This window comes from Hoplias malabaricus, chromosome 5 (assembly GCF_029633855.1).
Source record: "Hoplias malabaricus isolate fHopMal1 chromosome 5, fHopMal1.hap1, whole genome shotgun sequence".
Classification (NCBI taxonomy): Eukaryota; Metazoa; Chordata; class Actinopteri; order Characiformes; family Erythrinidae; genus Hoplias; species Hoplias malabaricus.
Genome location: NC_089804.1, coordinates 46,864,528 through 47,149,467, shown reverse-complemented (window position 1 = coordinate 47,149,467; position 284,940 = coordinate 46,864,528). Strand labels below are relative to the sequence as shown.

At 38.9% G+C, this 284,940-nt stretch overlaps 15 protein-coding genes and 1 long non-coding RNA gene across 32 annotated transcripts; 11 read left to right on the top strand and 5 right to left on the bottom strand.

The window, feature by feature from the left end:
* Positions 1-758: 758 nt before the first annotated feature.
* On the top strand, positions 759-27,191 carry usp19 (ubiquitin specific peptidase 19). Of its 7 annotated transcripts, none has more exons than XM_066670304.1 (26): positions 759-917; positions 2,897-3,225; positions 5,967-6,086; positions 6,277-6,413; positions 6,632-7,141; positions 7,526-7,874; positions 9,099-9,255; positions 10,815-10,886; positions 10,981-11,096; positions 11,689-11,912; positions 13,578-13,770; positions 14,530-14,663; positions 14,776-14,934; positions 15,273-15,383; positions 16,274-16,384; positions 16,493-16,594; positions 16,740-16,880; positions 17,022-17,140; positions 17,493-17,636; positions 18,019-18,362; positions 18,679-18,789; positions 18,881-19,097; positions 20,644-20,796; positions 20,935-21,101; positions 22,032-22,207; positions 23,498-23,958. In XM_066670304.1, the coding sequence occupies exons 2-26, from the start codon at positions 3,060-3,062 to the stop codon at positions 23,777-23,779; spliced, it is 4,515 nt and encodes a 1,504-aa protein (XP_066526401.1). In that variant the 5' UTR covers positions 759-917; positions 2,897-3,059; the 3' UTR covers positions 23,780-23,958. The 7 variants fall into 7 exon arrangements, with proteins under 7 accessions (XP_066526401.1, XP_066526405.1, XP_066526404.1 ...); XM_066670308.1 differs by lacking the exon at positions 23,498-23,958 and adding an exon at positions 25,840-27,191 and having other exon boundaries at positions 861-1,208; positions 11,695-11,912; XM_066670307.1 differs by lacking the exon at positions 23,498-23,958 and adding an exon at positions 25,840-27,191 and having other exon boundaries at positions 861-1,208.
* Positions 27,192-28,132: 941 nt separating this feature from the next.
* si:dkey-32e6.3 (uncharacterized) lies at positions 28,133-35,358 on the top strand. 2 transcript variants are annotated; one of them, XM_066672090.1, is made up of 6 exons: positions 28,133-28,256; positions 28,478-29,035; positions 29,557-29,951; positions 30,315-30,475; positions 31,358-31,490; positions 31,579-35,358. In XM_066672090.1, exons 2-6 carry the CDS (start codon positions 28,786-28,788, stop codon positions 31,753-31,755), a joined length of 1,116 nt encoding a protein of 371 aa, XP_066528187.1. In that variant the 5' UTR covers positions 28,133-28,256; positions 28,478-28,785; the 3' UTR covers positions 31,756-35,358. The 2 variants fall into 2 exon arrangements, with proteins under 2 accessions (XP_066528187.1, XP_066528185.1); XM_066672088.1 differs by having other exon boundaries at positions 28,460-29,035.
* Positions 35,359-35,885: 527 nt separating this feature from the next.
* On the top strand, positions 35,886-38,467 carry lrrc23 (leucine rich repeat containing 23). The gene is made up of 8 exons (XM_066673233.1): positions 35,886-35,911; positions 36,076-36,182; positions 36,394-36,503; positions 36,960-37,222; positions 37,348-37,478; positions 37,554-37,690; positions 37,953-38,157; positions 38,335-38,467. Exons 2-8 carry the CDS (start codon positions 36,087-36,089, stop codon positions 38,368-38,370), a joined length of 978 nt encoding a protein of 325 aa, XP_066529330.1. The 5' UTR covers positions 35,886-35,911; positions 36,076-36,086; the 3' UTR covers positions 38,371-38,467.
* A 1,762-nt stretch (positions 38,468-40,229) lies between these two features.
* tktb (transketolase b) lies at positions 40,230-49,393 on the top strand. Its single transcript, XM_066671873.1, has 14 exons — positions 40,230-40,452; positions 42,810-42,927; positions 43,065-43,178; positions 43,846-43,943; positions 44,049-44,240; positions 44,411-44,538; positions 45,464-45,660; positions 45,941-46,105; positions 46,594-46,750; positions 46,828-46,958; positions 47,309-47,392; positions 47,913-48,009; positions 48,142-48,261; positions 48,658-49,393. The coding sequence occupies exons 1-14, from the start codon at positions 40,346-40,348 to the stop codon at positions 48,828-48,830; spliced, it is 1,881 nt and encodes a 626-aa protein (XP_066527970.1). The 5' UTR covers positions 40,230-40,345; the 3' UTR covers positions 48,831-49,393.
* A 4,201-nt stretch (positions 49,394-53,594) lies between these two features.
* Positions 53,595-55,969, bottom strand: tnnc1b (troponin C type 1b (slow)). Its single transcript, XM_066671443.1, has 6 exons — positions 55,846-55,969; positions 55,242-55,272; positions 54,956-55,102; positions 54,121-54,235; positions 53,861-53,997; positions 53,595-53,739 (listed from the first exon to the last, which is right to left on the bottom strand). Exons 1-6 carry the CDS (start codon positions 55,867-55,869, stop codon positions 53,708-53,710), a joined length of 486 nt encoding a protein of 161 aa, XP_066527540.1. The 5' UTR covers positions 55,870-55,969; the 3' UTR covers positions 53,595-53,707.
* Positions 55,970-62,158: 6,189 nt separating this feature from the next.
* si:dkey-32e6.6 (extracellular matrix protein 2) lies at positions 62,159-78,919 on the top strand. Its single transcript, XM_066673385.1, has 9 exons — positions 62,159-62,345; positions 63,146-63,210; positions 63,589-64,036; positions 64,374-64,489; positions 68,044-68,176; positions 68,477-68,634; positions 68,760-68,899; positions 77,246-77,572; positions 78,466-78,919. The coding sequence occupies exons 1-9, from the start codon at positions 62,159-62,161 to the stop codon at positions 78,641-78,643; spliced, it is 1,752 nt and encodes a 583-aa protein (XP_066529482.1). The 3' UTR covers positions 78,644-78,919.
* A 5,137-nt stretch (positions 78,920-84,056) lies between these two features.
* LOC136697392 (uncharacterized) lies at positions 84,057-95,312 on the bottom strand. Its single transcript, XR_010802696.1, has 3 exons — positions 95,196-95,312; positions 84,543-84,616; positions 84,057-84,164 (listed from the first exon to the last, which is right to left on the bottom strand). It is a non-coding gene; the product is annotated as an uncharacterized lncRNA (long non-coding RNA).
* Positions 89,616-114,601, top strand: bgnb (biglycan b). Of its 2 annotated transcripts, XM_066672449.1 has the most exons (9): positions 89,616-89,829; positions 90,333-90,371; positions 103,050-103,320; positions 109,511-109,623; positions 110,502-110,715; positions 110,852-110,962; positions 112,008-112,101; positions 112,624-112,762; positions 113,205-114,601. In XM_066672449.1, the coding sequence occupies exons 3-9, from the start codon at positions 103,074-103,076 to the stop codon at positions 113,400-113,402; spliced, it is 1,116 nt and encodes a 371-aa protein (XP_066528546.1). In that variant the 5' UTR covers positions 89,616-89,829; positions 90,333-90,371; positions 103,050-103,073; the 3' UTR covers positions 113,403-114,601. The 2 variants fall into 2 exon arrangements, with proteins under 2 accessions (XP_066528546.1, XP_066528545.1); XM_066672448.1 differs by lacking the exon at positions 90,333-90,371.
* A 909-nt stretch (positions 114,602-115,510) lies between these two features.
* Positions 115,511-125,216, top strand: b4galt3 (UDP-Gal:betaGlcNAc beta 1,4- galactosyltransferase, polypeptide 3). 2 transcript variants are annotated; one of them, XM_066672444.1, is made up of 8 exons: positions 115,511-115,850; positions 116,160-116,245; positions 118,283-118,812; positions 119,218-119,453; positions 120,038-120,228; positions 120,327-120,449; positions 121,393-121,497; positions 121,631-125,216. In XM_066672444.1, exons 3-8 carry the CDS (start codon positions 118,449-118,451, stop codon positions 121,953-121,955), a joined length of 1,344 nt encoding a protein of 447 aa, XP_066528541.1. In that variant the 5' UTR covers positions 115,511-115,850; positions 116,160-116,245; positions 118,283-118,448; the 3' UTR covers positions 121,956-125,216. The 2 variants fall into 2 exon arrangements, with proteins under 2 accessions (XP_066528541.1, XP_066528542.1); XM_066672445.1 differs by lacking the exons at positions 115,511-115,850; positions 116,160-116,245 and adding an exon at positions 117,939-118,012.
* Positions 125,134-128,257, bottom strand: cfap126 (cilia and flagella associated protein 126). The gene is made up of 6 exons (XM_066672451.1): positions 128,243-128,257; positions 127,104-127,168; positions 126,831-126,893; positions 126,477-126,548; positions 126,087-126,278; positions 125,134-125,994 (listed from the first exon to the last, which is right to left on the bottom strand). Exons 2-6 carry the CDS (start codon positions 127,128-127,130, stop codon positions 125,701-125,703), a joined length of 648 nt encoding a protein of 215 aa, XP_066528548.1. The 5' UTR covers positions 127,131-127,168; positions 128,243-128,257; the 3' UTR covers positions 125,134-125,700.
* On the top strand, positions 127,593-132,281 carry ccnq (cyclin Q). Its single transcript, XM_066672450.1, has 5 exons — positions 127,593-128,083; positions 128,539-128,722; positions 128,817-128,949; positions 129,350-129,568; positions 130,522-132,281. The coding sequence occupies exons 1-5, from the start codon at positions 127,963-127,965 to the stop codon at positions 130,609-130,611; spliced, it is 747 nt and encodes a 248-aa protein (XP_066528547.1). The 5' UTR covers positions 127,593-127,962; the 3' UTR covers positions 130,612-132,281.
* Positions 132,282-140,972: 8,691 nt separating this feature from the next.
* atp2b3b (ATPase plasma membrane Ca2+ transporting 3b) lies at positions 140,973-207,650 on the top strand. 5 transcript variants are annotated; one of them, XM_066670176.1, is made up of 22 exons: positions 140,973-141,280; positions 158,715-159,384; positions 169,287-169,484; positions 170,563-170,820; positions 173,135-173,260; positions 174,034-174,159; positions 177,703-177,744; positions 178,484-178,648; positions 179,529-179,743; positions 181,563-181,805; positions 182,792-183,033; positions 183,466-183,700; positions 184,278-184,457; positions 185,032-185,119; positions 186,664-186,770; positions 187,410-187,601; positions 188,930-189,143; positions 189,812-190,023; positions 190,575-190,682; positions 192,486-192,668; positions 196,294-196,380; positions 203,514-207,650. In XM_066670176.1, exons 2-22 carry the CDS (start codon positions 159,156-159,158, stop codon positions 203,922-203,924), a joined length of 3,861 nt encoding a protein of 1,286 aa, XP_066526273.1. In that variant the 5' UTR covers positions 140,973-141,280; positions 158,715-159,155; the 3' UTR covers positions 203,925-207,650. The 5 variants fall into 5 exon arrangements, with proteins under 5 accessions (XP_066526273.1, XP_066526270.1, XP_066526268.1 ...); XM_066670173.1 differs by having other exon boundaries at positions 196,294-196,447; positions 203,514-203,680; XM_066670171.1 differs by lacking the exon at positions 196,294-196,380.
* Positions 207,651-209,388: 1,738 nt separating this feature from the next.
* On the top strand, positions 209,389-217,968 carry haus7 (HAUS augmin-like complex, subunit 7). Its single transcript, XM_066671879.1, has 10 exons — positions 209,389-209,539; positions 210,222-210,337; positions 211,309-211,376; positions 211,816-211,877; positions 212,471-212,550; positions 212,696-212,893; positions 213,301-213,400; positions 213,593-213,808; positions 215,130-215,241; positions 216,863-217,968. The coding sequence occupies exons 1-10, from the start codon at positions 209,483-209,485 to the stop codon at positions 216,922-216,924; spliced, it is 1,071 nt and encodes a 356-aa protein (XP_066527976.1). The 5' UTR covers positions 209,389-209,482; the 3' UTR covers positions 216,925-217,968.
* A 1,861-nt stretch (positions 217,969-219,829) lies between these two features.
* On the top strand, positions 219,830-220,987 carry si:dkey-93l1.9 (uncharacterized protein LOC562339 homolog). Its single transcript, XM_066672361.1, is given in 2 exon segments — positions 219,830-220,896; positions 220,899-220,987. Coding segments are annotated over 2 exon segments (432 nt in total). The 5' UTR covers positions 219,830-220,553.
* Positions 220,988-222,862: 1,875 nt separating this feature from the next.
* emd (emerin) lies at positions 222,863-230,890 on the bottom strand. Its single transcript, XM_066673171.1, has 7 exons — positions 230,737-230,890; positions 229,659-229,754; positions 229,393-229,500; positions 229,271-229,305; positions 229,148-229,173; positions 225,984-226,034; positions 222,863-223,611 (listed from the first exon to the last, which is right to left on the bottom strand). Exons 2-7 carry the CDS (start codon positions 229,738-229,740, stop codon positions 223,365-223,367), a joined length of 549 nt encoding a protein of 182 aa, XP_066529268.1. The 5' UTR covers positions 229,741-229,754; positions 230,737-230,890; the 3' UTR covers positions 222,863-223,364.
* Positions 230,891-233,883: 2,993 nt separating this feature from the next.
* On the bottom strand, positions 233,884-269,792 carry flna (filamin A, alpha (actin binding protein 280)). 4 transcript variants are annotated; one of them, XM_066671595.1, is made up of 47 exons: positions 269,617-269,791; positions 264,516-264,969; positions 254,346-254,597; positions 254,123-254,220; positions 253,233-253,380; positions 251,579-251,775; positions 251,295-251,457; positions 250,961-251,161; positions 250,029-250,166; positions 249,815-249,941; positions 249,574-249,710; positions 249,280-249,476; positions 249,082-249,195; positions 248,858-249,001; positions 248,457-248,580; positions 248,200-248,360; positions 247,985-248,075; positions 247,737-247,906; positions 247,427-247,544; positions 247,071-247,333; positions 246,520-246,838; positions 246,255-246,428; positions 245,985-246,147; positions 245,742-245,902; positions 245,476-245,643; positions 245,248-245,371; positions 243,963-244,119; positions 243,642-243,831; positions 243,018-243,041; positions 241,992-242,239; positions 241,296-241,373; positions 240,438-240,537; positions 240,211-240,351; positions 239,358-239,486; positions 239,094-239,267; positions 238,687-238,848; positions 238,291-238,494; positions 238,028-238,180; positions 237,817-237,939; positions 237,464-237,730; positions 237,209-237,346; positions 237,007-237,122; positions 236,168-236,300; positions 235,714-235,890; positions 235,418-235,636; positions 235,078-235,281; positions 233,884-234,946 (listed from the first exon to the last, which is right to left on the bottom strand). In XM_066671595.1, exons 2-47 carry the CDS (start codon positions 264,880-264,882, stop codon positions 234,762-234,764), a joined length of 7,641 nt encoding a protein of 2,546 aa, XP_066527692.1. In that variant the 5' UTR covers positions 264,883-264,969; positions 269,617-269,791; the 3' UTR covers positions 233,884-234,761. The 4 variants fall into 4 exon arrangements, with proteins under 4 accessions (XP_066527692.1, XP_066527695.1, XP_066527693.1 ...); XM_066671598.1 differs by lacking the exon at positions 241,296-241,373 and having other exon boundaries at positions 269,617-269,792; XM_066671596.1 differs by lacking the exon at positions 243,018-243,041.
* Between the last annotated feature and the right edge of the window lie 15,148 nt (positions 269,793-284,940).

The window sequence follows — 284,940 nt, the reverse complement described above, 5'->3', positions numbered from 1 at the left end:
CTCTAGTGCTTCAATTTCCTCAGTCCAAAAACACAGGTTGGTTTGTTGACTGTGTGAAGTTGTCCACATGTGTGTTCTGCCCTGTGATGGACTGACATGCTTTACAATATCTATGCCTGCCTAGACCACTGCAACACTAAACAGGAAAAAATAGAGATGATAAATCATGTTTTTTTTCGTTCATTTGCTTTAAAAACTTAAAACTGTTCAGAACTGTGAGCGGTCTGGTGCCTGCCTGGAATTATTGGTGAAAGGAAGGATCACATGCTGGACAGGGCACCAATTATAGGACGCACCAAACTCCTTAAAGACAGTAACCCAATAATCAAACCCAGGACCCTGAGACCCTAGAGCTGTGGGGAAGTGTATCGCCACGGTGCTGCCAGCCATGCTTTAAGTAAAATATTTCAATCTCCAAGATTTGATGACCTCTGAACATCAAATGATTATTTATGTCTTCAACAACATCCTAAATGTGATCCATGTATATTTACAGAATTTAAATGAACACTGGTGTTTTTACCTTAAAATACCAGCTTTATAATTAGCTTGAGGTAGTGCTGTAAGTGAATTATACTCTGCAACGTTATGGAGAACCCAAGAGCAAAAATACATGTTATATGTATAATATAATAATAAACTATGTTCTAAAACTTTGCACAGACCACATTTTATTGTCTATCGGTGTGTTCCCTTTGGCGGGTGTGTGCTTATATTCGGGGAAGAAAAACATTTCTTTCTATTTAGCAACATGTGCGCCAACATTTTCTAAGAGATCTAGCTGTATGACATTACTGACCCCTGCTGGTTTCAGATTTTCAGCAAAGCGCCTGTAGGCCGGAAGTCATGTCTGTTTGCAGTGAAGCAGGTTCACGGGTGTGATCTCGGATCGGTTTGTTTTCAAGCCTCAACAAAGTGTGAGTGATCAGCCGCAGGAAGACGAGCCCAGCGGCGGGAGGAGGATTGCAACCTCCGCTTTTCTCTTTCCACTCGGCGCTGAGGAGTTTTCTTTACCGAGCAGAATGGGCCCTGGTTAGCCGGAATATTCTGGAAACGAGTGGCAGACCGCTTTCAGTCGGTAGGCACTAAGAGCTAACGTTAATGCGGCCAGCGGCTCCGAGTCTCGGGCTTAAACTCTCATCGAACAGCCGGCTGACCGCCGCCGAACACCGAGGCCAAACCCCGTCCTAACGCCACTCAGAGAAAATGTAAGGGCAACGGCGTTTGCCTTAAACATTTCAGTGATATTCAGCAGTGACACTGTTGTAGCGAAAAAATGTATAATATGCTGCTCCACCCGTCTTTGCGGCAGCTAACCTTAATCCACGCCGAATGGATCCAGTGTTTGAAAGTGTTACGATAATACGTCTTTCATTACCGTCATGACTTTAATCACGGCGTAAACTAAACAATCCTTCGAGAGCGTTGTCAATAAACATACAAGTGGAGTGTAAATGATGATAAACGCTAAATTGAAATTAGCTTCCTTTTCTAATTTTCGGTTCCACCTTAAATAGTGCGGCAGATCTCTATTATATTAGAGTATTTAAGGTGGAACGGAAATTCGCCTGAGAATCTAATTTCAGCCTCGAGAAAAAAGCTGGGTCAAAACAGGCTAACCGGCTAACTTTCAGAGCAGTTGTCGTAAAACAGTTATATACCAAATTTGGCGGCTAACATATAAATAGCCGATATTATATACATGAAAAAGACATTATTCTGTATTTCACAGTTTTCTATTTTGACAATGACCACTGTTAAAATGGAGCCGACGCGGATTAACGTTTGCGGGCTGATGTTATCGGACACCGGCATCGAGGATGTAGAGCCCGTCAGCTAACGACAACAAACCAGTCTCTAACGCGCACAGCGTTTATGTGTATAATAACGTTACATTAAGCGTATGTAAAGTTAATAGGTTGTTAAGGGGTCAGTCTGTGTCTTTGTATAAGGTGATATTATACATTTCCCCCAGTAGATAGGCGTGGGTTTAGCAGTGTAACATTTTGTTGTTAACAAAGCTATCTTAGCTACACCGAGCTTAATCTTCAGCCACTAACACGCTATGCTTATGACCTTTTAAAGGGCCTGTGTCACTAAAAATACATTGCTATTACGTTGCTGGTAAGGGGTTTGAAGTGTAAAATATAAACGCTGGTAATGTTTAAAAACACAATTTTCACCCGTCTTTACAGTCCAGTGTGTGGAGACCCGGTTGTAAAATCAGCAAATTTCGAATTAACAATATTTAACTTGTGGCCTTACATATTTGCATATTGCCACTGTCCAATCAAAAACATGCATCTCCTTTTTTGTCAGTTTTTAATCCACTATATCAGCTTAACACAGTAGCTGCTCCAGGATTACTTGGAATATAATATTTTTACATTTACGTCACCAGGAATTTAAGAAGTTTTTTCTTTCTCCTGTTAAGGTGCTATTTTGAATGGAAATGTTTTTCACTCAACAGCGACAATATACACCTATTCAGACTACAGTGTTTTATCCCTGATTAATATTGTAAGGGCACAGAATAAAATTTTTATTTATTTTTTTTTTTTTAAATATTAAGGAAGGTTTAGAAGTAGGACCAAGGTAAAAATGAAAATGTTTTGTACACACTCTATAAATGAACAGAAGAATGTTTATTTTTTAAAAATCTGTATTTATGTATGATATTACTTAAAATTTTCGTTAACTTCACAGTTGAAGTGCTGATACATTGAAAGTTTAAAAAGACTATAATCTATAGTTTAGAATATAGCTGACATTATTGCTCTCTTGCCTTGTGCTCAGTGATTCCAGGGAGGCTCTGGACACACTGCGACCCTGAACTGGATAAGCGGTTACAGATAATGAATTAATAAAGGATTAATTATTGCTCTCTTCCCATCAGACTCCCCCAATTCTGTTCTGGGAGTGATCTGACTAGAAACGCCGCCAAGATAGCTGGACCAGGCAGGAAACGACACAGCTCAGAACCGGACCCCAGTGAAAGCGGCTGCGCTAGCGGGAGTGAGGTTGGTGACAGCCAACCCGTAAGTGGCAAGTGGCTTAAGATGGCCAGCAGTGGCACTGCATCTAGTGAAGCAGGCCGCAGAAGAGCGCAGCGAGGACCTGATGACTCTACCAACACCAGCAAGAAGAAACAGAAGGATCGAGCCAACCAAGAAAGCCGAGAGGCCAAGCGGGCAGCTGCAGTAGCCAACATAGAGACTAAGAAAGGTGAGCAGGGAGGTCTTGAACTTGCTGGGTTCTTGAACTTTGTATCCTGTTTTATTAATTAATCTTCTGAGGGCCGCCACCTCATTCTGTGACTTCCATCTTCCCAGTCTAGCCTTTTAGTAACTCTAACGGTACATTTAAACAAATGCTCATGTTAATCAAATATGTCAACTAAGTATCACTGTGGGAACAGAGGATCAAAAGTAAAACTGTTGGCTGCAAAGAAAAAACATTTATGTGAAAACCTGCATCATCATACTTGACAGTGTTGGAGCATGATCTCTGTTAAAGTTTGTCGTTCAACACCAATAATTTATCATTGTATTCACTAGCAAATTATTTACAAATTCATACTTAGATTGCTCCAAATGAACAACGTGAGTAGCTACAGTGGAGACAATAGGTAAATATTGTCTCTTAGCTTAAGCATGGAGTAGGTAGTGAATCAATTGCAGTAACATGCCATTTATGTGCACCGCTATATAACCAATACTGTTCTTTCACATTGTCTTTCTATCTGTTGGCAAGTAATCAAAAAATATAGTTTTCCTCATGCCGTATGTGTTGGCCATAAATATTATAATATTTGTTTTCTCCAAGTAGAGACTGCTAACATGACGGTCCACCAACTTCGAATAATATTGAAGTGTGGTATTATTTTCATTAGTGTCCTTTGTCATTAGAGAAGTTGTATTTATATAATGTTTTTGAAAATGTTTTAGTCTGGGCATTTTTGAACACACAAATTCGTCCATTTTCCCCATGCAGCTTAGTTAACACACAAGCTGCATGTTTTCCACCTTATACACTTTCCGGATTAAGAGGCATTGTATGTATGTAGATATACTCTTACGGTACTTTAACATTCTTTTTTGGATCTTACTGAGCCAGAGTTTATAGACCTTTATGCCCTGGTGACTTTGTTGCTCTGAAGCTATGCAGTGTTTGTTTGTTTGTTTGTTTGTTTACTTGTGTGTGTGTGTGTGTGTGTGTGGATCTGTGCTCTCTGGCTACTGAAGTGTTGTAATCCAAGCCTGTAAGAGGCTGGCTCAGTGAAGCAGGGCTTTGTCAAGGTCATGAGAGCGGTTCAGCCCTGTCCCAACTCTTCTCATTCCAGCGCACACAAGCACTTCTTCCTGTGCACTTTTCCCACAGTGTGCTGTAGCTATACAATGATCTAGGATTCCTTTTTTCTTGCAAAAAAAATGTTTACCTCTAGATGGTACTCACTTTATATTGAATGTATTAGTAAACAAACTTGAAATGGCATAAATAACACAACATAAGTAATGTTTTCTTTTACTTTTTTTTCATGTTTTAGGGTTGCAGAAGATTTTCTAGTTGGTGTTTTTACTTTGGCACTATATCTCTAATTTGATTTTTATTTATTTTATCTCAATTCTAACTAAATCTAAAAATACACAGATTGAGAAGACAAATATACTTATAAAAGGGGACTGAAGAAATTGGTATGAAAGACATGCACCTTTTTAAGATCCTTCACTGAGAAAACTCAGAAACTGCTTCTATTCTAAGATAAATTGAGTGACCGGTCCCTAGCATTGACCTCAACTTCAGTAAATTTGTTTGGGACTGCTAGGATTTGGGATTGCAAGCAATATAGGACTCAACTTTGCTGTTGTGGTTTCCAAAGCGCACGGTTCCCATTAGAGCAGCGTTTCTCAAAGTGTGGGGCATGTAGGTATTGCAGGGCGCAAGGAATCTGAAGAATGAAAATGTAGCTTGCCTGGAACCAAAATATGCTTTTATTTGCAAACTTTTATTTTGAAAATGCACCACAGAGATCAACACGATTTGGCAATGAGTCAGACACCATGGGTCTTCTTTCAGCCTTCGTTAAGGTTCCTGTTCAAATATAAAGCTGCTCCAACCATCAGCTTCACTGACGTCTGCTTCACTGTCAGATTCTGGTTTGTTAAGTTAGTTTTTCCCAGCTCTGGGCTTGAGGTCAGTAACGAGCACAACAGATAACACTAACGGCTAATTACAGTTATAAAAGCGGTGTTCAGGTTGTGAGAAAGCACACTGAACATGAAGCAAGTTAACGTTGGTCTCTCTTATCAGTGTTTCTGTAGTGTAGTATGTATAGTTCCACAGTGTGTTGTTTGGGACACAGTCTCACTCTCTAATGTTAATGTTTATCAAATGCGTCTCCACATTGTTATAAATTGAGTATTTTACTGCCTTATCTACATAGGAATCAACTTAAAGCTATCTGATATTTTGGGAATGGGGTGGGCTTTGAGTCAGCAGATGTACCCCCCCCCCAAGCACAGTTTAATTGGTAGGCCAATCTGCTGTATTTTTGAATGTTTGAACATTGATCCTAATGTATCTGGTCTTATAATGTTAAGCTACTGATTTGAAGATAGCAGTTGATGTTCGACTTCAATGAATTAGAAAATTGTAAACTTGCATGTGTTTACCATGTTTTGGGAACATTATGGTACAGATGGGGTACAGAAATTCCCCGTCATCTGAGGTGGGGAATGATAGAAATATTTTGACCACTGCATTAGAGACAGCGTTTTGCAATATCGCTGGCTATATTTCTGAAGGTAGCAGTGCTAAATAAAAAGCTACGAGGGGGCTACGTCCCAAAATGAGAACCCAGCAAGTTCAAGAATGAGATATTTGATTAAATAGCAACCATATAGCATTACAGTAGATTAAAAAATATATATTTTGTCTAATCTTTAATGTTTTGTGTGTTTATGTAGACGTGTTCTTAGATTGGAAGCAGAATGCGAATGAAGTGATTGTCAGGCTGCGATGTGGAGACAGAGCTGAGAATGTGGATTCTGCCTTTTCAGATACAGCCTGCCAGGTCCGCTTTCCAGGTAAACATACTGTGAAACCGCTGTTCATATTTTTTTTTTATTGAGCTCCCTTTTCACCCCACAATTCTTTCCTAGAATTCATTCTATGCTTATCAAGGTTTTATAATCATATTTCTTATTTCCCATTGTCTGTTTTTGTTTTTATGCAAACATATATTTTATTGTGATGGGAATTGTGTTGTGCTCTCAGATGGCCGTGAGTGGAGCTGTCACCTATATGCTGAGATTGAGAGCTCCTGCAGTAAAGTGCAATATAAAGAGAAAGGCAGCATCCTGCAGCTTGTCATGCACAAGAAGATACCCTTAAACACCTGGCCTTCTCTTATGGTAGGAGTGACTACACTGTTCTAAATATGACAAATATGATTAGATTTACCTTAAAGTTCTAGTATTGTTAGCAGTCTTTGACTGGATAGCTACAAATAGAGTGATAGGTATTTGTTTTGTTTTTTTCCCAAAGAAGAAAATTGTTTATTGAATTAATTGGTCTGCAAATTATAAAAAACTATTGCACTTTGAATTTTCTTTCTTGAATTTTCTTAAAGCAGAGTAACAAAGAGAATGAAGTTGTGAACATCTTGAGTGACCATGGCAACACTCATCAATTATCTACAGAGAAATCTAGCCTTACTTCAGAAATACCCAAAACTGCCGCTCAGAAGACATCCTCACCAGTGGACCAGAAACGTGGTAAACCAGAGCGGGGTGTTAAAAGAGGGATCAGGAACAAACAGACAGAGACTTCTGTGAGTGCAGACGTTAAGGTGGTGGAGCCTAAACCAGGTTCTAAAGGGGACCACACCCCTGAGCCAATTGCAAAGCGCACAGTCCGCACTTTAAAAAACACGAAGGAGCCCACCGTAGCATCCGGTCTTGCACAAGATCCCCTGCCCAAACCAGCAGTCAAGAGCAGGCCCATTACACCTGCCAACTGTGGTTCATCCTCTCCATCTTCTGGTACCCAAGAGAACAAGACAGACCCCCAACCTAAAGATCCAAAATGTCAGGAATCACCAAGAGGAAAAGCTGATAAAAAGTCAGAAATACATACACGTGTAAGTTTTAGTCTCTCTCTCTCTCTCTCTCTCTCTCTCGCTCTCGCTCTCGCTCTCGCTCTCTCTCTCTCTCTCTCTCTCTCTTATTTATATATATATATATATAAAACAGAGATGCTTGCATGGCAAGATAAGCTAGTAGTGGGTGGCATTAGCTTGCTCACTCGTAACTGAGATTGCGGCTCGCATCATAAAGCAAAATATCGACAGAGCGATGGCTCGCATCTCAGAAGATTCATAAGTTGATTCACTTGTAAGTCAGGTGTGTGTGCACTTTTATTATATATCTCACACACACTCAACAGGAAGAAAAATGGAATAACTTATAATTTAGATATTGAAATTATACTACTGTGTACTTACAGTATTTGTTTTGATTTGTAGGCCGAAGCTGGTAAAAATAAACAAAGGGTGCCTGATTTGAGAGGAGAGCCGCATGAGGCACCTGCCCTGCAAATACAAACTCCAATTCCATCACACAAACCAGAGGAGAGCTACAGATGTGCAACGGCTCCTGAGGAGAAAGATGTAGAGAAAAGAGTGGAACAGGGGACTGAGGCTGCTGTGCACAGTCAAGGACAAACCGAGGTCCTGCCCCACCATCAGGCATCTGGAGGGCCTGTTTCAGTCACTACTGCAAAGGAGGAGCAGCCTAAACACATTGAGGAGGAGGAAAAGAGGGACAAATCTAAAGAGGAGCCATGTGAAAAGTGTCACAAGGAAGAGGTTGCAGGTCAGTTCACCACCCTCTAAGTCAGAGTGCAATGCCCTGAAGCCAAAATCTTTTCAAGGATCATTAAGTGGGAATAGATCTAGGCAGTTTGGACAAAAATTGTATCATAAAGCTTTCTGTCAGGAGACTGTAAAATTATGTCAGGTTATGTTGTTGTTTTTGTTGTTAGCTCATGTTAATTGACTTGTTATTGATTTGGTTACTCAAACTGAATACGCAGTCACTCCACTGTGCCCATTTTTTTTCATTTACATAAACATTAATTACATTATTTAGCTTGTAGCACTCTGGTGGAATCTATGTAGTATCATTTAATATTTTACTATTTCGTTAATCACTAAATTGACTCATAGGCAAAAGCTCCACACAGATAATTCATTATGGACACAATACTTTATCCATACTTTATTAGATGCAAAACAGTGTGTGGCATTTTATTCATGCCCAGTGGTTGGGACATTGCCAAGACTTTTTATCTATAGCAGTATCTCTGTCTACAATCATTTCTTTCACACTCTGCACTGTACAAGATGGAAGCAGAACTCTACAGGTGATTGGCATTTGGCTTGTCACTCATAGCACAGTCCATTATGAAGGGATCTGATAGAGGGCCAGGTTTAAGGGCCAAGGCAAGAGCATGGATGGCATGTATACATAAAGCCAGACAATGTGCACTTAAGTGCTTTCCTGGTTGGTTTTCATTTAATGCATTCAAGTAAGTACCGATTGCTCTATTGAACATTTTTCATAAAGTAATTGGTGACGTGTCTGTTGTGATATATATAATTTTATTTCCCGCAGTGTCATTTGTTTCTGCTCTACCCTTAACTTGCTCAAATGTTTCATAGCTGTTAGATGTGACAGCTTCTAGTGCTCCAGAGCATCTAGCATGGTAAAATCTGAATTATAACCTCAGAAGAATCCCCTGTGGTTAAAATAATATTTGAGCAATGACATTACCCATGTGCGACTGAGTCTAGGGAGGATTGCAATTGGCCATATTCCCACATTGGGGGAGGGAGAGAACTGGACAGCAAAATTCATGCACACCCTTCCACAGAGTTAGATACCATTTCAGTCAGATGTCAACATGGGCATGTAGCAAGACACTAGTTTTCTATAGCACTGTGCTCTTTGGAGTAACATGTTTAGAGTTTACAGTTGTGAATTGACTGATGTGATAGCAAAATTCTCTAAAAATAAACGACATGATTATGTTTTTAGGTCCAGAGCCAATGGTGAACTTAAAGTTTGTGAAAAATGATTCCTATGAAAAAGGGACGGACCTCATGGTTGTCAATGTCTACTTGAAGGAGATCTGCAGGGAGACTTCTAGGGTGCTCTTCAGGGAACAAGATTTCACCCTTATCTTCCAGACCAGGTGGGTGGAAACTTATGTCCACATGGCTTTACTTAAGTGCACAGGGCTTTATCTTTATCTTTTAATGTAGAATCTGTTCTGAAAAATGTTTTCTGAACTCTTGTTAATGGTTTTACAGGGAAAGTTTTACCTGTAGGAATAACTAAGGAGGAATATTTTTTGGATCATTATGGATGTTTTGCGACTAGAACATGCAAGGTTTTGATCAGTAATGGCAAAAATCATAGTCGTCATTATTTTTTGCGAACATTGATGTCATGATTAACACACTTACTCTTTGACCATGAATTTATTGAACATCTAAAATGCCTTGACTCTTTGAGTTGCTGAAATGTTCAAGAGTGTTTTGTGCTTTTAGGGAAAGACAAAAGGGAAAAAATGCTTTAATTTCAAAGCAATGGACACGTGGCTATTTTGTAATGTCAGAAGGTGTTATGTCATGCCACTGGTTTTGAAAAGAAATGTTAAAAGTGATCCTTACCTCCTTACCTTATCTCAGAGTGTGTGCCCACAGTGCTGTGACATACTCAGTCTTGCACAGACGTTCTCTATCAAAATACTCTCACAACAGTCATGGTTTACAAACTCCTTTACTTGGCACTCACAAGCAACAGAAACAGCTGCCTGGAATTCCTACCAGGAATAAAGAATTGGCCACAATAGTTGATGGAGTCTAGGAAAGTTTTGAGGGCTGTTATCAAAGACTTAAATAAATATTTGATTTTGCAATTGCGATTAACATCATATTTATTACAGTAGTGGTGATAGGTGTGAGGAAAAATGTCAGTACAAACATTGAACTATCCAGCTGTAGCATGCACGGGAAACAGTACACTACTTTCTCTGATTAAACTTGATCTTATGATTTGGATTCGTTATAGCAGTATTAAAAATACTGCCTGACAGACCAGGGTTGAAAAAGGCTTGTCTGTTTAACAGTGGCTGAAGCATATCAGTTAGCAATAACAGACAGCTAACTTTAACCTTTATGTGGATTTGGTGATATATTTCTATGCATATAACAAGGTCTAACCTGAATTTGATGTTCCAAATCTCTAAACGGTAAGAGAATGTAAATTATAGCATCTAATAACCTTTTGCCCATGTCATTACTACACTTGTTCTTGCATGCAGTTATAAACATGACTATTAAAAAAGGGTAATTTAACTGTGTTAACCTTTTTGTCTTTTGCCTGCAAATTGTAAGAATAAAGTAATAATGCTTTTAAGATACTAGGGAGAAAACTAAAATAACATGTTTTCTGACTATCAATAAACACAAGTTAGGAACTCAAATTTCACTGTATTTATTTGTTTGACATTTTCGTATAGCTGGTGCTTAGCCTTTAAAAATACAGGAAAATTACAACTTTTCCCATGATATCTAAATTATTTTTGTTTTTGTATTGGTGTTTTTGTATCAAATAAGCAGGTGGTTTTATTACTGTTTCAGCTGTAATAGGAAATTGAAAATATTGTAATATGTAATAGGAAATTAGAAAATAAGCATGTTTTCAGCTCTTTACAATTTTAATGTAACTTTGTATCCGCATTTGCAGTGATGCCAATTTTTTGCGCCTTCATCCGGATTGTGGACCAAACACTGTCTTCAAGTGGCAAGTCAAACTCAGGCAAGAGCTTCTGGTTGTTGCTTACCTTAAACTTCTGAATCGACTCCTCGGCTATCCTTGTCCATTCTAATTCCCCCTGTTTTAATGGTTACAGGAACCTTATCCAGCCGGAGCAGTCTAGTTACTCTTTCACACCATCCAGGATTGACATCACTCTGAGGAAGAGACACAGCCAGCGATGGGGGGGCCTGGAGGCCCCTGCTTCACAAGGTCTGCTGCCTGGCTTCTACTTCCTATAGCACATTCCCTACAAGCAAATGTACAAACATTTACACAAACAGTATTTGTATTTTGTAAGAAACATGTTTGGCATGAATTATTGGTAATCCCTTTATGACAGTGCTTCAGATCCAAATGAGCCTCTGACAAATCCACCTTTTTTTATTATTATTATTACATACATAAACTAATTAATTCATTAATTCGTTCATTTTTTAAAATGTATTTACAAGAGGGCTGTAAGTCATCTGGATATCCAGATTTAAGGTGAAACAGCATATTAGTAATTTCAGATGGATATGAGTGCACAACTTCATGACAGAATATGATTACAGAATGATTAAATAACTCTGATTCAGGTACAAGCCTGAGCCAGACTCCACCTTGTGAAGTTTGAGTTCTGGTTTGTCCTTGTCCTTCTGCCAATTTCCTGATCCAACCAGCCTATATGAATATAAATTCAGTTTATTTAACATATTGTTTCCAGAGTGAAAAAAAGTCAGTGAACCTTTTCATGTTGTAATTACCTTTTATTTTTGACATTTAATTTTCTAACCACAAGCTCTTTTCTGCTTTGTTTAAGGTGCAGTGGGGGGTGCAAAGGTTGCTGTGCCCTCTGGCCCTTCCGCCCTGGACAAGAATCAGCCAGGGAGTAGCCAACATGCTTTGCCAGCAAAGGAGGAGCCTCGAGTGGGAGAGGAGAAGCCCAAGGCCCCACGGCCTGCAGAGGATGCTGGTTTGGAAGCTGTGGTCCCTCGCTCTGTTTCTGAGCATGTTCCTATTAAACAAGAGTCAGCTGTTGTCACGGTGAGACACATTCTGTGGGAATACTGTGGAGTTTGACATTAAGAGGCCTTATGTCTGTGTTACACCAGTGACATATTCATATTAATATGATAAAGTTATAGGTAATGGGTGTCTGGTGTTAAACTGGTTCAAGGGCACACATGAAATATAGAATCACTTTTTAATGCATTTGCACACTAATTTGCTTACTGAGGTGCTTACCAACCCACAAAGAATGAGAAAAATAGGATAATCCAGTCTGTGTGTTGACAGAAAACATGGGATAAATCAAGCCATTCTGATATTGCTGCCTTTATTAGGAACATTACAATTGTTCAGTCCCCTTATCTGAGTATCTCCAAACAGAGTATCGTTTTTAAGTGAGTTGATGAGCTGTTGTAACATCCTGGGGCACTGTCAGAAAAACTAACCATGTTTGTCTAACAGACTGAGCTTATCAGGTGGGGTCAGAGTGCGTGACCCTTCAAACTGGTCCAAATGTCAGAAGAAATGCCACAATTCAACTAAAGGAAAAAGCAATTGACAACACAGGGGCTGTTTAAACAAAATTAATCTTTAGCATGCATTGTTTTTAAGTTTAGAATAAGGACAGTTTGCTCCTGTACTGTGTACAATACAGCAGATACAACTAAATATCAATCTGACACACTACATTAAATTATATGCATTAAAATATGAAAGTATAATGTTATATATGAGTAGTTTGTATTTCTGTATGGACTTTTACTAAGCTTTGTTATAAATTTAAGAAGCTCAATGTGGAACAATATGTTTGAAGAGTGCTCTCCTGAATTTAGCAAAAATAATTTAATATTACCTGTGGAGCAGGATAGAGCAATATCCTCATCTCTGTTCATGCTTTTTAAGGTTTGGAGGACTATTCTTTGTTTTTCTAAAAGACCTCCAGATGCCTTTTAAGAAAGCCTAGCATACCAGACTAAGACCCTCTTGCCCATTTACAGACACTGGGGCTTCATAAATGCATTAGACGGGTTTAGAGCACGCCAACAGAATAGAGAGCTAACAAATGATGAGGAAACCTCAAATTTTCATAAAGTTTTTTTTTTTTTTTTTTTTTTTTTTTTTTTAATTGAAATCATGAATTTAGCCTTTAGGCATTAATTTCTACCTTGCAAATGCATTTGGTGTTACGTCTATCAAGTGCATTTCTTTCTGTGAAAAAGCATTAGGTTATAAATAAACTTTTTTTTTAGACCTGCTCATCTAGCAAGCAGTTTGTCTGTATTTACTTTTGTTCATTGCCCAGAAATTTTCCGACTGACTTTCTTTAAACTGCAAATCAAAATCAGAATCCTGTGTTTTTAGTGTAATATCTGTACAGCTTTTGCTGTATTTTCAGTACAGTGGATTGATTTAGAGACCTACATTGTGGGTCAAAGTTATTAAATAGTTACATCAATGACACCCCCTGAAACCAATTCTCAATTTTAAGTGAAGAGGCATTATGCAGCCTAAGATTAATTTCCTAAGTTTATTTTTGGAAAAGTTAGCATTTCAGCCTTTGTGGGTTTTTATATATATATATATATTTTTACTTTCTTGTAAGGTGATCATGTATAAACATATAAGACTGCTTCTGGTGAATAAATCAAATGCTGTTGATGATGATCTTTCTTATTCAGTGCTTTTTGTCTTCCCCTGCAGCCAAAGCCAACTTGTATGGTGCAGCCTATGACCCATGCTCTCCCCAAAACCAGTGAACTAACTGAGGGAGAGGAGGAGAAGAAAGTATGTCACCCTGGCTTCACAGGACTAGTCAACCTTGGCAACACCTGTTTTATGAACAGTGTAATACAGTCTCTGTCAAACACACGGGAACTGAGGGACTACTTTCATGGTTAGTGCTATTAGGTGTATGTACGGCCATTGTCTGTAGTACATGCTATCTTTTTAAATAAATTGGCTAGGCATTATAAAAATCATTAAAAGTTAAAATCCTTGAACTGTGCTAATTGTTTTCTTAGTATATCTCCTTCTTAGTAAAACGAGGAGCAGGTATGGTTAGGATTGTGATTCAGTCTCAGTCAGAAGTGGTGATGTCAGTGTATGTTAAGATGGTACGAATGGATCAGACATAGCAGTGCTGCGGGAGTTTTTTACTCCTTAGTGTCACTGCTGGACTGAAAATAGTCCACCTACTAAAAATATCCAGCCCCCAGGGTCCTGTTTCCATTCATGTACTAGAGGACAGCCAACACAAATGAGCTACAGTCTCTGACTCTGTGTCTACAAGGTGGAACAAGGTATGTGTGTCTAACAGAATGAAAATGAGTGGACAAATCTGTTCAGCAGCACAGCCTTGTCTGATCCAGTCATACCAATGCAACACACTAAAACATGACCACATGGTAAAAGTTACAGCAGTGTTGTCATAATTGAAATGCACTTAATTAATATTCAGTTTACTGGAACTGTAATGAAATCACTGTCGAAAATTGTTTTGGTCATTTGAAAAAAATGAATGCATTTTTGAATTCACTGCAAATTATCGTGTTCAGATAATAGTCAACATGTCTATGGCATCTAAAATGCTTACTTTTAATGTGTGCTTAAAATTTGTTGTGTGCGTCCCCCCCCCCCTCCCCTGCCCTTTCAGACCAAGCATTTGAAACTGAGATCAATTGTAATAACCCACTGGGCACAGGTGGAAGGCTGGCCATTGGGTTTGCAGTTCTCCTCCGTGCCTTGTGGAAAGGCACTCATCATGCCTTCCAGCCCTCCAAATTAAAGGTACTAGTCAAAGTTTAAAATAACTACTCAGGTTCTATTCTACCCAATGTCACTGCTTATATTGGCAGCCCTTTTTAGCCAGCTAAATAATTCTTTCTTTCTCTTCTTGCAGGCAATAGTAGCCAGTAAGGCCAGCCAGTTTACAGGTTATGCTCAGCATGACGCCCAAGAATTCATGGCCTTTCTTTTGGATGGGCTGCACGAGGACCTGAATCGCATTCAGAACAAACCTTACACAGAAACTGTGGACTCGGATGGCCGCCAGGATGAGGTGGGCCACAGATTCAGTAACTCTGATGTAACCCTGATCTTGTTTGGTACTCACAAGCGCACAGTTGTCATTGTGGTCCTTCTAGTGTTTTACTCATAAGATTTTTTTACAATTAGAAGTTGTGGGAGAATTGTAATCCAGTGTGGTTTGTTTATGGTATTTGTAATCTTAATTATTGTTTATATTTATGCAAATGTGTACAAAACTCTTGGAATATTCTTATTTGTCATCAGAATAAATATTGAGAACACCAAGCCTATTAATATAGACTTAGTATAAAGCAAAACCTAATGTTAGATGCCAAGAACCAAGTTTTATTTGCGATTATGATCTGACAGGTTGTAGCAGAAGAAGCATGGCAAAGACACAAGATGAGGAATGATTCCTTCATTGTTGATCTGTTCCAAGGCCAATACAAGTCAAAGCTAGTGTGTCCAATGTGCTCTAAGGTAAGCAAAGTAATGGCATTTATTTGCTAAATGCTAATGGTGGCTGTCTGACTTGGACCTAAAAATCAGTGCATACATTTATTTTTCTGTCTTTATACCTCAATATGGAAAAGTTATTGTTTTCTAGAAATGAATGTTTGTAAAGTCAAATCTTTCAATGATGCCAGATTCCTGAGCGTAGGCTAGTGATGCATAAACTAGGTCAGAATGCATTGTATGGGTGATGTCATGGGCTCTGTCCATGTTTTGTTTTAGATTTGATGAGATCATTATGGTTCAATGTTTTTTAGTCACTTAAAAATTACATTAGGAAAGATATTTCAGTATTTCCATATACCATACACAAATATAATGCCCTAATGCAATGGTTCTCAAGCTGTGGCATGCATACCACTAGTGGCATGTGAAGTAGCAAGAGGTGGTACGCCAAATGACCTCGAAAAATGTACTACGTAATTAAGGAATTTATTCATAACTGAAAAATAATGTTTTTATGTGTAAATTACATAATGTTTCACAGTTTTCATAATTATGCCTCAGTTAAATTAATTTGTTTTGTAGTAAAATATAACGTGTTAGACATACACCATGGTTGATCATGGGGGGTGGGCGGCATTCCTCCACTTTTGCCCTAATGTAAAAAATCACACACACAAAAAAATAAATAAATAAAAATGGGTACCCCACCCCACAACCTCCCATGACCACTACCTGTCAAAGGTGTGTGTATAGAATGGATTATATAGCAGTTAACCACAGTCCCCTTGATGAGATCATTATGATAAGGTATTACTAGAGAGTTTTCTGCAGCTTCATTTATATCAATGTGCCAGTCTTCTGAAGATTTTGGTGATAGTCTGTTTATCTGTTTTGCTCTTTTTTTTTTCTAGGTTTCTATTACCTTTGACCCCTTCTTGTACCTGCCTGTGCCCCTACCTCAGAAACAGAAGGTTCTGTCTGTTTTCTACTTCGCTAAGGAACCACACAAGAAACCAATAAAAGTAAAAAATTAGCAAGAATTTTTTTTTCTTCTTTCTCCACTTAAGCATTTTAAATTGTAGCCATTTGTAATTTTGCCTTTTAAAATGGTTTATTATCTATTTTTGAAGTTTTTGGTGAGCGTAAGTAAGGAGAACTCAAGCACAGCAGAAGTGTTGGAGTCAGTGTCTCGGAATGTGAGGGTCAAACCAGAAAACTTGAGGCTGGCTGAGGTATGAGGCTTCTGCCTTGAACACTTCTTATTTTAGTATTTGCTGTTATACTGATCCTATATGCAAAGACTATTGAATGGATCAGTGTTTTTAACTATTAATTAATTAAATTAATTATCACTTTCTATTTGTGTTGCCGCCTCAGGTGGTGAAGAGCCACATTGGACGGATCTTCCTGCCATCTCACTCTCTTGACAGAGTCTCATCCTCTGACATGCTCTTCTGCTTTGAGGTGCTGTCCAAAGAGCTGATTAAGGAAAAAGTGGTGCTACTAAGGGTCCATCAGGTATAACACACTAACACATCAACTGGTTAAATTTTTACAAAGCTATACTTGTTGTAAGATTATTGCTGTACTTTTTTTAATTAACTGAGTTATTACTTAGTGTTATAAATATCTTTACATGTTTTTGACTTTTACCTAAAGAGGCTTCAGGTACCCAGTATCCCGATACCCAAGTGTGCTGCCTGCCAGAGGACTCCTCAGTTAGATGATGAAAAACTGAAACGTTGTACACGGTGCTATCGTGTGGGCTATTGCAACCAGTGAGTTTTTCATGCTTCATTAATGTATTTAGTTGAGCAAATTCAAATGATTTCTTTAGGTTAAAATATTGGAGAAAAACACAATGTTTGCACAGGTCACATTTGGTTTCTGGTATATTTTTCATTGAAAAAGAGTAACTTTGAATCATAATGTGTAGAAGTATGTTTTTGCTAATGTGATGTGCATGTGTTCATATGTTTAATGTTTGAGTTATGCCTGATGTTACCACCAGGTGATGTTGATGACTTTTAATTGTCATGAATTAAATACAGTTGAAATGTTTGATTAAAAGACATGGTGAATGCAAAGTTTTGTTTTTGTTTTTTTTTTTTGTTTTTTTTTTAACTGTAGGGCATGCCAGAAGAATCACTGGCCTAGCCATAAGGGCCTTTGCCGTCCCAACTCTGAGAATGTAGGTCTGCCGTTTTTGGTCAGTGTTCCTGAGTCCAGACTAACCTATTCTCGTCTCACTCAGCTCCTGGAAGGCTACTCCCGGTAAGAGTTAGTGTGTGCTACAAACCTAAAAAGCTCAGTTAGAAATGAGTTTCTGTGGAAATTCAAAGAGTGAATGAAAACTTACAGACAAGTTAATCTTCAGCCATATACAAACAACGTCCCCGTCCCCCCAACATATCGTTCCACCTTAAAAGACATGGAGATTCTGAATGTAAACCAATAAGAGAAAAATATTTCCCCACAATCTAGACATTCCCTTTAAGTAATTAAGTAATGTTTTATTTATGTACTTGCATTTGTTTATATGTTTGTGATATTGGTAGGGCTTTGGTTTTTTCACATTTATATTGAAGTATGAGTTGCACCAACAAACTAAGCATTAATTACTCTTGCATCACTTGCTTTTTAATCTTGTTTTAAGGTACTCTGTCAATGTTTTCCGGCCTCCCTTCCAGTCTGGCCGGACATCTCCAGAAGCCAGTTTGTCCCGTGGTGACCAGTCTCCCTTAACAGGGGCTGTTCCTGTAGGTTCAGGGCCAGAGGAGGAAGTACTTTCAGCTGGCGGAGCAGGAGATCTACAAGAGCAGACCAGCAATGCCTCAGGACATGAAACCGAGCCAGGGAAGGCCCTAGATGACGCAGCTGGCGATTTAGACAAATTGTCTTCACGCACCACAGACTCTGGCTTCTGTGAGCAGGCATCAAGTTCCAAAGATCCTTTCAAAGAAAAGGAAACCTCCTGTGAGAAGGCTGTGAGACCAGAAGGTAACATCCAATTTGGGTATCTAATAAACCAGTGTTTTCTGATCCTGGAGTGCTCTGGCAAAGAAGTGGTGTTTTTTTTTTTTTTTTTCTTTCCCCAAGCTAATATAATCAGCTAATGACCAAAACTGTTATAAGTGGAGAGGTGTGAGATAAAGCAAAGAAAACACTAATATTTACCAGACAAGGTTAATCCAGAAATAGGAACAACCGTATAAACCCTGCTTTTGAATGTAATTTTTTGTGTTAATATTTGTTTCATTTAAAAAAACATAAATTACTGAGATTTGTAACTGAGATTACTTTTTCTGTGGTACAGCTGCTGTCCCTGGATATCAACAGTCATCTGAGTGTAGCTATGGGAGTGCTTCTCAATTTTATATCTCCCTTCTAGACACTAACAGTAAAGAACAAAAACTTGAAGACAGAGGTTAGTCATTTATTTGTTTTTCAGGTTTTATTCTACAGAGGAATTGCTTGTCAACACTGCTTTGTTCATTGGTGAATGTCTCCCCCTGTAGGTGATGCAGTACTGGAGGTCCCTGAAGACTGCACTTTGGAGCTGGTGTGGAAGAATAATGAGCGCCTTAAGGAGTATGTGCTGGTGCGCTCCAAAGAGCTGGAGTTTGATGAAGACCCAGGTTCGGCTAGCGAGACTGCCAGGGCAGGGCACTTTACTTTAGAGCAATGCCTGAATCTTTTCACAAAGCCTGAGGTGCTAGCTCCTGAAGAGGCATGGTAGGACAATAAGTACATAAGCATTTACGCTGACTTTCAAATGTGTGTGAACAGTATGTCTTTGAAATTTTCCCACTTATATTTGTACTGTTTCATGTCAGTTATTAAACATAGAAATACCAATCCACTCTTTTAGTAGATTTTAGTAAAAATGTTTACACATCTACATTCCCCATTTTCAGAATTGATTTCAGAATGTAAGAATCTGATACATTTGTTCTCTTTAACATTTATTTAAGTAACAACAGAACAAAGATTTCCAATGTTTTGACTTATCACTTTGACTGTACTTTGTAAATATGGACACATTTTCAAATTGTTGCCTGTAACACAAAATTAGTTTGAAATTACACCTTTGATAAAAACCTTCTTATTGTGGAATGTTTAGAAAAGGTATAAAATAAACATCCAAAATCGTATCAATGAAAAGTGCATCAGTACACACGGCAAGGGTGACTTTAATATCCATTTCAACATGTTTTTCTGGGAAGTCCAGGGTTATTTTAGCAAGAGAGTTCCACGCCTAATTATCTACTACCACAGTGTGGCTTCTGTGCTTGGCTGGCCTATCTGCACTCCAGATCTGTCCCCTATTTAAAATGTATGATGCATTATGAAGAGAAGTGTCATAGAACATCGATCATGGAGTGTATCAAGCATGAATGAGGAAATACGTTTGCAGAACTTTAACAGTTTGAATCCCTGGTTTCCAAAATAATTTAAACTTTTTATATAATAATTAAAAGCAAAGATGTTGTAACATGGTGGCAAACTTTCTAGTGTCCCAAATTTTTGTGCGTGTTACAGGCATCAAATTGTTTTTACAAAATAGGAAGTGAGCAAGCTGAACCTCTTTTTCACAATTTGTTTTGGATCATTTTATTTCCACACTTCTACAGAGTTCTCTTATTTCTCAACTGTCTTTGTGTCTTATTTAGCATGGCTTTACATTACCTTTACACTCGCACAAAAGCGGATCTTGTGTTATTTAGAATATATGAGACATTTTATTTAGGGTGCAGTACAGTATTGGCACGTATTCTCGTATCAAAATGGGAGCAAAATCAGAACAGTTTGATTTATCCCATGTTTGCTGACAACAAAAAACTTGCTGGAAGGCACACAGGATGCTCAAATTACTGTCCTAATACGTTGCAAATTGAATTCATATGCCGCCTTAATTATTGTCGTACTGTAAGTAGTTAGATATGTTTCTGTTTATAGTGTAATTTAGACATCTTCTCTTAGAATCTTTTGTCTGTTGTTATTTTTTTTCCTCAGAGTGAAAGTGCTTCATACAAGCCTTTCATGGTCCTTTTCCCTGCACATTAATTTAATTTACTACTTCTGTAGCAAGTTCAGTTCTTTCTATTTTTTTTTTCTATAGTGTGCAAACAAATAAAAAAAAAAACCTTTAAATAAATGGATGAATGTGTTTACAAAATCAGTATAGAGTTATTACTATACTGTGAAAACCTAGATCTTGTTTCTATTTATTTATTTAATTTTGGTAATGTGTTCATCGTGTTTCTTTGTCTGGTTTCAGGTATTGTCCAAAATGTCAGCAGCACAGGGAAGCCTCCAAGCAGCTTCTGCTTTGGCGTCTGCCGAATGTGTTAATCATTCAGCTCAAACGTTTCTCCTTCCGCAGTTTCATATGGAGGGACAAGATTAATGACATGGTTGACTTCCCTGTGAGGTATTCAGAAACACACTGTCTAGTTCAGACCCAGTGTTTATTTTAGCTTGTTTCATTTGTACTGTTTGTATATTTTTAAAAAATCACTTCATACATGACAAACTACATTGAATTTGACAATGTTCTCTGTGGATGCAGGAATTTGGACTTGAGTAAGTTCTGTATTGGACAGAAGGAAGATGTCCAGCAGCCCCCCATTTATGACCTCTATGCTGTTATAAACCACTATGGAGGGATGATCGGAGGTCACTACACAGCATATGCTCGTCTACCTAATGACAAAAACAGTCAGCGCAGTGATGTTGGTAGGTGTAAGCTCTTTCTTTTTCCACTTGTGTGTTTTATGCAATACTTGAGATTTAGTATGATTCTGATGGTAAGCCTTCTATCACAACACCTGAAAAACTACAGAGAAGTATAAAACAACAAGTCTGAAGAAACATGTTTTGTATAGGTGAGCAACATGATAGTATTCTATGACATTTTGCTTTCTCAGAATGAAATAGATACTGTCAAATTTAATTGTTTGTTCAGAAAATAATCAGTATATCACTGAAACCTGTTTCCTTGAACATCTTATTATTTGTTTGTATATATACAGTTTAAGAGGCCACACTATCCAAAGTATATTCTGTTGTGTGTGTGTGTGTATGTATATGTGTATATATATATATATATATATTAATTCGTTGATATATTGCCTTTTAACCATTTTTCAGAGTCAAATGGGTCTGCAGCCTAATTGACATTCTTCACTTTGAATGTGCTGCTTATCATTTCAGCACATTACAAATATTACTATCAGGGTGCAGTCTGTTCATTTGTATTCCTTTTTTTGTTTTTGTTTTTTAGACAACTGGCATGTTAGTTCTCCACTCCAACGGAAGTAATAAGAACAGCAAGTTCAATCAGAACTTATTATTATTAAGCAGAGCTCTGCAGTGTTTTTTTTTTGTTTTTTTTTTTTTAAATGTCATGATTTCTTCCAGAACTGTTGCTGAATCAGAGGTATTTCCAAAACCTTGACCCAACAGTTAGTGGTGCTTTGCAGTGTCTTTCTTTTTAATCTGTGTAAGCAAATAAAAATCAGGGGTATAACTTAGTATCTTCCATTAGGGTTTTGTACTGACACTTCTTGCTGACCTGTGCATACATTTTCTTTTGCTGAAACAGCTTTTCTTCGATTTTGAACAAATAAATTGTATTCAATTTCGTTTTTTGCCTGTCCCTTGCAGGCTGGCGTCTGTTTGATGACAGCACTGTGACAACGGTAGAAGAGAGCCAGGTGGTGACACGCTATGCCTATGTACTGTTCTACCGCCGCAGGAACTCTCCTGTGGAGCGGCCACCCCGTCTGCTTGGACCCCTGGGAGCAGAGTCCTCTGTGGCAGCTGGAGCTGCAGCAAGCCAGGTGAGCTCAGCACTTCTCATCTGTCTCTTCTGTCATTTTGGCTTACTCCTAATTGATAATGTTCCGAATGCATTTTGTATGGCATCACATCAATGTCAAAATTAGAGGGTTGGAAAAAAAACACCTGCCCACTTCATAGACTATATACAGCCCACCTACTATGAGAAGCAGAGAAGTTTATACAATCCACTGTTTACAGCAGGTTCAGCTCATAGTATTATGTGATATACATGTGGAACTGATGTTTTCTGCGACTCTGAGGTTTGACACTCTGAAACATTTGCCAAGAGTTGCTTCATAATTCCAGATACTCAAATAATTTATTAATTCTGGAGTCAATTCCACAAACTTGCTTAGTTTACTTTGTATTCCCTGTGCTCTCATTGTACAGAGGTAGTATGTAATTATTTTGGCCATTGTTTCATCTCCTATTTTGCACTTTCCCCATTTTAAAACGAGAGTCAAATGACCATGGTACACCTCCTCCATGTTTGTTTTTCTATAGAAGGCTTCTAGAATGCTGGCCATGTACAGTATATGAGGCGGGCGGTCACAGAAACAGGAGACATCAGCCAATAGCATTGACTGAGAGAAACTGCCCTAACCTGTTTAATTTCCTTGTTCCCAAAAAAAAAAAACAAGTTGGCACAAATAAAAGAATGTAGATTCTCTTTATACATTTTGTTTTAATATTGACAGTGTGGTGAATAGTGCCATGATGACTTAAAAAAAAATACCCTTTATGTGGCTTTGAGTATGGCATCTGGGTTACATAAGCGTTTCCAGAGATACCATTCTGCGGTGAAAATGTTTAAGGTAGTTAAGTGTGAGTTATTTCTCTGACTCTCTAACAAAACCTGAGGCAGACCATGAAAGATTTGTCTCCCAAGGACAGTGGAATAGAGCAAAGTGTCCTGTCTGTAGGTATTACTTTGTAAGATGCTTGCGAATGCATGTTCGTTCCTTTTTATTTATTTATTTATTTATTTTTTAAGTATTGATCAGTATTTTTAAAAATATGTTCTTTAGACACTGCAGTTTGTTTTCTTTCAGCTGTTTTTAAATTAATCCATAGTATGTGAAATGCCAAGAGGTGTTTGTGCATGGTATGATTCAATTATATTTTTTCCTGAATGGACCTCAGAGCAGTTATTTTCTCTCAGGTGTTCAGGTGTTGGTAATGCTTATGACATTCCTTGTGGTAATATGTTGCCCTGCTTTGGCTGTGATTCGGTGCTTTTGAGACCTGGCCCTATCCCAGAACCTGACATAGGTTTCCGCCAATCGCAGGCGTCTCTGATATGGCAGGAACTGGAGGAGGAAGAGGAAGGGCAGCGAGGTGCTCCTTCCCGAAGCCTGTTCCACCCCGGCCTGCGAGGACGAAGGGCCAGGACGAGGGTGGAGGAAGAGGAGGCTGGTCGTGGAAGGCTATCGCAGAGCAGACAAGACCACGTCTCTGGTTATTCTGATGATGACCGTGTCAGATGTTTCATTCTGGTCACTTTGGCAGCTATGTTTGCATTGCTGCTAAACCTCATTTACCCTTTGCTATACAGGTCTCACTGGGCTTAGGCTAAAAGCTGTAACTTTTATTCACACACAATTTAGTAATAAATCTAAAGGTAAAATGAGCTCGCCCATCAAGCCACATGCATAAAGAAAGAATGAAGTTTCTTCTGTTTGCACTTTACAGTAAGAACCTGTGATGAATTTTTTTATTTTTTTTTTGTAGCTGTGGGTGCATCGGTAATGCCTTTAAACTTCCTTCTCAAATCCGGGATAGATATCTAAGATGTTACTGTGTGTTGTATGTATGTAATTATTTATTTACATCTTTTTAAATTATTATTATTATTATTATTATTATTGATTTTAAACACAAGGTACTGTATATTCAACATACTTTGTACAGATTAAGTATGTTTTACTTGTATAGATATTTTTCATATTTGAGTCAGATATAGCTGATTCTGTTTGGTTACTAAATTAATACCTATCCAATGTCTGGAGCAGTAATAATTTATTTCAGTTTGCCCAATATGATGCCTAAATGATACCTGATAATAGTGATTTATATTTTCCATTTATCAAAGCCAAACTGTAGCTAAAAACCAAAACACATGGTCATGTGTCTTCATATAAGCTTAGTATCTGAGGTAAATATAATTCCATACCTTACTTAAAAGGGCTCATATCACAGAAAACAGGATATTCCTTGGAAACTATTTGTATCGGAAACTGAATGAGATAGTTTTATAGTCTGCAGATAGCATAATTTCTAGCTCCCCATGTATGTGATGCCAACATCAACAAATGTATTTATATATATATATATATATATTCAACTTATTGCCCTATTTATGTATGTGGAAATTTTTCTGAGGAGTAAATGGAATTTGAAAAGTAGCTTTGTTTAATTTAAAAAAAATCTATAATTTGTTTTTATTTTATTTAAAACCATCTAAACATCATAAATGGACCTCAGAAAATATATGGGAATGGGTTATTTTAATCCTCTCATACATGTGTAGATCTACTTATTGTGGATGGTCCTTTTCATTGATCAAGTAACTGTGTGATGTAGTATATCCTGGAATTAAAAAAAGATTTTTATCAGTGCATTCAGATTAATCATATCAATAGTTCATGTCATCCCACCGGCATTATCAAGACATCAAGCCCACTTGTTGCCTTTTGTTAAATGGCATGTTGTAGTCTCTGGCCTCTAAGAATGGCCTTTAAAAATACCTCTAGGTGTTCAGTGGGAATATTTTATTTGTTTATGTCCAAATGTAATATGTTTGGCTTGTCTTTGTGTATTTACCAAGTTTGGTTAATATACTTGTACCGTCCAAACCTTTTATTACCAAAGCTTGGGCCCTTATTGTTTTACCTGAAGAATGTATTTTTAAGAACTAAAAATACCTGTGATTTTCTTGGTCACATTTAGTGCTTCCCATCACTGTGCATATTTTCATTAATGGGTTAAAATATTGCAAAATGTATTTGCAGTTTAAGTCCTATACTTGAAATTACACTTGAATAACTGTTTTACAGCTTGTGAAGGGCCTGTAGTATTGACTGGCGTGCTGAAGCCTCAGGGATAATGCAGGTGTTTTATGTAATGGTTTGTGTGTTTCATACATATTTAGTTTCCATGAGTCCTTCAGCAGATTTTAAAACCACTGGAAATCTTGTTCCATTGTTTTGATTTAATTTTACTTATGCACTTTTACACTCAAACTACAGTAAACTGCTGACAGTTGAAAATAAATTAAATGGATGGTGATGCAAATTTTTTTTGTTATTTTTTATGTCTGATCCATTTTTCCCCCATGTATTTCCTTATTTTTATTTATATAATCTGTAATACATTGTAATGATAGCCTGACTTGTATGTAGTGTTTTTGTTTTGTTTTTTTAAACCTGTTTAGAAATATTTTTTTTATATATGTAACAAATGCTTAAAAAGAGATTCTATAATATGCTGCAAATCTGTCACAGCAATAAACTATACAGAATCTGTACTTTTTGTAAAATATAAATAAATTTTCAGACACTTTCAGGTCAGCTGTCATGTGAATAAACAGGACATGTGAAATCTCCGATTATAACCATGGTTTATTTTACAGGCTTCTAGCCAGGCTCTCTTTGCGACTGACCTGGACCCAGAAGGACCCCCTCAGTTGGGTGTGGATGTGACCTCTGACCTATTCGCTGGTTCTGCAGAATGCTCTGGCCCATCCTATACCTGCATGGAGGAGGTGGACTAAAGTGGCCCTAAAGCTGTGGCAGTGAAACAGCGGCACTTGCCTCAGGGAGACGTTTTCCTTCCTCACAAAAGAAACTTCAGTGTGCATCAGCTGTTCAAGCACAGAAAGGGTGCTTATGTTGCACCTGTGCAACACTTAATTCTACATGATTTAAGGAAGAAAAAAAATCCATCCATTTGTAGATCTCCCAACACTAACGCTATGCTAAGCTCCACTGTAAAGAAGCAGGCTGTCTTCAAATAAACATGTGCACAATTCATATAGGTTTATCTCCAGATGTGGAGATGTGCACAGGGATAATCACAAGGACATGGGGTGGGGGCATATGTTTGTTTTCACATCACAGAGAAGGTGCACTACTCAGAGGTGTTCAGTCACCCTGGTTTTTTACAAGGTGTTTAATTGCTTATCACACATCTGCACACCATTTTAAGAAACTGAAAACATTGTAGACAACCTACCAGGTTTGAAATTTGCTGGTTAATGGTTAACACAGTTGACAAACAATGAACGATTCACGCCCATATTGACACACATGATGGACTGTTTGGCATTTTGAGTGTTTTTTTTTTTTTCCCCTTCTTTCTTTCTTTTAGTATTTCTCCAGACTGTAACATGTTCACTTCTAGGATTTGCTAAGCGATGCTTGAAATTGAGTTATGTAAACAATGTTGAATATGGACTTTTTTTTATTATCATTATTAATTAATATCAGAACAGAAGCTTGAATGACAGCTTTTGTCCTGTACTTCGCCCATGTGTGTCATTTTTTTTTTGTTGCTGTTTCCTTTTCTATGTTTTGTGTAAATGTCTATGTCAAGTGTGGAGGCTTGGTTTTACAGAGCGACATGCATGTTGACAAAGTGTAGTGTATTTTGTGTAATGCCCACAAATTTACTTCTTTTTTTTTTTTTTTTTTTTTTTTTGGGAGTGGATTTTTTTTTCCTCCTTTTTTATTAGACTGCATATTATGCAGAGGCTGGGGTTTGATCATAAGAATGCTGCTGTGAATATAGATATAAATGGTTAATATAAATAAATTTTTGAGTTAACTCAGAAGGCTGTTCAGTGGCTGTATGGTTTGTTTGTTAATTTATTAACTCAGAAAAAAGGGTAACATTGTTCACATTTTAAGCCTCACAAGACACTGAAATATTTAAGATTTCTTTTTTACCTCCACAAATGATTGTTCTGCAAATTAATATAATTAGGTATGACACACATCATACTAATTGTTATCCTCAGTTTCCTAACCTTTTTTTTTTCTTTCTTTAAACGTAAAACAAACCAAAAAAACCTACTTTTCTTAACAATGCTCAGTGTATTATTGTCATGATTGGTCTGTTCTTTGTGGTTAGTAGTTTTGGGGGGAGTTGGGGCTGAGCAATCCCTCAGGAAGATTGTAAGCATCCATGAGACAAAAGATTACATTGTAAGATTCAAGCATGCAAATGCAGTTTTAAAAAATCAGATACTTTAGCCTATTTGAATGCCCAGTGACCTTTGGAAATATCACTACGCCATCAGGCAAGGAAAATCTATTGACCAAAAACACCCCTCTAGCTGGGATCTGGAAATATTACAAGGTTTTCACAGGGCTGTTCCAAAGAATTCCATTTAATTTAATGCTTTTATAAAAACAGTGCACAACTGAATGTTTATGTCCACACTGGCTGCATTTTAAAGGAGCCAAATTAATTAATTATAAGAGGTGTCTATAAACATTTAGACATACTGTATAGCAGCTTCAGTGTCATTCCCACAAAAAAGTGAACCTTTAAATTTGTGTCTTACCTGTTCTGGACACAGAGGATTTGGTTTTTTTAAAATCACTAGTAAATAAGGAATCACATGATGATGGTGTCAAAATAAAGTAAAATGTTTTGAGTACCAAAAGCTAAATCCATCCGTACTCAACTTATTTCCATAAACGTAGATCTATGAAAAATCGATTAGTTCCCACCTGTTCTGTCATCTTCCTTAATTTTTTGACTGTTTTTCGAACAAAGTTTAGCCATGGCCTTGGCTGCTTATTTCGACCATTAACAATCTTTCAAGGCATTATAATATATAATATTTTTTTTGAGTTGCAAAAATCTACCTGTAGGGGGCTTCCTCACAGTAAGCGCCACTTTAACACAGCAGTGTGAGGGGAATGGGGAAGCTGTCTCGGCTGAAGCCGGTGTATATACATTTCATTCAGTTTTTTTGAATTATTTACGCCTGATAGGCTCAGTAACTCTAAGGCTTTTTAATACGGTTACAAAGAGAAAGATGTGAGTGTACTCTTATCGTGGTGTGTCATGTTTATATTGGGTTTTGTTTATTGTTTTTCTGCCTTTGCTAGCGACTAGGCTAACTATGCTAGCGGGTTTGACAGCTAGCATTAACTGATTCGCTAAGTACGGTGTAACGTTTGTCCCTTTAATGGATTTCTGTCTGAGATGAACGTGTCATATACTCTTTTGCTTCACAACAGACCTCTCTTCATTTCTAGCTAACTCCTTTGATCTGAAAGTTAGATCTGAAAACCTGCTGACGAGAAAAGTGAATCACGAAAACATAATGAGGCGACAAATCCGGATTAGTTCACTGGTAGAGTTTACTTCAGTCACACCCCTTTATCTGTAACTATACTAATATCAGTTTACTTAAAATGATTTGTTAATAAGGAGATTTTACGTTAATGCGTTTTTTTCCCTGCAGTTCCTTGCATTAAAATGAATGTAAGATTTTTCTCAGCTTTACAAGGATTCATTTTTGTGGCAAAGTCACCGTGAAACCGCATTTTTCTTGCTATTCATCATGTCTGGTTCTGAGGATTCCTGGGTATCACCTGAAAGCAGTAATAACCATTACAAAAGCAATGGTTTGGACGTTGATAAACATTCAGTTTCCTCAATTCCAAAGTTACTGTCGGTGAAGAAGAAAAAGATAGTGCTCCACTTTGATCTCAACAACACCATCCTCGTGTCTGATGCTGTTACAAAGCAAGGGACAGTTGCTGCTCTTGAGTATTTTCTGTCCACTGTGACCTGGGGTCGAATGGGAAAAGGTGAGATTTACGGTCAATTTCCGTGTATTTGCCATAGTGCATAATAGCCAGGGGCCACCATTCATCTATGTTTTGCGGTCGAGTAAAATTAAGGACAAGTAATTTCTAATTATAAGGAAATTGGGATTTAAATATACTGTCCCCTAAATATGATCTTATTTCTAATATTTATTGTGTCCAAACATTGCCTTATTTATAATACATACAATGGTTATAGTTTTGAGGGTCTTCCAAGATTCCAGTTTCAATTTTAAGTTCATGTTTATATGTTATATCTATTCTTCCATTTTTGAATGTCCAGGTTTGGAAACCCCTTATAAACAAGTCTCATCTCTAATCTGATTATCTGACATGTCCTGAACAATGAATAGACCTTTAAAGACTGATGAGAGGACTTGTGCACAAAATATTGGCTACATTTCATAGCTAAAACCTGAATACTGCTTGCCCATGTTTGCACTGAAGTTAAACTTCACTGCTACACTTTCCTACACATCGCAGTCTCACCTTTTTCTTTACAGGAAAATGGGAGTGGATGTGTGAGACTCCTTCTCTCCTTCAGCCCTGTAATGGTGCTGTCACTTACTACTCTCACTTCGGTAGAGTAGTAGGCTTCACAACAGTTGGGCCAGGCAAGCATTTTCATAAAGTCCTCAAGGAGCATCTTGAACTCATGCAGTGGCCTTCGCACCTGCAGCCAGACAAGGAGCTCTCTGTGAGAGGTGAAGATGGTAAGCTCTATCACTGGATTCTTCCCTCCTTCTTCCAGCTCCTGCAGGACCTGACATCAGAAGGATTGGATTTTTCCATCATCTTCCGAACATTTGGCTCTGACTTGCCCCGCCTTCTGACGGTTCTTAAGAGAGTCATTGAACAGGGAACTCATCCACTTTTCCCTGACCTCCCATCTCTGAAGGTAAAGGCTTTCTTTGACATATGATTAATGGAGAGAGTATATTTCATATTTTATCATGTTTTCAACTATATATTATATTTTATTTTGTTCCATCTATCACCTTTAAGATGAGTTGTGTAAGATGAGTGGTGTTCATAATGCAAACTTATCCTATATTTGTACCCAACCGTGTGTGCCAACAAATCCGATGCTTCTTGGGTTCTGGCAAGGCCAAATGTTGGGATATTTATGTGAGAATAAGTATGTAGTATATTTCTAGCAGTTCATATTTCATGTTTTTTGATTGCTGAGAGTAGACACTCAAATAATTAAATGTAATAGCTCAAAGAATTCTGTAATAATAAGTGGATTTTCTTTTTGTAGTTGAGTGTGAATACTACAGCAGGCCGGATCAGGTGCAGCGCCAAAGGTGCAGTCCTGACTCGAGGAGAGGAGCATGTGTCTGCACGACATGGGGAGCGAAACCTATATCAGTACCTAAGTTCTTCTGAGGGGCTTGGAGGCTTTCAGGACCACTTTGATTGGTGAGCATACTCTCACAGGCATTGAGAGCCATCCTTGTGGTGAATCTCATATTGCTGGAGAAATTCTAAGAGTAGGTTGTAGGTTGTACTGCGTGAAGCTTTGTGAGATGCTTCCGTAAGGCTTATGGTTTGCATCATATGCTGTTGCTCAAAATCATTTCAACAGATAAACCACAAGGAGTTTGTTTCAAGTGCTGAAAGCTGTTGGTTTTAATGAGGGAATACATTTCAAGAACTTGACTGAAAAACAGCAGCAGACTGAAGGTAGCTTCCTTTTCAGAAGCTTCTTGTTGGAACTTAGTTGTGTTTCAAACACAATATTCACTTCTCATAATGGCATAAGTAAGCTTTTTATTTGCCAATTTCCGGTTCCACCTTAAATGGTGCAGGAGGTGCCAGCATGTACCTGCCTCACAATTTAGGACGGAAATGGAAAGCTTACTACATTCTGTGGTCCATGAAGGGTGTGTATTGTATTTTGCTCAGTTCTGTGGGTGTCCACTGGTGATGGAATCTAACGTTATGTTAACTACTTTAACGTTGAGACGTGTCGCAGCTCTGAAAGTTTTTGTTTCAGCAGGCTTTCAAATATCGTATAGAAACCTGCACAATACAGGCTCCTCAACTCCATCTCCTCCAAAAAATATTTCATGCAGCCTTCAAACACTCCCTTAAAACAGTTTTCCTAGTCTTGGAATAATCTTTATTTTCAAAACTGTTGTAGTAGTAGTAGTACTAGTAATACTAGTAAGCATGTTAACCACAGTGATAGTTCAGTTTTTCATATTGTGTAGAGTCTAGAATGAAATAAATAACTATGTGCCACTATAAGCCATGCTTACTAGAGAAAAGGTTGTTCTTAATTAGCTTATTTTACAATAGGTGGGCACGAAACACCTACTCCATTTTGGGAGGAAAACCATTCTGGGTTGATCCTTATGACACTTCAGTCCAGCACATCTTTATCGATGACAACATCCGCCAAAATGATGAAGACACTATTGTGCAGCCTAAGGTTTGTGAAAAATATCTCTTTGTACTTCAGTAAGTTATTACTTTGCAAATATCATCACTGTAACTAAGATTGCAATCCCTTTCTGTAGGTATTTTTGGATCCTGAAAGCTCACAAACCCGTACAGCCTCCACTTCAGAACTCTATGATCTGTGTCTCATACAGAACAACCTCCTCAGAGCAATTTCAGACCCCACTTATTTCACCCAGCGCGTCCACATATGCATTGAGAACTACGAGAAGAATCTCCAGCAGGGACTCAACTAGATATCATATGTCTAGCTTTGCTTCTACAGTTTTCCAGGATTGCTTGGATAGAGGTGGAGGAAGGTTAAAAATGTCTTTGTTGTCATGGGACCACAAGCAGAAGCTCATTGTTTTGTGACCACTACTCATATTTTCCATTAACTTGAATATGAGGTCTCTTGCACCATTTACCTTTTTAAGCATACTGCAATATTTAAGCTCTGTAGCACCCTGGATATCCTGAAGAAGTAGGGGCTTTGTTAATACACAGTCCAGGGTATCAGCACCACAGACTCTGACATTAAGGTCAACAGATAAATACAGCATTCACATGGTGTGTATTTAGGATCCTAGCACGTAGTGTGGGGACCCTATAGCGATTGTCGGGTTTTTTCTTATTATTATTATTATTATTATTTTTCTCGGCTAAAACTCATTCTGGAGCAAAGACCGTAAGGCCCAGAGCCACCAAAATTTAAGGCACGGTACAGCTGAGGTGCAAAGAGAGAACTATGGAAAATTATACCTATTGGCCTCAAGGTGGCGCTATAGCAATACCAAACGCGTTTACGTCCATATCTTCTAAACCGTATAACGTAGAACCAAAATTCTTTTTTTCCCTGATTCCTTGGGTCCAGACAAATCAAAAACGGGTTAGTCAAAATTTAGCTCCGCCCTCGACAAATTTGAAATAAAATTGATAATTTGCAAAATGTACTTTTGTGAACTAGTCCCTGGATTTTAGTCCATTTCCCTAGAACTTGGTACCAAAATCTTCACAGGTGTTCGAAGGTCAGGAATTATCCAAAAAAAATTGAAATTTCGATTCAAAATGGCCGCCATATGCAAATGAACCTCTTCGGCTTTTCATATGTGTTGCTTAAAAATTCATAATAATTTCATACTTAACTCAAATGTGTTCAAATTTCATATTACACTTTCAGACATGATTCTGAGGTACCATGTCAAAGGAGAAGCCAATATTCATATAGGGGGCGCTCTAAATGCTACAAATTTATAACTCAACATACGTAAGGCAGATCAGAACCCCCTTTGGCATGCTGCTTCTATCTGCAAGGCTATAAGTGGAAATTTAAGAACAACGCGATTCGGGCAAAATTGTGATCGTCATCGGCCAATTAGATTTCAGCAGCTGTTTGACAACCTTAACAAGGTCCAATCATTATGAGAATTGACTCATATGTCCCTGGTGGCACTTCCTAAGTGCACAAAAATGTACGTAACGATAGCCACTAGGGGGCGCTATATCAAGAAAATTTGATATTTCTCAGCAAAATTTAAGCATATTGACACGCAGTTTTCTTCATTGTATACTCTGCACAGGGCCTAACAACTTTGTAATTGCAAGTGTTGTAAAAAAATGCATCGTCTTTTCTCAATAACCAGTTGTTCAAAATTGAACTTTTTTATACTAGTCCCTGGATTTTCACTCTGTTCCCAAACAATTGACCTTGTTGGAATCTGCAGAGTCTGTTGATCAATAATTATCCAAAAAAGTTCAACATTTAGTCAAACCAGTGCCACAATAAATTAATAAATTGAGCCGTGCTGCGATTTATAAATTATTTCAGCTATAGCTTAAACAAACTAAGCCCAATCAAGACCAAACCTGACATAACTATTTAGAGCCTTACTCTGAAGCATTGTGTATAATATGACTCAAATCTACCAAAAGGTGACGCTACAATTAGAGTTTATTTTGTTATATGCTGTTTCTGTGTTCATGCTGGATTTCTATTATTGGGAGGGGCCTATAAGCCACATGGTGATGAAAGTTTAACATTTTATTGATAACTATTAAAGTTCAGGTCCTTAGGAATCCGCTGATACCACATATGTCCATGTTAGTTACATATTCACAGAGCAGTAGACGATTAAAAAGTGTGTGTGTGCATTTCTAACATGAACTCCTCTGCAGCTCCATGAGTCAAAAGTACACGCTTTCACCAGCAGATGACACTCTAAGACCAAATATTGCTTTGTTCAACTTCATTCATGAAATCCTATTCATCTGCACAAGTGAAAGGTCATAACATATGAACATAAATATTTATCATAATTGAAACCAGCACTCACCGGTCATAACACACACATGTCACATCTCACATGTCTTTTGCTAAACATTACAACGACATCTACAACAATATCTTACACCCAAATTTCCCTTGTTTGGCCAAACAGGCCCATGCTCCCAAAGGCCTCATTGTTGGCTGAGACTGTCAAAGTGCTCTGATGTGGCTTATCCGTGCTAGGACCCGCCATTGCCGCTTGCGGCTATATTTTGAATTTAGGGTTGTAATGCCAAAAATACCCTGATGTTAAACTAATGATTGGCAAAATGTAGGATGAAAGTTTTTTACCATAGAAGAGAACTGTGTAGCAAAAATATTAACATACTTGAATAATTCAGCAGCACATATTATGATGTTTGACATTGTACTCTGTGTCTGATTTAACAATGCCATTATATAAGATAAATGGACTTTTGAATTGATCTGAATAGGAAGTCACAGCTTCTCAATAATAACACAGAACTGTACACAGCAGCATCACTTGGGAACCATATTCGGCTTTAAAAAAAAAAAATGTATAATCTGTTAAGGTCTCACACTGTCATATCGCCCACCACTAATCTGTTATAATTGTGGATAGAAATATTATAAACTGAAGAGACAAATGGTTTGTGCAGATAAGAAAATGTAAGATACTTTCTAAAATTCTAGTGGAGTTTTGCGGCTTGTTTTAACTGTAGAGCTGCCTACGAACTAAAGTTCCCTGACCCTAACAGAACCATTACTTGAGTTATGGACTTTTGTCATTTAACATAATAGGTTCAATACACTATTATTTTACTACTGCCTTACTTCACTTTAGCAAAAAAAAAAAAAAAAAAAAAAAAAAAAAGACTTCTGCATACATCCACTGTAGCTGTAGTTTAGTTTATAAAAGAATTGTTTCTGCAAAATATAATCCTCTTGATGTCAGTATTCTCAGGGTTGTTTATGTTCAACATTGAGTATTAGGAACTTGTAGGATTGTTGAGTTATGTTTGAAGTAGTAAGATCTAGGTAGATTGTCCTACTTGAATCTTCTGGAATATATTACTTTGAATATAAATTTATTTTAAATATTACACTTGCAGAAAATATTTCTTCTTGCCCATAGAAACTCTGCTGTTAAAATGTAGAGGACTGGAAAGGTATGTGGGGAAAATATTTTTCCTCTAACAGTAAGTCCTCATGATTGATTTTTGTAGTAAAAGAGATTGCACACTGATTTGGCAGTTAATATATGTTTGAGCATTAAATATATAAATTTACTGTTTGATTGAGATTTACTAGTTACTCAATGCATGTTACACTGAGTTTATCTCACACATTTTTAGTGTGCAAACATGTAACTTTGGGGAGAGCAAAACTGCTTCATGAGTTAACAGAGTTAACTCTTATAGTACTGACTTTGAACATATATCGACACTGCATATTTATTTTGTGTGTTTGCAAAAGGAGTATATACAATATTTATATATATATTTTTAGAGTGTTTAATGAGTTAATTTGTTGTTTACATTGTTTATGTTAAACGTGAATAAACTTGAATAACAGTTCCAGAGTTGTGTTCTGAACCATGCTTGTGTAGTTACATCAGTTTCTTATAAGGACATTTTTCTAAAAAAAAAAAAAGCAGTTTAGTGAAGACCTAGGCATCTTTATAGAATCCACTTTGGTTATAAAGTAGATTTGAAGTGACAATTTTTCAACAAATTGAATATTTATTTAATTACTCTAAGTCAGAACACATGTACATCAGCATAATATCTGAAATTCACATTACATTACAATATTGTTTTATAATTACATCGTTACTGATTATTCTGTACACAAATGTGTTACAGTCGGCTCGTCTGGCTCCGAAAATGAAACTAAATTCATTATTTGAATGGTGAATGGTCAGTATTTCCCACCCCCACTGTTTATTTGTGGAGTACAGGTTCTGGTGGAGGCTGTAGCCTACGGCGGAGTCTCATTTCACCCTTTAGCCCTACCTCTCCGTTTTGCCCTAGGCATTAGGGAGTAGGGCACAGGCGAGATGACTTTGGAGTGAACCGCTCCGCGAGTTCTTGTTACCGCGGTAACCAATGTAAACATTTTGAATGGTAAGCAATACGATAAGATATTTTGAAGACTATATTGTTAATTTTATATACATTTACCTTAAATTCACATATGCATAAAAACGTAACTCAAAGTTTATTGCTAACAGCCGAAAACCTTTAAACTTTCTGTTTGGCTATTTTTATTTTACTCTGTTTTATCAAAGCCAAGTGAAATATGTCTGATGAGGAGGAAATGTTACGTGGGGATTCGGAAGGAGAAGAAGAGCAGAACGAGGAACATCAAGAGGATGAAACGTCAAAACAGGATAAGGTTAATGTTTAAATAAATTACGTTAAAGAATGATGTTCATAAATCGTTCTTTTTTTTTCTTCAGACAGAGCTTTATAGATAATTATTTCATTTGATCCAACACTCATTAATATATTGAGTTACTGTAGACATTAACATTAACAAATTATTTCTCAGACTGTGAGGGTACCATCTGAAAGCCTTATCACTGATTACAGTGCTCTATTTTCAGATTGAGCCCTGTCCTTTGACTCAGGACATGATTGTTCAAGGCCTGTCTTTACTTTGCCACACTGGGAATGGACTTGCTCATGCATTTGCCAAACTTGACCTAAAGGACAGGTAGTCTCCCTGGTTGAGTAAGCTGCAATAAGTGAAATATATAGGCTATATTATGAATAAACACTATATGTCCAAAAGTATCCAAACATCCCAATGGTGCACTATTGCACCTATTGCTCCCCCAGACATTCTGTTGTACATCTACAGTTTGTATAATTTTGATAGATGAACATTGACCAATGGAAAGGAATGCTTTGGAGCAGCAGCTCAAGACCAAAATCACCATGTCTAATGCTAAGTGTGAACCCCACAGAACACTGTTTTCCAGAGAGAGAAAAACCTACTTCTTCTACCCTCGATTTCAGAAGAAATTTTAAATGAGCAGGTGTCTATAAACATTTGGACATATAGTATATATTGTACATATGCAGAAAAGAGATTTATCATTTCAAAGATATGGTCTGTGTCAGGTTAAATTGTGTTTAGAGATGAACATGCCTTCTTTATCTTAACCAGGTGTCTGACAGATATTGTCTTACTGAGTTCCTTTGTCCATCTACGCTTCCTGGACATCTCCTCAAATTACTTGACAGACCTTTCTCCCCTAGCTGCATTAACCCAGTTGCTTTGGCTAAAGGGCGATAGCAATCAGCTTCAGGGGTTCAGAGGTCAGCCTCTGGGCCAGCTCACCTACCTGCAGTGGCTCAGCCTTGCAGTCAATCGTCTGTGTGATACTGAGGGGCTTGGAGGGCCTGCTCTGGAAAGCCTTAATCTTATCGGTGGGTGCTTTAGATATTTCACAGCTGAAATTTTGTTTTGAGGTTGATTCAGCATTTGTAACACAGCACTGAGATTATAGTGTCTCTGGGCTGTTAACTAATACGCATGACCACTTGGTTTTTAGGTAATGGCATTTTGAGAGTGTCTGGCCTTGAATATCACAGACTGACCAATCTTGTGACTCTGGAGCTGAGAGGAAACTGTTTAGAAACTACAGATGGAATTTACCTCCCCAATTTACGTCATCTTTATCTGGTATGCTGGACATATGCATTAATTTTTAAAAATAATATTTAACATACAATCTAAGATTTCATCCCAAATTTCTAGGCTCAGAATCGTATAAAAAAATTAGAAGGCTTAGAGAAACTGGAGCGCCTGACAACTCTTCATCTCAGAGACAACCAGCTAGAGACACTTGATGGAATTAGTTCTTGTATGAACTCTCTGCAGTACCTTAATATCAGGTATGTGAGAGGTGTAATTCACAACCAGAAAAAGATATGTTTTAACTGTGACAATTGCTTGGACTAGCTGAATAAACTTGGAACAGTTATGTATCTTTGTATGGGAAACAATAAAATAGATATCTGCTTTATTTAAAGGGAATCTTTTAAAGGATTAGATAAAACCAGTATTTTTGTGTACATTCTTTTTACCAGTGGACCTTCTTCCACCCTCCGCCCCCTCTCTTTTTATTATATATATTTTATTTTTTTATTTTTTTAGGGGCAACTTGGTAGTGTCCCAGCAGGCATTGCAAAGCTTGATAGGAGTTGCACCCACACTCCGGGTTCTTGTGATAGCTGAGAACCCTCTGTCAGAGATAGAAGATTATCGTCTCTTTGTGCTTACACATCTCCCACTTCTCGAAAGATTAGACAAGGAAGCTATCTCCTCTGATGAGAGGAATGAGGCTCAGGAAAGAATCAAGGTATAAACCTCTCTACTGCCTTCAGAGATAGTTGCACAGACAAAGATCTACATATGTATAACTGTCTTTAAACACGTTAGGTGCTGTTGATGCTGATGATTAGAATCAGAATGAATCATGAAAAGCAAAGATAGGTTTATGGGAGTTCTCATTTTTACAGTGTGCTATCATTTTCAGGAATTTCAAGACTCTACAGAACAAGAAGACCATTAAAAGTGACCATACTGCATAAAGTCTACAGCCTTATTTCAGAAAGTTCTGGCCACAGAGTACAAGCAAAGTTTGTATGCTTCACATTGATGAATCAGACATTCTTATTATAATATTATAATAAATGAATTCCATTTTAAAATTAAGTAGAGAATTTAATGTTTTTGTATGTGGTGTCTTGTTACAAACATTGTTGGTTTAGCTTTAATATCCATCACTGTGTTAGTGATCTTTCATATTTTAAAACAAATGAAGTTTATCATCTGAAGCTACAGTTTTGTCCATATTTCATGTTATTTGACATGGTTTTAAATTTTAACTGAGGAACTCTATTTAATAATTTAATAATTTTTGAAACATGGCGCATAATTTACTGAAAATTACAATCACAATTTTCATTCATTCATTCATTCATTATCTGTAACCGCTCAACCAGTTCAGGGTCACGGTGGGTCCAGAGCCTACCTGGAATCATTGGGCGCAAGGCGGGAATACACCCTGAAGGGGGCGCCAGTCCTTCACAGGGCAACACATTCACTCACACACTCACATCTACGGATACTTTCGAGTCGCCAATCCACCTACCAACGTGTGTTTTTGGACTGTGGGAGGAAACTGGAGCACCCGGAGGAAACTCACGCGGACAGGGGGAGAACACACCAACTCCTCGCAGTCACTCGGAGCGAGAATCGAACTCACAACCTCCAGGCCCCTGGAGCTGTGTGAATGCGACACTACCTGCTGCCAATCACAATTTTAGTCAGATTAATTGCATAGATATTTTTCTCATCTTTCAGCATTACTGTTATAAATTAACATAGAATTTACTAGTACTTCTTAATTATATAAATAGTTAACGATACCAGAATACCTTTCAATAAATTAATCTGAGGATTAGAATTACTATAGTTTTCCAAGATAACACATCTTATCATCTTAACTAATAATCTGTGAAGAAAAATTCATTATTCTCATTCTACATTTTAATATTATCATTATTATTATTATTGGCACCTTAAATAATTAAAGTGTTATCAGTCATTGAAATCTTATATATTTTGTAATCTAGTTTTTTAAAATATGTAATATGACTGTAAACAGCAAGAAGAAGTTGTAAATTATTATTATTATTATTATTATTATTATTATTATTAATAATATATATATATGAATGCATATAGTCTGGGTGTAGGAATTACACACCCTACTACATTTATTCCTGTGTAAGAATGAGAGGGCAAAATTCAGCACTTCCTTGTTGACTCATGCTGTTTCCTTATTCACTCCCCTTTTAAAGGGACAGGCCAATGTTTAAAATATTCCAAAACCCACGCACCCTTTTTCTGCACTCCATTTTATCATCTCCAGTTACCATATAGGTGTACTTTGCAGTTCTATTCTTACAAAAAATGTCCTTCTGTTACTCTGCATAGTCTCCTGTTGCTGGAGTTGAAATAATCAGTGTAGAAACATGGGGACACATTATTTCGGTATGGGAACGTTTTTTGTTGAAATTATTAAGTTATTTTATTTTTATTTATTTATTTAATTGTGCTTTTAGTGTCTATAATAAAACTTCCTCGTATTGAATACCGGACTATAAAGAAACGGAATTATTTTAATTTAACAGATTAATCTGCTGGAGTCTGACTCCATTCTGGCAACTCCACTGTGCCTGTACAATTTCCTTATAGTGGCGCTGTTCTAGAATCTGTTTCTGTGAGAAAAATCCCCACAAAGTATTCTGATTTCAGAGCAGTCCCCTAATAATTTCTGGAGCCCCATATCGCTCTATGACTGCCTCGTCCAATGAGAATCTCCATGGGCGGAGTAGGTCTCTTTATAAAGAGGCTGCGCCATTACAGTTCGCGCTCCCTCATTCTGTCTTACAGTGGGACGACGATAACAACCCTTAAACTCTCAGTCACCTTTCAGTAACAACTTATTTCAGACTCGTCTTTCACGCACAACCGTAAACATGGAAAACTATCACAAACCCGACGAGAAAACTCTGCAGGGCCTGAAGGACATTGCTAACAAGTTGAGGATTCACTCCATCAATGCAACATGCGCCTCCAATTCTGGGTGAGTTTGTGCAGTGGGTCCAAATAGCTAACTACAATTTTGTTTGCTTAAAGTGATCTTCCACGGCGTACGCACATCGACGTTTATTTGTATAAAAATTCTGCATATGTTTGTTGCTGTAAGATCTGAGCTTGTAATTTTTCAGAGTTATTTCAAGTCGATTCTGTTCTGATTCCAATTGATGGGAGTCGTTTCCTGGAGTCGATTCTACACGCTTAATGGAAGACTGTTTAGCGCGTACAGTGTAATTACTCTTGACAAATTAAATTTGGGTGGGATGTTTTAACCAAATATAACTTGTTAATTTGTAACTAATTATACTCTTAGGGCATTAGCATTTACAGATTATAAAAGTTTACGTTTATGGGTTACTTCCACTTTATTTAAAGCAAATGTCCGCGAGAATGTTAATATTTGCTGTGGACCAAATTTTCAGACATGCATACTCGAATTGTTCTGGGAATCGAGTCCAAGGCTTTGTAGACGACTCTGTCGTTGAAAACCTGGACTAGAAGAATCGAATTGTTTCGGAGTCGACTCCTGTCACTAGCTGTTAGCAATTAGCTCGTACTGTATGCGGCTCGTGTTCACGTTTGGTATTCATTCATTCATTCGTTCATTAATTCACTCATTGGGTCCTTATACAGTCAGTTATTTTATTACGTACACTTAATTCTGACAAACACTTGTTCGTTGTTATAACTCAGTAGGTCTTAGTAGTCAGTCCTAACATAACTTGGCCCTCCATGCGGCGCAGGGAAAATTGGCTTAAGCCGCTAACTCGGCCTGCTGTGCTCTCGTAAGAAACGTAGAAACGCCGGTTTCTCTTTGGGCAAAGTGCACTACTTAAATTCATGAAAATCGCTTGCACACAACAACCTTGTATTCGTGCTTCTCTTGCACTAGCACTCCATCACGCCGTTTTCACTCAATGTTATCACGTGCATGTGGACGTGCTCCGCTTTGCGTTGTGATTAATGGGCTCAACGCACGTGGATCCATCCGTATGTGGTTTATTACGCCCAAGGCGTGTAGACTTTATAGGCTGACTACATGACCAGTTTGTATTGATACCTTCAAGGCATACAGGGGTTAACAATCTATTCCATCTGAGGTACACTATGAACTGCCCTTTCTGTGTAAGATGACCTATATACAAAAGGCTTGGAAATAAGCACAGTAACTGCAGTATATTCTGTAAAGTCTTGTCATTGAGGGCATAGAGGGCCAATATTTTACAATTTGAAACTTGGTTGAGTTTAAACATGGAGAGCCACGTTCATGAGCGAAACCTGAAATAGGTAAATGGCAGCTTATTTTAACTGTCCACTGTCTTATCACTTGAAGATACTTCCGCCTTTGATTTTTTTTTCCGCGTTCTTTTTATTGTTTAACGGCCCACAAACGTTTTGTCTTCTGTAACCTTACTGCTTCCTTATGGTGCCTCAAAAGAATGGCACTTCATTTCTCTTCCTTCAGAAATGTATGCTCATCAGAGGCTTTAGCTCACTTCATTCTCTTCTGCATTTCAGCATAAAGATCTGTCGAATCCTGGATGGTAAATTCATTCATGAAATGCTGTGTATCTAAAACTTGAATGTGATGTGAAATAACACGAAAATGCATGTATTGTTTTGGTATTTGGGCAATAACCTCATCTTTCAGATTTTGTCCTCACTGATAGTTGCATGACAGGTTTCCAAACCTCTCTGCTCTTAAATCTTGTGGCTTCCTTCGGCCTATTTTGCAACCAGTAAACCGACCGTTGTACAAAATCTACATTTTTCTGGGGGTAGATTTTTAAAGGAATGTTTTTGAGAAAGGAAAAAATGCACAAGTTCCATTTTGCTGCTTTCATTTGTAATGTTAAGTTAATGTGAATTTTGTTTATCTAAATTTTAGTTTCATAGTCTTGAATCTCATTTTTAGCTTTTTCTAGTGCAAAACAACTAGATGTTAACTTGTTATTCATCTATCAGTGAATCATACCTTTATGCTCGCTAAATCAACAGTCAGAATTAGTTAGGCCTTCAGGGTTTTTTTTTTTTTCCTTAAATTAAATGATGGCACTCTAGTCTTCAGCTGGTATAAGACTTAATCAGGCAAAGTTGTTTAAATAAACAATTTAGGCCAATAAATAGTCTACTACTGACATTCCACGTATAAAGAAAAACAGCATGGTACAAAGAGAACATTTTAGTGTAATATGATCATACTTAATCAATATATTTTACAAGATGTTGACATTGGATATCAGGATGATAACATGCATGTGTTTGTGTTTAACATGTGGCAATGTTTGAGCTAATAGTTAATGGTTGATTGGCTGGTTGCTGACTGTAGTGTTGAATGTTTAGGCATCCAACCTCGTGTTGCAGCGCTGCTGAGATCATGTCGGTGCTGTTCTTTCACACCATGCGCTACAAAGCTGATGACCCCCGCAATGCCTGCAATGACCGCTTTGTCATGTCGAAGGTAAACATTGTATAATTAATTGGATCACAATTTTATTCAATAATTTAGATGCTTAGATTTCAGTCTTCCAAGAGTTCCTGTAGTTTTGTGCATCTTTTTAAAGTTATGAAATGTAACTTGTCTAACCCCCATTTCAGGGTCATGCTGCTCCCATCCTTTATGCAGCTTGGGTAGAGGCTGGCTATGTGAAAGAGGCTGACTTGCTCAACTTGCGCAAGATTGACTGTGAACTTGAAGGCCACCCTACACCTGTAAGTATTAATATTGCAATATAATTTTGTTTACCTTACAAGCATGATGGATGATAGTGAATAGCAATCAGTATTTAAGGTTGTTTTACAAAGTTACTCTTTACAGTAATAATTACTTTTTCTTATGTAGTGTAAAGCATTACAGGTTACACGTTGCAGTCTGTGCTGTCAAACAATATAATCATATTAACACAAGATTGAATGAAACAACCCACGTCCCCCTCTATTTATGCAAATTTATTTGCGAACTGTGTTGGCATCAGATATCAAACTTGTCATTTATTGGCATTTCCTAGTACTGACTCGTCCCCCCAACCCCACCAGTCCTTCACAGGGTGACACTCACACCTATGGACACTTGAATCACCAATCCACCTACCAACATATGTTTTTGCACTGTGGGTGGAAACCGGAGCACCTGGTGGAAACCTACGCGGACACAGGGAGAACACGCCAAACTCCTCAGTCACCCGAAGGGGGACTCGAACCCAGAACCTCCAGATCCCTGGAGCTGTGACTAAAATGCCATTGGAATAAACTTTAACTACTAGGATTATTACTGCCATGCTTATTTATTTTTATTTTAATTTAACTCACCCAAAAACGTAGTGATCTATTGATGCAAGGACCTGCTCTTTTGTTAACTGATGCTGTTTATTCTTTACAGAAATTGGCTTTTGTGGATGTAGCCACAGGATCTCTGGGTCAGGGTTTGGGCGCTGCATGTGGAATGGCCTACACTGGAAAGCACTTTGACAAATCAAGGTACAATGACTAACCTATATCACATGTTATGATCCAGGTATAAAAGCACTTCAGTGTTTCGGTCAGTATAATGCAATATTTATAACCCAACTCCCACTCCTTTAGCTACCGTGTATTCTGCTTGCTTGGAGATGGTGAGTGCTCTGAGGGGGCTGTGTGGGAGGCCATGGCTTTTGCGTCTTACTATGGCTTGGACAACCTGGTGGCCATCCTGGATGTGAACCGTCTGGGCCAGAGTGAAGCTGCTCCCCTGCAACATAATGTGGCTACATACCAAGAGCGCTGCAAGGCATTTGGGTGAGAAATTTACAGTTTCTTGTAAATATTTGATAGGTCATCTTCACCTTTCAAACACCTTGTATTTTACCACTGGTTAAATGAGAGACTTCCAAAAAATTTGTATTTTGTAGTAATTATGCATTAGGGTTTTTGTTTTTACATGTTGGAATATGTTTATGCCTTTGCAGCTGGAATACCTATGTAGTTGATGGGCATGATGTGGAAGAGCTGTGCAAAGCGCTCTGGCATGCTGAGCACTTTAAAGGGAAGCCCACGGCTATTGTTGCCAAAACCTTTAAAGGCAAAGGTCTTGAAGGTGAGTTGTTTCAAATAGTTCTCAATATTGATATGAAGTAAAACAAATTTATTATATTTTATTTTCCTATGGGGTCACCTTTAAATTGATATACATGTTATATTGTCACGGTTACTTTTCCTCTTTTCAGGAAAATGATTATTGTTTACATCAGAATTGTTCTCCAAGATCTTATTTTGGGAAAGGTTTAAAAATAAATGAATAACAATAAATCACTCATCCTGCTTGTAGGGTGTATTACTAATGTCTTGGAAACAAGTCGGACACAGCGTGATGCTCAATTTTTGTTAACGTTCCCTAAGAGTTTAGTTTTCATAGCAATTGCAACAAAACGTTACCACCTCAGTGTCACTTGCTAGAACCACTAACATTCATTGCAGGATTAGTAGATTATATTTATAGTTTATGAATACCCCTCATAGATCAGAATACACCAATTTAACAAGGTTATTTTAGTCTAAGCTGTAACATCCTATAGGGGGAAAAATGTGGATAAGGACTGGGGTTTTTGAGTTTCCCCTCGAATGAAGAGTACCAAGAATTGCCCCTTTGCAACAGCAAAAACCTCTACTCTTCTGTCAAAGCTTTAGATTTTTTTATAATTTATCTTTAAATAAAAAAAAAAAAATCACTTCATTTGTCTTATTGAATCAAGTGTAGAATACTGCTCACTCTTCAGATAAAGCAATTTTGCTGCTCCACATCTGTGCTCAGTGTGCACAATTCCACTGTAGCTGGCACATGCTATGACTTTTCGAGGGAAAGTACAACTGCTCCAGAATTTCATTCTATTGGTCAATTATTTTTTGTGGCAATTGTATCGGCCGCCTTTGCACGACTGAATTTCTTCGTGCACAAGTAGACAAATTCACAAACATTTGGATATTTTTGTTTGCTAATGGTTTTCATGTGTTTCTGGTTTTAGGAATTGAAGATCAGGATAACTGGCATGGCAAGCCCATTCCTAAGGACCGTGTAGGTGGACTACTTGCTCATCTCAAGAGTCAGATTCAAGCACCAAATAAACCCCTCCATCCTGAGCTGCCAAATGAAGACGCAGCTCCTGTAGACTACAAACCCATCAAGCTTCTCTGTGCTCCAGAATACAAGATTGGGGACAAGGTGATCAAGAAACAGTATTACACTTTGTTTATTCACAACAAGAAAGATCTTATTGTGTCCTGTGCATTTCTCTCAGGCTTATGTTCGTTTTAACCCTTAAACTGAAACTGTATATTGACACTTGATATTAATACATCTCCCTAGAGCTTGCCAGTTTTATAGTAGTTGATGAATACACTAAGTACTAGTACTATCTTATCCTTAGTAAGTAATAAGCCCAGTGTAGCTGAATTGGTGCACTTCCTTGGATGCTGACTAAACACTAGTTTTGTTTTTACAGATTTCTACCAGGAAAGCCTACGGTGTGGCCTTAAGGAAGATGGGTGATGCCAGCCCACGTGTTGTGGCACTGGATGGAGACACCAAAAACTCTACCTTTTCTGATATGTTTAAGAAAGCCCATCCTGATCGTTACATTGAGTGCTTCATTGCTGAACAAAACATGGTGTGTAGTATTAGCTGTATTTAATTTAAAACATACGTTTGGAATATGTTCCAAAATACAGGCAGTACATTGTACAGTACATTGTGCTCATGTTTATACAATACACTTGATTTTGGTTTCATTAGTTCACCAGTGGAAATGGTGCATGAAAGTGTAAACCTCGTTGTGAATGACTGTATGTGACCATATTTACCCCTAGTTACAAGTAGGGGTAAAAGTTCAGTGAAGGTAAGTATGAATGCAGTTTGAGACACTGATGGATGAAGGGTGTGGATGTGTATTAGCCATTGGTTGAGTACTTAGCTTTGTCTTCACACTGAACCATAATCAGTTGCAGCTTAAATCTTTCACTATTCACTCATGTTCTTCCTTGCTATGTATTGCTCAAACAAATCTAATGTCTCCTTTTGCTCACTCACTGTCTCAGAAGAAGACAGAAATACTTCTGAGTAAAAGAGGTAATTATCAATTTTTTTATGTTTATGTAGGTGAGTGTAGCAATTGGTTGTGCTACTCGTGACCGCACAGTCTCGTTTGCCAGCACATTTGCTGCCTTCCTGTCTCGTGCCTATGACCAGATCCGCATGGCAGCCATTTCCCAGTCTAATGTCAACCTTGTAGGCTCCCACTGTGGTGTCTCAATCGGTAAGAATTTTTCATCTGTTGGGTGTGTTCCTTTATAATTTCTTGTTAGGATTTCAACCTTTTTACCTCTTTGTCAGGTGAGGATGGCCCCTCTCAGATGGCTTTGGAGGACATTGCAATGTTTCGTGCTGTTCCAACATGCACAGTGTTCTACCCCAGTGATGGTGTGTCCACTGAGAGGGCTGTGGAATTAGCTGCCAATACAAAGGTGCGAACTACTTTTCTAGTTGAATTACTAGTAGTGTGCAAATGCTTTAGGCAATTGGATGAAATTTTAAAAAGATTTATCTTGTTAATTTGCTCAGCTATTACACACAACGAAATTAGAATGAAAACAAATTTGTTGGTTTCTCATTTCAGATCTTACTGTGGTAGTCAGTATTTGAGGTTATCCAGTACCTAGTTTTGCCTGTTATTGTTAAATCAAGTGTGCTGTTTAACACATCTTTACAATCAAGGAGAATATATGGAAACGTGTGTTCTCTCCCCTTTTCTTGCACTGGCTTAATGCAAAATCCCCTTGTGTACACTAACTAGATGTGATACTTCTCTTTTCAGGGCATCTGTTTCATCAGGACCAGCAGGCCAGACACACAGATCATCTATGAGCCAAAAGAGAAATTTGAAGTTGGCAAGGCCAAGGTAAATGTTCAAACAAGAAGTGCTTGTTGGTGGTGTGTTGTGAACTTGGTGCATGTATACTTTTTAAATATTATATATAATGCATGAGTCAGAATTGGTGTGAAGCATGCGAGCAGGTGGTGATGCATAAAGCCCAACCCCTGGCACTTCTAGATTAACTGTATTGAATGACAGATTTAATCTTTTATCTGTTATGTCTGAGATTCAGTTTTTGTATTTGTTACCAGAAATTAGGACAAGCACAACTACCAAGTGTATGGTTTTTAAAAACTAAGGGTCAACATGATTAAACAGTTTGTTATAATGAGTTGCACATTTTGATCCTTTTGTATGTTCAAATTGTGATTTCTATATGACACTGAAACATGTAAGAGTTGATGTTGATTAATACTAAGCTTTTGTGGTGTGGCCCACCTGACAGTGAACTGAATATAATGTGTCACAACGTAGCAGGCCACAATGACAGCCCTGGTCTAGAGGGATCGTGAATGTTTGGTAGCTCACTGTTTCTGTCCTCTAGGTGGTGCGCCAGTCTGACACTGATCAGGTGACTGTGATTGGTGCTGGAGTTACTCTGCATGAAGCCCTTTCAGCGCATGACCAGCTGGCCAAAGAAGGTTGGCGCCCTCTACTGAAAGTTTTCTTACAACATACAAAAAGCACATGGCTCTATGCACAAGAAGCATTTCCTTATGTTCAATACAGTACAAGGTTTTTATTAAAAATATCCTCTATATTGTGTCCCTCAGGTGTGAACATCCGTGTGATTGATCCATTTACAATTAAACCCCTGGATGCTGAAACCATTGTGGCCAGTGCTCTTAAAACTAGAGGGCATATCATCACAGTGGAGGACCATTACAAAGAGGGTAAACTGATTTCTGGTCTTGCTTAAAGGCATTTTGTCTCTTTCTGAGGCATCTTGTTTAAAAGCAGCAATTTGGATTCTGTGGCAACAGTTTTGGGACTTTAAGGACTTAATCTGAACAGTAGATATTTCAGTACACCAGTATAACTTTAGGGGGAGATGCAATAACTGAACCACAAATGTTACGATAACAGGTGACATGGTGAAATTTAAAAGGGAAATTTAAACTCAGTTCTCCACTTGCCTTAGCAGCTTGTGTGAATTCAGAACTGAACTGGGGTCAGGTGTACTGAAGTGTAAAATTCACATCCTTTTAAGGTCTCAGTTCTGACTCACCACCTAGAAGCAATGTTTAAATAAACCAAATATTAAAAATAAAACTCTCATCCTCATCCAGGTGGTTTGGGAGAAGCTGTGCTGTCAGCTGTGGGGGATGTGCAGAATATTGTGGTTCATCGACTGGCCGTTAGTGGGGTTCCCCGGAGCGGCAAACCTCAGGAGCTGCTGGACATGTTTGGCATTAGTGCCAAGTGTATTGTTGCTGCTGTCAAAGGCACCATGGCCAACTAAAACCCTCTTCTGAAAATCCATCCCTCTGCTTCCTCCCAAGCTAGCACTGACCCATAGAGCTTAACTGCTTCTCTTCTGTTAGAAGTTCTTCTTGCTCCCATTGTAATTAATGAAATCTTATAGATTTATATTCCTGTCCTTGTTCCTTTTTTCTCCTGTAAGACCTGAGATACAGCAGTAGTTGAAAGTGTCTACTGTTATATTTTCAAGCTCATGGTAAATAACATAAGCATTTAATGTGTATCACACTTTTAAGATTGACTGATTATTGAAATGTTTGTTCATTGGCATTCCAGTTTGTGCATTCCTGAGTCTCAACTGTCCAAAAAAAAAAAATGTCCTTTGGTCATGTTTTAGCCATTAAATGTTTGCCACTGATTAAATCATAAGATGGTGCTTAAATGGAGATGAGGCCTGTAGTTATTTTGCTGCCTGTGCCTAAGTTGAGTGACACCAGAGGTGCTGATGGTGACCTGTATCTCTGCATTTCCTGTTACTGAAGTGTTCATTAACTGCTTGTGTGAGCTTGTCTGGATTATACTGTAATAAAACAAAAAACTTCAGACTATTCAGTGTTAGTGCATCAGTTACATTTTCAGTTAGGTCTTTTTAAATCAAGCATTTTGACAGACTATGGGTTTTTGGTTGAAAGGCTGCAGGACGTAGTCCACTTGAATAATTGTGCAGTTTGAAAAATGTACACATTGCAGGGAAATTAATTGGAATCGTGGGCCATTTTGCACTTGGCATTATAAATGCTTTGAAAAGGACTGGTTTAACATGAGACTTAAATGACTCCAGATGAGTACAACCCAAAGAGAAGCTATTTTAGAAGCTGAAAGCATGAGGCACTGTTGGTCTTATGCTAAATGTTTTACATTTACACATAAAGCAATATTAAAAAGGAAAATGTCTACTAATGCATTTGAATTTAAGCAGTATAAATGCATGTGATTGGATATTTAATATCCAAATATATTGACTAAATTATCAACACCAAAGGTGCAGATGGATATATGTTTTTACATTAATGGGGGGAAAAATAAAATGGAAGATGGCCCAGGCATTCCCGGGTCAGCCGCGAGATATAATCCCTCCAGCATGTCCTGGGTCTACCCCTGGGGCTCCTTCCAGTTGGACGTGATTAGTATACCTCCAATGGGTGTTTTCCAGGAGGCATCCTCATCAGATGCCTGAACCCGACCACTGAGAATATGTCCAGCAACCCGTTGGAGAAAGCTCATCCCAGCCGCTTGTATCCGTGATTTCGTTCTTTCGGTCATTACCCAGAGCTCATGGCCATAGATGAGAGTGGGTATGTAGACTGAGCGGTAAATTGAGAACTTTGCTTTATGGCTCAGCTCTCTCTTCACCACGATGGTCCAGTATAGTGACCGCTTTACTACAGACGCTGCACCTAACCTACGGTCAAGCTCACTGTCCCTTTTCCCATCACTCATGAACAAGAACCCGAGAACTCCTTCACTTGGGGTAGGTTCTCACCCCCTACCTGAAAGGAGCATGCCATCTGTTTCCAGGAGATAACCATGGCCTCAGACGTCCTGGAGGTCCTGATCCACATTCTGACTGCTTCACACTCGGCTGCAAACTGCTCAAGTGAACGCTGGAGGCATCCGCACACAGCAGAGATGCCATCTCACGAGCCCCTCAACGGAAGCCTTCCTGTCCCAAGCTACGCCTCACCACCCTGTCCATGAATATCAGGAACAGGAGTAGAGACAAGGCACAGGACTGGTTGAGTCCAATGCCCACATTGAACAAGCTTGACTTACTGCCGAGGATGCGAACACAACTCAATCTCTGAGAGTACAAGGACTGTACGGCTTGCCGGAGCGACCCTGGCACCCCATACTCACAGAGCATCTCCCACAGAATCTCTCAGGGAACAGCAGCAAGTTCCCACACCCCCTCAATCATCTGTGAAAATGTAAAGAGTTGGCCCATAGGTCCACTGCCAGGATGAAATCAGCACTGTTCCTCCAAAATCCTAGGCTCCACTATCGGATGGATTCTCCTATAAAATGACATGTTCCACAATTATTGGCACCCATAACAATTTCTTGAAAATAAATGTATTTGAACCATTTAGGCTATTTCTACTGTAGCGTATGAAGTGGATCAAAGTATCTAGGAACCTTTAATTAGTAATTCATCACGTCCTGTTTCCCTGGGGTATAAATATGGTGTTACACAGAGGCCTATTTCTCGTACACACTCTTAAACATGGGAAATAAAGAACACACTATTCAAGTAAGGCAGATGTGTGTTGACCTTCATAAATCAGGCAATGGCTACAAGACAATAGCCACTCACCTGCAGATGCCCTTATCTACAGTCAGAGAAGTCATCAAAAAGTTCAAAACATCTGGAACTGTGACAAAGCCTGAAAGAGAACGCAAGTGTATCTTGCCACCATGCACAGTGAGAAGGTTGGTAGAGAAGTAAAACGTTCTCCAAAGCTCACTGTAAAAGAATTGAATCAAATGGTAGCATTTTGGGGTTACGAGGTCCCCCATCATCAGGCGCTATCTACATGTCAACAAGCTGTTTGGGAGGCATGCACGGAGAAAGCCTTTTCTGAGTTATACTCATAAGTGTAAATGAGTGGAGTATGCCAAGCGGTACAGGGCTTTTAACTGAGACCATATGCTTTGGTCAAATGTGACCAAGATAGAGCTTTTTGTGGCAACAAAAACTCTGGTGTAACACCAAGGATGGGTATGCAGAGAAACACCTCATGCCCACTGTTAAGTATTTGGAAGGATCTGTGATGGTGTGGGCCTGTTTCTCCTCTAAAGGACCTGGCAACCTTGTAAGGATACATGGGATCATGAACTCTTTGAAATATCAGGACATTTTGAATCAGAATCTGGTGGCCTCTGCCCGAAACGTGAAGATGGGTCATCACTAGGTCTTTCAGCAAGATAATGACCCTAAACATGTGGCCAAATCTACTCAAAAATGGTTCACAAGGCACAAAATCTAAGTCCTCTCATGGCCATCTCAGTCCCTAGACCCAATAGAAAACCTGTGGTGAGAGAGGGAGGAATGGTCGAAGATCCCTCCTTCTGTATTCTCCCATCTTGTGAAGAGTTATAGGAGAAGATTAAGTGCTGTCTTGTTGGCAGAAGGAGGTTGTACAAAGTACTAACCCCAGGTGTGCCAATAATTGTGACACACATGATTTCATTCAAAAGATTTCTTAATGTGTTTTTTTTCCCACCAAATAAAGGCACTTGAATTAAAGCTTAGATTTTCTCTTTCTTTGCATTATTGTCCTATATTATTTAAGGAAAAACTTTTTTTATTAGAAGCCAAAGAACACTTCTTAACCAGGAGTGCCAATAATTATGGAGGGTGCTGTAGGTGGGTGCTGTAGCTCCAGGGACCTGGAGGCTGTGGGTTTGAGTCCTGCTCCGGGTGACCCTCTGTGAGGAGTTGATATGTTCTCCCTGTGTCCACATGAGTTTCCTCCGGGTGCTCTGGTTTCCTCCCTAAGTCCAAAAACTTAGTGGATTGGTGACTCCAAAGTGTCTGTAGGGGTGTGTGTGTTGCCTTGTGAAGGATTGGCGCCCCCTCCAGGGTGTTTTCCTGCCTTGTGCCCAATGATTCCAGGTAGGCTTTGGACCCACCGCAACCCTGAACTGGACGAGCGGTTACAAATAATAAATTAATGAATGATATTATGGTAAATATGATAATAGGCCATTGGTACTGATAAATGGTAAATGAAGGTAAACTCTCAGTTGGCAATGAATACTATTAGATCTCACTACTAACTGGCTAGCCTGCTACACTAGAGATGACTGGAATTATAAAATGTACAGACAACTACTGATGAGAATACATGTAATAGGCAGCTCCCACTGCCCAAATTGTGGTTGCCCTCGCTGACTGGCATCTGTTCTTTATGACTGGCAGCTGCCACTGACTGATTGACGACTGTATTTATCAACTGGCGGCTGCTACTTATGGACTGGCAACTGTATTTATTGACTGGCGGCTGCCACTTAATGACTGGCAGCTGCTGATGACCGGTACATCCTGTTGCCAGCTGCCAGTAAGAAATTAAACCCTTACAGGTTGGTTGGATGTAGTTGGACAGAGCTATTCTCAGTTCAGCGGTTACCTTATATTTCAACACCTAGCTGTTTTATAAATATAATCTGTGAGACAGAGGTGCTGCAGCAATTGTCCCTGCCACAGGATCCCTTGGGTGTCTATGTCATAGGTTTGTTCCTCACCTCGATTCACTGTGAGTTGTGTTCTCACAATGTCTGTGTGGAATTCCTCCAGAGGCTTCAGTTTCATTTTTTGTCTAAAACACATTCTGGAGGTGTGCTGACTCACTGCACAAAGTTGTCCAGAGATGTGAATGTGTGAGTGCCTGTGATGGACAGAACCCTTCTAGAGTGTGTTCCTGCCTTGTGCCCAATAATTAGGTGTAGGCTCCGGACACACTGTCACCCGGATCAGAATGAATCAGTTACAGAATATGAATTAATTAATTAATTTTCTAAAGAACAAAATGGTAGTGTGGAAATTCATTTTAAATTACAAGACATCATACGTTTTGTTTTATTTGTCAAAATATCACTGCCAGATGTTCACATATACAGTTCGAGCATACAGTATTGTTTCAGAACCAATGTATTATAGGCAGTAATGAGTATTATTTACATATTTTCCTAGCATGTTTCTCAACACATTTGTACGTTTGCCATATTTCTGTGTGTTTTCCAAACTGAATTAAGAGCTCTGACTCTGGTATTGTCCCATCTCTGGGACAGGGAATGATGAGGTGGACACATGGAGCCAGAAGAGCTACATTGGAGGTCTTCAGTCAGGCAGGAGTTTTACTCAACACCCTTCATGAAGTCCAAAAACTCTGGAGGTTTCATAAGATAAACAGGAATAGATTAGATTAGCAAGAACATTGTATGAAAATCAATTTAGACATTAACTTAATTACCAAATATGTTTGTGCAGTGACTTGAGTGGAAACATACCATCGTAGTCAATCTTGCCATCATTGTTTTTATCTCCATCCTTCATGAGCTCTTCAATGTCATCCTCCGTAATGGCTTCCCCTGTCGATTCTAGCATGTTTTTTAGCTCATCTAAATCAATATAGCCATCTCCATTTCTGAAAGAGAGAAAGAGAGAAAGAGATTGACATTCAATGGTTTTGCTGAAGTAAGCTGCAGACGACCAATTTGGAATCAGTGAAGGATTAACAGTGGGTGATCAATTTTAATACTCTTCTTACTTATCAAACATGCGAAAGACCTCAGCCAGCTCCTCCTCTGATTTTCCTTTGCTCTCCTCTTTCATGCAGCGCACCATCATCACCAAGAATTCATCAAAATCTACTGTCCCACTGCCTGTGCAAACGCAGACACAGTAAAACATGGAAATGCTTAACAAAACGTTACATTCAGTTTCAAAGTGGAAACCAGTTATAATAAACTGCTCTTAATATGCTGATCATTTTGGAAAACAAACCATGAAATAGAAAATATGTCATACATTTTTCAAAAGATTTACATGTAATCTCCATAGGTGTTAACTTATAAGCTGACAAAACTTATAAACTTATAATGAGGGAACTGATCTACTTTAAGCTGCACTCTGTGGGTACCAACTTTCAACTTTGCACACACAGCTTTTATATTTTTTGCAGAAAATAATATGCTCTTGAGCAGCTGCATGCGAGTGTAAGGTCACCATGGCCAAAGCCAAGTTTAGGCTGGGGTTATAATAGCTCCCTGAAATGAGCTTTGATGGAGTAAAACTGCATTCTCTGACATGATGGAGCTCTATCCAGTGCATGTGGGATGAGTTGGAATGGCCTTCGTGATTCAGAATATATCATCCAACATTAGTACATGACCTCACTAATGTGTATGTGGCTGAATGCCATTACAACTTCACAGGACTGTTCTAACATAAAGAACAGTAAAGAACAAAAAACAAAAAATGAAATGAACGTGAGTGTCTGAAGAAATGTTGGGTGAGCCAGTGTCCACACCCATTTGTTCATATTCTTGCTATATATTACTGTTGGAACACAGGCCCAAATGCATCAGCAATAGCTGATATACCATCCTCGTCTACTTCATCCACCATCTCCTGTAGCTCTTCTTGCGTGGGATTCTGCCCCAGCATTCTCATCACCTTCCCCAGCTCCTTAGTGCTGATGCAGCCATCCTCAGCGTCCTGCACGAAGATGTCAAACGCAGCGCGGAATTCTGCCAAAGACACGTTCACACAACACCAGGCATGACTTGATAGCACTTTAGAGGGTGGTTGTTATAGCAGCAGGTCTAAACAGAGATGGAAGCCTATAACACTTCATCTATAGATAGACACAGAGAACGTAAGCCTTACCATTTTTCTGTTCTTCTGTTAAGTTCTCAACCTGTTACATGGAGGAAAGAGAAACAGCTGAAGGCTTGGGGGCTTTTAAACAGTAATCTGATCTGCCGTGACAAGTTGTCATTCCTTGGATACTGATCGAGCTCTATTCTTCACACTCAGAAGTTACCCGTTTTATTTTTGAAGCCTGCGTTAACACCTAGCCACCAGACACCACATACACTAGCTGTTGTTAATCTCAGTAACTGCTGTCTTCCTGACCCTTCAATCCTTCACTAGCTATTGTATGATATTTTTAGCATCATTATGTACCAATTAGTTTTAAAATTTTAAAGTATATTCAAATTGTTAAATTAGTTGAAGGAAAGATGTCTGTCAAGTTCCAGTAACCCAATGAATTGATTTAACCTTGAGCAATTGCAGTCATGCACTCAGACAACTTTTTGATAATTATGAACAGTCAAAATGACACAGGCCCTTCCTGTAAAATACAAATGAATATATTGTTCACTGATGTTTGATAGTATTAGAAACATTCAACTTCTTAAGTTTCTAATTTTTTTTTTATCTCCTTTCTTTTTCCAGAAATTCTTCAATAAACGTAGTCATCGCTTACCGCTGCTTTATATACATCATCCATGGCTATCTGGAGTTGGGGCTCCTTTCTTCAGACTGTTACTGCAGGTAAATCATACACTGCTCACACCACAGTAGACACAGGACAAAGAGTAGCAGGGCCACCTTCCCCAGCCTTTATGCCTGGAATGGTTGCCTCAGAAAAAGACAAAGCCTGCTGGCACTCCCCTTTCCCATCTGAGAGAGGGAGAGAGAGAGAGACAGAGAGAGAGAGAGAGAGGGGTAGAAAAAGAAAGGGGGCAAGAGAGAATGGGCTAAGAGATGGAATAGGCTATAAATAGGGGAAGAATGTCAGAGACAACAGGCAGGAGGGCATGAGTTATGACAATAAGTCCTTGGCACTGCTCCCTTTGGCGGTCCAGCAGACAGGCCCATATCAAGCTCTAAACTTAACCGCTGGTCACCTGCATTTGCCAATCACTGCTAGAACAGCATCGGGCTTCTGCTGTAGACAAGGCCAATAGATGGGGGCACAAAGGGAAATGGCCATAAACAGCCAGGCCTTTGTCAAACTGCTATGGTGCTGCTATTTTCACACCTGTTGGTAGTCTATTAATTCAGAAATAGAGCAGCTTTGGAGTGTGGGAAAAAGCCTGGTGCTCAGGATAATGAAGAATCTCTTTACTAGATTCATCTTAAAAGCTCATTTGGAGAAGAGACGGGGTAAAGGTTGAATCAAATCCTAAATAAAATAGTTGACCTCATGCAATTTTATTGAGCCATGCCTGATTGAAGAATTTTACTTTAATGTGTAAAACCCCTGCAAAGTCAAATATCAAAAGAGGCTGGAATAAAAGTCCTAGCTGATGTTTGAGTACAGAACAATGTCAAACTTGTATTCATTTTATTAATTTATTAGTTTAATAGTATTACATAGTATTCAGTTGTAATCATCAAAGAGTAATATAGGTGACTGACGATGTCTGCTTAACAAACCAGCTATCATACCTTTGTTTTCATTCATTCATTCATTCATTCATTGTCTGTAACTGCTTATCCAGTTCAGAGACACAGTGGACCGGGATCCTACCCAGATTCACTGAGTGCAAGGCAGGAACACACCCTGCAGGGGAACACACACTCACACTTAGGGAAACTTGAGTTGTCAATCCACCTACCAACGTGTGTTTTTGGCCTGTGGGAGGAAACCGGAGCAGCTGGAGGAAACCCATGTGGACACAGGGAGATCATATGTATATGATAGCAAATTCTGAAGTATTTTGTGTATCCATCCTTTGGCGTTTGATTAAAGCTGCCATATCTCTTTCTTTCTCTCTATTTCTGTCCCTCTCTCTCACTCTTCCTGCCTCCCTCCCACGTTTTTCTCAGTGTCACTCAGTGTCATGCTAGCATTGCAGTGATAGGGCATGGTTCGTTGAAGGCTGCAGAACTGACGTCATAACAGTCAAACACACACACACACAGCTGTTCTAGGTCCCACTGGCCTTAACAAGCAAAGGCCACCTTGTTCTGAGTAAAGCAAGCTCTAGAGTAAAGACAGTTTAAAGTAGGACAGAACAAAAAAGAGTGCTTTTGGCAAATTATTATCTAACAATTCAACACTGTCTCTAGTTTTCAATGTCTTCGCACAGAAAGGTGAGTTGGTGATCTAATATTTATATAATCTGCTGCGGAATTCCGACAGCTTGTGGCTTGTGCACCATGTTTTCCACACCCTGCATTCACCAACCACAGCCACCTTACACTGAGAGCATGTCATGGCTGAGGAGCGTGCTGAGGGAGTGGGAGGCACTGTATAAATGGATAAGTGGAGAACAGTCAAACATCAGGCTGATTTATATTCCCCTACCTAAAAAAGTAAAACAAATTAAGAGATTAAATTTGTTAAGACGTTACTGTAGAACCAAGGGACCACACAATGGCACAGCAGGTAGTGCTCCTGCTACCTAGCTCCAGGGTTCTGGAGAAATGAGTTTGATTCCTGTATGAGGTCACTGCCTGTGAGGAGTGGGTATGTTCTGCTTTTGTCTGCATTGTCTTTTCTGGATGCTCTGTTTTGTTGATAGGTGGATGTGCAAAAACTGTGCTGTTTGAGTGTGTGTGGGCCCTGTGATGGACTGGTACACTGTCCTGAGTGCCTGGTGATTCTGGGTAGGCCTTGGACCTACCACAACTCTAAACAGTAGGCAGCAGTTACAAAACATGAATGAATGTAGAACCTAGCTGTTGCAGAAGCACACTAAGCAGTGTTGGACATCCTAACACTCTTTTATAGCCACCAGCAACCAGTTGTATTGGCCAGCTATAAGTGAAGGTCAGAGTAAAGGCTGCAGCAAAGGAAGAGCAGATCTTGCTATCTTTGGTGCATGCAGACTCCTCATCTGTATGCTGCATATATGAGATGGTCTGAGCTGGATGCACTTACATGTCATAGCTGTGATTGAACATTAATTCATTCATTTTCTGTAACCACTTTTTCCTGTTCAGGTTTGTGCTGGGTCCGGAGCCTACCTGGAATCACTGGGTGCAAGGCAGAAACAAACCCTGGACAGTGCAAAACTCCAGGTAATTGAACATTGAAATCTTAATGTTTAAAGGATTAAATTAACATACAAAAATGTATTCAATTTAAACACCAAATGATACACCAGTTGTCAGAATTTCCTTGGTGTTGAGGCATGTAGTCTATATTTAAGAAACAGCTAAACACTCATAAAAATAATACTAACTGTATTTAAATAAAAAAAAAATACTGATTAGTTTCACTTGAGATACATTTAAGTCACTGTCCTAAGTCACTTGTTCTCTGCAACAATGCTCTTAGCTCAGCAACAAATTGCTCCATGACAACTCACATCATGTGAACATATCAGTAACATAATACCCTGCTCTGTGAGCTGCGCAGGCCTAGTGTTTTCAGACATGCTTTAAATATTCAGCGATGAATCTTTCAGTACGAGTGCCTTTAAGACAAGAAGAACCTGCTCAATGAACAGCAGCCAATTAGAGTGCTCTTGGGTCTTGATAAGGTGTTAAGTCTAAAGTTCAGTTCTCCTGTGTATTTCTATGAAGGTCTAGGATTTGGGGATCGATCTCTTTAGATTTAACATGGTCTACTGCAGTGTGAGTGTTTTTTCTGCAAATGGTTAGTATGATACATCAACAAACCACAGGTCACAAGTGAAAAAAAAAAGTGTAGTGTGACCAGTAAATCCAATCAAAGACTTTGAAAATGTCCACTTGTCATTAGTTGTATGCCTTTGTTCAGTAAGATCAATGAGACTGAACTGATTAAAACCTACAACATAATGATTTCATGTTTTTTGAGAGAACGCTGAGAGGGGTGTGGACAGTCCAGCCCAATGAAACTTCCCAGTGATTCAGGTTGGAGAGGAGTCTTGGTGGTTTGTAACATAGTTAAAATTACCCAGTTTGTTTTGTTCCGGTGGCTCCACCTGTATTTGTTTGCAGTCGCTCAGGGTCAGCCATCCACACTCATGCTTACAGGAACACAAATGCAGCTCTACTCACATGTGGAGGCTTTGTTTACTTAGCCATCCCTCACAGCTAATTTAAGTCAAAGCTGGAAAATAATCTACATAAAACGCGGCCTACCATGTTTGAATGTAGTGTCCTGCTATTGACTTCTATTTGCAAAGGAGCTTAAATTGAACTGCAATTTGAAACATCATTTTCAACAAACCCAAGAGGTGAATTCTGCTGTAGTAAATAATTCATTAATAGTTGAGGATTATTTCTGGCTGTTTGTTAAACTCTACAAATGTTTGAACTCAAGGTGGCTTTTTATACACAGCATCATTTTGTGTATTTATATAACTTTTTTTTTAAACTTGGAATCACTAGCTATAAAATCTTTGGTTGTGTGTAATGCCACAATAAAGGCAATTCGTGATAAATATCAGAAACGATAGGCACTTTTCCACTGCTTTGAACCTACACGACTCTACTCGAGGCTTGGCTCTTTTGCTTTGCCTCTGGTACTTTTTCAGTCCCAGCTCTGGCAGGGCTCCGACCGTGCTGAGAAGGTCAAATACGTGATAGGTACTAAATTGTGATGTGTAAACCCTACAGAGCTCTGATTGGCCAGAGAGGCATGTCAATCACCACGAAATGCAAAGCTCATTCAAATCTAGTACAAGCTGCCGCTTGTAAAATCTTCTAAATTGAAGCAGCTTTCACGTTTATTATTTTTTTTATCAGACTCACAACGGCAGCTTGTAACTTTACCTCGAGGTGTTTTGATTTTCAGGGAAAGCCGAACGTGCAACAAGTAAAACTCATCTGTAAAAGCTGGGGCGCAGAGCCGTGTTCTAAAAAAAACAAAACCCACGTGAATACACGAGTAAACAGTGCCTTAATTTACCACTGTTGTTGTGGTTTCCAAAGCCCGCTGTTAGAGACAGTTTTGCGACGTCACTGACTCCATTTCGCGGGGGAGCTGTGCCAGTGGAAAAACGACATACTTTAAAAGAGTCAAGCCGTTACGAGTCATTAATTTCCTTTTAATTCCAGTTATTATACAGCATCATTCAACATTCTGGACATGTTTAAAAATGTCTTCCTGGTGTGCTATTCCTAATGACATTGCTCAGTTATTAGAAAAATTTCATACCTTTATTTGCAACCAAATAATTTTTAAATTATAAAAAGTATCAGTGCAAACTTTTTAATTGTGGTGTGTAAGTCAGCTAATAGCCATATATTTATCAGCATCAGGGTTCCTAAGCACATTCAGTGCTTTTTAAGCTCAAAATACCCTTTAATTTTAGGGAAAGAAACTTGTAGTGATCACATTGTTAAACTCACATAAGAGATAACATTAGTGACATTAGTATTAATGTCAGTATAGTATTATGAAATAATAGTATTATTTCAGGAGGCCATAGGTTCAGGAATTACAAACTGGGCATGAAAAATTGTGAGAAATATATCGCGGCTATATAAACATGCATAGATGTTACATATGTAGCCAGTGTTTTCTAAGCAAACATTATGGGAGTCACCAGGCTATATCTCACTCTACAGTGATTCGTTGTGGTCAACATAACCTTAGGTGTTAACCTTCAGAGGGTATGTGAATGTGTGTAACCTTGTGTTTCACCTCTCATAAGATTTAAAATTCACATTATGTCTGTCATTTACCACAGCTAATATTAGGCACGTTCATCGGATAAAGTTGGTTTCTCAAACATAGGTTAAACCTATACTTGGATTGAACATAATTATGTTTCAGCCCTAGAAACATATTTAATCTGGAATTAATCTCAATCTTGGATTGTGAAACTAGAAAATATAGTCATAACTCTCTAAAACAGTAAAATATATCTGTCATTTAATTTCCATAGACATACTAATTACATTTAATTATGGAGTATTTTCAGCTGTGGATATGTATAGTAACAGATAATTGGAGGAGGGGAGCCATATGCTTGTGGCTAAGAGAGACATTGCATTTGTGTGTCTGTCCTGCTCTGTTTATCTTCTGAGGTAGACAGCAGTGTCTGTCTCTTTTTTTGGCCAGTGCCTTGCACCTTTTCAGACATATGTGCCAATGGCCTGGTGCCAGGCAGACGCTGGATGAGCCACAATGTCCTCTCCCCTGTTGTAAACTTGTTTTTTTTTCATATCACTCTCCTTTGTCCATCCCAAGTGTTACAAGGTGTGAACACTCTGTCATTCTGGCATGCAGGATGTTACCAACACTCCAACATCACTGTTAGTAGTCTCTCTCTCTCTCTCTCTCTCTCTCTCTCTCTCTCTCTCTCTCTCTCTCTCTCTCTCTCTCTCTCTCTCTCTCTATCTATCTATCTCTCTCTCTCTCTCTCTCTCAATCTCTCTCTCTCAATCTCTCCTATTGTCATTTTCTATTTTTCTACTACCCCTACTGTATGTCTGTTTTTCTAGCCTCTTTCATCTATTCCCTCTCTCATTTTCATTTCCGTTTCCTTCATTTAGCAGACACAATTATCCAGAACATCTTACAGAAGTGCTTGTCTGTTTCTTTTATGCTGCTTCTTCTGACTCTCTCTCTCTCTCTTTCTCTCTCTAAATATATTTCAGCACAGTAAACACAGAATAACCACAGGTTGTGTAAAAGAGGAAAGGAGGGATGATGTTTCTGGAAATGGGCTGAGCACAGGGATGTTCCTTGTCCACGTTTAAACCTTGTCATCTCTCTCTCTCTCTGCACCCCCCCCCCCCCCCCCCCAGACCAAGAGGTTTGAGTCTTTAAGAGGGTGGCCAGAGGTGATAGTGCAGGTAAATGCTGAGAGAGTCTGTGTTCACACACACAACAGAAAAAGATCTGCACCATGCAGTCAGTGTGGGTATTACTTGTCTGTGTAAGTGTTTTTGTAGTAGCTTTGGCTGTGGAAGAGGATCATCCAAACACACAGACAGAGACTAGTGAGAATGGAATGGATTTACAATCACCTGCCAGTGACATTGCCAACACACCTGCAGATGAGAAAATGATGGCAGAGTCAAGTACCATTTCAAGTAAGTTTGCTTTGATTACAAAAGTACTATTTTGAAGGGTAGTGCTGCTAGAGCCTACTCTATAAAAATATAGCAAAGTGTTTCACAGTGACAAATAATGCTTTCTGTACAGTGGCAACACACAGTATATGGTGCTGTATTGTTATAAACTTTGGATATTTTTGTTTACAAATTTTGAACAAATTAATTTGTAAAATTAAACAAAATAAACCCCACAAAACTAGTAACTATGTTTTGATAAACAAGTCAATTATGTAACACAGATTGCTTTTCTCCATTTTGCTATTTATTTTTTGACACTATTTTAATTTGAATCCACCAGCTAGGGTTACTGTGTAAACATTTCATGATTAATAGACCACTGAAATTGTATCTACACATTTTTCCAAAAAAAAAAAAAGGCTACAAATTCTTTTAAGCCATCTCAAAGTAGAAGAAAGGACAAAAAAATTCCATGAAGCAAGATTGGAACTTTTTTCTGCCATCACTTAAGGTTGGAAGCTGTAACAAATGTTTACCTGATGGTGATAGTTTTGGTATGCTGCCTAGGATGCAGCAAAAATAAGAAGTAAAAATGAAATAAATATCCTCTGCAGGATTTCATTCCAACTGCCTGGTTTTACCATGGTGCTTTCTGGTCTGTACATATCTGACAAATCTCTGATTTTCTGATTTCTAGACAAATATATATATGCAGCAATCACTGCCAAGTGCCCACAGCTTGGCTCACATATTATCTATAGCTTTATGTTGAACTGCTGTTAATACCAGTGTGTTAAAACATGTATGTGTTCTTGTAGCGGGGAAGAGTGCAGACGAAAACCTGAGAAAGAGGAGCTCTATAGGGACGGCTGCAGATGCTGAGGTTAGGTGGATCCGCTACAAAAATATTTGCCATAACTTTATTTAGATTTCTGCTACCTATGTTTTTTAAATCTTTGGATCTAGGCTACTGTACAAGTAAAACATTGCAATTGCAACATTGAAACTTGTATATGTTTCCCCTATAAGTCCAAGCCCCTTTTGTGTGGGTTTTGGCTCAGCTCAGTATGATGTTTTAATGAGAGTGCTGGTCATTTTTATTTTAAACTGTAGCTTTTCATTTCACAAATTGCTATGGCTCTTTTTCAGTCCCTGTTATTTGACCACTATATATAGTCTGTTTATATGTCCATGGTAAATCCAGTCATTTCTGTATTTGATGTCTAATGATGGGCTCTGATCTTTCTGGGCTGAACTTCAGACACCTATGGGTCGGACAGAGGCTGTATGGGTGGAGCTAAATTCTGTCTTGGAGAGGAGGGGCGGAGCTTCAGGTATACTAAATGCCATCCTGAAGGAGCTCATGGCGGAAAAGAGACGCCTTCTGGACTTGAGTGATGAGCAAGTAAGTAAGAAGAAGGAAGATGAGGATACGGAAGAAGAGGAAGATGATGATGATGATGAAGAGGAGGAAGAAGAAGAAGAAGAAGAGGAGGAGGAGGAGGAGGAGGAAGGACAAGAGGAAGGACAAGAAGAAGAGGAAAATGAAGAGGAGAATGAAGCAGCCAATAACAGCACCAGAGATGGCTACTCAGACTTGCTACCAGAAGAATGCCAACTAGGGGAAGGTCGCATTTCCTGCAAAGATACTGGCATGTCCCACTTGCCCAATATTACTGACCTGAGCATCACCATACTTCACCTACCTGGTGAGTTTGTAGAAGGGGTGAAAAGTCTTAAATATATGACCATATGATATAATTATATAATACCCCAAAACTACAATGTCATCTGAAAATAACATTTTAATATTCTACATCAATGGAATCATCAGCTATTCTCTAGTGTTAAGATTTTGTAATAGATCATAGAATTGCTCAATAGAATAGGAACAACAGAATTGCTTCCAGATAATAATACAATTTCTTCAACTGCATTAAATCTTAAAATAATATATATATATTTTTGCCTGCTTTTGTAAAGTTACAATTTTAGATATGTTTAAGATAGCAATTATATGATAATAATTCATGGTTTTTATTTAAGGAAACAACCTGACTAAAATATCTCCTTGGGGGCTCTCTGGACTGCCAAATCTGGAAGAAGTTGATTTGAGCAGGAACTTGCTGGATGACTCCTCTATTAGCCGCAACATATTTATGGTACTGTACCTCTCCCCAAATATGGCAATATCTTATCCTTCATACACAGGCAGCAAAACTGTATAGACTCCATTCAAGTGTGGAAAAGGTTTTAAAAACTTGAATAATTCTCCCCTAATCAAATCCTGGTGCAAAGTAATTTTAATAAACATTCCCAATTTCTCCTTCACATCCTTTTGTTGGGAGTTAATCTAATTAATCCTAATCAATGGGCATGGCTCTGGCTTGGACAAAAAACAAGTTGGCTCAAGCTTAAAAAAATGCAGGCTTGATTAAAGCTCTTCTCAAAGCAGTATCAGTTCTGGGATTAAGAGGGAAATATTTTCAGATGCTAACGAAAAGTTAGAACCTAAATGTTAACTGACATTATCAAGCCACAGTGTATTAGTAAAGCCCTACTACAAATGGCCAAGATAATTTAACCTGGGGCGTCAATACATTAGGAGCTGGTGGGGCCAGAGGTCGCTGTGGAGTAGTGAATAAACCTTGCTTTGAGAAGACGGCTCCACGCTCACTCAGTGAATATATGTATAATATAGTTTTCATACCTAACATTGTTGTACATTTGAAATGTGAAATTGCCCCTACTGCCCAACACATTCAAAATATCTTCTTGCATTCTTTGTGTAAAGCCAAGTACAACCCCAATTCCAGTGAAGTTGGGAGGTTGTGTAAAACATAAATAAAAACATATTATCATGATTTGCAAATCCTTTTCCAAGCTATATTCAATTGAATACACTACAAAGACAAGATATTTTATGTTCAAACAGATAAACTTTATTCATTCATTATCTGTAACCGCTTATTGGGTTTATGGTCGCGGTAAGTCCAGAGCCTGCCTGGAATCATTGGGTGCACCCTGGGGGCACCAGTCCTTCACAGGGTAACATGCACACTCACACATTCACTCACCTATAGACATTTTTGAGTTGCCAATCACAAAAAAGTTGTGTTTTTGGACTGTGGGAGGAAGTACACCAACTCCTCACAGATAGTTACCTGGAGCAGGACTCGAACCCACAACCTCCAGGTCTCTGGAGCTACCTGCTGTGCCACCGTGCCACCCCATAAACTTTATTGTTTTTTGCAAATAGTCACTCATTTTGAATTTGAGTCCTACAACACGTTCCAAAAGAGTTGGGACAGGGGCAACAAAAGACTGGGAAAGTTGAGGAATGCTCAAAAAACACCTGTTTGGAACATACCACAGGTGAACAGGTTAATTGGGAACAGGTGAGTGTCATGATTGGGCATAAAGGGAGCATCCCAGAAGGGCTCAGTTATTCACAAGCAAGGATGGGATGAGGTTCACCACTTGCACAACTGCATGAGCAAATCCTCCAAAAGTATAAGAACAACGTTTCTCAAGGAATTTAGAGATTTCATCATCTACAGTCCATAATATCATCAAAAGTTTCAGAGAATCTGGAGAAATGTCTGCAAGTAAGTGGCAAGGCTGAAAACCAATATTGAATGCCCGTGACCTTCGATCCCTCAGGTGGCACTGCATTAATAACCAACATCATTCTGTAACAGATATTACCACATAGGCTCAGGAACACTTTAGTGAACCATTGTCAGTGAACACAGTTCGTTGCTCCATCAACAAGTACAAGTTAAAACTCTACTATTCAAAGCAAAAGCCATTTATCAACAACACCCAGAAATGCAGCCAGAGCTCATCTGAGATGGACTGATGCAAAGTAAAAAAAAAGTGTCCTGTGGTCTGACGAGTCCACATTTCAAATTGTTTTTGGAAATCATGGATGTCGTCTGGTGTGAAGGCACCATTAATGCTGAAAGGTACATGCAGGTTTTGGAGCAACATATGCTGCCATCCAAACAATGTCTTTCTCAGTGACGTCCCTGCTTATTTCAGCAAGACAATGCCAGGCCACATTCTGCACATGTTACAACAGCGTGGCTTCATAGTAAAAGAGTGCAGGTACTAGAATGGCCTGCCTGCAGTCCAGACCTGTCTCCCATTGAAAATGTGTGGCATATTATGAAGCGCAATATACGACAACGGAGACCGCATACTTTTGAGGAACTGAAGTTGTACATCAAGCAAGAATGGGAACAATTCCATCTACAAAGTTTCAACAATTAGTGTTCTCAGTTCCCAAACACTTATTGAGTGTTGTTAAAAGGAAAGGTGATGTACCACAGTGGTAAACATGCCCCTGTCCTAACTCTTTTGGAACATGTTGCAAGCCTCAAATTCAAAATGAGTGAATCATTGCAAAAAAAAACAAAACAAAGTTCATCCGTTTGAACATTAAATATCTTGTCTTTGTAGCGTATTCGATTAAATATAGGTTGAAAAGAATTAGCACATCATGGCATTCTGGTTTTATTTATGTTTTATACAATGTCCCAACTTCATTGGAATTGGGGTTGTAATTCTAGCAGTCTTCATTGAGTGAGCTTGGGGCCAGCCCCTCATTCACCACTTGAGTAAGCAGTTGAAAACACTGTGCATATGTTCAGTGTGCTTTCAGTAACGAGGAAATGTTAAACTACTTTAACAATGTTAAGGTTTTCACTGAGATATATTGTTACTACATAGGCCAATCTTACATTTACTTACATTTATGATTCTTTTTTTTTATCAATCATTGTTTAATGGTTATTATTTAAAACATATCACTGTAGCATGATGTAAGTAATATTTTTTGTAGTTTTATCCAGACTATGCACCACCAGATATTTCATAAAAGAAACATTGAATTTAACACCATCAAAGCATTATACTGACAATAAGAAGTACAATAAAGTTATTTTTGTTATATTTTCACAACCTGTCACTTGTCAGAATAAAGCCTGAGAATAAAGGTGGAATGAGATTATAGATCAGGCATTAATATTATCCAGTGAAGTGTTAAACAAAATAAATAAACAAATTTTGTGGTTTACTTCAAAGTGTTGATGTCAGTTCCACAGGAGTTTCAGACATCAGCCTTCATCAACATGCTGATGTGCCAGCTACATTGCTGTCTCAGCTGACCTCAGATTCTCCCAGAAAAAAAAAACAACATTTTTCTCTCTGAGATCTTGAGAAGTGACCACATAGGCCTTCTAGGGCAGCAGCTGCTTCAAAAATGTGTAACTGCACTCTTATAAGTGAACAATTCTAGAAGACCCAGCATTCCTTGGTGCACTCATTCAGCAGGGTCTGTGTTATGAGTTGAAGAAACAGACGATCTTTAAAGGGAAGGAAATGGGGTCAGGTTTTATAGTGTCCTCTCCTGCCACCAGTGACAAGAGCCAGGAGACTGTCAAACTGACTGGACAGGCATTGCCACTGGGCTGCACTGATGGCAGGGTTTAGAAAGAAGGGCCTTTGTCTCAAAATACTCACAAGCATAAACTTCCTTGGCAAGAAAAGGAGACTACTCATTTGGTGGTTGTCCTGAAAATATGTGCAGATTAAATTGGCCTTACAGTTGATGCTTACAGATGATGTTTAATCACTAAGCCAAGGTTATATTCTGCAGTGATAAAAGTCCTTGGGGAAGAAGGAAAACACACTCTCTTTTTATCTTTAACAGAACCTGACAAAGCTGAAAAGACTGACCCTTGACGGTAATGATCTAGTAACAATCCCACGCCTGCCACCATCTCTGGAGGAACTGAGAATCAATGACAACAAAATAAATCAACTGCTATCCCAAAGCTTCAAAGGTTTGACTCAATATTCATTTTTAAAATGCAGAATAAGCCTCTAGATTTCATTCATGGCATGCATACAGTAGCCAAATACATGGCTACTGTTAACTCTGATGTGTATTCGAACAAGTCCTAAAGATACCTTATATTAATAATGATCCAAATCCCACTTTAAAAATGTAAGCAACAGTGTGGCACTGAAGATGTGTCCTTAAGGTAACACCACAGTGACAGTGTTTATACCTATGAATGTAAAATTAATCCAAGAAACAGCTGTGATTGTTGATACCATAATGTCTTTTTGACTTCCTGTAGGTTTGTCGAACTTGCTTGTCTTAGAGCTGTCAGGAAACATCTTGTATGAGGGCAGTGTAGAGCCCTTGGCCTTCAGACCTCTAAAGGTGCTCAAGCACTTGAGATTAGACAACAACCGATTCAGCTCCATGCCAATTGGACTGCCTCAAACTTTAGAGGTTAGTTCAGTGGTTCTACATGTTTCATTGCATCAGCATCAGTATAAATCACGGTAGCAGTCAGATTGTTTAGTCAAATATTACTTTTTGGTAAAACAAAGACAAACATTGTCTTAAATTTTCAGGAATTGAGGATGCCCCATAATCAGATATTGGAGGTGCAGGAGCATGTACTGAAAAAATCTGTACACCTGAGAGTGCTGGATCTGAGTCATAATCTCCTGAGTGAGAACAGCTTCTACCCTGAGACCTGGATCAAACTGCCGTGAGTCACACTGCCTTATATTTTATTTTTACATCCAGATTTTCACAGCAATGGGTAAAATGCAGACATTGTTGTCTGCATCAGCGCATATGCCCATTAAGTTTAAAATATTATTTATAACTCTGAGGTGTTTAGATATAAGGTCATTCATTTTCTTAAAGGAAGGGAACATCAAAGGGAAAAAAACTGAAATTAACAATTGGATCTCTTTATATACTAAACAATTTAGAATAGTTCTATGGGCTATACAAAACATGTTCATGAAGTTCTTTGCACAAAATCACTCTCACATAAAGAGATCTCACCAGCTCTATTCTATTTCTGGCCTGCCCCACCCATCCTATGTTTATACAGGTGAGGGGTGCTGCCAGGGTGGTTCTATGCAAATTTCCTTATTGTGACATCACAATAAAGTGATTTCTTTTACACTTAGAGTGTTTATAAGATCAGTAGAGTCCCAAGTGGAAATATGAAGCATGTAAACATTTTTGCATAATATGTCCCCTTTAAAAATCAGTTTTGTTCCCTAAATGTACAATACATTCTCTTCTTCAGAAAGAGAGGTGAATATTTGTAAGCTTTCATTAATCAACTGTCACTGGAAGTAAAATTTTCTGGAAGTAAAAATAGAAATTATTTTCTATGACTTTATACAATACAGAGCAAAGACAGGATTTTGTTGCTCATTTGTGGTCATAACTTCAAAAACCAAGAGTAGGCAGGATGTAAAGGAAGCCAAACACAAAAAGTATACTGTCTGAGTAAATATATCAATTAATACGTAACTCTGTAAATTGCAGTTACATTACAGCAACCGACCTTTTAGATGAGAAGTCCAAATTGAAATCCATTGAGTAAGGTGCATTTCCCTTATTTACCACTAGGGGACACACATCAGCCACGCTTCTGCCGGCCGGCAACACACACACACACACACACACTCCACGCATATACGCACACGCTGACCAGGCCATTGCAGTGAGAGTGTGACTCTGAGTTGGCCCTGTGTGTTTGGCCTCTCGAATGGTCAGTAAGTGAGCTGGCCTGTCCTTTGATTGATGGCCTGTGCTTCTCAGCCTCAGACCTAAGGGGCACTCACCTGGAGGCAGATGGGTATCACTCCAGGATCTCCCATCACTCAGTCACTCACTGAAGTCAGTGAAGCGCTACAGTGAGTGCGGAAAGCCGACAAGCAGCACACTCAGCATTGCAGAGCTTCTTTCAACACACACACATACACACAGTGATGGTGATAAGACTGGAACAGCGAGCAAACACTAGTGCCTTATCCCTCCAGCCGCGGGCTTGAGGATGCTTGGCTTGGTGGATGATTAAGACAGCGATGGTGGTGTAGTCACTAGCCCCTGCAGGCCATGTAGCCCCTGGATGTTTCATAATTAAAAATGAGCCATGTCCCCAGAGGCTGCAGAGGGCCACTTGTGCTCAGTCAGCTGTAGCGGGATAGAGGGTGGGTTAGTGGCCAAGCCACTGCAGCTTTTAGCCTGGTTGAGGTCAGATCTGTGGGTTTTCTTGATCTGGACAATGATTCAAAAGTGTAGAATCATTGTTTTCTATACTTGGTCATAACCAGAATTTAGGCACCATGGCCAAATTATTCGTTTCATGATTTTTTAAATTAAACAAATATTAATTGGAGGGCGGGGTTTGCAGGAAAATCATATTTCAGTGGTGGTGATCAAGTTTTAGGAAGGTAAAAAAAACTGTTAATAATAATTACAGTTTAACATCCTTGTGTTTCAAAATAAATATCTTCAATAAATAAAATAAATAATTCATGGATTAATTCATAAAGCATTATTGTTATTGTTGCCTGCCTTGTGCCCAATGATTCAAGGTAGGCTCTGGACCCACAGCAAACCTGAGTAAGATGGAGCAGTTACGTTTTTTAAACAAACGTTAATTAAACGTTTGTTTAATTAATTAATTGATATATTGATGTACGCACGTATGTTATTATTTGGTATAAAATGGCACATATTTCAGTGATAATCCATATTTGATAGCTACTTTTTATGCGGGCTATAAATACAGGAAATCCTGTGGAGACAAATGATGTGTTAGTGAGTGGACAGTTTAAGCGAGAGGTGTGTGAATGGTCTCAAATTTAATTTTAAACTCTAATGTTTCTGATATGGTCAATATTTTCTCCTCTTAACTCTGTCACATAACTTGTGCCACACATCTCACACTAGACAGTGATGTGCATTTCTAGTTATTTTATCTAGCACAGCATAGCAGGAGGCTTAAGCTGTTTATTAACTCACTGACAGTCTTGCCCTCCCAGTCTTTTCCCACTCTCTCACACAATTTCTAGTTAAGCATTTCAGGCCATTTTTCATATACAACATGCTTTCCTAATTTCTCATCTCACTGAATCTTTTCACCACAGTGTCTGCAAAACTTGATTTAGAACGCAGAAAGGGTGGATACTATGTACAGAAAAACAAATCTTAATTGAAATGAGGCAAGTACTGTCTGTCTTTTTTTAATTAGGCTAGGTTTTATTTTTAATGTTGCCTTTATAACACCATGGACAGGACCAGTGTACACTATGGTAAAAATAAGAGGTTTATTCTACTTCCCTGTAGTAACTGTGTCTACTCTTTTGGGAATGCTTTATATTGGATATTTGCTGAGGATTTGTTGGACTGATGTTCATGTGTGCTCTCAGTGTCACCTTGGGTTTCATCTGGGTGGATAGGGCATTCAAAGTGTCACTGTTGGAATGTGTGATGTCCTGTGATGCCCTGGTATCCAATTCATGCATTCCTGCCTTGCAACCACTACTGGGTCTGCACAAACCCACTGCAAACCTCAACTGGATAAGCGTTGACAGACAATGAATAAAAGAAGTACTTCCTGATCCAGAACTCCAACTTTAACCTAAATGTACTAGATGATGCTTGATCACTCCACTGAACAAAGTTCCACTGTTCTACAACCCAACAAACCCCATTCTTTATATCCCTCTGATTCATTCCCGGCACTGGGCCTGATGTTCATGTGAGAGTTCTGTTATATTCATCAACGCGTTTTCAAAGAGATTTCAGCACTTTAAAGTAGTATAATTAGAAGAGTTGTCTACAAACATAAAGTGTATATCTAATAGAATCAGATTCTATGTGTGTCCTTGTCAGGCCTTCTTTGGTCCTCTACCCTTTTTTTTAATTTAAATATATTATTACATCAGATTTCATCACCATAATTTTTGTCATGGTTGTTTCATCCATGGTTGGCAGCAGTGTTTGAATTCTGTGTTTTATCCTATAATCTGTTATAGTCATCTTCAATACTGGACTACTGTCAACTGTACTGTCACACCCTCTCAACAGCTAAATATTCTTTACTAATTTTCAACAATTGTGTGTTTGTGGGTGTGCGGTTTTGTGATTTACCCAAACATTCCATCACCATGCTATTATCTCAATATAAATCTGAGCCTTTCCCTGACTGAGACTTTCACTGTCTGCTTTCATCTTCTTGCTGCCTGTGAGTGCTTGTCAGTCCAAATAAGCTCCTTAAATCTGCTCCCTGAACCCAGTCTAACTACCACCTACATCCCTTTCCTCCTTCCATCCCCAGACATCCATCAGCGTCAGAGCTTCTATAAAGCCATGAGTCTCTACTCGTCTCACAAACATTATGCATTTCACCATTAGGTTTCCACTACACTTTTCTGCTCCTTAATGCATTGAAAATTTCTCTGTATTATCTTGATACTTATTTAAAGCAGTTTTGGTCACAAACCAACTTTTCTGGCTGTTTCCTCTTCCTGGTAATATTAACTCCATAGAATAGGCATAAAATACCACCTTAGCTAATATTCAGATTTTTGTTCATTGGAATATATTAAGATGGAATGATGTATGATTTAGAAAGTGCACTTCTGGTTATGTTTTCTTTCTGGTGAGCAACCAATCAAGACTTAGGAAGGTGTTTTTATTTATGCTTGCATTTCAACACAGCCCCAAAATGTCACATTCAGAAGGCAGCAGTGCTGGTGGAATGACCAAAGAGGTGTGAGGGAGTGAATTTTGCATAAACATTTACGCTTTTTTTGTAGTTGGTTTATAATAGCCTTGCTCACAAGGGCAGTAGTTTTTAAGGCCTTTATATGCAACTTTGTCTTTGAGCTATAGACTGTAAATTCATAACAGGACAAATTATGTATCCTTGCTTTCTGACAAATCCAGTGGTGCACTTAAAAACATCTAGCCACCTCCCTCATTCTGTCCCTCTATAAGACCCTGCCGATGGTCACAAACTCACATTCTGGGTTTGGGTTTTTCTTAACCGCATTCACAACATGTTCCCTTAAAAGTCAATTCACTACTGCACTCAGCATAGTTTGTTTTTTTCATGGTATGCTCTATGTATAAGCATATATAAACCCAGAAAGCTGCTCTGAAGCAGTAATGAGCTTCCTTTGGCAGTGACCCAACGCTGACCACTGACTTCACATTTGTGCTGCTTGATGTAATGTCATGGGAATGAGTTGCACTCTGGGGTGAAATGGCTGTGGGGATCTGCGGGGGGTGATGCCCCACTGTTTATGTATGCGGAATTACAGGCTTGTTTGCGTTTGTTGTGCGAGAAATGACATGAAGGTCCCATGTCAGTGGGAGAACTCCCATTTGTTTCTGTTTAGATGGGAGTCAGGAACAGAGGGTGCAGGTCCTGCTGCGGGCCACAGATGCAGGGTAATGGTTTATGAATAGCTGGGGTTAGAGCGAAAATGTGGTGCACTTAATTTTCTTGATTTAAACGTGGACATAGTTTCCAAATGAATAAAATACATTACCTCAGCATAGTTATTGCCAAAGACAAAAAGCTATGTTTCCCAACCAATGAAATCCAGTGTTTTGAGGCTGTATATAAGGAAAAGTTTGTCTACTGTTGCAACCTTATCCTTGCAGCTCCAGCGATGAACTAAAATGGTATAAAATCTGGACATCAAACATATGTTGGGTATTAGACAACACCCGATATGAGGTAAGTGGGAAAAGTTTGTAAATCTGATCTTTTACTGAGCTATTCTTTGAGAACAGTGGCAGTATTCATGTGGAGATGAAGCCTACACGGAAATTTACATAGCACTTAATCCAAAGCATTTTTCTCAGAAAATGATTCTTCTGCAGCAAGACTGAAGGGGCTCTGCTGTGGGTAGAGAGAAGTAATCGCAGTGGTTGAGGGGAGTGAACTGGAGGACGTTTTAAGGTTCCATTCAAAGTGCTGAAAACACAAGCTAGCATTCTGCATGTTGGGGTATTGCTTCAGAAAAGAGCACACAACAGCGGTTTCGTAATGAGTTACATAAAAGTCTCCCTGCTTGAGGGGATGACTTGGAGCAAACAGCTGGGCAGATATGAAGCAGAATGACCTGAGCCAAAAACATTCACAGATAAAGGACAACATTCACGTTACTTAACCAGAAACAGGTTTTGGTAATTTAGTCACATTTTTTTTGTTTAATTTGAAAGACAATGTCTGTATATTTAATGTACACTTATTGGTGGAAAGACAATTAACGTTTAACCTGTGGTAAATAGTACTTAAATATGAATTTCTCTTGTAAATTAGTTTTGCAAAATACACAAAATATGTGACCAGAGGGGGTTCTGTGTTCTTCTCCTGGCTGTATGGCAGTATCCCTTTTCCCTTATCTGATTCACAAAGCCTGAACTAAAGAGAGTGGACAGGGCCAGGCTCAGGCCTGCACTGCAGCATCTCTGTTGGTGAAATGTGCCTCATCCTGTCAGTGGTTGCCCTGGCGAGTGTGTGTGAGGTTGCATAAGCTCAGTTGTATAACTCTGGCTACGGTGTGTGCCTGAGGATGTGTGGTGGCATCGGCAACATCTCTGCTTCTCATTAAGCCAGTGCTCCCTCAGGACTCCCTCTAGTCTTATTGATTGCTTTTGGCTTTCTGCTGTAGATCCACGAAGGAACAGGGTCTCAGCGCCAAGCAAATCCCATTCAGGCAGCACCAGCCAATAACCCTGAAGATCAAAACCATTTTTACAATCCGTCAGTCTTTGGAGTGCTCTAATTATGCCTCGTCCCTTTTTTACAAGGTTGTCTTAAGTGCTGGTAGAACTTTGAGGTTTTTTCTGTTGCTGGGTGTCCATATTTTTTATTTTGCAACAAGTCTTAACAGCATTTGACAAATCACAAACTTTATCTTAAACTCTTTCTAGATTTGCCAGTAGGGAATAAACTTTTTACCATGACACAACGTAACAATATGAATTTTCCATATTCATTTCTTCTCCACATCCGTACACAGGTGTTCATGTTTATGGCGAGCTGTCATTGTTTAAGAGTCTGTTAGTTACACACATTTAGTAAAAACATTATAGATTTCCTCTTCTCACTCAACAACCCAGGAAGGTCTCCAAGTGTAGAGAAGCATTTACTTATTATCCTCAAATTAAAATAGCACATGATTTAAAATGATTTACAAATTTACGTAGTGCTATACTGGAAAATTAAAACCAAGTACTTTGTCAAAGTTACAGATTCTTTTAGTAAAGAAGTTTTATTATTTAAACTTAAACTTCAAGAAAACACATTAGATAATAGATAATTACCCTAAAACTTGAAAAACTAAATATTATATGAATAATTTCATTACTTTGTGTGTCTACCTTTAGTTTTTAAGTTTAATAACTTTTAACTTTTTAACTTTAGTTTAATGTTAAAAGATGATTGGATTTTCAGATTCTCTTGCTCTTATCCTAGATCTTATACTAGTTGTACATTTAGACTCACCAGTCCATTAAAGTTTACTGTATAGCTCCATGTACAGTATCTATCAATGCATCTACTATATGAATGTCCACTATATTTTAGTGACATCCGTGGCTGTGACCCAACAGCATACAATTGATTTTAACAGGGTAGAATCCATGTTCAGCGTTATGAGAATTGCGACCCTTAACCCTTCCCTTTTTTTTAAAAAACGTTTCTGGTTTGAACTCACTCAAGAGTTCCCAAGTGTTGAAAGTGTCCCAAAGAGCTTTTATCACGTCCTTTGGTCTATTTTTACTGGCCCCAGGACAGTGGAGTCTGGAGCCCTACCCTGTGTGTGTCACTCATTTCAGTCACTGCGCACATCATAATGCACAGATCTGATTGGCTGAGTAGACTCACGTGTGATATGCAGAAACCCATGCGATTAATCTTCGGGTAATTTCCTGGAGAAAAGTCATACTATTTAAAACAAACAAATTTAACAGCTCTTACTAGTTTCAGTTACAGGTCTGGATATGGACCATGGGCCGCCTATTCGTGACCCCTGTCCTAGCCATTTAAGGTTTTTTTTCTGTCATGTATGCAGATCTTGTGGTCAGCACTGCACGCCAAGTGCATCAAGCTGTTCTATGATGCTCTATGGGAAGTGGTTTAAAACACGCAGTGTTTGGCTTCAGGAGGTTGGAACATGCTAGCCCACGCCCTTGGTAGCTGTTTTGGTGATAGGGATGAAACCCATATGGGTGGGATATAGTCATGACTAATACTGAAAGAAAACTGGATGGAGAAAAAGAAATTGTATGATGATGAATGTTCTTCATTCATAGTAGATCATTGTTTTTTAAAATTCATGCTGACAGCAGACGGTACCTCCAGCAGGGCTCTGAGGGAACTAAAGCCAAAGGAAATGTACTTTTCACTCTTTTGAACTTCTGCAATCACACACACACACACACACACACACACTCCTGCTTTCACATCTTCTCGTTGGAGCTTGTGCCTGGCTCTGGAAGCTTAATGCAGGGTCAGTGACCTGCCAAGGGGCCCAGACTGGAGAATAACGTCCGGTCAGTCCAACATCTTCAGTCCTTCAGCAAAACATCAACCACAGCAAATATGATGCAAACTCTCTGTGTGCTGACCATAAACTTTATTTTTACAATGTCTTGCATGAAAACAAGTTTTATTTGCTTATGCTAAACAGGGCAACAGAGTGAATGTTTTCTTAAAGTATTAATCTTTCATGTTTATGTGGGTTTGGTTTTATCTCATATTACAAATTCTTTAGGTTTAGTGGATCAGTTTTTGTCACAGAGCAGTTTTACTCTATCCTCGCTGTATGAAATCCTGTGCTCTAGATGACTTGGTTTAGCAGCTGAAATAAACAAATATTGGAGCAGGGCTCAAACCCACAACCCAAGGACCCTTCAGCTGTGTGACAGTGACACTACATGTTGCGCCACCGTGCCGCCCGTGAAATGTAGACAGAGATGCAGAATAAAACTGTCTCTCTCTCTCTCTCTCTCTCTCTCTCTCTCTCTCTCTCTCTCTCTCTCTCTCTTCCTGCGCTCACAGGAAGTTGGAAGCTCTGGATCTATCTCACAATCAGCTGTCTGTGGTGCCCCCTTACCTACCCAGAGTTTTACAACAACTCTCTCTCCAGCACAATCACATCCAGGCCATTCCTCCGTACACACTGAGCCACCTGCGTCCTGGCCTGCAGTCTCTGCGTCTCTCCCACAACCAGCTGCAGGAGCATGGTCTGCTAGCAAAGGCTTTCCGAGGTGCCTACAAAACACTGGTGGAGCTTCTTCTGGACAACAACTGGCTGGAAAGTGTCCCAGAGAACATCCGTCACTTCAAGAACCTGCAGCAACTGCGGCTCGATCACAACCGCATCACGTGAGTGTGGTAGAGTCTGATGTCTCATTCCATGCAGCCTCTTTTTCATCTCTTCATTAGTGACCCTGTGGAAATTGTTACTCTGTACTTTCTCTGTACTTGGTATCAGCTTGGGCCTATGGCCACATGATAATAGGCTGAATAGGCTCATATTGGTGCATTCAGAAGTTTGTATAGTTATAATAAGTTTGCTGCAATTTTTTTTTCGTTCAAAAAATGAAAAGTGCCAAAACATATAAAAGAGTGTTGTTCTTTCCTCAGATTAAGTCTTCCAACAATTTCTACACTTGCTTCAAAGAGCCATGAGCTGGATATAATTAAAACGGAATTACAATGTTCTTTTGTTATTGTTGGGGATAACCATGACTTCTGTGCTTTAAAACTAAACTTAGTTTGAAACTGAACTCAGTTTGTTTTCATGCCCTGTTCCCATTTGTCTCTCCAGTTACCCTGACTTTACCCTCTGCTCCATCAAAAAATCCACTCAAAATTTTTATTGGTTTGGATTGCAATTCAAAGTCATAAGCTTGTCGCTGCCTTCAGGCCATCCTCTTCAATTATGGCAGGCCCAAACGCGTGCATGCCCTGCTCTTGGGAACCGTGAACTAAATGAACTGAACACTCCAGACTAATTAGAATATTTGTGTTTCCTTTGGCAGCCTGCCAATAATTGTGTATTTAAAAAATACAGTAAATAACTCCTAATCTGTGAGTAATGTTTTCATAGCTCTACGACTTGGAGCCTTACTACACTGTACGTCCCCAGGGTCTAAAGCAGAAAAACATCTTAACCATTATCATAGTTGGATCTCAAATTATTCTTACAGGATGTCATTGATTAAACATTTATGCTGAAGCATTTGATTATAACTAATTTAAATGATGTGTTGCAGCTCTGTTCCAGTGAAGTCAGTGTGTAAAGTTCGAATGACTGAACCCTCCGCTCTGGTGGCCCTTCACCTGGAGAACAACCACATCAATGTGAAACGAATTCCCCGCTCTGCTTTCTCCTGCATTCACAACCGTGACAGGATTGTACTAGAACCCCAAACTAATAATGAAATCCAGTAGAACATTACAAAAGCACATCACTGTGTTCACTGCTAAAGAACCCAGATATCTGAAATATTTATTCAGTATTTCTTAAACAGTGTTGGTTCTTGTTCCAATGTTGTCTTGATTTCTGCCATTTTGTTTATCTTGAGTCAGTCTGCCCATTCTACTTTTCATACCATTTTTGGAAGTGGCTGTCTTGATGCCAAAGCTATTTCTGTATTTGCTGATATTCATGCTGATATTACAGTCTTATGTCAAATGTTTTTAAACCTATAAAGTCATTTTGTATCATCCCCCCACCCACCACCACCAGGTGGCATGTATGATAAAGAAGCTCGTCACCATAAACTACAATTAACTCAGATGTCTCTGATGTGTCATTACTTGCAAGAAGACTGTCAATAAGTGCAGTGCAGAAACCAAGCTGCAGTAATAACATATGTATGTCTGCTACAGTTTATAGCAGATGTTAACAGACGATTGATGTCTAAAGCAAAAATAGTTTGTCATTTAACAGATGGGGTGTAACTGGGAGTCTATCAAACATGATGCATTATAGTGTAAGATCAAATGGGCTTATGATAATCTGAATGGCAAGGCAATGAGATTAAGCTTATGAGCTGTAATATCTTGTCAGTTCAAGTGTAAATAAGTAGTGCATTCATGTCTGAACAGGGACTTTTCATAGAGTTTGTGTGGCTGATGCCAGTGAAGAACATTTTATTTCTGCCATTGCTAAAACAAACTTTTTTCATACCTGGACACCTGAGAAGGATTCAAGCTTGAATATGCAGGAAAGAAATCTCAAATTCTCACATTTGTGTTTTCTTCTTTACAGCCATAGCAGTCTTCAACAGTGCAGTTTTGTATAATTCTTGCATGGGTCTACATGTAAAGTCTGGCATGGCAGGGTTTTCTTCTTTCTAACAAACTGTAACATTACACTCAGAACAGCTTGTTAAAATACTACAGTGCTTCAACAAAGGTATCAGCAAGTATCTAGATTACAATCAAGGCACTCTGGATTTTGTAAAAGAATTAGATTTTTGTCTAAAATATTTATTGCATCATGTAGATCTGACCTGCACAAACAATGAAAAAAAAATCTGCCACTGTACTTAACATAAACTAAAACAGATTTTGACCTTTGAAATATTCTTACTGATCTATAATATGTAAAACAAAATGCAGTGCTACCTTCTTAGTTTATTTGTTTATTTTGCTCTTATGTTGATTTTCAGGCAATTAAATATATGAATAAAAATAACTAAATGTTTTCTTTTGAAGAATATATGTAGATTATAAACCCCCGATACTTGTTCCCTTTCTTTGACAAAGCAAATTTGCACCACTGAAGGGGTTCTCTGTCTAGTTTCCTGTGCATCAGTGATAATGCTATTGAAGTACATGGTGCGCTAAGGGCTGATTATTTGACTTTACCCATGAGGCAACTTTATAACCAAGTGGTTGCTCCGTTTGCAAAATACAATGCCTATGTTATTCCAGTTTTTCTACTCCTCTGAGCAGCAGGGGAGAAGGGGGTAAAAAAATCTGCAGGAAAGAAATTAGGGCCAGGCATGGAGCTAAAAGCTGCAGACTCCTCCAACTTCTTCTATGGCAAACCGGAGCCACAATGGTCCTGAAGCTGAGCCAGCACTGATCACGTTGTGACATCACAGTTCCCCTCTTCTCAGTCCTACCATTAGCCTATTAAACCTTGGAGTGCAAAGTGTTCAAATCGCACTGCAATCATTAGAAACCTTTACTCTGGAGTATCGACCCCGTCCATCTTCTTTCTGAGATAATGTTCCTGTTCTAACACACTTGCCAGTATCCATTTCTGAGCCTTTGGTAATCTTAGCTGTGGTTACATGACTTCACAATGTTTCTCTTGTTTGCTAGTCCCTCTTTCTCCTTCTCCGTCTTCCTCTCTGCAGTCACACAGCAATCGAAGCCAGCAAGATCTCAGTAAGGACTCTGAGATTTGGTTAATCCCCTGTGTCTCCTTCACAGAGAGTATAATTTATCTCAGCTAGACTCTCATTCCTCTGTTCGTACTCCTCCTCCTACATGCTGGATTAATTACCCAGTATCCCTCATCCCTCCTCTACATATTCTGAACTGCTCTGTTCATATAAACAATTTAATAAACCATGCTTTTCTGACAGTAAATATGAGTTTTAATACATCGTAATTTTTGCTGGCGATCCCAAACATTTAGCCTTAGGTTTAATTTATCTTTTTATAGCCAGACAATAGACCACACAATCCAGAATCTGGTTCAAATCATTTGTACAGTCTGTGCCACTGTTGGCAGCATTTTTGTACCATGATTTTTCCCTATATTTCCTCAAACTTACTGTTTTCTATCGTCATTAGTTTCTTTGTAGGTCAGTATGGTGGAACACTGGACACTTCTAGCTTCCAAGAAGCATGGACTCCATTCAGTTGGAAATCAACATGCTGAAGTTGATTGCGTTGCTGTTTTACCTCAGTGATCAACATCAGCGTTCCACACAACAGTGTTGACTTTACATAAATTCTGAGTCAAGCCATGTTCAAGCACATTAAGCCCTGAGGGTTTCTCTCTACCAAATTTCCACTCTCTTATCTATTTTGTCAACACTGTGTAATACAGTAAAGCTGGATTTGATATTACTTGTTTGGATGTAATGTTGGCATTCTCACTGCTGCCTGTGACTGAACATGTTCAGCTCTGTATCTAAGGCTTCCAAGCACCAAAGTCCCAGCCTGCTTTAGGATGATAAACTGTGTAATCAAAGAAACAGCTTCATGATGGAAAACGAAACAAAAAGTTCTTAATCATCACAATATCGGTCTTCACAATGTTGATATAGGGCACGACCATGCAAGACCTGATAAATATGGAAAAGAGATCAAAAGAGGTTTAAAAAATCCTGCTCCACTCATATCAGACCTTATAAAGCAGGGCTGTTTTTCATTCTTTTTTCACGACAAGACAAGTGACGGCCTGAAAGAGTGTTACTAGGAAAGATACTAGGAATTACGGTACATGCACATTTATATATGATTTAATATTGCAATGTTTGTAGGAATTTAGAGAGTGTCTGACCTTAATGAGCACCCAGCCTCTGTTTTAGCTCTGTTACAGGCCACACAGCAGAGCATCTTTCCCTCTCTACTGAACATGTAATCACACACAACCTCTCTCAGCTCCTCAGTGTCCACCCACCTCGCTGGCTGCTGCCTCCACTGCATGTGTGGTGACCTTAATTATACAGTCATTTTAGAGCGTGTGTTACTGTCTAAGAAACCAGTCATCCATTTCTGCAGTCCTTTTGCTCCTCACACTTTCACTGTGTCCTGCAGAAAGCATCTGGCTGTGTTGCATTTTGTGGGAAAAGTCACCTATAATGTCACAGTTCAGCAGCATTTTCTTCCTCTGTGCACTCCCCTTCCTGTTGATGACCACCATCTACAGGACAGCACTTCAGCACGCACAGCTTTTTGAACATCGTTCAAGCGCCAGCTTCATTTTATCCCTGCCAGCTTCCTCTGTTTTGACTGGCCTCAATTCCTTTGATGAAGGGACGTCTGACTGTTAGCTGCTTGGACAAGCCAAGACCTACCTTATCCATCATATCCTCACTGACATAAAATTAAAATCTATTCCATCTTTTCTCCTGCCTTCACTGTCCTGCCTCAGGTTGTTGTTACATGTGGCGCAGGTTTGGAAAGCAAGGAATGGCTTTGACACAAACTCTCAGACATGCAAGGGTTCACTACTTGCTCACAGATGAGTGTGTATCACTCTAAGGCCACTACATTCAGATGAACCAGCCAACTAAAAAGCAAATGGTCAAACATAATTCAGTCCAGTTTTACTAATATAATCCAAGGCCCGTTTTTTATGTGTTGGACTTATTGTTTAGAGCTTGATTCGTGATGACGCCACAGTCAGAGAGAACAAAACTGAACTCCATCTCTGAGTGGGTTGTTTACTCCTTCATCCTTCCCATAATTCAATCTGATAATCCTCTATTTGGTAATACTTTGCTTGGAAAAAATTTTCACTCGACTTTCACATATTATATTATATTTTAGATTATAAATAATTATTCAGTAATCAACATTAGCACCCAACCTCACTAATATTCCTGAGATGGAATGCCATCAAATTTCTGCTGACAGAAAAGTAACATCTAAGCCTTCCTGGAAAAGTAGAACCTGTCTCTGCAGCAAAGGGGAACAAACTCCCTAATAATGCCCTTAAATGCAGAGGAAATGCTGGATGAGCAGGGGTCCACAAACTGTAGCATAACACACCTGTCAAGGCAGTTCAAACCAAAAACAAGCAAAAACCCACTGCGTCCTACCAACATTGAATTAATCTATCAGTAATGGCAAATGGACAACACTCAAGCCAATTTTTACAGTAAAACAACAGCCTAACTCTCTGCTCTAGTCTGTCCTGTGTCGGCTCTTGTCCTGCGACAGCAGTTTCCTGTGTTTGTTATTGGAGGAGGTTAGAAGGGGGCAAAGGCCAATAACCTCATCCCAATGTTCGAAACACACATGTGCCCCATGATACACAAACCCTGACAGGGAATTCCACAGTCACTTAGCACTAGGAGAGAGAATGTGAGAGAGTTCTAGAAAGAGGGAGTAATGAGGACCTGTGTTCATTACAGTTAGTAATACAATTATAGCAATTAATTACAAAGGGATTTTGAGCAACTTTGAACACAAGCAGTCTAAAACGGTAAGAAGAGGGAATCTGATTTAACACATCAATGAAGCCCTTTCCCATGCATTATCACTGATGGACTAAGGAATGTTTTCATTAAAATCCTTATGCCTTGCTACTGCAAATAAAGAGAGCCCAAAAATCAAACAAAAGGCATACTGATTTAGAAAATAAACTTTTATATGTAACATTATATTTCCAAAAAGAAAAATGTATCAATATATATTCACTGTAAAAAAACTCACTGTAAAATAGTGGCAGCAACTTTTTACCATAATATTTTGTGTTAATACTGTATATGAATTTAAGAAAATACTGTAAATTCCAAAAATACAGTAAAATATCGGCAGCAGTGTTTCTAGATGTTAACTGCGATTTTTAGTGCTAAAACTGTATACAAAATACCAGAACCAATAATATTCATATGTATTCAATAATTGTTTCATTAAATTAAATTACAATACAATCACAAGTTAAGTTGCAACAGAGTAAAATGTTGAGGCACCTAAATAAACTTTTTGCTTGACATCTGCCCAATCTCTCAATGTCTTCCAATTTTTTTTTTTTTTTTAATTATTCTTCTGTCATTTCTTTTTAATTCTCTAATGTTATCTAAAGTAAAGATATGGATACTTGGACTGTCCCACTGAAAGTCAATGAGATTCTTCCTTCTGGAGTGTAGAGACCTGATGATTGACTGTCAGATTTCTTGCTGATGATTCTGTCTGTCTTCTTTTAAACCACCTTACCCCTGCAAGTCTTCAAAGCCCTCTCAGGGTTAATCACAATGAAGCTCCTTACAGTTGGCTATGAAATAAGAATAAGCATTAGCCTGCAAACTCAGTCATCTTACACAGTCAGTAGTTATTAGTCTACATTTGTGCGTTTAGTTTCTTTATTTTTTTATATTATTTTTCTTTCTTAATGGTGAGCCACAGCAAAATACATGCAGACAAACACATTCAATAATGCAATTATTAATCATGCATTGTTACCAGTGCTGTAAAATCCTGTTAGCTCATGTTACAAAATGAAGATTAGCATTAACACACCAATGAGTGCTCACATCCAAACTTAGCCTCTAGCATTCAAGATGATCTATCATATGATATCAGTTTTATTAGCTAGACACCTAATCTGTTAACAAATTCTCTACATAGAAAAGCAAAATATTTGCTTGTTTACCTTGTCAGTTGAGGAGATCCTGAAAAGTCTTTCAAAGCAAGATCCTGAAGATTGAGGAGATCCTGAAGAGTCTTCTGCAAAATACTGTTTGTTACTCTAAAATGCTTGGGTGGTTCTATGTTGATAACATCCCTTCTTAAAGCATTATTTTTTTAAACAATATTACCGTATTTACCAATAAACAATGTTTCTCTTGGAATTTGTCTGTATCTTTAATGGGAATTTTTATAGTGTTTGTATTTGTATCATATTTTATAATTTATTGAATTAACTCTGAACAATGTAACTGACATGATATTGTTTTATTTAAAATCCTGGCTTGTAAGTGTTCACTTGGTGAAAATTTACTGGTCCCTAGGTGCAGTGGGTAAGCAGGCCCTGGCAGTGATGTTGTTTAAATGAAAACTGAACTGAATAACAAAGCCCACTGCCAATGTGAAATAAGAAACATGTGTTTAAATGGGTTCACTTGCAACTACTTTATTTTAAATTAATTAAACATATGACTGTAAAGAACTCATATTACAGGTAATTACAATTGTGTAGAGGTATTAACTGCATTTACATGCATTTAATAATCCTATATCTGCAGAAAATTTTTTTCAGTAATCTGATCAATGTGTTTACATACACTTGGGTAATCAGATAATGAGAAAACTCTGGGTTTACATGAGTCAGACAATGACTGATTTCTTCTTTGCAACCAGCCAATAATCTCATAGAAGAAAATGATGTAATTGTCAAACTTCCTGCTGCAACTGTTGGTAAACATGGACACATTTTGATTGCAAAGACAAAGCTTTGTATTTATATGGTTTCTAATAGAAAGATATTCAAATATTTAAAATTGAATTCTGCTAGCCGTTGCTAGGATGGAGATACACTTTGTTCGGCCATGTTTGTGTGCATGTTTTGTGTTATGCTGGAAAACACCAGCTGTTACACCCATTGGGGAACCCTCAGGGAAATATTGGCTTTCTCCAGATTTTGTTATTGATGTCTGTAATTTTTTATAGTTTCATTCAATTTAATATTAATCTTTGTTTTACTTTCATTTTTAAAATATTGCATTAATACCTCAAAAATCGTTAAGTAAAAATGTCTTATCAGGATATTGTTCTCTGTAGCTATCTCTAGCTAGATATAGCCAGTCAAACTGTCACATTGGTTAGGCCTTCAGGAACTGCACAGAAGACCTTAAATGTGGCAAGTGAGATCAGCAAAATATGTTTTGATTTATGTGCGGCTTCCTGCTCTTCTTCCAAAATTTATACCAAACCTTCAATAAACCATCCATGCCATCCTCACCACTCAGGACCAGTCCAGCAGCACTGTGCCTGTATTAACTGCTAGAAGAACAAGAAGAAAATAGGAAATTGATACAGGGCACACAGTAATTGGACTGGAGTTTGGCAGGGATCTCAAAGCACAGAAACTGTGTGTTAAGCAGCTAGGAGGAATCATTCAGCTCATCTTTAAACTTGAGCTGCAGCCAAGAATGAGTTCCTTGTAGGTTGAAAACGTCTTTGGTACTTCCTGTCCTCAAGAAGAAGCCGGCCTGTGGCCCTGATCCTCACCTGATAAAGACACTGGAAAGCTATCAGGATGCCATTTGAGTAGATGATGATGCTGTCTATTTCAGGACAAGGCATAGGCCAACTGGGGCACAGCAGGCAGCCCTATAAGAATAATGTTTTTGCTTTCTGTACTGTAGTACATTCAACATCATACAGCCTGTGTTTCTACCTCACCTATTAGCTCACTTAGCTTTAGGTGATGCAGATGAAGAGATCCATCATTTTTTGGATAACTTGAGTTTTCAACCTAGTTTGTGCAGCTGCAGATCGGTTTCAGACATGGCCTTCATCAGACGACTGTATTAGCAATGCTTCTGTCCAACCTGTACAACTATGTCCAGCATAAATCCCCAGCATACATTATGCCTGTGACTACACTTCTCAGGATTTGCGGGACTATTTTACTTTAGCACAAAATGATGGACCAGTTTCCATGTTGGCTTGCAAAGACTTTTGTTCTATGCTACTTTTATAATTTAACTTAAATATTATATTCTGGTGAAGTCCCTACTTTTTAGAGTGTGTTGCAGGCATCAAATTCACAATTTATATATTTTAAAAAGCTGCTTCATATATGGACAATACCTCACATCCACTGCACGCAGCAACGTCCTAAAGAGTGTCTTATGAGATCTTTGCTTATATATGGCCAAATGTAACTCTAGGCTTAATGCAAGTCTTATATATACCTCCAGTTTGTAGTCATGGCCTGAAAATTGATTTCAGCTTGTTGGACATGCTAGGGCTCTTTATAAGGAAGTCACTGTAAAACTACAAAGTACAAGGTAAAAACATTTACATCTGATACATATGTTTTACTTTGTTTTACAAGCTTCAATTATCCATATCTAATTTACAAAAATGTTTCGAAGCACCACCACCATTATCTCTCTACTAACATTGTATTGGCTATCACACATGGATTCATTCATTCACTCTCTGTAACCACTTAAACCTGTTCAGGGTCGCTCTGAGTCTGGAGCCGACCTCAAATCATAGGCACGAAAGGCATGAACACTCCCTGGTGAGGGCACCAGTGCAGGGTGTCTTTCACACTCACAGTTACTCAAACAATGTTCACATAACAATTCCACCTACCAAAATACACCAATCTCCTCACAAGATAACTCAAGATGAGGCTCGAAACCCCAACTCCAAGGCTCTGGAGCTGTGTGACAGGAACACTACCTGTTGTGCAACCATGCTGCCCAATTTCAAAAGGATGTACAAGACCCAACACTGAAGAGCCTTGTGTGAAAAAAAAACTGTGGCATTCAAGTTGTCAGAGCAGCAGGTGGTACATTTCTTTAGTACAAAACCAATAGTGTCTATACAAGAACCACATTTTCTGAGGCTGAAGCCATACTTATAAGACCACAACTATGAGCCACGCTGCAGTGTGCAACATAGACTCTAAACACATGTTTCACTGTGGTTCCTCCGTGCCAAGCATGCTATATTTTAGCAAACTGCTCACCACACAAGGCACCACTGAGGAAATATGCCACATTTTTCTTTCATCAGTGGCACCCAAGGGAGCTGGATTTGTTCTGACAGCTGTCACTTTTGGGAAACTTGCATGCACTGTGTTGTTACCACAAGAGTAATTAGATTTTGATTAATTTCTTAATAATGTGTATTAATCAAAGGTTTCTCCCACAGTGCAGTTAGAAAGGAACACACCAGGGGGCACAAAGATTTAACGAAAGAGCAGAAAATAACATCAATTAAGGAATCTTTCCAAGGATCTGACATTGGCTATTGTTTGTATATTCTTTTAAAATCTAATGCTTCAATCCAATTCAATAAATATGAATGGGAACTTACAATTGAACAAATTAAACAAAGTCGTTCAGAGTGATCTGATGTGAAATGCTCCCTTCTAGAGAATCTTGTTAAGTCAGAATGGTTTACAGCCAAGGTGATAGGAACCAGATGTCTGGAGATTTTAATGACTCTAAAAGTTACATCACTGGAAGCTACAAGTACACTGTTAAAGCCCAGAAACACTCTTTCACGATAGACTTTTTTTCTTTTTTTTTTTGGTAAACATATGATGGTGAATTTCACACAGGTTGTTCTAAAGAAAACAAATACCATAAGACAATAAATTATCTGGAGACTATTTTACAGAAGGACATCTCAGGAATAGACCTCTGCAGAAAAATCCTCATTAATGTCACCATATATTCACACTAAGTGTACAGAGCATGTTCAGAGACTCTAAAAGCTACAGATCATTTATATGTTTGCAAAGACAAGATTCAAACCTTTCATGTGATTCTTTCCTGCTGTTTTACTACACCACTGACAGCTCATTCTTCAGCTCTATAGTTTACAGGGTATCATCACTGCTGAGCTGGCAGCTCCTCTGTCAAATCCAAATTTAAAAGACTTCTGAAGGCAGTGCTAACTTTGAGGCAAAGAAATTGAAAATAACCAATTACAATAAATAGGTGAAGGTTTTTTTTAGAACCATGCCTCATGCTCAGTGCTTCAGATGCACTGCATGAACAGTAGTTGCCATTTAGTAAATTGTAAATTTATGTAGTGTTTGTTTCCCAGAGGAAACCCACACTGATACAGGAAGAACACACCAAATTCTCACAGAGAGTCACCAGTAGTGGGGCTTAAACCCACAACTTCAGGACCCTGGAGCTATGTGAGAAACACTACCTGCTGTTCTGTAGTGCCACTCAACATCCAGTTTATGGCACACTACTTGAAAATATTAGCCCAATGCCTGATAACCAATCACATTCACCCTGCCTGTTGGGTAGTAACCAATTACATTTGTTGTTATATATAAAATTGCAAGCCCAACACGAAATATTTAATGAAGTTTTATATATATATTAAACGAACCCTGATATCTATCAATGTTCAATCCATATTTATCAGGGTTCATTCTATATATATTAGGGTTCATTCTACATATATTTCAATGTTCATTCCACACACACACACACACTCACTCAAACAGTCATACCTATATATTTTACATTGTGCATGTTTTATATTAAAGAGCTGGATGCAGCAATTATGTAGTGGTGAAGTGATATAAGATCCTGAAGACGCATTACCTTATCAAAGAAATGCCCTGTGGTTATTCATGTTTAAATTATTTATTATACAAGTATTATTTATTTTGTTAAATACTTTTTACACGTTTTTAAAACGGCTTACATTCACCAAAGGTTTGGTTCTTGTCAGCAGTGATGGAAAACAATGTGAATCTCTAAAATGGCGTTGGAACATGAGTCCTTTCTGAATTTCTTTGTTTACTTCTTAACTACTATTTTGCATACATTTGGAACATTTGGAAATTTCCACTTTTGAAACTAAGGAAAGGGTGCAGTTAGCACAAAAATAAAGTTTAAGTTCATGCGAACAGTCTGTGTTGTGGTGCTAGTTCGCTCTCCACGTCGCGTTTTCAGCATCTTCCCTGAGAGGTGGGCTGAAGTTTCGGGGCTGGATCCCCTCCTGCTCCTCCGCCTATATTGAGTGAAGTGAGCAGTCTCTCACTACACACTCTCAAACGCTCTCTTACACTCTTCATGATCTGAAAACAGCCAAGACTCTTTCTCTGATATCTCTTGCCAATAAAAACAAAAACATTAATGGTTATATTTATAGAGATTAGAATTCTGACGAAAGGAAATATTTCTTACACTGAGGCAAGAAACTGGGATATCGCTGTTTAACCTGGGGTAAGTTACATGTTAACGGTTACACCGCACTTAACGGTTTATTTACTGTGTTTTTATTTGGTGGGATGGGGAATGGGGTTGGAGGGGCGGTAATTAATTTCTTATTTTAAACCGTATTTTATAAAGGCAAACCGTTGTTCCAACTAAATAATTATATTTTAAAGTGTCAAAATAAAATGTAATAATAAAAGTCCTGTCCATGATTTCATTCCAGCTGACAGTCAAACCACATGAGTGAGGGCAGTTGAAACAAAAACGTTTTAACATTTTTGGACCTGAATTTTCCCCATTCTGTTTAACTTTTATTTTTGTTAGCTGCTGTGGTGATGCACTGAATGGAAACTTTCAATAAAACGTACACCTTCCAAACTATATATTTGTGTTTAATCTAATGTTATTTTTACATTATCTTTACTTGATGGATTTTCAGTCTCCATGTGAAAGACGCAGATGTATTGAGCAGTAACTGGATATTTTGTGATCATTCCCTTTTGTGCCTGTAGATGTCGCTGCCGAGACCCTGAAACACAGGGGGAACTCAGGTGAGGTTGGCACAGTTTCAAATAGCCACCTTCCCTATGCACTGCATTGCAATAGCGGCTTCTTTCCTCAAATAGTATATGATATGGGTATCTGTAAGCTGTTAAACATTTTTTTCAACTTTGCAAGCTCTGAATGTTTTTTCAATATTTGGGTGATAGCACAGTGGTGCTCCAGGCAATGCTAGGATCTCTGAGACTTGGGTTCAATTCCTGGCCTAAGTCAATGTCTTTGAGCAGTTTGGTGTGTTCTCCCCATGTCTGAATGTGTTTCCTCTGGGTGCTTTTGCAATGTGTGTATTGTTGTGGTTAGCTGCCATTGAGATGTTGAGATAGAAAAATGAGTAGATAAAGAATAAACTTGATGTTATTATCTAAATTAAGCATTTTTGGGAAAGAAATCAAACTGCAGTCTACAATCTAATAATGACTGAATGTAAAAATTATCATTAAATAAATCTCAAGGCCTTCTTTCTCAAGAGGTTTAGCATACTCTGGTTTCAAACTTGAGATTTTAATAGTGAATTTAGCACTAAAGTTTGAAATATTGTGATCTGAAATTCACAATTCTAATATTCTTCATGAACATGCAGTCCAAAATTCATGCAAGCTGTGATACATAAGCATTTATAAACTAAACAAACCTGTATTCATTAATATATAACATTTACTTCTAGGGTAAGGAAGTAAATTGTCTGAAATACAGAATTTTTACTGTAGTAGTCCAGAGTATAATATCTGCTGATACCACTCTTACTGTGCATTCCTAAATGTTACGTGACTTACAGAAGTGCAGTGTAGTAATATTACAATATTTGTAAAAAAAAACTTAGGTTCATATAATTCATCACAATAAAAAGTAATAACATTTCCCAAATGTATGCAAATAATGTAGTGTGAAGTATTAGAGGGCTGTAGCTGAAAGATATACACTTGGTTTTAAGATGAAGTACAGAAAAGCGTACAGAATGTGTGCAGTTGCTTTAACAAACTCATGCAATTAAGAAGAATCTGAACAAAACATTGTTTTTCAAACTCACTCACACCTACTACTTGATAGGAAAAAAAATGATATTTCTTATTTGTTTTATATTATTATTATTATTATTATTATTATTATTATTATTATTATTATTATTATTTGTATTTACTGTGATTATATATAACTTTATACAAGCACCATGCTTACTGAGAAGACATTAGTTTAAATATATATAATTATCTTAGGTGCCTAAGACTTCTGCACAGTACTGTATGTGTAAAGCTATTTCTTTCCTCAGGTGAATCACTTCCTGTATTTAAGGAAGAATCAACTGAACCTGTGTTTGAGGTTATTATGGAGCTCTAAAAACAGGAAATAATTAGAGAGTGGTTGTTTGTATTTTTATCTTACCCATATCCACTCAATATCCTTCCCTCTTTCCCATGTCTATGACTCAATCCAAAATGACTCATTTGTACAAGAAATGATTTCATGACCCAGGCCAGGACTTGTAGGGCTGGATTCCTGCACAGTTCATTGATTTAGCAGCTCAAAGTTGATTCCACTGAAATCAGTTGCTTCTCAGGTATGACTGGTTTATTAGAGCAGGGACATCAGCAAACTGCAGAACCCTAGCCCTCAGGTTACCATAATTAAACAGGGATTAGGGAGCCATTGAAAACTAAGCCACTTATTATTATTATTATTATTATTATTATTATTATTATTATTATTAATAATAATAATAATAATAATAATAATGATGATGATGTGGCACAAATGGGTCAAATTAAATTAACTAATTTATCAACATCAAATTAAAAAACTATACTGGATTGCACACATTATAACATAAAATCCCAACAACACCCAGTTGACCAAGACGCTAAATAGTTACAATGATTTGAACTAGTAGACCTTTGTTTTCCAGGCCTGGATATGGTTCGGTGCTCATTTGATAAGTCCTGCCTCTGCTGAGTTTAATGCCAGTCACCACCAGAGAGGTTGGTCACCACATCCAAGCAGAGAGCGGTAGCAGACAGTTTGCCAGACAGGGTCTTTTTTAGGGACACAAGTCACCAAATTACAGTCATGACGACAGTTCATTCCAGCTGGGTCCTGGAGCCACCCATTATTTAGTCAGGGAGAGGTGGGACCGACTACTGAAATAAATAGAACATTGCTTAGATAAATTATTCCCATAAATAATAACAAAGGGGCTGATTAACATAATACAGAACATATAAGGGAATAAATAAACAATATTTTTGTACCAATAATATTAGCTGGGAGAGACTCTAGGGGCTGTCTACGTCTGTGGAGAAATCCTAATAGTTTCTGGGAACTAAGAATAAACATGTCTACTTTTTTCATATTTGTTAAGTAGAGTCATTCTTGTATTTAAATACCAGTCAGGAATTTATTGGCTGTGAATAAGAGCTAGCCCAAACAAATGTTTTATTTTTTTCAGATACTCAAAACAGAGAAATAGTAGGAGCTAGTCTGTACTAGTTTTGTTTGCTGAAAGGCGCACTATAAAATTGATACATACAAGGTAAAATGTTACATATGTCAGTTTTTAGGAGCCACTACAAATTTGACTTAATGTGAGTTACTGAGTATGGTGTTAGTCTAAATATTCAGAGGAATTTATCCTATTGTATATCAGCACTCACAGGAGTCAAGCCCACTGGAAGAGCCACAGCCTGAGAAAATCTTATAGTCAAATGCTCTTTTGGTGCAGTATAACTACAAAAAGTCATCTTAGTTCATTGCCTTTCACAACTGAAATCCTAGAACTCAACCTTCCTCCTCCTAACACTATTATGTCAGTGGCCAAACTTGTGCCATTATCTTAATTAAATGATACTACTTTTTTCATGACCTCAAGACACTTAATTTTCTTCCTATACTGGGCTGTACCTAACACTTTCACATTCTTTCAGTTCACTGACAAAATATTTATTAATGATTGATACCAAAAGTGGGACAATGGGGGCATTTTTGAGTTTTTTTCATTTATTTATTTATTTTGGTTTAATATCAAGTGCTGGAAGGCTATCACGATGAAAATGAAAGCCCCAACTCTCTTTGGGATTTCCAGGGAAATTCAAACATCCATTGGTGAAGTGAGAATCATAGCTGAATATTTTCTCTGTTTCTCCTGACAAATGAGTGCAACATCTGTGGTAACATTCTATTGCTTTTTCCCAAGTTTAAAAATAAATATTTCATACAGACACAGACATAAACATATACATAATATGGGAAATTTCCCTCTCGCTCTGTTTTTAGTTCATAGTACATTCACTGACTATTCTATGCCAAATTTAAATGTTTTGAAAATATGATTCATATTTGAAGACCTGAGTATGATTTATTTAAAGATATAAATAAATATAAAAATATTTAGCATTAGGTGTAGACAGAATGATTCATGATTTTACCCATTTCAGAATCTCAGACAGGCCTGAAGTTCTCAGAACCTCCTTCCATCAAGTAAAAAATCTTAAACTTCTGTCTTTTGAATGCACCATGTAACTGCCTCATAAATTGTAAGTTGTAATCTGTAATTACTATTATTTACTGACAGTTGCTAGTTTTAGGTTACTTAATAATCACCAAATAATGGTCAACACAATTTTATTTTTACAGGTAATGTTAGTGTGACCAGACGTCCTCTTTTTTTGGACGTGCGTCCAAATAGAAATAGCAAAATAGATTTTGCTGTCTGCAGGCTTTCCTCCATGCCAATCCTTGACATAAGCCCAAAACCTTCCATGAAGTATGCAAATGTTAGAACAAGTTGTTTCATAATGTTGCTGTAAGTAAGCAAAATGGGTCAGAGAGGTCAAGTGTTCAAGGGGTCAGCGAGTTGAAAGCAGAATTGGGACATACTTCGCTTCGCTCATGTTTGTAAAACGCTACGGGTTAAACCCATTCAATAATTTCAGCCGAGCTCCGCTCAATATTACAGTGTTTCACTAGAATACCCCGTCCCTATAACGATACAAATACACAAACACATCTGACCGTTACAGACATCCTGACGAGTAAGTTACATTTGTGCAGCTTTTGTGTAACATTAACTTTGCAGGAGAACGGGTGAAATCCAAAACATCATAGAGCGAGAAACAAGGCATCATTTTATCAGCCAGATTTTTATATGAAATCTAGGAATGTCTACATAAATGTCTGGATCCCAGCAACGCCCTGTTAATTGATTAAATATATTTGGTGATAAAATGAGATGCATCCTTTTAGTAACATTAAAAACATCACCATTAAATTAGGAGTTAATTCATTGTCATTCAGCCCCTGTAGAAGGTGAATATGGTGTTTTAATTGAAACCATTTTTTTTGTCTCACACTGGCTTTTTTGTGGGTTTGGTCTGTGTTTGAGAGAGTTTTTTTTGTATTTAAAGGATTTCCGTGAGTGCACAGTGGCCTTAGAAGTGAGAGTCTGTCTGCATTTTTGACTGTAGCTGTGGGATTAGGCCATATTTCCCTTCCCCAATACATTTTTCTTTGTTGTTTCTTGTTTCCATTATACTTCAACTCAGCATTGGTTTGGTCCCACTTTGCAGCCAAATGATTCTGTTATCAGTTACAGCTCAAAATGTCCTGTGTGTACTACTGCTACCACACTAGCTTGCTAATCAGGCCCATGATAATTGTTAGCCAATACTTTAAAAAAAAACCATACTCATACTGTTGAGTGGCAGCAAATTTAAAAATGTCTCAAGAGAGTAAGTGCTGTGTTAACCAATATACCTATCTTGCAGAAAGCAGTCACATATTTATCATTTAAGGTGGTATGGTGTACGTAGTAGATATTAGCATACCTAGCAGGATTCTGAGACTTCTGTGTAGCCATGCCTCAGTGCTCTCCTTGCATTCCTCTGGCCAAGCCAAACTGGGCTGTTTTTGGGGACCACGGTATAATTTAGCTGCTATTTTTACAATGGGCACATACTGTATAGTGATTGTTTTCTCTACTCCACTGAAAAGAAAATGCTGATCTTTTCTTGTGTTTACTTTCTAAACAAAGAATGGACACGAGCATAAGATATCACAAGCGGTCAGTGCCGATCCCTAGTGTCTCAGTGAATTACAGTCCATGTTGAAAGGACACTTAACTTAAAAGTGCTGCTGTGAAACAGATACTTCAGTGAAGGTTTTAAACACTTTTAAAAATCTTTTTACTGACTGTATGGAGGATATACTACATGTACAGACCAAAAGTCCTTGCAGTAGCCACTTGCAGGTATGGTCAAGATGTATTTATTGTCTCAGCAGCAGAAGGAATGTTCGATAGACACTGATTATTTAGAAGTAACCAAGGGGAGCTGCTGGATTCAGCACAAGACACTGAAACAATGTGAAACGATGGGTTTACGTGTATGAAAAGTAGAATAAAATATTTGATCAGAGGAACGTAGAGGCTACTGTTTACTTTGTATTGCATTACTGTGCACAAACTCTTCTAATAATGTCTGTGTGGATTTATACACCAAAACTGACAGAGTGTTGATGAGATAAAGCACTACTTTTATGATGCACCAAATGCTGACTTCTTCTAACTTTCCACATGTGGTGAATCACAAGCCTGCCAAATGTGAATGAGTGAGCCCGTTACAATCCAACTTGGCACCTAAACATTAATAATTTATTGTCTATAACCGCTTGTCCAGTTCAGGGTTGCTGTGAGTCTGAAGCCTACCCGGAATCATGGGCGCGTGGCAGGAACACACCCTGGAGGGGGCGCCAGTCCTTTGCAGGGCAACACACTCTCACACATTCACTCACACCTATCGATACTTTTGAGTCAACCACATTTACAAAGCAAACAAAAGGTCAGAACTCAATATCATTATGGAGAACACAAATACATAAAAAAAAAGCTCCTTAATGCTGTTGTGTTCTGAGTTTATGCAGCGTTTTTTCAATGCAGCGCTATTTCAATGCAGCATTTTTAAAATTAATTTGTGTTCTCCTTAATGCTGTTGTGTTCTGACCTTTTGTTTGCTTTGTAAATGTTGTTGTGATATGACTCAGTGGGCCACTGTACTTAGCATTTATGCAAGCCATATATGCTGGTGGCACTGGTGCTCTCTACCATGACAGATTTCGGCTTTTTCAACATATTCTGATAACAGTCTGGCCATTCCCTTTTGCCTTTGCCACAGGGAACTCAACATATATTTTTTACCAAAATACAAGCTGAAAGGTTTCCACTGTGTTGAGAATATCTGAGAAGAATGAGGGCTCAGAGTCCTCAGTGTCGATTCAGCAAAGAAATTATGGCTTTCTCACTGTGTGATATGGAGTTTCAGGTCTTTATGAGGGCATGAAAATCATGCACATTCGACAGTGGTTTCTGGAGTTTTTGTATGGATTTTTCTTTATTTCCTGAATATTTCCTCTGATATATTCTGTCAGAATAACAGTAATTTTTTTGCAGTCTTGCAGTTAGAAATATTCTTTTTAAAGTCATTGACAATTCTCTCTCAAAAATTGGCACAAAGTGATGAGCCATGACAAAAGTCTGAGCCTTTTGTGGATGCACCTTTAATTATCTTTTTATTAATCTGCTTTTTGCAGAATTTTTCAAAATAGCGTGGTTTGTTTATTCTCTTTTTTTATTATATATATATCTATATAAATTATTTATATGCAGATTATATAGTTTTTCCATCTCCTGTAGATGTTCTATTTTGGAGAAACATGTTTTTCACTGGACAGCGATGATATATGTTAAATCATCACATTTTTACCCCCAATTTCTGTTTATAGGCTGAATGAAATTTTAGCCTAATCTATTTTCCTTATAATGTTAAATACTTATTTTCTTTTGAAAATAATCAAAACATTGGTGAAATGTATTACTATATGGTCTGTGGAATAAATTATTTTGACATGTTCTAACAGTATTTAAAGCTTTCAGTGCCATAGCCCTTTTGCTATCAACACAAAATGTGTTATCTTCCCCGCAAAGCTACATGTATTTATTCCAAACTGAATTCACCAGCTGATCAGACCTTGCTCTTTAAATACACCAATGTGCCTTTCTGCATATTGCTGAGAAGCTTCTGATTATAAAAGTTACTGAGAATAGTTCTGCACATATAAAAACAGCACATATACTTACCCATATTATGGTGCTATGTTGTTTGTAATATAATTTGTAGGCTGTTGCATGATGAGCAGAATTCAGAGACTTCTGGGGAATTGTGGTTTTCTATTTTATTCTTTTAATCATTACTTGTGCAGATAAATGTAGAGAGATGCAAGAGTACACTTTCATAGAACACAGGCCAAGAGGTCTGGCATCTTCTCCTGAGAGAGCAACTCCAGTCAACATCAGCATTTCATTTATCAGCCTTTTACCCTGTGATACTGAAATTTAGGTCAGACTTGGCCCTACAGAACAAAAGGGCATAGGATTCAATACCACATGCTTGATTACGTTGTTTAATCTTCATGTAAGAGACGCATGAGCGTGCAGAACCTTTTAAAGGTTTAAAAAAATCTTCACTTAATGTAAAGATTGTTTACTAGTATAAATGGTTCTTTCTGAAGCCTGTCCTTCTATGGCACTCTTTGAAGCACCTTTATTTTGAAGAGTATGAGATATAAGAAAGATTTAGAAATTTAGAGGTGGAGATTAATCAAAGTAGAGAGGATGAGGTCAGAGGCAAAGATGAAAACAGCTGTATCCACAGTTACCCAATTTGATGTTTGTGCTTAAAAAATTGGTATACGTGAATCAAATCAAATCAGATATTTACCTCTTCTAGTAAACCTGATGTAGTCAAGTCAGCTAAAACTTTTGGTGTTCAATTCTTATGCCTTGGTCAAGTTTGTGGGGTGCCATGGGGAGGTCAGAAAAGTGCTGATCTGCTGTTCTTTGTTTTGGAGTACACATATTTGACAGCTGTGGTTGTGCTGTGATATTTTCTGAATCTACCATGACTTTTACTGAAGTAGTTTTATACTGAGTAATGGGAAACGAACAGCTGTACAATAGGTATGATTGTTAATGTGCTGGACATTCTGCTTTTAATATATTAACAAAGACGGGAGATTTTTTTTCAAAGCTAAATTATAGTCTAATATAATTTAGTCTTATATACTAAAATATAGTATATAAGGGTGCTTTTCATTTCTTTTAATTCTGAGGCAAGTTATTGTCAAAGAGATCTTATTTTATTCACTTATTCATTATAGGTAATCTTTTGGAAGAGGTCCTTGTGCACAGGCTGAAATGGCTTGTGAAATTCATAAGACATTTCTTATAAAAGTGAAGGTATTAAAGGAACACTTGTACTGATCTTTGGAGAAAGGGATGGAGAAGTGTGGTTTCCTACCCTCCATCCCTACCCTAGTGTAGTTTCTGTAGTGCTGAGCCCAGAGAAGCAAAGACAGAGGCTCTTTTCTCCCTATTACAGGTCAATGGAGCATCACAATGATTTTGAAGCTGTAATTTTAGGGTAAAATATATTATGTATTGTTTCTCTTATAGGGCTCCCTATCTTCTGCAGTATTAGCCTCTGCTATAATATTTCTCTGAAATTTGATTAGCATTGAACCTCAAGAGCCATTGTAAAATCCAGTACTTATGTTGGTTTTAGATTTTTTAGATGTTTTGAAATGCCATTTTCAGTCATCCCAGTGATTATTAAACGTTACTCATTCGATCCAGAAAATGCATGTTCCACTGCTCCAGAGCTCAGGGAGCTTTACACCCCTCTGACCCCTGTGGAATCACTGGGCGCAAGGTGGGAACACACCCTGGAGGGGGCGCCAGGGTGACACACACTTACACATTCACTCACACACTCATACCTATGGACACTTTTTTGAGTAGACCAAGGGAGGAAACCGGAGCACCCGGAAGAAAACCCACACGGACACAGGGTAAACACACCAACTCCTCACAGACAGTCACCTGGAGTGAGACTTGGACCCACAACCTCCAGATCCTTGGAGCTGTGCTCTAATTTCTAACATATACACACATATTGTACAAGTACATCAAAGAATTTGCAAAGAGCCCTATATTACTATAATAATATATATATATTACTATTTTACTTTTATATATATATTACTACTTTATTCCATAACCACTTCTGATCCTGATCAGGGATATGGTATGTCCAAAGACTACCCACAAGTCAGGCCCCAGCCCAATGAAAACCATCACACAACCTGTCACACAACTGTGAATAATTCCACATAGACAGGTGACCTATTACCATGTGTTTTTGGATTGTGTGAAATTTGTTTTATTCCAGTGCTCACGAGATGAAGATAGGATCCTTGCTGATACTTGGTTCCTCTAGATTTATTTCTTGCCCTGCCACTTTTGCACTGGTTTGCTGATTTGGGACTTGAAACATGAATTCTGTAAAGGACCCCAAGACCCTGGAGCTGAGTAGCAACAACACTCGCGGTTTTACCACCATTCCTTCATTAAGCGTTAATGTATTTTGTTATTCTCATTGCTATTATTTTAGTGAGAAGTATGCCTGTTAACTTACATTCAGGTAACATCTTAAAGTTATTATCTTGCATTAGACCAGTGTCTCATATATGTCTTTTCTAACTGTATATCCACTGTCTGTTGCAATTTCCTGCTCTTTTTTTCTGACAATGGGATGCATCTCTGAACACACGATGAAGAGGAGGGTGGAATTTCCACTGCAGATGTTTGCTTTGCTTCTGCATCGAGAGGAAAAGTTGGGGATGCTGTGTTGCAGGAACATAATTTGATCTGATGCCTTCAGGTTCTTCTGGTTTGACCTTGTGGCCCTTAAGGTTAAAGCAAGGCGATGAAGGAGAAGCAGGTTTCAGTGAGGACCTGTGAAAAGGCTGAGTGAAATTTAGGTCATAATCACAGGGTTACTCACAAACTTGTTTCTTTTTTTTTTCTCCATCATTGCACTTACAAATTTAAGATCATGACCTATGTCATTAGGAACGAGACAGTTCTAACTCTCAGGCTATGTAAGGTAGTGAGTGACAGAGGCTCTATTCTTCCTATTACAGGTCAGTGAAGCATAACAATAATTATGCTTAAAAATACTACCTAGTGTAAGTATAGATATGGAGGTGGGAAACAGATGAAAAGTCTTTGCCCACAGCTTAATCTGTAGTTTGGTAGGTTTAAGGCAAAGGTCACACTTAGACAATTTCAGGTGGAAAGACAATGAAAGGTACATCAGTAGGGCTTGTTTTAACATTGACATAAAGGAATACTTTAGTGTATCTCACCAGCGTTTGCTGAATCCCATTTGCAGTTAATAGCTATGTCACATTAGTTCAGCTGTATACTCATGTTCTTATGATTTTGTGGTTTTGTTAGCTATCAGATAAATACATTTTGACTTTCTTAGAGTTTTTTCTGTAAATTTGTTTTAAAACTTTACATATTTTTAATTACTGACTTATGTCTGGGTTAAATTTGTAACAACTAACACTCCCTAAACAATGAGATGGATTGATATGGATTTATCTCATTGTTTAGGGAAGCTTTAATTGTTACAGATTTTTCTTTTTTTACATTACAATATATGCTTTGATAAATGTAGTATTTTCATACTATTCATAAATATAATGTGGTTCATAACTTGCTGAAAACCAAGTTTCATTGTCTGGTGATAAATTGTATACTGCTTGTATTTAAAATGAATAACTAACCAAAAAACTAAACTGTACCTCTTAAAGAAAAGATATCACCATCATTGTTAGTGAAGACTGGCCATGCACTAGAAATGCATGAAATAGAGACTAGGATAATGTGTGCAGAAATATTTTTTTTACCATCTGGAGTATCCACAATAACTATAGCTTCTGTAGTGCAGTGGACCCTCAGCCCATCTCTGTGTTTCTCACAGGTTCAGCTATGACATCATGAGTGTTCTCCACCCTCCTACACACACCCACATACACACACACAGACTGTCAGAAATACCACCCCTTTCCTGTCTAATGAATGGCTTGTGTGTTTGCAAATCCCTGTTAGACGTTTTTTACTGCCACCACAAACTGTATGACCTGCTTTACCCCAGACACACACACACACACACACACACACAATCACAAACACACACAATCACAAACACACACATTCAAACGAATACCAGCAATTTCATTATTCTCTCATTTCTGTCAAATTCTGGGGGAAATACACAAATTCTTTTCACAGATAAAGAAACTGTGTATGTGTGTGTGTGTGTGTGTGTGTGTGTGATTTTAATTAACTGATTTTTATATAGTGTTATTCATTTCCAGTGTATGAGTGTTGATCCATTCTGGATGGAACATTAAGTCTATGCATGGCACAAGGCAGTGAACCGCTATTTATTCATAGTCCTCTGTTGAAAAGAGCGCTCAGCAGACAGCCACCACATAATGATTTTAGTGACCTCTGGCCAGAGGGAAAATTGCCCTGCTGCTATAATAATGTTAAAGAGAAACATACTGACTTGTCTTTGTACTCCACGTCCACACTCAGGCTCTGCTGTTGCTAGACTACACAGGCAAAAAGAGTTTCCATTCAGAGTAACAGGCAGTAGGCATGAGGCTTGTCAGATTATTAGGTTTAGGAAATATCGTCACTCTTATGACAATTAAAAAAAACAAACACTATTTGCCTTTTTAAATTGTGTTAGAATGTAATACTTAATGGACCAATAAAGCTATGTGTAAGATGTTTTCCATCTGCTACAAAGCTGTCTGATGCTGGTAAGATTGTGTTAAAAATATGTAAATATCAGGAATATGTTGAAAAATACATATCGCATAGTACAATTTTTTAAGTGCCATTTTATAAAATACTGGAACACCACAATGTGCCAAATGTTAGTGAGTGAATAAGTGAGTGGTTGAGTGCTTAAGTGGATCAAACACAGCAGTCTGCTGGAGTTATTAAACACTGTGCCCACTTACTCTCCACTATATTACACATATCTACCTCATTTGTGCAACTTGCTAAAGTAAAATGGCTGCACAGTTTGTGTTGGTTGTCCTTTAGTCCTTCATCAGTGGATACAGGATGCTGTTGGCTGGATATTTTTGGTTGGTGGACTATTCTCAGTCCAGCAGTGACAGTGAGCTGTTCTGAAACTCCAGCAGCACTGCTGTGTTTGATCCACTCTTACCAGCGTGACACACACTAACAATTGACCACCACAGTTCAGCACTGAGAATGATAAACCAGCCAAATAATATCTGTTTTGTGGGAGTCCTGACAGCTGAAGGATGAAAGGGGCATCAAAGCATGCAGAGCAACAAGTGGATGTATCCTTAGCAGTGCACTAACACTGACAATGTTGTGGCAATTCCACTTAGTCCAATTCAGGGTCATGGTGGTATGAGGAGAATCAAGCTGTTCCTGCTGCACTTTGCTCACCTGTTAGAATTAAGAATAATAATTGATGAGGGTACAAAATAATTTTTAAGCCTATTTAATTTAAACATCTTAAACTCCTTCCTGAAGCAAGGAGCTGGTATTCTGAGGACAGAATATGATCCAGATCAGAAACTATACTTCTTGCCAATGTTTAAACAGACTTCTTATCGGCAGCACTGAGTGAGGAATATGGGTTACATACAAGAATTTTCCAGGCATTTTTGACAACATTAGCTAACTCTGAATACTCCCCCCCTTCCTCTCTGCTGCTTCCCTACAGGTCAGAGGTGCGTGTATATCAGCGATGTTCTCCCACTGCTGTATCCTGCTGCTGAGTGTGTTCAGCCTGACTCCCCTATCCCTGACTCTGCCCTTTGAGCAGAGGGGCTTCTGGGACTTTGGCATTGATGGGGATGGTGGAGGTTTGATGACAATGATGATGAGGGATGAGGAAGAGGGCTCGGCTGTGGAAGAGCTTACACCACCCGTATTCCCTGTGTGTCCCTTTGCCTGCCATTGTCAGCTGAGAGTGGTGCAGTGCTCAGACCTGGGTGAGTGCCAAAAACATGATAATATGTACAGTCTTACACAGGATTTTGGCCACATATGATCAAACTGTGTTTTTTATTGGTTTTCCGAAATTAAGCTTACATTACAAAAAAAAAAAAAATCTGCAAATGTAAGTATAATAGATGATTACACCACATTTATTTTTCTGTCTCAGATTTCTAGCCATTAGTCACCAACAGTTGCGCCCAACAGCTAATACTCTTCCAGTCACACACCTGGGAGGATAAGGGCAAACACACTTTCCCTTTATCAGTACTTATCACTATTTCAGGAACATGTAGTTGACATCTACAACTACAGTCCTGTATTACTCCTCTCCTTCCTCTCATAAATACTAGAGTTAACAGTCTATAATAAATCTTCTTTATTCTCAATCACTCCCAGCTCCTGGATCACAACCAATCTAGTTTCAAACCAGTGGATTCCACAGAATCCTGATGCTGCCAGAGCAGTCAATCCTGATTCACCAACATGAACCATCTCTCTGTTTTTTTCAATCTCAGAGTCACTGACACTGAATGCATATGTTTCCTGCCCTCTCTAAAGGGACAGCCCTATCAGGTATCATGGAGAGCACTGATATCCAACCCATTTAGACTATTTGACCCTTTTTCTCCTGGGAGGACACTCAAGTCTTGTTCAGTCTCTTATTATGTCCTCTATGGGCCATGAGGCCTTTTCAGCTCATCCACAACGCATTCCCTTCAGTGTATTTCAGTAATTGCTAGCATCAGATTTATACCCTGATGCATACTTACAAAGTCAAAAATAGAACAGTCTCACCCTGCATGTTTACAATATTTAAAACTGATCCTTGCTTGAAGCACTTCAAGCTTCCACCATCCTTTAAGTCACATGGGAGACCCTTGCTGTCTTTAAATGCAGACTGAAATCTCAACTCTTTGTGCTTTATTTAATCTAACTCTTTTCATTAGTTCATTGTCTGTAACTGTCTGTCCCTTTCTGGGTCGTGGTGGGTCTGGAGCCTACATGGAATCACTGGGCACAGAGTGGGAATGCACCCTGGAGGAAACACACCCGAATGCACAGGGAAAACACACCCGAAGCAGGGCTCAAACCCACAACCCCAGGAGCATGGAGTTATGTGACTGCAACACTACCTGTTGTACCCCAGTGGGCTCTCAGTCAGTATTAAATTGTCTTGAACTGCACTTTTTTTTACTCTTTCCCAGCAATGGTAAAACAATTAAGGGGAAATTTGTGTAAATTGGACTTTTGTTGATGGTATGGATGACTACTTAGAATGTAAATAAACAATGAATAAGGGAAAAGATGACCAACTTGGCCAACACATGGAGTAAGAAATGAAATGCTGAATTGCCTCTGAGTCAAGTAGAAATAAGAAGCGATATTCAGAATCGTCAGTCACGTCTATTATCTGAGAAGGGTGGAGAGAGTTGGGAAAAGAAAGAGATGGGAAGAAAAAGAAAGGCATTCTTCAAGGATTTACTTGAAGAGCATGGAGGAAACCGAAGCTTTGATGCATACGATAAAATGGTTCTGTGTAATTTCCTTGCGAGTGCTATGCAGTGCTTGCATGTTGTTCTTGGGACACACACAGGATGTTTTACAGGAACAAGCAGAGAAAGATGGCAAAAGACAGAGGAATGGAGGGTATAGGAGAGGGGGCATCCTGCAGACAGAGACATGTTGAAAGGCTCTGTTTGAAGAATTTATTAGAGTTTGAAGAGTTGTTTATTTATTAATTAAAGGTAAAATAAGAAAAGGTTAATCCAAAAAGGTCACATTTACAAACAGAAATGTGTGTCAAACAGAGGTTTGTTTCAGACAGATTATTGCTCCCTGTTTTTCTTTCCACCGGTGGGAAATAACTGAAACACAGTGGGTTGTTGTTCTGTAGCCAGACATTTGTTATTTGTTATTAGACTTGTGTTACCATTAGTCATTAGTGTCAGTAAAATATGGTTAACAGCTATTTGTGATGAATCACAGGAAATGTACTTCATAGCCAACATACTGACTTTCACTCCTGCTACAAACACACCAGCCATGGGAATGACACACATTCATGACACAATGACAAACACACACACACACACACACACACACACACACACATGATAATGCTTACTAAATTTACTTAAATATCCATGAAAAAAAAGTTCTGCATCAGCTTTTAAATTATAACTGCTAGTCTGATATTCTGTTCTGCATCATTCTACTGGTAGCCCTTTTCCGTTCCATATTGTTGGAAACTTGGTGCTAGCTACCAAATTGGTTCCAGTGCTACTGTGGCTGAATTCAGCACTAACCGCAAAGATAAAGAGATAGTCACGTTTTATCCAGTTTACAGCAGGCTCTGATACATATGTGTAAATGATACCAAGTTCTGGGCCATTCTGATGAACTTGTGAATAGTGAGAAATACAAAGTAAAGTATCCAAAATGTTTTGTGATATTCTGACCACAGCCACAAAAAACACACAGATGTGGCGTTTTACTGTTTTTATTTCCTGGTGTTCTTTCCAAATCAGAAATGGGATAATGGGTCATTTCCCTTATTCCATTTCAAAACAAAAAGGTACACAGACCCATCTGGTTATTTCGCCTTTTACCCAGCACACCATTGAGGACAATATAACATGCTCAAACTACCCCGTCCAGCTCCACTGCGTAATGTATCTTTATTTGAGGGTTTGTGCTCTTTCTGGAGCTTTTTTAGCTTGACACTCCCATGGAAGTTTTCATGGTTTGCACTAAAGAACCTACAACTCTTTGGTTCCAGCTGAGAACAAAATTTTCTGGGTCAGGGACCCATTTATGTTGGTGACATGTGCTGAAATTGTACGAAATTAGGTTTTCATTAATAAAGTACTGTGTTTTAGCGAGTGCGTCCGCCTCCGTCAGTCAGCCCCGCGAATCCTGACAGAATTACCGACCCATATAAGGACGCAGCAAAAACAGACAATCCTTTCGCGAGGTGTGCTATTCGCCGGGCGCCATTCCGTACAGGCCCCAGAGATCCTGTGGGGTATGTTTTAGAGGCGGCTGCGGAATGGAGTAACCAGCTTCAGCACATTCACGCCACTGTCGCTCAGCGCCTTCAGGAGGAGTTGACTCATGAATCGAGTGATTGCCCCAGCGCCGAGTCGAAGGAGCCGGCGAAAGAAGCGTGCTGGAGTCTCCCCCTCGCTGGAAGATTACCCCCTCAGGTCCGGGGAAATTTTTTTTGGGGGGGGGTTAAGGGTAGGGGCTGTTAGCCTCCAACCTCAGGACAACGGAGGTGAGGCTAACAGGGGCGCACCTCTGGGGGATCCATGGTTGAAGAAGTCCCTCAAGAGTGCGCCCATCAGATCCCCTAAACCCTTAACAGCTCCAGTACATGACGTTGTCGCAGGCCCCCCTGCCTCCGTGGACGTCGTCACAGGCCCCCCTGCCTCCGTGGACGTCGTCACAGGCCCCCCTGCCTCCGTGGACGTCGTCGCAGGGCCCCCTGCCTCCATGGACGTCGTCACAGGGCCCCCTGCCTCCATGGACGTCGTCACAGGGCCCCCTGCCCCCTGCTGCAATCCCTCCTAACCTCCAGGAGAAGCTTGGCGCCTTCTCCGTGAAGGCGGCACCCGTTGCTCCTGTCTCCGTGAAGGTGGCACCCGTCGCTCCTGTCTCCGTTAAGGCGGCACCCGCCACCCCTGTCTCTGCGAAGGCGGCTTCCTCAGCCGCTCCTGTCTCTGCGAAGGCGGCTTCCTCAGCCGCTCCTGTCTCTGCGAAGGCGGCTTCCTCAGCCGCTCCTGTCCAAGTGAAGGCGGCTTCATCAGCTGCTCCTGTGACCCCGGCCGCTTCGGTTTGTGTCCGTAAATCGGCCCCAAGGACTTCCAGGCCGATCCCCAGAACTGTGCCCAGGCTGGTACCTCAGACTTCCCCACAGACTTTTGCCAGTCCTGGCAATTGTTTTGGTTCCCCTGTCTGTTCCTGTCTCTTTCCTCGTCCCTGTACCTGTGTCTGTCTTTGTCTCTGTTCCTGTCCTTGTCACTGTGTTTGTGTCTGTCCTTGTGAACGTCCTGGTCCCTGTTCCCCTGCCAAGTCCTGTCCAGTCCCCCGTTAGTCCTGTCCAGTCCCCGTTGCTATCCAGTACCTTGTCTCCTGTCCAGTCCCCATTTCAACCCTCTGTCCTGTCTCAAGTCCAGTCTCCTGTCCATTCCCAGCACCCAGTCCCGTCACCTGTCCTGCCTCATGTCCAGTCCCCGTATCCATCCAGTGTTCAATCTAAGTCCTGTCCCCTGTTCAGTCACTTGTCTTGTCTCCCTTCTGGTCCACTGTCCTGTCCCCTGTTCTGTCACCTTCTTCTGTCCAGCCTTCTGTCTCTAGTCTCGTTCTATCCCCAGTCTTGTCTACATTGTCTACGCCTGTCCAGTCTCGATCCCCGTCCAGTATCCAGCCCAATGTTCAACACCCTGTCTTGTCACATGGCATCTGTCACTCCCTCGTCCTGTCAGGTCTGTTTTGCCCGCCATATGCTCTCTCAGCACATGGCTCTGTTTGTTGTTGTCCATGTCTCCGCCTATGTCCCGCCTTTCCTCCTCCCCCTCGTTATCTGTCTCAGGTGCGCCTAGTCTGTGTTAAGTATATCACTTGTATCACTTCCTCTTGTTCAGATCGTTCTTCCGAGTTTGTAACCAGCAAAAAAAATTCTAAAGCATATCATCACAATTCTGGCCTTTTTTTCATTTTCTCTGTATCCCACAGATATTTCTCTCTGACAAGCTATAACTCCCTGCTGGTGCTTATTCCTAACAGATGTTGAAATATAATTTAGGCAGAAATGTGTTGTTGTGAAACAGGTTTTTTTTGAGGTGCTGATTTTTGTGAAGTTGTGGTTGGTGGGCTGTAGATGGAGTGTAATTTAGTGTTGCTAGTGGCTGGAGTTTGGCCAAAGTTATGGCTTGGTGGTTTGAACTGGCTCAGTGCCCATCATTTGTGGCAGGTGGGCTACCAGTGAAAATAAAAACCAACATCTCAGCAAATAAAGTGGAAATCTTAGTATTTTTCCAACCAGCAGACAAATCTGCCATTTTCCTGACATTTTTAAGAGTCATAAACCACAAGGTAAACCATGATTTAACATACTAATATCACTTAATTTTATACTTCAGGTAATGTAATATATTGCAGTGAATATAATAATTGCAATGCACTATATTCTACATGCAGCAATTATTGATGCAATTGCCAAAACATATTCAATGAACAGCACATTATTATTTATTAATTAAAAAGTGTAGTACAGAAGTGAGCAGTTTTATGTGTTTTTATCAAGTATTTAAACCTTCAAACATGGCCCAGCCAAAGAATTTTTATAAAAGGAACTTATTTTATTAAAGATATTACAATACACATGGCAGAGCAGCAAGTTGTAGCCATTCTACAAATATGTAGAATGGCCTATTTTCTATAAATATTTGTTTAAATACACTCATAAATACATAATACACTAATTTTTTAAACATAATACACATATGTTCTTTTTTGTATTAAACAATGTTCATAATAATATATCATTTTTAAAAAATACATTTATTGTAACCGTTATAAAACATTGGCTTATTTCTAACATTCTTCAGTTTTAAGTATTTTATCAGATAACAAAATGTTTGGTCTTGCACTGTTTTTAGGAGTCCCATTTTTTTTTCTTTACTTTGATTCAACTTTTTTTACTTACTTTCCTGTAATATTTTCATTCTTTTTTAGTTAAAAATTATATAAAAGAAGGGTAGTGCAATGTATTGTATTTATATACTAAGGCCTTTGACTGATGCTCCTGAGTTTTTTGTTTTTTTTTTGTGCTGAATATTAACAGATACATACATGCTAAGCTTTCCCTCACAGCAAATACCTTGTATCTCTACAGAGTGTGAGACAGAGCTGTTGGGGTTGGGGTGTTCTATTTCATTTCATTTTTATTTATTTGCTTTTATAATGCAGGCAAAGCCCTGTCCTAAGAGGCTCAGTGAGTTGAAACCAGCTGGAGAGCATATGGTGTGCTGCTTGTGTGGGTATGAGTGTCTGTGTGAATACCATTGTGATCGTACGCTTCTGTGTTTGCTCTTTTAAAGATGCACTTGTCAGTGAGATGTATAGATGTAAGCCGGACATCCATTCTAAAGTGTATGTGTACATTTTTTGTGTTTTCAGCTTTGACTGAAGTTCCCAAAAACATCCCCAGTGACACCAAGCTGCTGGACCTACAGAACAACCATATTAGTGAGCTAAAGGAGAACGACTTCAAAGGCCTCACCAACCTCTATGTAAGAACCACCTTCAGCTAATTAGGCAGATGCTGAGAGAAATGAAATAAAAGTTGATATTTAGGAGCACTTTACCTGAAGGATTGGTCACAAAGTAATGATAAAATCTTACACTTTATGGAATGATATATAAATGGAGAAAAAGGTATGTGTGAGGATAGATGACAAAACATTCTAACAGGATGTTAGAACAGATCAAGTTGTCCTGAAGCAGAATGCCCCTGCTGTTCTTAGAGTGGAAGCCACTGCCAAACTGAATATTTTAGTTCCCTCCTGCACTCACAGCCAAGTCCTTTTTTACCCCTGCTACATTTATTTAGAGCCTTGACCAAACACAATATTTAATATGGGCAATGCATGAAACAGGATTATACTATTGAATAATAGCATTTGATTCATACCTTTGATGTTGTATTTTATTATTTCTTTTTCAGTTTAGATTTCCATTAAATAAAATATCTGGGGTGTTTTTGTCTCCTTTTGTTCTGTTAGGATATTTCACCAGCCAACAATAAGATTATAGGCTACTATTAAATAACATCAATCGATTCATGCATAGGTTTGCATTTTATTTTTTATTTTTTTTACTTCAAGTCAAATTTTTTAAAACCTGATGGTGTCACAAAGTAGCATTTCAGATGTTCAGAATTAAAACAAAATTTAAATTAATAACACCAGGTGAGCAAGCCTCCCTCGAAGCTGGAGGAAGAAACCTTGGAAGGGTTGACCTGTCCTCCTCTGGTCAAACAAATCATAAAAATAGAGTTTTAATTTAAAACTGCAGGTAGAAGCAGCCTTGGAGTCTGTTCAGGTAATGGAGGTCTTTGATAAAGGCCTGTGCTTTACTGTAATAAAGTTTTGTTTTTTTTTCCTGCTAGGCTTTGTCACTAGTCAACAATAAAATCTCCAAAGTTCATCCACGGGCCTTTGTTCCAATGCAGCGCCTACAGAAGCTTTACATCTCCAGGAACCTGTTGACAGCCATCCCCAAAAACCTGCCGCGCTCACTGGTGGAGCTGAGAATCCATGACAATCGCATTAAGAAGGTGTCTGAGGGCACATTCTCCAGCCTGGGCAGCATGAACTGCATAGGTCTGGAAGCTTTCTCACTGTTAAGCATAACAGTGGTTGTAATTTGTTTTAACATCGTTCTTTTTTAGCTGGAGACATGGTTTTGTGGTGGACATTCTGACTAATGTTTGACCTTCTTATAAAATGCCTCTTATAGAAATGGGTGGAAACCCCATTCAGAACAGTGGCTTTGAGCCTGGAGCTTTTAAAGGCCTGAAACTCAACTACCTGCGCATCTCAGAGGCCAAACTAAGTGGCATACCCAAAGGTGACTTTCTCTTTCTGACATATATATATATATATATATATATATATATATATATATATATATATATATATATATATATATATATATATATAAGAAACATCTGTAAGAAATACATATCAGGGACAATAAAACAAAATTAAGGGATATTTATAAATCAAAGAATTTCAGCAACATTTTAAACCATATCTGTATCTGCTGTATATGCAGTCATATTAGAACATTATGATGACCTCCTTGTTTCTATACTGACTGTCTATAATCTCAGCTCCACTGACCATAGAGGAGCACTTTGTTTATACAATTACAGACAGTAATCCATCAGTTTCTCTGCATATTTGGTTTGCCCCTTCACTGTGTTCTTTAGGACCCCCCACAGACCAGGTATGGAGTGCCATATATATATATATATCTCATCTGTAGCTGTACAGTTTGTCTGTCATCCTCTAGTTCTTCTTCAGTGGACGCATGTTTGTGGACTGTTCTCAGTCCAGAATTGACAGTGAAGGCTTTAGAAATTCCAGCAGTGATGTGTCTGATCCATTCACACCATCACAACACACACTAACACATCACCACATCATTGTCACTGCAGTGCTGAGAATGACCACCAGCCAAATAATAACTGCTCTATGGTGCCACTGTGGGGGTCTTGACCATTGGAGAACAGGGTGAAAGTGGGCAAATAAAGTATGCAGAACAATAGATGGACTACAGTCTGTAAGTAGAAGTGCTAAGTACTCCTGTATGGTCAGTGGAGCTTAAAAGTAATTGACAATTGAAATTCCATTTCTTTTTCCTGAAAAAACAAAACCCAGAAAGGTCCTGGATGTGATAGTAACCCAAATGTTTTGTGTGTGTAGTAAACTAGAAAAAAACTAAAGAGTTTTATATATTTATTTATTTATCTATTTTCAAAAGGTATTAAAATCATTAAAGGTTATTAGGTTTCTTCAAGCTACTTTACGTGAGCTCTGGCTTTCATATTTTTACCAAGTGCACAATTACACTGTTCTAACTATATTCTGACTGATCCCCCTAATTTAAGATCTACCTGATAGCCTTCATGAGCTCCATCTGGACCATAATGAGATCCAAGCAATTGAGCTGGAGGACCTGAGACGCTACAAGCAATTGTTCAGGTCAGTTGGTCAATGAGGGCCCATCCCTTATAGCACAACCCCTAGGGCCTCCCTGTTGCAACAATGCCACCTAGTGCTTTTCTCCACAAGTACATTTCAGAATGAAAGAACAAATTAGAACTCTTTTCTTGAATTCAAGATGGGCCATTTGATGAAGCACAGTCTAATTCAGAATTAAGTTACCTACAGATGCTGTTTGACTGCTAAAATCTGGAAATAAACCAATACAAATAAAACATAATGGTTTAATTATATCCAAAGAAAGCTTTGGGTTTTACTCTGCCCTATGTAAGCTATGTGGTAGCTAATTTAGAGCTAGTGATATTTCCACCAGGCTGCAGCAGTAATGGGAAGAGGGGATTTGTCCACACACTACTCCAGCTTGTCCTGTGAGGCTGCAGCATTTGCCCATTTACAGTGTGTTTGGGTTCATTGTGTTTCCGCCTCGCTTAGTGACTGCCTTAATCTGCAGGATCTATTGTTTCTCACACTTTCATTGTTATGCTTGTTCACTGTTGCCAGATTGGGCCTGGGCTACAATCACATCCGCATGATTGAGAACGGCAGCCTGTCCTATTTGCCAAATCTCAGAGAGCTGCATTTGGAAAACAACCGGCTGAGTCGTGTCCCCAGGGGCCTGCCTGACTTGAAGTACCTGCAGGTGGGTGGGGATAGAGGGGGAAGTGAGGAGAGAGCACAGTAAATCTGTTTGGCAGGGTCAGGCTACCCACCGCGTGAGAGGAACAGTGAGCTCAGTTCTGAAAGGACAAAAGTAGGCCGCAGGAAAAGAGAGCTGGCTGAGGTAGGCTAAACAGTGTGTGCAAAGACCATGAAATTATACAGAGGTTCCAAAAGCAGCAAAGTTAAACTTTTGTCTTGTTCCTGTAAATATTAAGGTCTTGCATTGCCTACAAGGCTATGATAAGGATGTTTATTTAATTTAAATCAATACAGCCAGTAAGTACAAATTATGCTTTTTCAGGAGATATTTCTGAGGAGATTTGTTCTAAGTAAATCAGTCAGTAATTGTATACTTATAAAGTACAGCTTCTTGGGAAGTGTACCTGACAAACTGGCTGCTTAACACATGTGCTTTCTTTTAGGTGGTCTACCTCCATTCCAACAACATAAGCCAGGTGAATGTGGATGACTTCTGCCCACGTGGCTTTGGTGTGAAGAGAAGCTTCTACAATGGCATCAGTCTCTATGGCAACCCCATCCAGTACTGGGAGGTGCAGCCTGCAACTTTCCGCTGCGTCAATGATCGACTGTCCATTCATTTTGGAAACTACAAGAAATAGAGCCAAATGGAGGTCAACATGGAAAAGAAGGAAAGAACAAATATAGGACAATAAACAAACTGAAAAAGGAGGGTAATCAGAAGTTTGGGGAGGGAGGATATATTTCAGTATTCATAACTTAGTGTGGCCTTGAAGTTGAAGGTCAAATAAAGAATTCTCATGCTCAAATTGGTTCAGAATGCACAGCATGACAGTACAAACTGGTTACTATTCAAAACATATTCACTTCAACAATTTAACAAACTAACCTTGAAATAATCAAAAGAAAATTTCAAAACATGCACACATTTTTTTTTATAAAGGGCTCCTCACTGTTCACTAGATATGTTCAACAGTAGCATCAATCACATGTATTTTAACTAACGTTATTATTGTTAAATATTAGTTATTTTATTAAAACTGGGTCACATGAAATCTTGATTATAGATGTTACTGTTACAGTTTTCTGTATGTCTGATCCTATTTCTAGTAGTGTTTTTAGGGAAGTAACTTTTCAGTCACTGCCTTGCTTCTTGTGCTTCAGGGATCTATTCTGAATTAAATTAGTACTGTATGCTATAGAGAACCGCATTACCTATTCTTACCTATCACTTTATTAAACAGTCTGTCAGAAACCCAGGCCCCACTTGGCCTTCTGAAAATCTGGAACTGGATGCAAGACTGTATTTTCTGATGTATTATTTTGCACTCCACATTTCACTTACTGCTCCTGTTGTGTCTGTTTGTGGTGGACCCTTGGAGTTTGTTGGCAAATCTGTGAGCATGCTTTGTACTCTGCTGATGGTCTTCTGCATGTTGAGAATTAAAAAATCCTTTCGGCTTCACTTGAAAAGCAGAAACGACATATGATCATGGTCTGAAAGCTGTGACAAATAAAACATAATTTAACAGTTAAATAGTACTTGTGTGTGGCATTGGGAAAGACTCCATTTATAGGGGGATTCCAACCTAAATTTAGCAGTCAGCATCTCATTTGTCTTGCTATGTAATATTGCTTGGTGTTATGGCATAGCTCGGCACCGTTGATTTGAGTCACAATATTGTGACCTGTTAAGCTAACAAGCATTAAGTAATATGTTGAAAGCCTGACCTCAAGAAACTAAGATAAATCTGTATATCATTTTTCTAAGGCTCATCCCACTTTCATGATACATAATATTAAGTGTTCCATTTTTTCCAAATAAGTCAGTTGTACGTAGGTATTCCTAACACATTTAGAAATAGTATGCTTTGATTATTCTGTTTGTAGTACGCCTGCCTTACCTCTAACAAGTTTTCAAGTAATTTCAGTCAAATATCTAATGATGGAATAAAATCATGAGAGTTTCGCTAGTGCATTCATGTCCTCCAATCATTTGGTGTAAGGGAGTTCAAATACCTATCTTACATTAAAATGTTCTTTTTGATGTTCTGATAAAATCACCTGTGCTTATGAAATGAACATTTAAATGAACACTATGTAAAATTAGTTGAGCCTTACAATGACTTTGAAGCTGTTAAGTTAAAAATTTAAATCCTTTAATCCTAACTTAAATCATTTAAACATTCTGCTTGTTTCCATCTAACATGGCTCAGTATTTAATATTTAAAATATGTTCGTAGTTTTATTGTCTTCCAAAAACTCCAAAGCTGTAATGTGTTCCCAGGGAAACAAAGTAAAGCAAAATGATGTATTTTTACATGGATCCCTTACACCACAGTCAGCCTAGTCTTCAATTTTCTCTGGATGGAGCTTAAAAGATAATTCCTCAGTCAGCCTAAACTCTTTTATGTTGATGTAAAAAGCACTATTCTAAACGTAAGTCAGGGCAAAATAGTTACCCCCAAATTATGCTACATTATTGTTGTCTCACCACTGTTTTCCATCAACAGTACAGCCCCATTTATGAGTAAATAAAAATGTCTTGCATTGATGTTGGCTTCTACAGTATACAATTGGCCAATCTGTATGATATTGTTAATGTCAGTTGAGGTATGCAGGCGTGCTAGGTTCCCCTTTAAGACTGACTGAAGGTCACCAGCCGGTTGTAGTTTCAGACTGGAGCAGTGAAGCCTGCAGTTTGTAGAGCTGCGTCAGTTCCGAGAAACAAACATCGAGCTAATTATCGTCCTCGTCGTGTTTCAGCTGTTTTTCTCTGGTTCCGTTACCTCATGTTAGTGCATTGACCGTTAGCGCCCCGCCTCTCCATCATGGCCGTCAGCGCGAGCCGGAGCAGGGCGGTGGGTGCGCGCATGAGAAGGAGCGAGCGAGCGCAAGGGAGCGACATGGAGGCGCACGAGGACGTGCGCGCTCGCCTTCACACTCGTTTGGAGCTCGACATGGCGGAGTGACCGCTGCAAACATAAAAATCCTAGCCGTCATTTGCCACAAGAGGCCTGAATATAAACACACAGCAGCGCTGGCGCCTCGAGCTGGATCAGAAAACCGATGTGTGCGAGAGATGGAGGGTGAGTTCAGAGAAGACGACGTTTAAATGCGTGTACAAAATAAGACAGCATTTAATTTGAATTAGTGTTAAACCGTCGAAATGCTTAAGCGTTAATTTTGCTTTCATTAATTTTAACCTTGTTGTCTCTATTGGGTTTATTTCTAATTTCTAATAAGCCTATAGTCTTATTGTTTTGGTGTGTGGTGCTAATGGTGTTTGTGTTGGCGGTGATGCAGGTGGTGTGCATGATGCAGGTGGTGTTGATAATGTAATACTGTAACATAAGCAGGTGTCACAGTTGTAACTTGAACACTTTGTTTTTGTGCAGGCTACAGGATGTACTGTTGCGCCCAAGAGGAATTGGAGAATGAAGTCCGTAACTAATGTGGCCTATGTCACTAGTCCAAAACACTGGTACTGTCACATTTCACACAGATGATGCCGTCTATTCCATCCATGCCCCTCAGTGTATCAGTGGGTTCAGATAATTATACAGTGACATTCAGAAGTCTGGAATCACCTGCTACATTATAAATATCACTAACATTTTTTATTCACTAATATAAATAAAAATAACTACTAATCAATTGATTGTACTTTACTAATTTAAAGCACATATTATATACACTGATCAACCATACCATTATGACCACCTCCATGTTTCTACACTCACTAAAGTTCTACTGTCCATAGAGGAGCACTTTGTAGTTTTATAATTACATGCTTTAGTCCATTTTTTTGCTTTGTATACTTTATTTCCTCCCTTTCTCCATGTTTTCCATGGTCAGGACCATCACAGAGAAGGTATGATTTGGATGATGGATCATTCTCAGAGCTGCATTGACACAAAAATGTTGGTGATGTGTTAATGTGTGATGTGATGGTACGAGTGGATCAGACACAGTAGTGCTGCTGGAGTTTTTAAACACTTTGTCCCCTCAGCAGTGCGGCTGTCCAATCTGTCAGACACACCTACCTTGTTGAGACAGTAGCTCATCTTTTGTTGCACAGTTTGTGTTGGTCGTAGTTCAGTCCTTCATCAGTGGTTACAGGACGATGTTGGCTGGATATTTTTGTTTGGTGGATTATTCTCAGTCCAGCAGTGATACTGAGGGCTTTAAAAACTCCAGCAGCTCTGCTATTTCTCATCCACTCTTACCAGCACAACACACAATAACATACCACCACATCAGTCTGACTGCAGTGCTTTGAATGATACACCACAAAAATCATACCTCCTCTGTTGGGGGGCCCTGCCCATTGAAGAACAGGGTGAAAGGGGTCAAACAATGTATGCAGAGCTGTAGAACTACAAAATGAGTGAGCATTCATATGTTATGTTTGATCGGTGTAGATACTAGGCTATGCAGTGTGAAAAAGTATATTTTTGAAGAATGCAGACCCTGGTTAGGTGTCCCCCTATCACGTGATACTACCAAGCCATGAGTTGAAGGGCAGGAACAGTGTCACAGCTGCTAACAGTGTCACAGCTCACCATGCTTGGAGGAGAACACTGACTGCCAAATGTATTACTTCTGTTAACAGATGCCTGCCCTGAGTAGTGTTGTGGAGAAGGAGGGGGACATCCAGTTTTTGCCAGGATGTGCAAGACCAGTTCTTTCTCTAGAACATTGTAGATTACTGGGGATCAAACACTTGGACTCTTGGTTTATGATAGGAACCATACTTAACAGAATATATTTCAAGATGTGTTATGTTGTATTATATAAGGTACTGCTTCAAACAAAAAGCATTCTAGATGTTTCAGGTAAAAAAATTCAGTGTTTACATCTTGATCAATGGTTGTAAACCACATCTACAGGTCTGTGTTTTGTTCTGGATTCTGCTTCATTATTCAATATTACTTATTTTTTTCTAAAGATCCAAACTAATTAGGTGAAATTGGAGAAATATCTCATACATTTGGCTGCAACCTGCAATTAAGAGAAATGGCTTACAACTCTCACCTAATGGTAAGAGGACCGGGGCTTGGTACCGGAAGGTTGCTGGTTCGATCCCCAAGACTGACAGGAACATCCATGACTGAAGTGCCCATGAGCAAAGTATTGAACCCCCAAATGCTCCCCAGCTGCTGCTCTGGGTGTGTGTTCACAGCCCCTAGTGCATTTGTGTGTGTGTTCACTGCCACATATGGGTTAAATGCAGAAGACACATTTCGTTGTAAGTTGTACAATGACTGCACATTATTATTATTATTATTATTATTATTAATAACAAAATGCTCCCTGAGAAATGCTACACTTCATAACTATGGAGTTTTTTTTTTATGGAAAAGTTCTTAATTACAATCCCAAACTTCTGAATGCCAGCGTATTTATTGTACTGGTGTTAATCGTTGCTTTTTAAGAGTTTTTTTTGCAAGTCAGAATCAATATAAAAATTATACTACTACTATCACTAAGTTTGAAATTGTCTCTTTTTTTTTTGCAGTGGTCTGTTTGCAGGAGACATGATTGTGCCACCGTTATGCTCAGCAACACCAGCTATTTTCCATTTATAGACGCTCAAAATATTCACCACACCTCATCACTCCTCCACCTCTCTCTGTATCTCACTGCCCGCTCTCTTTATTACCTTCAGCAGGCCACCATTCTTCATGCTTGTGACTTTCCCCTATCTGCCTCCTCTATCTACCTTTGACGTGTCTCTCACATACTCCCATTGCACCTCCTCTTCACGCAGTGTCAAAATGGTGTGCTGTGGCCGAGCACTTGACTCACCCTGTACTCTGGCTTTGCTGGTGGGCTTCCAGTTTGCATTTGTCCTCTACTTCTCCTTGGGTGGCTTTCGTGGCCTTGTTTCTGTCCTGGTCCACTCCTCTGAGCCTGAGTTTGATTACTCTCGCCTTCATGATGTCTACACTAACCTCAGCCAACTCAGTGCCCTGCTGCCCCCTCAGCCAGGCCCCACTGGAGCAAACCAGCAGCTCAGAGACTGCCTACTGCCCTCTCCATTGCTGGGTGAGTTCTAGATCATTGTTTAGGTTATTATCTATTTTTGTATGTGATATTTGATACAGATCCATCTCCAAAGGAAATTGTGAAAAGAAATTGGGCATCCAAGAGTAGCTGCTAGTAGGTGCACTACTAGCATTCGCTAGAGTGATATAAGGCCCCCCATTATTTAGGTCTTAAGGCCCCCAAAAAGGTCTTGTGACTGAATGTTATCACGTCCTCTAATACTTGTTCCAAAATCTAGTATAAAGCCTTCTCTGAAGAGTAGAATCTATAGAGAAGGAATATTGGGTGAATATTTTATTTTATTATAATTTTTTTTTTCATCAAAGATTGTAAAACACAGTTTGCAAAAAAAAAAAAACTGTACCTGATTAATGGCTGTTTTTTCTTTCTGTTGCTGTGCTTCAGTGGGGCCTGTAGCTGTGCGCTTGTCATCTCCTCCCTCTCTGGAAGAGATAAAAGAGAAGAATCCTCTGGTGATGCCGGGGGGCCATTACCGTCCACCGGACTGTGAGCCGAGGCACCATACGGCCATCGTGATCCCCTACCGGAACCGGCAGAGCCACCTAAGAACCCTCCTATACCATCTTCATCCCTTCCTGCAGAGACAGCAGATACACTACAGCATCTACATTGTACACCAGGTCTCTCCTTCTCACCCTCACAGTGGAATAAGGACAAGAATGTTATTTTACTTAAAGCAGAAGATATTTGTTCATAATAAAAATGTAATTTCTCCAGTTTTCTACTTACTACACACACAGACTTATTTGAAAATGTGTGCTTGCTTCCCAAGTTTGATTATTTATTATTTGATTATTATTGTTTTACACTGGAGATATGAAGCTAATGTTATGTATTTAACAAGTAATAGAAGTTAAGCATTGTGCAAACTTAGTGTATTACTTACTGATATCTTAAAAAAAAATAGCTTGGAGGCAATTATCCTTGATACACAATAACATAACACTTTTTTATTAGTTAGAATACAAAAAACTCCAGCAGTGCTACGTTTAAAAATGCTCAGTTATCACTGTTGTTTAGCTGTAAATGTGCTAGGTTTTGTAAGTAAATCAGAATTTTTTTTTTATTACCAACTTGTGACCCTTCTGAATTTTTATTTATATCTCTGTGAAACCTTATTTGAAGACTTGTTTGTTAAAATCTCGTTTCTGTGACTTCCTGACATCTGTTAAATTTTGACCTGAACTGATTCTATTTTGACCAGTCAGGGAACTCAACGTTTAATCGTGCAAAGCTACTGAATGTGGGAGTGCGTGAGGCTCTGAAGGAGGAGGACTGGAGTTGCATCTTTCTCCATGATGTTGACTTACTCCCAGAAAATGACCACAACATCTACACCTGCCACCCACAGTACCCCACTCACCTCTCTGTGGCAATGGATAAGTTCCGATACAGGTAACCTCATCTAGAAAATTTAGTTTTTGACATCTGGTCAAGGAAGTACATGCTGAGATCAGGTGTTCTCTTTTTCTTATTTGTCATTTGTCTTTTAGGCTTCCATACCCACAGTATTTTGGAGGGGTGTCGGCTGTCACTCCGGAACAGTATCTCAAAATGAACGGCTTCCCGAACCAGTATTGGGGTTGGGGAGGAGAGGATGATGACATTGCAACAAGGTAAACCGGTGACCAAAACCTCTTGCACATGCACCAGAGAACTATACAAATTCATCATGTAGTGTGTGAACTTCTTGCATGTTGCTGTTGGTTGTCTTTCACCTCTCTTTCCATTCTGCTCTCACTGACCCACTCATCATTATGCTCCTTACCACTGCATCTGTTCATCTGCTTAGCCACTGGAGGGGTCAGTAAGTAAACTCCTGAATCACCAGCCCTGATGTGATGTTCAAGGCTTCAGCTTTTGCTTTCCTTAAATTTCAGTGATCAACCTAGACAAATTAATTTCTTCATCTCCAACCTCAGTGTAGCTAATTAGCTATTCTTGACAGTTGAGACTTGAAGATAATATCATAAAGGTTCTTTCAAAGTAAAGGAAATGTCAAAGTGAAGTTGAAGTTTTGCATCAGTAGTTAAGTTAGCGTTTAGTTGGGTTTCCTTCTCTCTGGTTTGCCCTCTCATTTGACTCTGCTATAAACCTGGAGTACAAAGTCAGTGAATGCTTATTTCTTATGTTGTTGGAAAATCAGTTGAAAATGAGGCCTTGAACCTAGTGTGGACAGCTTAACTCAAACCTTTGCACATGTCTTGGCAAATTGATTTGTACCCGTCCTATTTGGCTCTAGTGTGGATGGCCCAGAGGAAGGGAAAGCACCAAAAAGTTTAGTTTTCAGCAGCTTCTTTGACAGTTAGCATGAATTAAATATGCTGTATTTCACAGGAATACAATAAAAGGAACCTCAAAAAAACTTATTAGGTTATAGGACTGTAACTGTAGAACTTTTAAGTCATGAGAATTGTTTCATACCTGTTTCAAGCCTGTTTTCTTTTTGCTTTCACCTTAAGTAGGATTTTATTGTGTCCCATCAGTTCTCTGGCATCCTTTCTTCCCTCATACTGTTTTTGCATCACTTTCTCCTTGGTGTATGATCTGTCTCCTCAGAATACGTCTCTCTGGCATGAAGATAGTGCGCCCCCCTGTGGCTATTGGCCATTATAAGATGATTAAGCATAAAGGGGATCCGGGCAATGAGCAAAACCCCAGAAGGTATCCATGCATGGCACTACATTAGTGGAAGTCTGTATGACTTCATTATTATAGTGTGTGCCATTTCTACTTTTCTCCATCATAGACACACAATTTCTCTCTGATTAACTCAAGTTTAATCTTTCATTAACAGGTTTGACCTGTTGAAACGTACCAGGTTGAACTGGAAGTCAGATGGCCTCAACTCTCTAACCTATGAACTCCTGTCCAAAGAGCTGGAGCCGCTCTATACCAACCTGTCAGTCAACATTGGGGAAGAACCTCGCCCTCCTCCAAAAAAGTCAGAGCCCCCTCGGAATGCCTCGCAGCCCACAAACAGACCCGTAGAAAAGAGCATAGAACTTGAAAAAGAGGGCACTCTCTCCACTCGAGCAACTAAACTGGAGAATATCCACTCAAGAGTGGCCAATAGGAGTTCAGCTGTTCAGAAAGCTGCTGTGAAACAAGAAGTTGGTTGATGGTAAACATGCAGTCCTCAAACCAACGGTTAAAGTACCCTGCAAGGTAATTATTCAAATGAATGGTGGACTTGTAACATGCTGGTTAGCTTCATTTTCTGTTTCTAAATCATGGAGCTTTGCCCAGAGATGAGCTTGCATGTAAGTTGAGTCACACCACTGATGGCCCAACATGGAAGGACAATGTTAATCTTTCATTTCCCTCTGAAGGTATTGCCAACAATGGCATAATATCATTTGCACAAACCTCCTCTATCATTTTCTCAAGATGACCTCTGCCCTGGGATGGATCTGTGACAGAGCCAAGCTAAATGTCCTGAAAGTGACCTGTTTATGTGCACTTGTGCTGTAGAGACACTTGCACCAGTGCTAGTCCCTGTGTGCTTATTCAACCAGCCTGCCGTCAGCTGCTAATCTTCATCCCACCATGTGGGTTTGTCTCTGTGCCTTTTTTCTTCCTCTAGAACCAGTCTCTATCAGCTTCTTACGACATATGTTCTCAAAACCCAAGACAAATACATATTAGTTCACACTGGTGTGTCGGAGTAATACTAGAGCTTAATTTCTGATCCTCTTATTTCTAATCAGCACACACTGCTTTGTGATTTTGCGCTTGAGCAGACTGCTATCACTGTGGTCTATTTTTGGTCTTGCTCTGGAAATATTGAGTTCAACATATGTTTGCACAAGTTCATGTTCTGATCCAAGAGTGATCACTCATCACTATTTATATTTTTATTATGGATAGGTTATTTTTGATTGATTTATTGTATGGTGCCTCTGTTGATATTAGGTTTGATTAGACAATCAGTGGGATAAGCAAACTAGTTGACAAATCATACCAAATGGGTCATAGTTTCTAGCATTACAGTACAACGCTTGCTATTTAATTTTGTTTGAAAATGTTTTAATGTGGTAGGTTTTGTTATGGTATTGAAGTTATCAGCATTAAGTGAATTATTTTCATGGTAAGTTTAATGGGATGTGAAAACGTCATCTGTGGCTATATTGCTATAATTCTGAATAGTTCTAGGCCTTTGAGCATCAGCTGTTTTATTTCTACAAGAATGCTCCTTGCTAAAATTTTGCAACATATTACCCAAGTTTTTTTTAATTACGTATTTCAGGACTGAAAATGATCACATACAGATGTTATCACTATATAGAGTATTGTGCAGATGTCAGAGACCACACTTTCTTTAATTTCCTGTCTAAACAACCATTAAGTTATATTTTTTTGTCAGTCCAAAGCAGGCAACAAAACAAAAAATGACATCAAAAATGCAATAAATATTTATTGCTATCTGGGTTTACATCTTCCATCCCTATGATTTTAAAAACAATGAGTTTCAGCTGTGTCCTACCAAGAACGTCTGTTCCCGAAGATGCCACTGACATTATATTACCCTTCAAACAACCCTAAATGTCACACAAGCATAAATTCAAAACATCTCAAATGAAACAAGAAAATACTTCTGGGGAGATAAGGCTCGACTAAATAATCCCAGGTGTTTTATACCATTTTTCCACAAACTATGAGTTTACAATCAAAAGTAAAAAAAAGAATATACCCAATTGGCCATCTGATATGTGGAGTGAGATAATGGATTAACAAATTTAAATTTATTGGAGTGATAGTGTGGATTTGAGATGCTGAATTATCAACATTTTCTGAACCTGCCAAGAATACTGAAAGATGTATCATAAACAAAGGAAACATTCCATACTTAAAAAGTGATATTAATTTTGGGACTTCTTGTTTTCTATAAATAAATGCCAGTGAGTGAATGTCATTAACCAATTGGCCATTTTGACAGAAAGTAAAATAAGTAAGAGTTGTCTCTGACCTTGCACAGGACTGTATGCCATATGTAGTCAGATTCTTACTTCACTACAAATACATATTTAAGTAAGGAACAATGAAATATATTCCCTTCCTTCAACACACATGAAAAAGAGGTCTGCGTGCATGAAACAGTATATATTTTTGGCACTCGTGCTGTATGGGTGCTTGGAGTATTGAATAACGCCTCTTTTAGGATGTGCAAAACTTAGATTATCACTTGTTTTATCTGATATCATAAGGATTATTTGAATGTATTTAGCTGAAATGTTTTTCCCAAAGTGGATTTTTTAATGTTTAACTGATTATTCACTGCCTCTCAGAATACTGATTGAAATACTCTTGAACCCATGGGACTTGCAGTGTTAAGAACTGCTAATATCTCAAATTTGTAGTTGATCAAGCCTCAAACAGTTTTTCCTAATGCCTTTGTAGTTCAAACAATAGAGTTATTGACATCAAAAATTTGACATATACTCATCACCACAGTCATTTAAAATGTTAAAGTAGTTTTAATAATCTGAATTATCTATATCTTGGCTTGCTAGTGTGTATATGAAAAAACTCATATTTCCTTATAACATATTTTCAACAATCTAATATTTAGTGGATACAGTAGTTTTGTATAAGATGTTAAGTAATGGTGATAATTTACTTGAATACCTATTAGAAGTCTTACAGTATATTTATTTCTCAGTTCTCACTTAATGCCAGTTAGATAAAGATTTAGTAATACTTTTGTTTATAGAGATTCTGTTTATTTTTGTTTACATTACATATCTAATTGCAGAGTATAAATATTCTTTGAACAAATCTGCTGTGTTCTATAGGTCATTTTCACAAAATGGACCTTAATAATGGGTTTCAAATGGCAGTACTGATTGAGCCTTGGTTTGCAGCAAAGTATCATTATTAGGATCATAGTCACTCATAATTTAGGTCTAAAAGTGACTGCTGCTGCATAGTAGGGAACAAAATGATTATCGGTCAAATACCTTGTGCATTTACCTATTGCAGACAAGAGTGAAACTGTGTGAAGTAAAAGCTTGATTGTACTTTCAACAACAGATGGTTGGATTGAAATCTTTGCTTTAACGAGGGTCCTTGAATACTGATGCTAAGGGCCTGTGACTGACTTACAAGAACTCTCAGCCCACCTCCAGTTCCCAAGGGTTACTGTGTCTGCTGGTAGCGTTACAAAATTACTCATTTTGCTTCCAAACACTAAAAATGATTTACCGATGACTAGTGAAACTGGCTGATGCTCTTTCCTGAGGGACTACAGGCGTTAGTGCGTTATGTAAAACAGTCCCATTCAGCAGATAAATAAAGGATGTTAAAAGGACTTTATTGTGGTTTTGTTTTTGTTCATTCTTTTTGTTTAGTGATGCATCAGAGAAAGCTTAATGTATTTAGTCACACAAAAGAACTAATTGTAACATCCAATGTTATTATTTGGGAGATTGCCTTTAAGGTTTTTAAGAAAATCTTCCGGAATATTATTCCACTCCAAAAGCTTAGAAATTGGATGCATTTTCTGCTTCTTTCACTTGAGTAATCCCTATTAGAAATTAAGACTCATCAGTCCATGAAACATTACTCAAAATATTTGACATTCAGTTTCACTGCTGTGGTTTAAAAAATGCTATAATTCCATTGATTGTTTTAAGACTGGATGGATGGATCAAAAATTAAGGAATACTGGAACATGTAACATGCTTGTGTTGTAGGTTTCCATGCAAATGTGTTCAATGTATGTTTTCTGCTGTTTTTTCTTTGATGCTAGAACTAGAGATAAATAAATAAAACTCTGCCTCTTGCACAGTACTGCAGATCTTTAAAAGTTAATGCAGGTCAAAAACTAATACACATTTTTTAATGCAGCCTGTGCAAACTGATTTGTCACTGGCTTTTTCTACTGGCCTGGGACACTGGTCTGGACTGAGCTTTCATGGCCTGTGTCAGAACTCTTGATTCTTGGTTTTGCTGAGAGGTTGGTCTAGACTCTGATTTGTTTTGCCTAGATGCTAGCTGAGGGTCAGCCCAGCTTTGCTGAGTGGCTGGTCTAGATTGAGGCTGGCTCTGTGGAGTTGCATCCCTAGAAGGAGCTTGAATGGACAGCTTCTCTGGACCATCTGGAGCAGGAGTGCTCACTATGATTTGTGGTTCTTCATGCTGCTGATCCATGTCAGTTTTCTGAAATAAAACATGCAGATTACTCAAATCAGTGTTTAAATATATAGAACAATATTTACAAGTGTAAAGAAAGGGCAATATCACAAATTTACCTCAGTGTGTGGTGTTTTACTGGTGGACCTGCTGACATAGCCTTCAGTAAGTTTGTCAGTGACTTGAGTCTGACCCCAAATTCGAAGGCGCTCCTGGCCCTCCAATGAGCGAGCTGTAGGATTAACATGAATTGGAGGGATTCGGTTCGGTAAGTCCCAAGTACCATGAAAAGATGTCCAGGAACTTCCACGCTGGCAAAGATATGTTAATAAATAAAACACGGAATTTATTTCTATAAAAGAGATGTATGATAACAGACATTTCTATAATTAATCTAGAATTAACCTTCATTCCAATTGTGATAATTCTGTGATATAGGTGTGTAAGTATAGTATATACAAGAGTATAGAATATATACTACTTATTATATGTTTTAATTAAAAGTTTACCTTCACACCAGGTAGCAGGTGGCCTTGGTCATTGGCTATAAATTTTGTGTGGCCCTCTGCTACTGAGGGCTTCTAGAATTGTCAGAAGAGACATTAGTTAAAGGGAAATTCCAATGCTTTTGTAAAATTTCTAAATATTAATTCAATTATTGGGATGTACAGCAAGCATTAAAATGCAAAATGGTGCAGTGAAGAGAAAATTCATGCACTGACGGCATTTTTTTACAATGCTGTGGAAGAAATCAGGGGTCATATACAGCTAAGGCATATACCATTACATATAACAATGTATGAATGTGTTTTAATGTCTACGCAAAACTAAAACAAAAACAAACAAACTATAATTTCACTTACCTCTTTGAAGTGTTTTGGTAGGGTCCAGTTCTGCAGTGTATGTGACTTGAAAGCATTTTCATACTGCCAAAACGTCACACAAAAAACGTACTCATTTAAATATAAATGTCACAAAAGCTATAAATAACAAAAAATATAACAAATATTTAAAAAAATATAACAAAAATATATTATATATTTAAAATATATATATTTTTTTTATATAAAAAAATATAACAAAAGCTGTGGTTTATGTTTTTTTATATAATGGTTTAACTATCTATGTTATATTACCTGGTTAGCAGTGAAACTGGACGACATCTTTCGTTGTTCCAACAGTTAAGATCTCCGTCTCTTAGCTACCAGAAAAACAAAAACGGACCAATCTCAAACAGCTACGTATTCCCTGTGCTGGGTACTACGTGGGACATGACATATGCCGCATATACTCGTACAAATGAATTAACGCTATATGTCTAATGGAATAACATTCACGTCCAGCTATAAAACAGTTCTAACATTCCGTGTGTTGATACTTAGGTGCAGAGACCACAGGTTTATAACGTATGAAATGTACTGTGTAGGGAGTTGGGCGTTATTTGATTCTCATTATAATAACAAAATAATTAAATTATTTGTTTATAAAAATATAAACCATATACCCCATATATATATATATTAGCGTCAGATAAAGATGCATTGGACAATGAAGGTTGCGTTTTTTAACATACATTCCGCAGTATTAGCTCAACACTCCGTACAACAGGGGGCGATGCATTCAATGGTTAAGTTTTGCTTTTTTGAACATGAATTCCAGGCGAGCAAGAAAGCTGCGGACTAAACTCATTTAGAGCAGTTTTGCACAGCTTACGTTGTTTTACTGCAGATGTGGGACTAGCAATCCTTAAAGTGGAAAGGAAACGAAACATTTATTTATTCTTCTCAGTAATGTAGCTAGCTAGTGCTAAGTTACTTCTCATTTGACACGAAGATGAAGTTCTTTTTCGATTTTCCGTTCCACCTTAAATAGTGCGCCGTTTATTTGGGTTATTTGCGACGGTTTTCGGTGCGGTTTTTAGCTCAGTCAGTCACCACACTGAGTGGTTTATGAATTAAACTGCATTTCTATCGTAAATTCATTTTGCAGAATTTCATGCAAGCACCGCTGTCTGGACATATGGCTGAAACTAGTGAGCTTGTTGGTGCAGGTCTAGTGGACTCCAGTAATGAAATTAAAACACACTTCAGAATCTGTCGCTTCATCATCGAGACAGGTAACTTATTCAGTTTGTTTCTCACATTAATGAATGGTATTGTGTTTTAAACGCGCTGTTTTTTGCCTTCAGATACCTTCACTGAGAGAACTATCCAATGTACAGTGCACGCACTCGTTTTTAGAGAGTGCCTATAATCGGGAATTCAGCCTCCCTTACCCTCTTGGCTGAAAGTTGCCAGATCCTCACTGAAATGGTTTAGCACTTTCTCTTATGCCTTTTCACAACCGTGAAGAATCTGCAGCAAATGAGATTCAAACTCACTATTAATGCATTTAGTTTCAGCGCAGATGAGCTGAGATGTATGGAATGGTTAAATGCATTTTTGTTAATTCAGTATTAGACTGAACTAAAATAATTAAAACGTTTAAAGGGTTAAATGGCACCCAGTCATGGAATCAACCACATGTATGGTTAAATTGTACTAGCAGTTAATAGCACTATTGTTTCTGCAGGAGTGAAATTGAGCATGAGATCAGTCCCGGTGGCCACAGCATGTGCTCTGTACCACAAGTTCTTCCAGTCAGCCAGCTTGGAGGTCTATGAGCCCTATCTGGTAGCCATGTCCTGCATATACCTTGCGGGTAAAGTGGAAGAACAACACCTCAGGACACGGGACATTATCAACGTCTGCCACAGGTAGGTGTAGACGTCCTGTAAATTTCTAAGCATGTTATATTTCATCAAATACTTTATGCCTTCATTCCCATACATTAATTTATTTCTCTTACAGGTATTTCCGCCCTGGAAGTGATCCGTTGGAGCTAAACGGAAAATTCTGGGAGCTAAGAGACAGTGTGGTGCAGTGTGAGCTCCTCATTCTCAGACAGCTTAACTTTCAAGTGTCCTTTGAACATCCCCATAAGGTACATAGTGTTTTGAACAAGTTTCTTAATTTCTGTGTCATGAAGCTTTGGTCTTATTTATTTTGCTTCTGAAACAATTTTATGTACCATAAATATAGTATGTGGCTAAGTTAAAGCGATAATTCATCAAAACATTAAATTTATGCTATTTTTTCCCTTGATCCAAATAAATTAAATGGAGGTATGCTTCATATTTAAAGTTAATTCTGTTCTTTTGCACAGGAGCAGCTAATAAGTAAATCAAGTTTTTGAACTAAAATTTCAATGTCAATATTGAAACATCTAGTGTGGACTAACCTGTCTTTTCAAAACATCTTGTGATGCTTTGATTGAGATATTTTATCAATTGAAACCTATTGATATGGATCTCTGTGACATTATCCTCTCTCTGTGATGGCAGTATTTGCTACACTACCTGCTCTCTGTGAGGAGTTTGCTGAATCGTCATGCTTGGTCTCGGACACCTATTGCAGAAACAGCTTGGGCTCTGCTTAAAGACTGTTACCATGGCCCGGTGTGTGTTCGCCATCGACCCCAGCACCTTGCCCTCACTGCATTGTACCTTGCTATGCACACGTATGGAGTGCAGGTCCCCAGTGGAGAAAGAGAATGGTGGCAGGTAAGGACAGGACAGATGCAATCTCTAGAAGAGGAAAATATCTGGCTTACTACAAAATTCATTGCACTTTGTGACTTAATCATTGTTTTTAGACTTTTATTTTTTCTCAAATATTTTTAGTCTTAGATCTGATTTTATAATTTGTAACAATGTTTCTGACAAAGGGGAAATATTTTCTATATACTAGTACTTGAGAAGAACCAATGGTGCTGTACTTTCTCTTTTTTGCATTAAAATAGCTTAAAATCACATGATTGACACTAAATCCCACAGATTTGTAATTTATAGTTTTATTGTGTTTTCAAATCTTCCTTTGTTCAGCTGCATCAGAAGCATATGTCTGATTAATTTAAATGTAAAGGCACTTCAAATGAAAATAATGCAGTTTTTTAGCCAAAGTCATGCGATTGTTGGAGTCTGCCAGCTGAAGGTCCTTATTAACACATTGTTTGTTCCGAGACCTTAGCCAGTGTGTGATTGGTCCATATGGTGTCACATGGTTGTCTCTCACAATGTGGAGACTGTAGGGGTGCTGAGACAAACTACAAATCAGCATAGTCCACTTTTAAGTGAACTTCTACTTCAAGATTATATATATATATATATATATATATATATATATATATATATATATATATTCATTCTTAGACAAGTTCTACTGCTTAGCTGAGTCATACCTTTGGGATTCATATTCAAAGTTTGCAGTGTCCTTGCATTCTGCCTTTGATCTGCAACATGTCAACTAATCAGACTTATGCAAGGTTGTGTGGAAGAGTCAAGCATCTCAGATTGATGTACACTGAAAGTTTATGCAGCATCTGCTCTCTCTAATTAGTGTCAGAGCATGTGACAAAACCAAGACCTGTCCAACTGGCTTAATTTCTGGATATTGTTCATATATAATATGTAATGAATATAATGTCCAATTTCTACAAATTATTCTGTCTCAACAGGTCCTTTGTGAAGACATAACAAGAGGTCAGATTGAAGACATAATGGCTGAACTGCTGCAGCTTTATGACATGGAAGCCAAGTGCACATGAGGAAGAGAGAACTACAAAACAGGCCATGAATTAAAAATGAGGACCAGAATTCAGTATTTGAATTTCCCAGAAATTCCTGTGAGACAACTGAAGACCCTTGAGATGATGGTCCAAATCCCTGAAAGGATACTTTTTATTCATCTCCTACAGCTGGATTTCACTGCAGCTAATAAAGTTGTTATAGCAGTCGTTCCACTGTCTACACTGGACAGTGCTGTCAGGAAGATGTGAGGTAGGGCAGTGAAGGCCGGAGTGTGTGAGTCACCAGGTGACAGTCTGAAAAACAGGCGTTAGCCACAGCACATCAATCAGTTCCCAAGCTCATGCCCTACTTTCCTCTTCTCAAACCTTGTTCCATTTTTCTCCAGAAAGGAAAGAGAGAAGGAGAAAGTATGAGGGGAAAAAAAAACAGAATAAAAGGAGAGATGTTACAGTGCCAACCGATCCCTAGAGCTGGACTGCGACTTGAGGTAAAGCAGCTAAATCTGGGGCAGTGCTTTGATATTTTATAATTTAATTACACTCTTCCTCTCCCATTAGAACTTATCCCTGTGGTTCCCTGAAGTTATCTTACAGTACAGGATGGAACTGTAAATTATGATTATCAGACAGGATTAGGTTACATCAGATTGCAAATTAACTCACTAACTCATTGTGCTGCAGTGTGTAAAAATGAATTGCCTTTTGTTTTCCTTCATTGGTTGCTATTAAAGTATCATCTGTAGTGTTCCTGTTTTAAAGGCCACTATTGTACTCTATATTGAGAGATAAAAGTGATGAGAGGCAAAACTTCAGGATCGTGTCAAACAATGTGTTCACACACTGGCCGTGACTTTTTGCCTTTTGTCACCAAAATGACTGATCACTCATCACCTGGGGGCATTGGTGAACTCAAGCTGAACTTTCTTCATTACGGTTTCACTGACACTAAACAGTAGAGGACATATCACCCAGGTACCACCTTGCTGAATGTTGAATATCTATTGGGTATCGCCACATCACTTTGATCCTAATTTGCCTAAAGTTAAATTTTGTTAAACTTTGTCGCATGGCTGACTCTGGCCACTTCACTGCCTCGTGTCTCCGGAAAATTGCCAGCTCTCATTGAAAATGAAGGAACTCCAGCTGCTTTGTCACATCGCTACCGTTGAGAACCAATAGTCTCGACTATGATTGGTCCACAGTCCAAGTTGAGCCAATGGAAGTCCAGAAATATGAACTGCTCTTCTTTACACTATAAAGACTGCAGACAGCAACAAATACAAGGCGAGAGATTCCTTCCGACATGAGCTTGGATTTCACGCAAAGTTTATAATGGTGGAACAAGTGAAAAAAAAATCTGTCTGTGAGGAGCGTGGGCCCAAGCTGGAAAAAAGTGATGGAGTTGTATTTGTTTCTTTCCTAGCACTGTGTGTAAATTAAGCTCTGTTCCAAATAGCACCCTATTTCCTACATGGTGCATTTCACAAGTAATTAAACTAATACTACTAGTCATTTATCAATCCATTGTGTACTACATAGGTTTAAAGAAGGTATTTGTGATTCTGCATTAGTGGTTTGGTGGTGACACACACAACAATGCACAAGTATGTAACTATGCAACGGTGGAGGGTGCAGGCTATGGCTTAGGCTCTGTATTGAATCAGCGCAGAAACATAAATAAAAAATGTTTTGCTTTAACACACCCAGAGGGCTGAGATCAGTCATTTGTGTTCATTAGAGCTCAGACTATGTTGGTTATCTGTTGGGAGATAATGTTAAGCAAGCGTTACTGTTAGACTATTGTGATTTTCACTTTTATAACTCCATGTTATGAACAAAATAAAATGAACCTCATATGACCTTCAGCCATTAGCTTATTTTCATTATGACCAGCCTAATTATCCTTAAGTCAAAAAGCAGATGAAATACTCCTGAAACAGATACACTTTATAGATGAAGCTATATAAAGTTTATGCTGTGTAATGAATATGATAACTGTTTGCCAAAGTCATTTTAAAATGGGGAACAAATGTAAGCGAATGAATTCCACATCAAATACCACAAAAGTTCTAACGTTTCAGTTTGCAGTGAGATGGACCCCTTAATAGCACCAAAGAGAGCATTGGGTTTGGAATGGCACCTAAGTAAAGCATAAAAGATAGTGTCCCTAATGTTTGGCAGTAAAAACCCAGAAAACATGAATGTGCCTAGTTAAGTCTAGTAGTTGAATTGTTTTCTACCTGCTCAGCAGGGACCAATATACTCCTGTACTCCACTGTTTTGGTGGTGAGTGGTGGAATTTTCCCGTCCTTCAAATCTTGTTAGCATCACGTGCCATTCCAGCTTTTAGTGTCTGATCAGTTCATTCCAGCATGCACATACTCTGTCTGCCCCACACAGCTGTGAAAGTACACAGTATTAATTGAACCATGTTCAAGTTAAAGTTGGTATTTAATGAAGGCAATAAATATTAACTGTATGTTATAACCTTTCTAAAGGCCACTGAGGCAGGATGAAGAAACAGGAGCTTTTGATCTTGTATGCTTTTTGCAACAAAACAAACAGAAGGGTTAGTGTGTGGCCATTGTTGTAATGATGCTAGATTCGGTGTAGGACTATCATCTTTTCAAACGAATCCAAATCTTGCTTTCATTATCACTAAGGCTATGCCACAGTTATCTAACCTTCGCTAGTACACAGACACACACAAACACTCACCATCTCTCTGCAGGCAGGCCCTAATGCTGGGTGTTATGAATTATGGAGAGGGTACATGTGCAGCCGGAATCTCTCGCATAAATAAAACATCAGCGCTGCCCTCGCTATGGGATAGAGTGCTGGGAATAGGCAGGATTGGATTGATTGAGACTATACCCTTAGCATGAGCTGCTCTTTTTCCTGTCCTGTTTCCAACCTTTTCCCTCTAATTTCATTTGCATTTTATCTCCATTTGTCTGTTTTGTGTGTGTGTGCGCACTCATAGTGCGCTTACTGTATGCAGCCAAATGCAAGCACTTCGTCTCAGAACTTGTTTCTGACTCACGCTTCCTTTCTCCCTCTGGGTCTTTTTCTCTCCACACATCTTTCATTGCTCTCTCATTCTTGCCCCTCTCTCTCTCTCTCACTCTCACTCTCTCACCCCTTCCTCTTCTGTTCTGTCTCACACTCTGAATCCTTCCATTGCTTTCCCTGCCATTCAGGTTTTCTTCCCACTCCATCCCATTTAATCCTAACACACACCTCACTCACTCTCTCGCTCTCACACACATTCTCTCTCTCTCTCTCTCTCTCTCTCTCTCTCTCTCTCTCTCTCTCTCTCTCTCTCTCTCTCTCTCTCAGAGCCCTCTTTTGGAAGTCTGCAGAAAATCGTTTAGCTTTTTCTATCAGTCTGAATGCTTAATATTGTATATGCACCTGCTTATAAACATCAATTTTTGGTAAACATAGGTGAGTTTTTGCCCCCTCCAGGGTGTATTCCCGCCTTGCGCCCAATGATTCCAGGTAGGCTCTGGACCCACCACGACCCTGAACTGGATAAGTGGTTACAGATAATGAATGAATAGGTGAGTTTCTATTCATTGATGAAGGTGCTTTAACTTCATTTAAACAGATTAAAAAAAAGTTTATTGTTTGATAAATATATGGGCACCTTAAATGAAAACTATTTATTAAAATGGCAAATAAATGCTGCTTGTTTAGATTACAATTAACTACTAGGGTAGTAAGGTCATTTCACTTGATATACTTGTACTTTATTGTACTTTTAGTATTACTGAAAATGTTTTTATATTCAGTATAATCTTGTTGTAAGAAACATTAATTGTGTTCTGTGTTTAAAAGCTTTTACTTGCACAGATATTTATTTGCAGTCCGTTCAAACGATAATTATTTTATTTTTTCAGAGACCACTTGGCTGTAGTAAAGTCAGCCATCTCAGCCCTTTCTATATATTTATTTTTCATCATGCCTCTAATTGTTCACTTACTGAAGCTTCATCTCTGTCCCATTTTCTTCAATCCTAAGACCTCCCACCTACCCCTCCACAGGAGTAAAGTCTTTAAAATGCTCTTGTATTTCTTTTTTGGAAACGTAATTGTCCTTTTTCTGAATGTGTGCCAATATTTGGAGTAAAGCTACATCAGTCAGCTCTCAGTAAAGGGAAACTACTGATGGCTGGTGGAAAGAGTGTGGGAGGGTAGAAAACAGCACGGGACTGCAGTGAAGTATCTGTTTTAATTACAGCAGAGTGAGAGGATGGACGCTAAAGCAGAGGGGCACAGGAACAAAAGAAGTGGGACACAGAGTGAGAAAAAACGCATGAGAGTGAGCAAGAAAGAGTGTGAGTAGATCACCACATTACCATATAAGTGACCACATATCTTTCATTGTGAAATTTGCTGTCTGAAACTCTCCAAAATGAAAACCTTTCAGGAGAAGGAATGGACAGTAATGTTAGCATATTCATACATTTCAAACATGTCATTACACTATACACCAATCCACCATAACCTTATGTCCACTTCCTTGTTTCAGCATTCACTGTCCATTCTCTCAGCTTCACTGACTTTACAGGAGCACTTAATTCTACAATTACGACTGTAGTTCGGCATGTTGTTTTCGCCCTTTTCACAGTTCTTTAATTGTGATCGACCCCCCCACCCCGTGGCCCTATGGTTGAAAAATCTTAGCAGAAGTGCCCACTACGGTGGCAAAAACGAGACAAAGTGCCCTATTGGCTGCCTTTCATATGGCAAATAAATAAATGAGTGTACTTTTGAGTGGCGTTTCTTGCAATAAATTATGATTATGTTCCCTCTAGAGCAAGAAAAGTCCATAATGTATCTTAAGAATTGCCCTCATATAATTACATTGTAGGTTGTGGTGTGCAAGTATGGCCCTGTGTCGTGCACTAGGTGCCCTTTGATTTTTTTTCGCCCAATCCGCCAGTAGCTTGACAATCTGTTTCTGTACTGTTTGTGTTGGTCATGGTTGGTGGACTTATCTCAGTCCAGCAGTGGTTTAAAAAATACCAGCAGCACTGCTGTGTCTGATCCACTTGTATCTTCACAACACACAAAAACAGCACCACAATGTTAGTGTCTCTGCAGCACCTTTTAACTTAGTGTTTTAGCTGCTGGGTTTAAAGTCTTTATTATATGCATGCATTAACTGCAAGGGGACTTGTATAAGTCCTTATGGTGCAAGTTTCATCAGTGTTCAGTCAGAATAAATTAAACCAACTTAAGCACTAAATGCCCACTGTTCTGGAATATCTTGTGACTGCTAAATAACTTTATAATGAGCTACAAAATATTGTTAATTATTGTTAATATTTCAGGTTGTATGCTAAATAAAATGTATTAATATTGTCTATCTATTTCATGTTTCTGATTTTAAGATTTCTGTCTTACCAAACAGTATAACTGTTGATGCATTTCTCTGAATTTAGTTTAAAAAAATAAATGTAATCTTGCTGGCATGTATGTGCCCATTGGTTTGAATGGGTTTTCTGAGAGGGAAGTTATTTGCTGTAGTAATTTCCTGTATGCTACAGATGTGAAAATTAGAAATAAGAATGAAGAAAGCACAGTGGTTCTTGAATGAGCGGTGATTTGAAGGCTGTCTGCTACGGCTCCATCGGAGGCCTCATAGAGGCTCCACTACCTGCAGAGCTAATGCACAGCTGCTCCCTGAGGGAGCGGCATCTGCCTCATAGACCCTCACCTCTGAATTATATATACCCACCTCAGCTGAAACTGCTCCACTTTACCGGACATGCCTCACTAATATTTTAGTGTAAAAGAGGGAGGGGTGAGCGGGTAGGTAGCGTAAGTGTGCAAGTGTATGCAAAGCAGGAGAGGTTCATGTTTATTCCTCTTGCATGTCTGCTGCATAGCGTGCTGTTTAATGCATTGCTGGGCATGTTAAGGTTGCAATTTTTAATGCTCAGCTTGGCAGGCTTACAAGCCCTAATCTAGCTCCTGCAGCAACCTAATGGAAGTCTTGACTTTAAACAATGACTAAAAACTTATTTTTCTGTTTCTTCTAGCATCAGTTTTAAACTATTAGCTCGTTATTGTGTTTGTGTTTGCAAGTACACGTGTTTGTATATGGTATCTGCCGTAGCGCCGCACTTTAGCACTCTTCAGAAGATAAAAGCTTTCTCTTCTTGGCCTGAAAGCCTCCTGCATTTAAGCTATCAGATTTGAGCTCTACAAGCTTAGAGACAGCAAGACGATTAGACCTGTGTGGGCGTCAGGGTGCATCTGAATTTATGAATTAAAACAATGCAGAGAGAGGAAGGGAGTCTCACTGCAGAATGCCCATGTGAAGGAGTGGACAAGCCTGGTGCAATTACTGCTTCGGATTTGCTTGCTTGACTTTTACACAGCACATGTCTTGACTGACATCATGATTTAACAATATTACAATAAATTTACATGGAGATGCTTTCCTTGGACAGTGATAATATGTACGGTTTTGTAACTACAAATATGTGCAAGAATAGCTGTTACTAGAATAACAACTAGTCTTGCCATAAAAGTATTCAGTTCTTAGGCATGCCAACATGAAGCATTTCAGAGCCACTGACAAAAGCAAAGTCTGACTTAGTCATCCTGGTTGAACAAATGAACACTGACCTGTATGAGTGTATCAGACTACAGAAGACTGCAAAGATAAGGTCTGTCCACTTAGTGTCCACATAATTGTGTTTATAGAAAGGCAGAAACCAAGCCTCAATCAGCATTCTTAGGCAAGGTTTAGAAACATGACGCCTGTTTATGTGCTTAATGTACTGTTTCAGTAATTAAGATGTCCTTGTCCTTAAGATGACCTGATCTTTTACTACTGAGGGAATCCCTGTTGCCATCTTAAGTATTGTAACATTATTATATCAGTAAAATGTGTTAGATAATAGATTCCCACCCGCTGGCCAATGGTTCAGTACCAGGCTGAAACAATTGCTATAAACCACATGGCAAAGTAGCAGCATAACTTCTTAAAAATAAAAACTGTTCGTTATGCTGAATATCATATTTTTTTTTCATAGGGGTTGCACACCCGATAGCGTCACTTTTACACATTTCCAGGGACGTGGGGTTCAATTCTCACCCTTAGTTACAACATGTGTGAAGTTTGGTGTGTTCTCCCTGTGTCTGAGTGGGTTTCCTCTGGGTGCTCCGGTTTCCACCCACAGACCAAAAAGGAGATATGAATAAATGGATTGGCTACTCAAAAAGTGTGTGTATGTGTGTGTGTGTGTGTGTGTGTGTGTGTGTGTGTGTGAGAGTGAGAGAAAGAGAGAGAGAGAAAGAGAGAGAGAGAAAGAGAGAGAGGGGGGGGGGGGGACTGGGGACCATTCATGCTTTGCACCCATTGCAACCCTGAACTATATAAGTAGTTTCAGAAAATGAATGAATACTTTCCATAAAACTTAATAGCTGCAATTTAAAACACTCAAAGTAATTTTATTTTTATGTGATTATTAATATACAAATGAACTGTTACACCTCCTTTCTGAATTACAATGAAGCCATAATACCTTACAATTACTAGTTTTCCTGACGATTCTGTTAAATTTTTCATCCACATATTTGTGTTAGCCAAGGTTTTAATGGCATTCATTTAAGGCCAAATTGCAGAGTATTTATTAAAAATATGAGTGCACTGTTTATTATCCAGCACTGAGTTTGCTGATTTCATGCAAAATAAATGTGCTTGCTCAGATTTGCGCAGCTTGTGCTTAGATTTTTATTCTTGTGCCCAAGTTAATCCTGTGACACTTAAAATTTGTTAACTCCATACCTCATAAACTGAGGCCTTGGAATCGGTAGCTGTTGAAAAGACTGGAGATGTGGGTGCTCTTCTAAACTTTTGAAAATGAGTTTATTGGCAGTAACAATTTAATAAGTCAAAATCTGCAACCCTTTCTGATTGGCTGAGGTTTGGCAGTGAGCACACAGTGCTCCTTTAAAGGTGCTCTCCTATTATAAAAAAAATATGCTCTCAACTATTGGCAGCAAAATAATGTCATAGGTTTCCAGGTTTCACAGCCACCAAAGCAAGGCTTCATAATCGGCTGGACACCAAAAACACAGCAGGGTTGTCACTCAGAGACATAATACCACACTAATGGCTTAACATATCAATTGTTTTGTTGTATGCTGTGGCTATAATTCACTGTATTTGCTGTCATTTACCTACAGCAACAACATAATGCTTCCTCCTACTCCCATCTTATATGACTGGTGGTATATCCATGTTTGTAAAAAGAAATGTGTTTTATGTTCCTTTGGTGGAGTGAAGGTCTGAATGAACATGTGTTTCAACAGAAGAGCTTCAACTGGACTTTAAACTAAAGCTGACAGCCAGACAGAGCAATTATTCTAAAATGTACTTTGTATTCAGACCTCTTTAAAACATGTTGCATTTCTAAGTGACTAATTAGTTCACTGAGACTAATCCAGCTGAAGACAACTGTGTTCCATTTCACTGAAAGGTCAAGCCTCTTTCATATAGTCCTTGTAAAATCATTACCTTTGTCTCATCTTTACAAAAAGAGAGAAAAGAAGCCCAGAATTTCTAATATAGGCATTGCACTGACTACAGAATATAAGCAGATTTCTGAGGTCTATTAAAGGGAACGTCTACGATTGTGGTTAACTGCAGTTCTCTCTGTTTTGTTTATATTCAGAAGCTCACGCCTTTTAAGGTTGAACTGTATTTGAGGAAAACCAAAGACTTCGTACATGGCTGGAGTTTAACTTGTCTAAGTTTTAATTCACTGTTTAAATTTCCACAGAAACTTGTTTGTAACTCGAGTTGTTTAAGTTTGTAGCACTTTTGGTCTTTGTTTATATATTTGTGCAGTTAGCCATCTCCTGAACTGGAGACATTTAACTACTTAAGTATAGAAACAGCAAAAAATAAGTCAATGTTACCCACCTATAGTGCAAGTTCCACATCTTGATTCATGCATTTCAGCATTTGGAGGTCATAATCTGTTGTCTAAAAACTCCAGATGCCTTCAGAGAGAGAGAGAGAAACCCTAGCATAACAGACAGAGGCACAGGTTTGTTTGTTTTGTTTTTTTCTTTTTCTAATAGCCATTTACGAACTTGGAAGTTTTTATAGGCATTACACTGATTTCAAGCACAAACAGAACTTAGAGCTAGCGAATGGTGAGGAAACATCCTCAGAATGTTACAAAATGTTTTTTCTTATTAAAATTGTGAATGTAGCCTTTAAGTGAATAGCTGTTGTGTTTATCTCTGTTTAACAATGTCACGGTGTCAGACCTGGCATTAGGGTGTCATTTAGCCAAACGTCCCACTAAACCCAATCCTTTCTGTACATGCTTCTACAGGCAGTTAACTTCACAGAGAAACTAAACATATGCTGTCTGTGTCTGCAACACATATCCAATGAATTGGGTTGGAATAAGGAAAGGTTGGATTTTTAGGTGATTTTAGGTTGCTGTTGATTCTGTCTACAGTTGTAAGATCTGCATCTTGTCCATAAGGTTCAGATGCCCCATACTCAATATTTAGTTCTGGTGCCAAGCCTGCATTTTGTCAATGTGCAAAGCATTGCTCTTATGAAGCACTTAAAGATATTTGACCACTAATGGCACCTCAGAAGAATTTACTGCCTGTGGAACATGATGTGCTTTGCATCTTAAAAAATAAACAAGCTCTTCTCCAGCTTCTCTTCTGCACTCTACCTGTCAACCTGGTTTTGTTTGTTTGTTTTTTGTGTTTTTGTTTGTTTTTCCTCTCAGTAATGCCATCCAGCCAGTGATTTTTCGACACCTGAGTCACGTTGGTAGCCAGTGGTCAAGCCCTTCAGCTGAATCAGGAGAAAGATGAATCTGTGGACTGTATGTATGAGGAGCTGGGGGACACTGCAGCGAAGTAAATAAAATGCTTCCAATCCATTCTCCTTCCTTAAAGTGGCTGGGGTGTGGGGGGTTTGACGTGATATGGGAGGAAGAGGCTGAATGGGCGGAGCTTCGAATAAGCAGAGGCGGGGCTACTTAGAGGGAGCGAAAGGGTACGCATGAAAGAGAGAGAGCGAGAGCGAGCTAGCGCGCGTGCTGGTACCCCCCGTTCCCCCTCCCCTCTCTCTTTCTCGTGCTCTCTCGCGCGCATGCTGCGTCTGAGTGAGGGGGGCTCTCTCATCACATTGCATCGAAAAGCCCAACTTTGATTTCCACCTCCACGAATATTACGATTTATTTCTCCACCCCTTTTTTTGCCTCGTTCTTTTTCTTTTTTTTTCCCTCTTTCCTCGTCCTCCCTCCTCCTCCTCTTATTCTTACTCCTCCCCCTCCCCTCCTGCTTCATCCACCACACTCATCCTCATCCTCACGCGATGCCTTCATCCTTTCCCCGGATCTCCCCGCGCTGAGGAGCCCGAGCCCCAGCAGCAGGCTGCAGCCTCCGCGGCGCTGCTGAAGGACTCCCGCCGCCTCGCCTCGCACTCAGCGCCGCAACACCGCAGCGCCGCAGCCCCCCGCGGAATAAGGAGCACATGGCGACGGAGAGCAGGTGATCGACTCCCGTTTTCTTTTCGTTTCTTCAGAGGCACAATCCAGGAATCGTCCCCCTTTATTACCCTCTCCCTCCCCATCTTCTGCTCCTCCACCTCCAGCAACGCTGCGTCGATGTCCTTGGAGCATGGCCTGGTGAGTCTGCCATTGAGATGCACAGCATTAATACACTCGGAACGTGCCGCATTCATTACCTATTTATGTGATCATAAGCCAGCTATTTATCTATTTATAATCCCCGTTGTCCCTGACAGGAGCTTTCCAGCCATAGTCGGTGTGCTACAGACTAAAATTCGTCCTGGAATTATGCTACAGATAGCTGCCAAAAGTACTGCATTGAAAAGCATATTGCTCACTGTCAAAACGTGATGCATCACGCATAATCAGGCACTGGGCTATCTGTGTGCTTCCTTTTTTCAAGCCCGGGACGAACTGTCTGACCGTTCTTATCGTATTCCGATAGCACTGACCAGTAGTCACCCTCATTAACATTACAGCGAATTGGCTTGATTAAAAATCGACAGTGAGCATCCTCTCCCGCACGACCAATAACATCGATAACATATCAATAACACATCACTCCGATGCGCTGATGCTTTCCACTGCTGCTTTTTGTTGGAGCACTCACTCAAAGCTCAGGTTGCGGTGTCGTTAAATGTCATGTGTTCTGATCCTGTGCGCGTTCGGATTTTTCACAAGCACTCGCTCTGACCACTGCAGTGTCCCTCTCTCTGAGTGAATGACTGGCTGTGATGCTCGTGTTTCTAAAGCATGACTGCGCGTTAACAGCCCCATGTGTTTGTGGCGCTGGACGGCCCTTTTTTCTGCAGAGCAGCAGTCCGGTAACCTTGCAGATAGTAAGGGGGGGGGGGGGTACGTGTGTGTTTGTGTGTGTGTGTGTGTGTGTGTGCGCGCGTGGTGGTTGCGGGGAGGGGGGGCGGCATATGCATCCCCACCGCCATCACTCTCATCCACCGGCTTTTTTCCCCCCCTTTTTTTCCCAAGCATCTCACGACCAGCCCTGCGCCACTGACCGCTCTGCTCGCGCTGTGTACCTGTTTTTTTGTTGGTTTTTTTGTGCCGGGAGATCGCCCTCTGAAGGTGACCAGCAAAGGTCGTTATGGGGTTTTAAAAATTATTTATTTATTATATAAAATAAATAAATAACGAGTGACGACAGAGGGCTGCGTAAAAACTGCACTGTCCGGAGCTGCTCTGATTTCATGTACGAGGAAGGTTTTGGTTGCTTTTTAGCCCCCTCCATCACTGCAAGGTGGTCTGTGTGTGTATGCAGTGGGTGTGGGACAGAGGACGGTGGGGTGGGGGTGGAGGAGGGGGGTGTTGTGGTTGAGCCAGTGCTCAGGCTCATGACCGTGTATTGAGTCCATAAGTCAATGCTGTGCTCTGATTGGTCATTTGACTGGTCTCGTCAAAGCAGGACCCCTGCTGCTATTGGTATACTTTGTTTCAGAGCTTTTGGAGTGGGGTTAGTGGATGTTGATGAGGGTCCACACACATGTTCAAGCATTCATTTACTCTTTGACGAAATATATTCAGCAACACATGATGCATTTCGCTTTTTAGGTACACGCAGCTCAGAGCTTATGAAGCGTCGCTCACTTGGGGTTTTTGGCAAATAACAAATGTGTGCTGGATGTTGTGCATACAACTGATGTGTTTCGGAAAGTTTCAGTAGACGTTGCGTGATGGCTTACTGTGTTAGCAGTATCTTGTGTTCCTGACTGCATAGGTATGATTTTGTGTCCTGGGTTATATTTGCAGTAGGTCTGGGCAATAAGGTAAAACTATCATAAATAATCCCAATATTTCATAGTAGCTATATTTTTAGGCTCTTTAATTGGAAACCAAGACAGTGAACTTGTAACTGTGCCATCAAAGAAATATGCCAATAGTGCAGTACATTATAGTCTGTTATACATGTTTCTTAAAGGGCGTCACGGTGGCGTAGCAGGTAGTGTCGCAGTCACACAGCTCCAGGGACCTGGAGGTTGTGGGTTCAAGTTCTGCTCCGGGTAACTGTCTGTGAGGAGTTTGGTGTGTTCTCCCTGTGTCTGCATGGGTTTCCTCCCACAGTCCAAAAACACATGTTGGTAGGTGGACTGGTGCCTCCTCTATGGTGTGTTCCTGCGACCCTGAACTGGAGAAGCGGTTAGAGATAATGAATGAATTAATGAATGTTCCTTAAGTACCTATCATAAGAGTGTTTATAGAGTATGGTGAAAAATCTAATTAAATGATAAAATAGCATCAGATTGCCCAGCTCTTTTTGCCCCACTCACACAAGTCGTTTATGAGAACAGCATCAGCATTTTAGCACTCTGTAACATTATGTGTTCCCAAACTCCACACAAAAGTGCTTAGAGAAAGTGTGGGTGTCCCAGTTCTCTGTCCAGTTTGCCCTATTTAGTACTGAATTCTGTACCAGCTGTAACAGATTGTCTATAGAGATCCTGGCTACGGCATTTTTCATTTTGGTCACTAAAAATACAGAGCCCTTGGCTTGAGGGTCCATTTGTCCATTTGCCTTGAAGATTATATTTGCATTCTTTTACCCTTTAGTGAACCTGTTTGGCTGGATACAGAACTAATTGCATTAACTCAGATTTTGTCTGAAGTTAGTAACCGTAACCACTAATATAGCCATAGCCAACGGAACCGTGTTGTGCCCCCCCCCCCCCCTTTATCCACCCTGTGCCATAGATGTGGATTTATTGGCTGACATTTGCCAATATCACTTTGGCAAGAACCTATCACTGCAGTAGCTAAACAGCACCTAATGCGATGGTCTGAATTAAATGACGTCAGAGCAGATCTGATTGGTGGGGGTTGGGTATCCTAGTTACTACAACACTAATGTACTTAATAATGTAAAATCTTTAATAAATATTTATTGTTCAAAGCAACATGTGACTGTTTTTTTTTCCTTTGATGAAGAAGTATATTATTTAATTGTAAATGCAATGTATGCAAGATATAATTAATTGGTTAATGACCATGTACATTTTTATATCTTATTATATTTTTGCATGTCAGCTGTATGTAATCAGGGTCTGCCGACTAAAGATTCTGTCATAATGTATCTTACACACTGGATAATCATGTAGGATTCATGAATTGATGTTAATATGGATTTATAAGAATGGCAATCTATTGTAATAATAGTACAATAAATGATCATTATTGTCAGCATTGTTAAAAACATCAGTACTGTAAAATTACCTCCAAAGGCATAACTGAACTACTGGTGTCAATTACAGTTTGTCTACAATACTGTAGATATACGCTACATCGACATTTTAGGACAATTACACATTACACCTACAAGAGGATTTAGCACTGGACTTGCATTTATGTGCAAGGGGGAGAATGCTTCTGTGTTTTTTGATCCTTGTGATGTTTTAACTTGTGGAAGAGGGGTATAATGCACCTGGCAGGATGCACATGGTTTAGCAGACCACGGGTTACTCAGCCACCCATTAAAATATCTTAGGGATTTCAGACATGAAGCTTCTGATTGGCCAAACAATCAGTTATGAGTGTTTTTTTTGTTTTGTTTTGCTTTGGGTTTTTTTGGTAAAGTATTATGTCCAATGCCTTTTTGGCCCTCGATAGAGTGGAGAAATTCATGCAAATAAGCAAAGATCTCAGGGGGAAAAAAATGTAGACATCCACAAGTTTGATTCCTCCTTAGGAGCAGGCCCAACCATTTAAAAACGACATCATAAATAATTTTAGAAAGAATTATATGCAAATATAGCTACTCTGAATGATCTCTACATTGTTCAGGAAGTAGGTGCAAATTAAATTTCCGATGAATGTACATCTGAAAGGTTCAAATGAAGCAAAAACATCAATAAAGGGACTGGTGAAGGAGCTGGAGACATCAGGTACCAAAGTGTCTGTGTCCAGCTTTGAGAGAGTGCCATATCACCAGAGCCTAGAAGGCCGCTCTACAAGTAACAAGCATCTACTCCAGGACCAGCATAAAAAAGCTAGGCAGAAGTTTGCTCTTGATCAAACTAGACCTAGCCTAGACAGTTTTCTGGTCAGATGAAACAAAATGAAACAACAAAAAGGGAAAATGGGGGCTTTTTTTTTTTTTTTACAAATGCCATAATCCCAGCTGTGAAGTATGGAGTGACAGCATCATGTTGTGGGGCTGTTTTGCTAGAAAAGAGACTGTGCACTTCAGAAGGTAAATGGGGACATAAAGAAGAAGGATAATTTAGAGATAATGAAGCAACCCCTTACGGTATCGGTCAGGAAGCTGTAACTTGGTCATACATGTCTTTTTTTCCAGCAAGTCAATGGTTTCTCACATTTTAGGGCATTTTCACACCTGTAGTTGTTCTGATCCGAAGCTTGTAATCTTGGAGCGTTTTTCCCCTTGGTTTGGTTTGTTTTCACACACTGAAAAATCCAAGTGCACCAAAATCATTGCAAAACACGTGAGAATGTTCTCACCGCTGATTGGTCAGACCTGAATGAGGCCGGGAGCAAGAATGTAAACACAGGAAGAAGGTCCTGTGTTCTGGACTAGTGCGTTTCTGATTCATTACTCCGCTTGGCGGCTTAACTTTAGCCAGTTTTCTGTTTACCTGCCTACTGTGTCCGGTATGCAAAGCACACCTGGCTACAAATGAAATTTAGCCACCGACCTTATTGTTGGGTCGGACTAAGGTCAGATCACGTTCTCGCCAGAAATTAACCACACCAGAGTTAGTTTGCGACCGGACCGAAACCACCTCCTTTCAAGGGTGTCGGTGTGATTGTTTTGGGCCGCATCTGAGTACGATTACGATTCATTCACACCTGCTCAACCGAACCGCACCAAGGGTGAAAACAAACCAGAGTTTGATTTAACAGGAGTGCCCTGTGCTGAACCCCATAAAACATTTGTGGGTTGAACTAAAGTAAAAAGTCTTGTTTGCTCAAATAGGTATTATTTTCACATTAGTTTATGTGGGAAAATAAATACATAAGACACTGTATTTGTGATGATATGAAATGTGTGGAGTTTGGGGGAAAAAAAAAAGATTGAAAGTCTTTTAGGCCTGTATGTAAATATTTGGCCTCAACTTGTACATGAGAAATATCAGATTTCATCCTCAGCTTTGAAGAAGACTGGAATATTTATCTTTTATGGGTTAAATGTGCTGTAGAATGAGGAAAAAAGGAAGATATTTAGGAACAATAATCCAGTATTGCATAAACATTCGGCTCTGCTGGAGAACAGTGAATCACAGTGGATTGCCATAACTGCAATGTCATCAAATTTTGTTTTGGTTGGAATTATTAGTCTAATCAATAGAGTTAAATCTAGTAAAACATTATCCATCTATTTTTCAATCAGGTTTTGTTAAAGAATCATCCATCAGGGACTAACATTTATTTTTAAATCTGTTTAAAGACCCCTCTCTCTGTATAACAGAATAATGGCACCGTTAAAAGTTGATTGTGCTGAGCGGCTTGCTCCAAATTGTGTGTCTGCAGGGTGTGGCTCACTCTCATTTATATTAAATCAGATGGAAAGAGCAGTATCCTTATGTGCTACTTCACTGTCTGTAATACTTATTCATGAACTGAGCAAAGAGACAGATAGCTAGGCAGCATCATGCAGATGTTTGGCCCTTTTGTCTGCAGGCCTGGCTAAGGCGATTTCTTTGACTTTTTTTTTGAGATGAGGCGCTTATGTTACTCCCTATAGACTCCTGCGCCAATGCAGTCCGCCGCTGTGCTTGAGCGGTTGCTGTAAAGGGATGCGGGCCACTGCAGTTAGAGTGGCAGGGAGTAAGAAGGAAGTGGAGAGTAGAGCAGTAAGTAGAGAATAATTGGAGAAACAAAGAGAGAGGGATGAGGAGAGGAGAGGAGTGGGGCTAATAAAATGTCCAGTGGGAGAAAGTGAGGAGAGTGAGGGAGAGCCTAGATGGAGTACACTTACCAGGCAAATGTCTCTCTCTTATGGCAGTGAGAGTAGTGTAGAGCAGTGAGGGACAAAAATGTGTTATTCTAGCCTGGCTGAGACAGATTATACACACTAATCAGGTGGCTTTTTATAAGACTGTAGTTCCATGATAAATATGGGATAGATACAGTGTAGTAGTGGTAGCTTTCATAATACAAAGACATGCAGTGTCATTGAGGCCAAGGCCAATAGTGCCCCTTGTGGGAAACTTTGATGAACATGAATGAGTGAGTTAATGAGTTATGGGTACATTTGAACGTCAGAAGTACAGTAATTTATATTGTACTGTTACAAATATGATTCTGATATTATTGAGATCCCTGCTCCTTAACCTCTTTAAACATTATGGGCTGGTTTTGCAAGCTTACATTAAGCATAATGAAACATTAAAATGATGTTGAATGGTCACCACATATAATACAAAATATGACATTATTGTTTACATATATTGCCCCAATTTGTATTCCTCTTATATGCAGATGTAGCCAGGTTTCATAGTAGTTATGCTATAACAAAGATTGATTGTTCATTAGAGGTTCTGTGTTATTTATATTTACATAGATATGTAAAGAGGGTGGCACAGAGGCACTGCCATTTTGTTCCTGGGTCTCTGGGTTTGATTCTTCTGGGTTTGAAAGCCTCGGGTCACTGTCTTAGAGGTTGTCCCAGTGTGTGTGGGTCCTCCGGGAGCTTCAAGTTCCTTGCACAGTGTAAAAACACACGTTGAAGGTGGATCAGCTGTAGATGTCAAGGGTGTGAGTGTATTGTGCCCAGAAATGGACTGACACACTGTCCAGGGTGTATTTCTGCTTTGCATTCCATGATTTTGGGTAGGATTCTAATCCACGTGGCCTTAATCAAGATGAAGTGGTTGAGAAAAAGAATGAATGAATGAATGAAAGCAGTACAAATGTAATTACAATCTGCAATGCAACATTTTTATCTGTTATGCCAAATGACCTGAAATGACAAATTAAAAGTAAAATACAATCAAATACCGTTTGCACAATGTAAATATATTTAGCTGATGTTGAGAACATGTATCACATTACTGTGCCTGTGATAGAAATGTAAAAGGGTTAAGAATCCGGAAAAATCAAGAACAGACATTCAACATAAGCACCAAAAAACATTTATTCATTCATTCATTATCTGTAACTGCTTATCTAGTTCAGTCACGGTGGGTCTGGAGCCTACACAGAATCGCTAGGCACAAGGCAAATTATAAAAAGAATATTTATCATAAGTGAATATTCTCAGATGTTGCAAGGGATTGCAGCTGGAGGTTGTCAGAAACCTGTTGTCTGTGGTCTTGGGTTTGGATGTGGGGTCCTGTGGGAGCATGTCTGCTCCTATCCTGCTCAGTCAAAATCCTCTGAATTGCTGTCCTACTGCATGACAGCACCTTCATTACAGCCATGTGTAAGGCTGCTGCCTTCTGTAAGTCTCCCTCTCTGTCAGGGTTGGACCCTTGGCTCTCCACGCTTGATCTGAACCCTGTCTTCTACAGCCTCGCCCAGCATGGGAAATTGAGTTTATTTTCTGCTTTATCAAAACTACAAACTGACAATTAGATGAAGGATCCAGCTATCGTGCATTTTGAGAGCGACGCACATTTGTCATCCAGCAGAAATAACTCCAGAAATGTCTGACCCCACACATCAAAGCTGCTTAGGAATGGACTGTTTTTTTTCCCCCTTCTCCGTTCCCTCTGTATCATTTCTCTTTGTTCCATTTTTGGAAACAGAACATCAGGAAGCTGCTTCACAGCAGGAGAATTTTTTATCCTAAAGGAAACTCAGGCTGACAGTAAGTTACTGTCACCAATCTAATTCCTTAAGATACCTAATGTCTGCTCACATTCCGTTTGTGGGACAAGAAGAAAGCTCCCAGAAATCTTGCCTTGTCCGCAGAACTATTTTAAGCATTATCCTTCTCCCACCGGCCCCTTGAGGAAAGCTTTGAGTTTATATGTGTGTATTTTGATTTTCTGTTGTGAGTGTGGCAGTAATTAAGGCCTTAATCAGGAATCATTGGATTCTGGCAGGTTCATTTTTGGCTCTGTGACAACTGGGCCTTTCAAACGACACCAACAGAGCTGCAACCGTGCCATCACTGAAATGTACTATGTGAATATTTACTCTGTATCCCTTTCACTCTTAGATAGTCACAGCAGTGTTATGGCTAGTCTTGTGCCAGTATTTGAAAATATTACATTTGTGAAAATTCAAGTAAGTTCTTTGATTCTGTTTAATTGCAGGTTCTGCATTTTATTTGTTTGTTTGTTTTCTAATGCTTTGATTTTATTTTAACTTTCCCTTTTAGTTAAATATTGCACTAAATCTTACACTACACCTCATAACAGTACCAACTAATTTACTACACATATATATACTTTAAACATCACTCGGAATTATTAGAATATATTGTCAGTCTAGAAAAATATGCTGCAATACATTCAAATGAAACCACAACCTGCATGCGATCTTCTCACCAGTAGAGAGCAAACTGAATAAGCTTTTCCAGGAGAAAGGTGCTAAGTTGTTAATTTTTCCAGTCAGCTGATCTACCTTAACACCTTCTCTGTGGACTAGGCCCAATTTAGCATTCTGATCTGAGTGATATATTTCCAAGCATTTGTAGACACTTTTTCTATAGAGTGATTTTTGCTACTTCAAATTGTACCCATTGATGACAAAGACATTTAACCATGTACCCACTGTTCATATAATCTTCATACACTGGCATTGCCAATAGAATGGAATGCTCTGGAGAAGCCTTAAATGAGTAACCATACCCAATGCCAAGCATCAGCTTTGTTCTTTAGAACAATTACTTTGGGATGAGCTGAAGTGGCATTTGTCATCCAGAATTTAACCAACATCAGTACCTAGTCTCTCTAATGTATATGTGACAGAATGCACTGAAAAATTCCAAAACTAGCTTACATCTTTCATGGAAGTGTAGAAGCTCTTACTGCAGCAAAGGGGTGATTATAAATACTTATAAATTGCGAGTTTTCTGAAGTGTGATTGGGCAGCACGGTGGTGCAGCAGGTAGTGTCACAGTCACACAGCTCCTGGATCCTCAAGGCTGGGGGATCAAGTCCCGCTCCCAGTGACTGTCTGTGATAAGTTTGGTGTGTTCTCCTCATGTCTGCGTGGGCTTCCTCCGGGTATTCCGATTTCCTGCCACGGTCCAAAAACACACGTTGGTAGGTGGATTATTGACTCAAATGTGTCCATAGGTGTGAGTGTGTTGCTCTGTGAAGGACTGGCGCTCCCTGCAGGGTGTGTTCCCACCGTACACGCAGTGATTCCAAGTAGGCTCCAGACCCACCGTTACAGGCAATGAATGAATAAAGTGTGATTATGCTGTTTTCTGTTTTGCGCACACAGCATGTAACACATTAAACAAACATAAGTTCTCTATGCTTGTATGGTATGCCAAATGGATGAATTGTTAGTGATTAAATAATAATAATAAGATGCTAGTCCAGATGGCAATAATATTGTAATTATATCGCCATCGGGGGAAATGCAAGCTATAGTGTTAGCTTCTGAAAAAAAACAGAAATGACGAAATATCGTTTTCAAAATTTTTAATAAATACAAATCTGAAAAGTGTGGCGTGCATTTGTATTGAGCCCCCTGTACTTCGATGTCCCTAAATAAAGTCCAGTGTGACCAGCTGCATTCAAAAGTCACCTAATTAGTAAATGGAGTCAACCTGTGTGTGATTTATTATGTTGGTTGTTCTATGAAGGCCTCAAAGGTTTGTTAGAGGACATTAGTGATCAAACAGCATCATGAAAACCAAGGGACACACCAGACAGGTCAGGGATAAAGTTGTGGAGAAGTGTAGAGCAGAGTTAGGTTTAAAAAAATCATCCCAAACTATGAACATGTCACAGAGACACCATCATACAAAAAATGGAAGGAAAATGGCACAACTGCAAACCTACCAAGACATGGCCATCAACCTAAACTGACAGCCCAGGCAAGAAGAGAACTAATTACAGAAGCAACCAAGAGGCCCATGGTCACTATGGAGGAGCTGCAGAGATCCACAGCTCAGGTGGGAGAATCTGTCCACAGGACAACTATTAGTCATGTATTCCACAAGTCTGGCCTTTATGGGAGAGTGGCAAGAAGAAAGCCATTTTTGAAAGCAAGCCATAAGAAGTCCTTTTTGCAGTTTGTCACAAGCCATGTAGGGGACACAGCAAACATGTGGAAGGTGCTCTGGTCAGATGAGACCAAGTCACATGAGACTTTTTGGCCTAAATGGAAAACTAACACTGCACATCACCCTGAACACGCCATCCTCACCATGAAACATGGTGATGGCAGCATCATGCACGGACAGGGAAGCTAGTCAGAGTTGATGGGAAGATGGATGGAGCTAAATACAGGGCAATCCTGTAGGAAAACCTGTTTGAGGCTGCAAAAGACTTGAGACTGGGGCGGAGGTTCACCTTCCAGCAGGACAACAACCCTAAACATACAGCAAGCACTACAATGGAGTGGTTTAGATAAAAGCATATTCATTTGTTAGAATGGCCCAGTCAAAGTCCAGACCAAAATCCCATTGGGAATCTGTGGCAAGACTTGAATATTGCTGTTCACAGACGCTCTCCATCCAATTTGACTGAGCTTGAGCTATTTTGCCAAGAAAAATGGGATAAAATAGGATAAAGAAATTATGTTCATGATAAGGGTGGTGCAGCAGGTAGTGTTGCAGTCATACAGCTCCAGGGTCCTGGAGGTTGTGGGTCCAAGTCCCGCTCCGGGTGACTGCCTGTGAGGAGTTTAGTGTGTTCTCTCTGTGTCCGCGTGTGTTTCCTCTGGGTGCTTCGGTTTCCTCCCACGGACCAAAAACACGTTGGTAGGTGGATTGGCTACTCGGAAGATTGTCCATAGGTGTGAGTGTGTGTACCTAGCCACTGTGTTGCAGTGCCCATCCCAAAGCCTGGATGAACAGGGCCGGTTGCATCTGGAAGGGCATTCGGTGTAAAAAAAACAAAAACTGTGCCTGATCAATGGTGCGGATCGTGGTTGATCTGCTATGGTGACCCCTGATGTGAGGGAGCAGCCAAAAGAAGAAGATTGTTGTTAGTGCAAATGAGAGTAAAGGTTAATGCTTTATAGCTAAAAATGTAAATAGAGTGTAAATAGAGTGTTTCAGAACGTAAATAGAGTGTTTCAGAGAAAGAGAGAAAAAGAGAACATTATTGCATGACACAAGAGCGATTGAACTCTAGAGGACCTTGAAATGTGACAATAGTGTATGAAGGCCAGAAGTGTTCATACATGGTGTGCCCTGCTTCTGACAGATATCATACATGAACACTGGTATATTTCCAGTAGGAAGACATAGGGACAGGGATGTGCTAAAAGCTTTATTACAGCTGGACAGACTTGGTTTTTCCAGCGCTTGGGTTGTGCATTAGGGCCCTGTCTGTGTTCAGGCTCTGTAATTAGAATGAAGTGAGCAGCACACTGACTCATTCCCCAACACTTCTGTTCTTTTTTTTTTTTTATCACCAGTGCCTTTGATATTGAATTTGGGCTCTGAGTGAACAAGGCAGTAGAGTCACTTCCTGCAGTTATGTTGTGTGCTGTTGGATGTGTACACCAAATGAACTGACAGAACTAGTGGCGCACCAATCTGATTGTCTCTGAACAATATAGAAAAGATGCTGCTTGCATGAGATCAATTCACATTCAAACAGGTTCATGATTATTATAAGGAGTTAAACTGAAGCTGAGTTCTGGCAATCTGATTTGATGAAAATGTAAATGTTTTTCATACTATCTTTTTGAAATAATTAACCCTTGTGCAAATGTGCAGATGTTTGTCCTCTGTTGAGGATGTCATTTGACCTTAGTAATAGGATTGTACTCATTTAAATCTTCTTTGTATTATATTATGTTTTAACAAGCTAAATAGTTCTTTGTGCTTTAACCTTGTAGTAACCTTTACTGTTTTCTGTTATTCATAGTTAAACCTTGTTAAACTTTCTATCCAGCCATGTTTGCAAAGCCAGATATGATTTTCTCAATATTGCCCAAGTCATTTATTTTTCAAATTCTTGCTCGGTTTTTGCTAAAGTGATATCCTTGCACTATGCTGTTTAGTCTGCTTAGGCACTTTTGCTAAGTAGCTATTAATACATTCGCACATGGCCGTGTATCTTGTTGCTTACTAGTTTATGTTGATTAATGCTGATTTTTTTAGATTAATATATTATCGTATGTATCTCAGTTCAGCTAAGTTATGTTTGGTTTGTAAGCTGGGGTTTAAGAAGAATGTTTCAAAATCTGATTGGATGACACATGATTAAGGGTCAGACAAATATAAACCATTTGACCATTTCAAGGTTTGTGGATTGACTGTATTATCTCCACCATCAGTCCCTTAAGAAACAAATTTGCCTGCTCTGAATTTACAGATTAAATGACTAAAATAGTTGTTTGTGTCTGGTGTGTGGCATTATTTTTTGGAGCAATTTGAGGGTTTCTTCATTGTTAAAAAGCTTTAGCATTTTTTCTTTTTCAGAAAAATATGTTTTGATATACTGATATCTGATATACTCAAGCTAATGTGACACAGACCAATATGCTATTATTTGTAATCACAGTAATCCCACAGAAAAAAAACCCTTTAACACACCTCTAACATTCTGATTTAAACCCTGGTTGTTGTGAAATTGCAACAATGTAAACATATTTAGAGTGAAATATTTGAGCGTTTTCATTTACAAAAGGAAATTCTTAGCAAATGTACATATATGTTATAATTGCTGTCATGGAATTTTGCTGAATTAATTAGAAAAACAAAATATACTCCAACTGGAACATTATTATAAAGGACAGTATAGAGTGTATGTGTATTTTACTTTGCTTTTAAGAAATACCAGGGCATTAATGGGGCTCTTGTATCAGTTAAGGCCAGATGTGACAGTTGATACATACAAGGAAGAAGTGTGATGCATCCCTAGATACACCTCCTTCAATAAGGTCATTACTCATGTTGGAAAGTGAGTAATTTCATATCATTTCAACACTCACCTGCCTTGACTAGGGTTGTCATAATATCAAAATTTTGTCTCCAATACAATACCTGGTCCAAATTTAGCATCATCATTCTTAATAGTTAATAATCATTGTCTGAAAACCACATCACACACTGCATTAATCAGCACAGTGCTTGATCACATAACAGAACTGGACAGCTGCCCTCCTAAAATGTTAAGTGTTAGCAGTAGTTCAAATAGAAGTGGTGGCCGACTGCTGCTTTCACACTCCCAGCTTCACAGCTGGTGGACACAAAGCTAGTAGGCTGAATATTAGTGAGACAATTGTTTAGAAAAAAAAATAAAAAAATAAAAATGCAGTTAAGGACTGCTCTATTTTAATATTTGCTTGACACCATTTGTATAAGCTGCATTTTAGATATTCAGAATGGAAGCATTTAATGTGGTGAATGATTACTGTAATGGATATAATGACTGGTAATGATTATTAGAACAGTTATTATATTGAGCAGAGGGATTTTTTTTGGTAACAGCTCAAGGGGTGTACCCAGTATGTGATGGTGTGCGTGTTTGTGTCGCTGTTGTTTGTTGGTTACTTTAGACACATTACATAAGGCGTTGGACAATTTATGCAATACTGCTCCCCTCTCTCTCCCTTTCTCACTCTCTCTCTCCCTTTCTCACCCTCTCTCACCCTCTCTCTCCATTTTGCGCTCACTCTCTCTCTTTCTCTCTCCTTGAGCAGATTGGGTTGTGTGGCACCGGGATAGACCTAGGGTAGCTGGCTACTAGCCGCATTATCAACAATATATCACCTAATGGGACGCTAGCACACTCCTGGAAAAGGTTTGGGGAAACAGATCAATATGAATACTCAGCATAATCTTCAGCCATCTGCCTCCTGCACACACCACACAGCTGCAGCGCTGTTTAACCGCGGCCCACTGATGGGAAATGGAACCACTCTCATAGGCTCTGATAGAACTGCTTTCTTCAAGCGACAATTAACCCTGCAGGCACATACACACAGGCACACACACACACACTTGCACACTTTCAAACGTGCAAACATATTATGATTTGAGGTCAGATCTCTCATCCATATTCATGTGACATCCACAACCCCAGATGATCTACAGTCAGCACTGCAGCACTAGTAACCTTCACTCTGTCCATTACTGCAATGCTGCAGAGGAGAGAGGAGGAGAAGGAAAGAGGAGAGGAGTGGAGCAAATAAGTGGAGAGAAGAGAAGAAGAGATCAAAAGAGAGAAGATTATAGTGAAAGGCTGAATATAAATCAACTTGAATAAAAATTCAGATATGAAATCAACATGTGTTAGCCAAAGGACTACACAATAATTCAGTCAAATGTAGCTGAATGAGAGAAAAAAAGAAGAGAAGAAGAATGGAGAATGTGAAAAGAGAGATGTGAAAAGTAGAAGAAGAGAAGGGGAGGAGTGAAGCCAAATTTAGTTAACATAAAATCAGGTATAAACTCAGCATGTTAGACAATGTGCTGTACAAAGACTGAAATATAATTTGTAGGGCTGGACAATTTATATGACTTTATTCACATTTTTAATATTTCATTATACATTATTTACAGTATCTGTCACTGACTGAGGGTCATCACAGGGCGCTGCCATCAGCTCACTGCACTCAATATTAAAGTTTAAAAATATTACTATTGATAAATCAAAGAGGTTTTTTATTGTTCATATTGATATCGGAATTATACCATATTGAGCGAAATTAGTCAATATGAAATTAGCAGGTAGTGTCGCTGTGTGTTCAAGCCCCACTTCGGGTGACTGTCTGTGGGGACTTCACCTTCCTTGTGTTCTCCCTGTGTCTGTGTGGGTTTCCTCCGGGTGCTCCAGTTTCCTCCCACAGTCCAAAGGTGGATTGGCGATTCAGAAGATTGTCCATGGGCGTGAGTGTGTGTACCTAACCACTGGAATGCATCGTGTTGCAGTGCCGGTCACAAAGCCCGGATAAATAGGAAGGGTTGCGTCAGGAAGGGCATCTGGTGTAAAAACCTGAGGCAGATCGATGGTGTGGATCGCAGTTGATCCGCTGTGGCGACCCATGACGGGAGCAGCAGAAAGAAGAAAAAGAAGAAGATTGTGATATACATTTCGACCATATCGTCCAGCTGTAATAATTAGTACTGAGAGAATAGAAGTGAACAGAAGTAAAAGGAGAGACAAAGAAAGAAAAGATTGGAGAAATAAGTAACAGCAAACAAAATTGCTGGAGGAAAGGGAGAAATGAAGGTACAGACAAGGAGAAAACAGTGAGTGGAGGATTCATGTAAATCAGCAAGTATGTGTTAGCTGAGGTGCTAAATAATATTTCAAGTTAAATCTAATTGAGAAGCGAAGGGAAGAGAAGGGAAGGGCAGAGCACAGAAGAGAAGAGAAGAGGGGGTTGATGGAGTCGAGGGTGAGAGGGTTAGTGAGTCAACGTGTGAGCGAGTGATGATTCTGTTGCTTTTGTACACTCCCAGCCCTGTGGACAACCTCAAACACCTTCCGCACAGTGAGACCTATGAGACATGCAGTGTGTATGAGTGGGCAAGAGAGAAACAGCAGCAGCAGCACTGATGGGGACAGCAAATCCTGCGATGGCATGTCCTAAACTAGTGTGTTTATTCTCAAGTGTATGTGTTTGTGTGTGTGTGTGTGTGTGTGTGAGAGAGAGAGAGAGAGAGAGAGCATGAAAGAAAATGACTGTGTGTGCGTCAGGGTATAGCGAGGCCGAAGGATCTTTGTGGGAGTCTGAGGCATCTGTAGGTTTCCATGGAAACCTCAGGCCAATGCAGTTGTCTAGTTCTCTTGAGAGAAATTGTATAAATTATTTGCATCACTGATTTTGGGATTTACATTGTCCATTACGGTGCGTCCAGATATTTTAGTCCACTTGTTTTGATTTTGGGTTACAAAACATGGGAGGAAGGGAAGAAGAGTGTGAAAAGGAGGGAGAAAGAAGGATGGAAGGGAGGGGGTTGAAGAGTTAAGAGAGAAAGAGTGAAGAATGGAAGAAATCTGAAGTAGGTCAAATACAAAAAGAAAAGCGCCTGACCCTTCCATTAAACAGAATTAAGTTATCTAAGGCCAGTGTGGCATCTAATTAAACAAGGTGTGCTCAGTACATCACTCAATTAAAACAAGCCAGACTCTTTGCAGTGCTGAGGTTAGAGAGGCATCCGTCTTCAGCTCCTTTCACTGAATTAGCACAGAGTTTGACAGTGTTCTGCCTAAAGACATGGAAAAGGAACTGTCAGACTCCTTGGAGGATTCTTTGAGTTGTGTTCTAGTGTTTAGAACAGAAGTCTAATTAAGGTGTTTGGCAAATATTCAATGATTTATCAGAATCGCAAATCCTGCTGATGCAGAAACACTGAAATCTCAGATATTGGGATATCAATGTAATTTCCAATTATATAAATTTTATTAGTCAAATAAGAAAGTGATGAGACATGACCAGTATTTGTTTTTATACTACTGCTTGTAACACTCGCAGCATATACAGATAATAAACTTAATAAAAGATTCTGTTTCTGTTTGGTACTACAAAAGAAGTGCTTTAACAGTACTGTGTCAAACCAGGGCATATCCAACATACTTTAAAGGGGACATATTATAACCCTTCCACAAGGGACTTATTGAAAGATCTGTGACATGCTTGGGTCAAAATACCACAGGGATCAAACACCACAGCACTGTTGTCATGTCTGTATAACTCTTTTCATAATTACCCATTTCAATAGCTCTTTCTCCAAATGAGAATGAACCACAGTTGACTTTAGTGCTCAGGAATGAGGTGCAAGATTCCAAAGGTTTTTTTTCTTCATTCTCATTTTCATTATGTTTAATCAGTACATGAATATCTTCATGCTCAATTTGTTTGTTGTGCTCCATCTTTGCCCTCTAACATAAATGCTGGTTCAGTTCTGTAAGTGCAGAAATGAGGATTTGGGAAATTTCTAAAGTGTGTGCACTCTGTGTAAGATGCAGCACAAGATCAGAATGCCTTGCTTTTTATCCCATGCTTTCTGACATAGACAAATTTCTGTTTGTGGATTAGTCAGTTGCAGATCTCTAAATGAATGTGCTAATAAACTCAAAAAGTGATGCTTTCATATTATGTCCCTTTAAATTTGTTTTTTATGTTTTGTATATATTTATATTATGTACCTATTTGTTTAGAAGTCCATTTTTAAGGTTATTTATAGAGATGTCACAATGTACATATTATCAGGCATTTTTTTCCCTATACAGTGGTGTGACATGATGTGTACTGTCAGTTGAATACATTCATATTCAAAATTCCTATCAAAATGTGAAAATTGTGGATGCTTATAGCCCTATTTATATATGAATGTTTTATATTTATGTACGTACTATTTATTTAACTTTTAGAAATTAATATGATGACAAATATCAGTCTTTGTCTCTTTGGGAGACTTGTGAAACTAACTAACTCTCTCTCTCTCTCTCTCTCTCTCTCTCTCTCTCTCTCTCTCTCTCTCTCTCTCTAGGCTTATGCACTCACACAACCACGCTGCTCCTTCTGAACCCTGACACCTGACCTGCATGCCTGGCCTGTGATACTTTCTCTGCAATCCACTACTCCCTCCTATTCTCCGTCCCCGATGGATTGGAAGTGCTCCGATCCCTCGTTCTGTTGACCCTCTGGCCGCGGGGGTAGAGTGGAGCGGGCAGGATTTGCTTTTTCCCTTCACTGAGCGAGCGATTTGCCCCAGCTGTGCCCTCTTCTGATGGAGAGTTAGTTAGCCATGTGGGTGTAGCCGTGGGAGTGAAGAAGGGGTGAGCAACAGAACAACAACACACAAAATAACACAACACAGGCAATCCCCAGTGACTGAGACAGAGTCTCAGGGTGTTCCATAGATCTGGATCAGGAAAAGAAGACGCACAGGTGCCAGTGAACAGGCCGAGAAGAAGCAGAACAATCCAAGATGTCCACAACAGCCACCATGGGTGAGATGGCCAACAGCGCGGTGGAGTTTTACCCCAAACGAGGAGGTAGCAGGTCAGAGGCCAATCACTCGGGTGACTTCGGAGTCACTCTGGAGGAACTGAGGGCCCTGATGGAGCTAAGAGGAGCTGAGGCCCTGCAGAAGATCCAGGACAGTTATGGAGACACAGAGGGTCTTTGCCAGAGACTCAAGTCTTCCGCCACAGATGGTGAGACCAATGCTCTACTCTCATCTACATGTTCTCTTCTTCTCACTCCTTCTCTCTCTTCTCCTTCCTCTCTTTCGGTGTTACTTTCTTGTTTTCTTATAAACAGACCTTAATCCCAGGGAATATAGTGTGGAACATTAAATATTTTTTCTTGCAAGTGTTCTGTATTAAAAACCCAGCACATTTTGGATGGAAATTATAAGATACATGTGGGTCATTCTTTAAAAAACCAATTAAGAGCATGCTCAGTGTTGGCAAATTGGACAAAGAAAATCTATCAAAAAAAATCTATTATTTTTATTTTTTTTATTTTATTTTAAATTTTTTGAACAGGAAACATTCCCTACAGCCTGAATGGAAAAGCAACATGAAATCTGAATCAAATTTAAGCTACATTTTTAAGTGGTTTCAAGCCTGATTTAAATCTGATATCTGAATCTGTGTCTAAAATCAAGCCAAATCATTTTTTTCATGTTTTTTAGGATGCATCGCATTTTGTCTTACTGCCCTCAGTGCACCCATGCCTATGTCATTGCTATGACAACAAAAGTGGCTACATAAGAAAACAGATTTAGAAGCAAATCCTATTGGTCCAACAGTGTGAAAAAAACCTCACCTATTTTATCTGTAAACCCAATTTTCAGAAAATTTCTGACATTTTAGCAAAGTCAATATAAATAAAAATTTATGGCATTTTTTTCCCTTGAACTTAATTTAATTAACAGAATTACAGTCCCATTGTATATGTTGTATATAAACTAAATAATCTGATGTCTGCTACACACTCCAAAAAGTTTCGGATAGTGGCAAAATAACAGGAAAGATTTTATAAAATATTCAAGTTACACAATTTTCAATAATTTCACAATAAGCATTTGAATTGGTAACAGATGAGGATTTCATGATTACATATAAAAGAAGTATCCATCAAAGTATTAGCCTTTGCAAGCTAAGCTGGGTTGTGACTCATCAGTTTGCATCAAGCTTCATGGGAGAACTGTGAAACAGTTCAAAAAGAACATTTCCCAAAACAAGATTGCAAATAATTTAGTTATTTTACCATCTATCAAATATGACACTGGAAAAAGATTTTAGAAATACAAAGAAATCTCAGTCTGTGTAGGGCAAGACCAGAAACCACTACAGAATGTTTGTGACCTTCAAACCCTCAGCCACATGCATGAGATACTGTGCTTCAATACATACAGCCATATGGGCTTGTCATCCAACACACCCCAATGCATCAAGAGATGCAACTAGAAGCTCAAGTTACACATGGAGGAGGCCACACATCAGTTTTATGCTGGGTTTTGTTTTGCCCCTAACCCATCTTGAATGGTCTTAAAGAGAGTAGGAAAATATGCTGTCGTCAGGTAAATCCAGATGTGTGAAAGTGCCATTGCATGGTACCTACTCAGCTTGGCACGGATATACATGCTTTTCTGTCCCTGGTACCTGGTAGCTTTTCCACCAGCATGGCCCCCCATGAAATGAAGCCAGTGACCATCGGAAAACGATAGCGGTAACAATAAGCACTGTTCACATGTTGTTTTTGTTTCTTTTTGGGGACTGAGCACAGCCCAGCACTCCAGTTCACACAGATCAGTAGAGTTATTTGTTCCTTGTTGCACGTTCCATACTCGCTGGAAGATTTTTACCAGTCACCAATCTAAGAAGTGTTTGAACCTCCTCAAAAGACCATGGCATAATTTTAAGAGCTGCCTTTGTGAGTAGGATAAAAACAAGGTTCAAGGTATCAGGTTCCAAATTCACCTAATGGAAAGTAGAGCTGAGCCGACTCAAACTGGTTCCATGTCGTGGAAATGCACCATTAGTTGGACACATGCTGCCATCCAGATCAACATCTTTTCCAGGGAAGTCCATGGTTATTTTAGCAAGAAAGTGTGAGCCTTTTGTCTGTACATGGTCCAGCAGTGTCATTTGTATGTGTTTACCTGGCCTGTCTGCAGTTCAGATCCATCATATGCTGCATTGTGAAGAGGAAAATCAAGCTTTGACCATGGACTGTTGAAGTTATCAAACAAGAAAGGGCAAACTTTCTATATGCAAAACTGCAAAAGTTTGTATCATCAGTTCCTGAATGATCAGTCACAACTTTTCTGGAGTGTGTTGAAGGCATCCAACTTTAATGTATTTTTGTTTTGTACTTTATATTTTTAATATATGTTGAAAAGAAATAACAAATCATAGCTTGCATTTATTGCATTTAATATGTCCCAGCTTCTCCATAAATGGGGCTTGTCAATTTGTTGGCACAAAATTTATATTGTACACAGGTTTAGTTAGCAAATTAACTACTTATTTTCCTCTCTTTCTGCTATTTTTCAGTGCACCCATCCATCTATCCATCTCTCTCTCTCTATCCCACTGTCAATTTCTATCTTACAGTCTCCCCCTCATCCCCCTCTTGCCACTCATCCACCATTTCTCACTGTCTCATTCAGCCAACTTCCCACTCTGGGTGCAGGGTTTGTGTTGGGTTGCTAGGCTACAACGCTGTCGGTGGTGAGGTGGGTGTAGAGAGAGGAGGTTACTGGGTAAACAGTTCTCTGCTGTTGGTGAGACTTGCTCATTCACTCATGGGCTGCAAAGACTGCACTCTGTGAACATCCATTTGTCCATCATTTTAATTGTGTAATAAAAAAAAAACGACCTATTCAAGGGCTGCAATATTTAGCCAAAGTTAAGATAAAGCTCAGTACTCTATAAAGCTACTATGATTCACATTATTTCAACAGATCCCAAATATTAATAAGTATATGACGCACAAATGTTCAATAAAGAATTTGTGAATAATAGCAATTACAATAAACAATCTGTAACCAAGAATTGTAGTCCAATTTGAGCATAGATTTATTACCAAGCAGTGATGAATGAGACAAAACGAGATGATGACGAGAAAGTCCTCCTTTTATAAAGTAGTCATTTTATAAGTTTTTTTATTTAGTCATATAATATTAATAACACAAAGTATATATATATATATATATATATATATATATATATATATATATATATATATATATATATTTTATTTTGATATATATATTCTGAGAGACAGGAGTTACACCAATACATTACAGGAAGCTTGAGGGTGTGGTGTGGCTTCTACTGAGTGGATGAAATCACTTGTCATGCAAATTATGAACAATGGTTGTGCAGTGTCACGTGGACAATACAGGAAAAAGCAATGGCATAATAGTTCAGTTAGTTAATTTATCCAAAAATTAATTGTTAATTGTCAAGATTTGTGGAAATATTCATTTGTTGCTTCATGTGACACAAATGCATGTCTTTATAGATGCATTTCTAAGAATTTAAATACACTTTCTGATAAAATTTGTAATTAATTGTTTAATTAACATTCTCTGGTGATTGTTGCTTCACAGCCTCAGGTTTATAAAATGTTTGCACATTTGGACAGATCTAATGTCTACCCCATGAGTACAAACCAATGCTTCATAGAGTTGTCATTTTTCTTGATAATTTATGAATTGTGTCGATTGATAATCGGTTTCAGGTGCTTTCTCAGGATGGGGTGATTGGACAGTAGGGGTCACTCTATCCTTTTAGAAGGAACATTGATGCAAAATATAATATAAACAAGTGGTTTAGTCCTTGTCCAGTGCACCTCGTGCTTGGTGTATTTTATATAATTTCATTGTTCTGAACACTTCACCATGCTCATGATGGCCTTGATAATTTTCTGTTGGTTTTAAACAAATAAAATCTTTTATCTTTTAGTGAGAACTCAAATCTTGGGGGGTCATGAGTGTTCTAAATCCATGCGCTACAGATTTGGACGATCCTTCCGGCATACAGATCATGGGTTTTTTTTTTGTTGTTGTTTTTTTTTCAGATATGAAATTAAGCAGCATTGTGGACATAATGACCATTTATGCAAACATTTGAACAAACTGAGTTTTCTCCATACTGAAATAACTGTAGTAAACTAGAGGCTTCTTGTAATTGACTTTCAGAATTGACTTTCAAACTGGATCCTGATAGCACTAGGTTTTATCATGGACCTACATAATAGTTTGACATTGTGTTCAGAAAGGGAATTTTTAAACTAATCATGTATCCATTGGAGTCCAAGAGGTCAGAAATAATCTCACTCACACTGAGGGTGTAGATTTGCCCTCCCTTTAACCCTCTACATCTCTCTGTATGAGCTAGTTGCAGGCATCTCTTAGCTAACAACAGAATTAGCTAGTGTTCTCCTCAAAGCATGTTGTGTTTGCAGTTGAAATTACACTGGCATAGTGATAGTCATTGCCCTCCCTGCTTTGTAGCAACAGGTCATAGAAGGAGTTACTGTGTGTAACGACAGGGCGTTTGTAAAAAAAAAGGCAGCTTCACAACTTTTATACCCCGATAAGAAACATTAAAATCAGGGAAAATCTAATTGTAAACAGTGTGCATTGTCATAACTCCCCTGTTGGCAGCTTTAAATAAGTTAAACATTGCTTTTAGAATGTTTTTAGAATGGATTGCCAGCAAGGTATGACAGGGTTAGTGATATGTCTCAGCTCTTGGACTAATGCTGCATGCAAGGAGAAAACAATATTGGCTGGTGATGTCTTCCTTGTCAACTTTATAATGAAGATCTTCAGCTCAACACCTAATCAAATAAATTGACACAAATATGAAAACTTTAAACTTTGCTTTATAGCAGCCTGAAAATATATTAAGCCCTTCAGGCTTGATTCACCTTCAGAAGTGAGAAGATGTCTTACTGGATTGTTTTATTAGATGTCGGCGACATCCAGTGCTAACAACAGCCCACAAATGCAGAGCGGCCTGCTAAGTGCAAGTGGAGACATATATCTAACCCTGTTACAGTAGATGCACATGACAATGCTGAGGGAGAAGAGAGGAGAGGAAAGGAGAGCAGGGAGGAGGTGGAAAAGTGATGGTGAGTGGGGCTGGCATTGTGATGATGAGGCTCTGAAAATGGAGGTACATTAGTGCCTCTCTCTCTCTCTCTCTCTCTCTCTCTCTCTCTCTTTCTTTCCTTCACTCTCTTGCTCTCTTTTCCTCTCTATCTGAAGCAACACATTTCAGCACAGCAGAATGAGGCCAGTGCCGTGCCTGTGTGTATGTACCTCTCTTTGCTTCTGTAACATTATATCCAGTACATCTGAATGCATCTGCCATTCTTTCGGCCTAAACCACAGCAAGGATGTCCGTATTGCAGCAACACAGGATGAAATCCATCTCTCTTGGTTGGGTTAGGTTGGAGAGAGAGAGAGAGAGAGAGAGAGAGAGCAAGGGAAGAGAAGGAGAGAGAAAGAAACCTAGTACTGCTTGCCGCATTGTCAAGGACATACCAAGGGGAGATGGAAGCGGGGGAAGTGAGTGAGTGAGAAAAAGGAGGGAGAAAAGACAGACAGTGAGGAAAAGGAGGGGTGCTTTAAAAGGCAGAGAAGGTTCATCAAAGGGATGGGGTGCAGGTATGACTACTCAGCAGATTTGTTTAACCACCCCCTGGTTCAGATGACATAATCTTCCTTCACATCATCACCTGTCATCATCTAGTTCTGCCTTTAAAGGTGTACTCCAGCATTTTTTTTTCAACCTGATGCTATATTTGTATTATATAGCCCTGTACTTAAAACCTTTAAATGACTATATATTTTTTTAGTTTTATTGTACAACATTTTTTACACACTTTAGAGCATAATATTTGTAACCTTAAAATTGCAGCTTCAAAATCATTGTGATGTACTTGGCACTGCAGACACTGCACTATGTAACTTTTGGGGGAATGTAGGAAACAGCCCTACCTCCCTCGCCCTCCCTATTGATTTCAGTAAAATGCCCTAAAATTGATTTACACTAGGAGGAGCTCCAGGAGCAAAAAACCCAAATCATATCTGGTGTTTCTTTAATATTAATAAAGAAACAACAGCAAACATCTGTAAGCTAAAACCTATTCACTGTGATGTAAACAATGACATTTTTTCATTCATTCATTGTCTGTAACCGGTTATCCAGTTCAGGGTCACGGTGGGTCCAGAGCCTACCCGGAATCACTGGTCGCAAGGCGGGAACACATCCTCGAGGGCGTGTCAGTCCTTCACAGGGTGACATACACTCACACACTCAAACCTATTGACACTTTTGAGTCGCCAGTCCACCTACAAACGTGTGTTTTTGGACCATGGGATGAAACCAGAGCACCCGGAGGAAACCCATACGGACATGAGAACACACCAAATATTCTATACTAAGATCTAAAACTCTTTTTTCTGATGTCTGAATCTAGATTTTTTGGGATATAAAATATCATAAAGTATAAAGAGACATAAGACCGTTTTATTGTCATTATACATGAGTATAACAAAATTCGGTTGGCAGCCTTCCCAAGCAGCAGGACATATATATGCAAATTTGCATGGGCGGCAGAATAGTCCGTCTTTTAGGTAGATATCGCCTAAATATCTACTCAGCTCAGCTCAACAGCCACATTTTGTCTGTGATAGGATCAATAAATATCATCTAAATATTATATTAACTTCACCCAACAGTGAAGTTGACAGTTGCAGTTTCAGTTAAAATTCCAGAAGTATTCTTTAAACTTTGGGTGTGCGCTAGGATCATGAAATCTGCAGTGTGACCGGGTTCACCATGCTGTATATGAGAGCACCCAGAGGCACACCATATCTCCTGTGTGTGTGTGTGTGTGAGAGAGAGAGAGAGCACTTGCAGACTGAGCTTAATGTGCTCAGTCGTTCACCGACATGCTAAGCCATACCTCCCCTTTTATCCACTTAATGTGTTTTCTGGCTGGCTTGGCCCATCCTCATTGGCTCCTTTGTAAATGTCTCTGAGACAAAAAAACGCAAGCACAGATTGACGTCAATAGTGCTCCACTGAACTGCGCTGTAATACTGGCTTTAGCTCTAGGTCATGCTTCTGACTTAAGCACTCCATTCCATCACTGCGACGCGAAAGATTGTGTTCCAGACAGACTCTGCAGTGGAGCAGACCAATCAAAAATCTATTCTTACACCAGCATAGGCCGCTCTCATGTGATGACATCATTTGTAGCTGGGCGAAAAGGTGCCCAGAGACAGGAAGTTGAAGAGCAAGAGCAGGTTTGCGCTTGATGTCTTTATTGCCATGGAAACTGGATACAGCCATGAAAGAAGAAAAGAGGGCTAGCAAGAGAAAGGCTGTGAGATCCCTAAAGCAGGCATGTTATGATAAATAATAATAATAATTTTATGACAAATGAAATGCGTATATTTCCTTTTACAGCGGATGTAGATCATACACTAGTATCTGTTTGGTTCCTGAGATTTTTGAGATATACATTGAGGGCTAATGCAGCCTAGTATTCAAAGCTTATATGTTAAGAATTGGCGTCATACAAACCACATACGAAATTAGTAAAACACTTGCTTCAGACAAGGCTAAATTATTAATCACAAAGTAATCACAAACAGACTTATTTATGACATGTATTTATGTATGACATTCATGAAACGATCAAAATTACTTGAAAGATATGCATTTTTTCTTCAGTAATATTGATGGTTTAATGATGATTAATGATGAATTTCACCACTTCCTTTTTAGGCCACATTACTCACTAGCAGCTCAACAAAGAGTCATAACAATTCACACATAAGTTAGTTAATCTAAAAACAGATTTACAATGCTTAATGGGGGCCTACAGCGATAAACAATATTTCTGTTCCACATTAGTGACATTAGCCTCACAATTCAAGTGCAAAACCATCAACCTGCCTTGGCTGGCTGAAAGAATTTAGTCTAACGGAGACATGGTGTGCATTAAATCTTTAGCTGAACTATCAATTTAAAGTAGTTTTAGGTAGGTGTTCAGCTCCTCCCTTCCCTTTTCTTGGTGACGTGATATGCTTTAGTTTTCCCATGCAAGAGCATAGGAAATTAACAAAAAATAATTTACATATAAGATGTATTAGTTGTGAATTTGGTTTCGTAAGACTGCTGTTAAATGTGGAATCCTCCATTACAGCAGGCTGTGGTCATTCATAAGCTTTCATAAGAGTATTCGTTTGATTTGCTTGTTTGTATTTTGTTCAAGTTCTGCACATTAGTTCAAATTCTACTTTTATTTGGACTGCATTATCTTCTTATGGCTTTGGAAATATGAATTATGGGGTTTATTACCATGGTCAGTTACATATAAAAATATAGGTATATTATTATATAAGGGATAATTTTCCATCAAGTATTTCATTTTATTGGGTTTATTGTTTTCTTACTGTTGATTGTGTTTATGACTGTGGGAATAAGCTGGAGTGAAAGAATGTGCCTGGAGATATTAGAGATATTAAAGTACACTGGGGTAAGGTGAAAAATGAAAGAAAGAAAGAAAGAAAGAAAGAAAGAAAGGCTGACTTTAAAGGTGTTAGTTTGTTATATATTTCTGGACTCTTTTGTGATTATGTATCAGTGGCTGTAATTCAATTCCCTGTGTACTTTTATGGGTTAGTTATGAAATACTCTTATGGCTTCTAGGTTTAGATTTAGATTTGTCTTGAAAAAAAAAAAGATGGCTTAATAACCCCAGCACATTAGTACCAAGTGAACAGATCCTAAAGTAGACGCTACCCTAACTGATCAAATAACAACTAATTTGATGAAATTCTTAAACAACAAAACAGCAAAACATTATATTATGAATTTTCAGGTCAGATGTCTAAATTGTTTAAAATTGCAAAAAATTAATTCAGTACTGAATTGTGCCAATGGCGCTGCAGGGAGTTTTGCTGTCACACAGCTCCAGGGTCCTGGGGTTGTGGGTATGAGCCTAGCTCTGGGTGACTAAACGTGAGATGTGTTCTCCCTGTGCTCTGGTTTCCTCCCGCAGTTGGTAGGTGGATTGGCTATTCAAAATTATCCCTAGGTGTGAGTGTGTGAGTGAATGTGTGAGTGTGTGTCACCCTGTGAAAGATTGGGGCCCCATCCAGGGTGTGTTCCTGCCTTGCGCCCAGTGATTTTAGGACGGCTCCGGACCAGCTGCGACCCTGATTTGGATAAGCAGTTACAGACAATGAATGAATGAATAATTTAGTACTGATCGAATACGGTAATATGTTTATCCCCTCTATTATACAACAAAAAAAGTTCAATGGCAAATTATTAAATATTACATTACATTAAAAGTTACTTTTTTAATATAATTTTATGTAATACATTGTCTGTAAGCAGGTGTATTTTTATCAAAGTCCATGCTTATTTCAACATGACAACACCAAGACACACTCTGCATTTTAACAAACTGTGACTACATAATCAAATAGTGTGGGTGCTAGACTGACCAGCCTGCTGTCCAGATCTGTATTTTAATGAAAATGTGTGGCTTTATGAAGCAGAAAATGTGACAATAATAGCCCTTACTGTTGCACAAATGAAGATGTTTATAATGGAACAAGGGGAAAAATTTCATTTACATAACTGGATCAGTTGGTGTTGTCTGTTTTCAGATGATCATTAAGTGTTGGTGAAATAAACGGTGCAGCTATAGGGTTACACTCCTGGTCTATTTCTTTTCTTCAAGTGAAAATAAGTATATTTTCCATACAGAAAAACAGGTTCCTACATTGTAATTCACTGTTGTTAATTGCTAAAATGAATATATTGGGGAAAACATTGTACCATAACAAGCAACAAAAAGTACTTCTATAGTATGTCAAACTACTAGCAAATAAATACAACATGGGCATTATAAATGGACGAAAAGCACTATATTTACATTTTGCTCTTTAGGAGAAACTTACTGTCACGTTGAAAATTTGAATTCGTCCAGGGGTGTTCAAATTTTGCAAGAGTGCTGAGTAAACACGTTTGTGGCTGGGTTATTTCACTTTGTCCTTGTGTTTCAGGTTTGTCTGATAACCCGGCAGACCTGGAGAGACGAGCACAGGCGTTTGGTCAAAACTTCATTCCCCCTAAGAAACCCAAGACATTCCTGCAGCTGGTCTGGGAGGCACTGCAGGATGTCACCCTCATCATTCTGGAGATAGCAGCCATCATCTCCCTTGGCCTGTCCTTCTACCAGCCCCCAGGAGAGGAGAGCGATGGTGAGAGAGAGTGAGACAGAGAGAGAGAGAGAGAGAGAGAGAGAGAGAGAGAGAGAGAGACAGACAGACAGACAGAGAGGATAAAAAGAACTACAGGGTTCAGAGGAACAGAGTCAGAGGTGTGGTGTTAGTAAAGAGAGGCAGAGAAAAAAAAGAGTGAGTGTGTGTGAGAGAGGGAAAGATGGAGGAAGAATGTGAGAGAAAAAAGAAGGAGCAGGATGGAGGGAGCGTGGGAGGATTTTGAAAAAGGTGAGAGGGAGGGTGAGAAGTGAGAGCGAGGGAGGAGGAATGATTAGAGTGAATGTAGAAAAGAGGGAGGAGGAATGGAAGAAAATGACAAAACAAGACTTGAGAGGAGTTTTAAGGAGGTTGCCTATTAAAGGCAGGGCATTGAGCAGCTTGAACTTTGTAAAGTATAATAACTCTAGGAACATATTTACATTATTTTATTGTTTTCTTATAAGAATCTTAGAGATCATGCTATACCCCATTCATTTTATCCATTGTGTAATGTAAGCACTCAGCACCAAATTCACACTTCATTACTCTACTTATAGTAAGTACTTTATTCAATGATCCTTATTAAAGCATTTAACTGTTTGATTGCAAGTAATATATGTAGTCTGAATCTTTTTACATGTTTGTTGAGTTAAAAAAAACCCAAACCAATAATTGCGCACATTTCACTAAACCTGCAAATAGGCACATACTGTATAATAAACATGCACACCTCCAATACACTTTCCAAATGTAACAATACACCATAATATTGTGTGAGATATATGCAAGAGTTTGGAAGTGTAAGTGAAGTTTACCAAATATGAAACAAGATTTAATTTCAATAAATCATTATGTAGATAAAACTTTCTCTGGGACCAAGTAAGATAGGAAGAGAATTAAGCTGAGTATAAGTTAACATGCTATAGACTAAAATCAAACATTGGAAATCTCACAAGGTGAGGTAAAAGTACCAGCATTTTTTAGTCAACGTAGACATTAATTAATTAATTAGCTGTGATGTTAATATCATGTTGTGAGTGTGATTCTTATGGTTTGCATTAACTGTCTCTCTATGCAGCATGTGGGAACGTGTCAGGTGGTGGGGAGGACGAGGGCGAGGCGGAGGCTGGCTGGATCGAGGGTGCGGCCATCCTGCTGTCAGTCATTTGTGTGGTGCTGGTAACGGCGTTTAATGACTGGAGTAAAGAGAAGCAGTTCCGTGGGCTGCAGAGCCGCATTGAGCAGGAACAGCGTTTTGCAGTGGTGCGCAACGGAAATGTCATCCAGATCCCAGTGGCCGAGATGGTGGTGGGAGATGTGGCCCAGATCAAATATGGTGAGTTTCTGCCCTGAGCAAACCACACACAGGGGGAGAGAGAGAGAGAGAGAGAGAGAGAGAGAGAGAGAGAGAGAGAGAGAGAGAGAGAGAGTTTGAGACAGAGAAATAAATAAATAGAGCAATATGTGGCTCTGGCTCAGACAGCCTTCCCCTGTCTAAGTTGGTGACTGTAGGAGATGAATATTACCAGTAGGAATTTCCAGATCAAGTTCCGTGTCCTAATGAATTCAGCTATGTTTGATCTGATATTTAAGTATTTGAAAGTCAATAGTTTAAAAATAGTAAAATCAATTACTCTCCAGGTGTGTGTTCACGCCTTGCGCCCAGTAATTCCGGGTAGGCTCCGGACCCACCACAACCCTGAACTGGATAAGCAGTTACAGACAATGAATAAATGAATTAATAAAATCATTTACATTTCTGTAGGATTTTATATATATGTATATTTTCAAAACCCAGTACAAATTAGGATTATTAGCAGTATGCAGTCCACCAATCAAAAAAGAACAATTTAAATAGCTCAACACAACTCATTTTTTCTAACAATATTCCACTTTTATTGAGTACTGCAGTCTCTGAAGTTTTTTGAATCCTTGAATAAGAGCATGCATTTGCAAATCAGGTGTTGTCTCGAGTGTTTCACTAGGCTTCATTAGTTCATTAGTTGCGTCAGGTGTGCTTGAGATGAAGCACATCCAATACTTGGACTGGCTAGGGTTTGTTGACTGTGACGTTTGATTGCAAGTTAGAAAATAAGTCAAGAATGCTATCCCACAATTTAAGAGAATATTTGATGCTTTGCACAAACATGGGAGGTATACAGATATAGCTAAGGCACTGAGTGTTCATAGAAATACAGTTGAACATGTAGTTAACATTTTTAAAGTTAAAGGAACTCTGGCAGAAAGTAAAAGCTAACACTGGCTGCCCCCAGTTTCCTGAAGAGGCAGGTGGTCAAACACCTGCTGAATGCAAAAGACCTGCAGAAAGATTTGGTGGCAGCAGGCACTGTGATTTCTATTTGCACAGTAAGGCACATAATAAACACTGAAAGTCTCAATGCCCAAACTCTTGCCTGAACAGGATGATCTGCTGACCCAAAATCACAGGAAAGCTCAGCTCCAGTATGCTCTAAACAATACAAATCAGCCACAGAAATGTGGGATTCTGTTTCTCTGGAGTGATGAAACAAAACTGTAACGATTGGGGCCTGTGCATCAGTGGTAGGTCTGGACAAGGAAATTTGAAAAAAATACACTAAAAAGAACACCCTGCCTACAGTGGAGCATGGAGATGTCTCAGGGATGCTCTGTCACTACTATACTTCCTCTGGCACTGGAAGCCTGCAGCGTATGGAGGGCAAAAAGTTGCCCATAGAAAATCTTTGGTAGGATTTGAAGAAGGTGGTTGCAGCCCTCAAACCCAAGAATATTAGTGAAGTGGAGATCATTGCCCATGGGGAATGGGTTAAGATTCTTCAGGAAAGCTGCAAGAAGCTGGTGTCTGGCTATGCATCACATTTGCAGCAAGTCACAACAGCAAAAGGAGGCTCTGCTAAGTACTAAAAATGCTTATCATGAAGATGTTGAATAATCCTGAGACTGTAACAGTAGCCTTACAGCCTTAAACCCTTACAGTAGTACTCATTTAATATTGCATTGTGAATTGAATTTATTTATTGGACTTATATTACTTGTGTGCGCTATATATAAATTATTCTTGTTTGATTGTTTTATTGCAGTTTTTATAGTAATTCAGTTACTGTGCTTGACTGCTAAGTAATTTTTTTTGTATATTTTTTTCCCTTTAGTTCTTTTGTACACAGTCTCTCTCTCTCTCTTCTTATCTCTTTTTCTTATCTCTCTTCTTATCTCTTTTTATCCTCTCTGTCTCTGTCTGTCTGTCTCTCTGTCTCTCTCACTCTCTCTCTCTCTCTCTCTCTCTCTCTCTCTCTCTCTCTCTCTCTCTCTCTCAAAACAAAACATATCTGCAGAGTCTTTTTAGCCTTAAACATGGACAATTAGTTACTAATATAGAATGTATTTGTCATTAATTTGCCCGATTTATTTATTTATTTATATAAGTAAATATTTTTTTTCACAAATATTTACCAATTGTTTTAAAATATTGACAAATTAATTAATACAAAATTTACAAAAGTTTCCTTAAATTCAAATTGAACAGATAATATAATTTGACAAGGCAAATATGTCTTACCTTTCAGATTGGACTCTGATATACGTAGTGGTCAAGACAACTGTGAAAGGAACGGTAGTGTTTCATGGTCAGTGTTTTTTGTTTATGTATTCAGGTGACCTCCTACCTACTGATGGCATTCTAATTCAGGGAAATGACCTGAAAATTGACGAGAGCTCTCTGACCGGAGAGTCTGACCATGTGCGCAAATCAGTGGAAAAGGACCCTATGCTTCTCTCTGGTTAGTTGTATTTATTTGTTAGTGTGTTTGTGTGTGTTTTCCTCTTTGGCAGTGTTTGTCAGTATGACTGAGAGGCTGCTATGGAATCCAGATGTTTGTAATCAGATCACTGTGGCTCTGGTTCCTGCCATGTTTTGCGGCATGTGGCCTCCCTCTTCTGACTGCTGCTATTCTTAGGGCCCACCCTGGTTAACTCCATTCATTTTATTAGGCTTTCCTGCCATAAGCAAGGCATTATTTAATAATAACCTAATGATATTTGCCTAAAGAAGATGTATGGAGAGGACATTTGGGTATACACCATGCCCGCAGGGATGAGGCAATACCTCTGCAAATGACCATTATGTCACAGATACGGTTTGTATTCATTTGAAACAAAAAATTTGCTTCAAATTAGCTATGGAAAGGTCCAAGATTTTCCACCAGTATTGACCTAAATATTGACCTGTGTTTCAACATTTTTATACTGTTAAAATATGTTTTCATACTGTTAAAACTTCCCAATATGTTGAGACTTTGAATGTAACTAATTTTTCTTTGTAATATATATTTCTTTGAATAAAAAAAAATGAATTAAGCTGTAATTTAATTTATGTAAATTTATGGGGCCTGCAGAAAAAATTTGGGAACCGGTGTTATACGACTTTGTGAATAGTTAAAATAAAAAAAATTTAAAAAGTTGTTTTAGATCTAATGTGAGGCAGAGTCTGTGTTTGTATGTGTGGAGTATATATTTATTTATTTTTTAAATATGTTATCTATTTTTTTGTTAGGCACCCATGTGATGGAAGGATCGGGGAGGATGTTGGTGACAGCTGTTGGCGTGAATTCTCAGTCTGGCATCATTTTCACTCTGCTGGGGGCTGGAGAGGGAGAGGAGGAGAAGAAAGAAAAGAAAGGTAAGTGTGAGAAAGGAAAGGCAATCACACACATATACATGTACACACAGTGAGAGAAAGAGAGGTTAGAAACAGTAGAATATGTATAACAGGGATGTGGAAATGTTATGCAAAAATAATTGCATTCCACCAAACCAGAAGCTAGAACAGAACCCAGGAGTGTAGAATTATGTACTTTCAAGTCTTTCAAGGCCACCAGCAGCATGAGGAGAGTGGCTGGTCATGTGTATATGGAGGACATAAGATTCTTTTAGATGAATGAAAGAGTGTGGCCAGTGCCTGGGGAAATGTTTATGAATGGGATGAAAAGGGAGTATAGTATGACAGCTAAGGCATGTCTCATCTGCCTGGATTGCTAGTGAACTCAAGTCCTTGCTTCACTGGCCCAATATCAAGACTCCAAAATGCATCCATATTTATGATGGCATCCATCAAGCCTGAAAAATAACATTTTTAAGATTAATGTAAAGAAAACATCATCCAACTATTGGTTACAAGTCTACAAGTCACGCTCCCCAATCAATAAGTGTTTGTACAATACTGTTCACACGGTTAAATATCATGCTAATAAAATATACCAAATAATGTTTACTGTTTTACTTTTTTAAGAATGTTAGAAAAACATGTGATTTAACCATGTGAACTATGTTGATCACACTCTTATTGGTGAGTACAAACCCTGTTTCCAGATAAGTTATAAAATGCATATAGTAGTACAAAGACAGTATTTCCAAACTTGAAAATATTCACCATTTTGAATTTGATGCCAGCAACATGTTCCAAAAAAGTTGGGACAGAGGCAACGGAACATTGTTGTGTTATGCTAAGAACAAACAAAAAAACTAATTAGGTTAACTGGAAACATGTCAGTGACATGACTGAGTTTAAAAAAGAGAATCTCAAAGAGATTGTGTCTTTCAGAAGTAAAGATGTGGAAGGGATCACAAATAAAGTTTCTCAATTTAAAATAGTAAAGAACTGTATCATCTGCACTACGTAATATCATTAATAGATTCAGAGAATCCATAGAAATCTATTTTGACGTAACAAGGCCCAAAACCAATACAGACTTTCTATGATCTTTACATTCTCACATGGCAGTGGATTAAAATCATAAACATTCTTGTAGTCGAAATCATTGCCTGGGCTCAAAACTGACCGTGTGTCGTTGCATCCACAAATGCAAATTAAAACTCATACAAAGAAAAAAAAATTGTTATTAGCGCACAGTTCAAATCCCAGCATCTGTGATGTATGAAGGTGCATTATGGCATGGGTCAATTGCTCTTCTGTGAAGGTACTGTTAATGTTGAATGATATATACAGGTTTGGAGTAACATGTTGCCATCCAGATAACCTCTTTTTCTGGGAAGGCCTTGTTTATTTCAGCAAGACAAGACAAATCCACTTTGTGCATCTATTGTCACAGCATGGCTCCTTTGCAAAAGAATCCAGGTGCCCAACTAGTCGGTGGATTATGAAATGAAAACACTACAATGGAGAGCCAGAGCTGTTTAAATGTTGCTGAATTCATAGCAATTTGTTTTACATTTTGTATATTTGTATATTGTTTCAATATTTGTTAAAATTGAGCAACATATATATTACAAATATATGATTTGTATAACAACAAATTTCTTTTTAACACCTTTTAGTAATTGCTTTTAAAACACAAATTGAACCAATATTTCTTTTACTGTTCTTGCTTTACAGGGCTTTCATTAATAAAGTTGCAGTTTATTATATGCCATACAATTTCAGTCAGAGACCGTGAGATTAGTCTTCCTGTTCTACACATGCACAAAGTGACATTGTCTTAAAGGCTGAATATATTGCTCCAATATGTGTATATTTGTATATTTCCCATGCCATGAGAATTAATATACCCATTTACAATGACTCTGGCTTTTATGGCTGTGACAATCTGGATAGTCCTTTTCTTCATTCCCAATGAAAAAGCAACATTCATTTTTTGAAACATTTTTTCACATCTGGCTTTCACTGTATTTATATGAATTAAGTATACTCAAGTGGTATTTGTAATCACAGAAGCATACTGGTCTCAAATACAGTACTGCTTGAGGGATACAAGGTATTCATTTGTGTTCTTTAGTCTAGCCACATGCACTGCAGAAGATGGAATTCCCACAATCATCGCAATTGCTTAAAATGTTAGATACGGCTAAATAAACCAATGACTTTTTTAAGGGGGGTTCTCCCAATTCTGGTCCCAAATCTTTTTTTTTTAAATGAGAAATTAGATTTATAAAAATGCATCAGTGTAATATAATAATAATCATTATCATAATAATCGATCATTTTTATGCTTAATTCCCTGTTTTTCGTATTTAACAGTTAAAATAGCTTGAAGTTTCTTATGTTATCTGTATATAGATACTGTGCAAAAACCCAGTTTTTTTTATTTGGTATATTTTTAAAAATATTTCAGAATTAACAGGCACCCTGTTGTCTACACAGGCTGATACACTCCATTTTCATGCAACTATATCCATAGATGACTTGTAGCGTAATCTAGTACTTAATAAAATACATATTTCCCCACTCCCTGATGTGTTGTCACATGACGGGCAGTGTTATGATTATTGTTCTTTGTTTCTTACCTCAACCCGATCCTTAAACCTCCTACAATCCCCTCTCCACACCCACATGATCCAACCCTTTCACGCTCCCCAATCAGAAGACAGTAGTTACTCACTCACTACTGAGGCCAAACAAAGCAGCATCACCAATGGTACGTATGGCTACAGACAAACAAGCTTTATTATCAGTATACATGCTGTATACAGGTGCATGTACAGCACAGATAAGGACATAAGAAAGTTTAAGAGAATCATTGGTCATTCCACATCATACATACACTGAATCCTTTTTTAAACTGCAGATGTTTTTTAAGAGTCCGAGTTTAAGTGAGATTAAGCTTGGTTGAGTGTTTTTGTATGTATGTGACGTAAGTGTTTGTTTCCATAGTTCTGTGCTCTGTTGTTTCCTTCACTCAACAACACTGTGTGCTCTGTCTCTCATTCTGTCTCTGTCTGTCGCTTTCTATTCCCCTGTTACTCTACTCTCTCTCTTTTCTCCCTCTCTCCAATGTTTTTCTTCATTTTCTATCTTGTTTTTTTTTTATTTTCTACTCCCACTGTTTGATTTCTTTGGCTGTACTCTTTTTCTCTTTCTACCTTTCTTCTACTTCTCCATCTTCCCCGTTTGCTTTCTTTCTCTATACTTTTTATAAAACAAAATCTCAATTTCCCCACATCACTCTGTTCCACTCTGTCTTTTTTCTACCTCTACATTTATGCCCCTCCCCTCTCTCTGTCTCTTTGCTTTCTTTCTCTTCACTCTTTTTTTCTATTTCTGTTCAACTTTGCACTCTCCCCTCTCTTTCTATCTTTCTTTCTACCCACCTTTTGGCTACATTTCTCCTTTTATATGCTGTCCTCTCTCTCTCTCTCTCTCTCTCTCTCTCTCTCTCTCTCTCTCTCTCTCTCTCTCTCTCTCTCTCTCTCTCTCTCTCTCTCGCAGGCAAGCAGCCAGAGGCAGCAGTGGAGACCAATCAGAATAAAGGTACCACAGGGACAGTAGAGTAGATGAATGAGAGGCACTGAGGGGTTAATTATTTTATTGCTGTGGGAAATCTTTACCCAGTAGCTCAACTAGTTGGTGCTAAATAGGGGCCATTATCACAGAGAAATGCTAATTCATGTATGCGCTCATAACCGTTTATGGCTGTGTAGCGGACCTGCATATATGAGTTTGTAGTGGTGTGTTTGTGGTAGAAGTTCATACATTGACATATACCGACACACCATTTGTTGCATAATGGCATACATGACAGCCACGTCTTCACCAGACACCTTTATTGTGCAGAGTATATGGTGTATTACAGAAGTAGTGTGTTTGCGGCATTGTTACATTGTATTGTATGTGAAGGGTAACGATCTGCTGAATGGGCACTTTGCTGAACAGTGCTAAAATGTGCAGCCTCTGTGGGAGTTGATAGGAGAGATACACTTGTCCCAGTCTCAGCGGCTCTGCGTGTTTCCACTGTGCCGTCATTGACTGTGTCTGCATTTGTCACGCTTTCCTCTCTCGCCATGTGTCCAGTTTCATGTATGCACCATATGTACTGCCAGCCCATAATAGAACTGTCCAAATTGCGATACGTATTTGTTTTGTTTTTTGCATTCAGTATTCTGAATGATTGGTGCTTGTGGTTTAAACCACTCATGGTACCTTCGAGCTGTGCCAGCACAGATTTGTGGTCCGTATGTAAACGACGCTCAACTTCTGTCCCGCCCACCAGCCAAGAAGCAGGATGGTGCCGTCGCCATGGAGATGCAGCCGCTGAAGAGTGCGGAGGGCGGAGAGGTGGAGGAAAGAGAGAAGAAGAAAGCCAATGTTCCCAAGAAGGAGAAGTCTGTTCTGCAGGGCAAACTCACCAAACTGGCCGTACAGATTGGCAAGGCGGGTGAGTGATTTTCCAGTTGACCAATCAGCAGAGCGTAAGGTGCTAAAGGAGATCTTTATAGGCATTCAACTAATTAAAATGAATAGATTTACTAGTTTACTAGCTAAAAGTATAGAAATAGTACTGCTATATTTCATTGTAATTCCATAGGTTCTAGGGCTGCCATATGGTTAAAATAACCGATCGTGATTAATCGTTTATATTTTGTCCCACAGTCCAAAAACACACGTAGGTAGGTGAATTGGCAATTGAAAAGTGTCCGTAGGTTTGAGTGTGTGTTGCCCTGCGAAGGACTAGTGTATCCTCTAGGGTGTGTTCCCGCCTTTTTTCCCCCATGATTCTGGGTATACTCCAGACCCACCATGACCCTGAACTGGATAAGCAGTTCCAGACAATGAATGAATGAATAAATCAATGTTTATATAAAAAATGCCTACATTTTGCACTAACAGTGCATTTTTTAGAGCTATATGAAGATAAGTACAGTCATCCATATAGTATTCTCTGACAACATCATATTCATCATGTGAATATAAGGTCCTGAATGTTAGAATAATTTGGAACATGCTTTATGGTTTTCAAAACTAATATATTTATGTATATGTGAAAGCAGCATGCTACTTCTAACAACTCCTTCACACTTAATGGCATTAAAAAAAAAAAAAGATTTATCAAAAGATAACTAAAGCATTACACAAATGTCACACAGCAAGTTTAAAATCCACACACAACAGAATTTTTAAAATAATTACATGACTTTTTAATCTTTGGCAATAACTGTGATGTCTAAAACTTAATTAAGTTTGTCTTTAGCATGCTGTGACTCAATTTGTAATACATATTATTGTGTAGCTAATGCATTTTGATCTTTTCTTTCCAGGTCTAGTGATGTCAGCTATCACAGTGATCATTTTGGTGCTGTACTTTGTGATTGAAACATTTGTGGTTGAGAGGCGGGTCTGGTTGCCGGAGTGCACACCCATCTACGTGCAGTACTTTGTCAAGTTCTTCATCATCGGAGTGACTGTGTTGGTGGTTGCCGTGCCGGAGGGTCTCCCTCTTGCTGTCACCATCTCTCTGGCCTACTCAGTGAAGGTGAGGAAAACCAGATGCACCATGAGTGCTTGTTGTGTGTTTACTTGTGTAAGAGTGTTTGTAATTAACTTATGGTTTTGCATAGAATCTGTAATTGCATTAGGCAGTTGAGACTGACAGATGTACAACAGCAGTCAAAAGTTTGGATGCCATACCAGACACACAGATTATTTGGGCTTTCCAGTTTAATTATCATAAAAATAATTGTAATATATAATAAATTTACATTTTTTGGTCCAGTATTTGATTATTATAGATATTAATTTAGTTTTTATTAAAGTTCTTATGAATAATATTTATTAATGCTATAACCACAATGTCTTATTTTAAAAAATCTTCAAAGTAGCCCCACTCTACTATAGTTTTCAGTAGAGTGTGGTGGTAATATGCTGTCCCCTACATGTCAGGAGTTAGCTCTGGGGCAAGCAGACTACCCTATACTAATAAGAATCCATGGAGCAGACTCCTAACCCTATATTCGCTTACATCTGTAACAAGACTGACATTTGTGTCAATCTGGATCAGAGCATCTTTTAACGGCATAAATTTAAATGTACTCAGTTGCTTTGTACAGTATTGGTATTCTCTGAAGTGGCTTCATGAAGAGACAGCAAAGCTAAAAAAGTTCAAACATATGTTCATACACATTTTGGCTGTTGGCTTAGGTTTTAACCATTTCTATTAAAAAATTTGTGTTTCATGTGCATTTATGACATTTACCATATGTTCTTATCTGGAGAAAAAAAAAAAAGTTGGCTACATTGAGAATGCATCCTAGCTAGAAAAGGGTCGAAAAATAACAAGAATACTACCAGTGGCAAAAGTCAGTTATATGTGAATAATACATTTTAAAAACATGTTAATTCAAATTTGACACAAAGAAATGTATTTCAGTCTGTGTTTGAACTTTGGTTCAAGTTGGGCCATACTTAAACTCAAGGTACAGATGAAGTCTTTACTGTTCCCATGAAATAGAAAGGGGCAGGACCATTATTGGATTAAAAAGTGAACATCATTGTTTTATATCTAAAGTTACACAAAAATTTGAACTGAAAGGAGTCCAGCTGTGGAGTTACAGAAGTGAACTAAGCACAGTGACGACACTTTGTTCTGCTGCATTCTAGATCAGTGACAAGTACTTTATGACCCATATAGGAAGACCAGCCAGGCGTGCATTGCAGTTGTCAAGCCTTGAGACTGAAAAAAAAGCACCTGAGTGACCTCCCTAGAGAGAAATGGACAAATCTTATGCATGTTGAAGAGAAGAGACCTACATGACTAGATCTGCATGAAAATGTTTTCAAAATCTCTCTCTCTCTCTCTCTCTCTCTCTCTCTCTCTCTCTCTCTCTCATGCAGATCTTATTTATATAGTTGTTGTCCATAGAAAAACATGCATCTCCATTTTTGTAGATTTTTAATTTCAGCAGTATTGCAAAATGTGTGACAATTTCACAATGAATAGACCAATAGAAATGTTCCAAAATTACTTGGAATAAAATGATTTACATTAACTTCCATTGTAGGTTAAGAAGGTTTTGTCCTTATATTAAACTGCAGGTAATTTAGGGATGCACTTTAACCATGCATGCATATCAGTGTTCATGCAATGATGGGGTTGAAAGAAGCTCAGATTAAAAAGCACCAATAGCACCATATTGCTTCTGGTCTAGGTTTAAGCCTAGACCTCATTAGGTGCATCCAGACTTTTACTTTAAAGAATCCTTTTACTTTAAAGAATATATGCGATTTATGTCATTTATGTATTTTATTGATGAGTACAAGTAAACACATCTCACTCTTAACCTTCATTCTTCCAGAAAATGATGAAGGACAATAATTTGGTGCGCCACTTGGATGCCTGTGAGACAATGGGCAATGCCACTGCCATTTGTTCAGACAAAACTGGCACTCTGACTACCAACCGCATGACCGTTGTCCAGGCTTATGTGAATGACCAGCACTTCCGTGAGATCCCTGACCCTAGTCAGATCAACTCCAACACCCTGGAGATGGTAGTCAATGCCATTGCAATCAACAGCGCCTACACCTCCAAGATCATGGTGAGAACAAGCACAGCAGAACGCCCTTATAAACGAGAGTTCAAATGGCACTCTCACTACATTATGTGGTTTGTTTAAACACATTCTGTGGGTTGTACTATTGGTGTGTCCAGTTATTTTCAGTGAGTAATATTTCTATCTGGTTTATTTCTTAATAAGAAAGAGACAGCATTAACTATTTTTATATGCAAATATTTATATGCTTTTTTTTTAAATTAATACTCACCTCTTCTTTTTTATCATTCGTTTATCCTCAGTTCCTGGATAAAATGCAGACATTGCTTTACATTTTATAGAAATGAACCCAAAATTTTCTGCCTTGTTGTCAAATTTGATACCATAGTCTGCACAGTAGATACCTGAGGCAGAGACAGGCACACATTCTCATTTGGGTAACTGTCACACCACTTCAGGTGGAACTGAGAATGCAATTGCTGAATGTAGATTTGGTAAATGTTAGTAAATGCTTCAACTCTTAAGGTGAAAAGGAGAGTTTTAATTTCAAGTTCACTCACAAGCTGAGATGCACAAGAGCGTGGTACAGAATACAAAACAGCAGGACATGACTGTCGAATTATCTATGTGTAAGGGTTTATAATTATAAATCATAGTATGATTACCTAGGTGCCTGACAGTTACACAATTAAGCTACTCCATGTAATGAATAGGTGTGTGAGAAGGGGGCAGTTTCGGCAGGCAGTCTCAGACTAGACAAGGCTTTATGCCTGCTTTCTCATAATAATTTTAGTCATTGATTTTTCTGGAGAGGGAGGAGGGGTGGTGGTACAAAATGTGCCAGTATTACCACAGCGAAAACAAACTGTTGATATTGGACATAGATAGAAAGACAGAAAATTAGATATAATATGGGCTGCCCCCAGCCAGCAGAGGCATGAGACCTGTACTGGCTTCACTTTTGGGAGATGTTGTGCTGACCTTGTTTATCCTCTTCTCTATTCTCCTGTGCTCTCCTCTGCTCCCTGAAGCCTCCTGATGTTGAAGGTGGTCTGCCTAAACAGGTGGGAAATAAAACAGAGTGTGGCTTGCTGGGCTTTGTGCTCGACCTAAAGAGGGACTATGTGCCCGTTCGTGAGCAGATCCCCGAAGAGAAGCTGTACAAAGTCTACACTTTCAACTCTGTCCGCAAGTCAATGAGCACTGTGGTGCAGCTTCCTGATGGTAACTTTCGTCTCTACAGTAAAGGAGCCTCCGAAATCCTCCTGAAGAAGTGAGTCTAATTCGTCTTTGTCAATTTTATTGTCATGTGGAATAAAGTAAAACATTGTGATGTGCAATGAAGAAATGGATGCACTGAACAGCTTTTCACTGATACATTAAAAAAAACTATTCTAATTAAGTAATCACCCCCAAATCCATATAGTACAGCTATACAAAATAACGCACTCTATCTTTACAAAGGTAGATACGACAGATATTTCTATTATACAAGTTAACATATTGGTTAGCAGGGTGGCATGTTGGCACAACAGGTCTCTGTGTTCTCTCTGTATCTGCGTGGTATCCCTCCGTGTGCTCGGGTTTTCTCCCACGGTCTGTAACCACACGTTGGTTGGTGAATTGGCTACTCAAATGTCCAAGTTTACTGCAACAAGGTTACTGTTTATCCATACTGCACCTGAGCCCTGCTCCCCTTTTTCAGGTGTTCGTCAATCTTGGGTGCTGGCGGTGAGGCGCGAAGTTTCAGACCACGGGACAGGGATGAGATGGTGAAGAAGGTAATTGAGCCCATGGCATGTGAGGGTCTGCGTACCATCTGCATCGCCTACCGAGAACTGCCTGGCGAACCTGAACCTGACTGGGACAATGAGGCTGACATTGTTACTGACCTTACCTGCATTGCTGTGGTGGGCATTGAGGATCCTGTAAGGCCTGAGGTAAGTGATTCAAACACACATTTATGCAGTGACACATTTTTTAATATACCCAAAAAAGGAGTTTAAAAAAGAGAAAAAAAGAGTAAAAAAACATATAATTTTTTGTAAATAACTGATTTATATTCCGTTGTTTTAAAAAAATGTATCAATGTTTCAGTATGTGAACACATTCCTTTACCTGGAATAAATATTTGGTGATGTGGGCTATTTTATGTGTGTGTTTTTGTTTGTTTGTTTTGCTTTGGAAAGGGGGCATTACATTTACCAATCTAGTCATAGCCAATTCCTCCTGCTAATTAGGTCTTCCCCAGTCATACAACACCCCCAGGCTTGGAAGACATCTTTATAAACTACCCCTAATGCAACATCATGGTATAACTCAACACACTTGAAGAAGAATTTCAGCAGAGACCCACAATGACTAGTATTGCACTGTTTATGTGTTTGTGAGAAGAAAGGGATCTTCAACAGATTGTTGACGACAGTTAATGTTGCAAGCTAATAAATTACCCTTGCAAATCAAAAGCCACTGTAGCAAGGAAAATGCACTTATATATGTCCCATACATCCAAATAAGGTTCCTGATGCCATCCGGAAGTGTCAGAGGGCTGGCATCACTGTGCGCATGGTCACTGGAGACAACATCAACACAGCCCGTGCTATCGCTGCCAAGTGTGGCATCATCCAGCCTGGTGATGACTTCCTGTGTCTTGAAGGCAAGGACTTCAACCGACGAATCAGGAACGAAAAAGGAGAGGTGAGGCCTTGTCTGCTTGGTAGACTTTTCCATTTAAGAATATTTACAGTTTTAATTTCTCAGTATCTGACACTTATTAAAGGTTTATGATGGTACTCTTGTCTTACCTGATTTGATGTTCAGGCAAAGTTTACTAAATGAGCATTGTATATCCTTTGGTAACCATACTGACTATTGTATTTGGCAGCTGGAGAAATCCTTTACATCCAAGCCTCATCCAAAATCTCAATCTGAATTCTGGCGTGGCACTGTGGCACAACAGCTAGTGTCACTGTCACATAGCTTCAGGGTTTGGGGTTTGTGGGTTTGAGCCCTACATTGGGTCACTGTCTGTGAGGGTCACTGTCTGTGTTCTCCCCATGTCTACGTAGGTTTCCTCTAGGTACCCTGGTATCCTCCCACAGTCCAGAAACACATGCTGGAATGTGCATCTGTCATTTAAATATGTCCGTAGGTGTGTCCTACCTTGTAATGGCCTACTGAGTGATTTCGGGTGGACTCCAGACACACAGTGACCCTAAACAGAATACAGCAGTTACAGAAAATTAATGTTCTTTATTTTTATGATTTTCAGATTGAGCAGGAGAGGATCGATAAGATCTGGCCTAAACTAAGAGTCTTGGCACGTTCCTCACCCACAGACAAACACACTCTTGTTAAAGGTTAGAAGTCTACTACATTTGCCTTCAGTATATTAACTTTATTGTTAAACTTATTAATATGTACAATATTTTGAAAATAAAAAAAATTAATGAATAAATAAATAGGGTGGTTTCAAGTGACTGACTGTTTAGTGTGTTCTCCCCGTGTCCGCGTGGGTTTCCTCTGGGTGCTCCGGTTTCCTCCCACAGTCCAAAAACACACGTTGGTAGGTGGATTGGCGACTCAAAAGTGTCCGTAGGTATGAGTGTGTGAGTGAATGTGTGAGTGTGTGTGTGTCACCCTGTGAAGGACTGGCGCCCCCTCCAGGGTGTATTCTCGCATTCGCCTAGGCTCTGGACACACAGCGACCCTGAAATGGATAATGGATAAGCGCTTACAGATAATGAATGAATAAATAAATAAATAAATGAACAAATAAAAAAATATTTGTGCGGTTAACTTGCTTACAAGGACAGAGTGCTTGTGTGTGTGACATAATTGACAACATATTTATGCTCTATTTTATTCTAATATTCCATCACAAATGTCTTGTCAGCCAAGATATGTTTGGTGTCTGAAGTTTGTTTCTTTATCTTCCATGAGTAGTAAAAGTTAATTTACAGTAGTTAGTATTGTCCTAAAGGGCGGCACGGTGGCGCAGCAGGTAGTGTCGCAGTCACACAGCTCCAGGGGCCTGGAGGCTGTGGGTTCGATTCCCGCTCCAGGTGACTGTCTGTGAGGAGTTTGGTGTGTTCTCCCCATGTCCGTGTGGGTTTCCTCCGGTCTCCTCCCACAGTCCAAAAACACACGTTGGTAGGTGGATTGGCGTGGATTGGATTGTGTGTCTGTGTTGTCCTGTGAAGGACTGGTGCCCCCTCCAGGGTGTATTCCCGCCTGGCGGCACGTTTGCCTCCAGGTTTCCTCCGGGGGCTCCGGTTTCCTCCCACAGTCCAAAAACATGGAGGGTAGGCTTCTCTAATAACTGTCCTGGTGTGCGAATGAATGTCTGTATGTGTGAGCCCAGATATGGATTGGTGCTCTATCCTGGGTTAAACCCTAGTAGTGCCCGATGCAGTCCTCCAGGTGGACGGTCGTTCCTGGTTTAGAGTACGCTGTGCGCGTTTGGCTGTCGCTTCTCACCAGTGTGTGTGTGGATTGAGCGTTCTGAGCAGTGTGGATTGTAAAGCGTCCTTGGGTGTCTAGAAAGGCGCTATATAAGTGTAAAGATACATACAAGGGTTACAGATAATGAATGAATGAGTGTTGTCCTAAGTCCTTGCTTAAATAATCACACACTTGCCTTAGTGATTTCAAATAGTCTTCAGTCTATGAAGCATATCTCTAAATGATAAAAGTTTGATCTAGTCTGACGGGTGTTGTAAGGCTGTTAGTATTATTATTTTATCTTTTAATAAGTATTAAGACTGAGGCCAAGAGTGAAAATGTAAACTACTAAAAAGTATTGCTTTAATAAAACATTATCAAAAAGAATGCGGATACAGTTTACTAATGTGTATCAATTTGTAAAAGTGTCACTCGCGTAAGCTATGATGATTATCTGCAGGCATAATTGACAGCACGGTGCTGGAGCAGAGGCAGGTGGTGGCTGTGACAGGTGATGGCACCAATGATGGGCCGGCTCTAAAGAAAGCAGATGTGGGATTTGCCATGGTGAGGGAATTTATCTGATTATTCCATCTCTTCATTTAACCATGCATCCACAATGTTTCCTTCCATCCACTTTTAAGCTATTGTCTACTTATTAGTTTGTTATGCTTTGCTGCTGAATATAGTGCAAAAGACCCAGTGTACTGTGCTAATGATCTCCCAGATGGCACAAGATTGCAGCATAGCGATATTTTTCTCCCTGTCTTTTCTGGTGCTCTTTTACTTAGCCAATGAATTATTCTTATTATTTTTTGTTATGTTTTAGTGTAAAATACAACTGTGTATTACAAACAGATTATATAATCATCTTGTTATGTCCTGATACAAGTGTGCCCTGTGTGAACAAAGTCATTTCTGAGTTGTTGTTTTATTTGTTTGTTTGTTTTTTATTAACAGTTAGCAACATAACTTCTTTTTTATGGAGTTTTTGAAATAATAAACTAATCTATTTATTATAGAAAAAAGGTTTGCGCTAGATATTCATCCACCATTAATATATTAAAAATACCTCTCAAAACAACCATCAGGCAGTGTATTTCTAACAATTCCATGAGCTTGCCTTGCCTTTACACTCTCTCTCTCTCTCTCTCTCTCTCTCTCTCTCTCTCTCTCTCTCTCTCTCTCTCTCTCTCTCCCACTCAGGGTATTGCTGGTACTGATGTAGCTAAAGAGGCCTCAGACATCATTCTGACTGATGATAATTTCTCCAGCATTGTGAAGGCTGTTATGTGGGGGCGGAATGTCTATGACAGCATTTCAAAATTCCTGCAGTTTCAGCTTACTGTCAATGTAGTGGCCGTCATAGTAGCCTTCACTGGAGCTTGTATCACACAGGTAAAACATTCACACATCTGCTCACATAAAACACACACACGCAAACGCACAAACACCTTGCAGGCTTTATGCTTTCAGCCTTTGACTACACTATCCTTAAAATTGAGAGACTGCTTGTGCAGTAGCAACTCTACACTAGAGTAAAATAATCTCCATATGATTTAGTTTACTGAAACTTACTGCATTGCAGCTTATGGGCATGTGGGAGAGGCATACTCAAATTAGATTATACTACAAGACCCCTGCTGGAAGCCAATAGTACTGCACACTAAATTTTATTCATGATAAAAATAAGTCCTAATATGACATATGTTTGTAATTTGCTGTATTTCAGCTCTGACATGTTCTCAGAAAATGCTAGTGCTGTTGAAAAGGCTGATTAACACAGCTGAAAGTACTATTGCTTTTTATGGCTTGTGCATACTGATCTGCCCTTTATGGATACCTGGCTTTACATAATCAAGCAATATTACATGTCCAGACAAAAAGTATTTTAAATTAATTAGGTTTGCATTTGGTCTTAGTTCCACATAGTCAGAAACTGCAGCCTAATTTCTAAAATGGTGTCTTTAAACATGATAAGAATGTGCCCGTTTTCTGTTTGAGCAAATATTTAGCAAAATATTTTGTAAAAAAAAATGGTTTTAAGGAGGAATTCTTGAAATGTGCTATTTTGGGTCTATAGCAGCAATGACGGCTTTGCATATATAAGTTCATTAGTTAGCACCTAACAGTTCTACACTTGTTATATTGGAGATGAAATACAGAGAATAACCAATGGGAAACCAGGATTGAAATCATACTTCACATTTAAAAAATAATAATTCAGGCAAACTTATTACAGTACAGCAGGAAACAGGAAGTAAACATGCCCCAAATTAAAAAACCTAAACTTAAATGTGTTTATGTTCATGTAATGCCTTGCGCCCAATGATTCCGGGTAGGCTCTGAACCCACCGCGACCCTGGACTGGATAAGCGCTTACAGATAATGAATGAATGAATGAATGAATGAATGAATGTTCCTGTAATAAAAACTGAATAAAGAATATGCAGTAAATTACTTCACGCTACTTATTTAAAAGAACAATGTGTAGGCACAAACAGGCATAACAGTGAAAATGACAAGACACAGTAAACTTTTTCACACACTTTAAAAGGGGGTAATACTTTTACCACAGCCCCTTTGTAGCATCATCCATGAATTTGTATTACCCTTACCATCTATCCAACCCATGTAGTGGACCATGGAATATGTGGTAACCCAGCATTTTATATAATCATTTATAGAGTTAACCATCAGCTACCTGTATGTCTCTGTTTATACAGGACTCTCCTCTGAAAGCAGTCCAGATGTTATGGGTTAATCTTATCATGGACACATTTGCGTCACTTGCCCTGGCCACCGAGCCACCCACTGAAGCTCTGCTGCTGAGAAAACCCTATGGCCGTAACAACCCCCTCATCTCCCTCACCATGATGAAGAACATCCTGGGTCATGGAGTCTATCAGCTTGTGATCATCTTCACCCTGCTCTTCGTTGGTAAGAAAGAAATTAATTTACTATAACTTAGTGACAATTTAGACATGAATTTTGCATCATACGTCTTTGTACTTAAGCTTACACTACTCTTTAGCCACTGTACATTAGACTTACGTCGCTGGGCGTACTCTCCGTGATCGGGTGAGGAGCTCAGTGACTAGGGAGGAGCTCGGAGTAGAGTCGCTGCTCCTTTGCGTTGAGAGAAGTCAGTTGAGGTGGTTTGGGCATCTGATCAGGATGCCTCCTGGACGCCTCCCACTGGAGGTATACCAGGCACGTCCAACTGGAAGGAGGCCCCGGGGTAGACCCAGGACACGCTGGAGGGATTATATCTCCTGGCTGGCCTGGGAACGCCTTGGGATCCCCCAGGAGGAATTGGTGGATGTTGCAAGGGACAGAGACGTCTGGGCATCTTTACTCGCCCTGTTGCCACCGCGACCCTGAAATGGAAAAGTGGAAAAGAAGAAGAAGATGATGATGATGACATTAGACTTGCAGCTCCATTGCAAAATTGAAGGTTACAGAGACCAAACATGTCTTGACTGAACAGATAATCATAAAGTTAAGTGCAGCCAATTAAACTGGTCGACACACCATTGTTTCAAGGGTTTCTGCTTCTGTGTCCCAGCTATGAATTCCGTTTCCTGTGTCTCTTCTTCGCTGTTTAGGAGAGAAGATCTTTAACATCGACAGCGGCCGCAATGCTCCACTGCACTCACCTCCCTCCGAGCACTACACCATCATCTTCAACACTTTTGTCCTCATGCAACTGTTCAACGAGATCAATGCCCGCAAAATCCACGGAGAGAGGAACGTCTTTGACGGCATTTTTGCCAACCCCATTTTCTGCACTATTGTGCTGGGCACCTTCGGAGTTCAGGTTATGCACCCTCCACACAGCAAACTGTTTAGTGAAACAGTGATGAACATTTTAACCATATTTTCAGTTTAAATTAAAAAAAGAAACAGTTGTCATATTGTTTTGAGTTTTTCATGTAAATTTTTTATGTAAATCTAGTGTGCAATATGATTTGTTTCTGCTGATTTATTTAGTACTTAATTTCCAGTGCTTGTATTTCAGGTGTATGTGGCAGCTTAATACTGCACAGATCAATTCATTTTAAATATTTCTCTGCACAGCTGTGTTAAGACTATCTATTAAGCTTAACGTGAGATTCTTAATGACTTTCTCTGCAGAATAGTACAATTTACTGTAGTTTTGATATCCAACTACACATGCTTTATTCAAATACTTGATTAAATTAATGCATAGAAAAAAGAGTTTTGATATCTTTTATATTTGAATAAACAGTGTATCTCAACTGTGGTACAATTGCTCAGCAGGTTAAATGACACAGGCAGTGCGCAGTATTTGGGTGTCTCACTGTGCTCTTTTATGTGTGACTTGTGTTGTGTATGTCCACTGTGCAGATCGTGATAGTGCAGTTTGGGGGAAAGCCCTTCAGCTGTGCACCTCTCAACGTGGAGCAGTGGCTGTGGTGCCTCTTTGTAGGAGTGGGAGAGCTCTTGTGGGGCCAGGTGGGAGAGAGAGAGAGAGAGAGAGAGAGAGAGAGAGAGAGAGTGGATGAGTGATGAATAATTTGTGAAAATAAGTAAAGAAAATGATTTGATAAAAAAATTATCAAATGCAGTTTTAAACACTTTAAAAGGACTACACTTATATAGGTTTATAAATCTGTTTAATACATCTTTATTAATTAGGCTGTAAAAACCTTAAAATCCACCAATAATCATTTGTAACAGAGATAAAAAAAAGGCAACAGTGACCATGTTTCCTTCTAATACTGAAAATGTCAGAGAACTTACTGAAAATATTGAGGTAAAGAATAAGCTAACATCTGAGAGTATGAATTTAGTCATTTCATATGTTAAGGTGCACCACATTCAATCTAAGGTTGTTTGATTAAACTTGGTTGTTAAAGGGTTAAACTTATTAACAGATATGTGTTGAATCTGACGTAATGAGGTAATGTCAACTGATGGAGTATACAAAGTAAGGTAAGTGGACAGGGATCTGTGGTTTAACAGTTTAACAGATGGATGTGGGTTCACAATTTGGCAAACAGCAAGTCACTGTTGCACTTTCAATCTATGTGTTATAATTGATTATTAATGACTTTTAATGCATTTAGAACCTAATTAATAACTATTAATAAACAGATATGTATGGGCATATCTATAAACAGAAGGGCTTTTCCATAGAACTTGTTCATCTACACTTAAGAGTAATAATGAAGATTTCAAAGGTTTGAAACAACGATATTCGTTCAATAAGGAATACTGGACTTCTTTCAGAAAGTTCCTTTTTAGACCATGGCATGAAAAACGGACATATATTAGAATACAGTAATTATAATTAATATAACATGTGTTCTCAGCATTTTACTGTAAATCTGTAATAGTTTTAAATTAAAACAAAAAACTTTGGATCTTAAATTGATCATTTATTAGAATATATTAGTCAGTAAGTGAAAAGTCAGTTCTTGAATTTGATGCGTTACAATCAGGAAAACTGGACAAGCAAAAGGGTCTGAGCAACTTTGACATGGGCCAAATTCATGGCTAGACAACTGGGTCAGAACATCTCCTAAAATGTCTGTCTCAAACTAGTGCATTGGTAACTACTCCTACATCTAGAATGCACACTGACAATCAAATTCAAAATTTAATGGAACGCTAATATTTCCGTGGGAATCAGTCATGTTTTTAATTTGTACAACTGAGGAAAGTGTTTTAGTTTTTCAGCTGTTATTCAATATATACTCCTGCATCAGAGACCCACAATGTCTGGTTGTATCTCTGTCGAATTAATATGAATTCATATTTTATCCAGGCTTAGCAAAACAGAGGGCCATGTTTAGTTATGGTTCTCCAGTCAAAGTTCCATACTAAGATTAAAATTGGTGGCAAGGTCTGAGCATGAGATTAATAAAGCTGAGTAATGTTAGAGCAAACAAATCATTTAATTTCACTTTTTATCTATTCACCCATAATTATAGCCATTTCCTACATGTATTTCTGTAATAAGTGTAGGCTCTTCTTTAGACTGCATTCAGAGGCCATCAGAAAACAGATGGTAAAAGTGAACCAGAGTGAAAACACAGACCTAGAAATTAAAGAGTAAAAAATTGGGATTACAGATGATGTTTTTTCATTTTGCATTTTTTTAACCTTTCTCTCTTATTTTCACATTGACATTTTAAGCCCAAGACAATTTACCCAGGACTTGCTCAGGTGTTCATGTGTACATGTACATGTGGGTTTACTCTTTTACCAAAACTGCACACATACATTTTGTCAACATCTGGTTCTATGCTCTAGGTAATCGCAACAGTGCCCACCAGTCACCTGAAGTGTTTGAAGGAGGCAGGCACAGGGCCAGGTACTGATGAGATGACAGAGGATGAGCTGGCTGAGGATGAGGAAGAGATTGACCACGCTGAAAGAGAGCTCCGCAGGGGCCAAATCCTCTGGTTTAGAGGCCTCAACCGCATCCAGACTCAGGTGCTGTGTGTGACTCGAGAATCCCCTAGTCCACCGGTAGACGTAGTGCTGACTTTCATGGACAAATTGACAAAAATGCTATTATGATATGCTTTACCTTTACTTCTCTCAAACTTTCATCACTCTCTCTCTCTCTCTCTCTCTCTCTCTCTCTCTCTCTCTCTTTTCTTTCTCTCCAGACCTTCCTTGAGCGTCACCAAACATCGGCTTTTCATTATTACCTTTGTTCCTGTCTCTTGTGTTGTCTTGCTCCTCTCTCTCTCTCTCTCTCTCTCTCTCTCTCTCTCTCTCTCTCTCTCTCTCTCTTTCTCTCTCTTTCTCTCTCTTTATTTATCTATCTATCTCCCTCTCCCTTCAGTGGTCTTTGCTTTTGGGATGCTTTGCTAAATGAGTATAGATTTCCCTGACAGGGATCCATAGAAGTCCTCCCCTGTTCAGAGCTGTTTTGCTACTCTATTATGTAACTGGAGTCCAATAGAGGCCTGATTTATTGTGTAGCTTCTCTTTTGCCTCTGAGCTGCAGGATTTGTCCAGTGGAGCTCTGTGGGATTTGCCTACTAATTTTACTGTGTAATCTGGACCATAAGTGCTATTTACCCTTAAATTTGATGTTATAATGTACATTTCATTCATTTATTTTCCAGTTTAAATGCCTGTGACTGGTACAAGTAGCTCATTTGTCATTGTCAAAGAAAAAGTAAAGTAAAGAAAATTAAGTGAGACACTTAACTTTGTTATAAAATAACAGAGCACCCCCCCCTCCCCCAGTAGTAAGTATTTCAGCATTTGTGCACATTTCCTTCTGATTTTAAAACCAATAAATTGCTGCTGAGTATGACAAGAAGAATCAAATCAAATAGAGGGGAAAAATCAAGAACTGACAATACTTTTTTAAAAATTCTAAATAGTTTTAGAGAATATTTTCTATCACAACCTAACAAAACCTAGTAGGCCACCAGAACTGGCACCCTCAGACAAATAGTACATGGAGAATCTTTGGGAACTAGGAGAATATTAAGCTACCCTCTTGCTTCAGGTCTGAAGAGAACCACAGTTACTTATTTTAATGAGAAAGCCACTCTTTATATAATTTTAAACATAAGTGTTTTCTTGAAACTAACCAATGTGTAATTGATGGCCATTTTTCAAGAAAATTAAATAAATTAAGGGGGTATCTGATTGTGCACACTACTGTATGTTCTAAAATCTTTTAGTAGGGCCAAGTTTGGACACTGTATTTTTTATCTAAAGAGAACTATTTAGGCCTTACTGGGGTTGATTTCATTTTGAGTATTTGATTACTGGGGTTTCTGATGTTGATTAATTATCCCCATAGACACTCTTTCACTTCTCTTTCCTTGTTAATCTTTCTTCATCCTAAGGGCTCTCACTTCTTTAATTCCTTTTTTATTTACATGTTGTTTTGTTTAATAATTTTCTTTCTCAGTCTTAGTTTCATTTCATTTTGTGGCTGCGTCTCTAACTTATGTAATATTCCTTTCTTCTACCAAACTTTGCTAATGGTGTTTCTTATAAAGACGTTTTTTACTTGGTGCATCCCATTGGATATAAGTCTAGTGTCCCTCCTGAATGTGCAAGAAATGGCCAGTGCTTAATTAACGTTTGATAGTAGCCTTGCCAGTTAAATTCCTTTTTTTTTATTGTAGTTTTAGTATGTATTTGCATGTGTTGATGTTTGTGTCACTCAGTGTGTTTTCTCTGGTGGAACTGAAGCAGTGCCTTTCTTTTCCCAATATTTACTGATGATGTGTGTGGCCTGGTAGCAGGGTCTTGCTTATGTAAGGCTGTGTATGGATGTTAATATGATTCTATTGGAAAATTTATGTTTTGAATGGAAACACAGAGATACCGATTCACAGCAGTAACAGAGAGTAGTATCAACCTATGAATTTTGTGAATACTTACACTATTAATTTGATTATTATATCAGAGAAAGAGAAAAGTCATAAACTTATCACTTGGAAAGCTGAAAAAATATTTTTTTGGGGGAAATATACACTGCATCTCTGAAAGGTAGAGTGTACAGCAGCTTTTTTCCATGTCTTTTAGTGGGTTTTAAACAAAGCTTGCAGCAGATATCTGACGTCCTCATGATGTTCTGGTACACTATCAATACTCATCTTACAGTCCCAGCTTGAAAGAGCCAAAAATTCTTTCAATACCTTAACATGAACACACAACCACACACACACACACATACACACACACACTTTCTAAAATACACACAGATCCACTCACACATAGTAAGCTTAAGGTATGAAATGGAGCTGTATGATGAAGAGCTTAGCAATAGTGTGTCAGACACAAATTGCTGAAGTGCTAGCAAAGCTCCTCACAAGGTTTCCATCGATCCCTTCACCACTCACCACAGAAACAGAACACACATTACAGCAACAAGCCTCATATCATCAGTTAGTTGAATTTGATCACGGCTTTCATCCAACAGTGTTTGCACCAAAGTGTGAGACACCAGCTTTAATCAGCATATTTTGGAAGAGACGATGACTAAAAAATACGTCTGTGTAATTTGTTGTACTTTGTAAAAGTTATTGTAGTCCAGATGTAGAGCATTAAGTTAACCTATCAACTCTGAGGCATACCAATAACTACCACTTAAAATTGCAGTGATGGAACAGATAGCTGTTGTTTTGTAGTTGGACAGTGATCCAGTGATGTAGTTGCCCTAAAGGGCATAAGAAAAATAAAAATCTGAAGGTAAGATCCACATTATTTTTTGTGCCTTTTATATACACCAATATCTTCTTCCAATTGTTTTGTATTAGTGAGGTGAGCCAGATGGATTTTTTTTTGTTACCCTTCATGGCTCCATTCAAACTGGAAAAAAATACTTTCTGAGGAAAGGTGGTGCTAAAACTTAAAGCATGCTGTTCCAGCTTTGAACACAAGGGAGCAGTCCATCTTACTTACAGTGTGTATAATAGGCAGAAAAAAATATATAATGTGGAACGTACATTCCCCTTTTTATTTCATCGAGCCCATAGGGCCTCCATAATCAATTGTTTGTGACTAAAAATGAAATCACTCACATGGTGTAGAATGGCAGGGCAGACGTGTAACAGGATAAGATAACCCAGACATATCATCAGCTTAGCTTTGGTAATAAGTTAGCTTATTAACTTTTAGGTTAGGCTAGATGAAATTTAGATAGGTAGTATACCTGAATTAATTTGTAATTTTATAGATTTGCATACTTTAGTTCTTGTTTTCCTTGTTACTCTTTCAGTGGCTTCAGGTCTTGTTTTATTTTCAAAACTATTCACACACTGTCTCTAAGGGGTTGTAGAGCTATTTCCTTAATATATATATTTTTTTTGTGAATTCCAGGTTTAGCTTGTTTACTTGAGTAGCAGCATTGATTGACACATTCACACCAGGAGTTCTAATGAGGGTGTGTTTTAATGAGTGTGTCAGTATCTCCTTTGTTGTAAATCATATTATTCAGATGATAGCGTGTACCACTCATAAAAATGTATTCTTTTCATGGTTCTCTCTCTCTCTCTCTCTCTCTCTCTCTCTCTCTCTCTCTCACTCTCACTCTCTCTCTTGTTGATGTGTGTGATATGGTTCTCTCTCTGTCCTGCAGATGGAGGTAGTGAGTACATTCAAGAGAAGTGGTTCGTTTCAGGGTGCAGTGCGACGGCGCTCGTCTGTGCTCAGCCAGCTCCATGACGTAACCAATATTTCTACCCCCACTCATGTAGTTCTCTCCACTGCCAATGCAAGCGCCGCCCCAGGGAGTGAGTCCCCCGCTTTCCCTGTGTCAGACACACACAAACACACACGTTTTACACATAAATATGCATTAACAAAACCATTTTTTTTCTGCCAGGGCAGGGCCATATGTCCCTATGTCCACACATGTGTATGGTTAGGTATATATATATATATATATATATATATATATATATATATATATATATATATGATAAGCTATTGTGTTGTTCAAGTCTTGGGTACCTGAGAAAATTAGATCTAAACAGCTAATTATTTTGGCAGTAAGGGTTTATCAGAAAGTAGATGCTTTGCAATAAAAAGGATATTCATGTAAAAATATTGGCTTCGTGAGCACCTCCACAAATAATTTTATAATAAATTGGATAGTAAATATTCCTTTGAGCTACATCAGGAATGTTGCTTGTAAATTTCAAAAATAATTGCAGTGGCTATTGGGAACAATTTACTTAGAGACCTAAGACTGCACGGTACTGTGTAACTATGTAAAAATTTCAGATTCCCTGTTCTTCTGCACAGTAATTATTATAGTATGTTATTCCAAAAATGAATACAAATTCATACACAATCTTAGAAACAGCAATGCATACACTAACATACACACACACACACACACACACATATATATATATATATATATATATATATATATACACACATCTCACACCTATAAGAATTGACACAGCACACTGGTAGGCACACACATTCATGTTTCATAACACTCCAGACCCCTATACACACTTTGCACAAGAGGTGCAGTGTAATATTGATCTGTTTTTATATACATTTTTTCCTCAAGTTGCCTGTGGTCAGTCTGGTTTCTGTGCGTGTGTGGCTCTTTGCAAGTCGTCCTGTCTGAACATGTGGACTGCTGTTTGCACCCCAACCCCTTCTGTCTTGCTGTGTTGGTCCTCTCCTCTTGCTGTTGGGTTGTCCTTGTCAAGTGAGGCTTGGTTTTGTTTTCAGTGCCCTCTGGATGGGCCAAGTAAGCCATTCTCTCTCTATTTGCTTTCATTCGATCAGACCACTTACAGTGTTGACGCACTCTGTTAAATGCCTCGTCTGCTGCTTTGACAGAGATGTTTGCGGTTTCACTTTCAGAGTTGGGTTACATGTACATTCCAGCATCCACTTCAGAGTTGTATTGAATCATCTACAGTGGACAGGAGGTGCATTTAGCCTTTGAAAAATGTATGTTCCATCACGAAGGCTTGCAGCACCAAAATGATTTGTTATGCCTCTGTGTGAAAGTGCACATGGAACTTCATCAATTTGGGAATGTTTCTAACTGTAATCTATTCTCATCATTTACAATGAAGTTTGTGAGTTTGAACTTTTTTTTTGACCAAAATAAAATATGGTAAAAAGAGGTTTTCAAATACAATAAAGGGTACTTCCCTTAAAGATTAAATGATTAATTTGTGAAATTACAGGTTAGTAAAAAAGTAATTTACTCATAGTGATGCAGCTCTGATGGATCGCTGCAGTCTGTGTAGCCCAACTGTGAGAGTACCCAGAGAAATCTGTCTGAAACAAAGGAATACCTACAGAGGAAATGCAGAGAGAACATGGCACCACTTTCTTTTTTTTCTTTTCAAGAGGTTTCTGTTGTCAAGCGTGGTTTGCTCTGGTGCACAGCTAGAAAAGCTTTTCCTAAGATCAAACATACAAAAGTGTGGCAAAGTGTTCCAGCCTGTGCTGGGGTAAACCTTCGAGTATAAGCCCTATAAGGATTCTCTCTCTCTATCTTTCTATCTCTCGCTGTCTCTCTCTCTCTCTCTGTCTCTCTGTCTCTCTCTCTCCCTCCCTCCCTCTGTCTCCCTCTCGTCAATCGTTTTTTCCCAGATAATGCAGGTTGTTTCCTAATACTGAGATTTTGCAAAAGTATCTCCTAATGTCTCTGCGTTTAACTCCCTTCCACAGATCCATCAGAATCAACTCTTCCTATTTATATGTCTGTCCTTCCTATTATCTGTCTCTCTTCATCTGTCTCTTTCTCTCTCCCCATTGGGTCATCACTCCTATCTGTGTTTCTCCTGTCTTCTGCCTTTTTCTATAGGCTACCTGTTATTCTCCTAGTACTCTGTATCTAGGACATTGAAATGATTTTAAATTTACCCCTGATACAAATGTTTTTAATTTGAACATGAATTACAACTTCAAATGTTTGTACATGTTTACTTTAATACCACTCATTTTAGCATGCTGCTGTTTTAAATAAGTTTTATTTTTATGGATGGCAACATAGACTTAAACATGAATTTGCAAAGCTTCTTAAAATATGAAGTGCTTTAAGCGCTTGTGTTTAATTTTTGCTTTCTTCTTCCATTGCTCTTGTGTGTGCCCAAGGCTTGTTTTTCTTTTTTTTTTTTGGGTTGCAGGGTAGAAGTGTCAGGCTTATGCTTTTCATGCTTCCCCTGCAGCTGTCCACTCTGTGCAATGCTCCATCCTCCATGTCAACACATGTCTCATCCTATTTCTTTGGCGGGTGTGTGTGTGTGTGTGTGTGTGTGTGTGTGTGTGTGTGTGTGTGTATGAGTGCGCTTGTTACATGTCCTCTCATGTCCACGCTTCAGTGTAACCCTCTACTGCATGGCTCTGCATTCATGCTCCCACCTCTTTTTTTCACTCTCTTCATCACTGTATTATCTGCCTGCATTAAGATTTGTAGGCAGAATGTCTGTGTATGTTATATGTTTTTTACAGCCTCTAATTTCTCCCTGCATAGATGGAATTACATTTGTAAAACATCTGGCTTATATCTTTTTCGGGCACACCTGCACTTAACTGACGAGCTGCACAAATGTTCTTACTTTGTCATTTATATTACCACAAGCCACAAAAAATGAATGTATTCCAGGACTGAATTCCTGTACAGATTCCAGAATAGAAAGACAGCACTTGTAATGAGTGAATTCTCAATAAAAAATTGTTCAAATGGAACAGCTGCACATAAGTTTAAGTTCACCATTCTCAGTGCCAACTTTGAAATAGAAGTCATTCACATTGAGGTATGGAGCTATGGAAGTAATAGAGCATCATCCAATACCACTGATATGAGTTGGAGTGGCATTTAACATCAGTACCTGACCTTGCTGATGCACTTGTAGCTGACTACATTGAAGTCTTTAAAGCAGACAGCAGTGTTCCAACATTAGTGGAAATTCCCAGAAGAAGCTTTTGCTGTTGCTACAGGAAAGAGGTGGACATATTTACACATCAATTTTAGATAAATGTATCTTAAATCTGTTTCATGCAGGCTGTCCTATAGACTATTACACAGTGGGGCATATTTGTTTTCAGTGGGCATTTTTTTAAAACATGATCACAGTCTAAAGGCATAGCTCTGATGGCTATTCGTGTTTACATCTCTCACCTGGATCTCATTTGCTCAAACATTTACCATGTATGGTAAGCCACTCTGTGCATGGAAGGGTTTTTTAATGGAAAAAGTTTATGACGGAAAATGAGGTACAGCAACTTTACCCAGCACTTTTAAATTTGACCTTTTCACTAAACTCTTTGGAATTGTGCTGCTGCTTTAGGGGCAGCTTTTGGCTTTAATAAACTTACTGCTATTCATATGAACACATATCACATCCTAGATCAGCACTTAACTGAAGCTTCATAAATACTCTTCATGGCCAGATGCACCTTCAGTGACTATGAACAATGTCAACAATGTGTATTAACTGAATTTGCAGTTAGAGCAGTGTTAAAACCTTAATTAAAGAATATAAACAGATCCTGAGGACTACTATTTTATGATTTCAGCAGTCCATTGCTGAAGCAAAAGTTTTTTAACTGTGCATTAGGAGGACTGTAGAGTACTAATTGATGATCTAAAACCTCAGGATGCAATTTTAGGAGTTAAACTTGACTTAACATGAATTCATAAGGTCAGGGGGATGTGAGGCCATTTTTTTTTGACAGGACGTGAGGTCATTATCATTAACCTTCAGTTTTCATCCAAGCTTCTTTAAGCACTCTCCCTTTCCTCTGCTTACACTCTCACTCTGTTCTTGCTTCAGTGAATCTTATTTAGCTATAGTTGATTTGCAGAACATCTTTGGAAAGAAAAAAAAATGTTTATATGGAATATATTTTGAGTTGTTTCATTTTTTTAATGATCAAGTTTTTCCATCAAGCTTTTTCTTTGAAGGACAGCGTGGGGGAGGCAGTGGACTGTAATCTGGCATGCTAACCATCCAGAGCAAAGAGAAAACATCACTAGTAACATCCAGTCTTTGCTTTCCTCCATTCCTCTACTGTGGGCATTATACTCGAAAGTTTACCTGTGTCCATGCAAGAAAGTTTAAAATGAAGGAATACAAACAAAACGCGAACAAACAAAAGAGAACGAGACGTTATTGAAATCGTTCACAATTTGCATGAGGTCTTTTTCCTTGCTGACAGACAGGCTCTTTGGAAAAACATATAAGCACTTAACCAAATGCTTGACCGTTTCTTCCTGTTTGTTTGTTTATTTGTTTGTTGGTTTGTTGGTTTTTCTGTCATTTGAAATCTTTTTTCCAGTTCATTTAGCTTCTTTTTCCTTTGCTGGGTGAGGTTTTTTTTAATGGACTGGTGTGAGAGGGGTGGGGGAGGTGGGCTATACCGCAGCAAAGGAATGTGCATCTAAATCTTCTCATCTCCAAATCTTTATATATACACATCAGAGACCCGTGTGTATATGTGCTACAGCTTCATTTGATTTGTCCTTACAGCATGAGCCTGGCTGCTTACCACTTTACTTTTATTTTCTTGCTTTTTTGGTTGTTCTTTTCTATAATTTATTTCATTTTCATAGAGAACAAGACAGCTGCACTGGAATGAGCTCATCCAGTGTGTGTGTTAGTTTTTGATTGGCTACTGTGCGACTTCACTCTTCTCTGGTTAGCCTGTCTGCAGCAGAACGCATCAAAGCTCACGCCAGCTCTTCTGTTACCCCATCTGCACCTGTCTGCACTGCTGCATGCCAAACAATGCTCTGGTTTCTCTCTTTTTAATTTTTATTTTCTTCTCTCAATCCGCTCAGCACTACCATCCACAAAATTAACCGCTGCTACTTCTTAGTGTGTTTTGGAATAATGCCAAGTGTAGGAATGATTCTGAACTTCTGGGAACATACAGAGTCCAGGCCTAGGGAACTATATCCACACAGCGAGATATTTGTGCTGATTTGGCTGTGTCTGTGTGTATTGTGCCTGTTCTGTGCTTGTCAGTGTGACAGTGCTTGTTAAGATATTCTGTCACAGCAAGTGGATGTCAAGTGCCACCAATGTGGCAGGAAATGACCAGTGTCAGGGTAGGCTGAAGTCATCATGCTATTGTATGAAGTTTACTCAGGTGTATTAAGTTTTAAAAACCTGTATATAGTTCACTTCCTTTTACATAACTTATCTATTAGTTTCATGGACATAAGAAAATTCATAATAGTAGGCACACAAAAAAATTTCAATGGAGCATTGAAGCAAGTGATCATATGAACTATATTATATTTTGATTTCAGTCAAATTTGGGTGTATCTTGTTTCTTGTAAAGTATAAGAAAGTACACTGAAATTGAGCTAGTTAGCTTTAATACTACCAATGTGGCAGATAGATATTTCTTTGATATTAATAACTAAATAATATGCCTTAAATATATTGACAGTTGAGGCCACCCACCAAAATTCAGTCATATTTAGGATAGCCAACTACTAAGATTAAAAATCATAATAATAAATGAATACTATAATTTTTAATTATTAGTGACTAATTAAATAATCATTAGCCCAAAAGCATTAATGTTTGAAAACATTAGACATTTCTTGGTTTTAGAAAGTCTATTTAGCGAGAAGTGTTCAGGACCACGTTAACAAACATGTAATTCTAGTTCACAGACCTAGTCTTACTTAGCACCTCACTACAATCTAACACTCCATAATTTCTCTCCTCATTAACGTTCATTGGTTAATGGCTTTGCTGGGCTGAGCATGCTGACACATGATGCCACATCACAGTCACTTGACCAGAGAGGCTCATTGCTTCATTTGCATATCAGTGATGTAGCCATGCCCCTGACTGCAGCCAGTGCCAGTGTGGCATCAGTCATAATTTATGACTGTAGATGCGGTGCTCCACCCCTCTGCCTGCATCTGTCCTCCATCCCACCAGGTGGACCCCCAGTCTCGTGTCTGTGTGTCTCGCCATTTCTTTCCCCTCTAATGCTACACTCAGCACTCTGTTGCAGATTCTAACCCACCGTCTCTTTCTTTGGCTGTATATCTATGTGTGTATTAAGGCTTTGCTCTCTCGTTCTTTCACTTTATTTCTCTGCCTCTCACAAACTTTCCGTGTCTCTTGCTCTTTCAGTTTCCTTCTAACTGGTCGGTATACACACATAGCTAGCATTTATTTTGTGTTTGTTTGTGTGATTCCATCTGTCTTCCCGTCCAAAGTCTGTTGTGTTCTGTTTTAAGTTCATGAGAATGAACGTCCATTGTCTTGATTGTGAGTGACTGTGGTGAATTGACTGTATGAGTCCATTTCCTGCTACCTCAGTTTTTTATTTGATTTTCATTTGTCATCTCTCTTTGAGAGACTCTTAAGATCTGGTTGCGCAACATGTTTGATAGTCTGAAAAGAAAAATATCAACAATAAAAATGAATAAAGAATAAAACACAAAAAAAGAGAAAATAGAAAACAATATCATCATTGTTCTAGTCAACAAAGTGATCATGTTTTGTGTAAATTGGAAAGATTGAAAAGAAAAAGCTTATATTTCTTAGTAAAAGCTTATGTATTTTGTATTAATAACAAATTAGATTTAATGCTACATTGCAGCAACTTGATCTTGAGCTGTCTGTGCATTATAAGGCATGTCCAGAGAAGGTTCTACAGTGTCCAGGATCAATGTTTGTAAAACATGTACTAAATTTTTTTTTATTTCTACCTCTCTTCTCTATTCACACCCTCTGTCTTCCCTTACTATTCCCGCTACTCTTTTCTGCCTTGCTTCCACCTCATCCCACTTTTCTATTCCTTCTTGTCTTCTGGCCTATTCCAACTCCCCCAACTTTCCCACAGATGCGGGTGGTGAAAGCGTTCCGTAGTTCACTCTATGATGGCATCGAGAAGCCTGAGTCCAGGAACTCCATCCACAATTTCATGGCGCACCCTGAGTTTCTCATCAACGATTTCATCCACAACATCCCGCTGATCGACGACACGGACATTGATGATGAATCGGAACTGTCCAAGCACAACCACTACCACCACCACCTGCACCCAGCACTCCGCAAGCCTCCACCTCCACCCCCAGCCCGCCATCATCCACGTCCCTACCGCCAGTACAGCCTGCCTGCCACGCCCAACCGCAACAACAATGCCATTGAGAGCAGCATCCACCACCTGACCCAGCTCACAGACCACACTGGACACTGGACCACTTTTCCCAGACAGCCGTGCCCCCTCCTCAGCCTGGAGACCTCATTATGACTGCCTGTGTGGCCTTCGAAAAGGCCATCTGAAGGACTCTGAAGTTGCAGAAACGTGAGAGGTGGTTGAGGAACTCCTGTGGACACAGTAGTTGGTGTGCCTTCACCCCAACTATTCAAAACAGACAAAGTCCGCAAATCACCATCATTCACCTTCACTACCACCATCCACCAAAGCACTTACGTCTTTAGAGGCCACAGACACCCACTTCCTCTCACTGTGTAGAGGGGAGGCCAGTGTGCTGTGTGTCTGTGGGGATGAAGACCAGGCCCTGGAAGGTGAGGAACCTGTTCCCCAATCGGGACAGGGTTGGTATGACTGGTGGGGGAGGGAGAGTCATTTCAGATAAGAGTTTTAATGGTAAAATCCATGTCTGTGACTTTGACTTTTCAAAGTGGAAAAGGTATTATGAGCTCCCTGCAGGCGGAGTAGGGGTCCAATCACTTTTTCTTGATGTTATGGCATCATTATAACGCTCATAACTACAACCGTATTATTCTGACTGTCATTGTTAGTGCTCGGATTATCATCACTCTGTTTGGACATTCAAATTTTATTACTCTATGACAACTGCTTTCTGGATTAGCTTTAACAGCATTGGTTTATTTATTGAATTTTTTATTTATTCATTCATTATTTATTTGGTTGTTTATTTTTTGCTCTGCAACATTTTTCCCATTCTCGCTTTGTCTATTTCTCTCTTTGTGTGTGTATGTGTTGTGTCTGTCCTGAAAAAATAGAAAAAAATAAGTACTAACAAAACAAAGTTACAGTAAAATTTAAAGTTTAAAGTAATTAAATTATAATGCATCTGCAAATAGCAAAAAAAAAAAAACATTTTAAAATAACATTCCTCCATCAGATCAATCTACAGTCACTAAATTTTTCTTTTGCAAAAACATTTTCTAAGCATATGTTTTGAGATCAGTTGATAATCATTTGATAATCTCTACCCGAAGAGGAGGTGTGTTTATATTAAAAGCCATTCTAATAATTTCATTCCGTTTTAAAACATCTCAATGTATTGCTTGAAATATGCTACAGGGTAGAAGATTTGGGCAGTCTCCCTTCACAGACTTTTCCACTGATATGTAACAGCTGGTTCTGATGACTTTCCATCATATGAGTTCCAATTCCGGGATCATCTTTGTGATCACACAGGCTGATGTACTACAGCCGAAACTTGATGTGAATTTGCCCGGTCTCAGATTTTCATTGTGTCTTTAGGACTGTTAATTTCATTTCTTTTGACATGTGTTTTTGCGGATTACACCAACAAAATGCATTTTCCCTTTAAAGCATTGTGGAAAAAGTATGATTCACTCATAACATATACATACTTGCTGGCCCTTTAAATCCATTCATAGTCACTGTTGGTTTTGGACATCATTATTACATCTTTTTTTAGTTAGTTTGTTTTAAGGTCATCAGGAAGTGATATATGTTTTGTGATGAAGTCAAACATCTGACTGCAGACTGTGGTGTCAGGGTCTGAACCAGGATAGGAAACCCCATCTTATACTGCCACTCCTGTCATTAATATCAAAGAAATGAATGATGGACAATCTGTGAGACTGACATCACTTTATTTTTGCACATTATCAGGGCTCACTGGTTTGAACAAACAGTTTAAAGGTGGAACACCGCTGTGGTCACCAGTGGACTTTGACAAAATGCAAATGACACTTTTTTTTTGCTATGAGTGTGGTTTGGTATCAGGTGACATTAGGATACCAAAAAATCACATGTTGCTTAGTACAGCATGTCAACACCACACTGTAAAACCCATGATGTACCATGATGCATTATAGAATATTAGACTCGAATACATTCCATTAACACTCCATATGTGTGAGTATCAGAGGGGGCAGCACCCTCTTGTACCCCATTAGATTCTGGCTTGGTACATCCAAGATCATGTTGCTCTAGTCAATGCATTGCAATGCAATACAATCATTTGGGGAATGGGACTGGCACTTATGCAACAGACTGCCCTGTCCACAGCTCTGTGAAATAAGCTTGATAAAAATGTACATAGGGCTCTCAGAAATCCTTTATCTGTATAGAATACTTTTCTAGAGTGCCCAGTTGTCAAAGACTGGCAATTGTTGAAAGCATACAATGCAAGCATGAACATTGGTGGATCATGTCATTGCATTGCTCAGTGGTGTCTGTGCAGAGCATGTGTTGATAATCATAGCACATTTCACTGTCATTGTTTGACTTCACCTTTGTCTAATGGATGGCCCATTTTTTCACTGGCTTTCACTGTGTCTCTTCAGCAGTAGGTGGACATAACATTTCTCCTTACGGCCATTGATGTGCTATTGACACCAGATGTTATTCTCCAGTTCCTAGACCCTTTTTCTCAGAGCAAAGCCTTGGATTGGACTGACACCTCACTGCCGCTCTGACTTCTCATGTGTCAGTGAATACACTGATTAAAATGGGTGGCTCATCCAGCTGTGACCAGGGGACATAGAAGCTGATGGACATTCCAGACTGTCCTCTTGATAACTGAGGATCCAGAAGAAAAACTTGAATGTGGCTTAGTAAGACTAGATCCCCCCGCCCCATTTTAAGCACCATACAGAAAACGTATAGCCTAAATATCTGTGTCTAAGACATTGAAAGGGCCCAGGTTGCTCATACAGTCCCAGAAGAGTCTCATTTGCTGAGAGCTCTGGTAGGTTTTGAGAAAACATGGAGCCGTTTCTATGCATTGACATAGTAAGCTCACTAACACCATGGCCAACGAGAGGAGAAATGATCACTTAACCTATTCAACCCATAACTATGATGTATCTTTGCCTAAACTTATCTAATCCTAAAGCTTAACTGTTTCACAATAGTCTTCAAAGCTATACTTGTTTCTCTGGACAATTTCAAACTTAAATATCTACATTGTAGCCCCAAATCTCATTCAGTTTCCCAGACAGGGATGAATTATATAATGGCATATGTATGGTATCTCTCCTCTCCACTTCAGCTATCAGCAGCTTCATCAAGCTCCAAATCCTGATAGAGAAGTTATGTATACAGGAAAAAATTATCCAAAAACAAGTCCATCATCTGCCTTTTGTTCCATTTCGTTGTAGGAAATTCACTCAAGGTAAGGTGAACAATTTCAAAATGTGAAAAGAGTATATAATATAATATATTTAATATAAAAATTATAAAATATTGTACAACTGCACCACCGCTGTACATTTTTGCCAAAATGTGCACATGTGCATCTTTTGTTTACAATTTAAGCACATTTTTGTTTCTTTGTCTCTTTCTGTTTTTTCTCTTTTTGCTTTTTTGTAAAAAATTGGAATTAAACATCTTGTACATTATTATGATTATTATTATAATTATATGACTTATTGTTTTTTCCAGCAGTGCTCTTTTAACTGATGGATAAAAACAGACAGTTGCACATTCTCCTGAGCATACTCTTACTGCGCTACAATGAATAAAAAGACAAAAAAAAAAAAAAAAAAAAAAAGAACAGAAAAAAAAATTCAAAACTATTAAATATATTAATAATTACCTGCCTGTTACTTAAGAGAAAAAAGTACCTATATATGATGAAAGAACACACCTGTATACTGTAGACTAAACTGTATGGAAATCTAAGAATTTACTGGGAAAATAAGTCAACACTTTTTGTCTGTATAAAAAAAAAAAACAATCAAAGTATTCTACAATAATAACTTTGACCAGTGTCTGTGGTTGTCTTTCATTGTGTGGCTGTTCTCATTTCTTTTATAAGAGATAACACACTTGCTTCAAAATAATAGAGTCCCAATCAAGCCATTGAGTTCTTGAAATCTTGAAATAAGTGCTGACCTTTCATTATTATCTACAATGCATCTACAATTTTATATTTTAAGGGAGAATATAAATTCATCCAGAGTGTTAGGTTGTGAAATTGTACACTATAGAGAAACTATTTTGTAATGAAAGTAATGGAAGCCTGAGTCTCAGTAGTTAGTGTCAGGTCAGTGCGGTGACACAATTTTCAGTTATTTGAGAGCTGTCATCACTAAAGAACTGAAATTAACACATTTTAGATCTTCCATTGGCTTTTTCCACTCTTAGTGCCCTGCTGTGTGCAGTGTACACATGAAACTGCAACGTAAGTCCAGATATTAATTTGTTTTTCCGCTGTGGGTCGCTGTAACGAAATTACAGTGACATTAGTCCGAGCTGCCTTCAATTCACTTTTAGGATATCATGTTAACTAAGGTTTTCCAGCCTAACTGGGCCCCGGTTTTTCTTTTCCAGAATGTCATCTTTGAAATGTACACTTTCATGACGTGTCGAAGAGAGAATAACGAAGTGTTCAAACTTTAGACGGAAAACAGGTTTTCTCCTGCTTAGTAGCGAGATTTATTTTCTAATAGAAAACATCACATGCTTGTGTTAACAGCCTTTACCAAACGTTGATCACATTTGCTGCACATCAAATCCGGATCTTGGATTCATGTTCCAGGCTGGGATTTTGTAGCTCACGAGCTCTACGTCGTACCATCGTTTTAATTTAAAATCCTGGTCTGGAACCTCGATCCAGGGTCCGGGTCTGAAGACCTCTGCATTAAACAGTCTGCAAACGTCCAAGTTTGAAAATGGGTGTTGTGGCCGATTCAGTTCCTCGTCCAGTTCATGTTTCTTGAGTCTGCGAGAACGCGCATTCAAGAAATCACCCTGCGCGCGACCGATTGCTACATCTACAGGAGCCGAAACACAACAAAAAGTACTAAATAACGGATAACACAATCCGCTTTGGAAAAAAAATGATTTATGCAGAATTTTCTTAATAATATTTTGTCTAATATAATTAAAAATGCTAACGGAATGATTTGTGTGTTTTATTAAGTACAATAAAGACATTTTATGGAGACAGTGAAATACGATTTTAATATTTTTAAAATGTTAATTGAGTGAATGAAACATTTATGTACGACTATGTAATAGGCATTTACTCAGGGATTATTATCATTAAAATAAAATAAAACAAACAAACAAAAAGGAGGCTGTTTCCCTGTCATAATCACCTTAAAGTAGTCTTTTGTGATCTAGTACTGATGTGAGTGAGACATTTAGTCATCATTAATTAATAAAGCACAGGGATTAATGTAAGTGAATACAAAAACACAGATTTCTGTAGGGGGAAGACTTTTAGACAGGATAAAAAAAAACATCTGTCCAGATCTGTTCCCCTGTCATAAACAAGTCGGGTATTATGGCACATCTTGTGGTGTTTTTGCACTGAAGGTATTTCTGGTATTTCCTGCTAATGTACCTTTTTTGTAATTTTCTTGTAAAATTATTTACCATATTGGACAAAATATTATTAAGAAACGTCTGCATAAATCTTTTTTTTCAAAGCGGATTGTGTTATCCGTAATTTAGTACTTTTTGTTGTGTTTCGGCTTCCGTAGATGTCCCGCGCAAGGTGATTTCTTGAATGCGCGTTCTCGCCTTCTTAAGGAACATGAACTGGCTGGGGAACTGATCTGAACGGTTGTGAACATTTCGCTACAGTGAAGAGCCCTCTGCTGAGACAGAACATGGCGGTGGATTCAAAACAACAGCACGGTGCTTGGCGAGTTTACAATACTCTTCAGGTAATACTCGAAGCTTGTAACATTCATAATTTGGGTACAACGGTGATGCGAAAACATAAGCAAAGCGTACAGGAACTTTAAACTAAGTTAAGACTTAGGACTAGAGAGCTCTTTCTACCACTACCACCCAAAATCTCCTTAACACCGACAGCTAACTGGTGGCGACGCTTTACACAAAATACATATCGAACCCGTTATTCTTTCACGTAGCTAGAGTAGGCTTTAGTTTCTTCGACACTTTTCCACTCCGGAGTACCTTGTGAGTGTTAGTCAATCGCTGAAACTAATGTTATAAAAATATATTGGATTATAGACGCTAAACTGAGCTTCGACAAATTTTAGCTTTTGGCGTTACGTTCTAGGTTTTCTCCGCGGTTTTGTTCTACAAAAACACCATGAAGTTTCCATGAATGTACTTGCGAAGGTATATCTGTGGTTTATTGTAATAATTAACAGTACAAAATACCATTGTATTACCTTAATGATAGTATTCAGTACATGGTCCTAACCTCATATTACCATGGTACATTTTTTATCTAAAGTAATCTTTTTGTAAAGTTTACTTTTTGATGCCTTCTTCTGAGGCAGACAGCTTTTTACAATGTGTCTGAGCACTAGCAGGTTAAGGCTATGTTAAACCAAAAATAAAAAGAAGTGAGTGAATGACTAATTTTCTATTCAGAGTCTTGGTTGTCCTTTGGTTGATGGATTGTATCTGAGAGAAACGGACAGTGTGAAGGATCTTCTGTGTACACCTTCATTACATCGCATGGACATTCTCAAATGGATCTGCAGCAAGTAAGTAATCACAGTCTGATAAAGTGGTGCACTCCACTCCAAGCTAGACGACTTGGCAAAAACATCATGTCACAATATTTCAAGACATTTTCACTGTACTCAGTGAGCGAAAACTCTTTTGACACAGGGATTCAATGTGTTCGTATTGGAACGTTAAAAACTGCTGCCAAAAACAAACCACAGGATTAATCCATACTGTACTTAAGTAAAAATAATCAAGCAGGACTAAGTTTGCTCACTGTCAAAAAAGAACATTACTATTCATTAAAAAAAAATCAACTTGTATGACATGAAGTATCTAACTGATTTTATGGTCCCTCAGTTAATTAGTTTATGCTCCATCGAGTGGGTCCCCACATAAAGGTGCATCCATGTTCAAATCAGGTTTGGTACAGAATTCATACAGAATCTGATGCATCCTGACTTTATGTATCAGTACATTGGCTGTTCCATAACCCAAAGATATATTGGAATAAAAATCACCAGTTGCTCAGTGTCCTTTAAGTATGGACAATTTCCAGAACATGCTCACTAAGCATTTTTACCAGAATGAATATTGATGACAATAAATGTAAACCTTTGTGATATTGTTCAACACTGATACAGGCTTATAAACTGACTAGTTGATGGGAAGAACACAAAAATGCACAATAATGGGCTTCACAGTGGGGCTGTAAGTAGTTTCACTGTCAAGCAGATTCAGGGTACTGGGGTGGTGGGTTCGAGCCTTGCCTCGGATCACTGTGTGTGTTTGTTGTTTGCCCTCTGTCTGTGTGTTTCCTCTGGGTGCTTCAATCTGCTCCCACATTCCAAACAAATATGCTGACAGGTGGACTGGTTATTCAAAATTGTCCTTAGTTATGAGCATGATACTGGACTGGATAAAGCAGTTACAGATAATTAATGAATTAATTTGTATATATAATGTCTTTATGCACTGTAACATTAAATCTAAATGTGTTTTTACAAAGAATCTGCCCATCCCTGAAGGAGAAATTCTCTGCAATCAAATCAGCTCAGACAGAGGAATTGGTCAAAGGTAAAGATATTCACTTTGCTAATCTTGATACAATACATAAGTGTAATTGAACTTCATCATATGGATGGCATCGTGGCACAATAGGGAGTGTAGTTGTCATGCAGCTCCTGGGGTTGTGGGTTCTGATCCCTACCCTGGTCACTCTCTTTGAGGTATTTTTTTTTTTTTTTTTTTTTTTTTTTCTTCTTCCCCCCCTATGCTTGCATGAGTTTCCTCCCTGTGTTCCAGTTTTCTCTCACAGTTTGTAAACACATGCTTGTAAGTGGATTGGCCATGCGTGAGGGATGGATACATGCACTGGTGCTCTGTCAAGGATGTGTTCCTGCATCCTTTTGGTGCTATACAGAAAATAAATCAAGAATGTACAAAAATAAAAGATGAATTTATTGTTTCCATATAGTAAATGTAAACATTGTCTTAACTGTTTTCTCACACACAGAAATCACACAGTTTGGCCATGAAATGTTGTTATGTAAAGCTGAGGACCAGGAATTGATCAAGGTATTATATTTTTGTGAATTATTCTTTTGTATTCTTTTGAAATTAAATATATCATAAGACCAGAAGATACTGTAGTAAGGAGGAGTGCAGTACAACACATTTTTCTATTCTGTATTTATTTATTTATTTTATTTTTTTAAAGGAAAATTAATATTTTGTAAATATATGGCACCTAAAAGTTTCTGATACAAGAAACACCAAACAAACTTTTTTCAGCACCGTATTTGACAGATTGACTAACTCGTCATTGACACGCTCATCGTTTTTCTGGATCATCCTGATTTCTACCGTGTGTGTATATATATACCAGATATATATATACCAGATATAAAGCAGATGTTTAACGCACAATATATAGAGGTAAGGTAGGCAGAAATGAGTGAATCCCCATAGTGTTTTTAATTTAATTCATTCTTGGGCACAAGGTATTAGTTACACCATGCACAATCAGTGGAGTGTGTGTGTGTGGAGTCATATACATATTTTATGTTTTAATCAAATATTTAGAAATCAGGCAACGTTTCTTGATCTGTTCAGATTTTCAGCCTATTTATTTAGCTATTAATTAGACCTTTTTTGTGTCTGGTGTCAAGGGGTTGGCTACACCATCACGGCAGCTGTTGTTTTTGGAGCAGCTTTTGCTGATTGCACAGGATAGCAACAATACATCTGAGTAAGTGTGTATTCTCTCTTTTGGCTTTTATGGCTTTTTACAATGAAATGAGGCAAATCATTTAAAATATGTAATTTTTTGAACAAATAAGCATTTGCTTACTTGGGCTTTTCATATTTGCCTTGTCTTCTATTAATCTGTACAGAGAAAAATCTGCAGATGAAAGTATGAGGAATGAGGATCTGCTGAGTGAACTGATGTCTCCTGATCACTTGCCTGACTTGGTCCAGCTCATGAATCCTGTTTGCAACCCCTGGTCTTCACACATTTGGGGGCAACTTAGAGCCACACATTTGGCTCAGGCTAAGGCAAACCAAAAGAAAGCCAAGGATACTAATAATAGGTGGTTTATTTACTAATTTATAGACAGCCCAGTCATATTATGAACACCTATGTTCACTGTCCATTCTCTCCACTCCACTGATCACACGGGTCACTCGGTATTTCTACAGCTGCATTAAATCTATCCATCTGTTGCTTTGCATACATTGTGATCCTCCTTTTACCCTGGAGGTCCTGAGCACTAAAGAACAGAATGAAAAGGAGAAAGTATTCAGAACAATAGACAGACTACAGTTTGTAAGTGTAGTGCTACTCTGTGGTTAGTGAAGTTGGGGGAATGGACACTAGAAAATAGGAGGTGGTCATAATGTTATGACTGGACTGCTTATCTATATAGTATATTCCCATACTGTATAGATAAGTAGAGTGTGTGTTCTTTTTTTTGATTTCTTGTTTGTGTTGAACTAGTCGTCATTTGAAAATTGCTCAACTTGCTGGTGATGATCTAGCTGATGCCACAGCCCTGCTACAGTCTACTCAGACTACTTTAAAGGATCTACGCAAGGAGGTGAAACAGGAAATTATTGCCTTTATCAAATAATATAAAGCATTTTACCATTTCCTTTGAATGAATAATGCTCTTCTGTATTATTAATCTTGTCCCATTGCTCATAATTATAATCTCACACTCTACCTGATTTTCTACCTGTTTTGCTTCTGATGTATTTTCCTCACTTCTTTGCTCATCCTTTTTCCTCAGTGTGAGTTCCTACAGTCAGACCCCACAAGCCCTGGAGCCACACTGTCTCACTGTGCTCTGAAAGTAGCCATATCTGACATGACTCAGCTCATGACTGCCTTCAGCCAAGTCTACGACACAGATTTCAAGAGTTACTGCCAGAGAGCACCCCCTGTCATCAATCCAAACACACACATCTTCCAGGCTGTACATCAGCTCCTTCGCAGATGCAATATGGTACTGCTTTGTATCTCAAATCACTTGCTGATTTTGCATGTTTAAGATAATATCAACTTTAATAAAACTAATATCAGTGACAATACAGTAGCAATTTTCTTGAATTACTCCCAACTGCATGTGGCATTACAAACCCAATTATCAGAAAAGTAGGGTTGTTAAGTAAAATGCCATAAAATTATGAATCTGTGATTTGTTAATTATCTTGAAGCTTTATTTAACTGATAAAAGCACAAAGAAGATTTCCAGTATTTTCACTGATTAACTTGATTGTGTTTTGTAAATATAAACACATTTATAGTTTGATGCCTGCAACACATTTCAAAATGTGGGACAGGTGCATATTTACCACTGGGTCATGACAAGTTTCTTTTTAATCACACTTTAATCATATGGGAACTGAGATGCTGCCATCAAGATGACATTTATTCCTGTGGAATCCATGGTTATTTCTGCAACACAATGCCAGGCGTCATTCTGTATGATCTATAACAGTATGGTGTCATAAACACTGTGTGTGTGTGTTATGCTGTCCTGCCTACACTTCAGAACCTGTTATGAAGAGGGGGATCAGGCAACAGTGGCCACAGAATATTGAGTACACAGTCTTATTTCAAACTAGAATGAGCAAAATTTCACTTGCAAAACTATTAGCAATTTATTTCTAAAAATCCAGTGTTTGCCTCCACATCAATAGACACTATCACAAATGCCATGGTCACTGATGCACACTATACCATGATGTATGTTGGCTTTTGCTCCTGTTGCTGAAAATGGTCTGGATAGTCAGTTTTTTCATTAGCATGGAAAGCATAATATTTATTTTATGTATTAAAAAAAAAAAAGCTGACACTTGGAGATTTTTGTTGCGTTTTATAAAATGTTTTTACTTCGCAGGAAAAATTGGGTTTGTAGATCAGATACTGAAGTGTAGAAATGTCAGTATGTATTATTACAGTTGATTGTTAAGTAATGAGAGTAGGGTGTATTGTTTGTTTTGCTTTCTTTTTTTCCCCTCTCTCCAGCAATGACCTTGAGCTATGCAAACAGGATTACTTCATCTGTGAGAAATTAAAGCCTGAAACGGCTATCAGTTCTGTGGCATATTAAAGGCCAACCCTTTAAAACCGTTTTCACAGGATTCATTTTATTTCCTGAATTGTGCTTTGCATATTTTAAATGGTCAGTGTATATGAAAAAGGGTGTGTATGTATGTATCAATCAAAGTTTTGATAATGTGACAGGTCTTTTACTGTCTATATACACTTTAAACAAAAGACAAGTAGGGACATATATTCACAAAATATCTTTGCCTGTTTAGGAACTGGAGGCTCTGCAGCAGCTGTCAGAAACCTCATCTGTGCTGGCGGAGACAGTAACACAGATACAGACGGACAAGCAATACTGGTCCAAGGGAGAAAAACACACACTGCGTGAGTGGTCTTTACAAGTTAAAAAAGCAGGGATGTAATTTTTCTAAGGCTGTTTATGTACCTTTTATATATTAGCTTTTGCCCAACTTTTTATAGCCACACTTGTAGCATTAAATTTGTTTAAAATCTCATTTGTGTGTTGTCATAATAGGGCCAAAAGTTTTGGAAGTCAAAAAGTAGACTTCATTACAGAGAAATTAGGTATTGAAAAGCAGAGGACTGTTGTTAATTATTTGTTCATATTTACTCATTTTGTATTTGTGCTATTCATTGAATAAGTTCTCAGTTGCGGTTCTCGTGGTCTCACTTTCAGTGTAATAACCACCTCGTTTTTGATTTCCGCCATCTCCCTTTCAGTTCGGAAAAATTGCTTTTTTAACCTCTGTGGAGAGGTAAAAGTTGCAGGGTTTGGAGAATGGACTCAGTAGGCGGGGCATATCTCCAGTAGCCAATGGCTGACTATAACCCGCCCTCTTGTCTAAACTGGGCCAGGGAAGTGTGAAGCTTTTCGAACTGAAACTAGACCATTGAAACTCAAAAGCAAGGTTTTGGAAGCGAGACAGAGTGAAGTGTAAGCATAATGGAAAAACTCAAATACAAAATTAACAAGTAAATACACAAATATTCTGTGTACAATTTTTCGGTTATGGGTCCTGCTTTTGGTTCCCAAAACTTTGGTACCATAAGTTTGCATCTCACGCTTTTAAGAAAGTTGGCACATTTCTTTATATTTAAGGGTTTAAATCCTATGACTCGAGCAGTGCACAGGAAAATTTACCGCCTAGTATTAACTGCATGTGACAAATATTCATATTCAGAGCACAAACAGTGTGAGTCTTAATACAGAGAACGTTCTCTGCATATCAACTGATGCAAATTCTTGCCAATTAATTGGTGTTGATTTAGGCATTTATGTAGCTTTTAAAATGATGAGTGATTCTTCTGCTTCTTGGTTTGAAAACTTTTGACTCTACGTAATGAAGACACTTCACAACTACCATTACTGCTGTGTAATTGTATTTAAAAGGGAACATGTTGGGGGGAGGTATAAGGATCCAGTCTGTTATGAGTTTTGTGTATTCCCTCTTCATAATTATCTCATGTACTTGTTTCTACAGTCAAATCACAGGAAGTAATACAGTGATCATTTCAATTTCAGCAATGAATAATAATCAAATATTTATTATAAAATAGTCTTAGTATTTTAACCTACACAACAAATTGTTTTGTTTTGTTTCATTATTATAACATACAAGGTAATACAAGACTACTCATTCTGGTTTCATTTGTGAAAATAATTTGATTATAAACTATAGTATAATGTTTAATAACAATACAGAAATATATGCTTGGTTTGTGTGTTCCATTTTCCATCTTTTCACACACTGAAGTTTAGAGTTTACCCAGGTTTTTGCCACTACTTGTCTGATAAACGATGTGGAATTATTGAAGCCAGCTTTATTACATAAGGAAATAATGAATTATTAATATTACATATTCTCAGTTCCTATTTAGAGATGCTGTTTCACCTCAATCTTGATCATGTTGTTTTTGTATTCTGTTTTAGTTGCACTCTGCTTGAAATGTGAATCAGTAATTTAATGTTTGTCTTTATTCTCAGCTAACAAACTGGAGGCACTGAAGAATAGATACACTGCTTTTCTGACCAGTCACCAATCATGAAGCATTTTAAGTCACTTTCCAATGTATTGTAATGGGACTCATTACAAGTTTTTACCCATCTGTCAATGATTATTCATGTTTCTATGCATACTAATAATTTTAGAATGCATATATTATGTACCAATGTAGTATTTTACTAAAATGTATAATGAATTTAACAGCTTAACAACATACTGTGAATAAAAATTGTGATGATTTTCAGGATAGTCTAAAACAGGTGTCACTGATAGGCGGCCTGTGGCCTGGTTCCAGACACGGTCCTATTCAGACCTGGACCTAAAACTGATAAAATATTGAACTAATTAATTTTGAAATGATTATGTATTTTGGTTGGTGTAACCTTTCTAGCCTTTATGGTAGTTTTATTGGTCTGCACACACAACTCCTCACAGACATCTGTAGCAGAACTTGAACCTACAACCTCCAGGTTCCTGGAGTTGTGTGACTGCGACACTACCTGCTGCGCCAACATGCCGCCCCAGTTTTATGAGTTATGTACAAAATTTTTAAATGTCTTTTACATTCTACCACAGTTTGAAAACAACTGGTCTTGGAAGACTAATCACCTGCATTATATATATCACGTGGGATGCTACTCAGCCAATCAATAATGTAAATCTACATTATAATGAGCTCTGCAGCTTCAGACACTGCTGTCCTGGAGCCAATAATAATAACCCAAAGGAGGAGACAAAAGCTCTTTTGCAACACTTGGCATAACAGTGTTGTCTGGTAAAACCTGAAACGTTAAGAGGTCTGAACACCAGATGAAATATGAACATGATTTGTCGTAATGCTCAAAATGGAGTCTGTATATGGATGAAGCCAAAGGTCCAATCAGCCTGCTGGTTATGAAGCCAGAGGAAAAGGATCAATGACATTGTGAAGCTATTGGAGAAAAGCAGTAAAGTCAACCGCAACTACAAGTCAAGTCATTAGGCACTTTATTTTAATATGGACATTTTTAAAAAGCATTGTTTTACATCTTAAAATTTTACTACAAATGAGAAACTTATTATATATAATGCACCCAATTCCATGTGAAAATGAATATTGTTGAAATAAATTTAATTGTAATTTGCTTTAATGTTCTGTTGTTTTTACATGAAATGTTAATTATAACTACTAGGCTATTCCAATATAAAGCACATGACACTGATCTTAATGAAAATTAGATATAATGGTGTTCTGGACTTTGGCTTGAGGAAATTTTCTCTAAAGGGACCTTAATTTAGTTTAATTATATATCCATGATATAATACAATTATTATGGTAGGTATTTAATGTACAAACATTAATTTTTAAGATTTAAAACTCAAGTTTAAGGGTCAGTTCTAAAAAAAAAATCCCTTTGTTTTCCTTCATAAGTAGGTGTGATGAAGGGAGGAACCTTTTCCTGAAATGAACTAGTCAGTATAGTAAAATTATCCTGACTTACAAGTGGGGTAAAGTGAGTAGGTTTGAGTAATGTACAGAGGGTTATTCTAAGATAAATGAACTGGAGGATTGTCTAACATGATCTCAGTTATTGGCTGCAGCATTGCAATTATTGTTTTACTAACACAAAATGGTTGGATGAAAGCACATGTTTAAAAAAATTGGCTTCACTGTGAACAAACCAGAAGATCTAGAGGTAAGTACACTACCAGAATAATTGTCACTGTGGTAGAACACTTAAGGGTACATATTTTGTAACTTAAATTAGAGAATATAATTGTACTTTATTCTGTTATAATTATTGTTTTTAAATTGTGTTGATTTCATACAGGGCGGCACGGTGGCGCAGCAGGTAGTGTCACAGTCACACAGCTCCAGGGACCTGGAGGTTGTGGGTTTGATTCCTGCTCCAGGTCTGTGAGGAGTTGGTGTGTTCTCCCCGTGTCTGTGTGGGTTTCCTCCGGGTGCTCCGGTTTCCTCCCACAGTCCAAAAACACGTTAGCAGGTGGATTGGCGACTCAAAAAGTGTCCGTAGGTGTGAGTGAATGTGTATGTGTGTGTATGTCTATGTTGCCCTGTGTCGCCCCCTCCAGGGTGTATTCCTGCCTTGCGCCCAATGATTCCAGGTAGGCTCTGGACTCACCGCAACCCTGAACTCGATAATGAATGAATGATTTCATACACCCCATTTCATGTTTTATTTTACACAGTTCTGTAATGAAATCATACAATTATGCACTGCTCCTTCTGGAGAAAAGAATGTACTGTACATTTAGGGAACACAGCTGGACTTCAAAACCACTGTTGTACCTTTTTAATGACCAGTAATGTAACACTACCGTTCCTTATTTTCTGAGAGTACAGTATTTCTGAAAGTCAAATCCTTAAACTAATCATTTAAGTGAATTAACAAATCTCAACCTAGGATCAATTAAATGTATATTTTTGTTTTTATTTGGTTTTGATCTTTTAAAATATTGATGTATTCCTTTTCTTTCTTTGCTGCAAGTTGGATGAGTGCTGTAGAAACTCAAATATAGCACTGAGGTGACAGAACTGTTGCTGATGAAAAGGTTCTTTGATTTGAGCACCCCAGCTTGCCTGTGTGTTTGTCAGACAGCTGGATTCCAGGTGGTTTTATAAATCAACTGAATAACACTCTTTGCTGATTTTGCTGCTGTGTAATTTCAGTCAATTTAATCACATTGTTGGAGCAAGCATGCAAACCTTTCATGCCAGTTCCAGGTGAATGTTCCAGAAGAGTGGATTGAGGGACTGTAAAATTCAGAATATTCAAACTGACGTTCAATTCTGATACAATCCACAGGCTTGTGGTTTTCCTATGTGTGCTCCTGCAATCATATGCATTTAGAATATTGAATTTAAAACAGGCATTTTATAACTGGTAAATAGAAAATCATCAGAGTAGAAAAGAAATATACATTGAAAATAGAAAGCGTGCAACAAAACATGTTGGTGGAAAAAGGCATCAACATGACAACTTTAAAAAATCAGCTGAATGTAGGACTGGATTGAAATGATGTTTCATGATCAATAACAAATCTGCATTGGCCAACAACATGATGCTGGAACTTTTGCCTGGTGCTGTCCTAAAAAAACATAAAATATCATTGCCTCAAGAAAACTATCCTAAATTTCAGGTAGATGTTGCATGTCAGTTAAAGGACCAGAAGCAATCATTGCTTCAACAAATGTACACTGAAATGTTGGGCATTTTTCTCATTCCATTGACAATCAGAATGTTTCATCACAGCAGTCAGTTTTCAGGACGATTTCAGGAAGTTTCCACAGAGCAAAAAGGTTTTCTACAGGGAAGGTTCATTAACCCAGTGACATGAAACAATCTGATTCTTCATCCCATAACGTGTGGTTCAGACTCCACTTCTAACTCCAAGGCCAGAAGTAAATCTGGCCTTGTTCTCCGTGGATGGGAATGATGGCCCTACCTCTCCCCATCACAGCCCAGTGTGGGTGTCTGTAGATTAAAATACTAGAATTTGGATTTCCCCTTTGTGTTTAACTGCCCTGTAATGTTAGTGGAAGCTGAAAATGAATTTGCAGCTGATTCCTTGGAGTTTTGGAATACGCATGTTAGCCTTCTCCTTAGTTTGTTAGCATCATGTTTGTTTAAGAGAAACCTAGATTGTGGATGCGAATTGCAATAGTTAAAAATGTATTATTTTTTAAAAGTTTCTTCATACTTTTCACTACTTCATACTATATATTTTATTTTTTTGGAAATTTTAACAGTAATTATCTCTCAGCCTCAAGGTCATAGGAATAAGGCCCATAGGCACATGGATATAAACCATTATGCCACAAAGAAAAGTACTGCCCAGAGCATGCTGGATGTGGCTCTGCTGATGGCCAACTCTTCTCAGTTGAAGACTGTTCTGCACGAAGGGCCTGAATACAGATTCTACATTCCCCTCGTTATCCTCATCGTTCTGTCCATCACATTACAGGTCATTGTTGGCCTTCTCCTCATATTCATTGGAAAGAAAAGATTGAACTCTTCTTGAACAACATGACTACAGTTATTGTCTTCTTTATTGTTCTTATCAATGTCTTTATCACTGCCCTAGGATTTGACTCTCATCAATAAAGAACATTTATTGTATAAGTACTTATATTCTTTGCAGGGGGATTTGTGATCAGAAAAGAGTTATAACACTGATATTGCTGGATGACAGTCTGACAGCTTTACAAAAACAGTTGAGGTTAAAAAGATGTGATTGTTATGACTTTACTTAAAATGTATTTGACTCTTAGAGAATTTACATTTGTATAAGTTATACTAAAAATAATGGTGCCCTAAAGGACTGTCTGTGGGATTCTGTTCAGTCGCCTAAAAATGTTTAAATAAGAGGTTAGTGAATGTGAAAACCATTTTGTTTGTGTGATGTTATTTTACTATTAAGTGTCTTCAGATCAATTATCACTCAGGGTGGTATTTTCTCCAGAATATCCTGTTTTCTGTGTAGGTCCGTACTATTTTATCATTTATTCATTCATTATCTGTAAGCATTTACCCAGTTCAGGGTCGCAGTGGGTCCAGAGCCTACCTGGAATCATTGGGCGCAAGACAGGAACACACCCTGGAGGGGGCGCCAGTCCTTCATAGGGCAACACACACATTCACTCACAGACCTACGGACACTTCTGAGTTGCCAATCCACCTACAAACGTGTGTTTTTGGACTGTGGGGGGAAATATATATATATATATGAAAATTCAATATATGAATTTTTGTAGTAGAAACCAATCTTTAAACTTTTCAAAAACACTCACACTTTATTTACATCCACTGAAAGAAGAACCTTTGGGACCATAGGTTTTGGTATTTTACCACAGCTCTTGATTTAAAATACCCACATTTGTGGTAATACTAAATACATTAAGGATGTGTTTTCAATGCATTTACTTATTCCTTTATTCTGCAATATCTTTAATTAACATCTGCTTTTAAAGGGGACTTTTTAAACATGTTAGAATAGGTCTATGGGCTATACAAAACATTGTCATTTAGTCATTTGCACAAAATCACTCACATAAAGAGATCTCACCAGCTCTATTCTTGCCAGTTTCTGTCCCTTTCAGAATGAGCTGTTTAGGGGCTCTGTCAATTTTATGCAAATAAGCTGTTGCTGGTCACACCCCACCCATCTCATGTTTACACAGGTGAGGGGTGGTGTTAGGGTTGTTCTATGATTATTTACATCTAAACGTCTTATAGAAGCATATGATTCATTTGTCTGCAACTGGTTAGTCGCATTGGGTCCGGAGCCTACCTAGAATCACTGGACGCAAGGCGGGAACACACCCTGGAGGAGCACCAGTCCTTTGCAGGGTGACATACACACTCACACCTACGGACAGTTTTTGAATCGCCCATCCACTTACTAGTGTGTTTTTGGAGCCACACCCCTCACAGACAGTCACCCAGAACATGACTTGAACCCACAGCCCCAGGATCCTGGAGCTGCGTGACTGCAACACCACCTGCCGCGCCACCGTGCTGCCCGGTATATGATTCCTGACACAAAAATCTTTCAACTGACTCACAGAAAACAGATGGATATTTTTTGGGGTTTTTTTGCACTGTTTTACACTGAGTGTTTATAGGAGCAGTAGAGACCCAAGTATAAACACAAAAGCACACAAAAAGTGAGTTTTGCATAACATGCCCCCTTTAAGAATGTTCTCGTTCTCTGTGCTGTGTCAGGACTTGATGATGCTTAAATGATTTAATTTGATCATTTAACTGAATACTTTAGCCTTTTTGTGTAAATGTTCTGAAGACAGGTAAGTTGTTAATTTATCTATTTTTAACTAAACATAAATTAACTTCTTTTCCAGTGAATCTTTTGTATTTCAGCCTGCTTAAACACTGCAGATATTTTTATAAGAAGCAAATATTATATAGACTTCATAGTAAATAATAAAAAAAGCAAAGCATTTATGAAAAAAATGTGTACTATTTTAATAGTCATCACAAATTAATTTCACTGTTGAAAGTAAATGCTCTTGAAGCAACTTACATTAGCATACAGACATGAGCATTCGAAGAACACATCATTTGCTTTATTGACAATGACAAATTGCCAAGTATCCATCAGGTACATGTTCCTTAACAAGATCTTTTTAGGCTTCTTTGGCATTCAAAAGTTTGTAAACAATAAATGAAAAAAGCAATTACAGGTTTATGAACCACCAGGAACAAGGAGGTGGTCAAAATGTTGTGGTTGTAGTTGATCGGTTTATAATCTTAGTTTTATAAAGAACAGAAAAGGGAACATATTTATATGAACTTTTAATTCAGTTTTTTATGCATCATTAAAATCATGTTCGTGGTTGTTCTACATGTAATAAATTTGCAAATACAATATAAAATTCAAATGTCAAAAATATCTGTGCATGTATTGCACACTCTTTTTACTATGACCTTGAAGAAGAGTTTTAAAAAATGAGTGATGAGGGAACTATGCATCAATTTTCCCAAAGGGGCTTTGGTCTGTAGTCTCCATGTTTGAGTACACATAGTAAAGAAACGCTGCAATGATGATGAAAACCAAGATTCGAAGCCAGCCGGGCACACCGCCTGATTTGCTGCCCTCAGATTTGCTTGGTGCTGGGCTAATCTCCTGTTGGCTGTATCTACTTGTGTAGGCTGTTGGTCTGGAGCGAGATGTGCTCTGGAAGTTTGCTTGGGTGTGGCTGATGATAGGCCTTTGTTATGAATATAGAACTTACAATTATGTTTTGCAGAAGTAATAAAGATTATTAAAATACAGGAAATTGTTTTAGCAAAAATAAGCTTCATAAATCTAAAGCTAGGCATACACTGTGCAATTTTGGAAATCTTGTTCATTGGTGATAACTCACACCGCATGTTTGAAGCTTTCTTTGTGTACAGACAAAGCCTGCAAATTATAAATAAATAAATAAAAGGAACACTTAAACAACACAATGTAATTCCAAGTCGATCACACTTCGGTGAAATCAACCTGTTCATTAGGAAGCAACACTTATTGTGAATCAATTTCACCTGCTGTTGTGCAAACAGCACAGACAACAGGTAGAAATGAGATACAATAAGCAAGACAACCCTTATAAAGGAGTGGTTCTGCAGGTGTTGACTACAGACCATTTCTCTGTTCTCATCATTTCTGGCTGACGTTTGGGTCACTTCTGCATTCTGTCAGTGTTCTCACCCCTAGAGGAAGTTGCTCAGGTAGTGCAGCTCATCCAGGATGGTACATCAATGCGAGGTGTGGCAACAAGTTTGCTCTCTCTCTCAGCACAGTGTCCAGAGTATGGAGGAGATACCAGGAGACAGGCCAGTACACCAGGAGAAATGGAGGGGTGCCATAGGAGGGCAACAACCCAGCAGCAGGACCGCTACCTCCTCCTGTGTGCAAGGAGGAACAGGAGGAGCAGTGCCAGAGCCTTGCAAAATGACCTCCAGCAGGCCACTAATATCCATGGTTCTGCGCAAATTGTTAGACACCATGAGGGTGGTATGAGAGCCCGACGTCTACGGGTAGGGCTTGTGCTTACAGCCCAACACTGTGAAGGGCGACTGGCATTTGCCAGAGAACCCAGAGATTGTCAGGTTTGCAATTGGCACCCTGTGCTCCTCACAGATAAGAGCAGATTCACACTGAGCACATGTACAGACATGACAGAGTCTGGAGACACAGTGGAGAACATTCTGCTGCCTGCAACATCCTCCAACATGACCGGTTTGGCAGTGGTAATGGTGCACTTCTTACGAGGGCTGCACAGCCCTCTATGTGCTAACGAAAGGTACCTTGACTGCCATTAAGTACCGGGATGGGATCCTCAGATCCATTGTAAGACCATATGCTGGTGCAGTGGGCCCTGGGTTCCTTGTGATGCATGACAATGCTAGGACTCATGTAGCTGAAGCGTGTCAGCAATTCCTGCATGATGAAGGCATTGATGCTATGGACAGGCCTGTCCCTTCTCCAGACCTGAATCCAATCGAGCACATAAGTGACATCATGTCTCTTTCCATCCACCAATGCCACATTGCACCACAGACTGTCCAGGAGATGAGTGATGCTTTAATCCAGGTCTGGGAGGAGATCCCTCAGGAGAACATTCACCGTCTCATCAGGGACATGCCCAGGCATTGCAGGGAGGTCATACAGGCACGTGGAGGTCACACACACTAGTGAACCTCATTTTAATTCTCATTTTGAGGAATTTACACTGAAGTAGGATCAGCCTTTAATATGATTCACTTTTATTTTGAGTATGATTCCAAATCCAGAGCTCCATGGGATAATAATTTTGATTTTACATTGATCATTTTTATGTTATTATAAAAATTAATTATATATAATTTATGTTAAGATTTTCAACTGGAATATTTCATTCATTAAGATCTAGGATGTGTTATTTTAGTGTTCCTTTTATTTCTTTGAGCAGTGTATGTTCAAACTCTTGGAAAGTACTCTGTCTGACTAACATGTTACAGCATGGCACTGCACATGAAATCACCCACAGCCAGAGTTCAGCAGAACTCTGAAACTTGTATAACAAAAATAGAGAAAACGCATAGCTTTGCCAAACCAGTGCCATGTTGAAAAAAAAAAGAGGAGACATACATAGACCTAGATTTTGCAGAGAGTTGGTACACTACAACTGGACTGAGACTCATGTTTCGAGGTGATGCAGAACATTTTCAAATTGCTCTCTGTATTCTGTGACCATGATGTCAAGAAATCAGCTCATGAGACCATCTATAAACTGAGTCAAACAAGCAGAATTCCAGACATGTCAAAAAATCCATCTGGTCATTGGGCTGTTCACTCTGTGCTCATTTGTGGAGTTAATCGGGTATGTTTCCTCTCTAACGCTTCATAACAAAAGTCAGGCCGATTTGGCTCAAATTAAGGCAGATTCTGAAATTTTATCAGCTATGACCAAGTCAGGCTTAAAAATGTGTTAAAACTGCACAGTGTATACCTGGATTTAGATTAATTTTTGATTTCAGTAGGAGGGAAGCTCTACAATAATCATGATATGATATGCTTTAGAATTGGTTATGGCAGATATGTTTAAAAACTCACTCGTCTGCATTATCTATATCATCATAATCAGTGATCCTTGATCTCCTTGTTCTGCAAACAAATTACAGTGTTATTAGACACTTTACAAATGAAAGAGAACTTCCAGCATTTTCCTACTTTATATCTACTTCATTTCAATTGATATTTGATTATCACAAAATATATTTTCATGATTCACTGTACTTAAAAACCCTGTTTAACCAAAACACACTTGGGGTCCATTCACACCAGGTCCACATGTCAAGTTAATGCCATCTTTCACAGAGAATCTAATACAGGTGGACAGCAATGCTGCATAATATTTTAATCGGGGCCTGCTCAATTTTCTGTTTTTATGAACGCACTAAAAGCTCATTAGATATATTTAAGGTGTGTCCTAGTGTTTTCATGCTAAAGAATGACCAAACAAAGAAAGCTTTTCTGACTGTGTTGTTTAGTTAATGATGTTAAAAGAAGATGGAGGAATCTCTTTGACACAATTATAAGAAAAAGAGATGAAAGAATATAAAGTGGACAAGTATTAGAAAAAAGAAAGTGTGGAATACATGGACTTTTCCTTTGTATAGGGTACAGAAGATAAATGTGCTTCCTCTTTTCCTCTATTAATCTAGCTAGCATTTTTAATGAAAAAAAAGATAAATTTGGTAGAAAAGTCCCACAGCATTAAAAAAAAAGTACATTTTTGAGAGGCGAAAATTACTACAGGCCATCAATCACATTTTTCATTGGCCAACTGCAGATTAGAACAAGCTGTCAAATATGCATCAGCCAATCAAATCAGAGTGCGTTAATTTCAGTCTCCAATGATTTCACAGGTTCATTTAGAACATGAGGTGGACGAGATTTGTTGTAAATTGTTGTTAATATTGTTAACTCATGTCAGTTAGCAAATATTTTAATGTGCATTTTGAATGCCGTGCTGCTTGATTTGTCTTAAAATATTTTATGTTAGGTCATATGTTAATTCATTAAAGTCTTAAATGTTAAAGGCTAAGCACCAGCTATATGAAAGTGTCAAACAAATAAATACAGTGGAATTTGAGTTCCTAAATTGATAGTCAGAAAACATGTTATTTCTTACTAATTCATGGAATAAGGTTTAAAACACCCCCACGATGTTCGGAAACTCTAATAGGTGTCTTGCATGTGACGTAGATGGTGGACAACAACTCTAGAGGTTGCACTTAATCAATTTAATGCAAAAAAAAGATGTGTTGTTTTTGGCTGCAATAATTCAATGTACAGTGGGACATCTGTGCACAAATGGCCCAAAGATCGCAAAATATCCAGAAACTGGACTAAATTTGTCAACTTTAAACGGGCACTTTGGAAAGGACCATCCGCTCACTCCGTTATCTGTAGCTCATTTCACTGGCGCTTTTCCAACAATATGGGCATGTAAGGAAACCAACGAAATGTGTTCAAGAGCCTCTGTAACATGGAGGTAAACAGGGTAAGGACACTCACTTCACCTGTTTTAGTTGGTGTTAGTTAACGTTAGCTTGACTTGCTAAACTCGGTGGCTCAGATTATACTCGGCTACGTAGTTGCATAGTGTCGGATGAATTCGAGTTCGACTTCGATCACATTTACAAGAATAACGATACCTCTAAATTTGAGTTTAGCTTATTGCTAGGCTATTGTCATGAATAATGTTGGTTATTTAGCTAGATACTGTCATAACGGTGTTCTACCGCGGCGGCGTTGAGCTGTTGTCCACCGGTGACGTCACGGTTGCGTTCAAGAATTTCCGTAGCGAGCTCGGGTTTTCCATCAATTTAATAAAAAGGTCAGTTTTAAAGCAAATTAAGCAGCTATTTTCATTTTAATCCATACTTATATATGTCAGTAACTAAAATAATGTGAAATATTCATGGAGGTCCATCAAGTGGTGCTTAGCCTTTAACATCTCTGGTTAAATATATAAGCTTACTTAATCTTACTGTGAGCTATAACACAGAAAGAGATTAACAAAGTACATTACAACACTTGTGCCAAAAAACTTTTGTAAAGAGAACTTCCTTGTCCTTAAACTTTACATCAAACTTACATCATAATTACAGGGACTTTATCACATGTCCTAAGAGTATATTGGACAAGAACATGATTTCAAACAGTATTTCCATGATTACCTACCTACCTAGTCTCAGACACAGATGCTCCGCCCACAAGTTGACGGAGAGTGTTACCTTCAGTGCACTAATCTGGCTTCACTGTCAGGATTCTGCCAGTTGCTTTCTGATTGGCTCTCTGCACATCAACGTATATGCAATGGTCTAATCTACCTCCACACATCATGCCAAAATAGCAGACTTGTAAATAACAGACTTCTGATTGGTCCTTTTGTGTGTCAGTCATATTCCTTGTCCTGTTGTAGTAGGCGGTTCTTGGCTACGTTATGTGGCGAAAGGTACCAGACATTTCGTAGATGCTCTTTCGTAATGCTCTGTCCACACAACACAGGAATAACACCCACACAACATTAAACCCTAAAGAGTTAGTGTGGACCCGCTAAGGAGCTCAGAGGTGAGCCCCAGCTCCTAGCAGATGTTGCTGTCCTTAAAACCACCGGTTAATGCAAAAAAAAAAAAGATAGAAAGGTACTTCAGACTTTTGAGTGGCTGATGCAGGAAACTATTGACAGTAGTCTGTCCACTACAACCATTTGTTCTCCCAGCTGCAGAGACACAAACTTGCCATTTTTTGTCTAAATATATCAGACCCAGAGTGAATGGGACCGTAGAGTAGGAAGCTGCTCAATGACATTCATAAACATTTAAACACATTAAAAACATTTCAACGTGATATTTTTGAATAATATTAATTTCTCCAACCACTGGTACACAGTGACACTTTTATCTAGGTGCTTCGGCAAAGTTATTACTTTTAATGGAAGATTACATAAGAATAATTTAATTAATAATTTCACAAGAGAAAAGAATAAGTAAAAAATAAAAAAAAGATAGTTTTGTTTTTTATTTCAGGTGGACTAAGCATATTCAACAGTTCTGAACAACTGTCCACTGATTTCTGTTTTAAGGGATTAGGCTGAAAAAGACTACGACTTTAATTTGATGACACAACTAGATTTATCGCTGTTTAAATAATCATTTTGAGAACTATTTGTTTAGCAAAAAGCAGACAGTCTATACTATTATACTCACATATCCCCAAGGCCTTCATGTCTCACCTGTAATTTAGAACAAGGCCGAGTTTAGATTCGAATTCAAACTGCTAGGACTATGATGCATTTGAACCACGGATACACTGCCTGAAATTGTACTTACTGCTGGACGATACGTAACATATGTGATTTCTTCCTCTGTGGGGGAAGAAAAAGTATATTACTTTATGCCCAGTTCTTAAAAGTATAATATGGAATGTTATTCTGAATTAAGCAGGCTTTTACGTTCTTCTCTGTAGTATGTCTTGTCAGAAGAAGAAGCAGAAGAAGATGGCTGTTTGCCTTTGACCATGGCCTCTGACAGCTTCTTCTCGTAAAGTTTCCTGGTGGAATCTAAACCGTAAAGAATGTCCTCATTTTAGATTTCAGAACAATAAAGCCATTTCACAAGAAAAGTTTCTTTACATTTGTCATGGTTAGTTAACACCTACACTATATTGCTGTATATTATTAATATTATTAATACAGATATAGGTTTTTTTTTTTTTTACCAACAATGGGTCCATGTTTGATCCCATACTCATCCAAAAGTCGTGCAATCTCTTCAGCAGACTTGATGCTCAGTGAGGACATGACTGCCACCAAAACTGTTTAATTAAATTTAAAACAGAGTCAGATTTGCTATTTTGCTAAACTAAGACAAAACAAGGAACAAAATATCAGTTTTAATCTATAAAAATAATAAGACTCATTCCTTGCAAAAAATCATGGACTTGTCTATATAAAATAAGAAAATAAGCAGATAGGTTGAACGCTATATATAAACAAAATTTCTAGTCGTATGTACTGCAAACACTGAAAGCTGAAATTTTGAAAAATGCATGAGATTAGCCACATCTGTACACTATCACCACCTGCCGATAACAACCTGAGTTACACTGCTTTAACCTGATTTTTTTAAAGACTTATTCAGTGAGTATTTCTTATCACTTTAATTCGCAAAAACTATAAAAAGAGTAGTAAATCGTGTTCGGTTTCTTAAAAAAAAGCACAGTGGGTGGTGAGACTAGCTACTGGTCTTCGTTAATCACCTGGCTTGAACACAACCTAATGTTTTCACAGTGGAAATGTATAGTTCTGTAATTCTACCGTATTGAGTGGAAGGTGTTTTTACAAGACATCAGACAAAGTGTGGGACGGTGTTCTCGGTTTGGGACGGTTACGTATATATATATACACACACACAAGGTATAGTCCAAAGAGAAAAACACCAGGTCAAACATCTGGAGCTAAAGGAACATGCGCAGTATGACGATACATTAGCAACAGACGAATAATTGCAGACTGTATAAGGTGGTGTAAACGGAGCTGAACCTCATCATTCTCTATTATTTACTCCGCGTTCAGCGCAACGGCGACTCGAGTTATAGTGGAGCTGGTTACTGGAATAAGAAAGTGGCGAGTAAGGAGCTAATTTCTGTCTAATGCTAACGCTAACGATTCCTCCTCCACACTCAAACAGGAGAAGACATAGAATAAGGGGGGCTTTGGACTAAAGGAAACACGGCCTATGGCTGTTACGTGCTTTTAAGTCAGAATCTAAACTATTAGTATCTAATATTTACTCACCTTTCAGTGTTCTCAATGGAGCTAGCTAAGTTCCCCGCAGTCCTTTGGGAGCTGGGCGTGTTCACTCGGCGGGGTGACGTTGAGCAGCCTCCCTCATCCCTTCTCCCTTCTCCCGCCTCCTTTCTCCCTTCGCCACTGGTGTCCCGTACAGTTAAGACAAGAAATCGTTCAGTCAGCCATTTTACTACAGTCTTGGCAGGATGTGAATTCTTGGAAAACTCAGAGCGTTACAGACGGTGTAAAGCCCATATCTGAGTAATTTTACCCAATGCAGCACATAATTGTATTTACACAGCCACAACATTTGTTGAATGTTCGACCTGAGCAAAATGCTCTCCCTGTTTTCTGGCATTTAATTATTGTATGTGTTAAGTGGCTTAGTGATTGTTTAAAGGAACTTTAGGTCATGTTTTTTCTCTCTCTCTCTCTTAGGGCTCCCCCTTAATGTAAATCATATCTACAGCGCTGTACTGAAATCAGTGGCGAGGGGAAGCGAGGGTGTGGCTTCCAACTCTCCTCTAGGATCATTTTAAAATCTTCTGTTGAATGTTTAATTGAGTTTATTACATTTATTAAAATGTCCAATCCTTGTCGCAAAAATGTTCATAAAACAAGGACATATTAATTCATACATATTCAATAACTTTTCAAATTTGAATACAAATTACACTCTGTCTACACAGCTCTGCTTATGCGCTGCTTCCTCAGACACAGCCGGTTCAGGACCACACCCTGTACTTGGGGGAGTTCCAGTTCACTTGTGGGAAGTGAAAAAGTCACAGAAGTTGTTGTTCTAACGTTAGATATTATAAACCTCATTGCATTTGGTCAGGTACCTCTACCTGACAGCTTTCAGTCAAGGAAACCTTTACAGACAAGGAGAGCAGGACCACAGTTTTTAACATGGAGGATTTTTTGAAGAATATGGTTTTAGAATTTCATAAACAAGCTAATTTATTTCAGTAATTCAGTTCAAAAAGTGAAACTCAGATATTATATAGATTCATTACAAACAGTGTTTATTTCCTTTAATGCTGTTGATTTATGGTTTACAGCCATTGAAAACCCAAATGTCATTATCTTTATTTTTTAGTCTTTAAAATTGTCCCTTAGTCTGGTTCAGTAGGCTACACAATCATGGGGAAGACTGCTGACTTGACAGATGTCCAGAAGGCAGTTATTGACTGCTTTATCCTAGCATATTGATGGAAAGTTGAGTGGAAGGAAAATGTGTGGTATAAAAAGGTGAACAAACAGCAGGAATAACCACAGCCTTGAAAGGATTGTCAAGAAAATAAGTGTCATACTTGGGCCAAGGATAAAAAGAACTGGGCTGTTGCTCAGAAGTCCAAAGTCCTGTTTTTAGATGAAAGTACATTTTGCATTTCATTTGGAAATCAAGTTCCCTGAGTCTGGAGGAAGAGTGGAGAGGCACACAATTCAAGCTGCCTGAGGTCTGGTGTAAAGTTTCCAAAATCAGTGATATGGGGAGCCATGTCATCTGCTGGTGTTGGTCCACTGTGTTATATCAAGTCCAAAGTCAGCGCAGCCGTCTACCAGGATATTTTAGAGCATTTCATGCTTCCCTCTGCTTTGGAGCTTTATGGAGATGCAGATATTCACTTGGCACCTGTCAACACTGCCAAAATTACCAATATTTGGTTTAATAACCACAGTATCACTGTGCTTGTTTTTCCAGCAAACTTACCTGACCTAAACCCCATAGATACTCTTATTTTCAAGAGGAAGATGAGAGACACCAGACCCAACAATGCAGCTGAGGTGAAGGCTGCTATCAAAGCAACCTGGGCTTCCATATCACCCCTGCAGTGCCACAGGCTTATTTTCTTTGGCTGTAAGCCATAATTATCAACATTAAAAGAAATAAAAGCCTAAAATAGAAACTTTGTTTGCAATGAATCTACGAGTTTCATTTTTTAAATTCAATTACTGAAATAAAATAACTTTTTGATATTGTAATTTATTGAGAGGCACCTGTATACCCTATTCTATATACAGTTCTAAATGGCCTACAGTGCATAAATCCCACAGTATACAAGTGCCTTTTTTTGTCCTGAACATGAGACAGCACAAACAGAACATGCTTCAAGACTGGCAGACTAGGCTTTAACAAGAACAGCTCACTTTTCACCTACCTCATGGGTTCCACAGTCCACCCATAATTTCATAATCACCACCTTGTTTCTACTTCCACTAAACCTACAGTAGCACCATGTGCTTCTTTCACCCTGTTCTTCAAAGGTCCACAGAGCAGGATCATTCTCAGTGCTGCAGTGACACTGACTTGACGGTGATGTGTCAAGTGTGTTGCACTGGTATACATGGATCGGACACAGCTAGATAAGCGACTAGTCTATTTCAGAATAGGCTAATGGACATATGCATGATTTAGAATGATTTATTAGGTAAATATGCATGTGAAAGACGTCAGCAGCAATCGTTTCTGAAGGGTGGGGGTGTGATTGTTTTATAAATGGAGTTTCATAATCTTCAATTGTTGCCTGCGTTTTACATTTATTATATCAACAAAAATCTGCCACCTTACTTTAAATGCAGGTCTGTTTGAATCAACGTCACTGGACTGAGTTCACTTCAAGCATGAAGAAATGTTTTTGATGGCTCTGAGACCATGGTTTCGCTTCTGCTAAAACTGATCTGGACTGGCTTTTCAGGGGTGTCACGCTTGCATGGATATGTGAAAGGGAGAATAAAACAAGTGAATATACCTACGCTGTGCAGGACAGAATTCTAATTCATTTCCAGGACTCCTTGGTTGTATTATTTTACATTACTGCCAAGTTTGTAGATTTACGTAGTGACTCAACTGCATGCCAATGTTGGGTGTGGACTGGTGCTTAAGATTAAAGGAATGAGATTTCTACTGAACCAGTGAAAAACTAAAAATGGTAACCAAGAAGTGTGTGGGCAGGGGCACCTACATTGTTTAAAATTACTACAAATGAATGAGCTTTAAGCACTGTATGAGTAGGAGGTGGAGAATGATGGGCCAGTTTCCATTAAGGAATGAATACACAACAGATTTTGTCCAATTACCTAGATTTGTACCCATCAAAGCTACATTTGAATAAAAACAAGACAAACTGCAGTTTTCAATTGTCAAAAATACTTAAGACAAATTTATTGTTTATCAAAATACTGTAAGTAATACAAACATCGATTCTCTTAAGACAATTTAAGCACAGAGCTGAAGGACCTATAAGTGGGAGCAAATACAAGTGATTTTTTCCTCCAATTAAGTGTTTTTTTTTTATTTTTATTTTTTTTTTAAATCAAGAATCCAGAGTGATTCTCCCTTTCATTTCACCTCCAACACAATGACATTCTTTAAATCCAATTCTAAACTTCCCTTTTATTCACAAGCTAAAAGGAACATGGTTCTGAAGTCTATTTCAGTCTTGCATTAGAGATATGTTGGAGACCATGCTCAGCTCTATAAAAGTGCATTGAAAAATGGAAGTCACACCAAGAGGGGGAAAAAAGGGCAAACCCACAGCTTTGGCACCAGTGTTAATTCAGTTGTGTAAAAAAGGCACAAGAAGCATAATGAAGTAGTAATATGTGTAATGTCACCCAATGGAAAGTTAAAACATCTGTGCTCTTTCAAAGGATGCAACACACCTATCCCTTCTGCTACTAGCAAGGATTCAAACAGTGGCATCCTAAACCAGGCAAAAACACTGTAGCAGCCATGTTGTGTTAGGGAAAAAAAAAAAAAAAATTATCAGTAACACACTGGGGTGTAAACCTTAGAATGTGAGAGCCACCATGACCTGCATCTACTTAAACAGTACTACTGAATACTGCAAGAGTCTGGCTGTGCTGAGGAAACTAGAGAGATGAAAGGGGGGGGGCATTGAAGCACAGCATAAGGAGAAATGAGTGAGACAATAAGTGAAGATTCAGTGTTCATGTTGTCTTTGTTCTGGAGCAGACGTTTTGACCATGGCTGGTGGCTACTTTGGCTTTTGGAAGTGATGACAGCATTAGACAGTAATGTGGAATGGGCTCCCAGGAATGTGGTCGTCACCCCATTTCACCACCAGAATATACTCGCCCTTCTCTTTCAACTGGTAGGACACATTATAGAGACGGTTGCCCAGGTGTTTGACCAGAATTTCTTCACAGGGTACCTTGGGCCCATCCACTCCAACCAGAAGCATGTTTCTTCCTATTATTTAAAAGAAATACAACGCTTATGAACATGAATGAAAAACATGCATCTCATTAATTGTTAAAATACATGTGGGTATCTACAAAGCAACTTGGTACTCAGATTCTGCCATCAGACATAAGTAGTACCTGCTTTGCTGCAGTCTACACTGAAGCTATTTTTCTGGCCAACAAAGCCCTTGGTGAGCCCGAGGCCTTTAGCCACCACACGGCTAGCATCAGAGCTGGCCCATCCTGGTGCCGCCTGCTGACTGGAGGTCACACTGCGGGTCACAGGATCAACCAGCACAGAAGAAGTCTCATGCATGCTGTGGCTACTGACCAAACGAGAGCCTGAATGGGGAGGAAGAATAAATAAAATTACTGTTTTATTAATATCTGATATCAACAATGTACATTTAAGAACCAACCAAAACAGATACTGCTACAGTTTAAGTGCATTAAAGACATCATTAACTCAATGCTTTACCTGTAATTTTAGCTTTAAAGGGGCTCCCAACAATATGGTATGGTCCACCGTATTTAATAGAGATTAGGTAGTTTCCAGGTGCCATTGGAGTGTAGGTGACCTTATAGCCTTCAGGACACTCTTGACAGTCCATCTTCACTTTGGAAGGCCCATCAATAGTTACTGCAAGTGCTCCAGGACCAGCTGAACTTGTGTTCACAATGAATTCACATGGAGACCCTAACACAAGAAAGATGATTAGACTAAATTAACAGACCCATATACAAAATGACAAAAAGCTAAGCCAACCTACATACCAGTGACTCCACCCTCCAGACCAGTTCCATAAGCAGACACCATGCCTGGATCTCCAGCTTGGCCTGCTTCTCCCACCCGGATCTTGAAAGGGCTTCCAGGGATGTGGGAGCCATTAAATTTCACATCAATGAGGTACAGCCCATTCTCCCTGGGAATGAACCTCACTGCATATTTATCTGTGAAAATAAGTATGGAGTGTGAGAGCAAAAAGCAAAGGGTGTATAGCATTCTTGGTGCAATTAGCAGGCTGACTAACATCACCACTTTTTGAAATGATGGCAATGTACTGGATCATTTGCAGTGTTGGAGGCTCAAAAACAGTATCACAGTACAGTAGTATTTATACACAGATGTGGAGATCCTAGCCAAAATATATTACTTGGTTACATAGCAATACAATAGTTTTTTTTCCAGTAATAATAAACCACTTTAGAAAACAGTCATCACTATTACCTTCATCAATCTCAGTGACACAGCACTCTTCCAGGGCTCCAGATGGGCTGTGAACTTTAGCATCAATTACACCCTTTGCTCCATTTAGGCTCACAGCAAACGAAGCTGGCTGGTTCACCTTTAAGCCGGACTCCTGTATTCACATAACACTTCTAGAAGTCAACACACTTTCATACACCCTAACAGCTTGGTGCTCACTACTAAAGAAAAGGCATTTAAACAAACACTGCTACATTTGACAAACACCTCTTACCTTCAGGCTAAAAGAGTTAAAGAGAGGCCATTCCAAGTAAAGACAACAAATAAGAATAGTAGGAAGAAATAAAAGTCAAAAAGAAAACCCTGTGAAAGAAGAAAAAGCCTCTTTTTTGCTCTCTTTAACCCTTTAGCCCCTAGCTTCCATCCCAGGAGGGAAAGATGGATGGCTGTTGGGAGCCTTTAGGACAAGGCACGAGAAATACAAACAGTCCTTCACACAAACCCCCACAAACCCTGGTACACCCAATCAACACAGCAGCAGAAGATACTATAATCAGTATCTGATAAATACTGGTACGTCATTCTACAATTGCCAGTCTTGAGTTATCAAAAAAAAAAAAAAAAAAACCCTAATTTTTTTTTTTTATCTCATTGCCATGTCCTCTATAAATATCATTTTAATTTAAAGGCCTAGGGCTAAATTTGCATATCCATGGTTTACCACTTATATAGGAAGACATGGGATATGACCATGTTGTTCCTGGAAGTTAAACTTATGAAAACAGCTTTCTGCTGCTGTGCTGAGGGCAGCCTAGGACTTGCTCTGGGTGGACAAATGTCTGTCTTTCTCGAAGCCTCACCTGAAGACTGGCAACAGTAAGTCGGCGGGCATCATCATCAGGAGAGGCAACAGGCACCACGAAGGGACTGTCGGGGATGTGCTCATCGTTGAACTTTATGGATACCTCATAATCTCCTGCAAAGCCAATCCATAAACAGTGAGCTGTAATATCTAATAACTGAGGAATCTTTGTAGCACATAATTGGGATTCTTTATCTCACCAGGCTCCTGGACAATGTAGGATACACCACTGGATCCATCTTTACGGTCTTCAAAGGCAATCTCTGCTTTGCTGGGTCCTTCCACAGCAATAGACAGTCCCCCAGCTCCAGCCTCACGAGTCCATATACTAAACTCAGCTAGGAGAGTGGGGGGGGGGGGGGGGGGAATAAAATAAAATTGGTGCACATTAATATTAAAACATGTTAAATATGTCAAAGCCTTACATTCTTATTCACAGGATTACCCTTACATACCTGGTACTCCTGCCTCTGCTCTCTCTAGCCCAGGACCTCCTGCACGGACTTTGTGTGGCCCTCCTTCTCCTAATGGACCCACCGTGAACTGGAAAGGGGATCCTGGGACATGCTGGCCCTGGTACTTCACACTGACTGTGTGAACACCCATCTCAGTGGGCACAAAGCGAATGCAGTATGTGTTGTTCTCACCCTCCATGATCTCAGCCTTGTGCAACTTCCCTGAAGGGCTGGTCACCTGGGCAGTCATGTCAGCAATGCTGATCTCTGTAGATTAGTTAAAAAAGGTTAGACTCATTCAGTAACTGAATATTCCATATAAACAAGGTGATCAATCTCTTAATGTTTCCTACCTGGTATCTTCAGGCTCAGATCACATTGGCTGCCAACACTTGCAACAGACGCTGCTCTCTTTTTGCGTGTAATGCTCTCTTTCATTCTACCCTCTCCAGTCACCTTCACTGTAAAAGCACTGCCTGTGGGACAATGTAGAAACATGAAATGAGTGACATATTGACGTCTGACCATTTTAATAGCTCCCAAATTCTGAAATATTGAACATACCAGGAACATGCTGGTCAGCAAATTTAATGTTGATGATGTAATTTCCAGGCTCAGTAGGGCAGTATGTGACCTTGCATGTCCCATCTTCTTGATCCTCAGTGTTTATGTCAACCTTACTGGGCCCTTCAATGGACAGACTAAGACCTCCATAGCCTTGGGAAAAAACATGCACACATCTGTCACTATACTCAAAGTGCAGTCAGATTCAAAGCCCCCTTCAACAAACTAAATGTAAAACATCGCATAAACAAAGTTGCACTCACCTGCATCTCTGGTATCAATGATAAATTCTGCTGGCTCAAAGGTACGAGCCTCACTCAGGCCTTGCCCAGTCACACGTACACGGCTGGCATCAGCAATCTCAGATTGTTTGATCATGACAGAAATTGGGCTACTGGGAATATGGCGACCATTTTTCTTAATATTCACAAGGTGTTCACCAATCTCTTTCGGAACAAAGGAGACACCTGAAGATTTTGGAAAAAGGAAAAGGAAGTTAGCTTACTTTAGTTTCACGCTTGAAATTTTATTGTAGCCATCTGAATAATGAACCTTAAAACTGCTGCAGTCTCTGATCTAGTTATGCATATATAAATAAAGGACTGACTAGTTATATCAATTGTCAAACAGCATTTTTTTTTACCTTTCAAGACACTTACCCACATGCCCATTACGAAGCATTTTGAGCAGACATGGCTCCTCTCGGCCAGAGGGAGTGGTGAGTGAGGCAGTCAGCTGGCTCAGGTCCAGCTCACCAATGTCCAATGGGATATCAGCAGCAGAGCCCACCTTTAGATGGGACATGCGCATGGAGTCATCGCCTGTTTGTCAGACAAAAATAAATAAATAATGATAATAATCTGAGGACTCAATACCTTACCCCTTAGTACATGTTACCATGGCAAGATTTAAACAAGATTAGATACTGGAATATTCAAGATTAAATTTCTCTGGGGCCAGAGTTAGGCTCATATCGGAGACAGTACACAACTGTATTAGAGACCAGACCTCCAGGATTTAAATGATTTTCACAGACAAAGACTAAATCTTCTCTTTGTGCCCTCACCTGTGATCTTGGACACAAAAGGACTGCCAGGGATATGTTTGTCATTGTATTTCACAAGGATGTTGTAGTCTCCAGGTAGAACAGGGAGGTAAGACACAGTGCATGTGCCATCTTGGTTATCGGTGCAGCTGATGTCTGCTTTTGAAGGCCCCTCAATTGCCAAAGAGAGACCACCTGAAGAGAAGGGAGGCAAAAGAATTTGAGTTAACTTTTGAAAATTTCCACCAGACTGTTCCAAAAGAGTCCAAGTAGATTCTTCCATACCTTCCCCAGCATCTTTGGTATTGACAGTGAACACTGCTGGCTTATTGACCATGCCATGAATCAGACCAGGCCCATAAGCAGTCACATGGCCACTGTTAACAAAATCCACATAGAACTGAAGAGGACTTCCTGTCAGAAGAGAGAAAATTGGGATTCTGCAGGGTTACTAATAAAATTGAAAAAATCTACATCTATACATTGTGTTGCTAATAAGAGTGCAATTGCATTATTGCACCAATAATCCCAACTGAAAGAATGGTACATGAAAAATGCACATGAAAGTCTGAATTGAAAAAAAGGCCAACATTTAAAAAAAGTTTGATGCTTGGACAAGGTGGAAAAGTTATATCGCTAAAGTGCAAATGGGGGGCTGGAAAAGGGTTTTTCAAATAAATAATGCTTCAGCTGGTTTATACATACTGCACGCCAGAGCCCTGGACCATCTCCATACTTTACACACCAGCACCCAAATGTCTTTAGTGCATGTGTAGAATATTGTTAATATTTTTAGAGAAAAGTAAAATGCTGTGTGATGTCTACAAGCTCTACACCACAGAAAACAGACATGCCAAAATATAAATATTATAATCAAGCTTTTGATAGTGTTTGTGATATACACAACCCACTCAAATCTCTCCAACTCCCTCATTTCAATGTCATCCCTGATCATGGAGGCTGACGTCACCTGAAGTTCTCAAATGTGTAGTGGATGGAAACTCATTTTATCCCCCCCGGCTGATATTTCTTTACTGTGCAAAATATATGCAAACATTTTGGAAGGAAACCTTCCAACTGTATGCAGGCCTTGTTTTAAAGAGTTCAAAGGCCCAAATATCAATCCAAGCAGTTTTACCTGGAATATGTATCCCATCATATTTGATGTCCATCTCATGTAGTCCAGCCTCTGTAGGTGCATACTTTACTGTGACCGTACCATCTTTGTTATCGGTAATGTCTGGCTTGGCCACATTTCCAGATGGCATCCTCACTTCACCTGAGAAAGATTACATATTTAGCTGAGTTCTCTCAGAGCTCTCCCAAGAAGGGAGAAACAAAATATTACAAATTAACCAAATATACCTGTGATTTCTCCCTTCTGGATGGTGAATGGAATGACTAGGTCAAAAGGTCTCAGTCCAGCTACATCCAATCCATTCATGCCCAGTGGCCTGTCTGTTGCCTAATAGACATACAAAAAGAGCAAAATTCAAAAAAGCAAGGGCAGTGAACACATCCAGCCATATTCAACCTGATAAGTCTAGTTATTATATCAGTAATGAAATATTGCTTAGATGTAACTACAGGGGTTGAAATGCAAATTTATAGTTGAACTGTAATTATTCATGTAAAATTAACATGTTTTACCTCTCTCAATCTTTAGAAATATAATTTGTAGAAAAGGTATTAAAGTAAAAGCAAACAAAACTACATTTGACTGAGTTTTACAAACAAGAGAATTTAGGAAGTGTCAAAGGTTATGGATCACATCCCCCAAAAAGGCAAAAGATGGTAATGATTATGAAGATGATGCAGCCACCAACACTGTGAGAGAGAAATGACGTCATGACAAGACAAAAGCTCAATTTGTGATTCTCTAGTGTGGACAAACGGCAGAGTGATAGCCAAGCAGACAAGACAGTGACTTAGACATACTACAGGAAGAGAACCAACAATTTTTGAAGGAAAAAACCCCAAAGTTAAGTAGAAGCACCCCACAAATACTAAAACTTCAGACATGGTCCCAGCCATTTTGTTAAATGCAAACATCCACATTTATGACTTTCAAAATGGCTGCCCTTGTATGGCATCAATATGAGATTTAGGCAAAAGAACCCCTAAACCTGCAGGGAAAGAACAACAACTGAGACAAGACAATGTCAATGAGGGACAAACAAGGGTAGGCATGATTGAGAGGGAGAGAGCAGGGAGTGTCAGTACCCATGGCTGGCCCATGTTGGCGTACTGCGGGACCTGGCTCTGCTGCATAAGTTGCTCAGGGAGGGCACCTTCCAAAGCCTGAGATAGAATGACAGAATCAAGTGTGAAATATTCCTAATACTTAAACATTCATATTAGATAGGTATAGATAAACCCTTTTGTGGGGTGGTTTGCAAATGAAGTCCATCCCTGGCTTGGAATTTGAAAACAGTTTTTCAGCATGACAAACCTATCATTAGTTATAAAATGCAAAAACTGCATCTGCAGTTGAAAAGCACATTTGTTTAGAGATGTTCTTTGACTTTTTTTTTTTTTTAAGCTTGAAAGACTTGGGCCACTACTGATTAAAATTTTCTTCCAAAAATTTTTTATTTGATATTAAAAAAAAGCAACAATGCATGCTGGGTACAGTTAAGCTTATTCCACCAGATAATTTATAGATTTTAAATTAGAACATGTTTTTTTAATATTTATTATCACACTATCTGCTTTATTGTAATTAAGCATTGACTAAAGTGGCTTTAGGGCTTCCAAGCAAAGTATCAATTCTCACAGATATCTGAAAACACTGTATAATCAGTGAGCACGAAATCTGAGCACTAAGTGGAGAGATGCCGTCGTAGCCATGGCAACTGAAACATTGACTGCTTGGATGTATCAGTGTATATGAATATCAAACATTTGGCTTCTACGTACCGTAACCTGGAAGGGGCTGTTGGGAATGTGCTCCCCTCCAAAGCGCACACAGATGACATATTTCCCAGGCTGGGGTGCTGTATAGAAGATGTCGAAGGTTCCATCCTCATTCTCAACCACGTCCACATCGACCTCTGCACCATCTGGAGTGCACACTGTGCAGGTCACCTTCCCCTTCCCAGCTGCCTTTGCATCCACAGTGATGACTGTTTGTTCCCCAATCTGGATAGTGGGACCAACTCCAGCACCTGGGGAAGTTTAAATATTTAAATAAATGAATATTTAAAAAAAAAAAAAAAAAAAAAAAAGAAAACATTAATTCTCTCTGTGGTGGCAAGTTTGTTCCCATGAGCTTTAGAATAGACACCCCTACAGAAATACTTTTCCAACCATGCATCCTGCCTCATAACCCTGTGGTAACAGACAGAGAATGTTTGACAAGCTACAAAATTGAAGTGTTTCTTCACAATAGTTAATGAACCAAACTATACTCATTAAGCACATAAGCATCAGAATACTCTGAATAGATAAATGCATATTTGAAATGCCTGTTGAGATTTAAAAAATTTGCACAAAAGGGATTATTAGTATTTGACCACTTCTCACCAATTTGTCTGTTACCTCAGTGGTCTGAAAGCGCCATCCTTGACTATTGCTGAATGCTAAAAATAGTTATAACTACCCTGGTTAATTTTGTCAGAGACGACTTTAGTAAATTCAATGCATTCCATCATAACAGGCATAGAAAAACTAGACTTGAGTTAGTGATTAGTCCACCATCACTGATAGGACATGCTATCTATTACACCAAGGAGAGGACGGCGGAGGGGGAGGGAGGGAGAAGGCCAAATGCCTGGCAGACTTAATTTACAAGTTCCTGATGTTAAACCGCAGTTTGTAGCCAGTATAGAACCCATTTATTAAATGCAAAATATGTTTATGAGGACACTATTAAAAGCAGGATGGTGCCATTTGGCATGCAAGGAGAACCAAGTGTAGAGCAAAGACATTTGTCAAAGCGCTTACCCAAACCGTGACCTCCAATTGAGACTGAGAAACCGTGAGAAGCAGAGAGCGAAAAAGTGAAAAGTAAAAGTCAGGACAAAATACAACACAATGTGCTCAAAAAGAAAGAGGGAAAAATAAATAAAGAAAACACAAATCCAAACACACATTTAAAACAAGTGGAGAAGAGTGTGCTGGGATTGTGAGCAGCTCTGCACAACAGGTGATGTGTCCAAGTTGGTGACAAGGTCAAGAGCTTCAAACACAAAGAGACTGGTTTATAATGGGTCTACAAATGCCTGGTATGAACGTTACAAAATAAAGACAATCCAAATCTAAGCCACTGGCCAAACCAAATGCACTTTTCCCCTACAAAAGGCTTAATTCAGCGATTCAAGTTTTATGCATGATGCCAATCACTGTAGATAGGCCATTAAGCCTTTCCTTAAAGTTGTTTTAAACAACTAACTTTCTTCCAACCACAAATATCAATATGTGGGAGGGGGCTACTACTCCCCCCCCCCCAAAATAGTGACACGACATGGCAATGTAGTCATACGTTCAGAAGTGCTCTAGTAAACGACTAAGTACGTATAGCATTTCCACTGATGTGCTGATCTGAGTAAATTGTAAATTATGGTTTACCTGTGACAGTGCACTTGCTGGCATCTCCTGTTGGCAGTGCACGGATGCGGTATGGAGAGTATGGTATTTCATCTCCACCATACTTAATGAGAATTGTGTAGCGCCCAGTCATATCAGGAACATATGATACCAAGTATGTGCCATCTTGGTTATCGCGAATATTGGCTTTTTTGGGCTTTCCTTCTGGATCCTTAAATAATTTAAAAAAATAATAATTAAAAAGAAAGCCAACTAATATATTCAGTAACATCCAGTATGTCTTTCTTCACATATTAACATTAAGCATTTCAAGATTTTTTTTACATAAACTCTGCCACTTACAGTGATCTGAACAGCCAGAAGTCCTTCTCCTGCATCTTTAGCATCAATGGTAAACTCCACAGGAAGGCTGGCAGGCACACCAGTGGTATTAAGTCCAGGACCACTAGCACGTACCTTACTTGCATCATGCGTGGGCAGAACCTTCAACTTATAAGGACTAAAACAGAGAGGGCATTGAGAGAAGGAAAGAAAGAAAGATGAGGGTGTGAAACAGAAGTAGATAACTGACTCCATCACTGTTGAAAGTGCATGACACCAACAAAAACATCAAAACATCCTTAAAATAAAAATGTGTACTTTGAAAGGGTGCCAAGTATGCATCACAGATGGACTAGCCTTTAATTGTAGAATTACAAACAGTTCTTCAAATGTTTCTGAACACAGGGATACCACAGACCAGGTATTATTGGTGGTGTCATCACAAACACCACCCACTAGAGTCTTGAACATGTTGAAGGCTGAGATATTTATACATTTTCATGTGGAAGCTTGTGACCCTTAAGCCGTTCAGTATTGTGAAATATAATGTCTACTCATCTATCTCTATAACACAAACCACCACACCAGAAATTCTTACTGCCTTTCTGACATGTTCACCACACCTTTTTCGGTTTACATGAAAACAGGCAAGATCTTCAGATTATTAAAGCCACAGGAAGGGAGTGGTTTGCTACAGCAGCATTTTCTCACTTACAAAAATATGAATTTCTGAAAAAATGCCTTATCCTTTTATCCATTACATAAAATAGTTAATACTATGTGAATGTGCTTGTGTAATGTTAAAAATGTTACTGTTAAATTGTAATCAAAAGTTACCAAGCTCAGTTCTCGTGTAAACATTGCTTAAATGTAATTTCAGTACAGTGTAGCCTTCAGTTTTGTGGTTTGTACAGTACAGTGTAGCCTTCAGTTGTGGTATGGAATCAGACAAACATGTTAAATGTAAAACTTTTTTGCAGATGAACAGGTAAAGGTATGTGTAATATAGGTAGTATTGCTGCCACATGGCACCCAGGTCTTCTGAGGTGCTGATCTAAAACGACAATGCCTGTGGGGATTTCCTCCAAGTGATCCAGCATCTTCCCACAATTAAAAAAAAATACATGTTAATTTGTCAATTGCCCAGGTGAAATTGTCCACATGTGTAAGTATGAGAATGGGATGATCTCTGGGCTTGTCCCCTGTACAGGGTGAGCTGCAGCCTTATGCCTGATGATGCTGGGTAGGTTCTGAACCTACTGTGACCTTAAATAAAGGATGAAGAGATCATGTAAAGGTTGTGTACCTGCATGGGATTTCTTCATCAGCATACAGCACATTAATAGAATACGGTCCCTCTCTGGTGGGCACATAGCTCACTGTGTGAGTCTGATCTCCATTATCCACCACCTCAACTGGCTCTACTACACCTGTACAATAGAAGGGTACATTACAAATTTTGTAGTTTTATTTGTCTAATTTCAGATTTGGAGCAGCACTTCTAAAGATTTTAACTACAGTCAAGTTTACTAACCTTTTGGCCCCTGCACTCTGACCTGCAGAGGTGCCATTCCTGCTTTGCTAGCATCCACAGTAAATACCTGTGGGATATTGGCACGCACATTGGTCCCAATACCCTGACCCTGGCACTTTACCTTGGTAGGATCAACAGTATCATGGACAGGTACAGAGAATGGGCTTCCTTTAAAGAAAAGAAAATTGGGTGTCACTTCATGCTAAAAGTTTAAAAAAAAAAAAAAAAAAAAAAAAAGAGACCATAGGACAAAAAGCAAATTTTACCAGTGATTTTTTGGCCACCATAGGTGATATTGAGGTTGTAAGTCCCTGGCTCATAAGGTATGTACTCTACAGAGCAGCTGCCATCTTTGTTGTCAGTGCAGGACATCTTAGCCTCTGAGGGCCCTTCCATCGCCAGGCCCAACCCTCCTGTACCAGCCCCACTACAAAATAGGAGGCAAGTGTCAAACGAGTTAAACACCTTGTGAGTTCTGAAACTACTTGGAGACTTTAATGACTACTAACCGGGTCTCGACAGTGAATTTGTTGGGTTTATTGGTGATTCCTGCTTGCAGTCCTGGACCGTGCACCCGCACACGTGCTGGATCACAACCCTCAGTCACAGGCACACGGAATGGACTTTTTGGCACTGGGGCATCATCATAGGTAACCTCCACGCTATGTGGACCTATAAACAAAGTATTGTCCCTCAGACAAAAGCAAACCAAGTCACAGGTCCCAGATGTTCTGAGACTCTTTGTTGTAATATGAATGTATAAAAGATTCAAGGCTCACCCTCCTCATAGGGAGTGTATTCAACTTTATAGGTACCATCTCCCAGGTCACTAATGAGGGCCTCAGTGTGATTGCCAGATGGGTTGTTGATGCAAGTCTTGATGTGCTTGCCTCCAGTTTTTGTAAGGGCACGAGCATCAACAGTGAAGTCAGTGGTGGCTTCTCTGAAAACTCCTTTAAAAATAAATAAGCAGATAAAGATTTTATTTTTTTTCCCCCCAGAAAATGTAAGCAGCAAGGGCAATAAATACAAATCCAATAATACCTTTGCCTTCAACACCAGGTCCAAACACTTTCACACCACTAGTCTCTACAGCAGGCTCAACATTAAGTCTTGCAGGGAAGTTTGGAACATCCTGGCCACCGTAGCGGATTGTTAGGGTGTAGGCTCCAGGGTACAGAGGAATGTAGGTGATTGTGTAAGTTCCATCCCCATTATCCTGTATATGGACCTCTGCTGCAGTACCATTATCAGAAATTATTTCAATGGTCAGCTCTGCTGGGCCAGCATTGGTGCAGTCTACCACAAACTGGCCAGTCTCTCCGACTTTGGCTCGCTCTAAACCTGGGCCAGAGCAGCGGACCTTAACAGATGGAAAGAAATTCAGTTATTTACCCCAACAATTGAGCCCTTCCAATGAAAAGCCATATGACTTTTTCATAAAAACCCATCAAGACTGAAATGACATTCATTGATTTACCCTCTGTGTAAAGCATTCACTAAAAATCTGTTTATTAGGCTAAATTTAAATATTTGTTCATGCTTTAGTGTTACAGCTAATTACTGCATTAATTAACATCAAAATGGACACTCACCTTAGACGGGTCAGCAGGAGAGACAGCTTCCACAGGGAACGGACTTCCTGGGATGGGAGCCCCATCATAAGTGAGCTCCACTTCATAAGGCCCCTTATCTCTTGGAATAAAGCGGACCTGGCTGGTCTCTGGGCTCAGACCTGGCTCCACTTTACATGGCACTGATTTGCCAGCAGGTCCTGTCACCTTTGCACCAACTTTACCTTGACCGCCTGCTCCCTTAGACTTCACTGTAATATCCTGGTCTTTCCCAACAGTCATTTCTGAGAAAACAGGACACTTAAGAGTTAAACTTAAAAGCATTATAGAGCACATGAAAAATTAAATCAAAATGGAATGGGATTGTGATGACATACTGTCTCCAAGTCCTGCAACCTTAACCTTGCTCAGATCCATGGAAGGAGCGACAGCCACAGCAAAGGGCGTTTTGGGAATTGGATCACCACCATAGGTCACATTCACACCCATGTTGCCCTAAACAGTGGAAAAACAGGCACACAAGTATGTAAGAAATTTTCTTCTGACAAGGTTTAATCAAGTATTGAAATGATACCAAAAAAGTAAAAATAATAAAACAAAAAAATAAAAATTCCAGTATTCAGTATAAGTATTCAAGAATAAGGGTTAAGACTAACTCATATCTAAGGAGAAGGAAACTCTCCTCACCTGTTGTACAGGGGTGTATTTGACAGTGTATGTATTATCATGGTTGTTGATAATGTCAAAGTCTCGGACTACATCTCCTTTGCTTGGGCCAGTGAACTGAGCATCCAGCTTAGCTTTGCCTGCTCCCTTAGTGTTCACAGTGAAATGAGTGGGCTTGTTCAGTTCCACACCTGAAAAAACAAATATGGAGATCTACATCTACTGGTAACTTACCATATTGACTTTTGCAAAACTGTTTATTTACTCACCAGTACGGCTAAGACCAGGGCCTTCTGCTTTAACTTTACTGGCATCATGAGAGGGGTCAACTTTAATTCTGATGGGGGTCATCGGAATAGCCTGAGGGGGATGGGAAAAAAGGTCATTATACACAAATGTATCTGTGTATTTATATAAAACACTGGTATGTCTGCAAGTGTTTTTTTTTTGCAAGTGCATAAGGAACAGAATCGTGTATACAGACCTGATCGGCAAACAGAACCATGATAGTGTAGCTGCCAGCTCCAGGGGGAGTGTATTTAACTGTAAAAGTGTCATTATCATTTCTGATAATGTCAAAGTCAATGTCAGCCTCAGCTGGTCCCACGATTCCTGGGGCACATTTAATCCCAATGCTGATGTCACCTACAGAAACAAAGCAAATTCAGCTGTTAAGGCGAAAAGGAAGATATCTTGATTAGGCAAATCTGTTGAGTGCAAGCAGTCTTTAAATAGTCATACCCTGTCCTGCCTCAGAGCAGTCCACAGTGAAGTATGTTGGCTCAAATGCCTTCAGGCCTGTCTTGGCCACACCAGGTCCAGATACTTTCACTTTATTAGGATGGCATCCAGCCCCAATATTCATCTATGAGTTTAAAAAGTTAGAACATGACATTTGTTTCAAGACGTTACAACATTTATAGCCATAGTCAAATAAGAACCTAGATTTAGTGCAGCATGTGGGAAAATTAATGTACATTTAACTCTAACTATTTAAATAATTTAGTCTCTTGTTGCATTCTAACTTAGACCTCAGAAGAACTAAATATGATATAGGCGGGTGGTTCCCCAGAAAGGGATTAAGCCTAGTCCCAAACTATATCCTCCTTTCAATGGAAAAATCATAACCCTGATGCACTGACCCTGAAAGGGCTTTCAGGGATGTTGACTCCACCCCAGGACACCATGACTGTGTGTTTGACGGGCTTGCGGGGGGTGTAGCTGCAGCTATACGTTCCATTTCCGTTATCTTTCACCTGCACATCTACAGGGTTTCCATCTCGGTCCTGAGAGAAGAGATGTGTTATTCTACTGTTTCAGTCCTACACAGTCCATGCACATATTAAACAAGTCAAAGAAGGCATACCTGAGCCTGAATCTTTAGGGGAGCTTTGCCTCCAAGTTTGGCATCCACTGTGAACTCAGCCGGTTTCCCAACAGACAAACCAGAGCTCTGAAGCCCAGGGCCATAAGCTTTCACCTATAGCGACAAAAGCCAGTCAATGTCAGCAGTTTGACACCTTTAAGGCTGTTCTGACCATGATCAAAGAAATTATGCACATACCTTGTCAGGATAGAAGTCTCTGTCTGGTGCTGGCTTGATCTCAGCCATGAAGGGGCTGTGCTGGATGTCCTCATTCTTACAGAGAACATGCACTGCATACTCGCCTGGCTCTGTGGGCCAGTAGCGCACATCACAGGAACCATCACCCTTGTCATCACATTCAATTTTAGCTGGGGATGGACCCTCCACTGAGAACCCTGAACAGGAAAAAGAAGCAAGATTAAGACCTGAAAAGCCCATCTTGCATTAGAATGCCTTTACAACATGAAATTTGAAACTACTGAAGAAACTGACCCAAAGTACCAACATCGTCTCCGACAGCCTCCACAACAAAGTCTGCTGATTTGCCCACAACACCACCCTCCAATCCTGGGCCCCATGCCCGCACCTGCTGTGGTCCTGCTTCACTTCCCACCTTTACCTCAAATGGGCTGAGGCAAAAGAAAATGAGAAACTCAGTGAGAACATGGAAGAGAATAAGTTAAGAGAACACTTCCCTTTGAGACAGTGATTGACAAAACCAAAATATATCTACCTGCGTGGAATATGCTGGCCACCCCAGGTTATTGTAATCACATAGGTCCCAGGTGTAGTGGGATAGTACTCAAAGCTATAGACACCCTCTCCAAGATCCTTCTTTTTACAAGGTTCTTCCAGGCCCTCTGTAATACAGAGAATCATATTAGTCATATGAAGGAGGAAAAAAATAAATTAAATTAAGTGCAGTTGATTTTCATAGCTTTACTCACTGGGTCCTTTGATGGTGACTTTCAAGTCTCCAGTACCCGCTCCTTTGGTGTAGACCTTAAACTCAGCCGTTTCCTTGGTCCGCAGGCCTTTGGGCTGCAGGCCACGTCCCTTAGCTTTGCACAGGCTGGGGTTACAGGCTGGAAAAATAAAATGGTGACGTTGAGTTATTAAATGCATTTCAGACCATCATCTGCCAGTTCAATTTTTAAATGTTGAGGTTTTCAGAAATGGGCAGGAAACCCCAGGCATGTTACAGTTAAGATAAATGTTAAAACTATCTAGTTCTGCCATTCACACATCCCTTCCACATATAGCCAAAAGAGGAAAAGATCTGGACAAGAGCAGTAGTTTAACAAGGCACTAAAGGAAGTGTGTTAGTCTCTGTGCATGATTATATACTGTTATTACCCTTCAAAATGGCATCCACATGTCAGCAAGTCATTCAAATAAATAAAACTAATGACTTAAGACTAAATACAAATATAACCAAGTACTATTTCAAGGTTCTTCCATATATGACAATAACATGTCAACTAAGGGGAAACCACTCCACTTCAAATAGAATCATGCAGACAGGCCAAAGGTAAGCATGCAAAGCAAGTGAAGTACCCAACATAGGTCCAAGAAGACAGGGTAAAAATCACTTCATAGGCAAAGTGGCTTATCCAAAGAGAGAAGATGTGATCAGCAAATAGATGACAGCTGTCCTTCAGAAGCAGAGCAAAATCAGCAAGGAAGAATATACATAGCAGAAAAATATAGACCGTTTATAGAGACAGAATATGTAAAATAAGGCTACAAATGATTACATTAACACTTCTCAGGTGTTGCATATACAGAAATTTCTTCCCTATTTCTGGGTGCCCAAATAATTTTCATTTTCATATTTTTGTTTTCCCTATCCTATTCCAATTGCTTTTGGGTTCCTTACCCTCTCCCACACTGACTGTGTAGGGGCTTTTAGAAATTTGGCCTCCAGCAAATGTGATATAGATTACATGCTGGCCTTCCTGGGTAGGCTTGTATGTGCAACGGTAGCTGCTGTTGCCTTTATCCTCAATGGTGCACTCAACCGTGTCCTTCTTGCCACTGGGATCCACAATTACCACCTCTATTTCACCAACACCTGCACCTAAAAAAAGGCAAAGGTGGTGTTGGGATTGTCTTAGCCCTATTCATTGTTGTGTTTAGTTTTTTGTTTAAATCAGTTCATCATACTAGATTAGCAATGCAAAAGCAAAATACAGTACATTTGGAGCAATTACCAGCAGTGTACACATCAAAATAGGTTGTTTTGTTAGCAATGTTGCCCACTGCCTCCAGGCCTGGACCTTGTGCAGTGACCTTACTGGAGTCTCCCTGAGCCATTCCCACATCTACCTCGAATGGGCTCTTTGAGATGTGCAGCCCTGCAAACAACACTGTCACCTAAGGGATAAGGAAAAGTCAAGATGTTACCAATGTGACATCTTTGAGGTCGTTATCCTAAAAAAGCAAACAATCACAGCAAACAATTTTATGGGAAACCCAGACATGATTTTCTATTTACCTTATGTAGTCCAGTGACTTTGGGAATATAGAAAACTGAGTAAGTGCGATTCTTGTCATTGTTGGCAGTGACTTTAGCCTCTTCACGGTGGCCAGCAGGATCCTCCACATAAACCAGCACCTCCCCCTGGCCTGCACTGATTGTTTCAACAGTAAAGATGGCCTTTTTCATCACCACATTTCCAGTGGGCTCAATACCTGGACAAAAATATTTTGCATTCTTTCATAAAAATGTTAAACCAACACCACCATGCTGCACTACAAAATTTTTGGAAAAGTTGGGACATTTTCTAATATGCAATAAAATTAAGAACTGATGATTTGTTGATCCTTGAGATGACATGAGTCATGTTTTGACTGACCAACTTCACGATTTTTGGTAAATATAATGTATTTAATCTGAAGCCTGCAACACGAAGCAGTGACAAAGTTATGGGTTTTTAAATGAAATCAAATTACACCATTCTGCAAAATTCTATTTATAAGAGAATTGTTAATATGTGAAGATATCATGTTTATGTATAATAAGGAGCATTCCCAAAAATTGTCTTGCAAAGTAGGCCATGGCTCACTTTTTTCAAGCCTTCTGAGAGCACTTTGTAAACAGGTGATAGCCACGTGGCCTCGGGAGTCATTTAAAATAAATGAATACTAATAAAATTATATATATATATAAAAAAAAAAATAATAATGTCCCTAATTGCAAGACATGCAAATTGTTAAAAACACCTCATCCACACTTATCAGCCAACTGTGCAAAAGCAAATATTTCTTGGTAAAGGGGGAATCATTTCCTGGAATGTCCATGCTCATTTCAGCAAGACAAATCCAAGGTCTCCTATGGGCTTGTCTGTCCTGTCTCAAAACAAGACCCATCCATAAAAACAAAGTGCATAAACTAGAGAACTAGCTGACCATGGCCCTTTGAGAAAGAATGAGTAAAAATTACATGCAAAACTGAAGCAATCAGCATTCTCCATTCATAAACAATATAAATATTGAAAAATTAAATTGTGATGTAACTAACTGGTAAATATTAGTAGTCCTGTGATGCAGTATGACAACTGGCATCATGGACATGGATAATAATGACATATTGACACATGTTCTGTTTATGTTTATGTTTGAATACAAAATATTCCACTTAGCAATGGAGTCCAATGAATCAGACAGATATCCTGCCAATATTCTAGGTTAGGAATACTGTTGATCCCTTTTTTGTTTAAAGGCTGAGCTAAGTCCAGTCAGCATGTTCTAACTATAATTCACAAACTAAACAAACATCTCTTATTGGACACCTGTTTCAAAAGACATTTTTCCTGCAATTCAAAGAAAATGCAGAGAATTGAGATTTAATTCAGTTTAAATGTTGATTTTAGGACATTTACTACAGTACTACAAAATGTACAGTGTATTAGATGATTCAATATTCACTTCAGGACAACTTTTAAAATATTCAGAGAACCCCAAATTGTGAAGCCAGCATTATGAATCAAGGTAAGCAGAGTATACTGATACAGCCCTAGAAAAATATGCCTCTGTCCCAAATGTGTGTATGTCTCAATTTCTAAGCTCGCTAAAAGTTACATGTTGGTCAGTTTCTTTTTATTTTTTTTTTTATAAATTCAAAATTCCATGGCAAGTAATGTCCATACCTGGTCCATACGCTCGAGCCTTCTTGGGGTTAAGTTTGGGGCGAAGAGGGGCACCAGGCTTTAGCTTGGCCTTAGGAAACTGTGACAGGTAAGTCATAACTGAGTGTTCGTCCACATTGGGATCAACAATTTCCTCTGGGGTAATAACCTGGAACAGTGGAAATATATATCTTAGTACACATCACCTGACAGACCCAAAAAAAAAAAGTCTTGAAAAATTAGTCATAACAGAGACGGTCTCATAGGAGACGACCACATGGCAGCCTGCGGCATGAGCTGATGGGCAAAAGACACACGACAGCAGGAAACTGTGCCAACCACACTTGCAACTGACAGCACGCGATGTACGAGGCTTGGCATTCAATCACCAAGAAACTGCATACTTCAGACACTAGACAGTTTCAGTTCTGTAGTAACAAAAATATCCCCATGTACCTGGTACCCTACCACAACTGTCATGGCAACCAGATTGTTAAACAAAACCAACAACCACTGGTCTTGTCCTAAAACAGAAGTTTCTCAATAAACAAGTTTTAAAATGCTCTACACTGATATTTATATCCAATTATTTTTATTTCTTCATTACATATTTTTAGCAATTCATTAACAGAGCCTTAAAAGATCTGAATCTACAACCAACTTGTAAGATCTGAATCTCAGTTTCTGAAGAAGTATTAATAAAAATAAATTAAAAAAAAGTGGAGAAACAATGTGTACTCAGCAGGGTTTTAGTTAGAACTCTTGTAGTGTCAGAAGTTATTGCAAAACTAAAGCAGTCAAAAAGTAATGCCCCCTCAAAAGTGCAAGCAAATAAAATGGAATTCATACACCTGATTTGCAAGTATAATTACACATATTAAACCCCAGAGATTAATTTTAACTATGATCACCTGAGGAACGCCCAGCCACTCATCAGCTTGCTGCATAGCCTCACGGGCATTATCCACAGGCTTTGTCTGATCCCAGGAGTCCCAGTCCGGACACAGACCTGAAGTGTAACAAAAATATTTTCATAAAGAGCTTGGATTAAATTATAAAATTACAGACAGGGCAACAACAGGACATGTTTCCAAACCCAGGTCATATTTGTTTTAGCCGACTAGTCTACCTCACCTGGAGCACAACTGTCCACCAACGCTCCAAGGGCTTTGCCTGACTGCCAATCACGACTGAAGTTGGTGATAGGCAGTTCAGGCAACTTGTTCTGGATCCAGCCCAGGAGCCTCTGCTTGGGCGTCTTCTGCTTGGCATCATCTGTGTCTTCCTCCTCATCCCACATGGGCATGGAGATAGAATAGTGAAGAACCAATGTCCATATCAGTCCCAGAATGAGCTTCAGATTACCATCCACTATAGCCTTACTGTCTGCAAAGGACACACGAAGGGAAGAGGCAGAGGAAATGCATTAAACTCATGAAGGGAAGGGAGATCCTGAAGTCCCTTCACATTTAGGGAAAAAGAAATACATTTATGACATGACAAGCCATTGTAAATAAAATAAATGCTCAATTTAAAACCCCAATATTTTGTATTGTTATTAGGTTCACCAAAAACCAGGTGGCCTTTTATCAATAAACACCATCTTTAGAGCGTCTAACCCCTTGTACCCATCATACATAGAGATTTTAAACATAAAAGTGGACACAAAACAAATGTGCATTTACACATTAATTTGGATGTCTGGTGTGTCTACCAATGTAAAATCCAACCATTGATTAAAGGCTCAGGTTTGCTTGCACATTCAAAATAAAATGTCTTAAGAGAAAGCCTGGTTGAAACAGACAGCTAACCAGGCATATGGACCAGCAGAGGTAGCTTACTTATACCCCACCCACTTTCAAAATAAATGCAATGTAAAACAGCCTGATGAAAAGGGGAGAGAAAAAAAAGTTAGCATTTACACTTCTCTTTCACTGTACCCCTGTAAAGCACACACCCATCCGGCCTCAAGAGTGGTTGCATTTTAGAACGTTCCCTCAATTGCAAAAGACTGATGTAACAGAAAAGCTAAGGAGACTAGTCTAATTCTGACACGTGTACACATGTAGAAACAGCACTGAAAATCTTGGCCAAGACTGATGAGAGGAGATGGACCTTGATAACTCAGAAGATTACTGGATGTTACTGCAGTTATGTTCACAGGGTGGGGTGGGGAGAACTCTTCCTGTTATAACTGAACTGTGGTCCACTGAGGACAGACTAATTCAGTGGAGACACTGAGTACAGCCCCATGCTACTGCCCCCACTCCAACTGGAGCAAACATGGTCTGGATCAATGATTCATCTTTATGGAATTCAAGCCCAGTGGACAACAAATTTGTCCTGAAGCTACAAACCAGTATCTCATCACAGTAAGCTATATCAAAACTGTTAAAGAGGGAGCGGATAGTTTTGTTCACAAAGCATGTTAAGGGAGAAGCTGAAAATGTGAAATTTCTAAACCAGCATCACAAGAAAAGCTCAGTGTAAGTGATGACAGTGTGTTCAACTGAGAAGCTTGCTAGTAGCTTACGGATGTAATGCAACATTCATTTAATTCATTCATGGAGTATTTGTACTAGAATTCAAGACATTAAGCATTCTTGAGTTTGGCAAAGGAGCTATAAAAGTTGAACTTATTCATTCATAGTCTGAAACGGCTTATCCAGTTCAGTGTCACAGCTGGTCCAGAGCCTATCCAAAACCACTGTGCACAAGGTGGGTACACACCCTGGAGGGGGAGCCTGTCCTTTGCAGGGTTACACACACAAATCACCAATCCACCTACCAACATGTGCTTTTGGACCATGGGAGGAAGCCAGAGTACCGGCAGGAAACCCATGTGGACACTGAGAACACTCCTCAGACAGTCACCCAAACCCACAACCTCCAGGTCCCTGGAGCTGTGTGACTGCAACACTACCTGCTGCGCCACCATGCTGCCCTGTAATAAAACATACCATGGCCAAAAAGGTAGCCTTTATAGCTTGCTTAGGAAGGAATTTGATTGCAGGTAGTGTTGTCACGATACAAAAACGTGACTTTCAATATGATACCTGCCTAAATATCTTGATACTCATACAATACCACAGCAAAAACCTAAAACATCAAGTAAATGTACTTTCCCTACAAGCTGAGGGCAGTCTGCAAAATCGCTGGTATCTGCTGTTTGACGCCATACGTGATGTTTCGCTATTTCTGGGTTCAATTGCGCCATCAGTCCATGTCATACATTCATAAGACGTTTACTGTTTGAATAAAATTGATTAATGCCTCAATTGTGTGAACTCGGTTCAGGAGTTAGGAAAAACAAATAATCTCAACATAAAAGGAAGCAAATGTGTCTTTGGCAGCACTTAGCACTTTCGAAGCTCATTCTGATCTGTCTCTGGAACAGAGGAATCGCGTTGAGGGATCTGTGTCCCCTGCTCACGGTCAGTCCTGGTGTTCTAATCTAGTCATGCTACTGGCGATTCTCTTCTATACAAATCTTGGCTACTTTTTATAGAAGGTATAGTAAGGCGTTTTTTTTTTTCCTTTAAATAACTTGCCAGAAGGTCTAAAAAGTCCCTAAAACTAGGAGAAGTATTATTGAGGAAGAGGAGGCAAAGCGCTGCAGACAAACTGCCCACCCTGTGGCACTTGTTGGAAACACTGCTCCTATTGTAAAACACTCCTTAAAAAGAAGTTTGGTACTCTTATGGGGTTTTGTAAGTTTTTAATGACAAAGTATTGAGATCTAGTATCTGTGTACCGTGCAACACTAATTTGTTATAGAAAAGGCAAATTATGCTCCAGCATAACAGGACATTTTAACAAGTTCCCAGCTGTGTATTATCTTTCCTTGATCATGTTTGGCCTCATGACTCTACAACTGGGCAAAAGCATAACCTAATTGATAAAGACTTTTTGTTTATAAAAACAAATCTATCCCTTAAGTCCTTGTGTATGTGCACATAGCTGCCCTTAACCAGTGAACATTTATGCAAGCATTGTTTTACTCCAGACTCAACATTCCACTACAGGGATTCTCAGAAGGCTGAGCCAACAGAGTCCTGAACCCAATAGTACAGAGGAAAGGTTGAATACACATGTAGAAGAAACAGCTTCAAATAGAAGCCTTGCACACAGTGTATATTTTTAAAATATCAAATAACACTTCATCCTACTCCTGACCCCCATTCCAGTTAGCCAACCGTCTTTCCGCCATGTAAAATAATACATTTGCAACTTTTAGCCTGGCGCTGATTTTGCAGCATGTGGCCTACAAACCCCAACCCATCCACCAAAGTCTGTAGGAATTCAGCTTAGGTTTTGGACAATTTGAACGATCCCTGATCAATTCTCTTTCAGACTCAAAGAAAAAGAACCCTGCAGCGTATGGTTTTAAACCACAGAGAAATAAGGTAGAATTTCACTTCCCCAAAAATTAAAAGCACTGTTACTTTCCATATCGTCCATATCGGAGGCTGAGGGGGACAAGGCTGCTATGGTGAGTTTTTTTTTTTTTTTTTTTTTTTTTCAAAAGGGCATGTTCCAAAAAGTATGCAGACATTTTAAAAAGACCCCTTTAGTAAAAATCACATTTTAACCTAGTTAACTTGCATATGCTTTTTCCATTTCATGTGCTGGACGATACATTACGAGAGATGAAGTTGCTGGATGGGTACCAGAGACAGATAGGCAAATATAGTCAGCCAGGTATGGATGCCATTGATGTTTATGGCAAGTGGTAGACAGGTAAGAACTAATTGCATATAAATAAATCTGTGCATAAACAGAACACCTGTAGTATTAAAGGACTAAAGACAGGTGTTAAACAGCTGCCCACTGACCCATGTTATAGTTGAGTCTTAATTCAAAATATTCTTTTCCATTTTAAGGGGGAATTTTGTATTCATAACTAAAACTCCTTCTCAAATGTTGCAAGAATTAGGTTGAACAAGCTTGAGGATTCCTTTGAAAATGACATTGAAATATTAATAAAGGCCACCCTCATTGTCTCAAACTGAGAGGAAGTACAGGGAGGAGAAAAAATGAGTAGGACCAGGCCCTGATGACTAGGCTGTCACCATGACAACACCATGTGAGTATTCATCAGTGACCAACATAGAGACTGATATTTTGTGTGTGTGTGTGCACGCACGCGCAAGATAGAGAGTGATCTGCAGTCTTGAGCAGGTTATAGCTTGTTGGAGATTAGAGCCACTAGTCTGATGAAGTGCAGTGCGGCGAGGGTGTGGTCCACACCCCTGAGCACACGTAAAAGCACCCTCCAGGCTGGCAACATAGCTGGAGGCAGGGCTGCTGATGCACTGCTGCCCTTACGTAACATTACATTCCTTCAACAGCAAATCTGATTCACTCATTTTCTACAGTAAAAATTGTTTTCTCTATACTACCATCCTAGGTTACATTGACAGTAATCATTCACTCGAGGTCAAGCAGGAGTGGGGAAAGCTGGCGTAGCCAGTACAGATGGACCAGTTCAGACATGGTTTAGTTTCTGAATTGCTGGTTTTGCAAAGTGATAAGCACAGTGCCAATTCATCACAACTTCTGAATAAGAAGTGACTATTCTCAGCAGGTTTTAACATTAGTTTTATACTATGATCAGCTTCATATTGGAATATTGGCTTTAGCATTTACCTTTTTAGTAATGTTTCACATTCTTCTTCCATCAACTTTGAGACTCCTAGCATTCAATATAAGATTGTTCAGTCTGCCAAACCAGGCATAACTTTCTTCAGTAGTTCAGTATAAAAAAAATTAGTTTGATAAACTAAAATTTCATGTCGGAGTAAAGCAAACATTTGTGTGATTCAGAGGCACTTGTATTAGGGTGAGGGTCAGAAAGCTGGTGACGCACATCATGACAGGAATCCTACCACACCAGTCTCAGCCCTTTTTTGGACATGGATGGCCAGGGCAAACCATTAAATTCCCAAAACATGAATCGTAGTGCTGAGAGAAAGCTGGTTGGGGGCAGACAGGAACAGACTAAGGGGGAGAGGGAGGAATGTAGACCTAAATGAAACATTTGCAGAATAGTTAGGGCTAGCAGAATTTATTTCATCACATACAAGTGAGTCACTGTCTTTCTGGACACACTAAATAACTGCAGCCAATAAGATCACAGCACTCACCTTCAACACCACACCCATCACACGAGCCTCTGTAGAGGCTTTACATGCAGCCCAAAAGGTCTGGTAAAATGACTGCTATACAAGATTAGGAAATAATTTCAGACAAAAAGGCCAGGAACAAGCTACTGATAATATCTATGCTAAACGTAAAGAGTATGATTTTAGTCACCATTAAAAGAGTTACAATTACAACCCTGCAAGGGGGCTGTAATGCTAACAGCAGGGCAGAGGGGGGAAGCCTCAGAGGAAATTGCCCACATTCCAATAAGGTCTTATCACCAAGTTCAAGCCTGTTGGTTAGACAAAGACACAAACATAAGAATCATGGAAAACATGCTTCAGCATTATCCCCTCAGCTGAAAACCCAAATGGCAGCTGCACACAAGAATTTTTGAATTCGTGGTTAAATGCCACAGACATTCATTCAACCTGAATCATAATGGAACCACAGATAGAGGCAATATATTTCAGCCCTTATATTTTAAGAACCTCCTCCAAAAACCTGAAAGAACCGTTGGGCTCTCAGCAACATAGTGCAGTAATACCGAATGTTGCCAGATTGCCACATACAGGAAAGCTTTTTCAAAATACAATATATCCAACATGTGCTTTTAAAAGCCTGAACTCCACAAGAAGACTTCCTCTTTCTTTCCTTTCTGCTGCTTCCAAATGTCCCTCCCTCCAGCCTTCCTCCCTCCCTCTTTTTTGGAAAAGCTCCCCTTGGTTTTTTAGCCTTAAAAGGGCAGAAGAAAACTTGATCCTGGCAGGCCACCCATTCCCTTCCACAGCGGTTTCTGATTACAGGGAGGGAAGGAACAGAGTGAAAGGAGGAGGGAGGGAGGGGAGGAATGAATGTAGAGAGACAGAGACAAAACTGCTGTGTTTGGGCTTTTGTAAAACCCCATACTGAGCGCTGGATTGTCATTTGGCACCCCTTGTCATGTGACTCAAGTTCCATCACCATTTACTCATCTTTAATCATAAAAATACACACATGGTATATACACAGGCATCCAATCCATATTATAGCCAGAAAAAGCTTCATGCATTTGTATCCTTAAGCATCTAACCTTAAAATAGTTAGAAACTAATCTTAAAATCTCAGATTCACATTTAAGGAATGTTAGTGTTTCACAATCACAGAAGCCATACTAAAAACAGACAACCTAACAATAATCACTATAGAACACGTCCACTGAACAGTCATGAAGGCCAGAAACCAAAAGCACCTCAATCATTACATAACATCTAGATTACATAGGTTACATGGCCTCAACAGCAAAGTATTAAATGCATTGCGGCCCAAGCAATCTTGATCATCTCTTAATGATCATACTGGTAAATGTGCTATCAAACCATTTCACTCAACCACCACATTTGAAGGGCACTTTTACTCCTTTGTTAAATTCATGTTCTCTTCTCCCTAACTTTCCCCATCCCTCAACCTGGATATAGATAAAGAAAAACCACAGATCTAGTTTGGACACTTAGCAAAACAAACCATCTCTGACTATTAGCTTAACAAGTGGTGCCAGACCAAATTCTCCTTATCTGTTGGTCCTATGTGGAAGAATGAATTGTGCAAGAAGAATATGAAGACTCATGTCAGTCTTCAAGTTAATTCCCAGACTTAAACAATGTTCATAGTGATTATTGATGTTTAAATCTCAGTTCTTTAGGAGGCTTTTTAGAAACTTCAAGGAACTTGCTACAGTCTTCATGTGGTTTGCCCAGCTGCTGTCTTGGTGATTCACAGTGTCCCAAAAAACCCTCTGACAAGGTTTCAAATAAAAAGAGCTGCATTCAAGTTACTGAAGCACTGTTTCGTGCTAAACTCTTGTTTTAAAGTTTTGAGATGACTACTACAAACGTTGAGGAATATAGAATGAAAAGGCAGAAATCACTGAGGAGGGGAAACTTCTACCAGGTGCTTTCCACTTTTTCTCACGTAATGCCTCGATCTCACCATATTTTACTAGACTGCACTTTGAAATTAACTCCATTTTATATAACCCCTCTTGTCAAACTGAGATGCCTAAAGGAAATTCAAAGATAATCATAATACTGGAGATGACAAGCAGTGTATATTAAAGCACCAATTCAGAACAAATGTCATGGGAGGATTTCACACAAAGATAAACATCAATAATCACACCAGCACTTATTCCACTAGATTTCTGACTACCTGACAAATGCATAAACATTGTATTTCTGCAAGTGTGTTTCTAACTATAAGAGTTGAGATCCAAGTCCCTGCCCAGTACAAATTTCCAATTGTCAACGTACATATCTTTAAAAGGTCAAGATAAATATGCATTTGTCAAACATATATACAGCGTTCACGTATATCAGGATTCCCATTTGACATTAATATACAATTTTTCAAATGTTACAAATTCATTAAAAATACATAAACATAGCACAGTACAACCTAAGCATGCTGCTGTTCTTGAATAAAAGCCAAGTTATAAATACAAACTGGAGCAAATTTAGTTGATCCAATAAGACAATTTTGATAATATCAACATGGATTCCAGAATCACACTGCATTGCTGCTATTAAGTTCTCAGAAAACAACCCAGTTCACATCCATTTGAAAACCCTTACACTGAACACATGTTAATCCAGTAAACCAGTTGTAAGTTATCACATCCCATGGCCTGATGCATAGAAGCAATTCAGAAATTGTACTTGGCAAAGATTACTTATTCTAACTTAATTTTACACTATGGCTCATGATGTCCTTTCGTTCCTAATTAATTCAGTGCTTTATCTTAATAGACCTCTCAAAAGAATGCAACATAAAGCCAATACTACATGTGGCTTTAGGTTTGAAATTGTTACATGCATGGAATCCATGAATCTGAGCACTAAATTTTAAAAGTAGTGCACAATTCAAGTTCTGTCCTGATCTGCTCTGCAATAAAACTCTGGCATGAAAATTGAGCAATGTTGTTAAAAGTTAGCACATCATGTAGAGCCACACCCACAGCTGACAGAGTGTACCTCCCTTACCTCTATTTGAGCTACAAAAGCATCTGCAGGGGCAGGAGGTGTCCATGCATGAAGCTGTAGGAACATATCCACCTCCCTATACTTGTGTTGCAAAATTCTCTCTCTGATGAACAAAAAGTTTGCAGATAGCACCTTAAGACTACAAAGTCTCTGGAGTTCAGTCAAGCCAACTCAATAGGTGATAACCCAAAAAAAAGCACTGCTCATTAGTGAGATAGGACAGGTATGCCTGTCTGCAAAATTAAAACCCATTAACTCAAAACAAATGTGGATGAAGCAGCTAGAATGTAGGTGAGTCAGTAAAATGCATACTGTGATACAAGTTTAAGCAGAAATAAAGTTACACTGAATCACCTGAGATACTCAGTGCTAAGATATTGGATACTGAGTGGCTTACATAGATTGCAACACTACAATAAACAAAGTGTTCAAGTCAATCCCTTTAGACCTGCTGAGAAATCCTGTCATGCACAGAGTTAGACCACTTTCCTACCTGATAAACCAACATTCTACCAGGGCCACTGTGTCTAAGAGCCCATTATCTTTCCCTGAAGCTGTAAGCATGCTCCCATGTAAATGATCATTAACCTGTGTAGAAGTGTAGTTTGAAAGTGTGAATGATGTGGTTTATTTGTGGATATTGCACCTATTAAAGTGGGCATTTAAATGCAACTAAAATGGCCATGTGTCCCACTGACTTAATTTGATTTGGTTATGACACCCACAGTCACCTTAAAATCATTTTTAAATTACAAACAGCATTGAAGAGAAGAATAGATTTGGCTGGTATTTCAAATCTACAGATATATTGAAATACATTCTCATATCTATGAGAATGTAATGATTTTACATCAATGCAACACTGGTGCTTAAATATCTCAACTGTAATCATTTCATTGGACAAAGCACTACTTTAAAAAAAAAAAGTATTGTTTGAAACCACAGATCCACATTTATGCAGACAAGCAGAGACAAGACTTAAATGAGGCCACATGGGGATTATTCTCTCCTGCTTCACCCTGCATGATGTACATATTTGACTATGGGGCTTAACTCAATTCACCCTTGAAATTAAGCCACCTATCAAGGTGGACAAGCCCTGGAGCTGTGTGGAAAAGCTCTACGCAGATGATGCATACATTCTCACTGAGAGAACTAGCTCCCCACCCTCCTCTCACACATTCAGCTCAACTTGTTCGTGCTGGACAAAAACTGGCAAAGTTTCCAGCTTGGACATGCAGCGTTCAGCTGTGAAAAACAGCCGGCCACGACTCTAAAATGTGGACATCTGAGACAAAAGGCTGCCATCAAAGTGGTGTGAGGCTAGTTAAGCTACTTATGTATAGTTCACGCTTTTTTGTAGGAGGATTAGCTCTAACAAGCAGTGCGCAGCCATAATTAAGTTTGCTGTAAAATTAACATGCCATAAAGTTAGCTCCACAAACTGTAGTTTTTTTGTTTTTTTTTTAAAATAGGCCCCATTCCTACATACAGCCTTCACTTTTAAAACACCTCAAAAACATGTTGGTTTGTACATCCTTTACATAGAATACCTTTGAATATGACCATTTTCTGCCAGCATATATTGGTGAGAGCATATAATACAATATATTAATAAAGAAACGCAACACGTTTTGGATTATTCATCCATCTAAATACGTCACGACATTACTCAGTAGACGTGATTTAAAATGGGGAAAGCGTGTTCCATTTGGGAGGGCGTGTACTTCATTTCACTCTGATTTAAAAAACAAAACCGTATAATTTGACCAGGGGCGTCCAAAACTTTGAAAGCTACTTTCAAGTTAATGCGCTCCCGTTATTTTGTGGCCTAGTTTAGCTTTCGTGTCCTGAACACTGGCGACACGAGAAGAGCCTAAACACACAGATGTTACATTTTCACTCACAGGAATAGAGTATCAGCTGTACACACACCCAATGAAGAAAATGAGGAAAAAAGACAAAATATGGAGCATTCATTTTGAAAGTTTAAGTTGTGAACCAAACAGTTTTTATGTAAACTACCCTAAAAAGAAGAAATAAACTGAATATCCCCACCCTTTACTTAGTCAACGTTAAATTAGTCATCTCTCTGGCTGCAAAGAGTACAAAACGTTCAGGTAAGAGTTTTAAAAGTTCATACCAATGGAGACGAGCTTGATATTCTCTCTGTCGAGGAACTCCAGCGCCACAGAGACGTTCTCCAGTTGCATTTGCCTGAAGGTGGGCCGCTGGTTGTATTTGCGAAACATCTTCTTCTGGCTGAGCACCTCCAGGAGCCCGATGAGCCGCAGCCCATCGCTCAGGTCCGTCTGGAGGTTGGCGATGCGCTTGTTCACACATTTGAGGTGCTCGTTACACCAGCGAGTGAAGGTGTTCTGCTGAATCTTCTTCCATGGCGCGTCCTCGGCCAGGTCTTTCTCCGTGGCGGGCATGTCTGCGTCTTTGTCCGGGCTCAGAGAGGCGTTGGGCGCTGAGCTCGACTGGAGAGCTGCTCGGTGTTGACTCATTTTTATGGACTCCCCTCTTCACTCGCTCGCTGACTCGCTGAATTTTTTTCTGTTGGGCGGGGCCTCGAAGACTTTTCGGAAAGTTTTCTAAATAAAATAAAGATAAAATACGAATTAAATATCAACGACATGGACAGGCGAATAAAGCATTATTTAAAAAACGTCGATTCTTATTTATTTCAGTGAGCTGATTGGACAACAAAGGGTTGGGCGACACCTCTATTACTCTATCCCTTACTAAGACTGAATCCTGACTCCCTACTCTCCTTATGGTGCAAAACATATTAGTTATGGAATCTGGTTTCTTCGCTCAGCTGGAGTAAAGAACATAGTTGAATACCAGTTGACCCTTTGTATGTCATATAAAGTTATTTTTTTCTTTGTGCAGTTAGTTAGTTAGTTAGTTAGGGCACTACGTAGGGAACATGGAGCCAGATTAGTTTCAGCCACAGTCATTCCAAAGCAATTACCCTGAATCCAATACTGATGCTGATTTTTTCGTCTTTAAATTTATGTTTGATTGCTATTTTTAAACATATGAGAGTAGTTTGACATTCCTCTTATCGCGTTTGCTTATTTTTAAACCTTGCACTGTCCCTCAGAATTAAACAGACTGAATGCTTTTATTAGGATTATACAGCAATGACCTATATTCTGAGAGTGTGTCTTGAATTTACCTCGTTTAAAAAGCAGACTGAGCTGAAACACTCATTACTTAAGCAGAAATGGGCAGTGCCTTGGACAGAAGAGGTGAATATTCACAGGTCTTCACAGCATCACAAACAAATAAACAACCAAAACCCTCAGTATAGTTTCCTTATATGGACTGTATGGGTTGGGGAGTTAACTGAATATATTGGAACTTAGCATGTGTTTATCTACTACATCAAACCCTTATATTAAAAAAAAGTGAGGAACATGCTGATTTTCCATAATATGTGGTTTTAAATGGGTGTGTTTGAGCAGGGGAAGACTAACGTGTAGCACATGGAGTCTCAAGGAGCCTGTCTGAGGACTGGGAAACACCCAAGGATATTACGTAATATTTATTGTTTGACTTTTACAGTGTTTTGAATTGTTGCCAAGAGATAGTTGTGATCTCATTTTTCCCCTTAAAAATGTGTGACGTTTAAAAACCAACATATTTACATATATCCCAGTCTTCATCTCTAAGCCCACCTACCCCTCTTCAAGTCATAGGTAAAGTTGCAGACTTTTTGAATGATGAACAGTACAGGGTATACAATCTGGAAACATTTTAATTTACAACGACAGTAGCAAAAAATGCCTGTTTAATTCTAAGCTATAATGAAAGGTTCAAAATTGTCATTTAGAAATGAATTGTGACACCACAGTTCTTAAAAACACATACCACATATAAATTATATTGTATGGATATTGAATAGGTCAGTCTATTTAATTCCTATAACCTGTTGGTGTGTTGCCATATTTATTCATATAGGAATGCACTCTTGGAGGAGATGTCTGCAGGTCTAGACAGCTCTTTCCATGATAGGAAAAAAGAACAATGAGTAAGTAGGAAAATTGCTAATGATGTTATGTCGAATACCCAAGGTATATTTCATAAAATCCTTGGCATGATCCACATACACATTAAGAGGGAGCAATTTAGCAAACAATCCTGGTGCATTAATCCTGCCTTTTACTAAATAAGGAAACTAGGGCAAACAAAACTTAGTGTGTGTGCAGGACACAGGCCATAAAGAATGTTTTCCTTGAGCTTTTTTGTTGTTGTTCAGGAATTTGCCTCTGCAGGAGAATCTGTGGAATGCCATCGACTAACCACTGATAGCCCCCTGACCCTAACCCTAGCCCCAATAAAACAGCCACATTAAACAGACACTCTCTACTTTGGTGTCTTTAATTTTGAAACCCTCACAAGGCAAGACGAACTAACTAAAACTAACACAAAAATTTGCATAGGCTGACGATTCAGAAAACCACTGAGCTGTGGTGACATATTCATTGAACCAAAGCAGTACTTTCACTTGTCTAAATTATTTAATAAGTAAATTGTTTTCACCAAACTAGACATGTAGCTGTAAGACTTAGAGACTATGGTAAAAACACCCATTCCGGTACTTTATCACGCCCATCGCGTTTTGTGCTTTTGCGCCATCTGCAGGACATAACAAGGACAAAGCAGGCATAAAAACATAGAACTGAGGAGGTGTTTTTTTTTTTTTTTTTTGAAAATCTGCGGGGAAACATGCTACTTGAGGACCGCCCACCCACCCCTATCATATACTTGCGTGAATAAAAGACAACCAACTCTGAACTGTTTTGACAAGGATTGCAAAAAAATATTTCTGGGCCAACAGCACTTTATTTGGCAAAGATTATATAAACATATTGGCCCTTGGATGACTCAGAGGCTCCTGCTGTTATCACTTATAGCAAGAAACATCCCTGAACAAAGCTTCAGATTTGTGCTCTAAGTCAAGGGCATCAGACCAATCCGCCACAGAAATTTAAAACACGGTGTCCTCAAACTACATGTTTTCCATCACAGGAAGGAACCATTTAACTATGCACAGAACCACGTACACACTTGATGTGTTTTTGGACTGTGGGAGGAAACTCGTGCAGACATGGGGAGAGCAAACCAAACTCCTCACAGACAGTGATCCAAAGCAGGGTTTGAACCCACTACCCCAGAATCTTGCAGCTGTGTGACATGACCTCAACTGTCACAAAACTGTGGTGCCCTCAACTAATCACTGAGAAAGTCCGTTTTAAGTGATGATGATATTAGATCACCTAGGTGACAGCCAACACCACATCACATTACAAACAAGCAGCAGCGCAGAGGAAGCATGCTGCTTTGTAAACCCACAGTCTTGCTGTAAACCACAGAGCATGCTTTCTCCTCTAAGCGAGTGAAAAACACAGATTACAGCCCGTGGAAATGGTGCCTACATCTGGGTTGTTATTTCTTTGGGGGTAAATAAAGATTTCAAGGATGTAAAAGATCAGTATCAATGCGGTAAATAAACATTTCACAAATGCCATAGAAACATATCATTGCTGTCCAATTAAAAACATGTATCACCATTTATGTGGATTTTTAGTTTACTACATTGTCTGAACACAGTAGTTGTTCTTCACACTTTGTGAACATTTCATGAAGGGACCAATAGAAATTACTTGGTATAAAATCTTTTGAAAGTTAAGAATTTTTTTCTTTCTTCTGTAAAGTTGCTATATTGGGAGATACATGTTTTTAACTGGATAGTGACTGCAAGATGCTGTGAGGGATTAATTAGTGCACTACACTGGAGGAGTGAAATAAAACTGTGCTCATTATCCTGGCCGATTAGTAATAGTTAAAGTTAGAAATTTAAAAAAAAAGTATGATTTTCTGTGCGTCAAAACTGTTGTGTTTATATCGTGAAAAAAATCTTAAATATCGGGATAATCCCATATTGTCCACCTCTAAAGATAAGAGTAAGGTTTTCTCCCTTCTCAGGTGAGATGTCACAAGGGTGCAATTATTCATTGTGGGCGCAGGGAGGCGCTCTCACATTCAGCATCATTGAGAACGCGGAGAGCGGAGCTTGTCCATATTTTGCCTTATTTGGTGAGGAGCCCTTAATGAGGATTAGGCGTTTAAACCCCCCGTACAGTGCGCGCGCGTGTGTGTGTATGTGTGTGTGGGATGGGTGGGGGGCAGTGTTTGACATGAGTTAAAACACAGAAAGCGCGCAGCACTGAGCAGAAAAACAGCAGAGTGAAGAGCACAGATTTAAATCATAAAAGTCAACCCTTTTCCTTCGTATATTGTAAACTTTATGACGCTTGGAAGCTACAACATTGTTTTTTTTGCAAAAGCATGAACAGGTCTGTATTAACTGAGAGGTGCAAGTTTAACAGAATATAAACAGAGTATCACGAACTGTTGAATAAAATACGTGCTGTCTAATGTAAATTGGACAACACAGGTGTAAATTGATTAAACGACAAAAGAAACATTCACCCAATTTACTATAATTATATATTATTATATATTACATACTTTATATACTATAGAGTTAAAGAGATGGATTACATTTATGGTGGACTTTAATATTTTACTGAATTATGAAACGCCTTGGAACCCATTAACATGCATTCACAACTAAACAGAGTGACCTACTGCTTGCTAAGTAGTTAAACCTCAGATACTGTTTGTTTGTTGTCTTTCTTTGTTTTCTCAATCTGTCAAAATGATACTTGTCAGTTTCATCAGATATTCACATTTATCATACAGGCTAACATCTCCCTTTGTCTTCTATGTATATGTCGTGCCTGCTAGAGCACATCCTCTACAGAAGACTCTTCTGCATAGCTGCAGTTTATTTGCTGAATTTAACATGTAGGAAGAATCGACACAAAGTGTCCTCATAATAAATAGTTATCAGGCTTATACCACACGCTTTCCTTCCTTCGACTGTTAAACCCAGCAAATATATAGATATTTACAAACGGTCAAACCGTGGCCATTGTGTTCATATATTTACACTTAAATAATCAACAGAACATGTCATTCCCCCGGTGGTGCCTAGACCTCTTTGTATTCGAGTGTACACCACTCTCACAAAGTTTACAGAACTCTCATGACTTTCATAAACTTGAATTCGGTTAAAATATTCTAAAACAATGCCGCAAATTTCACTGCTGCAGTGTAAGCACCACTAACCCCTTCCTGAGCGAGACATAAAAGGGAAAACATACCGTTTTGTGGGTGTTCGCCCGAAGAACGTGCAAAAAAATGTTCTGAATCACTATCGGACTCTCCTCCGCTCTGCAGGAAGAAGTGCACCGTGTCCCTCCCGAGCCGAGCCGCCCTGAGGGGGGAATGGAAACGTTAGTTCGGCGAGCTCCAGAAAGAGCACTAGTGACACCCCTCGGTCTTTTCTATCTCCTACTGTCCTCAATGCCTCTCCAATGCAAGAGCCTTAATTGGTAAAGTATCAAAGAGTGAGAGGGGCTCAGCGAGAGACTGACGTTATACCGGCGACCGCGCCTTCGGATTTTAAAGGTATGATGTCACCCCGTTTGCAGTGGCGTTACTCGGTTTTTTTACCCACCTGTTTTCCGACAAGCCCCGCTTCCCCCAGACAACGATTGGCACACATTATTCCAGCTCCAGCATTATGATTGGCTACTTTTACAATTTTATAAACCCGACCCGTGGTAGTATCCAATCGTAATGCAGAAGGGCGGGCTCTCAGAAATCGAGTGGAAAAGTGCAACCGCTGTTTAGTTTGTCTGTATTTTCTGTCTGTTACTTCTCAGGTGGCGCTTTTGGACAAAATTCTCTAACTGGAAACACTCCACCAAACCTCTATATGGTGCACTTTATTTAATTCAGGGACTTTTGTGTTTAAAGCTACGGCCTGCTCTATAAACATTTAAAAACCCATAAACGACCGCACACAGCTGCTTTTAATAAATGAAGTGTAATGTAAAGGGCATGGTCAGTGTAAGCCTGAAGGGGTTGAACTGAACCGAAGTCAAGCTCGTGTTAAAGAGGTCCTAAACGCAAATGAGATCACAGGACGGGTCATTACAGTGCCACATATATTGATTCTGGAGATATACACTAGATATACATAAAGTAATGTAATGCAGTTATATATGTACATCATTTATACATACTTCAGTTCTTGTTTAAGCATATTTTAATTTATTATTTTTTAGACTGATTGATAGAGCTGCAAATTGATTAGGTTTGATTTACTAACTTTTGATCACAAACCCCACTCCATTTCATCCTAAAGTTTTGGATAGAGCTCTGTTTCACCAGTAAATACAGTTACACTGATCCACAGCACAGTGCTTTAAAGACTAATTGTTCATATTTGTATCACTCTTCAGCATCATTATTAATTTCTCCCATTCTTTGTAATTAATGCTTGTGGGTAAGGTGGTCATTTTAAAGCTCACATTTACTCTTTTTCACCATACCAGAGTTCACTGTTGAGCCTTCTGGAGGTGTCGTGGGCTTAATTCAGCAGAATGCAGAGGAGGGAAGGTGTCTATCTGTTGATCCCTGTGAACTGTATTCTCTGAACAAATTAAGAAACATCGAATACCTTTTGGATGAGTCAAATAAGTGTTTATGATCCACAAATTATCCAGCATCAGTTTTATCCACAGCATGTTTCTTTGGATGAATGGCATACAATCTTCAGAGCAATATTCCAATATCTTGTGTAAACCAGAAATGCTGTTACTGCAACAACCTTAATTTCCTTGATTCCTGAAGGAACACTGTGAAGTATCTGCAAATATCTGGATTTATAGTGCTCAATGTTCAATGCTCAACTCTGCTCAATGTGATAAGAGTTCAGACACAAGCAGTAAAGTGACTTTAGAGGAAAAAATCATGTTAATAAAACAATTAGTCATTATTATTTTTAAATAACTTCCATTAAAAATAACACTCCTGGAAATCACTCTGTTAACATCATAGTTTCATATCTGCTTCACAAAACCATCAGTGCACTACACCCTTATTCACTTCCTTAGAAATTACTGCCCAAAACACTGGGATAGCAGCACATTGATTATATAGCTATTTCTGTCCAGTTGTCTCAGTGATTTAAACATCTGTCTGAACACTATAACAGTGACATTAACAACAGCAACATCAATGTGATTCATATGTTCATCAACAACGTTCACATGGTTTCTTCTCAAGATCACAGATCTTGCTTTAAATGACTGACAATATATCTAATATTAAATGAGTTACATTTGCTTATATAAATCAACAAAAATATTGGTTGATCACAGTGGGTTGGACACTTAGTTAGTGTATATGGGAACTTGTAGATCCACAAAGGATTATTTTCCCAGAGAAAAATTGCCACATCTCTCTGGTTGTGGTATTTTTGGGAGTCACACACTTTTGTTATTTTATATTAGCTCCAAAATAGATTCATTTGTTCATTCATTGTCTTTAACCACTTATTGAGTTCAGGGCGGTGCTGGGTCCGGAGCCTACCCAGAATCACTAGGTGAAAGGCCGGAACACACCTTGGAGGGGGAGCCAGTCCTTCAAAGCACGACACATACTCACACATTCTCCAAAATAGATGCTCATTTTAAGGTTTTGTATTGTATTGTTTGGGTAAATCAGGTATTTTATGCATCGAATGGCAAGAAAATGGGGGCAGGGTGGTAGACATATTTATCAATAAATCTCTACCATTTGCAGCAAAGAAGGTAATACAAGATAAAGAGAGAAGATTTATAATGGTAGTTGGCTCCACATGAGATGATAACAATAAGTGATCATGCTCCAGTTATACTAATGGTCGAGATAGGTAAGAAATGATTCTATAAATATTGGAAACTTAATCCTGTCAGAAGAGAGGGTGGTAAAGGAAATAAAACAAAGTTTAATATTTCCAATTAAATGAAAACAACGAGGTATCACCAGCAATTGTAAATTGAAGACTTGAAAATAAAACATAAAAAAGGAGAGAAACACCAGGCACAGAGTAGATGAACATTTAGCATATAAATCTGAAGGAGCCCTATGTATTACAAGTAAGAGATACTATAAATTGGGCAATACATTATTATAAGGGCCTATATAGTGACTCAGAATCTAATCTAACAAAACACAAGTATTCCCTAAAAGATTACAGCTACCATCACCATCACAAGAGGAAGTGGAGGAAATGATTAAACCAATCTCATTACAGGAAATTTCAGATGAAATAAAGACATTTAAAAATAATAAATTCCACAGATGGTTCCCAGGAGAGCTTCATAATAGTTTAGCAGAAGAGATATTTAGCAAAGAGAAACCCAATATTAGCTAAAGTGTTCAACTATTCTTTATCATCAAATGGCCTGCCAGAAACTTGGTCAGAAGCCATTATATCTGTCATATATAAGGTGGGCAAAGATCCAACTGCTTTTGAGGGATACAGACGTGAGCTTGTTCTGCAATGTAAAAAAAATGTAAAAAATGTTTTAAATCTTTAAAACAGATCAAACAGGCTTTATCCCAGGGAGGCAAGGGGCTAATAATATGAGGAAAATACTCAGAATTGTGTCATACACTACAAACAATCCTGAGTCAACCATGTTGCTCAGCTTAGATGCACAGAAGGCACACCAGAGGTTTTGGGTTCCATCCAACATTTATAGATTGTGTGAAAACAATATATAAAAATCCTATTTAATGGCTGCTGCCCAGAGTTTTTTATCTTAAAAGAGGAGTTAAACAGGGGAACTGTCTGAGTCCATTATTACTTGCAGCATGTATTGAACCATTTGCTGAATCAACAAGACTAAATAACGATATTAAGAGAATAAGAAAAGATGGGGGATAGAACATAAATTAACATACATCAGTGAACCAGCATATTCTATCCCAGCTCTAAAAACCTGTAGGATTACGGGGAATTATCTGGATATTTAATCAATTAATCTAAATCAGTAGTGATAATGCTCTCAGACAAGTATCCAGAAAAATTCGTTGAGAAAGTTCATTTTAAATGGATTAATAAGGATTTAGATATTTGGACATAGTATTAGACCAGTAAAATCAAGGTGATATGAAGAAAATTATGGGAAATTGATCAAAGACGTAAGGATGGAAGATGTAATCAAAACCAAAATGTGTTTATTCCAGATTCAATATGCCTATTGAAATTGCTAGCTATGCTTTTAAAATATTAAACAATTTTATATTAAAATTTCTATGGCAAAACAAGGAACCCAGAATTAAATATAAGACACTTCTATGTCCAAAGCAAAAAGGAAGGGCTCAAGCAACCCAATTATAAAAAGTACTATTGGGCTGCACAACTGAGAGCTATAATCATGTGGATAACTAGGCTGATGTGGTGTGGGTAGGAATGGAGCAAAGGTCATGCCAAGTGGTAGCATTGGAATCACTTCCATATTTAACAGAAAAAAAAAGAGGAATGTCTTCAACGCTCACGTGGGCAATGACAGTGAGACCTGGAGGGGCGTGATTGGGAGGAACGGCCCCACTGATCTGAACCCGAGTGGTGTTCAGTTATTGGATTTTTGTGCCCGTCACAGCTTGTCCATTATGAATACCATGTTCGAGCATAAGGGTGTCCACAAGTACACCTGGCGTCAGGATACCGTAGGCCGCATTTCGATGATCGATTTTATAGTCGTATCATTGAATCTGCGGCCATATGTTCTGGACAATCGGGTGAAGAGAGGTGCTGAGCTGTCAATTGATCACCACCTGGTGATCAGTTGGATCAGATGGTGGGGTAGGCCGCTGACATTGAGTCCGAATGGGCCATGTTCCGGACCTCCATTGTTGAGGTGGCTGAACGGCGCTTTGGCTGCAAGGTTGTCTGTGCCTGTCGGGGTGGCAATCCCTGCACTTGGTGGTGGACACCCCGGGTGAGGGAGGCTGTCAAGCTGAAGAAAGAGTCCTATCGAGCTTGGTTGGCTCGGGGGACTCCGGAGGCAGCTGACAGGTACCGAGGAGCCAAGCGGCTCGCGGCTTCGGCTGTCGCTGAGGCAAAAACTCGGGTGTGGGAGTTTGGTAAGAACATGAAAAACAACTTTCGGTCAGGAGTACGGGGAACTGGGCTCTTTGCTACGAGCCATCTAGTCCCTGTATAAACAGAGCAGGAGTCTGGTTCGTATGGCTGGAAGTAAGTTGGACTCCGTCAGGGCTGCCCGTTGTCACCGGTTCTGTTCATAATTTTTATGGACAGAATTTCTCGGCATGGCCAAGTGGCGGAAGGTGTCAGGTTTGGTGGTCTCAGGATTCCATGTCTGCTTTTTGCGGATGATGTGGTCTTGTTGGCTTCATCGATCCGGGACCCAGTTTGCAGCCGAGTGTGAGGTGGTAGGGATGAGGATCAGCACCTCCAAATCCGAGTTCATGGTACTCAGTTGGAAAAGGGTGGAGTGCTCTCTCCAGGTTGGAAGTGAGATCCTGCCTCAAGTGGAGGAGTTTAAACACCTCGGTGTCTTGTTCACGAGTGGATTGGTGCAGCGTCAGCAGTAATGCAGGCTCTGTACCGGTTCATTGTGGTGAAGAGAGAGCTGAGCAGAAAAGCAAAGCTCTCGATTTACTGTTCAATCTACGTCCCAACCCTCACCTATGAAAGAGCGAGATCGCGTGTACAAGCGGCTGAAATGAGTTTTCTCCACAGGGTGTCTGGACTCTCCCTTAGAGACAGGGTTAGGAGCTCGGACATTCGGGAAAGACTTGGAGTGGAGCCGCTGCTCCTCCATGTCGAGAGGAGCCAGTTGAGGTGGTTCGGGCATCTGGTTCGGATGCCTCCTGGACGCTTTCCTGGTGAGGTGTTCCAGGCATGTCCAATGGGGAGGAGGCCTCGGGGCAGACCAAGAACACGCTGGAGAGACTACATGTCTCGACTGGCCTGGAAAAGCCTCGGTATATCCCCGGAGGAGTTGGAGGCAGTGGCTGTGGAGAGGGAGGTCTGTGTTTCTTTGCTCCGACTGCTTCCCCCGCAACCCGGACTCGGATAAGCGATGGATAATGGATGGATAGATGGATGCTAATGTCACTAGCATTACAAGCTAGATCAGATAATAGGGAGGTTAATGAAAATTGGTAGCAAACAGATGAAGTAACAGATTGAAGGAAACGTTCACACCAGGGCATAAAGTAACCAATAGCCAATACGTGAAGGGAATTTGACTGGAAAATAAAAATGAGATATTTTAATATTCCCTCTGTTACCTCAAAATATGTTAATTCATCTGAGCTATCCTGGAGGGAATGTGTACAGGTTTGGGACTTCACACATATATTTGGGATTGCCCTAAACTATCAGAACTTTGTAGAAGTATTCAAAAACAAAATCAAACAAATCACATTTACATTAGATATAGCATTATATATATATATATATATATATATATATATATATATATATATATATATATATATACACACAACCCCCAACATAGAGCAATTGAAGTTTTACTATGAAATAATTGCAACAAAATTACAGGACAGATCAGATAGGTTTCTTAATAGATGGCTACTAATGATACATGCAATACTATAAATCTAGGTTCTTCTTTTTTTCCTATTCCCATGTTGTTATTTACTCTTTTTTTCATTTAATATGAATGTATCTTTTATATATATGAATATAAATTTGTCTGTTTTTTGTGATTGTAAATGCATCTCATATATGCTGTAAGTTTATTGTATTTTTATGTTATCAATAAAAAAAGTAAAAATAAAAAGGACGGTGATTAGTCTTATTGATTTTTTATTATTATTATTATTATTTATATTTCTTGAAATACTGTTTACATCCTGAGAGCAATCAGTAAATAAAATGCTCTGACGATATAAAATAATTCTTTTATATGCCACAATAGTGTAAAAACATTGAATAATTTCATTCAAAACAACCCAAATGATTGGACATCTTAGGGGGTGCATAAAAAATAGACAGAGATAGAGAAGTTGTTTTTAAACAAAAAGAGGATGGATAAAGCTGAAGAGCAAGCCAGAGTGAACATCAGTGAAGCTGTTGGGTGTTTTCTTACATGCGAATGAGACATGAGGTAGGTAGATGATGTTTGAACATGAAGTTTTGAGCATCTAATTCTTTGTAGCTTGCTTAGTCAATCATCAGTTTGGACAGAATATATTTAGAATTCAAAATATAATTAACTGTATTCTGTTACAGTTACAGTGAAACAAGAGCAAAGAGAAATTAGGCAAGCCTAGTTTTGTCGCACTGCCATATAGCCATTGTCACCGAGGTGTTTCTTTGTTTACATGTGTTTTTTATTATGTGAGTGTGTTGTACAGAAAATATGGAGGGCAGGTAATAAATGAAATAAGAAATAAAAAAGGAGGACAAATTTTATATATGTAACACCGGTATCAGTGTTTTTCTTGTTCATTTTATTTAAAGATAAATACATATGTCTTCCTACCACAAAGACACACACTCACGCATAATAAAACAAATTCAGCAGTCATGTGTTAATGTTGCTGAGTTCCGAGCCGTCCTGTTGAGCTTGTGAACTAACCAACACCAAGCTGAGGCTCTGGTTAACGCAGCCCCAGAAGCAAACAAACAGCCAAGGTTCATGATGAAGAATCTACTTTTCTTTAGTTCCAGCTGGGAACAACTTTTTCTGGTTCGCAAACCAGTTTATGTCATTGGAAACGCACCGAATGTTTCCAAATTTAGTTCATGAACAACAGACGGTGTAGTAGTGCCACCTTAAGTTCTCTCTGTGAAATATGGCTGAACTAACAGTTCTTACTCATGCATGCACGTTTCAACATTAAGAGTCAGTCAGTCTGTCAGTAAGTAAGCAAAAATGCCTCTTCTAGGCCGGTCCAGTAGGCAGTCCGGCAAAAACATAGTATTCAGAATACAGTTATATCGGTGAAATGAATGTATTACGAAATATTTATCTATTAAACACAAGGTGTTTGGTGCTCTGTGCTTCAGTGCATGGCTCTTCTAGTGAGACATCACAGCCTACTGCTCCAGTCTCTTGCTCCACATCTTCAACTTCTGGAGTCATAGTTTGTTTCAGTGTTTTATTTATACAATTGTTTGTCAAGCCACTTTTATTTAATAGATTATAAACAGCATTAAAACCACAAATGGCCAGAAAAGATAACAGCTGTTCCAAATTGAATTATACCCTTAAAACACATCTTAAGATAAGATATTTTTTTTCGTCTGGCTAAAGTCAAAATATGTCAAAGAGTTGCAGTTTAAGGTATTCTGTTTTTTTTTCCACCAATGCATATCTCATTATCTGTTAATGGTGCAGTGATCTGTTTGTAGAGCCTAAATCAGCTCCTCATGTGATTTCTTTAATCTAAGAACTCAAACACAGCAGTAACACTTTGCAACACAATACTGCTGAGGAATAGAGAACTATATTATATTATATATTAAAAACAGAACTATATTATAAGAAAGACACTATAAAATCCAAAGGCCACTTGTGACCTTTTCATGTTTTTTATGCCATGGTTCTTGTTTTTTGGCCCTGGGGGAAAATCTCTGGATTTGGCTGTTGCCTCCTTTTGCACATCACCATCACATTCCTATGTGCCTTGCAGTCTGAGCCAGTTCACACAGATCAAGACAAGACAGGCATGACCAAATCAGAGCTGAGCAGCAGCAGGAGGAGGAGGAGGAAAAGGAGGAGAAGAGCATGAGGGAACAGTGAAAGTGATAAAAAGAGGGCACCTGAGGACAGTCCAAACCAAAGCTAAATGGACACTGACAAGTTATCTATCCAAGGCTTCAGCTACAAACACAGGGGCCATTAAGAAGCCAATTAAATATAGAGAAGAGAGGGTTGTAACAATGAAGTAGAGAACATGCACTTTCTATAATTTAGAATTAACAGCCAGTGTGGGATATTGGAATTAAAATGATAAATTCTCAGATGATGTTTTGTATGTAATCTTTATCATACTGACTGACATAAATAGTAGCATTCTCTGTGTTAAAATGGCAGGTTGAATTTGCATAATCCATGTCCTTTAATATGACTTTAATATGATATCTGATCAGTGTCAATGTGAAAAATCGTGAGGTTTGTTTGTAAAATATATTTGATTCACATCCTGAGTTTGTATAGCATTCAAGAATATTCTAAGCTTTTTTAAAAATCATTTATGAAATGACTTGCATACTTAATGTGCCATTAATAACCAGGGTTGCATCTATCTAAGCATATTCTCTCTCTCTCTCTCTCTCTCTCTCTCTCACTCTCTCTCTCTCTCTTTGTCTCTTTCTTTCTCTCTCTCTCTCTCTGCAAGACAGAATAAAAGGAAAAAATGTCGTCATTACAGGAGACTGAGTCCATATTTGGACTAATAAAATATTGTGCTGTGTTTTAATGGGCAGTAAAGACAGAATTAGTACAGTCACAGATGAGGAGATCAAAGAAGAGAAGGGACTGTGAAAGGAATAACCAGAGACCTGAACTCTTTTAACCCACCAGGCAAAAAGGCCTCCCCTCACATATCAGATACTTATCTAAGCTTGTCTAAACACACAAAAATGCATCCAGATATTCCTCTTGATTTGGACCATGTGCATTTCAGTTTTGCCCTAAAATATAAAATGGTGAAAATCAGCATTTAAATTATGGTGAAGCTGAAGAGTTGGATTACCTTAATAACAAACATATCTGAAGTTAAGGGGAGTAGACCCAGATTTTTAAAACCGTACTTTAGTCCATAAAAATATACGTATACTCTCCCAATAGATACAGAAAAATATAAATGAGATTAAATCAAAATCCAGCCTCCAATATGATCAAAAACTCACTATTACAATCTAAATGTAATGGAATACAAGCACACAAACAAACTGAAGTTCTCTCAAATGAGCTTTTTGTTTCTGTCTTGTGGTTTCATGTTTGTAAAAGCAGAGATGTTAGCTTTTCTCATGGTTGTGGTTAGGAGGGTGTGGTGAAAGTTGTATTGTTTACTGCTCTATGGTCAGTAATGTTGTTATGCATTCATGTTGCCTTAGAATTTTACACAGTCTTTGAACCAAAATGCATGGATTTGTCTTGGTCAGTGAAAGACTTCACCATTGCAATGAACAAAAACCTATTATATTACATTGCACATCTTATTTACACTATACCTTCTTATTAAGACTATACTTTCATTAGTTTAAAAGCTTCCCATATAAAAAATAAATTCAATTACTTTAAGTTGCACCCACTGTGGACAATCTGCAACAAAACCTACATGTGTGGAGCCTGCTTCATTTAATTTTGCTCAATTCTACATTTGTACTTGGATCTGCTTAACAGTCTGGGAGTTTTGGACACAGAGATGTCAAAATCCACACAGCATCCACACAGCTCATATATATGTTTGATATGTAGTTTTATGCAATATTTTATTACATTTTATGGTTTATTTTGTGTGGAGTTTCGTGTTGCGAGCCTTCCCATGTGCTCCAGGTGCTCCGGATTCCTCCAACAGCCCAAAAAGACCTTTTAGTAGGTGAACTTGGCCATGCAAAAGTGTGCACAGGTGTGAGTGTGTTACTGAATTTGTGTGAGTGCGTGGTGCCCTGTGATGGTAAATTGGACTGGTGTGTGTCTTTGCCCTGCTCCTAGTGATGTCCAGGCTCCAGGCTCACCAAGGCCCTGAACTGGATAAGTGGTTACAGACAATGAATAAATTAAAACACCCATTTTATTGCCATACAGTTATTTTAAATGTTTTGGTTATTCCCTGAAAGGTCATCCAGGACATAGAGAGAATTATATAGAGGCAGTCTGTCAGTGATAGAGGTGCAGATGAATGTGACTCATCTGCTTGGGGGTGTAGTATATTTGAAAAAGGAAGCCCTGGTGACAGATATAAGATTTTTTTCCACAGGAACACCACTGCCGAGTGACAGAACAGATGACACTAATGATCACAGATAAACAGCCAGCTTTGTTTGAAAGCCTTTGTAAAAGGAAAAAATGAGACCCTGCATTTGGAATTGTGAAAACACTTTCAGCTAAACCATAAAGCAAACAAGTCAGATGAATAGTGTAGGCCTTGTTGAATCCAGAGTTTATATCAAGCACATTGGGGCTAGTGTCACCTTTTTTTTTTTTTTTTCAGTGTCATGTAAGAGTTCAGAGTCATGTAAAACACCAGACAGTATTTGCTGTGTTGTACTGATGGAACCAAGTATATACAGAAGAAACATAGTAACATAGGAAGCAACACCCTTCCTTTCTGCTTTTTCTGGATGTAGTTTCCCTTGATTTCCATTAAGTAACTCAAGGTAAAACAGTCTATAACCACACAAGGTGTATGAATGTTAAAATAACTGGCGGAGAAAATTTGAGCCTCTGTCTTCTTGACCTGAAATGGATCCCAACAGACCCTGTGGACAAAAATATAGTGTCAGTCTTCTTAACTTAAAAGTTACTTTCAGTGTGTTTCATTCATTCTCTAAAACTGCTTACAGAATCACTTGGCACAAGGCAGGGCATCACACACACCTATAGACACTTTTAAGTTACCAATCCACCAAGCAACATGTGTTTTTGGGCAGTGGGATAAAAGCAGAGCACCCAGAGTACACATGGAGAACACAACAATTAAAACACAACAGACATCCGGAGTGGGGCTCACCCCAGGTCCCTGGAACTGTGTGGCAGTGACACCACCTGTTGTGCAACCATGCCGCCCTTTCAAGGTGTTTACCAATACAAAAATATATGAATTGCACTGCTGTCTGCAAAACAAGAGCTAATCTGTACATTTGGAAAGCTAATACATTTTAATAGATCCTTGGAGAGATGATCTCCAGGGGTAGTGGTCTTGGGGTTTGTTAGCAAAAAAATAATAGTCAAGTAGCATCCTGCCAAGACATTCCTACAATAATCAAGGACTTTAAAAAGTTATAGGAAGCACAAACATCTCTCTACTCTGAAATGAATCTGTGCCAGTGCCTGACTGATCGGCATGAGTCAATAATGAAAGTCGGATAGAGGGGTGCTTTTGACCGACTCTCTGGCCAGAGACCCCTGACCACAGACAGCACACAGCACAGCAGGAACTTAAATCCAAATCCCAGCTGTAGGGCACATTTCTGCACTGTTGCAGGGGAATTTATTTGTATTGGACTGCCCATCAAATATAGAGCTGGACTGTAAACAAAGCACCATGGAGAAGATAAACAGCTTCAGAGGCATAACAGAATTACTATTTTTCTTACATTTGATGAAAGCATACATAAATACAGGTTACTTAACAGCGCAATGGGTTTATTAAAGTTTTATCTTAACTGCTAGTTTGAAGACATTATAAGAATGGGTAGTGCATTTTTGCGTAATCCATATGTAACAAACTGCTCAAATAAAATAGGAGTTCATAGAACCTTAGTGGAATGACAACTAAAGTAAGATCTACCAAAAACATCCTAAATAACAAAATTCATTTAGTATCCAGTATTTATTAGCATAGAAAAAAAGATGCTGCAGTAAACTTGTTAGGACCTTGAAAATAAAAAAATCATAATAAAAGTACAGTTTATTTATAGAGTTTATGTGGAAAACCGAACATAACATTATTATATTAAGACGTAAATTAAGTCTTCCCTTCTGAAAAAAAACAGCTTAGACCAGCATAATTTCCATGCAGTTGTAAACAGATTTATGCTATTTAATGCTGGTCCAGTGCTGGTTCAGGTGGTCACCCAGAAGAGTCATACTGGCCATGCTGGTAGCTAGCTGGTCTATGTTTTTTCAGAGCAATCCAAATGCATGAAGTGTTATTAAATGTTAGCTAGATGAAATGTATGCTCACATATACACTTGAGAATATACTACCAAGATCTGCGTTCTAATCTGTGCACACTCTACACTTTGTCAGCAATGTCTGTCAGCAAACATACTTGGATATAATGCATGTTTACCATGTGTGGAGTCTTCATCTTGATTGGTTGATTGATTGTCTCTAGGAGGTCAAAATGGAGTAATGTGCTCAGGATCCTATGTTATCCAAGTTAGCCTTGAGTTAGCTTGAAGGCTTTGCCAGCAATTATATAGAGGAAACATGAAGCAGACACACAAACTTGAGTACATCACGTAAAAATTGTTTCTGGAAGAATATGACTGCGTTTCATATGCTAGAGAAGAAGTAGTTATATTTGTCAGAATCTTCAAAAAATTAGTGGTTTTGTTTTATAATGTAAATGTTCACACATAGGACATTTGTTCCCTCCTGCTTAGCAATTTTGCACCTGTATCTCCCACCAAGCAGGCAAACACACAAACATGTGTACAAACACAAAGGCACACCAATCTCCACCTCCACATGCACTGGTAGATGCCTGGGGGACTTTGCCAAGTAAGTACCATCTGTTGCAGTTTGAGAAGATATTATGGCATTATGAGTAAGAGTCTGTGGTTCTGGTAGTGCGTAAGAGCAGAGTCATTGGCTACAGACTTCTGCAATACCTCTCTTTGTTCTCCAACTCACTGCATATATCACAGCAGGCCTGCAGTTCTGTGAGGGAGCCCAGCACAACTGGGGAGTGCCTATGTTCCTTCAGGGCCTGACTCGAACACACACACACACAGTCCTCTGCCCAAACTTACTGGCATTTGTAGAGTCTTGTAGGATCTATTATGGTACAAATTGGACATCAGGCCTGACTGTATCAGTGTTTTAAACTTAATGATAAATTACATATAACTTGGGAGCCAACTCACTAGGTTTTCTGGTCTTTAAGGTTGATATGAAAAGCAAGCAATTGGCCTCCATGAAATATATATGCCTTCTGAGAATTTTAGTGGGTAGTCTATGAAAACAATGAAAACCAGGGTAAACTAGATCATCTCTTTTTGTTTTTACAAGTTTACAGCTTAAAAGGGTAAAAAAATATCCTTTTTCATAATGAGTGGCTTGAGTATAGCCCTATTTGGATAGAATTAGTTTTACCTATGGAAATGAGCGCCAGTTCTTGTTTCAGGAAAGATTCAGAAGCCTTTTCCCTGCTGTAAAATGGGCAGCAGTTTGCAAGTTTTCTTAAGAATGGAAGCATTGGAGGAGGCATTTAGAGATTTAATGTATGCCACAAATCAGATGAGCATTACATGTGGCTAACCTGTGGTGCTGAATAAGGTACCACACTCAAATCCACAAGACCACCTAAAACAATACTCAGAGACATGTATCCTGTTCATTAAACTGTTTATAATAGCAGTTTAATAGCAATACTATTTCAGTGAATGAGTATGAGTATGAGTGAGTGAAGCTTGTTTGCCATCACCTCACCGTTATCTATTACGAAGGACTAGAAGATAAGATCATTGAGGGCTGTATATTTTTGGTTAGTGGGCTGTGGGCTGTTCTCAGAACAGTAGTGACAGTCGAAAAACACAGATAGCATGAAAATCCGCTCCCATCTCTGTTATTAATATGATATCCTATCCAGTGTGAATCCATCATTAACCTTACTGACTGATATGACTGGTTTATAATTGATTTTGTTATGACTGGCAATCCAATTAATTGTTCCTTTGTGTGTATAATGTTTACTGCTAATTGTATATTTTAATCTACTATACAAGTAGTAGGGGACCTGGGGCTGAGCCTCGCTCTGGGTGACTTCGTGGGTTTCCTCCCACGGTTCAAAAACACATGTTGGTAGGTGGCTACTCAAAAGTCTTCATAAGCGTGAGTGAATATGTGAGTGTGTGTCGCCCTTGGAAGGGCTGGCGCCCCCTTCCAACCACCTACCAACTTATGCCCAATGATTCCGGGTTGGCTCCGGACACACCACGACCCTGAACTGGATAGGCAGTTACAGACAATGAATGATTAATTCATATACATTCACCCTGGAGGCAGCGCCAGTCCATTGCAGGGTAGCACACTCACACTTTCAGTTACATGCTCACACCTAGGCACACTTTTGAGTAGCCAGTCCACCTACCAACATGTTTTTGGACTGTGGGAATAAACCAGAGGTGGGGTTGGGGTGTTGTCAGATGGAATTGGCAGCCCTAGACATTAAAGATTTCCTGTGTCCGTTGTGACAAATCTATTTATGACACTTGAAAATTGTGTCCGTTTATCCATTTTTTTTATAATGTCCAGCTTTAATGATAAAACCCCAGAGCAAAGCAAAAACCAAGCTCCAGCACGTGGAAGTTCTTATACCAAGGAGACCTTGACACGCTCCACACCAGATAAGCCACTGATTATTTTATTTGTTTTGTTTCTGTAGGTTTGTACTACACTTGAAAATGTGACATTTTGGGAGAGTGCACATATTTTCTGAACTGTGACAGCAGAAATATCAAAGAGAAATACAGTAAAATCTAAGTGAATAAAACACATTTATTCATTGTCTTTACCTGCTTATCCAGGACCGTGGGAGGAAGCCGGAGCACCTGGAGGAAACCCACACCCGCACAGGGAGAACACACCAAACTCCTCACAGACAGTCTCACCCAGAGCGGGACTTGAACCCAAAACCTCCAGGCCCCTGGAGCTGTGTGACTGCAACACTACCTGCTGTGCCACCATGC

Bases quoted from the DNA above. Each gene is read 5' to 3' on its own strand.
- usp19 (XM_066670304.1), top strand. From the start codon at position 3,060: ATGGCCAGCAGTGGCACTGCATCTAGTGAAGCAGGCCGCAGAAGAGCG. The intron at 18,790-18,880 runs GTTAGTCATTTA...CTCCCCCTGTAG, and splicing joins ACAAAAACTTGAAGACAGAG to GTGATGCAGTACTGGAGGTC. The intron at 22,208-23,497 runs GTGAGCTCAGCA...CGCCAATCGCAG, and splicing joins CTGGAGCTGCAGCAAGCCAG to GCGTCTCTGATATGGCAGGA.
- si:dkey-32e6.3 (XM_066672090.1), top strand. From the start codon at position 28,786: ATGTCTGGTTCTGAGGATTCCTGGGTATCACCTGAAAGCAGTAATAAC. The intron at 30,476-31,357 runs GTGAGCATACTC...ATTTTACAATAG, and splicing joins TTTCAGGACCACTTTGATTG to GTGGGCACGAAACACCTACT. The intron at 31,491-31,578 runs GTTTGTGAAAAA...CCCTTTCTGTAG, and splicing joins ACACTATTGTGCAGCCTAAG to GTATTTTTGGATCCTGAAAG.
- lrrc23 (XM_066673233.1), top strand. From the start codon at position 36,087: ATGTCTGATGAGGAGGAAATGTTACGTGGGGATTCGGAAGGAGAAGAA. The intron at 36,183-36,393 runs GTTAATGTTTAA...CTCTATTTTCAG, and splicing joins AAACGTCAAAACAGGATAAG to ATTGAGCCCTGTCCTTTGAC. The intron at 37,691-37,952 runs GTATGTGAGAGG...TTATTTTTTTAG, and splicing joins CTGCAGTACCTTAATATCAG to GGGCAACTTGGTAGTGTCCC.
- tktb (XM_066671873.1), top strand. From the start codon at position 40,346: ATGGAAAACTATCACAAACCCGACGAGAAAACTCTGCAGGGCCTGAAG. The intron at 46,106-46,593 runs GTGTGTAGTATT...ATGTTTATGTAG, and splicing joins TCATTGCTGAACAAAACATG to GTGAGTGTAGCAATTGGTTG. The intron at 48,262-48,657 runs GTAAACTGATTT...ATCCTCATCCAG, and splicing joins GGAGGACCATTACAAAGAGG to GTGGTTTGGGAGAAGCTGTG.
- tnnc1b (XM_066671443.1), bottom strand. From the start codon at position 55,869: ATGGATGATGTATATAAAGCAGCG. The intron at 55,103-55,241 runs GTAAGGCTTACG...TGTCTTTGGCAG, and splicing joins AACAGAAGAACAGAAAAATG to AATTCCGCGCTGCGTTTGAC. The intron at 53,740-53,860 runs GTATGTTTCCAC...TGAAACCTCCAG, and splicing joins TGGCAAGATTGACTACGATG to AGTTTTTGGACTTCATGAAG.
- si:dkey-32e6.6 (XM_066673385.1), top strand. From the start codon at position 62,159: ATGCAGTCAGTGTGGGTATTACTTGTCTGTGTAAGTGTTTTTGTAGTA. The intron at 63,211-63,588 runs GTTAGGTGGATC...GCTGAACTTCAG, and splicing joins GGACGGCTGCAGATGCTGAG to ACACCTATGGGTCGGACAGA. The intron at 77,573-78,465 runs GTGAGTGTGGTA...GATGTGTTGCAG, and splicing joins CTCGATCACAACCGCATCAC to CTCTGTTCCAGTGAAGTCAG.
- bgnb (XM_066672448.1), top strand. From the start codon at position 103,074: ATGTTCTCCCACTGCTGTATCCTGCTGCTGAGTGTGTTCAGCCTGACT. The intron at 103,321-109,510 runs GTGAGTGCCAAA...TTGTGTTTTCAG, and splicing joins GGTGCAGTGCTCAGACCTGG to CTTTGACTGAAGTTCCCAAA. The intron at 112,102-112,623 runs GTCAGTTGGTCA...CACTGTTGCCAG, and splicing joins CGCTACAAGCAATTGTTCAG to ATTGGGCCTGGGCTACAATC.
- b4galt3 (XM_066672444.1), top strand. From the start codon at position 118,449: ATGCTTGTGACTTTCCCCTATCTGCCTCCTCTATCTACCTTTGACGTG. The intron at 120,450-121,392 runs GTAAACCGGTGA...CTGTCTCCTCAG, and splicing joins GATGATGACATTGCAACAAG to AATACGTCTCTCTGGCATGA. The intron at 121,498-121,630 runs GTATCCATGCAT...TTTCATTAACAG, and splicing joins AATGAGCAAAACCCCAGAAG to GTTTGACCTGTTGAAACGTA.
- cfap126 (XM_066672451.1), bottom strand. From the start codon at position 127,130: ATGTCGTCCAGTTTCACTGCTAACCAG. The intron at 126,894-127,103 runs GTAATATAACAT...ACGTTTTGGCAG, and splicing joins CCAGTTTCACTGCTAACCAG to TATGAAAATGCTTTCAAGTC. The intron at 126,549-126,830 runs GTAAGTGAAATT...TGACAATTCTAG, and splicing joins TACCAAAACACTTCAAAGAG to AAGCCCTCAGTAGCAGAGGG.
- ccnq (XM_066672450.1), top strand. From the start codon at position 127,963: ATGCAAGCACCGCTGTCTGGACATATGGCTGAAACTAGTGAGCTTGTT. The intron at 128,950-129,349 runs GTACATAGTGTT...CTGTGATGGCAG, and splicing joins CCTTTGAACATCCCCATAAG to TATTTGCTACACTACCTGCT. The intron at 129,569-130,521 runs GTAAGGACAGGA...CTGTCTCAACAG, and splicing joins GAGAAAGAGAATGGTGGCAG to GTCCTTTGTGAAGACATAAC.
- atp2b3b (XM_066670176.1), top strand. From the start codon at position 159,156: ATGTCCACAACAGCCACCATGGGTGAGATGGCCAACAGCGCGGTGGAG. The intron at 170,821-173,134 runs GTGAGTTTCTGC...TTATGTATTCAG, and splicing joins TGTGGCCCAGATCAAATATG to GTGACCTCCTACCTACTGAT. The intron at 178,649-179,528 runs GTGAGTGATTTT...TTTTCTTTCCAG, and splicing joins CGTACAGATTGGCAAGGCGG to GTCTAGTGATGTCAGCTATC.
- haus7 (XM_066671879.1), top strand. From the start codon at position 209,483: ATGGCGGTGGATTCAAAACAACAGCACGGTGCTTGGCGAGTTTACAAT. The intron at 210,338-211,308 runs GTAAGTAATCAC...GTTTTTACAAAG, and splicing joins CTCAAATGGATCTGCAGCAA to AATCTGCCCATCCCTGAAGG. The intron at 212,551-212,695 runs GTAAGTGTGTAT...TAATCTGTACAG, and splicing joins GATAGCAACAATACATCTGA to AGAAAAATCTGCAGATGAAA.
- emd (XM_066673171.1), bottom strand. From the start codon at position 229,740: ATGTCCTCACTGAGCATCAAGTCTGCTGAAGAGATTGCACGACTTTTG. The intron at 229,501-229,658 runs GTAAAAAAAAAA...TTTACGGTTTAG, and splicing joins CAAACATGGACCCATTGTTG to ATTCCACCAGGAAACTTTAC. The intron at 223,612-225,983 runs GTGAGTTTTTAA...TTCATAACAAAG, and splicing joins GATATAGATAATGCAGACGA to GCCTATCATCAGCCACACCC.
- flna (XM_066671595.1), bottom strand. From the start codon at position 264,882: ATGAGTCAACACCGAGCAGCTCTCCAGTCGAGCTCAGCGCCCAACGCC. The intron at 243,832-243,962 runs GTAAGTGGCAGA...AAATTATTTAAG, and splicing joins TTCTGGCTGTTCAGATCACT to GATCCAGAAGGAAAGCCCAA. The intron at 239,268-239,357 runs GTATGGAAGAAT...CCTTCTCTTCAG, and splicing joins TACCAAAGATGCTGGGGAAG to GTGGTCTCTCTTTGGCAATT.